We start from the raw sequence: 278,592 nt of genomic DNA on the forward strand, positions 1-278,592 counted from the left end.
TGGAGTGCCCCCGTGGTTAGGAAAAGGGCGCTCTCCTGAGAGCAACACGGTGCTTGCCTGTCCTTGCATGAGGCATCGCCAAGGCGCCAGTGCTAAAGGGAACACGACTGTGCCAGGCAGGCTCATAGTAAGGCCTATGGACTGCATGCACAAGCTTGGGCGTGCAGCATTTCCCGTGAAAACGTAGTCCACGCAGGGCCTTCACGCTAGTGAGCTTTCCAGGTCTCCTAGGCCTCCTGCCTCCTAGGCCCCTCCCGTGGAGGAAGACTGCATCGCGAACGTCTCTTCCAAGGGCGACTTCACAACATCCAGGGACCTTGGGCCTCCGGATGACAGCTCGTAAGGCGGAGAGAAAGGCGACACACTGCTTCCTTCGTGGGAGAGCTAGATGTCCGAGCTTGCTAACGGCCGCCCGAACACAGGTCCGGCAGGTCTTTTAGGTGTACGGCCAGTGGTTGCCAGCGCTGAACCTGGGCGGCAATGAAGCAACCCTCTCCGTGGGCTTTAGAATGGGAGCCCTTGCTTGCTGTCTCCCTACGCCAAGCAGACAGTCGCCTTTCGAAGCAGCCTGGCCAAGGCACACTTCTCCCCTGAAGCACCCACTAGCTTTTGGCAAGGCGTACGGACGGCGAGGCCTAGCCCAAGGCACTAAGTACGTCACGCTAGTCTCCCCGTCCCATGCAGAATTGCCCTGGTACGGCGTCTTAACAGGGACGGGCAGGGTGCCGCTTGAGACTCTTTGCCTCTGTCAGAAACTACCTGGACTCTGCAGGGCGCCACTCTGATTCCGGTGACCTAGTGAGCAAAGCCCTCTTTCCCCCGCTGGAGAGCAGGCTACGTGCAGCGTCCAAGTTTCCTGCGGAAGAGTGTGGCTGCCTGTGTTGGCTTCACTTCTGGAAGGCCTGTGTGGAGCGACGAGAGAGGGTTCCTAGAGAAAGGGACCGTGTCCTGTGCCCTGCAGGAGGCATCCCAGAGCCCTCATCGCCAAAGGGAAAGCTAGAGCCCTCCACAGGGTTCCAAGTATCCTTCAGATAGTCCGTCCACGCATTGAGGAGTGCACGGGGTGTCCACTGACTCTGGGGCAGGTGGGGGCAGGAGCTCCAGTATGCTTTTCCTAGGGCCACTGCCTCCTCCCCGTGTCCCATAGACGAACGCTGCGCACAGGATTCCCCATTCTGGGCGACTGCGCAGCATTAGGCTCTCGAGTGCCTCCGGATCACCGCTTTGAAAGCAGAGTGAAAGGGAACCTTCTCCTTTTGCTCCAGCTAGCTAGCTGGCCAAAGCATTCAAGAGACCTCCGGAACACAGCTCTCGCCGGCCTTCGGTGCCATGCCAGGGGCACGCAGTGCAGAGCGTGAGCTGCAAGGAAAACACTCTTTTCCTGGTGTCCGTTCCGGGTACCCTTTTACTTACCCGCCCTTTCTCTAGGCCACGCAGAGACTAGCCATGACATGCTGTCTCGAAGAGGTAGAGCTTCCCCTGAACTCTCCTACGCTTAGAGACGGCGCGAGGACACGTAACCTTCCTGGAGCCTGAAGTCCCGTAGACTCCTCACACACTGCACAACTCCCTGCTTGGAGATGAAACCGGGGAAGTGCCAGAGTGCTCCTTCGGTCTCTTTTCGCTCGCCTGAAACTAAACGCACTAGGGCAGTTTTGAAGTTTCGGATTCGGAAGCTCTGCGAACAGTGGCAATTCTCAGCAACAAAGGGCAGCCCCAGCCTCAAAGCTGCCGGAAAGCAGAGGGCTGCTGTCAGTCTTCAGTGCTGGAGTGCCCCCGTGGTTAGGAAAAGGGCGCTCTCCTGAGAGCAACACGGTGCTTGCCTGTCCTTGCATGAGGCATCGCCAAGGCGCCAGTGCTAAAGGGAACACGACTGTGCCAGGCAGGCTCATAGTAAGGCCCATGGACTGCATGCACAAGCTTGGGCGTGCAGCATTTCCCGTGAAAACGTAGTCCACGCAGGGCCTTCACGCTAGTGAGCTTTCCAGGTCTCCTAGGCATCCTGCCTCCTAGGCCCCTCCCGTGGAGGAAGACTGCATCGCGAACGTCTCTTCCAAGGGCGACTTGACAACGTCCACGGACCTTGGGCCTCCGGATGACAGCTCGTAAGGCGGAGAGAAAGGCGACACACTGCTTCCTTCGTGGGAGAGCTAGATGTCCGAGCTTGCTAACGGCCGCCCGAACACAGGTCCGGCAGGTCTTTTAGGTGTACGGCCAGTGGTTGCCAGCGCTGAACCTGGGCGGCAATGAAGCAACCCTCTCCGTGGGCTTTCGAATGGGAGCCCTTGCTTGCTGTCTCCCTACGCCAAGCAGACAGTCGCCTTTCGAAGCAGCCTGGCCAAGGCACACTTCTCCCCTGAAGCACCCACTAGCTTTTGGCAAGGCGTACGGACGGCGAGGCCTAGCCCAAGGCACTAAGTACGTCACGCTAGTCTCCCCGTACCATGCAGAATTGCCCTGGTACGGCGTCTTAACAGGGACGGGCAGGGTGCCGCTTGAGACTCTTTGCCTCTGTCAGAAACTACCTGGACTCTGCAGGGCGCCACTCTGATTCCGGTGACCTAGTGAGCAAAGCCCTCTTTCCCCCGCTGGAGAGCAGGCTACGTGCAGCGTCCAAGTTTCCTGCGGAAGAGTGTGGCTGCCTGTGTTGGCTTCACTTCTGGAAGGCCTGTGTGGAGCGACGAGAGAGGGTTCCTAGAGAAAGGGACCGTGTCCTGTGCCCTGCAGGAGGCATCCCAGAGCCCTCATCGCCAAAGGGAAAGCTAGAGCCCTCCACAGGGTTCCAAGTATCCTTCAGATAGTCCGTCCACGCATTGAGGAGTGCACGGGGTGTCCACTGACTCTGGGGCAGGTGGGGGCAGGAGCTCCAGTATGCTTTTCCTAGGGCCACTGCCTCCTCCCCGTGTCCCATAGACGAACGCTGCGCACAGGATTCCCCATTCTGGGCGACTGCGCAGCATTAGGCTCTCGAGTGCCTCCGGATCACCGCTTTGAAAGCAGAGTGAAAGGGAACCTTCTCCTTTTGCTCCAGCTAGCTAGCTGGCCAAAGCATTCAAGAGACCTCCGGAACACAGCTCTCGCCGGCCTTCGGTGCCATGCCAGGGGCACGCAGTGCAGAGCGTGAGCTGCAAGGAAAACACTCTTTTCCTGGTGTCCGTTCCGGGTACCCTTTTACTTACCCGCCCTTTCTCTAGGCCACGCAGAGACTAGCCATGACATGCTGTCTCGAAGAGGTAGAGCTTCCCCTGAACTCTCCTACGCTTAGAGACGGCGCGAGGACACGTAACCTTCCTGGAGCCTGAAGTCCCGTAGACTCCTCACACACTGCACAACTCCCTGCTTGGAGATGAAACCGGGGAAGTGCCAGAGTGCTCCTTCGGTCTCTTTTCGCTCGCCTGAAACTAAACGCACTAGGGCAGTTTTGAAGTTTCGGATTCGGAAGCTCTGCGAACAGTGGCAATTCTCAGCAACAAAGGGCAGCCCCAGCCTCAAAGCTGCCGGAAAGCAGAGGGCTGCTGTCAGTCTTCAGTGCTGGAGTGCCCCCGTGGTTAGGAAAAGGGCGCTCTCCTGAGAGCAACACGGTGCTTGCCTGTCCTTGCATGAGGCATCGCCAAGGCGCCAGTGCTAAAGGGAACACGACTGTGCCAGGCAGGCTCATAGTAAGGCCCATGGACTGCATGCACAAGCTTGGGCGTGCAGCATTTCCCGTGAAAACGTAGTCCACGCAGGGCCTTCACGCTAGTGAGCTTTCCAGGTCTCCTAGGCATCCTGCCTCCTAGGCCCCTCCCGTGGAGGAAGACTGCATCGCGAACGTCTCTTCCAAGGGCGACTTGACAACGTCCACGGACCTTGGGCCTCCGGATGACAGCTCGTAAGGCGGAGAGAAAGGCGACACACTGCTTCCTTCGTGGGAGAGCTAGATGTCCGAGCTTGCTAACGGCCGCCCGAACACAGGTCCGGCAGGTCTTTTAGGTGTACGGCCAGTGGTTGCCAGCGCTGAACCTGGGCGGCAATGAAGCAACCCTCTCCGTGGGCTTTCGAATGGGAGCCCTTGCTTGCTGTCTCCCTACGCCAAGCAGACAGTTGCCTTTCGAAGCAGCCTGGCCAAGGCACACTTCTCCCCTGAAGCACCCACTAGGTTTTGGCAAGGCGTACGGACGGCGAGGCCTAGCCCAAGGCACTAAGTACGTCACGCTAGTCTCCCCGTACCATGCAGAATTGCCCTGGTACGGCGTCTTAACAGGGACGGGCAGGGTGCCGCTTGAGACTCTTTGCCTCTGTCAGAAACTACCTGGACTCTGCAGGGCGCCACTCTGATTCCGGTGACCTAGTGAGCAAAGCCCTCTTTCCCCCGCTGGAGAGCAGGCTACGTGCAGCGTCCAAGTTTCCTGCGGAAGAGTGTGGCTGCCTGTGTTGGCTTCACTTCTGGAAGGCCTGTGTGGAGCGACGAGAGAGGGTTCCTAGAGAAAGGGACCGTGTCCTGTGCCCTGCAGGAGGCATCCCAGAGCCCTCATCGCCAAAGGGAAAGCTAGAGCCCTCCACAGGGTTCCAAGTATCCTTCAGATAGTCCGTCCACGCATTGAGGAGTGCACGGGGTGTCCACTGACTCTGGGGCAGGTGGGGGCAGGAGCTCCAGTATGCTTTTCCTAGGGCCACTGCCTCCTCCCCGTGTCCCATAGACGAACGCTGCGCACAGGATTCCCCATTCTGGGCGACTGCGCAGCATTAGGCTCTCGAGTGCCTCCGGATCACCGCTTTGAAAGCAGAGTGAAAGGGAACCTTCTCCTTTTGCTCCAGCTAGCTAGCTGGCCAAAGCATTCAAGAGACCTCCGGAACACAGCTCTCGCCGGCCTTCGGTGCCATGCCAGGGGCACGCAGTGCAGAGCGTGAGCTGCAAGGAAAACACTCTTTTCCTGGTGTCCGTTCCGGGTACCCTTTTACTTACCCGCCCTTTCTCTAGGCCACGCAGAGACTAGCCATGACATGCTGTCTCGAAGAGGTAGAGCTTCCCCTGAACTCTCCTACGCTTAGAGACGGCGCGAGGACACGTAACCTTCCTGGAGCCTGAAGTCCCGTAGACTCCTCACACACTGCACAACTCCCTGCTTGGAGATGAAACCGGGGAAGTGCCAGAGTGCTCCTTCGGTCTCTTTTCGCTCGCCTGAAACTAAACGCACTAGGGCAGTTTTGAAGTTTCGGATTCGGAAGCTCTGCGAACAGTGGCAATTCTCAGCAACAAAGGGCAGCCCCAGCCTCAAAGCTGCCGGAAAGCAGAGGGCTGCTGTCAGTCTTCAGTGCTGGAGTGCCCCCGTGGTTAGGAAAAGGGCGCTCTCCTGAGAGCAACACGGTGCTTGCCTGTCCTTGCATGAGGCATCGCCAAGGCGCCAGTGCTAAAGGGAACACGACTGTGCCAGGCAGGCTCATAGTAAGGCCTATGGACTGCATGCACAAGCTTGGGCGTGCAGCATTTCCCGTGAAAACGTAGTCCACGCAGGGCCTTCACGCTAGTGAGCTTTCCAGGTCTCCTAGGCTTCCTGCCTCCTAGGCCCCTCCCGTGGAGGAAGACTGCATCGCGAACGTCTCTTCCAAGGGCGACTTCACAACATCCAGGGACCTTGGGCCTCCGGATGACAGCTCGTAAGGCGGAGAGAAAGGCGACACACTGCTTCCTTCGTGGGAGAGCTAGATGTCCGAGCTTGCTAACGGCCGCCCGAACACAGGTCCGGCAGGTCTTTTAGGTGTACGGCCAGTGGTTGCCAGCGCTGAACCTGGGCGGCAATGAAGCAACCCTCTCCGTGGGCTTTCGAATGGGAGCCCTTGCTTGCTGTCTCCCTACGCCAAGCAGACAGTCGCCTTTCGAAGCAGCCTGGCCAAGGCACACTTCTCCCCTGAAGCACCCACTAGGTTTTGGCAAGGCGTACGGACGGCGAGGCCTAGCCCAAGGCACTAAGTACGTCACGCTAGTCTCCCCGTACCATGCAGAATTGCCCTGGTACGGCGTCTTAACAGGGACGGGCAGGGTGCCGCTTGAGACTCTTTGCCTCTGTCAGAAACTACCTGGACTCTGCAGGGCGCCACTCTGATTCCGGTGACCTAGTGAGCAAAGCCCTCTTTCCCCCGCTGGAGAGCAGGCTACGTGCAGCGTCCAAGTTTCCTGCGGAAGAGTGTGGCTGCCTGTGTTGGCTTCACTTCTGGAAGGCCTGTGTGGAGCGACGAGAGAGGGTTCCTAGAGAAAGGGACCGTGTCCTGTGCCCTGCAGGAGGCATCCCAGAGCCCTCATCGCCAAAGGGAAAGCTAGAGCCCTCCACAGGGTTCCAAGTATCCTTCAGATAGTCCGTCCACGCATTGAGGAGTGCACGGGGTGTCCACTGACTCTGGGGCAGGTAGGGGCAGGAGCTCCAGTATGCTTTTCCTAGGGCCACTGCCTCCTCCCCGTGTCCCATAGACGAACGCTGCGCACAGGATTCCCCATTCTGGGCGACTGCGCAGCATTAGGCTCTCGAGTGCCTCCGGATCACCGCTTTGAAAGCAGAGTGAAAGGGAACCTTCTCCTTTTGCTCCAGCTAGCTAGCTGGCCAAAGCATTCAAGAGACCTCCGGAACACAGCTCTCGCCGGCCTTCGGTGCCATGCCAGGGGCACGCAGTGCAGAGCGTGAGCTGCAAGGAAAACACTCTTTTCCTGGTGTCCGTTCCGGGTACCCTTTTACTTACCCGCCCTTTCTCTAGGCCACGCAGAGACTAGCCATGACATGCTGTCTCGAAGAGGTAGAGCTTCCCCTGAACTCTCCTACGCTTAGAGACGGCGCGAGGACACGTAACCTTCCTGGAGCCTGAAGTCCCGTAGACTCCTCACACACTGCACAACTCCCTGCTTGGAGATGAAACCGGGGAAGTGCCAGAGTGCTCCTTCGGTCTCTTTTCGCTCGCCTGAAACTAAACGCACTAGGGCAGTTTTGAAGTTTCGGATTCGGAAGCTCTGCGAACAGTGGCAATTCTCAGCAACAAAGGGCAGCCCCAGCCTCAAAGCTGCCGGAAAGCAGAGGGCTGCTGTCAGTCTTCAGTGCTGGAGTGCCCCCGTGGTTAGGAAAAGGGCGCTCTCCTGAGAGCAACACGGTGCTTGCCTGTCCTTGCATGAGGCATCGCCAAGGCGCCAGTGCTAAAGGGAACACGACTGTGCCAGGCAGGCTCATAGTAAGGCCTATGGACTGCATGCACAAGCTTGGGCGTGCAGCATTTCCCGTGAAAACGTAGTCCACGCAGGGCCTTCACGCTAGTGAGCTTTCCAGGTCTCCTAGGCCTCCTGCCTCCTAGGCCCCTCCCGTGGAGGAAGACTGCATCGCGAACGTCTCTTCTAAGGGCGACTTCACAACATCCAGGGACCTTGGGCCTCCGGATGACAGCTCGTAAGGCGGAGAGAAAGGCGACACACTGCTTCCTTCGTGGGAGAGCTAGATGTCCGAGCTTGCTAACGGCCGCCCGAACACAGGTCCGGCAGGTCTTTTAGGTGTACGGCCAGTGGTTGCCAGCGCTGAACCTGGGCGGCAATGAAGCAACCCTCTCCGTGGGCTTTAGAATGGGAGCCCTTGCTTGCTGTCTCCCTACGCCAAGCAGACAGTCGCCTTTCGAAGCAGCCTGGCCAAGGCACACTTCTCCCCTGAAGCACCCACTAGCTTTTGGCAAGGCGTACGGACGGCGAGGCCTAGCCCAAGGCACTAAGTACGTCACGCTAGTCTCCCCGTCCCATGCAGAATTGCCCTGGTACGGCGTCTTAACAGGGACGGGCAGGGTGCCGCTTGAGACTCTTTGCCTCTGTCAGAAACTACCTGGACTCTGCAGGGCGCCACTCTGATTCCGGTGACCTAGTGAGCAAAGCCCTCTTTCCCCCGCTGGAGAGCAGGCTACGTGCAGCGTCCAAGTTTCCTGCGGAAGAGTGTGGCTGCCTGTGTTGGCTTCACTTCTGGAAGGCCTGTGTGGAGCGACGAGAGAGGGTTCCTAGAGAAAGGGACCGTGTCCTGTGCCCTGCAGGAGGCATCCCAGAGCCCTCATCGCCAAAGGGAAAGCTAGAGCCCTCCACAGGGTTCCAAGTATCCTTCAGATAGTCCGTCCACGCATTGAGGAGTGCACGGGGTGTCCACTGACTCTGGGGCAGGTGGGGGCAGGAGCTCCAGTATGCTTTTCCTAGGGCCACTGCCTCCTCCCCGTGTCCCATAGACGAACGCTGCGCACAGGATTCCCCATTCTGGGCGACTGCGCAGCATTAGGCTCTCGAGTGCCTCCGGATCACCGCTTTGAAAGCAGAGTGAAAGGGAACCTTCTCCTTTTGCTCCAGCTAGCTAGCTGGCCAAAGCATTCAAGAGACCTCCGGAACACAGCTCTCGCCGGCCTTCGGTGCCATGCCAGGGGCACGCAGTGCAGAGCGTGAGCTGCAAGGAAAACACTCTTTTCCTGGTGTCCGTTCCGGGTACCCTTTTACTTACCCGCCCTTTCTCTAGGCCACGCAGAGACTAGCCATGACATGCTGTCTCGAAGAGGTAGAGCTTCCCCTGAACTCTCCTACGCTTAGAGACGGCGCGAGGACACGTAACCTTCCTGGAGCCTGAAGTCCCGTAGACTCCTCACACACTGCACAACTCCCTGCTTGGAGATGAAACCGGGGAAGTGCCAGAGTGCTCCTTCGGTCTCTTTTCGCTCGCCTGAAACTAAACGCACTAGGGCAGTTTTGAAGTTTCGGATTCGGAAGCTCTGCGAACAGTGGCAATTCTCAGCAACAAAGGGCAGCCCCAGCCTCAAAGCTGCCGGAAAGCAGAGGGCTGCTGTCAGTCTTCAGTGCTGGAGTGCCCCCGTGGTTAGGAAAAGGGCGCTCTCCTGAGAGCAACACGGTGCTTGCCTGTCCTTGCATGAGGCATCGCCAAGGCGCCAGTGCTAAAGGGAACACGACTGTGCCAGGCAGGCTCATAGTAAGGCCTATGGACTGCATGCACAAGCTTGGGCGTGCAGCATTTCCCGTGAAAACGTAGTCCACGCAGGGCCTTCACGCTAGTGAGCTTTCCAGGTCTCCTAGGCCTCCTGCCTCCTAGGCCCCTCCCGTGGAGGAAGACTGCATCGCGAACGTCTCTTCCAAGGGCGACTTCACAACATCCAGGGACCTTGGGCCTCCGGATGACAGCTCGTAAGGCGGAGAGAAAGGCGACACACTGCTTCCTTCGTGGGAGAGCTAGATGTCCGAGCTTGCTAACGGCCGCCCGAACACAGGTCCGGCAGGTCTTTTAGGTGTACGGCCAGTGGTTGCCAGCGCTGAACCTGGGCGGCAATGAAGCAACCCTCTCCGTGGGCTTTAGAATGGGAGCCCTTGCTTGCTGTCTCCCTACGCCAAGCAGACAGTCGCCTTTCGAAGCAGCCTGGCCAAGGCACACTTCTCCCCTGAAGCACCCACTAGCTTTTGGCAAGGCGTACGGACGGCGAGGCCTAGCCCAAGGCACTAAGTACGTCACGCTAGTCTCCCCGTCCCATGCAGAATTGCCCTGGTACGGCGTCTTAACAGGGACGGGCAGGGTGCCGCTTGAGACTCTTTGCCTCTGTCAGAAACTACCTGGACTCTGCAGGGCGCCACTCTGATTCCGGTGACCTAGTGAGCAAAGCCCTCTTTCCCCCGCTGGAGAGCAGGCTACGTGCAGCGTCCAAGTTTCCTGCGGAAGAGTGTGGCTGCCTGTGTTGGCTTCACTTCTGGAAGGCCTGTGTGGAGCGACGAGAGAGGGTTCCTAGAGAAAGGGACCGTGTCCTGTGCCCTGCAGGAGGCATCCCAGAGCCCTCATCGCCAAAGGGAAAGCTAGAGCCCTCCACAGGGTTCCAAGTATCCTTCAGATAGTCCGTCCACGCATTGAGGAGTGCACGGGGTGTCCACTGACTCTGGGGCAGGTGGGGGCAGGAGCTCCAGTATGCTTTTCCTAGGGCCACTGCCTCCTCCCCGTGTCCCATAGACGAACGCTGCGCACAGGATTCCCCATTCTGGGCGACTGCGCAGCATTAGGCTCTCGAGTGCCTCCGGATCACCGCTTTGAAAGCAGAGTGAAAGGGAACCTTCTCCTTTTGCTCCAGCTAGCTAGCTGGCCAAAGCATTCAAGAGACCTCCGGAACACAGCTCTCGCCGGCCTTCGGTGCCATGCCAGGGGCACGCAGTGCAGAGCGTGAGCTGCAAGGAAAACACTCTTTTCCTGGTGTCCGTTCCGGGTACCCTTTTACTTACCCGCCCTTTCTCTAGGCCACGCAGAGACTAGCCATGACATGCTGTCTCGAAGAGGTAGAGCTTCCCCTGAACTCTCCTACGCTTAGAGACGGCGCGAGGACACGTAACCTTCCTGGAGCCTGAAGTCCCGTAGACTCCTCACACACTGCACAACTCCCTGCTTGGAGATGAAACCGGGGAAGTGCCAGAGTGCTCCTTCGGTCTCTTTTCGCTCGCCTGAAACTAAACGCACTAGGGCAGTTTTGAAGTTTCGGATTCGGAAGCTCTGCGAACAGTGGCAATTCTCAGCAACAAAGGGCAGCCCCAGCCTCAAAGCTGCCGGAAAGCAGAGGGCTGCTGTCAGTCTTCAGTGCTGGAGTGCCCCCGTGGTTAGGAAAAGGGCGCTCTCCTGAGAGCAACACGGTGCTTGCCTGTCCTTGCATGAGGCATCGCCAAGGCGCCAGTGCTAAAGGGAACACGACTGTGCCAGGCAGGCTCATAGTAAGGCCCATGGACTGCATGCACAAGCTTGGGCGTGCAGCATTTCCCGTGAAAACGTAGTCCACGCAGGGCCTTCACGCTAGTGAGCTTTCCAGGTCTCCTAGGCATCCTGCCTCCTAGGCCCCTCCCGTGGAGGAAGACTGCATCGCGAACGTCTCTTCCAAGGGCGACTTGACAACGTCCACGGACCTTGGGCCTCCGGATGACAGCTCGTAAGGCGGAGAGAAAGGCGACACACTGCTTCCTTCGTGGGAGAGCTAGATGTCCGAGCTTGCTAACGGCCGCCCGAACACAGGTCCGGCAGGTCTTTTAGGTGTACGGCCAGTGGTTGCCAGCGCTGAACCTGGGCGGCAATGAAGCAACCCTCTCCGTGGGCTTTCGAATGGGAGCCCTTGCTTGCTGTCTCCCTACGCCAAGCAGACAGTTGCCTTTCGAAGCAGCCTGGCCAAGGCACACTTCTCCCCTGAAGCACCCACTAGGTTTTGGCAAGGCGTACGGACGGCGAGGCCTAGCCCAAGGCACTAAGTACGTCACGCTAGTCTCCCCGTACCATGCAGAATTGCCCTGGTACGGCGTCTTAACAGGGACGGGCAGGGTGCCGCTTGAGACTCTTTGCCTCTGTCAGAAACTACCTGGACTCTGCAGGGCGCCACTCTGATTCCGGTGACCTAGTGAGCAAAGCCCTCTTTCCCCCGCTGGAGAGCAGGCTACGTGCAGCGTCCAAGTTTCCTGCGGAAGAGTGTGGCTGCCTGTGTTGGCTTCACTTCTGGAAGGCCTGTGTGGAGCGACGAGAGAGGGTTCCTAGAGAAAGGGACCGTGTCCTGTGCCCTGCAGGAGGCATCCCAGAGCCCTCATCGCCAAAGGGAAAGCTAGAGCCCTCCACAGGGTTCCAAGTATCCTTCAGATAGTCCGTCCACGCATTGAGGAGTGCACGGGGTGTCCACTGACTCTGGGGCAGGTGGGGGCAGGAGCTCCAGTATGCTTTTCCTAGGGCCACTGCCTCCTCCCCGTGTCCCATAGACGAACGCTGCGCACAGGATTCCCCATTCTGGGCGACTGCGCAGCATTAGGCTCTCGAGTGCCTCCGGATCACCGCTTTGAAAGCAGAGTGAAAGGGAACCTTCTCCTTTTGCTCCAGCTAGCTAGCTGGCCAAAGCATTCAAGAGACCTCCGGAACACAGCTCTCGCCGGCCTTCGGTGCCATGCCAGGGGCACGCAGTGCAGAGCGTGAGCTGCAAGGAAAACACTCTTTTCCTGGTGTCCGTTCCGGGTACCCTTTTACTTACCCGCCCTTTCTCTAGGCCACGCAGAGACTAGCCATGACATGCTGTCTCGAAGAGGTAGAGCTTCCCCTGAACTCTCCTACGCTTAGAGACGGCGCGAGGACACGTAACCTTCCTGGAGCCTGAAGTCCCGTAGACTCCTCACACACTGCACAACTCCCTGCTTGGAGATGAAACCGGGGAAGTGCCAGAGTGCTCCTTCGGTCTCTTTTCGCTCGCCTGAAACTAAACGCACTAGGGCAGTTTTGAAGTTTCGGATTCGGAAGCTCTGCGAACAGTGGCAATTCTCAGCAACAAAGGGCAGCCCCAGCCTCAAAGCTGCCGGAAAGCAGAGGGCTGCTGTCAGTCTTCAGTGCTGGAGTGCCCCCGTGGTTAGGAAAAGGGCGCTCTCCTGAGAGCAACACGGTGCTTGCCTGTCCTTGCATGAGGCATCGCCAAGGCGCCAGTGCTAAAGGGAACACGACTGTGCCAGGCAGGCTCATAGTAAGGCCTATGGACTGCATGCACAAGCTTGGGCGTGCAGCATTTCCCGTGAAAACGTAGTCCACGCAGGGCCTTCACGCTAGTGAGCTTTCCAGGTCTCCTAGGCTTCCTGCCTCCTAGGCCCCTCCCGTGGAGGAAGACTGCATCGCGAACGTCTCTTCCAAGGGCGACTTCACAACATCCAGGGACCTTGGGCCTCCGGATGACAGCTCGTAAGGCGGAGAGAAAGGCGACACACTGCTTCCTTCGTGGGAGAGCTAGATGTCCGAGCTTGCTAACGGCCGCCCGAACACAGGTCCGGCAGGTCTTTTAGGTGTACGGCCAGTGGTTGCCAGCGCTGAACCTGGGCGGCAATGAAGCAACCCTCTCCGTGGGCTTTCGAATGGGAGCCCTTGCTTGCTGTCTCCCTACGCCAAGCAGACAGTCGCCTTTCGAAGCAGCCTGGCCAAGGCACACTTCTCCCCTGAAGCACCCACTAGGTTTTGGCAAGGCGTACGGACGGCGAGGCCTAGCCCAAGGCACTAAGTACGTCACGCTAGTCTCCCCGTCCCATGCAGAATTGCCCTGGTACGGCGTCTTAACAGGGACGGGCAGGGTGCCGCTTGAGACTCTTTGCCTCTGTCAGAAACTACCTGGACTCTGCAGGGCGCCACTCTGATTCCGGTGACCTAGTGAGCAAAGCCCTCTTTCCCCCGCTGGAGAGCAGGCTACGTGCAGCGTCCAAGTTTCCTGCGGAAGAGTGTGGCTGCCTGTGTTGGCTTCACTTCTGGAAGGCCTGTGTGGAGCGACGAGAGAGGGTTCCTAGAGAAAGGGACCGTGTCCTGTGCCCTGCAGGAGGCATCCCAGAGCCCTCATCGCCAAAGGGAAAGCTAGAGCCCTCCACAGGGTTCCAAGTATCCTTCAGATAGTCCGTCCACGCATTGAGGAGTGCACGGGGTGTCCACTGACTCTGGGGCAGGTGGGGGCAGGAGCTCCAGTATGCTTTTCCTAGGGCCACTGCCTCCTCCCCGTGTCCCATAGACGAACGCTGCGCACAGGATTCCCCATTCTGGGCGACTGCGCAGCATTAGGCTCTCGAGTGCCTCCGGATCACCGCTTTGAAAGCAGAGTGAAAGGGAACCTTCTCCTTTTGCTCCAGCTAGCTAGCTGGCCAAAGCATTCAAGAGACCTCCGGAACACAGCTCTCGCCGGCCTTCGGTGCCATGCCAGGGGCACGCAGTGCAGAGCGTGAGCTGCAAGGAAAACACTCTTTTCCTGGTGTCCGTTCCGGGTACCCTTTTACTTACCCGCCCTTTCTCTAGGCCACGCAGAGACTAGCCATGACATGCTGTCTCGAAGAGGTAGAGCTTCCCCTGAACTCTCCTACGCTTAGAGACGGCGCGAGGACACGTAACCTTCCTGGAGCCTGAAGTCCCGTAGACTCCTCACACACTGCACAACTCCCTGCTTGGAGATGAAACCGGGGAAGTGCCAGAGTGCTCCTTCGGTCTCTTTTCGCTCGCCTGAAACTAAACGCACTAGGGCAGTTTTGAAGTTTCGGATTCGGAAGCTCTGCGAACAGTGGCAATTCTCAGCAACAAAGGGCAGCCCCAGCCTCAAAGCTGCCGGAAAGCAGAGGGCTGCTGTCAGTCTTCAGTGCTGGAGTGCCCCCGTGGTTAGGAAAAGGGCGCTCTCCTGAGAGCAACACGGTGCTTGCCTGTCCTTGCATGAGGCATCGCCAAGGCGCCAGTGCTAAAGGGAACACGACTGTGCCAGGCAGGCTCATAGTAAGGCCTATGGACTGCATGCACAAGCTTGGGCGTGCAGCATTTCCCGTGAAAACGTAGTCCACGCAGGGCCTTCACGCTAGTGAGCTTTCCAGGTCTCCTAGGCCTCCTGCCTCCTAGGCCCCTCCCGTGGAGGAAGACTGCATCGCGAACGTCTCTTCCAAGGGCGACTTCACAACATCCAGGGACCTTGGGCCTCCGGATGACAGCTCGTAAGGCGGAGAGAAAGGCGACACACTGCTTCCTTCGTGGGAGAGCTAGATGTCCGAGCTTGCTAACGGCCGCCCGAACACAGGTCCGGCAGGTCTTTTAGGTGTACGGCCAGTGGTTGCCAGCGCTGAACCTGGGCGGCAATGAAGCAACCCTCTCCGTGGGCTTTAGAATGGGAGCCCTTGCTTGCTGTCTCCCTACGCCAAGCAGACAGTCGCCTTTCGAAGCAGCCTGGCCAAGGCACACTTCTCCCCTGAAGCACCCACTAGCTTTTGGCAAGGCGTACGGACGGCGAGGCCTAGCCCAAGGCACTAAGTACGTCACGCTAGTCTCCCCGTCCCATGCAGAATTGCCCTGGTACGGCGTCTTAACAGGGACGGGCAGGGTGCCGCTTGAGACTCTTTGCCTCTGTCAGAAACTACCTGGACTCTGCAGGGCGCCACTCTGATTCCGGTGACCTAGTGAGCAAAGCCCTCTTTCCCCCGCTGGAGAGCAGGCTACGTGCAGCGTCCAAGTTTCCTGCGGAAGAGTGTGGCTGCCTGTGTTGGCTTCACTTCTGGAAGGCCTGTGTGGAGCGACGAGAGAGGGTTCCTAGAGAAAGGGACCGTGTCCTGTGCCCTGCAGGAGGCATCCCAGAGCCCTCATCGCCAAAGGGAAAGCTAGAGCCCTCCACAGGGTTCCAAGTATCCTTCAGATAGTCCGTCCACGCATTGAGGAGTGCACGGGGTGTCCACTGACTCTGGGGCAGGTGGGGGCAGGAGCTCCAGTATGCTTTTCCTAGGGCCACTGCCTCCTCCCCGTGTCCCATAGACGAACGCTGCGCACAGGATTCCCCATTCTGGGCGACTGCGCAGCATTAGGCTCTCGAGTGCCTCCGGATCACCGCTTTGAAAGCAGAGTGAAAGGGAACCTTCTCCTTTTGCTCCAGCTAGCTAGCTGGCCAAAGCATTCAAGAGACCTCCGGAACACAGCTCTCGCCGGCCTTCGGTGCCATGCCAGGGGCACGCAGTGCAGAGCGTGAGCTGCAAGGAAAACACTCTTTTCCTGGTGTCCGTTCCGGGTACCCTTTTACTTACCCGCCCTTTCTCTAGGCCACGCAGAGACTAGCCATGACATGCTGTCTCGAAGAGGTAGAGCTTCCCCTGAACTCTCCTACGCTTAGAGACGGCGCGAGGACACGTAACCTTCCTGGAGCCTGAAGTCCCGTAGACTCCTCACACACTGCACAACTCCCTGCTTGGAGATGAAACCGGGGAAGTGCCAGAGTGCTCCTTCGGTCTCTTTTCGCTCGCCTGAAACTAAACGCACTAGGGCAGTTTTGAAGTTTCGGATTCGGAAGCTCTGCGAACAGTGGCAATTCTCAGCAACAAAGGGCAGCCCCAGCCTCAAAGCTGCCGGAAAGCAGAGGGCTGCTGTCAGTCTTCAGTGCTGGAGTGCCCCCGTGGTTAGGAAAAGGGCGCTCTCCTGAGAGCAACACGGTGCTTGCCTGTCCTTGCATGAGGCATCGCCAAGGCGCCAGTGCTAAAGGGAACACGACTGTGCCAGGCAGGCTCATAGTAAGGCCCATGGACTGCATGCACAAGCTTGGGCGTGCAGCATTTCCCGTGAAAACGTAGTCCACGCAGGGCCTTCACGCTAGTGAGCTTTCCAGGTCTCCTAGGCATCCTGCCTCCTAGGCCCCTCCCGTGGAGGAAGACTGCATCGCGAACGTCTCTTCCAAGGGCGACTTGACAACGTCCACGGACCTTGGGCCTCCGGATGACAGCTCGTAAGGCGGAGAGAAAGGCGACACACTGCTTCCTTCGTGGGAGAGCTAGATGTCCGAGCTTGCTAACGGCCGCCCGAACACAGGTCCGGCAGGTCTTTTAGGTGTACGGCCAGTGGTTGCCAGCGCTGAACCTGGGCGGCAATGAAGCAACCCTCTCCGTGGGCTTTCGAATGGGAGCCCTTGCTTGCTGTCTCCCTACGCCAAGCAGACAGTTGCCTTTCGAAGCAGCCTGGCCAAGGCACACTTCTCCCCTGAAGCACCCACTAGGTTTTGGCAAGGCGTACGGACGGCGAGGCCTAGCCCAAGGCACTAAGTACGTCACGCTAGTCTCCCCGTACCATGCAGAATTGCCCTGGTACGGCGTCTTAACAGGGACGGGCAGGGTGCCGCTTGAGACTCTTTGCCTCTGTCAGAAACTACCTGGACTCTGCAGGGCGCCACTCTGATTCCGGTGACCTAGTGAGCAAAGCCCTCTTTCCCCCGCTGGAGAGCAGGCTACGTGCAGCGTCCAAGTTTCCTGCGGAAGAGTGTGGCTGCCTGTGTTGGCTTCACTTCTGGAAGGCCTGTGTGGAGCGACGAGAGAGGGTTCCTAGAGAAAGGGACCGTGTCCTGTGCCCTGCAGGAGGCATCCCAGAGCCCTCATCGCCAAAGGGAAAGCTAGAGCCCTCCACAGGGTTCCAAGTATCCTTCAGATAGTCCGTCCACGCATTGAGGAGTGCACGGGGTGTCCACTGACTCTGGGGCAGGTGGGGGCAGGAGCTCCAGTATGCTTTTCCTAGGGCCACTGCCTCCTCCCCGTGTCCCATAGACGAACGCTGCGCACAGGATTCCCCATTCTGGGCGACTGCGCAGCATTAGGCTCTCGAGTGCCTCCGGATCACCGCTTTGAAAGCAGAGTGAAAGGGAACCTTCTCCTTTTGCTCCAGCTAGCTAGCTGGCCAAAGCATTCAAGAGACCTCCGGAACACAGCTCTCGCCGGCCTTCGGTGTCATGCCAGGGGCACGCAGTGCAGAGCGTGAGCTGCAAGGAAAACACTCTTTTCCTGGTGTCCGTTCCGGGTACCCTTTTACTTACCCGCCCTTTCTCTAGGCCACGCAGAGACTAGCCATGACATGCTGTCTCGAAGAGGTAGAGCTTCCCCTGAACTCTCCTACGCTTAGAGACGGCGCGAGGACACGTAACCTTCCTGGAGCCTGAAGTCCCGTAGACTCCTCACACACTGCACAACTCCCTGCTTGGAGATGAAACCGGGGAAGTGCCAGAGTGCTCCTTCGGTCTCTTTTCGCTCGCCTGAAACTAAACGCACTAGGGCAGTTTTGAAGTTTCGGATTCGGAAGCTCTGCGAACAGTGGCAATTCTCAGCAACAAAGGGCAGCCCCAGCCTCAAAGCTGCCGGAAAGCAGAGGGCTGCTGTCAGTCTTCAGTGCTGGAGTGCCCCCGTGGTTAGGAAAAGGGCGCTCTCCTGAGAGCAACACGGTGCTTGCCTGTCCTTGCATGAGGCATCGCCAAGGCGCCAGTGCTAAAGGGAACACGACTGTGCCAGGCAGGCTCATAGTAAGGCCCATGGACTGCATGCACAAGCTTGGGCGTGCAGCATTTCCCGTGAAAACGTAGTCCACGCAGGGCCTTCACGCTAGTGAGCTTTCCAGGTCTCCTAGGCCTCCTGCCTCCTAGGCCCCTCCCGTGGAGGAAGACTGCATCGCGAACGTCTCTTCCAAGGGCGACTTGACAACGTCCACGGACCTTGGGCCTCCGGATGACAGCTCGTAAGGCGGAGAGAAAGGCGACACACTGCTTCCTTCGTGGGAGAGCTAGATGTCCGAGCTTGCTAACGGCCGCCCGAACACAGGTCCGGCAGGTCTTTTAGGTGTACGGCCAGTGGTTGCCAGCGCTGAACCTGGGCGGCAATGAAGCAACCCTCTCCGTGGGCTTTAGAATGGGAGCCCTTGCTTGCTGTCTCCCTACGCCAAGCAGACAGTCGCCTTTCGAAGCAGCCTGGCCAAGGCACACTTCTCCCCTGAAGCACCCACTAGCTTTTGGCAAGGCGTACGGACGGCGAGGCCTAGCCCAAGGCACTAAGTACGTCACGCTAGTCTCCCCGTCCCATGCAGAATTGCCCTGGTACGGCGTCTTAACAGGGACGGGCAGGGTGCCGCTTGAGACTCTTTGCCTCTGTCAGAAACTACCTGGACTCTGCAGGGCGCCACTCTGATTCCGGTGACCTAGTGAGCAAAGCCCTCTTTCCCCCGCTGGAGAGCAGGCTACGTGCAGCGTCCAAGTTTCCTGCGGAAGAGTGTGGCTGCCTGTGTTGGCTTCACTTCTGGAAGGCCTGTGTGGAGCGACGAGAGAGGGTTCCTAGAGAAAGGGACCGTGTCCTGTGCCCTGCAGGAGGCATCCCAGAGCCCTCATCGCCAAAGGGAAAGCTAGAGCCCTCCACAGGGTTCCAAGTATCCTTCAGATAGTCCGTCCACGCATTGAGGAGTGCACGGGGTGTCCACTGACTCTGGGGCAGGTGGGGGCAGGAGCTCCAGTATGCTTTTCCTAGGGCCACTGCCTCCTCCCCGTGTCCCATAGACGAACGCTGCGCACAGGATTCCCCATTCTGGGCGACTGCGCAGCATTAGGCTCTCGAGTGCCTCCGGATCACCGCTTTGAAAGCAGAGTGAAAGGGAACCTTCTCCTTTTGCTCCAGCTAGCTAGCTGGCCAAAGCATTCAAGAGACCTCCGGAACACAGCTCTCGCCGGCCTTCGGTGTCATGCCAGGGGCACGCAGTGCAGAGCGTGAGCTGCAAGGAAAACACTCTTTTCCTGGTGTCCGTTCCGGGTACCCTTTTACTTACCCGCCCTTTCTCTAGGCCACGCAGAGACTAGCCATGACATGCTGTCTCGAAGAGGTAGAGCTTCCCCTGAAGTCTCCTACGCTTAGAGACGGCGCGAGGACACGTAACCTTCCTGGAGCCTGAAGTCCCGTAGACTCCTCACACACTGCACAACTCCCTGCTTGGAGATGAAACCGGGGAAGTGCCAGAGTGCTCCTTCGGTCTCTTTTCGCTCGCCTGAAACTAAACGCACTAGGGCAGTTTTGAAGTTTCGGATTCGGAAGCTCTGCGAACAGTGGCAATTCTCAGCAACAAAGGGCAGCCCCAGCCTCAAAGCTGCCGGAAAGCAGAGGGCTGCTGTCAGTCTTCAGTGCTGGAGTGCCCCCGTGGTTAGGAAAAGGGCGCTCTCCTGAGAGCAACACGGTGCTTGCCTGTCCTTGCATGAGGCATCGCCAAGGCGCCAGTGCTAAAGGGAACACGACTGTGCCAGGCAGGCTCATAGTAAGGCCCATGGACTGCATGCACAAGCTTGGGCGTGCAGCATTTCCCGTGAAAACGTAGTCCACGCAGGGCCTTCACGCTAGTGAGCTTTCCAGGTCTCCTAGGCCTCCTGCCTCCTAGGCCCCTCCCGTGGAGGAAGACTGCATCGCGAACGTCTCTTCCAAGGGCGACTTGACAACGTCCACGGACCTTGGGCCTCCGGATGACAGCTCGTAAGGCGGAGAGAAAGGCGACACACTGCTTCCTTCGTGGGAGAGCTAGATGTCCGAGCTTGCTAACGGCCGCCCGAACACAGGTCCGGCAGGTCTTTTAGGTGTACGGCCAGTGGTTGCCAGCGCTGAACCTGGGCGGCAATGAAGCAACCCTCTCCGTGGGCTTTAGAATGGGAGCCCTTGCTTGCTGTCTCCCTACGCCAAGCAGACAGTTGCCTTTCGAAGCAGCCTGGCCAAGGCACACTTCTCCCCTGAAGCACCCACTAGCTTTTGGCAAGGCGTACGGACGGCGAGGCCTAGCCCAAGGCACTAAGTACGTCACGCTAGTCTCCCCGTCCCATGCAGAATTGCCCTGGTACGGCGTCTTAACAGGGACGGGCAGGGTGCCGCTTGAGACTCTTTGCCTCTGTCAGAAACTACCTGGACTCTGCAGGGCGCCACTCTGATTCCGGTGACCTAGTGAGCAAAGCCCTCTTTCCCCCGCTGGAGAGCAGGCTACGTGCAGCGTCCAAGTTTCCTGCGGAAGAGTGTGGCTGCCTGTGTTGGCTTCACTTCTGGAAGGCCTGTGTGGAGCGACGAGAGAGGGTTCCTAGAGAAAGGGACCGTGTCCTGTGCCCTGCAGGAGGCATCCCAGAGCCCTCATCGCCAAAGGGAAAGCTAGAGCCCTCCACAGGGTTCCAAGTATCCTTCAGATAGTCCGTCCACGCATTGAGGAGTGCACGGGGTGTCCACTGACTCTGGGGCAGGTGGGGGCAGGAGCTCCAGTATGCTTTTCCTAGGGCCACTGCCTCCTCCCCGTGTCCCATAGACGAACGCTGCGCACAGGATTCCCCATTCTGGGCGACTGCGCAGCATTAGGCTCTCGAGTGCCTCCGGATCACCGCTTTGAAAGCAGAGTGAAAGGGAACCTTCTCCTTTTGCTCCAGCTAGCTAGCTGGCCAAAGCATTCAAGAGACCTCCGGAACACAGCTCTCGCCGGCCTTCGGTGCCATGCCAGGGGCACGCAGTGCAGAGCGTGAGCTGCAAGGAAAACACTCTTTTCCTGGTGTCCGTTCCGGGTACCCTTTTACTTACCCGCCCTTTCTCTAGGCCACGCAGAGACTAGCCATGACATGCTGTCTCGAAGAGGTAGAGCTTCCCCTGAACTCTCCTACGCTTAGAGACGGCGCGAGGACACGTAACCTTCCTGGAGCCTGAAGTCCCGTAGACTCCTCACACACTGCACAACTCCCTGCTTGGAGATGAAACCGGGGAAGTGCCAGAGTGCTCCTTCGGTCTCTTTTCGCTCGCCTGAAACTAAACGCACTAGGGCAGTTTTGAAGTTTCGGATTCGGAAGCTCTGCGAACAGTGGCAATTCTCAGCAACAAAGGGCAGCCCCAGCCTCAAAGCTGCCGGAAAGCAGAGGGCTGCTGTCAGTCTTCAGTGCTGGAGTGCCCCCGTGGTTAGGAAAAGGGCGCTCTCCTGAGAGCAACACGGTGCTTGCCTGTCCTTGCATGAGGCATCGCCAAGGCGCCAGTGCTAAAGGGAACACGACTGTGCCAGGCAGGCTCATAGTAAGGCCCATGGACTGCATGCACAAGCTTAGGCGTGCAGCATTTCCCGTGAAAACGTAGTCCACGCAGGGCCTTCACGCTAGTGAGCTTTCCAGGTCTCCTAGGCATCCTGCCTCCTAGGCCCCTCCCGTGGAGGAAGACTGCATCGCGAACGTCTCTTCCAAGGGCGACTTGACAACGTCCACGGACCTTGGGCCTCCGGATGACAGCTCGTAAGGCGGAGAGAAAGGCGACACACTGCTTCCTTCGTGGGAGAGCTAGATGTCCGAGCTTGCTAACGGCCGCCCGAACACAGGTCCGGCAGGTCTTTTAGGTGTACGGCCAGTGGTTGCCAGCGCTGAACCTGGGCGGCAATGAAGCAACCCTCTCCGTGGGCTTTAGAATGGGAGCCCTTGCTTGCTGTCTCCCTACGCCAAGCAGACAGTTGCCTTTCGAAGCAGCCTGGCCAAGGCACACTTCTCCCCTGAAGCACCCACTAGCTTTTGGCAAGGCGTACGGACGGCGAGGCCTAGCCCAAGGCACTAAGTACGTCACGCTAGTCTCCCCGTCCCATGCAGAATTGCCCTGGTACGGCGTCTTAACAGGGACGGGCAGGGTGCCGCTTGAGACTCTTTGCCTCTGTCAGAAACTACCTGGACTCTGCAGGGCGCCACTCTGATTCCGGTGACCTAGTGAGCAAAGCCCTCTTTCCCCCGCTGGAGAGCAGGCTACGTGCAGCGTCCAAGTTTCCTGCGGAAGAGTGTGGCTGCCTGTGTTGGCTTCACTTCTGGAAGGCCTGTGTGGAGCGACGAGAGAGGGTTCCTAGAGAAAGGGACCGTGTCCTGTGCCCTGCAGGAGGCATCCCAGAGCCCTCATCGCCAAAGGGAAAGCTAGAGCCCTCCACAGGGTTCCAAGTATCCTTCAGATAGTCCGTCCATGCATTGAGGAGTGCACGGGGTGTCCACTGACTCTGGGGCAGGTGGGGGCAGGAGCTCCAGTATGCTTTTCCTAGGGCCACTGCCTCCTCCCCGTGTCCCATAGACGAACGCTGCGCACAGGATTCCCCATTCTGGGCGACTGCGCAGCATTAGGCTCTCGAGTGCCTCCGGATCACCGCTTTGAAAGCAGAGTGAAAGGGAACCTTCTCCTTTTGCTCCAGCTAGCTAGCTGGCCAAAGCATTCAAGAGACCTCCGGAACACAGCTCTCGCCGGCCTTCGGTGTCATGCCAGGGGCACGCAGTGCAGAGCGTGAGCTGCAAGGAAAACACTCTTTTCCTGGTGTCCGTTCCGGGTACCCTTTTACTTACCCGCCCTTTCTCTAGGCCACGCAGAGACTAGCCATGACATGCTGTCTCGAAGAGGTAGAGCTTCCCCTGAACTCTCCTACGCTTAGAGACGGCGCGAGGACACGTAACCTTCCTGGAGCCTGAAGTCCCGTAGACTCCTCACACACTGCACAACTCCCTGCTTGGAGATGAAACCGGGGAAGTGCCAGAGTGCTCCTTCGGTCTCTTTTCGCTCGCCTGAAACTAAACGCACTAGGGCAGTTTTGAAGTTTCGGATTCGGAAGCTCTGCGAACAGTGGCAATTCTCAGCAACAAAGGGCAGCCCCAGCCTCAAAGCTGCCGGAAAGCAGAGGGCTGCTGTCAGTCTTCAGTGCTGGAGTGCCCCCGTGGTTAGGAAAAGGGCGCTCTCCTGAGAGCAACACGGTGCTTGCCTGTCCTTGCATGAGGCATCGCCAAGGCGCCAGTGCTAAAGGGAACACGACTGTGCCAGGCAGGCTCATAGTAAGGCCCATGGACTGCATGCACAAGCTTGGGCGTGCAGCATTTCCCGTGAAAACGTAGTCCACGCAGGGCCTTCACGCTAGTGAGCTTTCCAGGTCTCCTAGGCCTCCTGCCTCCTAGGCCCCTCCCGTGGAGGAAGACTGCATCGCGAACGTCTCTTCCAAGGGCGACTTGACAACGTCCACGGACCTTGGGCCTCCGGATGACAGCTCGTAAGGCGGAGAGAAAGGCGACACACTGCTTCCTTCGTGGGAGAGCTAGATGTCCGAGCTTGCTAACGGCCGCCCGAACACAGGTCCGGCAGGTCTTTTAGGTGTACGGCCAGTGGTTGCCAGCGCTGAACCTGGGCGGCAATGAAGCAACCCTCTCCGTGGGCTTTAGAATGGGAGCCCTTGCTTGCTGTCTCCCTACGCCAAGCAGACAGTCGCCTTTCGAAGCAGCCTGGCCAAGGCACACTTCTCCCCTGAAGCACCCACTAGCTTTTGGCAAGGCGTACGGACGGCGAGGCCTAGCCCAAGGCACTAAGTACGTCACGCTAGTCTCCCCGTCCCATGCAGAATTGCCCTGGTACGGCGTCTTAACAGGGACGGGCAGGGTGCCGCTTGAGACTCTTTGCCTCTGTCAGAAACTACCTGGACTCTGCAGGGCGCCACTCTGATTCCGGTGACCTAGTGAGCAAAGCCCTCTTTCCCCCGCTGGAGAGCAGGCTACGTGCAGCGTCCAAGTTTCCTGCGGAAGAGTGTGGCTGCCTGTGTTGGCTTCACTTCTGGAAGGCCTGTGTGGAGCGACGAGAGAGGGTTCCTAGAGAAAGGGACCGTGTCCTGTGCCCTGCAGGAGGCATCCCAGAGCCCTCATCGCCAAAGGGAAAGCTAGAGCCCTCCACAGGGTTCCAAGTATCCTTCAGATAGTCCGTCCACGCATTGAGGAGTGCAGGGGGTGTCCACTGACTCTGGGGCAGGTGGGGGCAGGAGCTCCAGTATGCTTTTCCTAGGGCCACTGCCTCCTCCCCGTGTCCCATAGAGGAACGCTGCGCACAGGATCCCCCATTCTGGGCGACTGCGCAGCATTAGGCTCTCGAGTGCCTCCGGATCACCGCTTTGAAAGCAGAGTGAAAGGGAACCTTCTCCTTTTGCTCCAGCTAGCTAGCTGGCCAAAGCATTCAAGAGACCTCCGGAACACAGCTCTCGCCGGGCTTCGGTGCCATACCAGGGGCACGCAGTGCAGAGCGTGAGCTGCAAGGAAAACACTCTTTTCCTGGTGTCCGTTCCGGGTACCCTTTTACTTACCCGCCCTTTCTCTAGGCCACGCAGAGACTAGCCATGACATGCTGTCTCGAAGAGGTAGAGCTTCCCCTGAACTCTCCTACGCTTAGAGACGGCGCGAGGACACGTAACCTTCCTGGAGCCTGAAGTCCCGTAGACTCCTCACACACTGCACAACTCCCTGCTTGGAGATGAAACCGGGGAAGTGCCAGAGTGCTCCTTCGGTCTCTTTTCGCTCGCCTGAAACTAAACGCACTAGGGCAGTTTTGAAGTTTCGGATTCGGAAGCTCTGCGAACAGTGGCAATTCTCAGCAACAAAGGGCAGCCCCAGCCTCAAAGCTGCCGGAAAGCAGAGGGCTGCTGTCAGTCTTCAGTGCTGGAGTGCCCCCGTGGTTAGGAAAAGGGCGCTCTCCTGAGAGCAACACGGTGCTTGCCTGTCCTTGCATGAGGCATCGCCAAGGCGCCAGTGCTAAAGGGAACACGACTGTGCCAGGCAGGCTCATAGTAAGGCCCATGGACTGCATGCACAAGCTTAGGCGTGCAGCATTTCCCGTGAAAACGTAGTCCACGCAGGGCCTTCACGCTAGTGAGCTTTCCAGGTCTCCTAGGCATCCTGCCTCCTAGGCCCCTCCCGTGGAGGAAGACTGCATCGCGAACGTCTCTTCCAAGGGCGACTTGACAACGTCCACGGACCTTGGGCCTCCGGATGACAGCTCGTAAGGCGGAGAGAAAGGCGACACACTGCTTCCTTCGTGGGAGAGCTAGATGTCCGAGCTTGCTAACGGCCGCCCGAACACAGGTCCGGCAGGTCTTTTAGGTGTACGGCCAGTGGTTGCCAGCGCTGAACCTGGGCGGCAATGAAGCAACCCTCTCCGTGGGCTTTAGAATGGGAGCCCTTGCTTGCTGTCTCCCTACGCCAAGCAGACAGTTGCCTTTCGAAGCAGCCTGGCCAAGGCACACTTCTCCCCTGAAGCACCCACTAGCTTTTGGCAAGGCGTACAGACGGCGAGGCCTAGCCCAAGGCACTAAGTACGTCACGCTAGTCTCCCCGTCCCATGCAGAATTGCCCTGGTACGGCGTCTTAACAGGGACGGGCAGGGTGCCGCTTGAGACTCTTTGCCTCTGTCAGAAACTACCTGGACTCTGCAGGGCGCCACTCTGATACCGGTGACCTAGTGAGCAAAGCCCTCTTTCCCCCGCTGGAGAGCAGGCTACGTGCAGCGTCCAAGTTTCCTGCGGAAGAGTGTGGCTGCCTGTGTTGGCTTCACTTCTGGAAGGCCTGTGTGGAGCGACGAGAGAGGGTTCCTAGAGAAAGGGACCGTGTCCTGTGCCCTGCAGGAGGCATCCCAGAGCCCTCATCGCCAAAGGGAAAGCTAGAGCCCTCCACAGGGTTCCAAGTATCCTTCAGATAGTCCGTCCACGCATTGAGGAGTGCAGGGGGTGTCCACTGACTCTGGGGCAGGTAGGGGCAGGAGCTCCAGTATGCTTTTCCTAGGGCCACTGCGTCCTCCCCGTGTCCCATAGACGAACGCTGCGCACAGGATCCCCCATTCTGGGCGACTGCGCAGCATTAGGCTCTCGAGTGCCTCCGTATCACCGCTTTGAAAGCAGAGTGAAAGGGAACCTTCTCCTTTTGCTCCAGCTAGCTAGCTGGCCAAAGCATTCAAGAGACCTCCGGAACACAGCTCTCGCCGGCCTTCGGTGCCATGCCAGGGGCACGCAGTGCAGAGCGTGAGCTGCAAGGAAAACACTCTTTTCCTGGTGTCCGTTCCGGGTACCCTTTTACTTACCCGCCCTTTCTCTAGGCCACGCAGAGACTAGCCATGACATGCTGTCTCGAAGAGGTAGAGCTTCCCCTGAACTCTCCTACGCTTAGAGACGGCGCGAGGACACGTAACCTTCCTGGAGCCTGAAGTCCCGTAGACTCCTCACACACTGCACAACTCCCTGCTTGGAGATGAAACCGGGGAAGTGCCAGAGTGCTCCTTCGGTCTCTTTTCGCTCGCCTGAAACTAAACGCACTAGGGCAGTTTTGAAGTTTCGGATTCGGAAGCTCTGCGAACAGTGGCAATTCTCAGCAACAAAGGGCAGCCCCAGCCTCAAAGCTGCCGGAAAGCAGAGGGCTGCTGTCAGTCTTCAGTGCTGGAGTGCCCCCGTGGTTAGGAAAAGGGCGCTCTCCTGAGAGCAACACGGTGCTTGCCTGTCCTTGCATGAGGCATCGCCAAGGCGCCAGTGCTAAAGGGAACACGACTGTGCCAGGCAGGCTCATAGTAAGGCCTATGGACTGCATGCACAAGCTTGGGCGTGCAGCATTTCCCGTGAAAACGTAGTCCACGCAGGGCCTTCACGCTAGTGAGCTTTCCAGGTCTCCTAGGCCTCCTGCCTCCTAGGCCCCTCCCGTGGAGGAAGACTGCATCGCGAACGTCTCTTCCAAGGGCGACTTCACAACATCCAGCGACCTTGGGCCTCCGGATGACAGCTCGTAAGGCGGAGAGAAAGGCGACACACTGCTTCCTTCGTGGGAGAGCTAGATGTCCGAGCTTGCTAACGGCCGCCCGAACACAGGTCCGGCAGGTCTTTTAGGTGTACGGCCAGTGGTTGCCAGCGCTGAACCTGGGCGGCAATGAAGCAACCCTCTCCGTGGGCTTTAGAATGGGAGCCCTTGCTTGCTGTCTCCCTACGCCAAGCAGACAGTCGCCTTTCGAAGCAGCCTGGCCAAGGCACACTTCTCCCCTGAAGCACCCACTAGCTTTTGGCAAGGCGTACGGACGGCGAGGCCTAGCCCAAGGCACTAAGTACGTCACGCTAGTCTCCCCGTACCATGCAGAATTGCCCTGGTACGGCGTCTTAACAGGGACGGGCAGGGTGCCGCTTGAGACTCTTTGCCTCTGTCAGAAACTACCTGGACTCTGCAGGGCGCCACTCTGATTCCGGTGACCTAGTGAGCAAAGCCCTCTTTCCCCCGCTGGAGAGCAGGCTACGTGCAGCGTCCAAGTTTCCTGTGGAAGAGTGTGGCTGCCTGTGTTGGCTTCACTTCTGGAAGGCCTGTGTGGAGCGACGAGAGAGGGTTCCTAGAGAAAGGGACCGTGTCCTGTGCCCTGCAGGAGGCATCCCAGAGCCCTCATCGCCAAAGGGAAAGCTAGAGCCCTCCACAGGGTTCCAAGTATCCTTCAGATAGTCCGTCCACGCATTGAGGAGTGCAGGGGGTGTCCACTGACTCTGGGGCAGGTGGGGGCAGGAGCTCCAGTATGCTTTTCCTAGGGCCACTGCCTCCTCCCCGTGTCCCATAGAGGAACGCTGCGCACAGGATCCCCCATTCTGGGCGACTGCGCAGCATTAGGCTCTCGAGTGCCTCCGGATCACCGCTTTGAAAGCAGAGTGAAAGGGAACCTTCTCCTTTTGCTCCAGCTAGCTAGCTGGCCAAAGCATTCAAGAGACCTCCGGAACACAGCTCTCGCCGGGCTTCGGTGCCATACCAGGGGCACGCAGTGCAGAGCGTGAGCTGCAAGGAAAACACTCTTTTCCTGGTGTCCGTTCCGGGTACCCTTTTACTTACCCGCCCTTTCTCTAGGCCACGCAGAGACTAGCCATGACATGCTGTCTCGAAGAGGTAGAGCTTCCCCTGAACTCTCCTACGCTTAGAGACGGCGCGAGGACACGTAACCTTCCTGGAGCCTGAAGTCCCGTAGACTCCTCACACACTGCACAACTCCCTGCTTGGAGATGAAACCGGGGAAGTGCCAGAGTGCTCCTTCGGTCTCTTTTCGCTCGCCTGAAACTAAACGCACTAGGGCAGTTTTGAAGTTTCGGATTCGGAAGCTCTGCGAACAGTGGCAATTCTCAGCAACAAAGGGCAGCCCCAGCCTCAAAGCTGCCGGAAAGCAGAGGGCTGCTGTCAGTCTTCAGTGCTGGAGTGCCCCCGTGGTTAGGAAAAGGGCGCTCTCCTGAGAGCAACACGGTGCTTGCCTGTCCTTGCATGAGGCATCGCCAAGGCGCCAGTGCTAAAGGGAACACGACTGTGCCAGGCAGGCTCATAGTAAGGCCCATGGACTGCATGCACAAGCTTAGGCGTGCAGCATTTCCCGTGAAAACGTAGTCCACGCAGGGCCTTCACGCTAGTGAGCTTTCCAGGTCTCCTAGGCATCCTGCCTCCTAGGCCCCTCCCGTGGAGGAAGACTGCATCGCGAACGTCTCTTCCAAGGGCGACTTGACAACGTCCACGGACCTTGGGCCTCCGGATGACAGCTCGTAAGGCGGAGAGAAAGGCGACACACTGCTTCCTTCGTGGGAGAGCTAGATGTCCGAGCTTGCTAACGGCCGCCCGAACACAGGTCCGGCAGGTCTTTTAGGTGTACGGCCAGTGGTTGCCAGCGCTGAACCTGGGCGGCAATGAAGCAACCCTCTCCGTGGGCTTTAGAATGGGAGCCCTTGCTTGCTGTCTCCCTACGCCAAGCAGACAGTTGCCTTTCGAAGCAGCCTGGCCAAGGCACACTTCTCCCCTGAAGCACCCACTAGCTTTTGGCAAGGCGTACGGACGGCGAGGCCTAGCCCAAGGCACTAAGTACGTCACGCTAGTCTCCCCGTCCCATGCAGAATTGCCCTGGTACGGCGTCTTAACAGGGACGGGCAGGGTGCCGCTTGAGACTCTTTGCCTCTGTCAGAAACTACCTGGACTCTGCAGGGCGCCACTCTGATACCGGTGACCTAGTGAGCAAAGCCCTCTTTCCCCCGCTGGAGAGCAGGCTACGTGCAGCGTCCAAGTTTCCTGCGGAAGAGTGTGGCTGCCTGTGTTGGCTTCACTTCTGGAAGGCCTGTGTGGAGCGACGAGAGAGGGTTCCTAGAGAAAGGGACCGTGTCCTGTGCCCTGCAGGAGGCATCCCAGAGCCCTCATCGCCAAAGGGAAAGCTAGAGCCCTCCACAGGGTTCCAAGTATCCTTCAGATAGTCCGTCCACGCATTGAGGAGTGCACGGGGTGTCCACTGACTCTGGGGCAGGTGGGGGCAGGAGCTCCAGTATGCTTTTCCTAGGGCCACTGCCTCCTCCCCGTGTCCCATAGACGAACGCTGCGCACAGGATCCCCCATTCTGGGCGACTGCGCAGCATTAGGCTCTCGAGTGCCTCCGGATCACCGCTTTGAAAGCAGAGTGAAAGGGAACCTTCTCCTTTTGCTCCAGCTAGCTAGCTGGCCAAAGCATTCAAGAGACCTCCGGAACACAGCTCTCGCCGGCCTTCGGTGCCATGCCAGGGGCACGCAGTGCAGAGCGTGAGCTGCAAGGAAAACACTCTTTTCCTGGTGTCCGTTCCGGGTACCCTTTTACTTACCCGCCCTTTCTCTAGGCCACGCAGAGACTAGCCATGACATGCTGTCTCGAAGAGGTAGAGCTTCCCCTGAACTCTCCTACGCTTTGAGACGGCGCGAGGACACGTAACCTTCCTGGAGCCTGAAGTCCCGTAGACTCCTCACACACTGCACAACTCCCTGCTTGGAGATGAAACCGGGGAAGTGCCAGAGTGCTCCTTCGGTCTCTTTTCGCTCGCCTGAAACTAAACGCACTAGGGCAGTTTTGAAGTTTCGGATTCGGAAGCTCTGCGAACAGTGGCAATTCTCAGCAACAAAGGGCAGCCCCAGCCTCAAAGCTGCCGGAAAGCAGAGGGCTGCTGTCAGTCTTCAGTGCTGGAGTGCCCCCGTGGTTAGGAAAAGGGCGCTCTCCTGAGAGCAACACGGTGCTTGCCTGTCCTTGCATGAGGCATCGCCAAGGCGCCAGTGCTAAAGGGAACACGACTGTGCCAGGCAGGCTCATAGTAAGGCCTATGGACTGCATGCACAAGCTTGGGCGTGCAGCATTTCCCGTGAAAACGTAGTCCACGCAGGGCCTTCACGCTAGTGAGCTTTCCAGGTCTCCTAGGCCTCCTGCCTCCTAGGCCCCTCCCGTGGAGGAAGACTGCATCGCGAACGTCTCTTCCAAGGGCGACTTCACAACATCCAGGGACCTTGGGCCTCCGGATGACAGCTCGTAAGGCGGAGAGAAAGGCGACACACTGCTTCCTTCGTGGGAGAGCTAGATGTCCGAGCTTGCTAACGGCCGCCCGAACACAGGTCCGGCAGGTCTTTTAGGTGTACGGCCAGTGGTTGCCAGCGCTGAACCTGGGCGGCAATGAAGCAACCCTCTGAGTGGGCTTTAGAATGGGAGCCCTTGCTTGCTGTCTCCCTACGCCAAGCAGACAGTTGCCTTTCGAAGCAGCCTGGCCAAGGCACACTTCTCCCCTGAAGCACCCACTAGCTTTTGGCAAGGCGTACGGACGGCGAGGCCTAGCCCAAGGCACTAAGTACATCACGCTAGTCTCCCCGTCCCATGCAGAATTGCCCTGGTACGGCGTCTTAACAGGGACGGGCAGGGTGCCGCTTGAGACTCTTTGCCTCTGTCAGAAACTACCTGGACTCTGCAGGGCGCCACTCTGATACCGGTGACCTAGTGAGCAAAGCCCTCTTTCCCCCGCTGGAGAGCAGGCTACGTGCAGCGTCCAAGTTTCCTGCGGAAGAGTGTGGCTGCCTGTGTTGGCTTCACTTCTGGAAGGACTGTGTGGAGCGACGAGAGAGGGTTCCTAGAGAAAGGGACCGTGTCCTGTGCCCTGCAGGAGGCATCCCAGAGCCCTCATCGCCAAAGGGAAAGCTAGAGCCCTCCACAGGGTTCCAAGTATCCTTCAGATAGTCCGTCCACGCATTGAGGAGTGCAGGGGGTGTCCACTGACTCTGGGGCAGGTGGGGGCAGGAGCTCCAGTATGCTTTTCCTAGGGCCACTGCCTCCTCCCCGTGTCCCATAGAGGAACGCTGCGCACAGGATCCCCCATTCTGGGCGACTGCGCAGCATTAGGCTCTCGAGTGCCTCCGGATCACCGCTTTGAAAGCAGAGTGAAAGGGAACCTTCTCCTTTTGCTCCAGCTAGCTAGCTGGCCAAAGCATTCAAGAGACCTCCGGAACACAGCTCTCGCCGGCCTTCGGTGCCATACCAGGGGCACGCAGTGCAGAGCGTGAGCTGCAAGGAAAACACTCTTTTCCTGGTGTCCGTTCCGGGTACCCTTTTACTTACCCGCCCTTTCTCTAGGCCACGCAGAGACTAGACATGACATGCTGTCTCGAAGAGGTAGAGCTTCCCCTGAACTCTCCTACGCTTAGAGACGGCGCGAGGACACGTAACCTTCCTGGAGCCTGAAGTCCCGTAGACTCCTCACACACTGCACAACTCCCTGCTTGGAGATGAAACCGGGGAAGTGCCAGAGTGCTCCTTCGGTCTCTTTTCGCTCGCCTGAAACTAAACGCACTAGGGCAGTTTTGAAGTTTCGGATTCGGAAGCTCTGCGAACAGTGGCAATTCTCAGCAACAAAGGGCAGCCCCAGCCTCAAAGCTGCCGGAAAGCAGAGGGCTGCTGTCAGTCTTCAGTGCTGGAGTGCCCCCGTGGTTAGGAAAAGGGCGCTCTCCTGAGAGCAACACGGTGCTTGCCTGTCCTTGCATGAGGCATCGCCAAGGCGCCAGTGCTAAAGGGAACACGACTGTGCCAGGCAGGCTCATAGTAAGGCCCATGGACTGCATGCACAAGCTTAGGCGTGCAGCATTTCCCGTGAAAACGTAGTCCACGCAGGGCCTTCACGCTAGTGAGCTTTCCAGGTCTCCTAGGCATCCTGCCTCCTAGGCCCCTCCCGTGGAGGAAGACTGCATCGCGAACGTCTCTTCCAAGGGCGACTTGACAACGTCCACGGACCTTGGGCCTCCGGATGACAGCTCGTAAGGCGGAGAGAAAGGCGACACACTGCTTCCTTCGTGGGAGAGCTAGATGTCCGAGCTTGCTAACGGCCGCCCGAACACAGGTCCGGCAGGTCTTTTAGGTGTACGGCCAGTGGTTGCCAGCGCTGAACCTGGGCGGCAATGAAGCAACCCTCTCCGTGGGCTTTAGAATGGGAGCCCTTGCTTGCTGTCTCCCTACGCCAAGCAGACAGTTGCCTTTCGAAGCAGCCTGGCCAAGGCACACTTCTCCCCTGAAGCACCCACTAGCTTTTGGCAAGGCGTACGGACGGCGAGGCCTAGCCCAAGGCACTAAGTACGTCACGCTAGTCTCCCCGTCCCATGCAGAATTGCCCTGGTACGGCGTCTTAACAGGGATGGGCAGGGTGCCGCTTGAGACTCTTTGCCTCTGTCAGAAACTACCTGGACTCTGCAGGGCGCCACTCTGATTCCGGTGACCTAGTGAGCAAAGCCCTCTTTCCCCCGCTGGAGAGCAGGCTACGTGCAGCGTCCAAGTTTCCTGCGGAAGAGTGTGGCTGCCTGTGTTGGCTTCACTTCTGGAAGGCCTGTGTGGAGCGACGAGAGAGGGTTCCTAGAGAAAGGGACCGTGTCCTGTGCCCTGCAGGAGGCATCCCAGAGCCCTCATCGCCAAAGGGAAAGCTAGAGCCCTCCACAGGGTTCCAAGTATCCTTCAGATAGTCCGTCCATGCATTGAGGAGTGCACGGGGTGTCCACTGACTCTGGGGCAGGTGGGGGCAGGAGCTCCAGTATGCTTTTCCTAGGGCCACTGCCTCCTCCCCGTGTCCCATAGACGAACGCTGCGCACAGGATTCCCCATTCTGGGCGACTGCGCAGCATTAGGCTCTCGAGTGCCTCCGGATCACCGCTTTGAAAGCAGAGTGAAAGGGAACCTTCTCCTTTTGCTCCAGCTAGCTAGCTGGCCAAAGCATTCAAGAGACCTCCGGAACACAGCTCTCGCCGGCCTTCGGTGCCATGCCAGGGGCACGCAGTGCAGAGCGTGAGCTGCAAGGAAAACACTCTTTTCCTGGTGTCCGTTCCGGGTACCCTTTTACTTACCCGCCCTTTCTCTAGGCCACGCAGAGACTAGCCATGACATGCTGTCTCGAAGAGGTAGAGCTTCCCCTGAACTCTCCTACGCTTAGAGACGGCGCGAGGACACGTAACCTTCCTGGAGCCTGAAGTCCCGTAGACTCCTCACACACTGCACAACTCCCTGCTTGGAGATGAAACCGGGGAAGTGCCAGAGTGCTCCTTCGGTCTCTTTTCGCTCGCCTGAAACTAAACGCACTAGGGCAGTTTTGAAGTTTCGGATTCGGAAGCTCTGCGAACAGTGGCAATTCTCAGCAACAAAGGGCAGCCCCAGCCTCAAAGCTGCCGGAAAGCAGAGGGCTGCTGTCAGTCTTCAGTGCTGGAGTGCCCCTATGGTTAGGAAAAGGGCGCTCTCCTGAGAGCAACACGGTGCTTGCCTGTCCTTGCATGAGGCATCGCCAAGGCGCCAGTGCTAAAGGGAACACGACTGTGCCAGGCAGGCTCATAGTAAGGCCCATGGACTGCATGCACAAGCTTGGGCGTGCAGCATTTCCCGTGAAAACGTAGTCCACGCAGGGCCTTCACGCTAGTGAGCTTTCCAGGTCTCCTAGGCATCCTGCCTCCTAGGCCCCTCCCGTGGAGGAAGACTGCATCGCGAACGTCTCTTCCAAGGGCGACTTGACAACGTCCACGGACCTTGGGCCTCCGGATGACAGCTCGTAAGGCGGAGAGAAAGGCGACACACTGCTTCCTTCGTGGGAGAGCTAGATGTCCGAGCTTGCTAACGGCCGCCCGAACACAGGTCCGGCAGGTCTTTTAGGTGTACGGCCAGTGGTTGCCAGCGCTGAACCTGGGCGGCAATGAAGCAACCCTCTCCGTGGGCTTTAGAATGGGAGCCCTTGCTTGCTGTCTCCCTACGCCAAGCAGACAGTTGCCTTTCGAAGCAGCCTGGCCAAGGCACACTTCTCCCCTGAAGCACCCACTAGCTTTTGGCAAGGCGTACGGACGGCGAGGCCTAGCCCAAGGCACTAAGTACGTCACGCTAGTCTCCCCGTACCATGCAGAATTGCCCTGGTACGGCGTCTTAACAGGGACGGGCAGGGTGCCGCTTGAGACTCTTTGCCTCTGTCAGAAACTACCTGGACTCTGCAGGGCGCCACTCTGATTCCGGTGACCTAGTGAGCAAAGCCCTCTTTCCCCCGCTGGAGAGCAGGCTACGTGCAGCGTCCAAGTTTCCTGCGGAAGAGTGTGGCTGCCTGTGTTGGCTTCACTTCTGGAAGGCCTGTGTGGAGCGACGAGAGAGGGTTCCTAGAGAAAGGGACCGTGTCCTGTGCCCTGCAGGAGGCATCCCAGAGCCCTCATCGCCAAAGGGAAAGCTAGAGCCCTCCACAGGGTTCCAAGTATCCTTCAGATAGTCCGTCCACGCATTGAGGAGTGCACGGGGTGTCCACTGACTCTGGGGCAGGTGGGGGCAGGAGCTCCAGTATGCTTTTCCTAGGGCCACTGCCTCCTCCCCGTGTCCCATAGACGAACGCTGCGCACAGGATTCCCCATTCTGGGCGACTGCGCAGCATTAGGCTCTCGAGTGCCTCCGGATCACCGCTTTGAAAGCAGAGTGAAAGGGAACCTTCTCCTTTTGCTCCAGCTAGCTAGCTGGCCAAAGCATTCAAGAGACCTCCGGAACACAGCTCTCGCCGGCCTTCGGTGCCATGCCAGGGGCACGCAGTGCAGAGCGTGAGCTGCAAGGAAAACACTCTTTTCCTGGTGTCCGTTCCGGGTACCCTTTTACTTACCCGCCCTTTCTCTAGGCCACGCAGAGACTAGACATGACATGCTGTCTCGAAGAGGTAGAGCTTCCCCTGAACTCTCCTACGCTTAGAGACGGCGCGAGGACACGTAACCTTCCTGGAGCCTGAAGTTCCGTAGACTCCTCACACACTGCACAACTCCCTGCTTGGAGATGAAACCGGGGAAGTGCCAGAGTGCTCCTTCGGTCTCTTTTCGCTCGCCTGAAACTAAACGCACTAGGGCAGTTTTGAAGTTTCGGATTCGGAAGCTCTGCGAACAGTGGCAATTCTCAGCAACAAAGGGCAGCCCCAGCCTCAAAGCTGCCGGAAAGCAGAGGGCTGCTGTCAGTCTTCAGTGCTGGAGTGCCCCCGTGGTTAGGAAAAGGGCGCTCTCCTGAGAGCAACACGGTGCTTGCCTGTCCTTGCATGAGGCATCGCCAAGGCGCCAGTGCTAAAGGGAACACGACTGTGCCAGGCAGGCTCATAGTAAGGCCTATGGACTGCATGCACAAGCTTGGGCGTGCAGCATTTCCCGTGAAAACGTAGTCCACGCAGGGCCTTCACGCTAGTGAGCTTTCCAGGTCTCCTAGGCCTCCTGCCTCCTAGGCCCCTCCCGTGGAGGAAGACTGCATCGCGAACGTCTCTTCCAAGGGCGACTTCACAACATCCAGGGACCTTGGGCCTCCGGATGACAGCTCGTAAGGCGGAGAGAAAGGCGACACACTGCTTCCTTCGTGGGAGAGCTAGATGTCCGAGCTTGCTAACGGCCGCCCGAACACAGGTCCGGCAGGTCTTTTAGGTGTACGGCCAGTGGTTGCCAGCGCTGAACCTGGGCGGCAATGAAGCAACCCTCTCCGTGGGCTTTAGAATGGGAGCCCTTGCTTGCTGTCTCCCTACGCCAAGCAGACAGTTGCCTTTCGAAGCAGCCTGGCCAAGGCACACTTCTCCCCTGAAGCACCCACTAGCTTTTGGCAAGGCGTACGGACGGCGAGGCCTAGCCCAAGGCACTAAGTACGTCACGCTAGTCTCCCCGTCCCATGCAGAATTGCCCTGGTACGGCGTCTTAACAGGGACGGGCAGGGTGCCGCTTGAGACTCTTTGCCTCTGTCAGAAACTACCTGGACTCTGCAGGGCGCCACTCTGATTCCGGTGACCTAGTGAGCAAAGCCCTCTTTCCCCCGCTGGAGAGCAGGCTACGTGCAGCGTCCAAGTTTCCTGCGGAAGAGTGTGGCTGCCTGTGTTGGCTTCACTTCTGGAAGGCCTGTGTGGAGCGACGAGAGAGGGTTCCTAGAGAAAGGGACCGTGTCCTGTGCCCTGCAGGAGGCATCCCAGAGCCCTCATCGCCAAAGGGAAAGCTAGAGCCCTCCACAGGGTTCCAAGTATCCTTCAGATAGTCCGTCCACGCATTGAGGAGTGCACGGGTGTCCACTGACTCTGGGGCAGGTGGGGGCAGGAGCTCCAGTATGCTTTTCCTAGGGCCACTGCCTCCTCCCCGTGTCCCATAGACGAACGCTGCGCACAGGATTCCCCATTCTGGGCGACTGCGCAGCATTAGGCTCTCGAGTGCCTCCGGATCACCGCTTTGAAAGCAGAGTGAAAGGGAACCTTCTCCTTTTGCTCCAGCTAGCTAGCTGGCCAAAGCATTCAAGAGACCTCCGGAACACAGCTCTCGCCGGCCTTCGGTGCCATGCCAGGGGCACGCAGTGCAGAGCGTGAGCTGCAAGGAAAACACTCTTTTCCTGGTGTCCGTTCCGGGTACCCTTTTACTTACCCGCCCTTTCTCTAGGCCACGCAGAGACTAGCCATGACATGCTGTCTCGAAGAGGTAGAGCTTCCCCTGAACTCTCCTACGCTTAGAGACGGCGCGAGGACACGTAGCCTTCCTGGAGCCTGAAGTCCCGTAGACTCCTCACACACTGCACAACTCCCTGCTTGGAGATGAAACCGGGGAAGTGCCAGAGTGCTCCTTCGGTCTCTTTTCGCTCGCCTGAAACTAAACGCACTAGGGCAGTTTTGAAGTTTCGGATTCGGAAGCTCTGCGAACAGTGGCAATTCTCAGCAACAAAGGGCAGCCCCAGCCTCAAAGCTGCCGGAAAGCAGAGGGCTGCTGTCAGTCTTCAGTGCTGGAGTGCCCCCGTGGTTAGGAAAAGGGCGCTCTCCTGAGAGCAACACGGTGCTTGCCTGTCCTTGCATGAGGCATCGCCAAGGCGCCAGTGCTAAAGGGAACACGACTGTGCCAGGCAGGCTCATAGTAAGGCCTATGGACTGCATGCACAAGCTTGGGCGTGCAGCATTTCCCGTGAAAACGTAGTCCACGCAGGGCCTTCACGCTAGTGAGCTTTCCAGGTCTCCTAGGCCTCCTGCCTCCTAGGCCCCTCCCGTGGAGGAAGACTGCATCGCGAACGTCTCTTCCAAGGGCGACTTCACAACATCCAGGGACCTTGGGCCTCCGGATGACAGCTCGTAAGGCGGAGAGAAAGGCGACACACTGCTTCCTTCGTGGGAGAGCTAGATGTCCGAGCTTGCTAACGGCCGCCCGAACACAGGTCCGGCAGGTCTTTTAGGTGTACGGCCAGTGGTTGCCAGCGCTGAACCTGGGCGGCAATGAAGCAACCCTCTCCGTGGGCTTTAGAATGGGAGCCCTTGCTTGCTGTCTCCCTACGCCAAGCAGACAGTTGCCTTTCGAAGCAGCCTGGCCAAGGCACACTTCTCCCCTGAAGCACCCACTAGCTTTTGGCAAGGCGTACGGACGGCGAGGCCTAGCCCAAGGCACTAAGTACGTCACGCTAGTCTCCCCGTCCCATGCAGAATTGCCCTGGTACGGCGTCTTAACAGGGACGGGCAGGGTGCCGCTTGAGACTCTTTGCCTCTGTCAGAAACTACCTGGACTCTGCAGGGCGCCACTCTGATTCCGGTGACCTAGTGAGCAAAGCCCTCTTTCCCCCGCTGGAGAGCAGGCTACGTGCAGCGTCCAAGTTTCCTGCGGAAGAGTGTGGCTGCCTGTGTTGGCTTCACTTCTGGAAGGCCTGTGTGGAGCGACGAGAGAGGGTTCCTAGAGAAAGGGACCGTGTCCTGTGCCCTGCAGGAGGCATCCCAGAGCCCTCATCGCCAAAGGGAAAGCTAGAGCCCTCCACAGGGTTCCAAGTATCCTTCAGATAGTCCGTCCATGCATTGAGGAGTGCACGGGGTGTCCACTGACTCTGGGGCAGGTGGGGGCAGGAGCTCCAGTATGCTTTTCCTAGGGCCACTGCCTCCTCCCCGTGTCCCATAGACGAACGCTGCGCACAGGATTCCCCATTCTGGGCGACTGCGCAGCATTAGGCTCTCGAGTGCCTCCGGATCACCGCTTTGAAAGCAGAGTGAAAGGGAACCTTCTCCTTTTGCTCCAGCTAGCTAGCTGGCCAAAGCATTCAAGAGACCTCCGGAACACAGCTCTCGCCGGCCTTCGGTGCCATGCCAGGGGCACGCAGTGCAGAGCGTGAGCTGCAAGGAAAACACTCTTTTCCTGGTGTCCGTTCCGGGTACCCTTTTACTTACCCGCCCTTTCTCTAGGCCACGCAGAGACTAGCCATGACATGCTGTCTCGAAGAGGTAGAGCTTCCCCTGAACTCTCCTACGCTTAGAGACGGCGCGAGGACACGTAACCTTCCTGGAGCCTGAAGTCCCGTAGACTCCTCACACACTGCACAACTCCCTGCTTGGAGATGAAACCGGGGAAGTGCCAGAGTGCTCCTTCGGTCTCTTTTCGCTCGCCTGAAACTAAACGCACTAGGGCAGTTTTGAAGTTTCGGATTCGGAAGCTCTGCGAACAGTGGCAATTCTCAGCAACAAAGGGCAGCCCCAGCCTCAAAGCTGCCGGAAAGCAGAGGGCTGCTGTCAGTCTTCAGTGCTGGAGTGCCCCCGTGGTTAGGAAAAGGGCGCTCTCCTGAGAGCAACACGGTGCTTGCCTGTCCTTGCATGAGGCATCGCCAAGGCGCCAGTGCTAAAGGGAACACGACTGTGCCAGGCAGGCTCATAGTAAGGCCCATGGACTGCATGCACAAGCTTGGGCGTGCAGCATTTCCCGTGAAAACGTAGTCCACGCAGGGCCTTCACGCTAGTGAGCTTTCCAGGTCTCCTAGGCATCCTGCCTCCTAGGCCCCTCCCGTGGAGGAAGACTGCATCGCGAACGTCTCTTCCAAGGGCGACTTCACAACATCCAGGGACCTTGGGCCTCCGGATGACAGCTCGTAAGGCGGAGAGAAAGGCGACACACTGCTTCCTTCGTGGGAGAGCTAGATGTCCGAGCTTGCTAACGGCCGCCCGAACACAGGTCCGGCAGGTCTTTTAGGTGTACGGCCAGTGGTTGCCAGCGCTGAACCTGGGCGGCAATGAAGCAACCCTCTCCGTGGGCTTTAGAATGGGAGCCCTTGCTTGCTGTCTCCCTACGCCAAGCAGACAGTTGCCTTTCGAAGCAGCCTGGCCAAGGCACACTTCTCCCCTGAAGCACCCACTAGCTTTTGGCAAGGCGTACGGACGGCGAGGCCTAGCCCAAGGCACTAAGTACGTCACGCTAGTCTCCCCGTCCCATGCAGAATTGCCCTGGTACGGCGTCTTAACAGGGACGGGCAGGGTGCCGCTTGAGACTCTTTGCCTCTGTCAGAAACTACCTGGACTCTGCAGGGCGCCACTCTGATTCCGGTGACCTAGTGAGCAAAGCCCTCTTTCCCCCGCTGGAGAGCAGGCTACGTGCAGCGTCCAAGTTTCCTGCGGAAGAGTGTGGCTGCCTGTGTTGGCTTCACTTCTGGAAGGCCTGTGTGGAGCGACGAGAGAGGGTTCCTAGAGAAAGGGACCGTGTCCTGTGCCCTGCAGGAGGCATCCCAGAGCCCTCATCGCCAAAGGGAAAGCTAGAGCCCTCCACAGGGTTCCAAGTATCCTTCAGATAGTCCGTCCACGCATTGAGGAGTGCACGGGTGTCCACTGACTCTGGGGCAGGTGGGGGCAGGAGCTCCAGTATGCTTTTCCTAGGGCCACTGCCTCCTCCCCGTGTCCCATAGAGGAACGCTGCGCACAGGATTCCCCATTCTGGGCGACTGCGCAGCATTAGGCTCTCGAGTGCCTCCGGATCACCGCTTTGAAAGCAGAGTGAAAGGGAACCTTCTCCTTTTGCTCCAGCTAGCTAGCTGGCCAAAGCATTCAAGAGACCTCCGGAACACAGCTCTCGCCGGCCTTCGGTGCCATGCCAGGGGCACGCAGTGCAGAGCGTGAGCTGCAAGGAAAACACTCTTTTCCTGGTGTCCGTTCCGGGTACCCTTTTACTTACCCGCCCTTTCTCTAGGCCACGCAGAGACTAGCCATGACATGCTGTCTCGAAGAGGTAGAGCTTCCCCTGAACTCTCCTACGCTTAGAGACGGCGCGAGGACACGTAGCCTTCCTGGAGCCTGAAGTCCCGTAGACTCCTCACACACTGCACAACTCCCTGCTTGGAGATGAAACCGGGGAAGTGCCAGAGTGCTCCTTCGGTCTCTTTTCGCTCGCCTGAAACTAAACGCACTAGGGCAGTTTTGAAGTTTCGGATTCGGAAGCTCTGCGAACAGTGGCAATTCTCAGCAACAAAGGGCAGCCCCAGCCTCAAAGCTGCCGGAAAGCAGAGGGCTGCTGTCAGTCTTCAGTGCTGGAGTGCCCCCGTGGTTAGGAAAAGGGCGCTCTCCTGAGAGCAACACGGTGCTTGCCTGTCCTTGCATGAGGCATCGCCAAGGCGCCAGTGCTAAAGGGAACACGACTGTGCCAGGCAGGCTCATAGTAAGGCCTATGGACTGCATGCACAAGCTTGGGCGTGCAGCATTTCCCGTGAAAACGTAGTCCACGCAGGGCCTTCACGCTAGTGAGCTTTCCAGGTCTCCTAGGCCTCCTGCCTCCTAGGCCCCTCCCGTGGAGGAAGACTGCATCGCGAACGTCTCTTCCAAGGGCGACTTCACAACATCCAGGGACCTTGGGCCTCCGGATGACAGCTCGTAAGGCGGAGAGAAAGGCGACACACTGCTTCCTTCGTGGGAGAGCTAGATGTCCGAGCTTGCTAACGGCCGCCCGAACACAGGTCCGGCAGGTCTTTTAGGTGTACGGCCAGTGGTTGCCAGCGCTGAACCTGGGCGGCAATGAAGCAACCCTCTCCGTGGGCTTTAGAATGGGAGCCCTTGCTTGCTGTCTCCCTACGCCAAGCAGACAGTTGCCTTTCGAAGCAGCCTGGCCAAGGCACACTTCTCCCCTGAAGCACCCACTAGCTTTTGGCAAGGCGTACGGACGGCGAGGCCTAGCCCAAGGCACTAAGTACGTCACGCTAGTCTCCCCGTCCCATGCAGAATTGCCCTGGTACGGCGTCTTAACAGGGACGGGCAGGGTGCCGCTTGAGACTCTTTGCCTCTGTCAGAAACTACCTGGACTCTGCAGGGCGCCACTCTGATTCCGGTGACCTAGTGAGCAAAGCCCTCTTTCCCCCGCTGGAGAGCAGGCTACGTGCAGCGTCCAAGTTTCCTGCGGAAGAGTGTGGCTGCCTGTGTTGGCTTCACTTCTGGAAGGCCTGTGTGGAGCGACGAGAGAGGGTTCCTAGAGAAAGGGACCGTGTCCTGTGCCCTGCAGGAGGCATCCCAGAGCCCTCATCGCCAAAGGGAAAGCTAGAGCCCTCCACAGGGTTCCAAGTATCCTTCAGATAGTCCGTCCATGCATTGAGGAGTGCACGGGGTGTCCACTGACTCTGGGGCAGGTGGGGGCAGGAGCTCCAGTATGCTTTTCCTAGGGCCACTGCCTCCTCCCCGTGTCCCATAGACGAACGCTGCGCACAGGATTCCCCATTCTGGGCGACTGCGCAGCATTAGGCTCTCGAGTGCCTCCGGATCACCGCTTTGAAAGCAGAGTGAAAGGGAACCTTCTCCTTTTGCTCCAGCTAGCTAGCTGGCCAAAGCATTCAAGAGACCTCCGGAACACAGCTCTCGCCGGCCTTCGGTGCCATGCCAGGGGCACGCAGTGCAGAGCGTGAGCTGCAAGGAAAACACTCTTTTCCTGGTGTCCGTTCCGGGTACCCTTTTACTTACCCGCCCTTTCTCTAGGCCACGCAGAGACTAGCCATGACATGCTGTCTCGAAGAGGTAGAGCTTCCCCTGAACTCTCCTACGCTTAGAGACGGCGCGAGGACACGTAACCTTCCTGGAGCCTGAAGTCCCGTAGACTCCTCACACACTGCACAACTCCCTGCTTGGAGATGAAACCGGGGAAGTGCCAGAGTGCTCCTTCGGTCTCTTTTCGCTCGCCTGAAACTAAACGCACTAGGGCAGTTTTGAAGTTTCGGATTCGGAAGCTCTGCGAACAGTGGCAATTCTCAGCAACAAAGGGCAGCCCCAGCCTCAAAGCTGCCGGAAAGCAGAGGGCTGCTGTCAGTCTTCAGTGCTGGAGTGCCCCCGTGGTTAGGAAAAGGGCGCTCTCCTGAGAGCAACACGGTGCTTGCCTGTCCTTGCATGAGGCATCGCCAAGGCGCCAGTGCTAAAGGGAACACGACTGTGCCAGGCAGGCTCATAGTAAGGCCCATGGACTGCATGCACAAGCTTGGGCGTGCAGCATTTCCCGTGAAAACGTAGTCCACGCAGGGCCTTCACGCTAGTGAGCTTTCCAGGTCTCCTAGGCATCCTGCCTCCTAGGCCCCTCCCGTGGAGGAAGACTGCATCGCGAACGTCTCTTCCAAGGGCGACTTGACAACGTCCACGGACCTTGGGCCTCCGGATGACAGCTCGTAAGGCGGAGAGAAAGGCGACACACTGCTTCCTTCGTGGGAGAGCTAGATGTCCGAGCTTGCTAACGGCCGCCCGAACACAGGTCCGGCAGGTCTTTTAGGTGTACGGCCAGTGGTTGCCAGCGCTGAACCTGGGCGGCAATGAAGCAACCCTCTCCGTGGGCTTTAGAATGGGAGCCCTTGCTTGCTGTCTCCCTACGCCAAGCAGACAGTCGCCTTTCGAAGCAGCCTGGCCAAGGCACACTTCTCCCCTGAAGCACCCACTAGCTTTTGGCAAGGCGTACGGACGGCGAGGCCTAGCCCAAGGCACTAAGTACGTCACGCTAGTCTCCCCGTCCCATGCAGAATTGCCCTGGTACGGCGTCTTAACAGGGACGGGCAGGGTGCCGCTTGAGACTCTTTGCCTCTGTCAGAAACTACCTGGACTCTGCAGGGCGCCACTCTGATTCCGGTGACCTAGTGAGCAAAGCCCTCTTTCCCCCGCTGGAGAGCAGGCTACGTGCAGCGTCCAAGTTTCCTGCGGAAGAGTGTGGCTGCCTGTGTTGGCTTCACTTCTGGAAGGCCTGTGTGGAGCGACGAGAGAGGGTTCCTAGAGAAAGGGACCGTGTCCTGTGCCCTGCAGGAGGCATCCCAGAGCCCTCATCGCCAAAGGGAAAGCTAGAGCCCTCCACAGGGTTCCAAGTATCCTTCAGATAGTCCGTCCACGCATTGAGGAGTGCACGGGGTGTCCACTGACTCTGGGGCAGGTGGGGGCAGGAGCTCCAGTATGCTTTTCCTAGGGCCACTGCCTCCTCCCCGTGTCCCATAGACGAACGCTGCGCACAGGATTCCCCATTCTGGGCGACTGCGCAGCATTAGGCTCTCGAGTGCCTCCGGATCACCGCTTTGAAAGCAGAGTGAAAGGGAACCTTCTCCTTTTGCTCCAGCTAGCTAGCTGGCCAAAGCATTCAAGAGACCTCCGGAACACAGCTCTCGCCGGCCTTCGGTGCCATGCCAGGGGCACGCAGTGCAGAGCGTGAGCTGCAAGGAAAACACTCTTTTCCTGGTGTCCGTTCCGGGTACCCTTTTACTTACCCGCCCTTTCTCTAGGCCACGCAGAGACTAGCCATGACATGCTGTCTCGAAGAGGTAGAGCTTCCCCTGAACTCTCCTACGCTTAGAGACGGCGCGAGGACACGTAACCTTCCTGGAGCCTGAAGTCCCGTAGACTCCTCACACACTGCACAACTCCCTGCTTGGAGATGAAACCGGGGAAGTGCCAGAGTGCTCCTTCGGTCTCTTTTCGCTCGCCTGAAACTAAACGCACTAGGGCAGTTTTGAAGTTTCGGATTCGGAAGCTCTGCGAACAGTGGCAATTCTCAGCAACAAAGGGCAGCCCCAGCCTCAAAGCTGCCGGAAAGCAGAGGGCTGCTGTCAGTCTTCAGTGCTGGAGTGCCCCCGTGGTTAGGAAAAGGGCGCTCTCCTGAGAGCAACACGGTGCTTGCCTGTCCTTGCATGAGGCATCGCCAAGGCGCCAGTGCTAAAGGGAACACGACTGTGCCAGGCAGGCTCATAGTAAGGCCTATGGACTGCATGCACAAGCTTGGGCGTGCAGCATTTCCCGTGAAAACGTAGTCCACGCAGGGCCTTCACGCTAGTGAGCTTTCCAGGTCTCCTAGGCCTCCTGCCTCCTAGGCCCCTCCCGTGGAGGAAGACTGCATCGCGAACGTCTCTTCCAAGGGCGACTTCACAACATCCAGGGACCTTGGGCCTCCGGATGACAGCTCGTAAGGCGGAGAGAAAGGCGACACACTGCTTCCTTCGTGGGAGAGCTAGATGTCCGAGCTTGCTAACGGCCGCCCGAACACAGGTCCGGCAGGTCTTTTAGGTGTACGGCCAGTGGTTGCCAGCGCTGAACCTGGGCGGCAATGAAGCAACCCTCTGAGTGGGCTTTAGAATGGGAGCCCTTGCTTGCTGTCTCCCTACGCCAAGCAGACAGTTGCCTTTCGAAGCAGCCTGGCCAAGGCACACTTCTCCCCTGAAGCACCCACTAGCTTTTGGCAAGGCGTACGGACGGCGAGGCCTAGCCCAAGGCACTAAGTACGTCACGCTAGTCTCCCCGTCCCATGCAGAATTGCCCTGGTACGGCGTCTTAACAGGGACGGGCAGGGTGCCGCTTGAGACTCTTTGCCTCTGTCAGAAACTACCTGGACTCTGCAGGGCGCCACTCTGATTCCGGTGACCTAGTGAGCAAAGCCCTCTTTCCCCCGCTGGAGAGCAGGCTACGTGCAGCGTCCAAGTTTCCTGCGGAAGAGTGTGGCTGCCTGTGTTGGCTTCACTTCTGGAAGGCCTGTGTGGAGCGACGAGAGAGGGTTCCTAGAGAAAGGGACCGTGTCCTGTGCCCTGCAGGAGGCATCCCAGAGCCCTCATCGCCAAAGGGAAAGCTAGAGCCCTCCACAGGGTTCCAAGTATCCTTCAGATAGTCCGTCCACGCATTGAGGAGTGCACGGGGTGTCCACTGACTCTGGGGCAGGTGGGGGCAGGAGCTCCAGTATGCTTTTCCTAGGGCCACTGCCTCCTCCCCGTGTCCCATAGACGAACGCTGCGCACAGGATTCCCCATTCTGGGCGACTGCGCAGCATTAGGCTCTCGAGTGCCTCCGGATCACCGCTTTGAAAGCAGAGTGAAAGGGAACCTTCTCCTTTTGCTCCAGCTAGCTAGCTGGCCAAAGCATTCAAGAGACCTCCGGAACACAGCTCTCGCCGGCCTTCGGTGCCATGCCAGGGGCACGCAGTGCAGAGCGTGAGCTGCAAGGAAAACACTCTTTTCCTGGTGTCCGTTCCGGGTACCCTTTTACTTACCCGCCCTTTCTCTAGGCCACGCAGAGACTAGCCATGACATGCTGTCTCGAAGAGGTAGAGCTTCCCCTGAACTCTCCTACGCTTAGAGACGGCGCGAGGACACGTAACCTTCCTGGAGCCTGAAGTCCCGTAGACTCCTCACACACTGCACAACTCCCTGCTTGGAGATGAAACCGGGGAAGTGCCAGAGTGCTCCTTCGGTCTCTTTTCGCTCGCCTGAAACTAAACGCACTAGGGCAGTTTTGAAGTTTCGGATTCGGAAGCTCTGCGAACAGTGGCAATTCTCAGCAACAAAGGGCAGCCCCAGCCTCAAAGCTGCCGGAAAGCAGAGGGCTGCTGTCAGTCTTCAGTGCTGGAGTGCCCCCGTGGTTAGGAAAAGGGCGCTCTCCTGAGAGCAACACGGTGCTTGCCTGTCCTTGCATGAGGCATCGCCAAGGCGCCAGTGCTAAAGGGAACACGACTGTGCCAGGCAGGCTCATAGTAAGGCCCATGGACTGCATGCACAAGCTTAGGCGTGCAGCATTTCCCGTGAAAACGTAGTCCACGCAGGGCCTTCACGCTAGTGAGCTTTCCAGGTCTCCTAGGCATCCTGCCTCCTAGGCCCCTCCCGTGGAGGAAGACTGCATCGCGAACGTCTCTTCCAAGGGCGACTTGACAACGTCCACGGACCTTGGGCCTCCGGATGACAGCTCGTAAGGCGGAGAGAAAGGCGACACACTGCTTCCTTCGTGGGAGAGCTAGATGTCCGAGCTTGCTAACGGCCGCCCGAACACAGGTCCGGCAGGTCTTTTAGGTGTACGGCCAGTGGTTGCCAGCGCTGAACCTGGGCGGCAATGAAGCAACCCTCTCCGTGGGCTTTAGAATGGGAGCCCTTGCTTGCTGTCTCCCTACGCCAAGCAGACAGTTGCCTTTCGAAGCAGCCTGGCCAAGGCACACTTCTCCCCTGAAGCACCCACTAGCTTTTGGCAAGGCGTACGGACGGCGAGGCCTAGCCCAAGGCACTAAGTACGTCACGCTAGTCTCCCCGTCCCATGCAGAATTGCCCTGGTACGGCGTCTTAACAGGGACGGGCAGGGTGCCGCTTGAGACTCTTTGCCTCTGTCAGAAACTACCTGGACTCTGCAGGGCGCCACTCTGATTCCGGTGACCTAGTGAGCAAAGCCCTCTTTCCCCCGCTGGAGAGCAGGCTACGTGCAGCGTCCAAGTTTCCTGCGGAAGAGTGTGGCTGCCTGTGTTGGCTTCACTTCTGGAAGGCCTGTGTGGAGCGACGAGAGAGGGTTCCTAGAGAAAGGGACCGTGTCCTGTGCCCTGCAGGAGGCATCCCAGAGCCCTCATCGCCAAAGGGAAAGCTAGAGCCCTCCACAGGGTTCCAAGTATCCTTCAGATAGTCCGTCCACGCATTGAGGAGTGCACGGGGTGTCCACTGACTCTGGGGCAGGTGGGGGCAGGAGCTCCAGTATGCTTTTCCTAGGGCCACTGCCTCCTCCCCGTGTCCCATAGACGAACGCTGCGCACAGGATTCCCCATTCTGGGCGACTGCGCAGCATTAGGCTCTCGAGTGCCTCCGGATCACCGCTTTGAAAGCAGAGTGAAAGGGAACCTTCTCCTTTTGCTCCAGCTAGCTAGCTGGCCAAAGCATTCAAGAGACCTCCGGAACACAGCTCTCGCCGGCCTTCGGTGCCATGCCAGGGGCACGCAGTGCAGAGCGTGAGCTGCAAGGAAAACACTCTTTTCCTGGTGTCCGTTCCGGGTACCCTTTTACTTACCCGCCCTTTCTCTAGGCCACGCAGAGACTAGCCATGACATGCTGTCTCGAAGAGGTAGAGCTTCCCCTGAACTCTCCTACGCTTAGAGACGGCGCGAGGACACGTAACCTTCCTGGAGCCTGAAGTCCCGTAGACTCCTCACACACTGCACAACTCCCTGCTTGGAGATGAAACCGGGGAAGTGCCAGAGTGCTCCTTCGGTCTCTTTTCGCTCGCCTGAAACTAAACGCACTAGGGCAGTTTTGAAGTTTCGGATTCGGAAGCTCTGCGAACAGTGGCAATTCTCAGCAACAAAGGGCAGCCCCAGCCTCAAAGCTGCCGGAAAGCAGAGGGCTGCTGTCAGTCTTCAGTGCTGGAGTGCCCCCGTGGTTAGGAAAAGGGCGCTCTCCTGAGAGCAACACGGTGCTTGCCTGTCCTTGCATGAGGCATCGCCAAGGCGCCAGTGCTAAAGGGAACACGACTGTGCCAGGCAGGCTCATAGTAAGGCCCATGGACTGCATGCACAAGCTTAGGCGTGCAGCATTTCCCGTGAAAACGTAGTCCACGCAGGGCCTTCACGCTAGTGAGCTTTCCAGGTCTCCTAGGCATCCTGCCTCCTAGGCCCCTCCCGTGGAGGAAGACTGCATCGCGAACGTCTCTTCCAAGGGCGACTTGACAACGTCCACGGACCTTGGGCCTCCGGATGACAGCTCGTAAGGCGGAGAGAAAGGCGACACACTGCTTCCTTCGTGGGAGAGCTAGATGTCCGAGCTTGCTAACGGCCGCCCGAACACAGGTCCGGCAGGTCTTTTAGGTGTACGGCCAGTGGTTGCCAGCGCTGAACCTGGGCGGCAATGAAGCAACCCTCTCCGTGGGCTTTAGAATGGGAGCCCTTGCTTGCTGTCTCCCTACGCCAAGCAGACAGTTGCCTTTCGAAGCAGCCTGGCCAAGGCACACTTCTCCCCTGAAGCACCCACTAGCTTTTGGCAAGGCGTACGGACGGCGAGGCCTAGCCCAAGGCACTAAGTACGTCACGCTAGTCTCCCCGTCCCATGCAGAATTGCCCTGGTACGGCGTCTTAACAGGGACGGGCAGGGTGCCGCTTGAGACTCTTTGCCTCTGTCAGAAACTACCTGGACTCTGCAGGGCGCCACTCTGATACCGGTGACCTAGTGAGCAAAGCCCTCTTTCCCCCGCTGGAGAGCAGGCTACGTGCAGCGTCCAAGTTTCCTGCGGAAGAGTGTGGCTGCCTGTGTTGGCTTCACTTCTGGAAGGCCTGTGTGGAGCGACGAGAGAGGGTTCCTAGAGAAAGGGACCGTGTCCTGTGCCCTGCAGGAGGCATCCCAGAGCCCTCATCGCCAAAGGGAAAGCTAGAGCCCTCCACAGGGTTCCAAGTATCCTTCAGATAGTCCGTCCACGCATTGAGGAGTGCAGGGGGTGTCCACTGACTCTGGGGCAGGTAGGGGCAGGAGCTCCAGTATGCTTTTCCTAGGGCCACTGCGTCCTCCCCGTGTCCCATAGACGAACGCTGCGCACAGGATTCCCCATTCTGGGCGACTGCGCAGCATTAGGCTCTCGAGTGCCTCCGTATCACCGCTTTGAAAGCAGAGTGAAAGGGAACCTTCTCCTTTTGCTCCAGCTAGCTAGCTGGCCAAAGCATTCAAGAGACCTCCGGAACACAGCTCTCGCCGGCCTTCGGTGCCATGCCAGGGGCACGCAGTGCAGAGCGTGAGCTGCAAGGAAAACACTCTTTTCCTGGTGTCCGTTCCGGGTACCCTTTTACTTACCCGCCCTTTCTCTAGGCCACGCAGAGACTAGCCATGACATGCTGTCTCGAAGAGGTAGAGCTTCCCCTGAACTCTCCTACGCTTAGAGACGGCGCGAGGACACGTAACCTTCCTGGAGCCTGAAGTCCCGTAGACTCCTCACACACTGCACAACTCCCTGCTTGGAGATGAAACCGGGGAAGTGCCAGAGTGCTCCTTCGGTCTCTTTTCGCTCGCCTGAAACTAAACGCACTAGGGCAGTTTTGAAGTTTCGGATTCGGAAGCTCTGCGAACAGTGGCAATTCTCAGCAACAAAGGGCAGCCCCAGCCTCAAAGCTGCCGGAAAGCAGAGGGCTGCTGTCAGTCTTCAGTGCTGGAGTGCCCCCGTGGTTAGGAAAAGGGCGCTCTCCTGAGAGCAACACGGTGCTTGCCTGTCCTTGCATGAGGCATCGCCAAGGCGCCAGTGCTAAAGGGAACACGACTGTGCCAGGCAGGCTCATAGTAAGGCCTATGGACTGCATGCACAAGCTTGGGCGTGCAGCATTTCCCGTGAAAACGTAGTCCACGCAGGGCCTTCACGCTAGTGAGCTTTCCAGGTCTCCTAGGCCTCCTGCCTCCTAGGCCCCTCCCGTGGAGGAAGACTGCATCGCGAACGTCTCTTCCAAGGGCGACTTCACAACATCCAGCGACCTTGGGCATCCGGATGACAGCTCGTAAGGCGGAGAGAAAGGCGACACACTGCTTCCTTCGTGGGAGAGCTAGATGTCCGAGCTTGCTAACGGCCGCCCGAACACAGGTCCGGCAGGTCTTTTAGGTGTACGGCCAGTGGTTGCCAGCGCTGAACCTGGGCGGCAATGAAGCAACCCTCTCCGTGGGCTTTAGAATGGGAGCCCTTGCTTGCTGTCTCCCTACGCCAAGCAGACAGTCGCCTTTCGAAGCAGCCTGGCCAAGGCACACTTCTCCCCTGAAGCACCCACTAGCTTTTGGCAAGGCGTACGGACGGCGAGGCCTAGCCCAAGGCACTAAGTACGTCACGCTAGTCTCCCCGTACCATGCAGAATTGCCCTGGTACGGCGTCTTAACAGGGACGGGCAGGGTGCCGCTTGAGACTCTTTGCCTCTGTCAGAAACTACCTGGACTCTGCAGGGCGCCACTCTGATTCCGGTGACCTAGTGAGCAAAGCCCTCTTTCCCCCGCTGGAGAGCAGGCTACGTGCAGCGTCCAAGTTTCCTGCGGAAGAGTGTGGCTGCCTGTGTTGGCTTCACTTCTGGAAGGCCTGTGTGGAGCGACGAGAGAGGGTTCCTAGAGAAAGGGACCGTGTCCTGTGCCCTGCAGGAGGCATCCCAGAGCCCTCATCGCCAAAGGGAAAGCTAGAGCCCTCCACAGGGTTCCAAGTATCCTTCAGATAGTCCGTCCACGCATTGAGGAGTGCACGGGGTGTCCACTGACTCTGGGGCAGGTGGGGGCAGGAGCTCCAGTATGCTTTTCCTAGGGCCACTGCCTCCTCCCCGTGTCCCATAGACGAACGCTGCGCACAGGATTCCCCATTCTGGGCGACTGCGCAGCATTAGGCTCTCGAGTGCCTCCGGATCACCGCTTTGAAAGCAGAGTGAAAGGGAACCTTCTCCTTTTGCTCCAGCTAGCTAGCTGGCCAAAGCATTCAAGAGACCTCCGGAACACAGCTCTCGCCGGCCTTCGGTGCCATGCCAGGGGCACGCAGTGCAGAGCGTGAGCTGCAAGGAAAACACTCTTTTCCTGGTGTCCGTTCCGGGTACCCTTTTACTTACCCGCCCTTTCTCTAGGCCACGCAGAGACTAGCCATGACATGCTGTCTCGAAGAGGTAGAGCTTCCCCTGAACTCTCCTACGCTTAGAGACGGCGCGAGGACACGTAACCTTCCTGGAGCCTGAAGTCCCGTAGACTCCTCACACACTGCACAACTCCCTGCTTGGAGATGAAACCGGGGAAGTGCCAGAGTGCTCCTTCGGTCTCTTTTCGCTCGCCTGAAACTAAACGCACTAGGGCAGTTTTGAAGTTTCGGATTCGGAAGCTCTGCGAACAGTGGCAATTCTCAGCAACAAAGGGCAGCCCCAGCCTCAAAGCTGCCGGAAAGCAGAGGGCTGCTGTCAGTCTTCAGTGCTGGAGTGCCCCCGTGGTTAGGAAAAGGGCGCTCTCCTGAGAGCAACACGGTGCTTGCCTGTCCTTGCATGAGGCATCGCCAAGGCGCCAGTGCTAAAGGGAACACGACTGTGCCAGGCAGGCTCATAGTAAGGCCTATGGACTGCATGCACAAGCTTGGGCGTGCAGCATTTCCCGTGAAAACGTAGTCCACGCAGGGCCTTCACGCTAGTGAGCTTTCCAGGTCTCCTAGGCCTCCTGCCTCCTAGGCCCCTCCCGTGGAGGAAGACTGCATCGCGAACGTCTCTTCCAAGGGCGACTTCACAACATCCAGGGACCTTGGGCCTCCGGATGACAGCTCGTAAGGCGGAGAGAAAGGCGACACACTGCTTCCTTCGTGGGAGAGCTAGATGTCCGAGCTTGCTAACGGCCGCCCGAACACAGGTCCGGCAGGTCTTTTAGGTGTACGGCCAGTGGTTGCCAGCGCTGAACCTGGGCGGCAATGAAGCAACCCTCTGAGTGGGCTTTAGAATGGGAGCCCTTGCTTGCTGTCTCCCTACGCCAAGCAGACAGTTGCCTTTCGAAGCAGCCTGGCCAAGGCACACTTCTCCCCTGAAGCACCCACTAGCTTTTGGCAAGGCGTACGGACGGCGAGGCCTAGCCCAAGGCACTAAGTACGTCACGCTAGTCTCCCCGTCCCATGCAGAATTGCCCTGGTACGGCGTCTTAACAGGGACGGGCAGGGTGCCGCTTGAGACTCTTTGCCTCTGTCAGAAACTACCTGGACTCTGCAGGGCGCCACTCTGATTCCGGTGACCTAGTGAGCAAAGCCCTCTTTCCCCCGCTGGAGAGCAGGCTACGTGCAGCGTCCAAGTTTCCTGCGGAAGAGTGTGGCTGCCTGTGTTGGCTTCACTTCTGGAAGGCCTGTGTGGAGCGACGAGAGAGGGTTCCTAGAGAAAGGGACCGTGTCCTGTGCCCTGCAGGAGGCATCCCAGAGCCCTCATCGCCAAAGGGAAAGCTAGAGCCCTCCACAGGGTTCCAAGTATCCTTCAGATAGTCCGTCCACGCATTGAGGAGTGCACGGGGTGTCCACTGACTCTGGGGCAGGTGGGGGCAGGAGCTCCAGTATGCTTTTCCTAGGGCCACTGCCTCCTCCCCGTGTCCCATAGACGAACGCTGCGCACAGGATTCCCCATTCTGGGCGACTGCGCAGCATTAGGCTCTCGAGTGCCTCCGGATCACCGCTTTGAAAGCAGAGTGAAAGGGAACCTTCTCCTTTTGCTCCAGCTAGCTAGCTGGCCAAAGCATTCAAGAGACCTCCGGAACACAGCTCTCGCCGGCCTTCGGTGCCATGCCAGGGGCACGCAGTGCAGAGCGTGAGCTGCAAGGAAAACACTCTTTTCCTGGTGTCCGTTCCGGGTACCCTTTTACTTACCCGCCCTTTCTCTAGGCCACGCAGAGACTAGCCATGACATGCTGTCTCGAAGAGGTAGAGCTTCCCCTGAACTCTCCTACGCTTAGAGACGGCGCGAGGACACGTAACCTTCCTGGAGCCTGAAGTCCCGTAGACTCCTCACACACTGCACAACTCCCTGCTTGGAGATGAAACCGGGGAAGTGCCAGAGTGCTCCTTCGGTCTCTTTTCGCTCGCCTGAAACTAAACGCACTAGGGCAGTTTTGAAGTTTCGGATTCGGAAGCTCTGCGAACAGTGGCAATTCTCAGCAACAAAGGGCAGCCCCAGCCTCAAAGCTGCCGGAAAGCAGAGGGCTGCTGTCAGTCTTCAGTGCTGGAGTGCCCCCGTGGTTAGGAAAAGGGCGCTCTCCTGAGAGCAACACGGTGCTTGCCTGTCCTTGCATGAGGCATCGCCAAGGCGCCAGTGCTAAAGGGAACACGACTGTGCCAGGCAGGCTCATAGTAAGGCCCATGGACTGCATGCACAAGCTTAGGCGTGCAGCATTTCCCGTGAAAACGTAGTCCACGCAGGGCCTTCACGCTAGTGAGCTTTCCAGGTCTCCTAGGCATCCTGCCTCCTAGGCCCCTCCCGTGGAGGAAGACTGCATCGCGAACGTCTCTTCCAAGGGCGACTTGACAACGTCCACGGACCTTGGGCCTCCGGATGACAGCTCGTAAGGCGGAGAGAAAGGCGACACACTGCTTCCTTCGTGGGAGAGCTAGATGTCCGAGCTTGCTAACGGCCGCCCGAACACAGGTCCGGCAGGTCTTTTAGGTGTACGGCCAGTGGTTGCCAGCGCTGAACCTGGGCGGCAATGAAGCAACCCTCTCCGTGGGCTTTAGAATGGGAGCCCTTGCTTGCTGTCTCCCTACGCCAAGCAGACAGTTGCCTTTCGAAGCAGCCTGGCCAAGGCACACTTCTCCCCTGAAGCACCCACTAGCTTTTGGCAAGGCGTACGGACGGCGAGGCCTAGCCCAAGGCACTAAGTACGTCACGCTAGTCTCCCCGTCCCATGCAGAATTGCCCTGGTACGGCGTCTTAACAGGGACGGGCAGGGTGCCGCTTGAGACTCTTTGCCTCTGTCAGAAACTACCTGGACTCTGCAGGGTGCCACTCTGATACCGGTGACCTAGTGAGCAAAGCCCTCTTTCCCCCGCTGGAGAGCAGGCTACGTGCAGCGTCCAAGTTTCCTGCGGAAGAGTGTGGCTGCCTGTGTTGGCTTCACTTCTGGAAGGCCTGTGTGGAGCGACGAGAGAGGGTTCCTAGAGAAAGGGACCGTGTCCTGTGCCCTGCAGGAGGCATCCCAGAGCCCTCATCGCCAAAGGGAAAGCTAGAGCCCTCCACAGGGTTCCAAGTATCCTTCAGATAGTCCGTCCACGCATTGAGGAGTGCAGGGGGTGTCCACTGACTCTGGGGCAGGTAGGGGCAGGAGCTCCAGTATGCTTTTCCTAGGGCCACTGCGTCCTCCCCGTGTCCCATAGACGAACGCTGCGCACAGGATTCCCCATTCTGGGCGACTGCGCAGCATTAGGCTCTCGAGTGCCTCCGTATCACCGCTTTGAAAGCAGAGTGAAAGGGAACCTTCTCCTTTTGCTCCAGCTAGCTAGCTGGCCAAAGCATTCAAGAGACCTCCGGAACACAGCTCTCGCCGGCCTTCGGTGCCATGCCAGGGGCACGCAGTGCAGAGCGTGAGCTGCAAGGAAAACACTCTTTTCCTGGTGTCCGTTCCGGGTACCCTTTTACTTACCCGCCCTTTCTCTAGGCCACGCAGAGACTAGCCATGACATGCTGTCTCGAAGAGGTAGAGCTTCCCCTGAACTCTCCTACGCTTAGAGACGGCGCGAGGACACGTAACCTTCCTGGAGCCTGAAGTCCCGTAGACTCCTCACACACTGCACAACTCCCTGCTTGGAGATGAAACCGGGGAAGTGCCAGAGTGCTCCTTCGGTCTCTTTTCGCTCGCCTGAAACTAAACGCACTAGGGCAGTTTTGAAGTTTCGGATTCGGAAGCTCTGCGAACAGTGGCAATTCTCAGCAACAAAGGGCAGCCCCAGCCTCAAAGCTGCCGGAAAGCAGAGGGCTGCTGTCAGTCTTCAGTGCTGGAGTGCCCCCGTGGTTAGGAAAAGGGCGCTCTCCTGAGAGCAACACGGTGCTTGCCTGTCCTTGCATGAGGCATCGCCAAGGCGCCAGTGCTAAAGGGAACACGACTGTGCCAGGCAGGCTCATAGTAAGGCCTATGGACTGCATGCACAAGCTTGGGCGTGCAGCATTTCCCGTGAAAACGTAGTCCACGCAGGGCCTTCACGCTAGTGAGCTTTCCAGGTCTCCTAGGCCTCCTGCCTCCTAGGCCCCTCCCGTGGAGGAAGACTGCATCGCGAACGTCTCTTCCAAGGGCGACTTCACAACGTCCAGCGACCTTGGGCATCCGGATGACAGCTCGTAAGGCGGAGAGAAAGGCGACACACTGCTTCCTTCGTGGGAGAGCTAGATGTCCGAGCTTGCTAACGGCCGCCCGAACACAGGTCCGGCAGGTCTTTTAGGTGTACGGCCAGTGGTTGCCAGCGCTGAACCTGGGCGGCAATGAAGCAACCCTCTCCGTGGGCTTTAGAATGGGAGCCCTTGCTTGCTGTCTCCCTACGCCAAGCAGACAGTCGCCTTTCGAAGCAGCCTGGCCAAGGCACACTTCTCCCCTGAAGCACCCACTAGCTTTTGGCAAGGCGTACGGACGGCGAGGCCTAGCCCAAGGCACTAAGTACGTCACGCTAGTCTCCCCGTCCCATGCAGAATTGCCCTGGTACGGCGTCTTAACAGGGACGGGCAGGGTGCCGCTTGAGACTCTTTGCCTCTGTCAGAAACTACCTGGACTCTGCAGGGCGCCACTCTGATTCCGGTGACCTAGTGAGCAAAGCCCTCTTTCCCCCGCTGGAGAGCAGGCTACGTGCAGCGTCCAAGTTTCCTGCGGAAGAGTGTGGCTGCCTGTGTTGGCTTCACTTCTGGAAGGCCTGTGTGGAGCGACGAGAGAGGGTTCCTAGAGAAAGGGACCGTGTCCTGTGCCCTGCAGGAGGCATCCCAGAGCCCTCATCGCCAAAGGGAAAGCTAGAGCCCTCCACAGGGTTCCAAGTATCCTTCAGATAGTCCGTCCACGCATTGAGGAGTGCACGGGGTGTCCACTGACTCTGGGGCAGGTGGGGGCAGGAGCTCCAGTATGCTTTTCCTAGGGCCACTGCCTCCTCCCCGTGTCCCATAGACGAACGCTGCGCACAGGATTCCCCATTCTGGGCGACTGCGCAGCATTAGGCTCTCGAGTGCCTCCGGATCACCGCTTTGAAAGCAGAGTGAAAGGGAACCTTCTCCTTTTGCTCCAGCTAGCTAGCTGGCCAAAGCATTCAAGAGACCTCCGGAACACAGCTCTCGCCGGCCTTCGGTGCCATGCCAGGGGCACGCAGTGCAGAGCGTGAGCTGCAAGGAAAACACTCTTTTCCTGGTGTCCGTTCCGGGTACCCTTTTACTTACCCGCCCTTTCTCTAGGCCACGCAGAGACTAGCCATGACATGCTGTCTCGAAGAGGTAGAGCTTCCCCTGAACTCTCCTACGCTTAGAGACGGCGCGAGGACACGTAACCTTCCTGGAGCCTGAAGTCCCGTAGACTCCTCACACACTGCACAACTCCCTGCTTGGAGATGAAACCGGGGAAGTGCCAGAGTGCTCCTTCGGTCTCTTTTCGCTCGCCTGAAACTAAACGCACTAGGGCAGTTTTGAAGTTTCGGATTCGGAAGCTCTGCGAACAGTGGCAATTCTCAGCAACAAAGGGCAGCCCCAGCCTCAAAGCTGCCGGAAAGCAGAGGGCTGCTGTCAGTCTTCAGTGCTGGAGTGCCCCCGTGGTTAGGAAAAGGGCGCTCTCCTGAGAGCAACACGGTGCTTGCCTGTCCTTGCATGAGGCATCGCCAAGGCGCCAGTGCTAAAGGGAACACGACTGTGCCAGGCAGGCTCATAGTAAGGCCTATGGACTGCATGCACAAGCTTGGGCGTGCAGCATTTCCCGTGAAAACGTAGTCCACGCAGGGCCTTCACGCTAGTGAGCTTTCCAGGTCTCCTAGGCCTCCTGCCTCCTAGGCCCCTCCCGTGGAGGAAGACTGCATCGCGAACGTCTCTTCCAAGGGCGACTTCACAACATCCAGGGACCTTGGGCCTCCGGATGACAGCTCGTAAGGCGGAGAGAAAGGCGACACACTGCTTCCTTCGTGGGAGAGCTAGATGTCCGAGCTTGCTAACGGCCGCCCGAACACAGGTCCGGCAGGTCTTTTAGGTGTACGGCCAGTGGTTGCCAGCGCTGAACCTGGGCGGCAATGAAGCAACCCTCTGAGTGGGCTTTAGAATGGGAGCCCTTGCTTGCTGTCTCCCTACGCCAAGCAGACAGTTGCCTTTCGAAGCAGCCTGGCCAAGGCACACTTCTCCCCTGAAGCACCCACTAGCTTTTGGCAAGGCGTACGGACGGCGAGGCCTAGCCCAAGGCACTAAGTACGTCACGCTAGTCTCCCCGTCCCATGCAGAATTGCCCTGGTACGGCGTCTTAACAGGGACGGGCAGGGTGCCGCTTGAGACTCTTTGCCTCTGTCAGAAACTACCTGGACTCTGCAGGGCGCCACTCTGATTCCGGTGACCTAGTGAGCAAAGCCCTCTTTCCCCCGCTGGAGAGCAGGCTACGTGCAGCGTCCAAGTTTCCTGCGGAAGAGTGTGGCTGCCTGTGTTGGCTTCACTTCTGGAAGGCCTGTGTGGAGCGACGAGAGAGGGTTCCTAGAGAAAGGGACCGTGTCCTGTGCCCTGCAGGAGGCATCCCAGAGCCCTCATCGCCAAAGGGAAAGCTAGAGCCCTCCACAGGGTTCCAAGTATCCTTCAGATAGTCCGTCCACGCATTGAGGAGTGCACGGGGTGTCCACTGACTCTGGGGCAGGTGGGGGCAGGAGCTCCAGTATGCTTTTCCTAGGGCCACTGCCTCCTCCCCGTGTCCCATAGACGAACGCTGCGCACAGGATTCCCCATTCTGGGCGACTGCGCAGCATTAGGCTCTCGAGTGCCTCCGGATCACCGCTTTGAAAGCAGAGTGAAAGGGAACCTTCTCCTTTTGCTCCAGCTAGCTAGCTGGCCAAAGCATTCAAGAGACCTCCGGAACACAGCTCTCGCCGGCCTTCGGTGCCATGCCAGGGGCACGCAGTGCAGAGCGTGAGCTGCAAGGAAAACACTCTTTTCCTGGTGTCCGTTCCGGGTACCCTTTTACTTACCCGCCCTTTCTCTAGGCCACGCAGAGACTAGCCATGACATGCTGTCTCGAAGAGGTAGAGCTTCCCCTGAACTCTCCTACGCTTAGAGACGGCGCGAGGACACGTAACCTTCCTGGAGCCTGAAGTCCCGTAGACTCCTCACACACTGCACAACTCCCTGCTTGGAGATGAAACCGGGGAAGTGCCAGAGTGCTCCTTCGGTCTCTTTTCGCTCGCCTGAAACTAAACGCACTAGGGCAGTTTTGAAGTTTCGGATTCGGAAGCTCTGCGAACAGTGGCAATTCTCAGCAACAAAGGGCAGCCCCAGCCTCAAAGCTGCCGGAAAGCAGAGGGCTGCTGTCAGTCTTCAGTGCTGGAGTGCCCCCGTGGTTAGGAAAAGGGCGCTCTCCTGAGAGCAACACGGTGCTTGCCTGTCCTTGCATGAGGCATCGCCAAGGCGCCAGTGCTAAAGGGAACACGACTGTGCCAGGCAGGCTCATAGTAAGGCCCATGGACTGCATGCACAAGCTTAGGCGTGCAGCATTTCCCGTGAAAACGTAGTCCACGCAGGGCCTTCACGCTAGTGAGCTTTCCAGGTCTCCTAGGCATCCTGCCTCCTAGGCCCCTCCCGTGGAGGAAGACTGCATCGCGAACGTCTCTTCCAAGGGCGACTTGACAACGTCCACGGACCTTGGGCCTCCGGATGACAGCTCGTAAGGCGGAGAGAAAGGCGACACACTGCTTCCTTCGTGGGAGAGCTAGATGTCCGAGCTTGCTAACGGCCGCCCGAACACAGGTCCGGCAGGTCTTTTAGGTGTACGGCCAGTGGTTGCCAGCGCTGAACCTGGGCGGCAATGAAGCAACCCTCTCCGTGGGCTTTAGAATGGGAGCCCTTGCTTGCTGTCTCCCTACGCCAAGCAGACAGTTGCCTTTCGAAGCAGCCTGGCCAAGGCACACTTCTCCCCTGAAGCACCCACTAGCTTTTGGCAAGGCGTACGGACGGCGAGGCCTAGCCCAAGGCACTAAGTACGTCACGCTAGTCTCCCCGTCCCATGCAGAATTGCCCTGGTACGGCGTCTTAACAGGGACGGGCAGGGTGCCGCTTGAGACTCTTTGCCTCTGTCAGAAACTACCTGGACTCTGCAGGGCGCCACTCTGATACCGGTGACCTAGTGAGCAAAGCCCTCTTTCCCCCGCTGGAGAGCAGGCTACGTGCAGCGTCCAAGTTTCCTGCGGAAGAGTGTGGCTGCCTGTGTTGGCTTCACTTCTGGAAGGCCTGTGTGGAGCGACGAGAGAGGGTTCCTAGAGAAAGGGACCGTGTCCTGTGCCCTGCAGGAGGCATCCCAGAGCCCTCATCGCCAAAGGGAAAGCTAGAGCCCTCCACAGGGTTCCAAGTATCCTTCAGATAGTCCGTCCACGCATTGAGGAGTGCAGGGGGTGTCCACTGACTCTGGGGCAGGTAGGGGCAGGAGCTCCAGTATGCTTTTCCTAGGGCCACTGCGTCCTCCCCGTGTCCCATAGACGAACGCTGCGCACAGGATTCCCCATTCTGGGCGACTGCGCAGCATTAGGCTCTCGAGTGCCTCCGTATCACCGCTTTGAAAGCAGAGTGAAAGGGAACCTTCTCCTTTTGCTCCAGCTAGCTAGCTGGCCAAAGCATTCAAGAGACCTCCGGAACACAGCTCTCGCCGGCCTTCGGTGCCATGCCAGGGGCACGCAGTGCAGAGCGTGAGCTGCAAGGAAAACACTCTTTTCCTGGTGTCCGTTCCGGGTACCCTTTTACTTACCCGCCCTTTCTCTAGGCCACGCAGAGACTAGCCATGACATGCTGTCTCGAAGAGGTAGAGCTTCCCCTGAACTCTCCTACGCTTAGAGACGGCGCGAGGACACGTAACCTTCCTGGAGCCTGAAGTCCCGTAGACTCCTCACACACTGCACAACTCCCTGCTTGGAGATGAAACCGGGGAAGTGCCAGAGTGCTCCTTCGGTCTCTTTTCGCTCGCCTGAAACTAAACGCACTAGGGCAGTTTTGAAGTTTCGGATTCGGAAGCTCTGCGAACAGTGGCAATTCTCAGCAACAAAGGGCAGCCCCAGCCTCAAAGCTGCCGGAAAGCAGAGGGCTGCTGTCAGTCTTCAGTGCTGGAGTGCCCCCGTGGTTAGGAAAAGGGCGCTCTCCTGAGAGCAACACGGTGCTTGCCTGTCCTTGCATGAGGCATCGCCAAGGCGCCAGTGCTAAAGGGAACACGACTGTGCCAGGCAGGCTCATAGTAAGGCCTATGGACTGCATGCACAAGCTTGGGCGTGCAGCATTTCCCGTGAAAACGTAGTCCACGCAGGGCCTTCACGCTAGTGAGCTTTCCAGGTCTCCTAGGCCTCCTGCCTCCTAGGCCCCTCCCGTGGAGGAAGACTGCATCGCGAACGTCTCTTCCAAGGGCGACTTCACAACATCCAGCGACCTTGGGCATCCGGATGACAGCTCGTAAGGCGGAGAGAAAGGCGACACACTGCTTCCTTCGTGGGAGAGCTAGATGTCCGAGCTTGCTAACGGCCGCCCGAACACAGGTCCGGCAGGTCTTTTAGGTGTACGGCCAGTGGTTGCCAGCGCTGAACCTGGGCGGCAATGAAGCAACCCTCTCCGTGGGCTTTAGAATGGGAGCCCTTGCTTGCTGTCTCCCTACGCCAAGCAGACAGTCGCCTTTCGAAGCAGCCTGGCCAAGGCACACTTCTCCCCTGAAGCACCCACTAGCTTTTGGCAAGGCGTACGGACGGCGAGGCCTAGCCCAAGGCACTAAGTACGTCACGCTAGTCTCCCCGTACCATGCAGAATTGCCCTGGTACGGCGTCTTAACAGGGACGGGCAGGGTGCCGCTTGAGACTCTTTGCCTCTGTCAGAAACTACCTGGACTCTGCAGGGCGCCACTCTGATTCCGGTGACCTAGTGAGCAAAGCCCTCTTTCCCCCGCTGGAGAGCAGGCTACGTGCAGCGTCCAAGTTTCCTGTGGAAGAGTGTGGCTGCCTGTGTTGGCTTCACTTCTGGAAGGCCTGTGTGGAGCGACGAGAGAGGGTTCCTAGAGAAAGGGACCGTGTCCTGTGCCCTGCAGGAGGCATCCCAGAGCCCTCATCGCCAAAGGGAAAGCTAGAGCCCTCCACAGGGTTCCAAGTATCCTTCAGATAGTCCGTCCACGCATTGAGGAGTGCAGGGGGTGTCCACTGACTCTGGGGCAGGTGGGGGCAGGAGCTCCAGTATGCTTTTCCTAGGGCCACTGCCTCCTCCCCGTGTCCCATAGAGGAACGCTGCGCACAGGATCCCCTATTCTGGGCGACTGCGCAGCATTAGGCTCTCGAGTGCCTCCGGATCACCGCTTTGAAAGCAGAGTGAAAGGGAACCTTCTCCTTTTGCTCCAGCTAGCTAGCTGGCCAAAGCATTCAAGAGACCTCCGGAACACAGCTCTCGCCGGCCTTCGGTGCCATACCAGGGGCACGCAGTGCAGAGCGTGAGCTGCAAGGAAAACACTCTTTTCCTGGTGTCCGTTCCGGGTACCCTTTTACTTACCCGCCCTTTCTCTAGGCCACGCAGAGACTAGCCATGACATGCTGTCTCGAAGAGGTAGAGCTTCCCCTGAACTCTCCTACGCTTAGAGACGGCGCGAGGACACGTAACATTCCTGGAGCCTGAAGTCCCGTAGACTCCTCACACACTGCACAACTCCCTGCTTGGAGATGAAACCGGGGAAGTGCCAGAGTGCTCCTTCGGTCTCTTTTCGCTCGCCTGAAACTAAACGCACTAGGGCAGTTTTGAAGTTTCGGATTCGGAAGCTCTGCGAACAGTGGCAATTCTCAGCAACAAAGGGCAGCCCCAGCCTCAAAGCTGCCGGAAAGCAGAGGGCTGCTGTCAGTCTTCAGTGCTGGAGTGCCCCCGTGGTTAGGAAAAGGGCGCTCTCCTGAGAGCAACACGGTGCTTGCCTGTCCTTGCATGAGGCATCGCCAAGGCGCCAGTGCTAAAGGGAACACGACTGTGCCAGGCAGGCTCATAGTAAGGCCCATGGACTGCATGCACAAGCTTAGGCGTGCAGCATTTCCCGTGAAAACGTAGTCCACGCAGGGCCTTCACGCTAGTGAGCTTTCCAGGTCTCCTAGGCATCCTGCCTCCTAGGCCCCTCCCGTGGAGGAAGACTGCATCGCGAACGTCTCTTCCAAGGGCGACTTCACAACGTCCACGGACCTTGGGCCTCCGGATGACAGCTCGTAAGGCGGAGAGAAAGGCGACACACTGCTTCCTTCGTGGGAGAGCTAGATGTCCGAGCTTGCTAACGGCCGCCCGAACACAGGTCCGGCAGGTCTTTTAGGTGTACGGCCAGTGGTTGCCAGCGCTGAACCTGGGCGGCAATGAAGCAACCCTCTCCGTGGGCTTTAGAATGGGAGCCCTTGCTTGCTGTCTCCCTACGCCAAGCAGACAGTTGCCTTTCGAAGCAGCCTGGCCAAGGCACACTTCTCCCCTGAAGCACCCACTAGCTTTTGGCAAGGCGTACGGACGGCGAGGCCTAGCCCAAGGCACTAAGTACATCACGCTAGTCTCCCCGTCCCATGCAGAATTGCCCTGGTACGGCGTCTTAACAGGGACGGGCAGGGTGCCGCTTGAGACTCTTTGCCTCTGTCAGAAACTACCTGGACTCTGCAGGGCGCCACTCTGATACCGGTGACCTAGTGAGCAAAGCCCTCTTTCCCCCGCTGGAGAGCAGGCTACGTGCAGCGTCCAAGTTTCCTGCGGAAGAGTGTGGCTGCCTGTGTTGGCTTCACTTCTGGAAGGCCTGTGTGGAGCGACGAGAGAGGGTTCCTAGAGAAAGGGACCGTGTCCTGTGCCCTGCAGGAGGCATCCCACAGCCCTCATCGCCAAAGGGAAAGCTAGAGCCCTCCACAGGGTTCCAAGTATCCTTCAGATAGTCCGTCCACGCATTGAGGAGTGCACGGGGTGTCCACTGACTCTGGGGCAGGTGGGGGCAGGAGCTCCAGTATGCTTTTCCTAGGGCCACTGCCTCCTCCCCGTGTCCCATAGACGAACGCTGCGCACAGGATCCCCCATTCTGGGCGACTGCGCAGCATTAGGCTCTCGAGTGCCTCCGGATCACCGCTTTGAAAGCAGAGTGAAAGGGAACCTTCTCCTTTTGCTCCAGCTAGCTAGCTGGCCAAAGCATTCAAGAGACCTCCGGAACACAGCTCTCGCCGGCCTTCGGTGCCATACCAGGGGCACGCAGTGCAGAGCGTGAGCTGCAAGGAAAACACTCTTTTCCTGGTGTCCGTTCCGGGTACCCTTTTACTTACCCGCCCTTTCTCTAGGCCACGCAGAGACTAGACATGACATGCTGTCTCAAAGAGGTAGAGCTTCCCCTGAACTCTCCTACGCTTAGAGACGGCGCGAGGACACGTAACCTTCCTGGAGCCTGAAGTCCCGTAGACTCCTCACACACTGCACAACTCCCTGCTTGGAGATGAAACCGGGGAAGTGCCAGAGTGCTCCTTCGGTCTCTTTTCGCTCGCCTGAAACTAAACGCACTAGGGCAGTTTTGAAGTTTCGGATTCGGAAGCTCTGCGAACAGTGGCAATTCTCAGCAACAAAGGGCAGCCCCAGCCTCAAAGCTGCCGGAAAGCAGAGGGCTGCTGTCAGTCTTCAGTGCTGGAGTGCCCCCGTGGTTAGGAAAAGGGCGCTCTCCTGAGAGCAACACGGTGCTTGCCTGTCCTTGCATGAGGCATCGCCAAGGCGCCAGTGCTAAAGGGAACACGACTGTGCCAGGCAGGCTCATAGTAAGGCCTATGGACTGCATGCACAAGCTTGGGCGTGCAGCATTTCCCGTGAAAACGTAGTCCACGCAGGGCCTTCACGCTAGTGAGCTTTCCAGGTCTCCTAGGCCTCCTGCCTCCTAGGCCCCTCCCGTGGAGGAAGACTGCATCGCGAACGTCCCTTCCAAGGGCGACTTCACAACATCCAGGGACCTTGGGCCTCCGGATGACAGCTCGTAAGGCGGAGAGAAAGGCGACACACTGCTTCCTTCGTGGGAGAGCTAGATGTCCGAGCTTGCTAACGGCCGCCCGAACACAGGTCCGGCAGGTCTTTTAGGTGTACGGCCAGTGGTTGCCAGCGCTGAACCTGGGCGGCAATGAAGCAACCCTCTGAGTGGGCTTTAGAATGGGAGCCCTTGCTTGCTGTCTCCCTACGCCAAGCAGACAGTTGCCTTTCGAAGCAGCCTGGCCAAGGCACACTTCTCCCCTGAAGCACCCACTAGCTTTTGGCAAGGCGTACGGACGGCGAGGCCTAGCCCAAGGCACTAAGTACATCACGCTAGTCTCCCCGTCCCATGCAGAATTGCCCTGGTACGGCGTCTTAACAGGGACGGGCAGGGTGCCGCTTGAGACTCTTTGCCTCTGTCAGAAACTACCTGGACTCTGCAGGGCGCCACTCTGATACCGGTGACCTAGTGAGCAAAGCCCTCTTTCCCCCGCTGGAGAGCAGGCTACGTGCAGCGTCCAAGTTTCCTGCGGAAGAGTGTGGCTGCCTGTGTTGGCTTCACTTCTGGAAGGCCTGTGTGGAGCGACGAGAGAGGGTTCCTAGAGAAAGGGACCGTGTCCTGTGCCCTGCAGGAGGCATCCCAGAGCCCTCATCGCCAAAGGGAAAGCTAGAGCCCTCCACAGGGTTCCAAGTATCCTTCAGATAGTCCGTCCACGCATTGAGGAGTGCAGGGGGTGTCCACTGACTCTGGGGCAGGTGGGGGCAGGAGCTCCAGTATGCTTTTCCTAGGGCCACTGCCTCCTCCCCGTGTCCCATAGAGGAACGCTGCGCACAGGATCCCCCATTCTGGGCGACTGCGCAGCATTAGGCTCTCGAGTGCCTCCGGATCACCGCTTTGAAAGCAGAGTGAAAGGGAACCTTCTCCTTTTGCTCCAGCTAGCTAGCTGGCCAAAGCATTCAAGAGACCTCCGGAACACAGCTCTCGCCGGGCTTCGGTGCCATACCAGGGGCACGCAGTGCAGAGCGTGAGCTGCAAGGAAAACACTCTTTTCCTGGTGTCCGTTCCGGGTACCCTTTTACTTACCCGCCCTTTCTCTAGGCCACGCAGAGACTAGACATGACATGCTGTCTCGAAGAGGTAGAGCTTCCCCTGAACTCTCCTACGCTTAGAGACGGCGCGAGGACACGTAACCTTCCTGGAGCCTGAAGTCCCGTAGACTCCTCACACACTGCACAACTCCCTGCTTGGAGATGAAACCGGGGAAGTGCCAGAGTGCTCCTTCGGTCTCTTTTCGCTCGCCTGAAACTAAACGCACTAGGGCAGTTTTGAAGTTTCGGATTCGGAAGCTCTGCGAACAGTGGCAATTCTCAGCAACAAAGGGCAGCCCCAGCCTCAAAGCTGCCGGAAAGCAGAGGGCTGCTGTCAGTCTTCAGTGCTGGAGTGCCTCCGTGGTTAGGAAAAGGGCGCTCTCCTGAGAGCAACACGGTGCTTGCCTGTCCTTGCATGAGGCATCGCCAAGGCGCCAGTGCTAAAGGGAACACGACTGTGCCAGGCAGGCTCATAGTAAGGCCCATGGACTGCATGTACAAGCTTAGGCGTGCAGCATTTCCCGTGAAAACGTAGTCCACGCAGGGCCTTCACGCTAGTGAGCTTTCCAGGTCTCCTAGGCATCCTGCCTCCTAGGCCCCTCCCGTGGAGGAAGACTGCATCGCGAACGTCTCTTCCAAGGGCGACTTGACAACGTCCACGGACCTTGGGCCTCCGGATGACAGCTCGTAAGGCGGAGAGAAAGGCGACACACTGCTTCCTTCGTGGGAGAGCTAGATGTCCGAGCTTGCTAACGGCCGCCCGAACACAGGTCCGGCAGGTCTTTTAGGTGTACGGCCAGTGGTTGCCAGCGCTGAACCTGGGCGGCAATGAAGCAACCCTCTCGGTGGGCTTTAGAATGGGAGCCCTTGCTTGCTGTCTCCCTACGCCAAGCAGACAGTTGCCTTTCGAAGCAGCCTGGCCAAGGCACACTTCTCCCCTGAAGCACCCACTAGCTTTTGGCAAGGCGTACGGACGGCGAGGCCTAGCCCAAGGCACTAAGTACGTCACGCTAGTCTCCCCGTCCCATGCAGAATTGCCCTGGTACGGCGTCTTAACAGGGACGGGCAGGGTGCCGCTTGAGACTCTTTGCCTCTGTCAGAAACTACCTGGACTCTGCAGGGCGCCACTCTGATACCGGTGACCTAGTGAGCAAAGCCCTCTTTCCCCCGCTGGAGAGCAGGCTACGTGCAGCGTCCAAGTTTCCTGCGGAAGAGTGTGGCTGCCTGTGTTGGCTTCACTTCTGGAAGGCCTGTGTGGAGCGACGAGAGAGGGTTCCTAGAGAAAGGGACCGTGTCCTGTGCCCTGCAGGAGGCATCCCAGAGCCCTCATCGCCAAAGGGAAAGCTAGAGCCCTCCACAGGGTTCCAAGTATCCTTCAGATAGTCCGTCCACGCATTGAGGAGTGCAGGGGGTGTCCACTGACTCTGGGGCAGGTAGGGGCAGGAGCTCCAGTATGCTTTTCCTAGGGCCACTGCGTCCTCCCCGTGTCCCATAGACGAACGCTGCGCACAGGATTCCCCATTCTGGGCGACTGCGCAGCATTAGGCTCTCGAGTGCCTCCGTATCACCGCTTTGAAAGCAGAGTGAAAGGGAACCTTCTCCTTTTGCTCCAGCTAGCTAGCTGGCCAAAGCATTCAAGAGACCTCCGGAACACAGCTCTCGCCGGCCTTCGGTGCCATGCCAGGGGCACGCAGTGCAGAGCGTGAGCTGCAAGGAAAACACTCTTTTCCTGGTGTCCGTTCCGGGTACCCTTTTACTTACCCGCCCTTTCTCTAGGCCACGCAGAGACTAGCCATGACATGCTGTCTCGAAGAGGTAGAGCTTCCCCTGAACTCTCCTACGCTTAGAGACGGCGCGAGGACACGTAACCTTCCTGGAGCCTGAAGTCCCGTAGACTCCTCACACACTGCACAACTCCCTGCTTGGAGATGAAACCGGGGAAGTGCCAGAGTGCTCCTTCGGTCTCTTTTCGCTCGCCTGAAACTAAACGCACTAGGGCAGTTTTGAAGTTTCGGATTCGGAAGCTCTGCGAACAGTGGCAATTCTCAGCAACAAAGGGCAGCCCCAGCCTCAAAGCTGCCGGAAAGCAGAGGGCTGCTGTCAGTCTTCAGTGCTGGAGTGCCCCCGTGGTTAGGAAAAGGGCGCTCTCCTGAGAGCAACACGGTGCTTGCCTGTCCTTGCATGAGGCATCGCCAAGGCGCCAGTGCTAAAGGGAACACGACTGTGCCAGGCAGGCTCATAGTAAGGCCCATGGACTGCATGCACAAGCTTAGGCGTGCAGCATTTCCCGTGAAAACGTAGTCCACGCAGGGCCTTCACGCTAGTGAGCTTTCCAGGTCTCCTAGGCATCCTGCCTCCTAGGCCCCTCCCGTGGAGGAAGACTGCATCGCGAACGTCTCTTCCAAGGGCGACTTGACAACGTCCACGGACCTTGGGCCTCCGGATGACAGCTCGTAAGGCGGAGAGAAAGGCGACACACTGCTTCCTTCGTGGGAGAGCTAGATGTCCGAGCTTGCTAACGGCCGCCCGAACACAGGTCCGGCAGGTCTTTTAGGTGTACGGCCAGTGGTTGCCAGCGCTGAACCTGGGCGGCAATGAAGCAACCCTCTCCGTGGGCTTTAGAATGGGAGCCCTTGCTTGCTGTCTCCCTACGCCAAGCAGACAGTTGCCTTTCGAAGCAGCCTGGCCAAGGCACACTTCTCCCCTGAAGCACCCACTAGCTTTTGGCAAGGCGTACGGACGGCGAGGCCTAGCCCAAGGCACTAAGTACGTCACGCTAGTCTCCCCGTCCCATGCAGAATTGCCCTGGTACGGCGTCTTAACAGGGACGGGCAGGGTGCCGCTTGAGACTCTTTGCCTCTGTCAGAAACTACCTGGACTCTGCAGGGCGCCACTCTGATACCGGTGACCTAGTGAGCAAAGCCCTCTTTCCCCCGCTGGAGAGCAGGCTACGTGCAGCGTCCAAGTTTCCTGCGGAAGAGTGTGGCTGCCTGTGTTGGCTTCACTTCTGGAAGGCCTGTGTGGAGCGACGAGAGAGGGTTCCTAGAGAAAGGGACCGTGTCCTGTGCCCTGCAGGAGGCATCCCAGAGCCCTCATCGCCAAAGGGAAAGCTAGAGCCCTCCACAGGGTTCCAAGTATCCTTCAGATAGTCCGTCCACGCATTGAGGAGTGCAGGGGGTGTCCACTGACTCTGGGGCAGGTAGGGGCAGGAGCTCCAGTATGCTTTTCCTAGGGCCACTGCGTCCTCCCCGTGTCCCATAGACGAACGCTGCGCACAGGATTCCCCATTCTGGGCGACTGCGCAGCATTAGGCTCTCGAGTGCCTCCGTATCACCGCTTTGAAAGCAGAGTGAAAGGGAACCTTCTCCTTTTGCTCCAGCTAGCTAGCTGGCCAAAGCATTCAAGAGACCTCCGGAACACAGCTCTCGCCGGCCTTCGGTGCCATGCCAGGGGCACGCAGTGCAGAGCGTGAGCTGCAAGGAAAACACTCTTTTCCTGGTGTCCGTTCCGGGTACCCTTTTACTTACCCGCCCTTTCTCTAGGCCACGCAGAGACTAGCCATGACATGCTGTCTCGAAGAGGTAGAGCTTCCCCTGAACTCTCCTACGCTTAGAGACGGCGCGAGGACACGTAACCTTCCTGGAGCCTGAAGTCCCGTAGACTCCTCACACACTGCACAACTCCCTGCTTGGAGATGAAACCGGGGAAGTGCCAGAGTGCTCCTTCGGTCTCTTTTCGCTCGCCTGAAACTAAACGCACTAGGGCAGTTTTGAAGTTTCGGATTCGGAAGCTCTGCGAACAGTGGCAATTCTCAGCAACAAAGGGCAGCCCCAGCCTCAAAGCTGCCGGAAAGCAGAGGGCTGCTGTCAGTCTTCAGTGCTGGAGTGCCCCCGTGGTTAGGAAAAGGGCGCTCTCCTGAGAGCAACACGGTGCTTGCCTGTCCTTGCATGAGGCATCGCCAAGGCGCCAGTGCTAAAGGGAACACGACTGTGCCAGGCAGGCTCATAGTAAGGCCCATGGACTGCATGCACAAGCTTAGGCGTGCAGCATTTCCCGTGAAAACGTAGTCCACGCAGGGCCTTCACGCTAGTGAGCTTTCCAGGTCTCCTAGGCCTCCTGCCTCCTAGGCCCCTCCCGTGGAGGAAGACTGCATCGCGAACGTCTCTTCCAAGGGCGACTTGACAACGTCCACGGACCTTGGGCCTCCGGATGACAGCTCGTAAGGCGGAGAGAAAGGCGACACACTGCTTCCTTCGTGGGAGAGCTAGATGTCCGAGCTTGCTAACGGCCGCCCGAACACAGGTCCGGCAGGTCTTTTAGGTGTACGGCCAGTGGTTGCCAGCGCTGAACCTGGGCGGCAATGAAGCAACCCTCTCCGTGGGCTTTAGAATGGGAGCCCTTGCTTGCTGTCTCCCTACGCCAAGCAGACAGTTGCCTTTCGAAGCAGCCTGGCCAAGGCACACTTCTCCCCTGAAGCACCCACTAGCTTTTGGCAAGGCGTACGGACGGCGAGGCCTAGCCCAAGGCACTAAGTACGTCACGCTAGTCTCCCCGTCCCATGCAGAATTGCCCTGGTACGGCGTCTTAACAGGGACGGGCAGGGTGCCGCTTGAGACTCTTTGCCTCTGTCAGAAACTACCTGGACTCTGCAGGGCGCCACTCTGATACCGGTGACCTAGTGAGCAAAGCCCTCTTTCCCCCGCTGGAGAGCAGGCTACGTGCAGCGTCCAAGTTTCCTGCGGAAGAGTGTGGCTGCCTGTGTTGGCTTCACTTCTGGAAGGCCTGTGTGGAGCGACGAGAGAGGGTTCCTAGAGAAAGGGACCGTGTCCTGTGCCCTGCAGGAGGCATCCCAGAGCCCTCATCGCCAAAGGGAAAGCTAGAGCCCTCCACAGGGTTCCAAGTATCCTTCAGATAGTCCGTCCACGCATTGAGGAGTGCACGGGGTGTCCACTGACTCTGGGGCAGGTGGGGGCAGGAGCTCCAGTATGCTTTTCCTAGGGCCACTGCCTCCTCCCCGTGTCCCATAGACGAACGCTGCGCACAGGATCCCCCATTCTGGGCGACTGCGCAGCATTAGGCTCTCGAGTGCCTCCGGATCACCGCTTTGAAAGCAGAGTGAAAGGGAACCTTCTCCTTTTGCTCCAGCTAGCTAGCTGGCCAAAGCATTCAAGAGACCTCCGGAACACAGCTCTCGCCGGGCTTCGGTGCCATACCAGGGGCACGCAGTGCAGAGCGTGAGCTGCAAGGAAAACACTCTTTTCCTGGTGTCCGTTCCGGGTACCCTTTTACTTACCCGCCCTTTCTCTAGGCCACGCAGAGACTAGCCATGACATGCTGTCTCGAAGAGGTAGAGCTTCCCCTGAACTCTCCTACGCTTAGAGACGGCGCGAGGACACGTAACCTTCCTGGAGCCTGAAGTCCCGTAGACTCCTCACACACTGCACAACTCCCTGCTTGGAGATGAAACCGGGGAAGTGCCAGAGTGCTCCTTCGGTCTCTTTTCGCTCGCCTGAAACTAAACGCACTAGGGCAGTTTTGAAGTTTCGGATTCGGAAGCTCTGCGAACAGTGGCAATTCTCAGCAACAAAGGGCAGCCCCAGCCTCAAAGCTGCCGGAAAGCAGAGGGCTGCTGTCAGTCTTCAGTGCTGGAGTGCCCCCGTGGTTAGGAAAAGGGCGCTCTCCTGAGAGCAACACGGTGCTTGCCTGTCCTTGCATGAGGCATCGCCAAGGCGCCAGTGCTAAAGGGAACACGACTGTGCCAGGCAGGCTCATAGTAAGGCCTATGGACTGCATGCACAAGCTTGGGCGTGCAGCATTTCCCGTGAAAACGTAGTCCACGCAGGGCCTTCACGCTAGTGAGCTTTCCAGGTCTCCTAGGCCTCCTGCCTCCTAGGCCCCTCCCGTGGAGGAAGACTGCATCGCGAACGTCTCTTCCAAGGGCGACTTCACAACATCCAGGGACCTTGGGCCTCCGGATGACAGCTCGTAAGGCGGAGAGAAAGGCGACACACTGCTTCCTTCGTGGGAGAGCTAGATGTCCGAGCTTGCTAACGGCCGCCCGAACACAGGTCCGGCAGGTCTTTTAGGTGTACGGCCAGTGGTTGCCAGCGCTGAACCTGGGCGGCAATGAAGCAACCCTCTGAGTGGGCTTTAGAATGGGAGCCCTTGCTTGCTGTCTCCCTACGCCAAGCAGACAGTTGCCTTTCGAAGCAGCCTGGCCAAGGCACACTTCTCCCCTGAAGCACCCACTAGCTTTTGGCAAGGCGTACGGACGGCGAGGCCTAGCCCAAGGCACTAAGTACATCACGCTAGTCTCCCCGTCCCATGCAGAATTGCCCTGGTACGGCGTCTTAACAGGGACGGGCAGGGTGCCGCTTGAGACTCTTTGCCTCTGTCAGAAACTACCTGGACTCTGCAGGGCGCCACTCTGATACCGGTGACCTAGTGAGCAAAGCCCTCTTTCCCCCGCTGGAGAGCAGGCTACGTGCAGCGTCCAAGTTTCCTGCGGAAGAGTGTGGCTGCCTGTGTTGGCTTCACTTCTGGAAGGACTGTGTGGAGCGACGAGAGAGGGTTCCTAGAGAAAGGGACCGTGTCCTGTGCCCTGCAGGAGGCATCCCAGAGCCCTCATCGCCAAAGGGAAAGCTAGAGCCCTCCACAGGGTTCCAAGTATCCTTCAGATAGTCCGTCCACGCATTGAGGAGTGCAGGGGGTGTCCACTGACTCTGGGGCAGGTGGGGGCAGGAGCTCCAGTATGCTTTTCCTAGGGCCACTGCCTCCTCCCCGTGTCCCATAGAGGAACGCTGCGCACAGGATCCCCCATTCTGGGCGACTGCGCAGCATTAGGCTCTCGAGTGCCTCCGGATCACCGCTTTGAAAGCAGAGTGAAAGGGAACCTTCTCCTTTTGCTCCAGCTAGCTAGCTGGCCAAAGCATTCAAGAGACCTCCGGAACACAGCTCTCGCCGGGCTTCGGTGCCATACCAGGGGCACGCAGTGCAGAGCGTGAGCTGCAAGGAAAACACTCTTTTCCTGGTGTCCGTTCCGGGTACCCTTTTACTTACCCGCCCTTTCTCTAGGCCACGCAGAGACTAGACATGACATGCTGTCTCGAAGAGGTAGAGCTTCCCCTGAACTCTCCTACGCTTAGAGACGGCGCGAGGACACGTAACCTTCCTGGAGCCTGAAGTCCCGTAGACTCCTCACACACTGCACAACTCCCTGCTTGGAGATGAAACCGGGGAAGTGCCAGAGTGCTCCTTCGGTCTCTTTTCGCTCGCCTGAAACTAAACGCACTAGGGCAGTTTTGAAGTTTCGGATTCGGAAGCTCTGCGAACAGTGGCAATTCTCAGCAACAAAGGGCAGCCCCAGCCTCAAAGCTGCCGGAAAGCAGAGGGCTGCTGTCAGTCTTCAGTGCTGGAGTGCCTCCGTGGTTAGGAAAAGGGCGCTCTCCTGAGAGCAACACGGTGCTTGCCTGTCCTTGCATGAGGCATCGCCAAGGCGCCAGTGCTAAAGGGAACACGACTGTGCCAGGCAGGCTCATAGTAAGGCCCATGGACTGCATGCACAAGCTTAGGCGTGCAGCATTTCCCGTGAAAACGTAGTCCACGCAGGGCCTTCACGCTAGTGAGCTTTCCAGGTCTCCTAGGCATCCTGCCTCCTAGGCCCCTCCCGTGGAGGAAGACTGCATCGCGAACGTCTCTTCCAAGGGCGACTTGACAACGTCCACGGACCTTGGGCCTCCGGATGACAGCTCGTAAGGCGGAGAGAAAGGCGACACACTGCTTCCTTCGTGGGAGAGCTAGATGTCCGAGCTTGCTAACGGCCGCCCGAACACAGGTCCGGCAGGTCTTTTAGGTGTACGGCCAGTGGTTGCCAGCGCTGAACCTGGGCGGCAATGAAGCAACCCTCTCCGTGGGCTTTAGAATGGGAGCCCTTGCTTGCTGTCTCCCTACGCCAAGCAGACAGTTGCCTTTCGAAGCAGCCTGGCCAAGGCACACTTCTCCCCTGAAGCACCCACTAGCTTTTGGCAAGGCGTACGGACGGCGAGGCCTAGCCCAAGGCACTAAGTACGTCACGCTAGTCTCCCCGTCCCATGCAGAATTGCCCTGGTACGGCGTCTTAACAGGGACGGGCAGGGTGCCGCTTGAGACTCTTTGCCTCTGTCAGAAACTACCTGGACTCTGCAGGGCGCCACTCTGATACCGGTGACCTAGTGAGCAAAGCCCTCTTTCCCCCGCTGGAGAGCAGGCTACGTGCAGCGTCCAAGTTTCCTGCGGAAGAGTGTGGCTGCCTGTGTTGGCTTCACTTCTGGAAGGCCTGTGTGGAGCGACGAGAGAGGGTTCCTAGAGAAAGGGACCGTGTCCTGTGCCCTGCAGGAGGCATCCCAGAGCCCTCATCGCCAAAGGGAAAGCTAGAGCCCTCCACAGGGTTCCAAGTATCCTTCAGATAGTCCGTCCACGCATTGAGGAGTGCAGGGGGTGTCCACTGACTCTGGGGCAGGTAGGGGCAGGAGCTCCAGTATGCTTTTCCTAGGGCCACTGCGTCCTCCCCGTGTCCCATAGACGAACGCTGCGCACAGGATTCCCCATTCTGGGCGACTGCGCAGCATTAGGCTCTCGAGTGCCTCCGTATCACCGCTTTGAAAGCAGAGTGAAAGGGAACCTTCTCCTTTTGCTCCAGCTAGCTAGCTGGCCAAAGCATTCAAGAGACCTCCGGAACACAGCTCTCGCCGGCCTTCGGTGCCATGCCAGGGGCACGCAGTGCAGAGCGTGAGCTGCAAGGAAAACACTCTTTTCCTGGTGTCCGTTCCGGGTACCCTTTTACTTACCCGCCCTTTCTCTAGGCCACGCAGAGACTAGCCATGACATGCTGTCTGGAAGAGGTAGAGCTTCCCCTGAACTCTCCTACGCTTAGAGACGGCGCGAGGACACGTAACCTTCCTGGAGCCTGAAGTCCCGTAGACTCCTCACACACTGCACAACTCCCTGCTTGGAGATGAAACCGGGGAAGTGCCAGAGTGCTCCTTCGGTCTCTTTTCGCTCGCCTGAAACTAAACGCACTAGGGCAGTTTTGAAGTTTCGGATTCGGAAGCTCTGCGAACAGTGGCAATTCTCAGCAACAAAGGGCAGCCCCAGCCTCAAAGCTGCCGGAAAGCAGAGGGCTGCTGTCAGTCTTCAGTGCTGGAGTGCCCCCGTGGTTAAGAAAAGGGCGCTCTCCTGAGAGCAACACGGTGCTTGCCTGTCCTTGCATGAGGCATCGCCAAGGCGCCAGTGCTAAAGGGAACACGACTGTGCCAGGCAGGCTCATAGTAAGGCCTATGGACTGCATGCACAAGCTTGGGCGTGCAGCATTTCCCGTGAAAACGTAGTCCACGCAGGGCCTTCACGCTAGTGAGCTTTCCAGGTCTCCTAGGCCTCCTGCCTCCTAGGCCCCTCCCGTGGAGGAAGACTGCATCGCGAACGTCTCTTCCAAGGGCGACTTCACAACATCCAGCGACCTTGGGCCTCCGGATGACAGCTCGTAAGGCGGAGAGAAAGGCGACACACTGCTTCCTTCGTGGGAGAGCTAGATGTCCGAGCTTGCTAACGGCCGCCCGAACACAGGTCCGGCAGGTCTTTTAGGTGTACGGCCAGTGGTTGCCAGCGCTGAACCTGGGCGGCAATGAAGCAACCCTCTCCGTGGGCTTTAGAATGGGAGCCCTTGCTTGCTGTCTCCCTACGCCAAGCAGACAGTCGCCTTTCGAAGCAGCCTGGCCAAGGCACACTTCTCCCCTGAAGCACCCACTAGCTTTTGGCAAGGCGTACGGACGGCGAGGCCTAGCCCAAGGCACTAAGTACGTCACGCTAGTCTCCCCGTACCATGCAGAATTGCCCTGGTACGGCGTCTTAACAGGGACGGGCAGGGTGCCGCTTGAGACTCTTTGCCTCTGTCAGAAACTACCTGGACTCTGCAGGGCGCCACTCTGATTCCGGTGACCTAGTGAGCAAAGCCCTCTTTCCCCCGCTGGAGAGCAGGCTACGTGCAGCGTCCAAGTTTCCTGTGGAAGAGTGTGGCTGCCTGTGTTGGCTTCACTTCTGGAAGGCCTGTGTGGAGCGACGAGAGAGGGTTCCTAGAGAAAGGGACCGTGTCCTGTGCCCTGCAGGAGGCATCCCAGAGCCCTCATCGCCAAAGGGAAAGCTAGAGCCCTCCACAGGGTTCCAAGTATCCTTCAGATAGTCCGTCCACGCATTGAGGAGTGCACGGGGTGTCCACTGACTCTGGGGCAGGTGGGGGCAGGAGCTCCAGTATGCTTTTCCTAGGGCCACTGCCTCCTCCCCGTGTCCCATAGACGAACGCTGCGCACAGGATCCCCCATTCTGGGCGACTGCGCAGCATTAGGCTCTCGAGTGCCTCCGGATCACCGCTTTGAAAGCAGAGTGAAAGGGAACCTTCTCCTTTTGCTCCAGCTAGCTAGCTGGCCAAAGCATTCAAGAGACCTCCGGAACACAGCTCTCGCCGGGCTTCGGTGCCATACCAGGGGCACGCAGTGCAGAGCGTGAGCTGCAAGGAAAACACTCTTTTCCTGGTGTCCGTTCCGGGTACCCTTTTACTTACCCGCCCTTTCTCTAGGCCACGCAGAGACTAGCCATGACATGCTGTCTCGAAGAGGTAGAGCTTCCCCTGAACTCTCCTACGCTTAGAGACGGCGCGAGGACACGTAACCTTCCTGGAGCCTGAAGTCCCGTAGACTCCTCACACACTGCACAACTCCCTGCTTGGAGATGAAACCGGGGAAGTGCCAGAGTGCTCCTTCGGTCTCTTTTCGCTCGCCTGAAACTAAACGCACTAGGGCAGTTTTGAAGTTTCGGATTCGGAAGCTCTGCGAACAGTGGCAATTCTCAGCAACAAAGGGCAGCCCCAGCCTCAAAGCTGCCGGAAAGCAGAGGGCTGCTGTCAGTCTTCAGTGCTGGAGTGCCCCCGTGGTTAGGAAAAGGGCGCTCTCCTGAGAGCAACACGGTGCTTGCCTGTCCTTGCATGAGGCATCGCCAAGGCGCCAGTGCTAAAGGGAACACGACTGTGCCAGGCAGGCTCATAGTAAGGCCTATGGACTGCATGCACAAGCTTGGGCGTGCAGCATTTCCCGTGAAAACGTAGTCCACGCAGGGCCTTCACGCTAGTGAGCTTTCCAGGTCTCCTAGGCCTCCTGCCTCCTAGGCCCCTCCCGTGGAGGAAGACTGCATCGCGAACGTCTCTTCCAAGGGCGACTTCACAACATCCAGGGACCTTGGGCCTCCGGATGACAGCTCGTAAGGCGGAGAGAAAGGCGACACACTGCTTCCTTCGTGGGAGAGCTAGATGTCCGAGCTTGCTAACGGCCGCCCGAACACAGGTCCGGCAGGTCTTTTAGGTGTACGGCCAGTGGTTGCCAGCGCTGAACCTGGGCGGCAATGAAGCAACCCTCTGAGTGGGCTTTAGAATGGGAGCCCTTGCTTGCTGTCTCCCTACGCCAAGCAGACAGTCGCCTTTCGAAGCAGCCTGGCCAAGGCACACTTCTCCCCTGAAGCACCCACTAGCTTTTGGCAAGGCGTACGGACGGCGAGGCCTAGCCCAAGGCACTAAGTACATCACGCTAGTCTCCCCGTCCCATGCAGAATTGCCCTGGTACGGCGTCTTAACAGGGACGGGCAGGGTGCCGCTTGAGACTCTTTGCCTCTGTCAGAAACTACCTGGACTCTGCAGGGCGCCACTCTGATACCGGTGACCTAGTGAGCAAAGCCCTCTTTCCCCCGCTGGAGAGCAGGCTACGTGCAGCGTCCAAGTTTCCTGCGGAAGAGTGTGGCTGCCTGTGTTGGCTTCACTTCTGGAAGGACTGTGTGGAGCGACGAGAGAGGGTTCCTAGAGAAAGGGACCGTGTCCTGTGCCCTGCAGGAGGCATCCCAGAGCCCTCATCGCCAAAGGGAAAGCTAGAGCCCTCCACAGGGTTCCAAGTATCCTTCAGATAGTCCGTCCACGCATTGAGGAGTGCAGGGGGTGTCCACTGACTCTGGGGCAGGTGGGGGCAGGAGCTCCAGTATGCTTTTCCTAGGGCCACTGCCTCCTCCCCGTGTCCCATAGAGGAACGCTGCGCACAGGATCCCCCATTCTGGGCGACTGCGCAGCATTAGGCTCTCGAGTGCCTCCGGATCACCGCTTTGAAAGCAGAGTGAAAGGGAACCTTCTCCTTTTGCTCCAGCTAGCTAGCTGGCCAAAGCATTCAAGAGACCTCCGGAACACAGCTCTCGCCGGGCTTCGGTGCCATACCAGGGGCACGCAGTGCAGAGCGTGAGCTGCAAGGAAAACACTCTTTTCCTGGTGTCCGTTCCGGGTACCCTTTTACTTACCCGCCCTTTCTCTAGGCCACGCAGAGACTAGACATGACATGCTGTCTCGAAGAGGTAGAGCTTCCCCTGAACTCTCCTACGCTTAGAGACGGCGCGAGGACACGTAACCTTCCTGGAGCCTGAAGTCCCGTAGACTCCTCACACACTGCACAACTCCCTGCTTGGAGATGAAACCGGGGAAGTGCCAGAGTGCTCCTTCGGTCTCTTTTCGCTCGCCTGAAACTAAACGCACTAGGGCAGTTTTGAAATTTCGGATTCGGAAGCTCTGCGAACAGTGGCAATTCTCAGCAACAAAGGGCAGCCCCAGCCTCAAAGCTGCCGGAAAGCAGAGGGCTGCTGTCAGTCTTCAGTGCTGGAGTGCCTCCGTGGTTAGGAAAAGGGCGCTCTCCTGAGAGCAACACGGTGCTTGCCTGTCCTTGCATGAGGCATCGCCAAGGCGCCAGTGCTAAAGGGAACACGACTGTGCCAGGCAGGCTCATAGTAAGGCCCATGGACTGCATGCACAAGCTTAGGCGTGCAGCATTTCCCGTGAAAACGTAGTCCACGCAGGGCCTTCACGCTAGTGAGCTTTCCAGGTCTCCTAGGCCTCCTGCCTCCTAGGCCCCTCCCGTGGAGGAAGACTGCATCGCGAACGTCTCTTCCAAGGGCGACTTGACAACGTCCACGGACCTTGGGCCTCCGGATGACAGCTCGTAAGGCGGAGAGAAAGGCGACACACTGCTTCCTTCGTGGGAGAGCTAGATGTCCGAGCTTGCTAACGGCCGCCCGAACACAGGTCCGGCAGGTCTTTTAGGTGTACGGCCAGTGGTTGCCAGCGCTGAACCTGGGCGGCAATGAAGCAACCCTCTCCGTGGGCTTTAGAATGGGAGCCCTTGCTTGCTGTCTCCCTACGCCAAGCAGACAGTTGCCTTTCGAAGCAGCCTGGCCAAGGCACACTTCTCCCCTGAAGCACCCACTAGCTTTTGGCAAGGCGTACGGACGGCGAGGCCTAGCCCAAGGCACTAAGTACGTCACGCTAGTCTCCCCGTCCCATGCAGAATTGCCCTGGTACGGCGTCTTAACAGGGACGGGCAGGGTGCCGCTTGAGACTCTTTGCCTCTGTCAGAAACTACCTGGACTCTGCAGGGCGCCACTCTGATACCGGTGACCTAGTGAGCAAAGCCCTCTTTCCCCCGCTGGAGAGCAGGCTACGTGCAGCGTCCAAGTTTCCTGCGGAAGAGTGTGGCTGCCTGTGTTGGCTTCACTTCTGGAAGGCCTGTGTGGAGCGACGAGAGAGGGTTCCTAGAGAAAGGGACCGTGTCCTGTGCCCTGCAGGAGGCATCCCAGAGCCCTCATCGCCAAAGGGAAAGCTAGAGCCCTCCACAGGGTTCCAAGTATCCTTCAGATAGTCCGTCCACGCATTGAGGAGTGCAGGGGGTGTCCACTGACTCTGGGGCAGGTAGGGGCAGGAGCTCCAGTATGCTTTTCCTAGGGCCACTGCGTCCTCCCCGTGTCCCATAGACGAACGCTGCGCACAGGATTCCCCATTCTGGGCGACTGCGCAGCATTAGGCTCTCGAGTGCCTCCGTATCACCGCTTTGAAAGCAGAGTGAAAGGGAACCTTCTCCTTTTGCTCCAGCTAGCTAGCTGGCCAAAGCATTCAAGAGACCTCCGGAACACAGCTCTCGCCGGCCTTCGGTGCCATGCCAGGGGCACGCAGTGCAGAGCGTGAGCTGCAAGGAAAACACTCTTTTCCTGGTGTCCGTTCCGGGTACCCTTTTACTTACCCGCCCTTTCTCTAGGCCACGCAGAGACTAGCCATGACATGCTGTCTCGAAGAGGTAGAGCTTCCCCTGAACTCTCCTACGCTTAGAGACGGCGCGAGGACACGTAACCTTCCTGGAGCCTGAAGTCCCGTAGACTCCTCACACACTGCACAACTCCCTGCTTGGAGATGAAACCGGGGAAGTGCCAGAGTGCTCCTTCGGTCTCTTTTCGCTCGCCTGAAACTAAACGCACTAGGGCAGTTTTGAAGTTTCGGATTCGGAAGCTCTGCGAACAGTGGCAATTCTCAGCAACAAAGGGCAGCCCCAGCCTCAAAGCTGCCGGAAAGCAGAGGGCTGCTGTCAGTCTTCAGTGCTGGAGTGCCCCCGTGGTTAGGAAAAGGGCGCTCTCCTGAGAGCAACACGGTGCTTGCCTGTCCTTGCATGAGGCATCGCCAAGGCGCCAGTGCTAAAGGGAACACGACTGTGCCAGGCAGGCTCATAGTAAGGCCTATGGACTGCATGCACAAGCTTGGGCGTGCAGCATTTCCCGTGAAAACGTAGTCCACGCAGGGCCTTCACGCTAGTGAGCTTTCCAGGTCTCCTAGGCCTCCTGCCTCCTAGGCCCCTCCCGTGGAGGAAGACTGCATCGCGAACGTCTCTTCCAAGGGCGACTTCACAACATCCAGCGACCTTGGGCCTCCGGATGACAGCTCGTAAGGCGGAGAGAAAGGCGACACACTGCTTCCTTCGTGGGAGAGCTAGATGTCCGAGCTTGCTAACGGCCGCCCGAACACAGGTCCGGCAGGTCTTTTAGGTGTACGGCCAGTGGTTGCCAGCGCTGAACCTGGGCGGCAATGAAGCAACCCTCTCCGTGGGCTTTAGAATGGGAGCCCTTGCTTGCTGTCTCCCTACGCCAAGCAGACAGTCGCCTTTCGAAGCAGCCTGGCCAAGGCACACTTCTCCCCTGAAGCACCCACTAGCTTTTGGCAAGGCGTACGGACGGCGAGGCCTAGCCCAAGGCACTAAGTACGTCACGCTAGTCTCCCCGTACCATGCAGAATTGCCCTGGTACGGCGTCTTAACAGGGACGGGCAGGGTGCCGCTTGAGACTCTTTGCCTCTGTCAGAAACTACCTGGACTCTGCAGGGCGCCACTCTGATTCCGGTGACCTAGTGAGCAAAGCCCTCTTTCCCCCGCTGGAGAGCAGGCTACGTGCAGCGTCCAAGTTTCCTGTGGAAGAGTGTGGCTGCCTGTGTTGGCTTCACTTCTGGAAGGCCTGTGTGGAGCGACGAGAGAGGGTTCCTAGAGAAAGGGACCGTGTCCTGTGCCCTGCAGGAGGCATCCCAGAGCCCTCATCGCCAAAGGGAAAGCTAGAGCCCTCCACAGGGTTCCAAGTATCCTTCAGATAGTCCGTCCACGCATTGAGGAGTGCAGGGGGTGTCCACTGACTCTGGGGCAGGTGGGGGCAGGAGCTCCAGTATGCTTTTCCTAGGGCCACTGCCTCCTCCCCGTGTCCCATAGAGGAACGCTGCGCACAGGATCCCCCATTCTGGGCGACTGCGCAGCATTAGGCTCTCGAGTGCCTCCGGATCACCGCTTTGAAAGCAGAGTGAAAGGGAACCTTCTCCTTTTGCTCCAGCTAGCTAGCTGGCCAAAGCATTCAAGAGACCTCCGGAACACAGCTCTCGCCGGCCTTCGGTGCCATACCAGGGGCACGCAGTGCAGAGCGTGAGCTGCAAGGAAAACACTCTTTTCCTGGTGTCCGTTCCGGGTACCCTTTTACTTACCCGCCCTTTCTCTAGGCCACGCAGAGACTAGCCATGACATGCTGTCTCGAAGAGGTAGAGCTTCCCCTGAACTCTCCTACGCTTAGAGACGGCGCGAGGACACGTAACCTTCCTGGAGCCTGAAGTCCCGTAGACTCCTCACACACTGCACAACTCCCTGCTTGGAGATGAAACCGGGGAAGTGCCAGAGTGCTCCTTCGGTCTCTTTTCGCTCGCCTGAAACTAAACGCACTAGGGCAGTTTTGAAGTTTCGGATTCGGAAGCTCTGCGAACAGTGGCAATTCTCAGCAACAAAGGGCAGCCCCAGCCTCAAAGCTGCCGGAAAGCAGAGGGCTGCTGTCAGTCTTCAGTGCTGGAGTGCCCCCGTGGTTAGGAAAAGGGCGCTCTCCTGAGAGCAACACGGTGCTTGCCTGTCCTTGCATGAGGCATCGCCAAGGCGCCAGTGCTAAAGGGAACACGACTGTGCCAGGCAGGCTCATAGTAAGGCCTATGGACTGCATGCACAAGCTTGGGCGTGCAGCATTTCCCGTGAAAACGTAGTCCACGCAGGGCCTTCACGCTAGTGAGCTTTCCAGGTCTCCTAGGCCTCCTGCCTCCTAGGCCCCTCCCGTGGAGGAAGACTGCATCGCGAACGTCTCTTCCAAGGGCGACTTCACAACATCCAGGGACCTTGGGCCTCCGGATGACAGCTCGTAAGGCGGAGAGAAAGGCGACACACTGCTTCCTTCGTGGGAGAGCTAGATGTCCGAGCTTGCTAACGGCCGCCCGAACACAGGTCCGGCAGGTCTTTTAGGTGTACGGCCAGTGGTTGCCAGCGCTGAACCTGGGCGGCAATGAAGCAACCCTCTGAGTGGGCTTTAGAATGGGAGCCCTTGCTTGCTGTCTCCCTACGCCAAGCAGACAGTTGCCTTTCGAAGCAGCCTGGCCAAGGCACACTTCTCCCCTGAAGCACCCACTAGCTTTTGGCAAGGCGTACGGACGGCGAGGCCTAGCCCAAGGCACTAAGTACATCACGCTAGTCTCCCCGTCCCATGCAGAATTGCCCTGGTACGGCGTCTTAACAGGGACGGGCAGGGTGCCGCTTGAGACTCTTTGCCTCTGTCAGAAACTACCTGGACTCTGCAGGGCGCCACTCTGATACCGGTGACCTAGTGAGCAAAGCCCTCTTTCCCCCGCTGGAGAGCAGGCTACGTGCAGCGTCCAAGTTTCCTGCGGAAGAGTGTGGCTGCCTGTGTTGGCTTCACTTCTGGAAGGACTGTGTGGAGCGACGAGAGAGGGTTCCTAGAGAAAGGGACCGTGTCCTGTGCCCTGCAGGAGGCATCCCAGAGCCCTCATCGCCAAAGGGAAAGCTAGAGCCCTCCACAGGGTTCCAAGTATCCTTCAGATAGTCCGTCCACGCATTGAGGAGTGCAGGGGGTGTCCACTGACTCTGGGGCAGGTGGGGGCAGGAGCTCCAGTATGCTTTTCCTAGGGCCACTGCCTCCTCCCCGTGTCCCATAGAGGAACGCTGCGCACAGGATCCCCCATTCTGGGCGACTGCGCAGCATTGGGCTCTCGAGTGCCTCCGGATCACCGCTTTGAAAGCAGAGTGAAAGGGAACCTTCTCCTTTTGCTCCAGCTAGCTAGCTGGCCAAAGCATTCAAGAGACCTCCGGAACACAGCTCTCGCCGGGCTTCGGTGCCATACCAGGGGCACGCAGTGCAGAGCGTGAGCTGCAAGGAAAACACTCTTTTCCTGGTGTCCGTTCCGGGTACCCTTTTACTTACCCGCCCTTTCTCTAGGCCACGCAGAGACTAGACATGACATGCTGTCTCGAAGAGGTAGAGCTTCCCCTGAACTCTCCTACGCTTAGAGACGGCGCGAGGACACGTAACCTTCCTGGAGCCTGAAGTCCCGTAGACTCCTCACACACTGCACAACTCCCTGCTTGGAGATGAAACCGGGGAAGTGCCAGAGTGCTCCTTCGGTCTCTTTTCGCTCGCCTGAAACTAAACGCACTAGGGCAGTTTTGAAGTTTCGGATTCGGAAGCTCTGCGAACAGTGGCAATTCTCAGCAACAAAGGGCAGCCCCAGCCTCAAAGCTGCCGGAAAGCAGAGGGCTGCTGTCAGTCTTCAGTGCTGGAGTGCCCCCGTGGTTAGGAAAAGGGCGCTCTCCTGAGAGCAACACGGTGCTTGCCTGTCCTTGCATGAGGCATCGCCAAGGCGCCAGTGCTAAAGGGAACACGACTGTGCCAGGCAGGCTCATAGTAAGGCCCATGGACTGCATGCACAAGCTTAGGCGTGCAGCATTTCCCGTGAAAACGTAGTCCACGCAGGGCCTTCACGCTAGTGAGCTTTCCAGGTCTCCTAGGCATCCTGCCTCCTAGGCCCCTGCCGTGGAGGAAGACTGCATCGCGAACGTCTCTTCCAAGGGCGACTTGACAACGTCCACGGACCTTGGGCCTCCGGATGACAGCTCGTAAGGCGGAGAGAAAGGCGACACACTGCTTCCTTCGTGGGAGAGCTAGATGTCCGAGCTTGCTAACGGCCGCCCGAACAAAGGTCCAGCAGGTCTTTTAGGTGTACGGCCAGTGGTTGCCAGCGCTGAACCTGGGCGGCAATGAAGCAACCCTCTCCGTGGGCTTTAGAATGGGAGCCCTTGCTTGCTGTCTCCCTACGCCAAGCAGACAGTTGCCTTTCGAAGCAGCCTGGCCAAGGCACACTTCTCCCCTGAAGCACCCACTAGCTTTTGGCAAGGCGTACGGACGGCGAGGCCTAGCCCAAGGCACTAAGTACGTCACGCTAGTCTCCCCGTCCCATGCAGAATTGCCCTGGTACGGCGTCTTAACAGGGACGGGCAGGGTGCCGCTTGAGACTCTTTGCCTCTGTCAGAAACTACCTGGACTCTGCAGGGCGCCACTCTGATACCGGTGACCTAGTGAGCAAAGCCCTCTTTCCCCCGCTGGAGAGCAGGCTACGTGCAGGGTCCAAGTTTCCTGCGGAAGAGTGTGGCTGCCTGTGTTGGCTTCACTTCTGGAAGGCCTGTGTGGAGCGACGAGAGAGGGTTCCTAGAGAAAGGGACCGTGTCCTGTGCCCTGCAGGAGGCATCCCAGAGCCCTCATCGCCAAAGGGAAAGCTAGAGCCCTCCACAGGGTTCCAAGTATCCTTCAGATAGTCCGTCCACGCATTGAGGAGTGCAGGGGGTGTCCACTGACTCTGGGGCAGGTGGGGGCAGGAGCTCCAGTATGCTTTTCCTAGGGCCACTGCCTCCTCCCCGTGTCCCATAGAGGAACGCTGCGCACAGGATCCCCCATTCTGGGCGACTGCGCAGCATTAGGCTCTCGAGTGCCTCCGGATCACCGCTTTGAAAGCAGAGTGAAAGGGAACCTTCTCCTTTTGCTCCAGCTAGCTAGCTGGCCAAAGCATTCAAGAGACCTCCGGAACACAGCTCTCGCCGGCCTTCGGTGCCATACCAGGGGCACGCAGTGCAGAGCGTGAGCTGCAAGGAAAACACTCTTTTCCTGGTGTCCGTTCCGGGTACCCTTTTACTTACCCGCCCTTTCTCTAGGCCACGCAGAGACTAGACATGACATGCTGTCTCGAAGAGGTAGAGCTTCCCCTGAACTCTCCTACGCTTAGAGACGGCGCGAGGACACGTAACCTTCCTGGAGCCTGAAGTCCCGTAGACTCCTCACACACTGCACAACTCCCTGCTTGGAGATGAAACCGGGGAAGTGCCAGAGTGCTCCTTCGGTCTCTTTTCGCTCGCCTGAAACTAAACGCACTAGGGCAGTTTTGAAGTTTCGGATTCGGAAGCTCTGCGAACAGTGGCAATTCTCAGCAACAAAGGGCAGCCCCAGCCTCAAAGCTGCCGGAAAGCAGAGGGCTGCTGTCAGTCTTCAGTGCTGGAGTGCCTCCGTGGTTAGGAAAAGGGCGCTCTCCTGAGAGCAACACGGTGCTTGCCTGTCCTTGCATGAGGCATCGCCAAGGCGCCAGTGCTAAAGGGAACACGACTGTGCCAGGCAGGCTCATAGTAAGGCCCATGGACTGCATGCACAAGCTTAGGCGTGCAGCATTTCCCGTGAAAACGTAGTCCACGCAGGGCCTTCACGCTAGTGAGCTTTCCAGGTCTCCTAGGCATCCTGCCTCCTAGGCCCCTCCCGTGGAGGAAGACTGCATCGCGAACGTCTCTTCCAAGGGCGACTTGACAACGTCCACGGACCTTGGGCCTCCGGATGACAGCTCGTAAGGCGGAGAGAAAGGCGACACACTGCTTCCTTCGTGGGAGAGCTAGATGTCCGAGCTTGCTAACGGCCGCCCGAACACAGGTCCGGCAGGTCTTTTAGGTGTACGGCCAGTGGTTGCCAGCGCTGAACCTGGGCGGCAATGAAGCAACCCTCTCCGTGGGCTTTAGAATGGGAGCCCTTGCTTGCTGTCTCCCTACGCCAAGCAGACAGTTGCCTTTCGAAGCAGCCTGGCCAAGGCACACTTCTCCCCTGAAGCACCCACTAGCTTTTGGCAAGGCGTACGGACGGCGAGGCCTAGCCCAAGGCACTAAGTACGTCACGCTAGTCTCCCCGTCCCATGCAGAATTGCCCTGGTACGGCGTCTTAACAGGGACGGGCAGGGTGCCGCTTGAGACTCTTTGCCTCTGTCAGAAACTACCTGGACTCTGCAGGGCGCCACTCTGATACCGGTGACCTAGTGAGCAAAGCCCTCTTTCCCCCGCTGGAGAGCAGGCTACGTGCAGCGTCCAAGTTTCCTGCGGAAGAGTGTGGCTGCCTGTGTTGGCTTCACTTCTGGAAGGCCTGTGTGGAGCGACGAGAGAGGGTTCCTAGAGAAAGGGACCGTGTCCTGTGCCCTGCAGGAGGCATCCCAGAGCCCTCATCGCCAAAGGGAAAGCTAGAGCCCTCCACAGGGTTCCAAGTATCCTTCAGATAGTCCGTCCACGCATTGAGGAGTGCAGGGGGTGTCCACTGACTCTGGGGCAGGTAGGGGCAGGAGCTCCAGTATGCTTTTCCTAGGGCCACTGCGTCCTCCCCGTGTCCCATAGACGAACGCTGCGCACAGGATTCCCCATTCTGGGCGACTGCGCAGCATTAGGCTCTCGAGTGCCTCCGTATCACCGCTTTGAAAGCAGAGTGAAAGGGAACCTTCTCCTTTTGCTCCAGCTAGCTAGCTGGCCAAAGCATTCAAGAGACCTCCGGAACACAGCTCTCGCCGGCCTTCGGTGCCATGCCAGGGGCACGCAGTGCAGAGCGTGAGCTGCAAGGAAAACACTCTTTTCCTGGTGTCCGTTCCGGGTACCCTTTTACTTACCCGCCCTTTCTCTAGGCCACGCAGAGACTAGCCATGACATGCTGTCTCGAAGAGGTAGAGCTTCCCCTGAACTCTCCTACGCTTAGAGACGGCGCGAGGACACGTAACCTTCCTGGAGCCTGAAGTCCCGTAGACTCCTCACACACTGCACAACTCCCTGCTTGGAGATGAAACCGGGGAAGTGCCAGAGTGCTCCTTCGGTCTCTTTTCGCTCGCCTGAAACTAAACGCACTAGGGCAGTTTTGAAGTTTCGGATTCGGAAGCTCTGCGAACAGTGGCAATTCTCAGCAACAAAGGGCAGCACCAGCCTCAAAGCTGCCGGAAAGCAGAGGGCTGCTGTCAGTCTTCAGTGCTGGAGTGCCCCCGTGGTTAGGAAAAGGGCGCTCTCCTGAGAGCAACACGGTGCTTGCCTGTCCTTGCATGAGGCATCGCCAAGGCGCCAGTGCTAAAGGGAACACGACTGTGCCAGGCAGGCTCATAGTAAGGCCTATGGACTGCATGCACAAGCTTGGGCGTGCAGCATTTCCCGTGAAAACGTAGTCCACGCAGGGCCTTCACGCTAGTGAGCTTTCCAGGTCTCCTAGGCCTCCTGCCTCCTAGGCCCCTCCCGTGGAGGAAGACTGCATCGCGAACGTCTCTTCCAAGGGCGACTTCACAACATCCAGCGACCTTGGGCCTCCGGATGACAGCTCGTAAGGCGGAGAGAAAGGCGACACACTGCTTCCTTCGTGGGAGAGCTAGATGTCCGAGCTTGCTAACGGCCGCCCGAACACAGGTCCGGCAGGTCTTTTAGGTGTACGGCCAGTGGTTGCCAGCGCTGAACCTGGGCGGCAATGAAGCAACCCTCTCCGTGGGCTTTAGAATGGGAGCCCTTGCTTGCTGTCTCCCTACGCCAAGCAGACAGTCGCCTTTCGAAGCAGCCTGGCCAAGGCACACTTCTCCCCTGAAGCACCCACTAGCTTTTGGCAAGGCGTACGGACGGCGAGGCCTAGCCCAAGGCACTAAGTACGTCACGCTAGTCTCCCCGTACCATGCAGAATTGCCCTGGTACGGCGTCTTAACAGGGACGGGCAGGGTGCCGCTTGAGACTCTTTGCCTCTGTCAGAAACTACCTGGACTCTGCAGGGCGCCACTCTGATTCCGGTGACCTAGTGAGCAAAGCCCTCTTTCCCCCGCTGGAGAGCAGGCTACGTGCAGCGTCCAAGTTTCCTGTGGAAGAGTGTGGCTGCCTGTGTTGGCTTCACTTCTGGAAGGCCTGTGTGGAGCGACGAGAGAGGGTTCCTAGAGAAAGGGACCGTGTCCTGTGCCCTGCAGGAGGCATCCCAGAGCCCTCATCGCCAAAGGGAAAGCTAGAGCCCTCCACAGGGTTCCAAGTATCCTTCAGATAGTCCGTCCACGCATTGAGGAGTGCAGGGGGTGTCCACTGACTCTGGGGCAGGTGGGGGCAGGAGCTCCAGTATGCTTTTCCTAGGGCCACTGCCTCCTCCCCGTGTCCCATAGAGGAACGCTGCGCACAGGATCCCCCATTCTGGGCGACTGCGCAGCATTAGGCTCTCGAGTGCCTCCGGATCACCGCTTTGAAAGCAGAGTGAAAGGGAACCTTCTCCTTTTGCTCCAGCTAGCTAGCTGGCCAAAGCATTCAAGAGACCTCCGGAACACAGCTCTCGCCGGCCTTCGGTGCCATACCAGGGGCACGCAGTGCAGAGCGTGAGCTGCAAGGAAAACACTCTTTTCCTGGTGTCCGTTCCGGGTACCCTTTTACTTACCCGCCCTTTCTCTAGGCCACGCAGAGACTAGCCATGACATGCTGTCTCGAAGAGGTAGAGCTTCCCCTGAACTCTCCTACGCTTAGAGACGGCGCGAGGACACGTAACCTTCCTGGAGCCTGAAGTCCCGTAGACTCCTCACACACTGCACAACTCCCTGCTTGGAGATGAAACCGGGGAAGTGCCAGAGTGCTCCTTCGGTCTCTTTTCGCTCGCCTGAAACTAAACGCACTAGGGCAGTTTTGAAGTTTCGGATTCGGAAGCTCTGCGAACAGTGGCAATTCTCAGCAACAAAGGGCAGCCCCAGCCTCAAAGCTGCCGGAAAGCAGAGGGCTGCTGTCAGTCTTCAGTGCTGGAGTGCCCCCGTGGTTAGGAAAAGGGCGCTCTCCTGAGAGCAACACGGTGCTTGCCTGTCCTTGCATGAGGCATCGCCAAGGCGCCAGTGCTAAAGGGAACACGACTGTGCCAGGCAGGCTCATAGTAAGGCCTATGGACTGCATGCACAAGCTTGGGCGTGCAGCATTTCCCGTGAAAACGTAGTCCACGCAGGGCCTTCACGCTAGTGAGCTTTCCAGGTCTCCTAGGCCTCCTGCCTCCTAGGCCCCTCCCGTGGAGGAAGACTGCATCGCGAACGTCTCTTCCAAGGGCGACTTCACAACATCCAGGGACCTTGGGCCTCCGGATGACAGCTCGTAAGGCGGAGAGAAAGGCGACACACTGCTTCCTTCGTGGGAGAGCTAGATGTCCGAGCTTGCTAACGGCCGCCCGAACACAGGTCCGGCAGGTCTTTTAGGTGTACGGCCAGTGGTTGCCAGCGCTGAACCTGGGCGGCAATGAAGCAACCCTCTGAGTGGGCTTTAGAATGGGAGCCCTTGCTTGCTGTCTCCCTACGCCAAGCAGACAGTTGCCTTTCGAAGCAGCCTGGCCAAGGCACACTTCTCCCCTGAAGCACCCACTAGCTTTTGGCAAGGCGTACGGACGGCGAGGCCTAGCCCAAGGCACTAAGTACATCACGCTAGTCTCCCCGTCCCATGCAGAATTGCCCTGGTACGGCGTCTTAACAGGGACGGGCAGGGTGCCGCTTGAGACTCTTTGCCTCTGTCAGAAACTACCTGGACTCTGCAGGGCGCCACTCTGATACCGGTGACCTAGTGAGCAAAGCCCTCTTTCCCCCGCTGGAGAGCAGGCTACGTGCAGCGTCCAAGTTTCCTGCGGAAGAGTGTGGCTGCCTGTGTTGGCTTCACTTCTGGAAGGACTGTGTGGAGCGACGAGAGAGGGTTCCTAGAGAAAGGGACCGTGTCCTGTGCCCTGCAGGAGGCATCCCAGAGCCCTCATCGCCAAAGGGAAAGCTAGAGCCCTCCACAGGGTTCCAAGTATCCTTCAGATAGTCCGTCCACGCATTGAGGAGTGCAGGGGGTGTCCACTGACTCTGGGGCAGGTGGGGGCAGGAGCTCCAGTATGCTTTTCCTAGGGCCACTGCCTCCTCCCCGTGTCCCATAGAGGAACGCTGCGCACAGGATCCCCCATTCTGGGCGACTGCGCAGCATTAGGCTCTCGAGTGCCTCCGGATCACCGCTTTGAAAGCAGAGTGAAAGGGAACCTTCTCCTTTTGCTCCAGCTAGCTAGCTGGCCAAAGCATTCAAGAGACCTCCGGAACACAGCTCTCGCCGGGCTTCGGTGCCATACCAGGGGCACGCAGTGCAGAGCGTGAGCTGCAAGGAAAACACTCTTTTCCTGGTGTCCGTTCCGGGTACCCTTTTACTTACCCGCCCTTTCTCTAGGCCACGCAGAGACTAGACATGACATGCTGTCTCGAAGAGGTAGAGCTTCCCCTGAACTCTCCTACGCTTAGAGACGGCGCGAGGACACGTAACCTTCCTGGAGCCTGAAGTCCCGTAGACTCCTCACACACTGCACAACTCCCTGCTTGGAGATGAAACCGGGGAAGTGCCAGAGTGCTCCTTCGGTCTCTTTTCGCTCGCCTGAAACTAAACGCACTAGGGCAGTTTTGAAGTTTCGGATTCGGAAGCTCTGCGAACAGTGGCAATTCTCAGCAACAAAGGGCAGCCCCAGCCTCAAAGCTGCCGGAAAGCAGAGGGCTGCTGTCAGTCTTCAGTGCTGGAGTGCCCCCGTGGTTAGGAAAAGGGCGCTCTCCTGAGAGCAACACGGTGCTTGCCTGTCCTTGCATGAGGCATCGCCAAGGCGCCAGTGCTAAAGGGAACACGACTGTGCCAGGCAGGCTCATAGTAAGGCCCATGGACTGCATGCACAAGCTTAGGCGTGCAGCATTTCCCGTGAAAACGTAGTCCACGCAGGGCCTTCACGCTAGTGAGCTTTCCAGGTCTCCTAGGCATCCTGCCTCCTAGGCCCCTGCCGTGGAGGAAGACTGCATCGCGAACGTCTCTTCCAAGGGCGACTTGACAACGTCCACGGACCTTGGGCCTCCGGATGACAGCTCGTAAGGCGGAGAGAAAGGCGACACACTGCTTCCTTCGTGGGAGAGCTAGATGTCCGAGCTTGCTAACGGCCGCCCGAACAAAGGTCCAGCAGGTCTTTTAGGTGTACGGCCAGTGGTTGCCAGCGCTGAACCTGGGCGGCAATGAAGCAACCCTCTCCGTGGGCTTTAGAATGGGAGCCCTTGCTTGCTGTCTCCCTACGCCAAGCAGACAGTTGCCTTTCGAAGCAGCCTGGCCAAGGCACACTTCTCCCCTGAAGCACCCACTAGCTTTTGGCAAGGCGTACGGACGGCGAGGCCTAGCCCAAGGCACTAAGTACGTCACGCTAGTCTCCCCGTCCCATGCAGAATTGCCCTGGTACGGCGTCTTAACAGGGACGGGCAGGGTGCCGCTTGAGACTCTTTGCCTCTGTCAGAAACTACCTGGACTCTGCAGGGCGCCACTCTGATACCGGTGACCTAGTGAGCAAAGCCCTCTTTCCCCCGCTGGAGAGCAGGCTACGTGCAGGGTCCAAGTTTCCTGCGGAAGAGTGTGGCTGCCTGTGTTGGCTTCACTTCTGGAAGGCCTGTGTGGAGCGACGAGAGAGGGTTCCTAGAGAAAGGGACCGTGTCCTGTGCCCTGCAGGAGGCATCCCAGAGCCCTCATCGCCAAAGGGAAAGCTAGAGCCCTCCACAGGGTTCCAAGTATCCTTCAGATAGTCCGTCCACGCATTGAGGAGTGCAGGGGGTGTCCACTGACTCTGGGGCAGGTGGGGGCAGGAGCTCCAGTATGCTTTTCCTAGGGCCACTGCCTCCTCCCCGTGTCCCATAGAGGAACGCTGCGCACAGGATCCCCCATTCTGGGCGACTGCGCAGCATTAGCCTCTCGAGTGCCTCCGGATCACCGCTTTGAAAGCAGAGTGAAAGGGAACCTTCTCCTTTTGCTCCAGCTAGCTAGCTGGCCAAAGCATTCAAGAGACCTCCGGAACACAGCTCTCGCCGGCCTTCGGTGCCATACCAGGGGCACGCAGTGCAGAGCGTGAGCTGCAAGGAAAACACTCTTTTCCTGGTGTCCGTTCCGGGTACCCTTTTACTTACCCGCCCTTTCTCTAGGCCACGCAGAGACTAGCCATGACATGCTGTCTCGAAGAGGTAGAGCTTCCCCTGAACTCTCCTACGCTTAGAGACGGCGCGAGGACACGTAACCTTCCTGGAGCCTGAAGTCCCGTAGACTCCTCACACACTGCACAACTCCCTGCTTGGAGATGAAACCGGGGAAGTGCCAGAGTGCTCCTTCGGTCTCTTTTCGCTCGCCTGAAACTAAACGCACTAGGGCAGTTTTGAAGTTTCGGATTCGGAAGCTCTGCGAACAGTGGCAATTCTCAGCAACAAAGGGCAGCCCCAGCCTCAAAGCTGCCGGAAAGCAGAGGGCTGCTGTCAGTCTTCAGTGCTGGAGTGCCCCCGTGGTTAGGAAAAGGGCGCTCTCCTGAGAGCAACACGGTGCTTGCCTGTCCTTGCATGAGGCATCGCCAAGGCGCCAGTGCTAAAGGGAACACGACTGTGCCAGGCAGGCTCATAGTAAGGCCCATGGACTGCATGCACAAGCTTAGGCGTGCAGCATTTCCCGTGAAAACGTAGTCCACGCAGGGCCTTCACGCTAGTGAGCTTTCCAGGTCTCCTAGGCATCCTGCCTCCTAGGCCCCTCCCGTGGAGGAAGACTGCATCGCGAACGTCTCTTCCAAGGGCGACTTGACAACGTCCACGGACCTTGGGCCTCCGGATGACAGCTCGTAAGGCGGAGAGAAAGGCGACACACTGCTTCCTTCGTGGGAGAGCTAGATGTCCGAGCTTGCTAACGGCCGCCCGAACACAGGTCCGGCAGGTCTTTTAGGTGTACGGCCAGTGGTTGCCAGCGCTGAACCTGGGCGGCAATGAAGCAACCCTCTGAGTGGGCTTTAGAATGGGAGCCCTTGCTTGCTGTCTCCCTACGCCAAGCAGACAGTTGCCTTTCGAAGCAGCCTGGCCAAGGCACACTTCTCCCCTGAAGCACCCACTAGCTTTTGACAAGGCGTACGGACGGCGAGGCCTAGCCCAAGGCACTAAGTACATCACGCTAGTCTCCCCGTCCCATGCAGAATTGCCCTGGTACGGCGTCTTAACAGGGACGGGCAGGGTGCCGCTTGAGACTCTTTGCCTCTGTCAGAAACTACCTGGACTCTGCAGGGCGCCACTCTGATACCGGTGACCTAGTGAGCAAAGAAAGCCCTCTTTCCCCCGCTGGAGAGCAGGCTACGTGCAGCGTCCAAGTTTCCTGCGGAAGAGTGTGGCTGCCTGTGTTGGCTTCACTTCTGGAAGGACTGTGTGGAGCGACGAGAGAGGGTTCCTAGAGAAAGGGACCGTGTCCTGTGCCCTGCAGGAGGCATCCCAGAGCCCTCATCGCCAAAGGGAAAGCTAGAGCCCTCCACAGGGTTCCAAGTATCCTTCAGATAGTCCGTCCACGCATTGAGGAGTGCAGGGGGTGTCCACTGACTCTGGGGCAGGTGGGGGCAGGAGCTCCAGTATGCTTTTCCTAGGGCCACTGCCTCCTCCCCGTGTCCCATAGAGGAACGCTGCGCACAGGATCCCCCATTCTGGGCGACTGCGCAGCATTAGGCTCTCGAGTGCCTCCGGATCACCGCTTTGAAAGCAGAGTGAAAGGGAACCTTCTCCTTTTGCTCCAGCTAGCTAGCTGGCCAAAGCATTCAAGAGACCTCCGGAACACAGCTCTCGCCGGCCTTCGGTGCCATACCAGGGGCACGCAGTGCAGAGCGTGAGCTGCAAGGAAAACACTCTTTTCCTGGTGTCCGTTCCGGGTACCCTTTTACTTACCCGCCCTTTCTCTAGGCCACGCAGAGACTAGACATGACATGCTGTCTCGAAGAGGTAGAGCTTCCCCTGAACTCTCCTACGCTTAGAGACGGCGCGAGGACACGTAACCTTCCTGGAGCCTGAAGTCCCGTAGACTCCTCACACACTGCACAACTCCCTGCTTGGAGATGAAACCGGGGAAGTGCCAGAGTGCTCCTTCGGTCTCTTTTCGCTCGCCTGAAACTAAACGCACTAGGGCAGTTTTGAAGTTTCGGATTCGGAAGCTCTGCGAACAGTGGCAATTCTCAGCAACAAAGGGCAGCCCCAGCCTCAAAGCTGCCGGAAAGCAGAGGGCTGCTGTCAGTCTTCAGTGCTGGAGTGCCTCCGTGGTTAGGAAAAGGGCGCTCTCCTGAGAGCAACACGGTGCTTGCCTGTCCTTGCATGAGGCATCGCCAAGGCGCCAGTGCTAAAGGGAACACGACTGTGCCAGGCAGGCTCATAGTAAGGCCCATGGACTGCATGCACAAGCTTAGGCGTGCAGCATTTCCCGTGAAAACGTAGTCCACGCAGGGCCTTCACGCTAGTGAGCTTTCCAGGTCTCCTAGGCATCCTGCCTCCTAGGCCCCTCCCGTGGAGGAAGACTGCATCGCGAACGTCTCTTCCAAGGGCGACTTGACAACGTCCACGGACCTTGGGCCTCCGGATGACAGCTCGTAAGGCGGAGAGAAAGGCGACACACTGCTTCCTTCGTGGGAGAGCTAGATGTCCGAGCTTGCTAACGGCCGCCCGAACACAGGTCCGGCAGGTCTTTTAGGTGTACGGCCAGTGGTTGCCAGCGCTGAACCTGGGCGGCAATGAAGCAACCCTCTCCGTGGGCTTTAGAATGGGAGCCCTTGCTTGCTGTCTCCCTACGCCAAGCAGACAGTTGCCTTTCGAAGCAGCCTGGCCAAGGCACACTTCTCCCCTGAAGCACCCACTAGCTTTTGGCAAGGCGTACGGACGGCGAGGCCTAGCCCAAGGCACTAAGTACGTCACGCTAGTCTCCCCGTCCCATGCAGAATTGCCCTGGTACGGCGTCTTAACAGGGACGGGCAGGGTGCCGCTTGAGACTCTTTGCCTCTGTCAGAAACTACCTGGACTCTGCAGGGCGCCACTCTGATACCGGTGACCTAGTGAGCAAAGCCCTCTTTCCCCCGCTGGAGAGCAGGCTACGTGCAGGGTCCAAGTTTCCTGCGGAAGAGTGTGGCTGCCTGTGTTGGCTTCACTTCTGGAAGGCCTGTGTGGAGCGACGAGAGAGGGTTCCTAGAGAAAGGGACCGTGTCCTGTGCCCTGCAGGAGGCATCCCAGAGCCCTCATCGCCAAAGGGAAAGCTAGAGCCCTCCACAGGGTTCCAAGTATCCTTCAGATAGTCCGTCCACGCATTGAGGAGTGCAGGGGGTGTCCACTGACTCTGGGGCAGGTGGGGGCAGGAGCTCCAGTATGCTTTTCCTAGGGCCACTGCCTCCTCCCCGTGTCCCATAGAGGAACGCTGCGCACAGGATCCCCCATTCTGGGCGACTGCGCAGCATTAGCCTCTCGAGTGCCTCCGGATCACCGCTTTGAAAGCAGAGTGAAAGGGAACCTTCTCCTTTTGCTCCAGCTAGCTAGCTGGCCAAAGCATTCAAGAGACCTCCGGAACACAGCTCTCGCCGGCCTTCGGTGCCATACCAGGGGCACGCAGTGCAGAGCGTGAGCTGCAAGGAAAACACTCTTTTCCTGGTGTCCGTTCCGGGTACCCTTTTACTTACCCGCCCTTTCTCTAGGCCACGCAGAGACTAGCCATGACATGCTGTCTCGAAGAGGTAGAGCTTCCCCTGAACTCTCCTACGCTTAGAGACGGCGCGAGGACACGTAACCTTCCTGGAGCCTGAAGTCCCGTAGACTCCTCACACACTGCACAACTCCCTGCTTGGAGATGAAACCGGGGAAGTGCCAGAGTGCTCCTTCGGTCTCTTTTCGCTCGCCTGAAACTAAACGCACTAGGGCAGTTTTGAAGTTTCGGATTCGGAAGCTCTGCGAACAGTGGCAATTCTCAGCAACAAAGGGCAGCCCCAGCCTCAAAGCTGCCGGAAAGCAGAGGGCTGCTGTCAGTCTTCAGTGCTGGAGTGCCCCCGTGGTTAGGAAAAGGGCGCTCTCCTGAGAGCAACACGGTGCTTGCCTGTCCTTGCATGAGGCATCGCCAAGGCGCCAGTGCTAAAGGGAACACGACTGTGCCAGGCAGGCTCATAGTAAGGCCCATGGACTGCATGCACAAGCTTAGGCGTGCAGCATTTCCCGTGAAAACGTAGTCCACGCAGGGCCTTCACGCTAGTGAGCTTTCCAGGTCTCCTAGGCATCCTGCCTCCTAGGCCCCTCCCGTGGAGGAAGACTGCATCGCGAACGTCTCTTCCAAGGGCGACTTGACAACGTCCACGGACCTTGGGCCTCCGGATGACAGCTCGTAAGGCGGAGAGAAAGGCGACACACTGCTTCCTTCGTGGGAGAGCTAGATGTCCGAGCTTGCTAACGGCCGCCCGAACACAGGTCCGGCAGGTCTTTTAGGTGTACGGCCAGTGGTTGCCAGCGCTGAACCTGGGCGGCAATGAAGCAACCCTCTGAGTGGGCTTTAGAATGGGAGCCCTTGCTTGCTGTCTCCCTACGCCAAGCAGACAGTTGCCTTTCGAAGCAGCCTGGCCAAGGCACACTTCTCCCCTGAAGCACCCACTAGCTTTTGACAAGGCGTACGGACGGCGAGGCCTAGCCCAAGGCACTAAGTACATCACGCTAGTCTCCCCGTCCCATGCAGAATTGCCCTGGTACGGCGTCTTAACAGGGACGGGCAGGGTGCCGCTTGAGACTCTTTGCCTCTGTCAGAAACTACCTGGACTCTGCAGGGCGCCACTCTGATACCGGTGACCTAGTGAGCAAAGAAAGCCCTCTTTCCCCCGCTGGAGAGCAGGCTACGTGCAGCGTCCAAGTTTCCTGCGGAAGAGTGTGGCTGCCTGTGTTGGCTTCACTTCTGGAAGGACTGTGTGGAGCGACGAGAGAGGGTTCCTAGAGAAAGGGACCGTGTCCTGTGCCCTGCAGGAGGCATCCCAGAGCCCTCATCGCCAAAGGGAAAGCTAGAGCCCTCCACAGGGTTCCAAGTATCCTTCAGATAGTCCGTCCACGCATTGAGGAGTGCAGGGGGTGTCCACTGACTCTGGGGCAGGTGGGGGCAGGAGCTCCAGTATGCTTTTCCTAGGGCCACTGCCTCCTCCCCGTGTCCCATAGAGGAACGCTGCGCACAGGATCCCCCATTCTGGGCGACTGCGCAGCATTAGGCTCTCGAGTGCCTCCGGATCACCGCTTTGAAAGCAGAGTGAAAGGGAACCTTCTCCTTTTGCTCCAGCTAGCTAGCTGGCCAAAGCATTCAAGAGACCTCCGGAACACAGCTCTCGCCGGCCTTCGGTGCCATACCAGGGGCACGCAGTGCAGAGCGTGAGCTGCAAGGAAAACACTCTTTTCCTGGTGTCCGTTCCGGGTACCCTTTTACTTACCCGCCCTTTCTCTAGGCCACGCAGAGACTAGACATGACATGCTGTCTCGAAGAGGTAGAGCTTCCCCTGAACTCTCCTACGCTTAGAGACGGCGCGAGGACACGTAACCTTCCTGGAGCCTGAAGTCCCGTAGACTCCTCACACACTGCACAACTCCCTGCTTGGAGATGAAACCGGGGAAGTGCCAGAGTGCTCCTTCGGTCTCTTTTCGCTCGCCTGAAACTAAACGCACTAGGGCAGTTTTGAAGTTTCGGATTCGGAAGCTCTGCGAACAGTGGCAATTCTCAGCAACAAAGGGCAGCCCCAGCCTCAAAGCTGCCGGAAAGCAGAGGGCTGCTGTCAGTCTTCAGTGCTGGAGTGCCTCCGTGGTTAGGAAAAGGGCGCTCTCCTGAGAGCAACACGGTGCTTGCCTGTCCTTGCATGAGGCATCGCCAAGGCGCCAGTGCTAAAGGGAACACGACTGTGCCAGGCAGGCTCATAGTAAGGCCCATGGACTGCATGCACAAGCTTAGGCGTGCAGCATTTCCCGTGAAAACGTAGTCCACGCAGGGCCTTCACGCTAGTGAGCTTTCCAGGTCTCCTAGGCATCCTGCCTCCTAGGCCCCTCCCGTGGAGGAAGACTGCATCGCGAACGTCTCTTCCAAGGGCGACTTGACAACGTCCACGGACCTTGGGCCTCCGGATGACAGCTCGTAAGGCGGAGAGAAAGGCGACACACTGCTTCCTTCGTGGGAGAGCTAGATGTCCGAGCTTGCTAACGGCCGCCCGAACACAGGTCCGGCAGGTCTTTTAGGTGTACGGCCAGTGGTTGCCAGCGCTGAACCTGGGCGGCAATGAAGCAACCCTCTCCGTGGGCTTTAGAATGGGAGCCCTTGCTTGCTGTCTCCCTACGCCAAGCAGACAGTTGCCTTTCGAAGCAGCCTGGCCAAGGCACACTTCTCCCCTGAAGCACCCACTAGCTTTTGGCAAGGCGTACGGACGGCGAGGCCTAGCCCAAGGCACTAAGTACGTCACGCTAGTCTCCCCGTCCCATGCAGAATTGCCCTGGTACGGCGTCTTAACAGGGACGGGCAGGGTGCCGCTTGAGACTCTTTGCCTCTGTCAGAAACTACCTGGACTCTGCAGGGCGCCACTCTGATACCGGTGACCTAGTGAGCAAAGCCCTCTTTCCCCCGCTGGAGAGCAGGCTACGTGCAGGGTCCAAGTTTCCTGCGGAAGAGTGTGGCTGCCTGTGTTGGCTTCACTTCTGGAAGGCCTGTGTGGAGCGACGAGAGAGGGTTCCTAGAGAAAGGGACCGTGTCCTGTGCCCTGCAGGAGGCATCCCAGAGCCCTCATCGCCAAAGGGAAAGCTAGAGCCCTCCACAGGGTTCCAAGTATCCTTCAGATAGTCCGTCCACGCATTGAGGAGTGCACGGGGTGTCCACTGACTCTGGGGCAGGTGGGGGCAGGAGCTCCAGTATGCTTTTCCTAGGGCCACTGCCTCCTCCCCGTGTCCCATAGACGAACGCTGCGCACAGGATCCCCCATTCTGGGCGACTGCGCAGCATTAGGCTCTCGAGTGCCTCCGGATCACCGCTTTGAAAGCAGAGTGAAAGGGAACCTTCTCCTTTTGCTCCAGCTAGCTAGCTGGCCAAAGCATTCAAGAGACCTCCGGAACACAGCTCTCGCAGGCCTTCGGTGCCATGCCAGGGGCACGCAGTGCAGAGCGTGAGCTGCAAGGAAAACACTCTTTTCCTGGTGTCCGTTCCGGGTACCCTTTTACTTACCCGCCCTTTCTCTAGGCCACGCAGAGACTAGACATGACATGCTGTCTCGAAGAGGTAGAGCTTCCCCTGAACTCTCCTACGCTTAGAGACGGCGCGAGGACACGTAACCTTCCTGGAGCCTGAAGTCCCGTAGACTCCTCACACACTGCACAACTCCCTGCTTGGAGATGAAACCGGGGAAGTGCCAGAGTGCTCCTTCGGTCTCTTTTCGCTCGCCTGAAACTAAACGCACTAGGGCAGTTTTGAAGTTTCGGATTCGGAAGCTCTGCGAACAGTGGCAATTCTCAGCAACAAAGGGCAGCCCCAGCCTCAAAGCTGCCGGAAAGCAGAGGGCTGCTGTCAGTCTTCAGTGCTGGAGTGCCCCCGTGGTTAGGAAAAGGGCGCTCTCCTGAGAGCAACACGGTGCTTGCCTGTCCTTGCATGAGGCATCGCCAAGGCGCCAGTGCTAAAGGGAACACGACTGTGCCAGGCAGGCTCATAGTAAGGCCTATGGACTGCATGCACAAGCTTGGACGTGCAGCATTTCCCGTGAAAACGTAGTCCACGCAGGGCCTTCACGCTAGTGAGCTTTCCAGGTCTCCTAGGCCTCCTGCCTCCTAGGCCCCTCCCGTGGAGGAAGACTGCATCGCGAACGTCTCTTCCAAGGGCGACTTCACAACATCCAGGGACCTTGGGCCTCCGGATGACAGCTCGTAAGGCGGAGAGAAAGGCGACACACTGCTTCCTTCGTGGGAGAGCTAGATGTCCGAGCTTGCTAACGGCCGCCCGAACACAGGTCCGGCAGGTCTTTTAGGTGTACGGCCAGTGGTTGCCAGCGCTGAACCTGGGCGGCAATGAAGCAACCCTCTGAGTGGGCTTTAGAATGGGAGCCCTTGCTTGCTGTCTCCCTACGCCAAGCAGACAGTTGCCTTTCGAAGCAGCCTGGCCAAGGCACACTTCTCCCCTGAAGCACCCACTAGCTTTTGGCAAGGCGTACGGACGGCGAGGCCTAGCCCAAGGCACTAAGTACATCACGCTAGTCTCCCCGTCCCATGCAGAATTGCCCTGGTACGGCGTCTTAACAGGGACGGGCAGGGTGCCGCTTGAGACTCTTTGCCTCTGTCAGAAACTACCTGGACTCTGCAGGGCGCCACTCTGATACCGGTGACCTAGTGAGCAAAGCCCTCTTTCCCCCGCTGGAGAGCAGGCTACGTGCAGCGTCCAAGTTTCCTGCGGAAGAGTGTGGCTGCCTGTGTTGGCTTCACTTCTGGAAGGCCTGTGTGGAGCGACGAGAGAGGGTTCCTAGAGAAAGGGACCGTGTCCTGTGCCCTGCAGGAGGCATCCCAGAGCCCTCATCGCCAAAGGGAAAGCTAGAGCCCTCCACAGGGTTCCAAGTATCCTTCAGATAGTCCGTCCACGCATTGAGGAGTGCAGGGGGTATCCACTGACTCTGGGGCAGGTGGGGGCAGGAGCTCCAGTATGCTTTTCCTAGGGCCACTGCCTCCTCCCCGTGTCCCATAGAGGAACGCTGCGCACAGGATCCCCCATTCTGGGCGACTGCGCAGCATTAGGCTCTCGAGTGCCTCCGGATCACCGCTTTGAAAGCAGAGTGAAAGGGAACCTTCTCCTTTTGCTCCAGCTAGCTAGCTGGCCAAAGCATTCAAGAGACCTCCGGAACACAGCTCTCGCCGGCCTTCGGTGCCATACCAGGGGCACGCAGTGCAGAGCGTGAGCTGCAAGGAAAACACTCTTTTCCTGGTGTCCGTTCCGGGTACCCTTTTACTTACCCGCCCTTTCTCTAGGCCACGCAGAGACTAGCCATGACATGCTGTCTCGAAGAGGTAGAGCTTCCCCTGAACTCTCCTACGCTTAGAGACGGCGCGAAGACACGTAGCCTTCCTGGAGACTGAAGTCCCGTAGACTCCTCACACACTGCACAACTCCCTGCTTGGAGATGAAACCGGGGAAGTGCCAGAGTGCTCCTTCGGTCTCTTTTCGCTCGCCTGAAACTAAACGCACTAGGGCAGTTTTGAAGTTTCGGATTCGGAAGCTCTGCGAACAGTGGCAATTCTCAGCAACAAAGGGCAGCCCCAGCCTCAAAGCTGCCGGAAAGCAGAGGGCTGCTGTCAGTCTTCAGTGCTGGAGTGCCCCCGTGGTTAGGAAAAGGGCGCTCTCCTGAGAGCAACACGGTGCTTGCCTGTCCTTGCATGAGGCATCGCCAAGGCGCCAGTGCTAAAGGGAACACGACTGTGCCAGGCAGGCTCATAGTAAGGCCCATGGACTGCATGCACAAGCTTAGGCGTGCAGCATTTCCCGTGAAAACGTAGTCCACGCAGGGCCTTCACGCTAGTGAGCTTTCCAGGTCTCCTAGGCATCCTGCCTCCTAGGCCCCTCCCGTGGAGGAAGACTGCATCGCGAACGTCTCTTCCAAGGGCGACTTGACAACGTCCACGGACCTTGGGCCTCCGGATGACAGCTCGTAAGGCGGAGAGAAAGGCGACACACTGCTTCCTTCGTGGGAGAGATAGATGTCCGAGCTTGCTAACGGCCGCCCGAACACAGGTCCGGCAGGTCTTTTAGGTGTACGGCCAGTGGTTGCCAGCGCTGAACCTGGGCGGCAATGAAGCAACCCTCTCCGTGGGCTTTAGAATGGGAGCCCTTGCTTGCTGTCTCCCTACGCCAAGCAGACAGTTGCCTTTCGAAGCAGCCTGGCCAAGGCACACTTCTCCCCTGAAGCACCCACTAGCTTTTGGCAAGGCGTACGGACGGCGAGGCCTAGCCCAAGGCACTAAGTACGTCACGCTAGTCTCCCCGTCCCATGCAGAATTGCCCTGGTACGGCGTCTTAACAGGGACGGGCAGGGTGCCGCTTGAGACTCTTTGCCTCTGTCAGAAACTACCTGGACTCTGCAGGGCGCCACTCTGATACCGGTGACCTAGTGAGCAAAGCCCTCTTTCCCCCGCTGGAGAGCAGGCTACGTGCAGCGTCCAAGTTTCCTGCGGAAGAGTGTGGCTGCCTGTGTTGGCTTCACTTCTGGAAGGCCTGTGTGGAGCGACGAGAGAGGGTTCCTAGAGAAAGGGACCGTGTCCTGTGCCCTGCAGGAGGCATCCCAGAGCCCTCATCGCCAAAGGGAAAGCTAGAGCCCTCCACAGGGTTCCAAGTATCCTTCAGATAGTCCGTCCACGCATTGAGGAGTGCACGGGGTGTCCACTGACTCTGGGGCAGGTGGGGGCAGGAGCTCCAGTATGCTTTTCCTAGGGCCACTGCCTCCTCCCCGTGTCCCATAGACGAACGCTGCGCACAGGATCCCCCATTCTGGGCGACTGCGCAGCATTAGGCTCTCGAGGGCCTCCGGATCACCGCTTTGAAAGCAGAGTGAAAGGGAACCTTCTCCTTTTGCTCCAGCTAGCTAGCTGGCCAAAGCATTCAAGAGACCTCCGGAACACAGCTCTCGCAGGCCTTCGGTGCCATGCCAGGGGCACGCAGTGCAGAGCGTGAGCTGCAAGGAAAACACTCTTTTCCTGGTGTCCGTTCCGGGTACCCTTTTACTTACCCGCCCTTTCTCTAGGCCACGCAGAGACTAGACATGACATGCTGTCTCGAAGAGGTAGAGCTTCCCCTGAACTCTCCTACGCTTAGAGACGGCGCGAGGACACGTAACCTTCCTGGAGCCTGAAGTCCCGTAGACTCCTCACACACTGCACAACTCCCTGCTTGGAGATGAAACCGGGGAAGTGCCAGAGTGCTCCTTCGGTCTCTTTTCGCTCGCCTGAAACTAAACGCACTAGGGCAGTTTTGAAGTTTCGGATTCGGAAGCTCTGCGAACAGTGGCAATTCTCAGCAACAAAGGGCAGCCCCAGCCTCAAAGCTGCCGGAAAGCAGAGGGCTGCTGTCAGTCTTCAGTGCTGGAGTGCCCCCGTGGTTAGGAAAAGGGCGCTCTCCTGAGAGCAACACGGTGCTTGCCTGTCCTTGCATGAGGCATCGCCAAGGCGCCAGTGCTAAAGGGAACACGACTGTGCCAGGCAGGCTCATAGTAAGGCCTATGGACTGCATGCACAAGCTTGGACGTGCAGCATTTCCCGTGAAAACGTAGTCCACGCAGGGCCTTCACGCTAGTGAGCTTTCCAGGTATCCTAGGCCTCCTGCCTCCTAGGCCCCTCCCGTGGAGGAAGACTGCATCGCGAACGTCTCTTCCAAGGGCGACTTCACAACATCCAGGGACCTTGGGCCTCCGGATGACAGCTCGTAAGGCGGAGAGAAAGGCGACACACTGCTTCCTTCGTGGGAGAGCTAGATGTCCGAGCTTGCTAACGGCCGCCCGAACACAGGTCCGGCAGGTCTTTTAGGTGTACGGCCAGTGGTTGCCAGCGCTGAACCTGGGCGGCAATGAAGCAACCCTCTCCGTGGGCTTTAGAATGGGAGCCCTTGCTTGCTGTCTCCCTACGCCAAGCAGACAGTTGCCTTTCGAAGCAGCCTGGCCAAGGCACACTTCTCCCCTGAAGCACCCACTAGCTTTTGGCAAGGCGTACGGACGGCGAGGCCTAGCCCAAGGCACTAAGTACATCACGCTAGTCTCCCCGTCCCATGCAGAATTGCCCTGGTACGGCGTCTTAACAGGGACGGGCAGGGTGCCGCTTGAGACTCTTTGCCTCTGTCAGAAACTACCTGGACTCTGCAGGGCGCCACTCTGATACCGGTGACCTAGTGAGCAAAGCCCTCTTTCCCCCGCTGGAGAGCAGGCTACGTGCAGCGTCCAAGTTTCCTGCGGAAGAGTGTGGCTGCCTGTGTTGGCTTCACTTCTGGAAGGCCTGTGTGGAGCGACGAGAGAGGGTTCCTAGAGAAAGGGACCGTGTCCTGTGCCCTGCAGGAGGCATCCCAGAGCCCTCATCGCCAAAGGGAAACCTAGAGCCCTCCACAGGGTTCCAAGTATCCTTCAGATAGTCCGTCCACGCATTGAGGAGTGCAGGGGGTGTCCACTGACTCTGGGGCAGGTGGGGGCAGGAGCTCCAGTATGCTTTTCCTAGGGCCACTGCCTCCTCCCCGTGTCCCATAGAGGAACGCTGCGCACAGGATCCCCCATTCTGGGCGACTGCGCAGCATTAGGCTCTCGAGTGCCTCCGGATCACCGCTTTGAAAGCAGAGTGAAAGGGAACCTTCTCCTTTTGCTCCAGCTAGCTAGCTGGCCAAAGCATTCAAGAGACCTCCGGAACACAGCTCTCGCCGGCCTTCGGTGCCATACCAGGGGCACGCAGTGCAGAGCGTGAGCTGCAAGGAAAACACTCTTTTCCTGGTGTCCGTTCCGGGTACCCTTTTACTTACCCGCCCTTTCTCTAGGCCACGCAGAGACTAGCCATGACATGCTGTCTCGAAGAGGTAGAGCTTCCCCTGAACTCTCCTACGCTTAGAGACGGCGCGAGGACACGTAACCTTCCTGGAGCCTGAAGTCCCGTAGACTCCTCACACACTGCACAACTCCCTGCTTGGAGATGAAACCGGGGAAGTGCCAGAGTGCTCCTTCGGTCTCTTTTCGCTCGCCTGAAACTAAACGCACTAGGGCAGTTTTGAAGTTTCGGATTCGGAAGCTCTGCGAACAGTGGCAATTCTCAGCAACAAAGGGCAGCCCCAGCCTCAAAGCTGCCGGAAAGCAGAGGGCTGCTGTCAGTCTTCAGTGCTGGAGTGCCCCCGTGGTTAGGAAAAGGGCGCTCTCCTGAGAGCAACACGGTGCTTGCCTGTCCTTGCATGAGGCATCGCCAAGGCGCCAGTGCTAAAGGGAACACGACTGTGCCAGGCAGGCTCATAGTAAGGCCCATGGACTGCATGCACAAGCTTAGGCGTGCAGCATTTCCCGTGAAAACGTAGTCCACGCAGGGCCTTCACGCTAGTGAGCTTTCCAGGTCTCCTAGGCATCCTGCCTCCTAGGCCCCTCCCGTGGAGGAAGACTGCATCGCGAACGTCTCTTCCAAGGGCGACTTCACAACATCCAGGGACCTTGGGCCTCCGGATGACAGCTCGTAAGGCGGAGAGAAAGGCGACACACTGCTTCCTTCGTGGGAGAGCTAGATGTCCGAGCTTGCTAACGGCCGCCCGAACACAGGTCCGGCAGGTCTTTTAGGTGTACGGCCAGTGGTTGCCAGCGCTGAACCTGGGCGGCAATGAAGCAACCCTCTCGGTGGGCTTTAGAATGGGAGCCCTTGCTTGCTGTCTCCCTACGCCAAGCAGACAGTTGCCTTTCGAAGCAGCCTGGCCAAGGCACACTTCTCCCCTGAAGCACCCACTAGCTTTTGGCAAGGCGTACGGACGGCGAGGCCTAGCCCAAGGCACTAAGTACGTCACGCTAGTCTCCCCGTCCCATGCAGAATTGCCCTGGTACGGCGTCTTAACAGGGACGGGCAGGGTGCCGCTTGAGACTCTTTGCCTCTGTCAGAAACTACCTGGACTCTGCAGGGCGCCACTCTGATACCGGTGACCTAGTGAGCAAAGCCCTCTTTCCCCCGCTGGAGAGCAGGCTACGTGCAGCGTCCAAGTTTCCTGCGGAAGAGTGTGGCTGCCTGTGTTGGCTTCACTTCTGGAAGGCCTGTGTGGAGCGACGAGAGAGGGTTCCTAGAGAAAGGGACCGTGTCCTGTGCCCTGCAGGAGGCATCCCAGAGCCCTCATCGCCAAAGGGAAAGCTAGAGCCCTCCACAGGGTTCCAAGTATCCTTCAGATAGTCCGTCCACGCATTGAGGAGTGCACGGGGTGTCCACTGACTCTGGGGCAGGTGGGGGCAGGAGCTCCAGTATGCTTTTCCTAGGGCCACTGCCTCCTCCCCGTGTCCCATAGACGAACGCTGCGCACAGGATCCCCCATTCTGGGCGACTGCGCAGCATTAGGCTCTCGAGTGCCTCCGGATCACCGCTTTGAAAGCAGAGTGAAAGGGAACCTTCTCCTTTTGCTCCAGCTAGCTAGCTGGCCAAAGCATTCAAGAGACCTCCGGAACACAGCTCTCGCAGGCCTTCGGTGCCATGCCAGGGGCACGCAGTGCAGAGCGTGAGCTGCAAGGAAAACACTCTTTTCCTGGTGTCCGTTCCGGGTACCCTTTTACTTACCCGCCCTTTCTCTAGGCCACGCAGAGACTAGACATGACATGCTGTCTCGAAGAGGTAGAGCTTCCCCTGAACTCTCCTACGCTTAGAGACGGCGCGAGGACACGTAACCTTCCTGGAGCCTGAAGTCCCGTAGACTCCTCACACACTGCACAACTCCCTGCTTGGAGATGAAACCGGGGAAGTGCCAGAGTGCTCCTTCGGTCTCTTTTCGCTCGCCTGAAACTAAACGCACTAGGGCAGTTTTGAAGTTTCGGATTCGGAAGCTCTGCGAACAGTGGCAATTCTCAGCAACAAAGGGCAGCCCCAGCCTCAAAGCTGCCGGAAAGCAGAGGGCTGCTGTCAGTCTTCAGTGCTGGAGTGCCCCCGTGGTTAGGAAAAGGGCGCTCTCCTGAGAGCAGCACGGTGCTTGCCTGTCCTTGCATGAGGCATCGCCAAGGCGCCAGTGCTAAAGGGAACACGACTGTGCCAGGCAGGCTCATAGTAAGGCCCATGGACTGCATGCACAAGCTTAGGCGTGCAGCATTTCCCGTGAAAACGTAGTCCACGCAGGGCCTTCACGCTAGTGAGCTTTCCAGGTCTCCTAGGCATCCTGCCTCCTAGGCCCCTCCCGTGGAGGAAGACTGCATCGCGAACGTCTCTTCCAAGGGCGACTTGACAACGTCCACGGACCTTGGGCCTCCGGATGACAGCTCGTAAGGCGGAGAGAAAGGCGACACACTGCTTCCTTCGTGGGAGAGCTAGATGTCCGAGCTTGCTAACGGCCGCCCGAACAAAGGTCCAGCAGGTCTTTTAGGTGTACGGCCAGTGGTTGCCAGCGCTGAACCTGGGCGGCAATGAAGCAACCCTCTCCGTGGGCTTTAGAATGGGAGCCCTTGCTTGCTGTCTCCCTACGCCAAGCAGACAGTTGCCTTTCGAAGCAGCCTGGCCAAGGCACACTTCTCCCCTGAAGCACCCACTAGCTTTTGGCAAGGCGTACGGACGGCGAGGCCTAGCCCAAGGCACTAAGTACGTCACGCTAGTCTCCCCGTCCCATGCAGAATTGCCCTGGTACGGCGTCTTAACAGGGACGGGCAGGGTGCCGCTTGAGACTCTTTGCCTCTGTCAGAAACTACCTGGACTCTGCAGGGCGCCACTCTGATACCGGTGACCTAGTGAGCAAAGCCCTCTTTCCCCCGCTGGAGAGCAGGCTACGTGCAGGGTCCAAGTTTCCTGCGGAAGAGTGTGGCTGCCTGTGTTGGCTTCACTTCTGGAAGGCCTGTGTGGAGCGACGAGAGAGGGTTCCTAGAGAAAGGGACCGTGTCCTGTGCCCTGCAGGAGGCATCCCAGAGCCCTCATCGCCAAAGGGAAAGCTAGAGCCCTCCACAGGGTTCCAAGTATCCTTCAGATAGTCCGTCCACGCATTGAGGAGTGCAGGGGGTGTCCACTGACTCTGGGGCAGGTGGGGGCAGGAGCTCCAGTATGCTTTTCCTAGGGCCACTGCCTCCTCCCCGTGTCCCATAGAGGAACGCTGCGCACAGGATCCCCCATTCTGGGCGACTGCGCAGCATTAGCCTCTCGAGTGCCTCCGGATCACCGCTTTGAAAGCAGAGTGAAAGGGAACCTTCTCCTTTTGCTCCAGCTAGCTAGCTGGCCAAAGCATTCAAGAGACCTCCGGAACACAGCTCTCGCCGGCCTTCGGTGCCATACCAGGGGCACGCAGTGCAGAGCGTGAGCTGCAAGGAAAACACTCTTTTCCTGGTGTCCGTTCCGGGTACCCTTTTACTTACCCGCCCTTTCTCTAGGCCACGCAGAGACTAGCCATGACATGCTGTCTCGAAGAGGTAGAGCTTCCCCTGAACTCTCCTACGCTTAGAGACGGCGCGAGGACACGTAGCCTTCCTGGAGCCTGAAGTCCCGTAGACTCCTCACACACTGCACAACTCCCTGCTTGGAGATGAAACCGGGGAAGTGCCAGAGTGCTCCTTCGGTCTCTTTTCGCTCGCCTGAAACTAAACGCACTAGGGCAGTTTTGAAGTTTCGGATTCGGAAGCTCTGCGAACAGTGGCAATTCTCAGCAACAAAGGGCAGCCCCAGCCTCAAAGCTGCCGGAAAGCAGAGGGCTGCTGTCAGTCTTCAGTGCTGGAGTGCCCCCGTGGTTAGGAAAAGGGCGCTCTCCTGAGAGCAACACGGTGCTTGCCTGTCCTTGCATGAGGCATCGCCAAGGCGCCAGTGCTAAAGGGAACACGACTGTGCCAGGCAGGCTCATAGTAAGGCCCATGGACTGCATGCACAAGCTTAGGCGTGCAGCATTTCCCGTGAAAACGTAGTCCACGCAGGGCCTTCACGCTAGTGAGCTTTCCAGGTCTCCTAGGCATCCTGCCTCCTAGGCCCCTCCCGTGGAGGAAGACTGCATCGCGAACGTCTCTTCCAAGGGCGACTTGACAACGTCCACGGACCTTGGGCCTCCGGATGACAGCTCGTAAGGCGGAGAGAAAGGCGACACACTGCTTCCTTCGTGGGAGAGCTAGATGTCCGAGCTTGCTAACGGCCGCCCGAACACAGGTCCGGCAGGTCTTTTAGGTGTACGGCCAGTGGTTGCCAGCGCTGAACCTGGGCGGCAATGAAGCAACCCTCTCCGTGGGCTTTAGAATGGGAGCCCTTGCTTGCTGTCTCCCTACGCCAAGCAGACAGTTGCCTTTCGAAGCAGCCTGGCCAAGGCACACTTCTCCCCTGAAGCACCCACTAGCTTTTGGCAAGGCGTACGGACGGCGAGGCCTAGCCCAAGGCACTAAGTACGTCACGCTAGTCTCCCCGTCCCATGCAGAATTGCCCTGGTACGGCGTCTTAACAGGGACGGGCAGGGTGCCGCTTGAGACTCTTTGCCTCTGTCAGAAACTACCTGGACTCTGCAGGGCGCCACTCTGATACCGGTGACCTAGTGAGCAAAGCCCTCTTTCCCCCGCTGGAGAGCAGGCTACGTGCAGCGTCCAAGTTTCCTGCGGAAGAGTGTGGCTGCCTGTGTTGGCTTCACTTCTGGAAGGCCTGTGTGGAGCGACGAGAGAGGGTTCCTAGAGAAAGGGACCGTGTCCTGTGCCCTGCAGGAGGCATCCCAGAGCCCTCATCGCCAAAGGGAAAGCTAGAGCCCTCCACAGGGTTCCAAGTATCCTTCAGATAGTCCGTCCACGCATTGAGGAGTGCACGGGGTGTCCACTGACTCTGGGGCAGGTGGGGGCAGGAGCTCCAGTATGCTTTTCCTAGGGCCACTGCCTCCTCCCCGTGTCCCATAGACGAACGCTGCGCACAGGATCCCCCATTCTGGGCGACTGCGCAGCATTAGGCTCTCGAGTGCCTCCGGATCACCGCTTTGAAAGCAGAGTGAAAGGGAACCTTCTCCTTTTGCTCCAGCTAGCTAGCTGGCCAAAGCATTCAAGAGACCTCCGGAACACAGCTCTCGCAGGCCTTCGGTGCCATGCCAGGGGCACGCAGTGCAGAGCGTGAGCTGCAAGGAAAACACTCTTTTCCTGGTGTCCATTCCGGGTACCCTTTTACTTACCCGCCCTTTCTCTAGGCCACGCAGAGACTAGACATGACATGCTGTCTCGAAGAGGTAGAGCTTCCCCTGAACTCTCCTACGCTTAGAGACGGCGCGAGGACACGTAACCTTCCTGGAGCCTGAAGTCCCGTAGACTCCTCACACACTGCACAACTCCCTGCTTGGAGATGAAACCGGGGAAGTGCCAGAGTGCTCCTTCGGTCTCTTTTCGCTCGCCTGAAACTAAACGCACTAGGGCAGTTTTGAAGTTTCGGATTCGGAAGCTCTGCGAACAGTGGCAATTCTCAGCAACAAAGGGCAGCCCCAGCCTCAAAGCTGCCGGAAAGCAGAGGGCTGCTGTCAGTCTTCAGTGCTGGAGTGCCCCCGTGGTTAGGAAAAGGGCGCTCTCCTGAGAGCAACACGGTGCTTGCCTGTCCTTGCATGAGGCATCGCCAAGGCGCCAGTGCTAAAGGGAACACGACTGTGCCAGGCAGGCTCATAGTAAGGCCTATGGACTGCATGCACAAGCTTGGGCGTGCAGCATTTCCCGTGAAAACGTAGTCCACGCAGGGCCTTCACGCTAGTGAGCTTTCCAGGTCTCCTAGGCCTCCTGCCTCCTAGGCCCCTCCCGTGGAGGAAGACTGCATCGCGAACGTCTCTTCCAAGGGCGACTTCACAACATCCAGGGACCTTGGGCCTCCGGATGACAGCTCGTAAGGCGGAGAGAAAGGCGACACACTGCTTCCTTCGTGGGAGAGCTAGATGTCCGAGCTTGCTAACGGCCGCCCGAACACAGGTCCGGCAGGTCTTTTAGGTGTACGGCCAGTGGTTGCCAGCGCTGAACCTGGGCGGCAATGAAGCAACCCTCTGAGTGGGCTTTAGAATGGGAGCCCTTGCTTGCTGTCTCCCTACGCCAAGCAGACAGTTGCCTTTCGAAGCAGCCTGGCCAAGGCACACTTCTCCCCTGAAGCACCCACTAGCTTTTGGCAAGGCGTACGGACGGCGAGGCCTAGCCCAAGGCACTAAGTACATCACGCTAGTCTCCCCGTCCCATGCAGAATTGCCCTGGTATGGCGTCTTAACAGGGACGGGCAGGGTGCCGCTTGAGACTCTTTGCCTCTGTCAGAAACTACCTGGACTCTGCAGGGCGCCACTCTGATACCGGTGACCTAGTGAGCAAAGCCCTCTTTCCCCCGCTGGAGAGCAGGCTACGTGCAGCGTCCAAGTTTCCTGCGGAAGAGTGTGGCTGCCTGTGTTGGCTTCACTTCTGGAAGGCCTGTGTGGAGCGACGAGAGAGGGTTCCTAGAGAAAGGGACCGTGTCCTGTGCCCTGCAGGAGGCATCCCAGAGCCCTCATCGCCAAAGGGAAAGCTAGAGCCCTCCACAGGGTTCCAAGTATCCTTCAGATAGTCCGTCCACGCATTGAGGAGTGCAGGGGGTGTCCACTGACTCTGGGGCAGGTGGGGGCAGGAGCTCCAGTATGCTTTTCCTAGGGCCACTGCCTCCTCCCCGTGTCCCATAGAGGAACGCTGCGCACAGGATCCCCCATTCTGGGCGACTGCGCAGCATTAGGCTCTCGAGTGCCTCCGGATCACCGCTTTGAAAGCAGAGTGAAAGGGAACCTTCTCCTTTTGCTCCAGCTAGCTAGCTGGGCAAAGCATTCAAGAGACCTCCGGAACACAGCTCTCGCAGGCCTTCGGTGCCATACCAGGGGCACGCAGTGCAGAGCGTGAGCTGCAAGGAAAACACTCTTTTCCTGGTGTCCGTTCCGGGTACCCTTTTACTTACCCGCCCTTTCTCTAGGCCACGCAGAGACTAGACATGACATGCTGTCTCGAAGAGGTAGAGCTTCCCCTGAACTCTCCTACGCTTAGAGACGGCGCGAGGACACGTAACCTTCCTGGAGCCTGAAGTCCCGTAGACTCCTCACACACTGCACAACTCCCTGCTTGGAGATGAAACCGGGGAAGTGCCAGAGTGCTCCTTCGGTCTCTTTTCGCTCGCCTGAAACTAAACGCACTAGGGCAGTTTTGAAGTTTCGGATTCGGAAGCTCTGCGAACAGTGGCAATTCTCAGCAACAAAGGGCAGCCCCAGCCTCAAAGCTGCCAGAAAGCAGAGGGCTGCTGTCAGTCTTCAGTGCTGGAGTGCCCCCGTGGTTAGGAAAAGGGCGCTCTCCTGAGAGCAACACGGTGCTTGCCTGTCCTTGCATGAGGCATCGCCAAGGCGCCAGTGCTAAAGGGAACACGACTGTGCCAGGCAGGCTCATAGTAAGGCCCATGGACTGCATGCACAAGCTTAGGCGTGCAGCATTTCCCGTGAAAACGTAGTCCACGCAGGGCCTTCACGCTAGTGAGCTTTCCAGGTCTCCTAGGCATCCTGCCTCCTAGGCCCCTCCCGTGGAGGAAGACTGCATCGCGAACGTCTCTTCCAAGGGCGACTTGACAACGTCCACGGACCTTGGGCCTCCGGATGACAGCTCGTAAGGCGGAGAGAAAGGCGACACACTGCTTCCTTCGTGGGAGAGCTAGATGTCCGAGCTTGCTAACGGCCGCCCGAACAAAGGTCCAGCAGGTCTTTTAGGTGTACGGCCAGTGGTTGCCAGCGCTGAACCTGGGCGGCAATGAAGCAACCCTCTCCGTGGGCTTTAGAATGGGAGCCCTTGCTTGCTGTCTCCCTACGCCAAGCAGACAGTTGCCTTTCGAAGCAGCCTGGCCAAGGCACACTTCTCCCCTGAAGCACCCACTAGCTTTTGGCAAGGCGTACGGACGGCGAGGCCTAGCCCAAGGCACTAAGTACGTCACGCTAGTCTCCCCGTCCCATGCAGAATTGCCCTGGTACGGCGTCTTAACAGGGACGGGCAGGGTGCCGCTTGAGACTCTTTGCCTCTGTCAGAAACTACCTGGACTCTGCAGGGCGCCACTCTGATACCGGTGACCTAGTGAGCAAAGCCCTCTTTCCCCCGCTGGAGAGCAGGCTACGTGCAGGGTCCAAGTTTCCTGCGGAAGAGTGTGGCTGCCTGTGTTGGCTTCACTTCTGGAAGGCCTGTGTGGAGCGACGAGAGAGGGTTCCTAGAGAAAGGGACCGTGTCCTGTGCCCTGCAGGAGGCATCCCAGAGCCCTCATCGCCAAAGGGAAAGCTAGAGCCCTCCACAGGGTTCCAAGTATCCTTCAGATAGTCCGTCCACGCATTGAGAAGTGCACGGGGTGTCCACTGACTCTGGGGCAGGTGGGGGCAGGAGCTCCAGTATGCTTTTCCTAGGGCCACTGCCTCCTCCCCGTGTCCCATAGAGGAACGCTGCGCACAGGATCCCCCATTCTGGGCGACTGCGCAGCATTAGGCTCTCGAGTGCCTCCGGATCACCGCTTTGAAAGCAGAGTGAAAGGGAACCTTCTCCTTTTGCTCCAGCTAGCTAGCTGGCCAAAGCATTCAAGAGACCTCCGGAACACAGCTCTCGCCGGCCTTCGGTGCCATACCAGGGGCACGCAGTGCAGAGCGTGAGCTGCAAGGAAAACACTCTTTTCCTGGTGTCCGTTCCGGGTACCCTTTTACTTACCCGCCCTTTCTCTAGGCCACGCAGAGACTAGCCATGACATGCTGTCTCGAAGAGGTAGAGCTTCCCCTGAACTCTCCTACGCTTAGAGACGGCGCGAGGACACGTAACCTTCCTGGAGCCTGAAGTCCCGTAGACTCCTCACACACTGCACAACTCCCTGCTTGGAGATGAAACCGGGGAAGTGCCAGAGTGCTCCTTCGGTCTCTTTTCGCTCGCCTGAAACTAAACGCACTAGGGCAGTTTTGAAGTTTCGGATTCGGAAGCTCTGCGAACAGTGGCAATTCTCAGCAACAAAGGGCAGCCCCAGCCTCAAAGCTGCCGGAAAGCAGAGGGCTGCTGTCAGTCTTCAGTGCTGGAGTGCCCCCGTGGTTAGGAAAAGGGCGCTCTCCTGAGAGCAACACGGTGCTTGCCTGTCCTTGCATGAGGCATCGCCAAGGCGCCAGTGCTAAAGGGAACACGACTGTGCCAGGCAGGCTCATAGTAAGGCCCATGGACTGCATGCACAAGCTTAGGCGTGCAGCATTTCCCGTGAAAACGTAGTCCACGCAGGGCCTTCACGCTAGTGAGCTTTCCAGGTCTCCTAGGCATCCTGCCTCCTAGGCCCCTCCCGTGGAGGAAGACTGCATCGCGAACGTCTCTTCCAAGGGCGACTTGACAACGTCCACGGACCTTGGGCCTCCGGATGACAGCTCGTAAGGCGGAGAGAAAGGCGACACACTGCTTCCTTCGTGGGAGAGCTAGATGTCCGAGCTTGCTAACGGCCGCCCGAACACAGGTCCAGCAGGTCTTTTAGGTGTACGGCCAGTGGTTGCCAGCGCTGAACCTGGGCGGCAATGAAGCAACCCTCTCGGTGGGCTTTAGAATGGGAGCCCTTGCTTGCTGTCTCCCTACGCCAAGCAGACAGTTGCCTTTCGAAGCAGCCTGGCCAAGGCACACTTCTCCCCTGAAGCACCCACTAGCTTTTGGCAAGGCGTACGGACGGCGAGGCCTAGCCCAAGGCACTAAGTACGTCACGCTAGTCTCCCCGTCCCATGCAGAATTGCCCTGGTACGGCGTCTTAACAGGGACGGGCAGGGTGCCGCTTGAGACTCTTTGCCTCTGTCAGAAACTACCTGGACTCTGCAGGGCGCCACTCTGATACCGGTGACCTAGTGAGCAAAGCCCTCTTTCCCCCGCTGGAGAGCAGGCTACGTGCAGCGTCCAAGTTTCCTGCGGAAGAGTGTGGCTGCCTGTGTTGGCTTCACTTCTGGAAGGCCTGTGTGGAGCGACGAGAGAGGGTTCCTAGAGAAAGGGACCGTGTCCTGTGCCCTGCAGGAGGCATCCCAGAGCCCTCATCGCCAAAGGGAAAGCTAGAGCCCTCCACAGGGTTCCAAGTATCCTTCAGATAGTCCGTCCACGCATTGAGGAGTGCACGGGGTGTCCACTGACTCTGGGGCAGGTGGGGGCAGGAGCTCCAGTATGCTTTTCCTAGGGCCACTGCCTCCTCCCCGTGTCCCATAGACGAACGCTGCGCACAGGATCCCCCATTCTGGGCGACTGCGCAGCATTAGGCTCTCGAGTGCCTCCGGATCACCGCTTTGAAAGCAGAGTGAAAGGGAACCTTCTCCTTTTGCTCCAGCTAGCTAGCTGGCCAAAGCATTCAAGAGACCTCCGGAACACAGCTCTCGCAGGCCTTCGGTGCCATGCCAGGGGCACGCAGTGCAGAGCGTGAGCTGCAAGGAAAACACTCTTTTCCTGGTGTCCGTTCCGGGTACCCTTTTACTTACCCGCCCTTTCTCTAGGCCACGCAGAGACTAGCCATGACATGCTGTCTCGAAGAGGTAGAGCTTCCCCTGAACTCTCCTACGCTTAGAGACGGCGCGAGGACACGTAACCTTCCTGGAGCCTGAAGTCCCGTAGACTCCTCACACACTGCACAACTCCCTGCTTGGAGATGAAACCGGGGAAGTGCCAGAGTGCTCCTTCGGTCTCTTTTCGCTCGCCTGAAACTAAACGCACTAGGGCAGTTTTGAAGTTTCGGATTCGGAAGCTCTGCGAACAGTGGCAATTCTCAGCAACAAAGGGCAGCCCCAGCCTCAAAGCTGCCGGAAAGCAGAGGGCTGCTGTCAGTCTTCAGTGCTGGAGTGCCCCCGTGGTTAGGAAAAGGGCGCTCTCCTGAGAGCAACACGGTGCTTGCCTGTCCTTGCATGAGGCATCGCCAAGGCGCCAGTGCTAAAGGGAACACGACTGTGCCAGGCAGGCTCATAGTAAGGCCTATGGACTGCATGCACAAGCTTGGGCGTGCAGCATTTCCCGTGAAAACGTAGTCCACGCAGGGCCTTCACGCTAGTGAGCTTTCCAGGTCTCCTAGGCCTCCTGCCTCCTAGGCCCCTCCCGTGGAGGAAGACTGCATCGCGAACGTCTCTTCCAAGGGCGACTTCACAACATCCAGGGACCTTGGGCCTCCGGATGACAGCTCGTAAGGCGGAGAGAAAGGCGACACACTGCTTCCTTCGTGGGAGAGCTAGATGTCCGAGCTTGCTAACGGCCGCCCGAACACAGGTCCGGCAGGTCTTTTAGGTGTACGGCCAGTGTTTGCCAGCGCTGAACCTGGGCGGCAATGAAGCAACCCTCTGAGTGGGCTTTAGAATGGGAGCCCTTGCTTGCTGTCTCCCTACGCCAAGCAGACAGTTGCCTTTCGAAGCAGCCTGGCCAAGGCACACTTCTCCCCTGAAGCACCCACTAGCTTTTGGCAAGGCGTACGGACGGCGAGGCCTAGCCCAAGGCACTAAGTACATCACGCTAGTCTCCCCGTCCCATGCAGAATTGCCCTGGTACGGCGTCTTAACAGGGACGGGCAGGGTGCCGCTTGAGACTCTTTGCCTCTGTCAGAAACTACCTGGACTCTGCAGGGCGCCACTCTGATACCGGTGACCTAGTGAGCAAAGCCCTCTTTACCCCGCTGGAGAGCAGGCTACGTGCAGCGTCCAAGTTTCCTGCGGAAGAGTGTGGCTGCCTGTGTGGGCTTCACTTCTGGAAGGACTGTGTGGAGCGACGAGAGAGGGTTCCTAGAGAAAGGGACCGTGTCCTGTGCCCTGCAGGAGGCATCCCAGAGCCCTCATCGCCAAAGGGAAAGCTAGAGCCCTCCACAGGGTTCCAAGTATCCTTCAGATAGTCCGTCCACGCATTGAGGAGTGCACGGGGTGTCCACTGACTCTGGGGCAGGTGGGGGCAGGAGCTCCAGTATGCTTTTCCTAGGGCCACTGCCTCCTCCCCGTGTCCCATAGACGAACGCTGCGCACAGGATCCCCCATTCTGGGCGACTGCGCAGCATTAGGCTCTCGAGTGCCTCCGGATCACCGCTTTGAAAGCAGAGTGAAAGGGAACCTTCTCCTTTTGCTCCAGCTAGCTAGCTGGCCAAAGCATTCAAGAGACCTCCGGAACACAGCTCTCGCAGGCCTTCGGTGCCATGCCAGGGGCACGCAGTGCAGAGCGTGAGCTGCAAGGAAAACACTCTTTTCCTGGTGTCCGTTCCGGGTACCCTTTTACTTACCCGCCCTTTCTCTAGGCCACGCAGAGACTAGACATGACATGCTGTCTCGAAGAGGTAGAGCTTCCCCTGAACTCTCCTACGCTTAGAGACGGCGCGAGGACACGTAACCTTCCTGGAGCCTGAAGTCCCGTAGACTCCTCACACACTGCACAACTCCCTGCTTGGAGATGAAACCGGGGAAGTGCCAGAGTGCTCCTTCGGTCTCTTTTCGCTCGCCTGAAACTAAACGCACTAGGGCAGTTTTGAAGTTTCGGATTCGGAAGCTCTGCGAACAGTGGCAATTCTCAGCAACAAAGGGCAGCCCCAGCCTCAAAGCTGCCGGAAAGCAGAGGGCTGCTGTCAGTCTTCAGTGCTGGAGTGCCCCCGTGGTTAGGAAAAGGGCGCTCTCCTGAGAGCAACACGGTGCTTGCCTGTCCTTGCATGAGGCATCGCCAAGGCGCCAGTGCTAAAGGGAACACGACTGTGCCAGGCAGGCTCATAGTAAGGCCCATGGACTGCATGCAAAAGCTTAGGCGTGCAGCATTTCCCGTGAAAACGTAGTCCACGCAGGGCCTTCACGCTAGTGAGCTTTCCAGGTCTCCTAGGCATCCTGCCTCCTAGGCCCCTCCCGTGGAGGAAGACTGCATCGCGATCGTCTCTTCCAAGGGCGACTTGACAACGTCCACGGACCTTGGGCCTCCGGATGACAGCTCGTAAGGCGGAGAGAAAGGCGACACACTGCTTCCTTCGTGGGAGAGCTAGATGTCCGAGCTTGCTAACGGCCGCCCGAACAAAGGTCCAGCAGGTCTTTTAGGTGTACGGCCAGTGGTTGCCAGCGCTGAACCTGGGCGGCAATGAAGCAACCCTCTCGGTGGGCTTTAGAATGGGAGCCCTTGCTTGCTGTCTCCCTACGCCAAGCAGACAGTTGCCTTTCGAAGCAGCCTGGCCAAGGCACACTTCTCCCCTGAAGCACCCACTAGCTTTTGGCAAGGCGTACGGACGGCGAGGCCTAGCCCAAGGCACTAAGTACGTCACGCTAGTCTCCCCGTCCCATGCAGAATTGCCCTGGTACGGCGTCTTAACAGGGACGGGCAGGGTGCCGCTTGAGACTCTTTGCCTCTGTCAGAAACTACCTGGACTCTGCAGGGCGCCACTCTGATACCGGTGACCTAGTGAGCAAAGCCCTCTTTCCCCCGCTGGAGAGCAGGCTACGTGCAGGGTCCAAGTTTCCTGCGGAAGAGTGTGGCTGCCTGTGTTGGCTTCACTTCTGGAAGGCCTGTGTGGAGCGACGAGAGAGGGTTCCTAGAGAAAGGGACCGTGTCCTGTGCCCTGCAGGAGGCATCCCAGAGCCCTCATCGCCAAAGGGAAAGCTAGAGCCCTCCACAGGGTTCCAAGTATCCTTCAGATAGTCCGTCCACGCATTGAGGAGTGCAGGGGGTGTCCACTGACTCTGGGGCAGGTGGGGGCAGGAGCTCCAGTATGCTTTTCCTAGGGCCACTGCCTCCTCCCCGTGTCCCATAGAGGAACGCTGCGCACAGGATCCCCCATTCTGGGCGACTGCGCAGCATTAGGCTCTCGAGTGCCTCCGGATCACCGCTTTGAAAGCAGAGTGAAAGGGAACCTTCTCCTTTTGCTCCAGCTAGCTAGCTGGCCAAAGCATTCAAGAGACCTCCGGAACACAGCTCTCGCCGGCCTTCGGTGCCATACCAGGGGCACGCAGTGCAGAGCGTGAGCTGCAAGGAAAACACTCTTTTCCTGGTGTCCGTTCCGGGTACCCTTTTACTTACCCGCCCTTTCTCTAGGCCACGCAGAGACTAGCCATGACATGCTGTCTCGAAGAGGTAGAGCTTCCCCTGAACTCTCCTACGCTTAGAGACGGCGCGAGGACACGTAGCCTTCCTGGAGCCTGAAGTCCCGTAGACTCCTCACACACTGCACAACTCCCTGCTTGGAGATGAAACCGGGGAAGTGCCAGAGTGCTCCTTCGGTCTCTTTTCGCTCGCCTGAAACTAAACGCACTAGGGAAGTTTTGAAGTTTCGGATTCGGAAGCTCTGCGAACAGTGGCAATTCTCAGCAACAAAGGGCAGCCCCAGCCTCAAAGCTGCCGGAAAGCAGAGGGCTGCTGTCAGTCTTCAGTGCTGGAGTGCCCCCGTGGTTAGGAAAAGGGCGCTCTCCTGAGAGCAACACGGTGCTTGCCTGTCCTTGCATGAGGCATCGCCAAGGCGCCAGTGCTAAAGGGAACACGACTGTGCCAGGCAGGCTCATAGTAAGGCCCATGGCCTGCATGCACAAGCTTAGGCGTGCAGCATTTCCCGTGAAAACGTAGTCCACGCAGGGCCTTCACGCTAGTGAGCTTTCCAGGTCTCCTAGGCCTCCTGCCTCCTAGGCCCCTCCCGTGGAGGAAGACTGCATCGCGAACGTCTCTTCCAAGGGCGACTTCACAACATCCAGGGACCTTGGGCCTCCGGATGACAGCTCGTAAGGCGGAGAGAAAGGCGACACACTGCTTCCTTCGTCGGAGAGCTAGATTTCCGAGCTTGCTAACGGCCGCCCGAACACAGGTCCGGCAGGTCTTTTAGGTGTACGGCCAGTGGTTGCCAGCGCTGAACCTGGGCGGCAATGAAGCAACCCTCTCGGTGGGCTTTAGAATGGGAGCCCTTGCTTGCTGTCTCCCTACGCCAAGCAGACAGTTGCCTTTCGAAGCAGCCTGGCCAAGGCACACTTCTCCCCTGAAGCACCCACTAGCTTTTGGCAAGGCGTACGGACGGCGAGGCCTAGCCCAAGGCACTAAGTACGTCACGCTAGTCTCCCCGTCCCATGCAGAATTGCCCTGGTACGGCGTCTTAACAGGGACGGGCAGGGTGCCGCTTGAGACTCTTTGCCTCTGTCAGAAACTGCCTGGACTCTGCAGGGCGCCACTCTGATACCGGTGACCTAGTGAGCAAAGCCCTCTTTCCCCCGCTGGAGAGCAGGCTACGTGCAGCGTCCAAGTTTCCTGCGGAAGAGTGTGGCTGCCTGTGTTGGCTTCACTTCTGGAAGGACTGTGTGGAGCGACGAGAGAGGGTTCCTAGAGAAAGGGACCGTGTCCTGTGCCCTGCAGGAGGCATCCCAGAGCCCTCATCGCCAAAGGGAAAGCTAGAGCCCTCCACAGGGTTCCAAGTATCCTTCAGATAGTCCGTCCACGCATTGAGGAGTGCAGGGGGTGTCCACTGACTCTGGGGCAGGTGGGGGCAGGAGCTCCAGTATGCTTTTCCTAGGGCCACTGCCTCCTCCCCGTGTCCCATAGAGGAACGCTGCGCACAGGATCCCCCATTCTGGGCGACTGCGCAGCATTAGGCTCTCGAGTGCCTCCGGATCACCGCTTTGAAAGCAGAGTGAAAGGGAACCTTCTCCTTTTGCTCCAGCTAGCTAGCTGGCCAAAGCATTCAAGAGACCTCCGGAACACAGCTCTCGCCGGCCTTCGGTGCCATACCAGGGGCACGCAGTGCAGAGCGTGAGCTGCAAGGAAAACACTCTTTTCCTGGTGTCCGTTCCGGGTACCCTTTTACTTACCCGCCCTTTCTCTAGGCCACGCAGAGACTAGCCATGACATGCTGTCTCGAAGAGGTAGAGCTTCCCCTGAACTCTCCTACGCTTAGAGACGGCGCGAGGACACGTAACCTTCCTGGAGCCTGAAGTCCCGTAGACTCCTCACACACTGCACAACTCCCTGCTTGGAGATGAAACCGGGGAAGTGCCAGAGTGCTCCTTCGGTCTCTTTTCGCTCGCCTGAAACTAAACGCACTAGGGCAGTTTTGAAGTTTCGGATTCGGAAGCTCTGCGAACAGTGGCAATTCTCAGCAACAAAGGGCAGCCCCAGCCTCAAAGCTGCCGGAAAGCAGAGGGCTGCTGTCAGTCTTCAGTGCTGGAGTGCCCCCGTGGTTAGGAAAAGGGCGCTCTCCTGAGAGCAACACGGTGCTTGCCTGTCCTTGCATGAGGCATCGCCAAGGCGCCAGTGCTAAAGGGAACACGACTGTGCCAGGCAGGCTCATAGTAAGGCCCATGGACTGCATGCAAAAGCTTAGGCGTGCAGCATTTCCCGTGAAAACGTAGTCCACGCAGGGCCTTCACGCTAGTGAGCTTTCCAGGTCTCCTAGGCATCCTGCCTCCTAGGCCCCTCCCGTGGAGGAAGACTGCATCGCGATCGTCTCTTCCAAGGGCGACTTGACAACGTCCACGGACCTTGGGCCTCCGGATGACAGCTCGTAAGGCGGAGAGAAAGGCGACACACTGCTTCCTTCGTGGGAGAGCTAGATGTCCGAGCTTGCTAACGGCCGCCCGAACAAAGGTCCAGCAGGTCTTTTAGGTGTACGGCCAGTGGTTGCCAGCGCTGAACCTGGGCGGCAATGAAGCAACCCTCTCGGTGGGCTTTAGAATGGGAGCCCTTGCTTGCTGTCTCCCTACGCCAAGCAGACAGTTGCCTTTCGAAGCAGCCTGGCCAAGGCACACTTCTCCCCTGAAGCACCCACTAGATTTTGGCAAGGCGTACGGACGGCGAGGCCTAGCCCAAGGCACTAAGTACGTCACGCTAGTCTCCCCGTCCCATGCAGAATTGCCCTGGTACGGCGTCTTAACAGGGACGGGCAGGGTGCCGCTTGAGACTCTTTGCCTCTGTCAGAAACTACCTGGACTCTGCAGGGCGCCACTCTGATACCGGTGACCTAGTGAGCAAAGCCCTCTTTCCCCCGCTGGAGAGCAGGCTACGTGCAGGGTCCAAGTTTCCTGCGGAAGAGTGTGGCTGCCTGTGTTGGCTTCACTTCTGGAAGGCCTGTGTGGAGCGACGAGAGAGGGTTCCTAGAGAAAGGGACCGTGTCCTGTGCCCTGCAGGAGGCATCCCAGAGCCCTCATCGCCAAAGGGAAAGCTAGAGCCCTCCACAGGGTTCCAAGTATCCTTCAGATAGTCCGTCCACGCATTGAGGAGTGCAGGGGGTGTCCACTGACTCTGGGGCAGGTGGGGGCAGGAGCTCCAGTATGCTTTTCCTAGGGCCACTGCCTCCTCCCCGTGTCCCATAGAGGAACGCTGCGCACAGGATCCCCCATTCTGGGCGACTGCGCAGCATTAGCCTCTCGAGTGCCTCCGGATCACCGCTTTGAAAGCAGAGTGAAAGGGAACCTTCTCCTTTTGCTCCAGCTAGCTAGCTGGCCAAAGCATTCAAGAGACCTCCGGAACACAGCTCTCGCCGGCCTTCGGTGCCATGCCAGGGGCACGCAGTGCAGAGCGTGAGCTGCAAGGAAAACACTCTTTTCCTGGTGTCCGTTCCGGGTACCCTTTTACTTACCCGCCCTTTCTCTAGGCCACGCAGAGACTAGCCATGACATGCTGTCTCGAAGAGGTAGAGCTTCCCCTGAACTCTCCTACGCTTAGAGACGGCGCGAGGACACGTAGCCTTCCTGGAGCCTGAAGTCCCGTAGACTCCTCACACACTGCACAACTCCCTGCTTGGAGATGAAACCGGGGAAGTGCCAGAGTGCTCCTTCGGTCTCTTTTCGCTCGCCTGAAACTAAACGCACTAGGGAAGTTTTGAAGTTTCGGATTCGGAAGCTCTGCGAACAGTGGCAATTCTCAGCAACAAAGGGCAGCCCCAGCCTCAAAGCTGCCGGAAAGCAGAGGGCTGCTGTCAGTCTTCAGTGCTGGAGTGCCCCCGTGGTTAGGAAAAGGGCGCTCTCCTGAGAGCAACACGGTGCTTGCCTGTCCTTGCATGAGGCATCGCCAAGGCGCCAGTGCTAAAGGGAACACGACTGTGCCAGGCAGGCTCATAGTAAGGCCCATGGCCTGCATGCACAAGCTTAGGCGTGCAGCATTTCCCGTGAAAACGTAGTCCACGCAGGGCCTTCACGCTAGTGAGCTTTCCAGGTCTCCTAGGCCTCCTGCCTCCTAGGCCCCTCCCGTGGAGGAAGACTGCATCGCGAACGTCTCTTCCAAGGGCGACTTCACAACATCCAGGGACCTTGGGCCTCCGGATGACAGCTCGTAAGGCGGAGAGAAAGGCGACACACTGCTTCCTTCGTCGGAGAGCTAGATTTCCGAGCTTGCTAACGGCCGCCCGAACACAGGTCCGGCAGGTCTTTTAGGTGTACGGCCAGTGGTTGCCAGCGCTGAACCTGGGCGGCAATGAAGCAACCCTCTCGGTGGGCTTTAGAATGGGAGCCCTTGCTTGCTGTCTCCCTACGCCAAGCAGACAGTTGCCTTTCGAAGCAGCCTGGCCAAGGCACACTTCTCCCCTGAAGCACCCACTAGCTTTTGGCAAGGCGTACGGACGGCGAGGCCTAGCCCAAGGCACTAAGTACGTCACGCTAGTCTCCCCGTCCCATGCAGAATTGCCCTGGTACGGCGTCTTAACAGGGACGGGCAGGGTGCCGCTTGAGACTCTTTGCCTCTGTCAGAAACTGCCTGGACTCTGCAGGGCGCCACTCTGATACCGGTGACCTAGTGAGCAAAGCCCTCTTTCCCCCGCTGGAGAGCAGGCTACGTGCAGCGTCCAAGTTTCCTGCGGAAGAGTGTGGCTGCCTGTGTTGGCTTCACTTCTGGAAGGACTGTGTGGAGCGACGAGAGAGGGTTCCTAGAGAAAGGGACCGTGTCCTGTGCCCTGCAGGAGGCATCCCAGAGCCCTCATCGCCAAAGGGAAAGCTAGAGCCCTCCACAGGGTTCCAAGTATCCTTCAGATAGTCCGTCCACGCATTGAGGAGTGCAGGGGGTGTCCACTGACTCTGGGGCAGGTGGGGGCAGGAGCTCCAGTATGCTTTTCCTAGGGCCACTGCCTCCTCCCCGTGTCCCATAGAGGAACGCTGCGCACAGGATCCCCCATTCTGGGCGACTGCGCAGCATTAGGCTCTCGAGTGCCTCCGGATCACCGCTTTGAAAGCAGAGTGAAAGGGAACCTTCTCCTTTTGCTCCAGCTAGCTAGCTGGCCAAAGCATTCAAGAGACCTCCGGAACACAGCTCTCGCCGGCCTTCGGTGCCATACCAGGGGCACGCAGTGCAGAGCGTGAGCTGCAAGGAAAACACTCTTTTCCTGGTGTCCGTTCCGGGTACCCTTTTACTTACCCGCCCTTTCTCTAGGCCACGCAGAGACTAGCCATGACATGCTGTCTCGAAGAGGTAGAGCTTCCCCTGAACTCTCCTACGCTTAGAGACGGCGCGAGGACACGTAACCTTCCTGGAGCCTGAAGTCCCGTAGACTCCTCACACACTGCACAACTCCCTGCTTGGAGATGAAACCGGGGAAGTGCCAGAGTGCTCCTTCGGTCTCTTTTCGCTCGCCTGAAACTAAACGCACTAGGGCAGTTTTGAAGTTTCGGATTCGGAAGCTCTGCGAACAGTGGCAATTCTCAGCAACAAAGGGCAGCCCCAGCCTCAAAGCTGCCGGAAAGCAGAGGGCTGCTGTCAGTCTTCAGTGCTGGAGTGCCCCCGTGGTTAGGAAAAGGGCGCTCTCCTGAGAGCAACACGGTGCTTGCCTGTCCTTGCATGAGGCATCGCCAAGGCGCCAGTGCTAAAGGGAACACGACTGTGCCAGGCAGGCTCATAGTAAGGCCCATGGACTGCATGCAAAAGCTTAGGCGTGCAGCATTTCCCGTGAAAACGTAGTCCACGCAGGGCCTTCACGCTAGTGAGCTTTCCAGGTCTCCTAGGCATCCTGCCTCCTAGGCCCCTCCCGTGGAGGAAGACTGCATCGCGATCGTCTCTTCCAAGGGCGACTTGACAACGTCCACGGACCTTGGGCCTCCGGATGACAGCTCGTAAGGCGGAGAGAAAGGCGACACACTGCTTCCTTCGTGGGAGAGCTAGATGTCCGAGCTTGCTAACGGCCGCCCGAACAAAGGTCCAGCAGGTCTTTTAGGTGTACGGCCAGTGGTTGCCAGCGCTGAACCTGGGCGGCAATGAAGCAACCCTCTCGGTGGGCTTTAGAATGGGAGCCCTTGCTTGCTGTCTCCCTACGCCAAGCAGACAGTTGCCTTTCGAAGCAGCCTGGCCAAGGCACACTTCTCCCCTGAAGCACCCACTAGCTTTTGGCAAGGCGTACGGACGGCGAGGCCTAGCCCAAGGCACTAAGTACGTCACGCTAGTCTCCCCGTCCCATGCAGAATTGCCCTGGTACGGCGTCTTAACAGGGACGGGCAGGGTGCCGCTTGAGACTCTTTGCCTCTGTCAGAAACTACCTGGACTCTGCAGGGCGCCACTCTGATACCGGTGACCTAGTGAGCAAAGCCCTCTTTCCCCCGCTGGAGAGCAGGCTACGTGCAGGGTCCAAGTTTCCTGCGGAAGAGTGTGGCTGCCTGTGTTGGCTTCACTTCTGGAAGGCCTGTGTGGAGCGACGAGAGAGGGTTCCTAGAGAAAGGGACCGTGTCCTGTGCCCTGCAGGAGGCATCCCAGAGCCCTCATCGCCAAAGGGAAAGCTAGAGCCCTCCACAGGGTTCCAAGTATCCTTCAGATAGTCCGTCCACGCATTGAGGAGTGCAGGGGGTGTCCACTGACTCTGGGGCAGGTGGGGGCAGGAGCTCCAGTATGCTTTTCCTAGGGCCACTGCCTCCTCCCCGTGTCCCATAGAGGAACGCTGCGCACAGGATCCCCCATTCTGGGCGACTGCGCAGCATTAGCCTCTCGAGTGCCTCCGGATCACCGCTTTGAAAGCAGAGTGAAAGGGAACCTTCTCCTTTTGCTCCAGCTAGCTAGCTGGCCAAAGCATTCAAGAGACCTCCGGAACACAGCTCTCGCCGGCCTTCGGTGCCATGCCAGGGGCACGCAGTGCAGAGCGTGAGCTGCAAGGAAAACACTCTTTTCCTGGTGTCCGTTCCGGGTACCCTTTTACTTACCCGCCCTTTCTCTAGGCCACGCAGAGACTAGCCATGACATGCTGTCTCGAAGAGGTAGAGCTTCCCCTGAACTCTCCTACGCTTAGAGACGGCGCGAGGACACGTAGCCTTCCTGGAGCCTGAAGTCCCGTAGACTCCTCACACACTGCACAACTCCCTGCTTGGAGATGAAACCGGGGAAGTGCCAGAGTGCTCCTTCGGTCTCTTTTCGCTCGCCTGAAACTAAACGCACTAGGGAAGTTTTGAAGTTTCGGATTCGGAAGCTCTGCGAACAGTGGCAATTCTCAGCAACAAAGGGCAGCCCCAGCCTCAAAGCTGCCGGAAAGCAGAGGGCTGCTGTCAGTCTTCAGTGCTGGAGTGCCCCCGTGGTTAGGAAAAGGGCGCTCTCCTGAGAGCAACACGGTGCTTGCCTGTCCTTGCATGAGGCATCGCCAAGGCGCCAGTGCTAAAGGGAACACGACTGTGCCAGGCAGGCTCATAGTAAGGCCTATGGACTGCATGCACAAGCTTGGGCGTGCAGCATTTCCCGTGAAAACGTAGTCCACGCAGGGCCTTCACGCTAGTGAGCTTTCCAGGTCTCCTAGGCCTCCTGCCTCCTAGGCCCCTCCCGTGGAGGAAGACTGCATCGCGAACGTCTCTTCCAAGGGCGACTTCACAACATCCAGGGACCTTGGGCCTCCGGATGACAGCTCGTAAGGCGGAGAGAAAGGCGACACACTGCTTCCTTCGTGGGAGAGCTAGATGTCCGAGCTTGCTAACGGCCGCCCGAACACAGGTCCGGCAGGTCTTTTAGGTGTACGGCCAGTGGTTGCCAGCGCTGAACCTGGGCGGCAATGAAGCAACCCTCTCCGTGGGCTTTAGAATGGGAGCCCTTGCTTGCTGTCTCCCTACGCCAAGCAGACAGTTGCCTTTCGAAGCAGCCTGGCCAAGGCACACTTCTCCCCTGAAGCACCCACTAGCTTTTGGCAAGGCGTACGGACGGCGAGGCCTAGCCCAAGGCACTAAGTACGTCACGCTAGTCTCCCCGTCCCATGCAGAATTGCCCTGGTACGGCGTCTTAACACAGACGGGCAGGGTGCCGCTTGAGACTCTTTGCCTCTGTCAGAAACTACCTGGACTCTGCAGGGCGCCACTCTGATACCGGTGACCTAGTGAGCAAAGCCCTCTTTCCCCCGCTGGAGAGCAGGCTACGTGCAGCGTCCAAGTTTCCTGTGGAAGAGTGTGGCTGCCTGTGTTGGCTTCACTTCTGGAAGGCCTGTGTGGAGCGACGAGAGAGGGTTCCTAGAGAAAGGGACCGTGTCCTGTGCCCTGCAGGAGGCATCCCAGAGCCCTCATCGCCAAAGGGAAAGCTAGAGCCCTCCACAGGGTTCCAAGTATCCTTCAGATAGTCCGTCCACGCATTGAGGAGTGCACGGGGTGTCCACTGACTCTGGGGCAGGTGGGGGCAGGAGCTCCAGTATGCTTTTCCTAGGGCCACTGCCTCCTCCCCGTGTCCCATAGACGAACGCTGCGCACAGGATCCCCCATTCTGGGCGACTGCGCAGCATTAGCCTCTCGAGTGCCTCCGGATCACCGCTTTGAAAGCAGAGTGAAAGGGAACCTTCTCCTTTTGCTCCAGCTAGCTAGCTGGCCAAAGCATTCAAGAGACCTCCGGAACACAGCTCTCGCCGGCCTTCGGTGCCATACCAGGGGCACGCAGTGCAGAGCGTGAGCTGCAAGGAAAACACTCTTTTCCTGGTGTCCGTTCCGGGTACCCTTTTACTTACCCGCCCTTTCTCTAGGCCACGCAGAGACTAGCCATGACATGCTGTCTCGAAGAGGTAGAGCTTCCCCTGAACTCTCCTACGCTTAGAGACGGCGCGAGGACACGTAGCCTTCCTGGAGCCTGAAGTCCCGTAGACTCCTCACACACTGCACAACTCCCTGCTTGGAGATGAAACCGGGGAAGTGCCAGAGTGCTCCTTCGGTCTCTTTTCGCTCGCCTGAAACTAAACGCACTAGGGAAGTTTTGAAGTTTCGGATTCGGAAGCTCTGCGAACAGTGGCAATTCTCAGCAACAAAGGGCAGCCCCAGCCTCAAAGCTGCCGGAAAGCAGAGGGCTGCTGTCAGTCTTCAGTGCTGGAGTGCCCCCGTGGTTAGGAAAAGGGCGCTCTCCTGAGAGCAACACGGTGCTTGCCTGTCCTTGCATGAGGCATCGCCAAGGCGCCAGTGCTAAAGGGAACACGACTGTGCCAGGCAGGCTCATAGTAAGGCCTATGGACTGCATGCACAAGCTTGGGCGTGCAGCATTTCCCGTGAAAACGTAGTCCACGCAGGGCCTTCACGCTAGTGAGCTTTCCAGGTCTCCTAGGCCTCCTGCCTCCTAGGCCCCTCCCGTGGAGGAAGACTGCATCGCGAACGTCTCTTCCAAGGGCGACTTCACAACGTCCAGGGACCTTGGGCCTCCGGATGACAGCTCGTAAGGCGGAGAGAAAGGCGACACACTGCTTCCTTCGTGGGAGAGCTAGATGTCCGAGCTTGCTAACAGCCGCCCGAACACAGGTCTGGCAGGTCTTTTAGGTGTACGGCCAGTGGTTGCCAGCGCTGAACCTGGGCGGCAATGAAGCAACCCTCTGAGTGGGCTTTAGAATGGGAGCCCTTGCTTGCTGTCTCCCTACGCCAAGCAGACAGTTGCCTTTCGAAGCAGCCTGGCCAAGGCACACTTCTCCCCTGAAGCACCCACTAGCTTTTGGCAAGGCGTACGGACGGCGAGGCCTAGCCCAAGGCACTAAGTACGTCACGCTAGTCTCCCCGTCCCATGCAGAATTGCCCTGGTACGGCGTCTTAACAGGGACGGGCAGGGTGCTGCTTGAGACTCTTTGCCTCTGTCAGAAACTACCTGGACTCTGCAGGGCGCCACTCTGATACCGGTGACCTAGTGAGCAAAGCCCTCTTTCCCCCGCTGGAGAGCAGGCTACGTGCAGCGTCCAAGTTTCCTGCGGAAGAGTGTGGCTGCCTGTGTTGGCTTCACTTCTGGAAGGCCTGTGTGGAGCGACGAGAGAGGGTTCCTAGAGAAAGGGACCGTGTCCTGTGCCCTGCAGGAGGCATCCCAGAGCCCTCATCGCCAAAGGGAAAGCTAGAGCCCTCCACAGGGTTCCAAGTATCCTTCAGATAGTCCGTCCACGCATTGAGGAGTGCAGGGGGTGTCCACTGACTCTGGGGCAGGTGGGGGCAGGAGCTCCAGTATGCTTTTCCTAGGGCCACTGCCTCCTCCCCGTGTCCCATAGACGAACGCTGCGCACAGGATCCCCCATTCTGGGCGACTGCGCAGCATTAGGCTCTCGAGTGCCTCCGGATCACCGCTTTGAAAGCAGAGTGAAAGGGAACCTTCTCCTTTTGCTCCAGCTAGCTAGCTGGCCAAAGCATTCAAGAGACCTCCGGAACACAGCTCTCGCCGGCCTTCGGTGCCATACCAGGGGCACGCAGTGCAGAGCGTGAGCTGCAAGGAAAACACTCTTTTCCTGGTGTCCGTTCCGGGTACCCTTTTACTTACCCGCCCTTTCTCTAGGCCACGCAGAGACTATACATGACATGCTGTCTCGAAGAGGTAGAGCTTCCCCTGAACTCTCCTACGCTTAGAGACGGCGCGAGGACACGTAACCTTCCTGGAGCCTGAAGTCCCGTAGACTCCTCACACACTGCACAACTCCCTGCTTGGAGATGAAACCGGGGAAGTGCCAGAGTGCTCCTTCGGTCTCTTTTCGCTCGCCTGAAACTAAACGCACTAGGGCAGTTTTGAAGTTTCGGATTCGGAAGCTCTGCGAACAGTGGCAATTCTCAGCAACAAAGGGCAGCCCCAGCCTCAAAGCTGCCGGAAAGCAGAGGGCTGCTGTCAGTCTTCAGTGCTGGAGTGCCCCCGTGGTTAGGAAAAGGGCGCTCTCCTGAGAGCAACACGGTGCTTGCCTGTCCTTGCATGAGGCATCGCCAAGGCGCCAGTGCTAAAGGGAACACGACTGTGCCAGGCAGGCTCATAGTAAGGCCCATGGACTGCATGCACAAGCTTGGGCGTGCAGCATTTCCCGTGAAAACGTAGTCCACGCAGGGCCTTCACGCTAGTGAGCTTTCCAGGTCTCCTAGGCATCCTGCCTCCTAGGCCCCTCCCGTGGAGGAAGACTGCATCGCGAACGTCTCTTCCAAGGGCGACTTGACAACGTCCACGGACCTTGGGCCTCCGGATGACAGCTCGTAAGGCGGAGAGAAAGGCGACACACTGCTTCCTTCGTGGGAGAGCTAGATGTCCGAGCTTGCTAACGGCCGCCCGAACACAGGTCCGGCAGGTCTTTTAGGTGTACGGCCAGTGGTTGCCAGCGCTGAACCTGGGCGGCAATGAAGCAACCCTCTCCGTGGGCTTTAGAATGGGAGCCCTTGCTTGCTGTCTCCCTACGCCAAGCAGACAGTTGCCTTTCGAAGCAGCCTGGCCAAGGCACACTTCTCCCCTGAAGCACCCACTAGCTTTTGGCAAGGCGTACGGACGGCGAGGCCTAGCCCAAGGCACTAAGTACGTCACGCTAGTCTCCCCGTCCCATGCAGAATTGCCCTGGTACGGCGTCTTAACAGGGACGGGCAGGGTGCCGCTTGAGACTCTTTGCCTCTGTCAGAAACTACCTGGACTCTGCAGGGCGCCACTCTGATACCGGTGACCTAGTGAGCAAAGCCCTCTTTCCCCCGCTGGAGAGCAGGCTACGTGCAGCGTCCAAGTTTCCTGCGGAAGAGTGTGGCTGCCTGTGTTGGCTTCACTTCTGGAAGGCCTGTGTGGAGCGACGAGAGAGGGTTCCTAGAGAAAGGGACCGTGTCCTGTGCCCTGCAGGAGGCATCCCAGAGCCCTCATCGCCAAAGGGAAAGCTAGAGCCCTCCACAGGGTTCCAAGTATCCTTCAGATAGTCCGTCCACGCATTGAGGAGTGCACGGGGTGTCCACTGACTCTGGGGCAGGTGGGGGCAGGAGCTCCAGTATGCTTTTCCTAGGGCCACTGCCTCCTCCCCGTGTCCCATAGACGAACGCTGCGCACAGGATCCCCCATTCTGGGCGACTGCGCAGCATTAGGCTCTCGAGTGCCTCCGGATCACCGCTTTGAAAGCAGAGTGAAAGGGAACCTTCTCCTTTTGCTCCAGCTAGCTAGCTGGCCAAAGCATTCAAGAGACCTCCGGAACACAGCTCTCGCCGGGCTTCGGTGCCATACCAGGGGCACGCAGTGCAGAGCGTGAGCTGCAAGGAAAACACTCTTTTCCTGGTGTCCGTTCCGGGTACCCTTTTACTTACCCGCCCTTTCTCTAGGCCACGCAGAGACTAGCCATGACATGCTGTCTCGAAGAGGTAGAGCTTCCCCTGAACTCTCCTACGCTTAGAGACGGCGCGAGGACACGTAACCTTCCTGGAGCCTGAAGTCCCGTAGACTCCTCACACACTGCACAACTCCCTGCTTGGAGATGAAACCGGGGAAGTGCCAGAGTGCTCCTTCGGTCTCTTTTCGCTCGCCTGAAACTAAACGCACTAGGGCAGTTTTGAAGTTTCGGATTCGGAAGCTCTGCGAACAGTGGCAATTCTCAGCAACAAAGGGCAGCCCCAGCCTCAAAGCTGCCGGAAAGCAGAGGGCTGCTGTCAGTCTTCAGTGCTGGAGTGCCCCCGTGGTTAGGAAAAGGGCGCTCTCCTGAGAGCAACACGGTGCTTGCCTGTCCTTGCATGAGGCATCGCCAAGGCGCCAGTGCTAAAGGGAACACGACTGTGCCAGGCAGGCTCATAGTAAGGCCCATGGACTGCATGCACAAGCTTAGGCGTGCAGCATTTCCCGTGAAAACGTAGTCCACGCAGGGCCTTCACGCTAGTGAGCTTTCCAGGTCTCCTAGGCATCCTGCCTCCTAGGCCCCTCCCGTGGAGGAAGACTGCATCGCGAACGTCTCTTCCAAGGGCGACTTGACAACGTCCACGGACCTTGGGCCTCCGGATGACAGCTCGTAAGGCGGAGAGAAAGGCGACACACTGCTTCCTTCGTGGGAGAGCTAGATGTCCGAGCTTGCTAACGGCCGCCCGAACAAAGGTCCAGCAGGTCTTTTAGGTGTACGGCCAGTGGTTGCCAGCGCTGAACCTGGGCGGCAATGAAGCAACCCTCTCCGTGGGCTTTAGAATGGGAGCCCTTGCTTGCTGTCTCCCTACGCCAAGCAGACAGTTGCCTTTCGAAGCAGCCTGGCCAAGGCACACTTCTCCCCTGAAGCACCCACTAGCTTTTGGCAAGGCGTACGGACGGCGAGGCCTAGCCCAAGGCACTAAGTACGTCACGCTAGTCTCCCCGTCCCATGCAGAATTGCCCTGGTACGGCGTCTTAACAGGGACGGGCAGGGTGCCGCTTGAGACTCTTTGCCTCTGTCAGAAACTACCTGGACTCTGCAGGGCGCCACTCTGATACCGGTGACCTAGTGAGCAAAGCCCTCTTTCCCCCGCTGGAGAGCAGGCTACGTGCAGGGTCCAAGTTTCCTGCGGAAGAGTGTGGCTGCCTGTGTTGGCTTCACTTCTGGAAGGCCTGTGTGGAGCGACGAGAGAGGGTTCCTAGAGAAAGGGACCGTGTCCTGTGCCCTGCAGGAGGCATCCCAGAGCCCTCATCGCCAAAGGGAAAGCTAGAGCCCTCCACAGGGTTCCAAGTATCCTTCAGATAGTCCGTCCACGCATTGAGAAGTGCAGGGGGTGTCCACTGACTCTGGGGCAGGTGGGGGCAGGAGCTCCAGTATGCTTTTCCTAGGGCCACTGCCTCCTCCCCGTGTCCCATAGACGAACGCTGCGCACAGGATCCCCCATTCTGGGCGACTGCGCAGCATTAGGCTCTCGAGTGCCTCCGGATCACCGCTTTGAAAGCAGAGTGAAAGGGAACCTTCTCCTTTTGCTCCAGCTAGCTAGCTGGCCAAAGCATTCAAGAGACCTCCGGAACACAGCTCTCGCCGGCCTTCGGTGCCATACCAGGGGCACGCAGTGCAGAGCGTGAGCTGCAAGGAAAACACTCTTTTCCTGGTGTCCGTTCCGGGTACCCTTTTACTTACCCGCCCTTTCTCTAGGCCACGCAGAGACTAGCCATGACATGCTGTCTCGAAGAGGTAGAGCTTCCCCTGAACTCTCCTACGCTTAGAGACGGCGCGAGGACACGTAACCTTCCTGGAGCCTGAAGTCCCGTAGACTCCTCACACACTGCACAACTCCCTGCTTGGAGATGAAACCGGGGAAGTGCCAGAGTGCTCCTTCGGTCTCTTTTCGCTCGCCTGAAACTAAACGCACTAGGGCAGTTTTGAAGTTTCGGATTCGGAAGCTCTGCGAACAGTGGCAATTCTCAGCAACAAAGGGCAGCCCCAGCCTCAAAGCTGCCGGAAAGCAGAGGGCTGCTGTCAGTCTTCAGTGCTGGAGTGCCCCCGTGGTTAGGAAAAGGGCGCTCTCCTGAGAGCAACACGGTGCTTGCCTGTCCTTGCATGAGGCATCGCCAAGGCGCCAGTGCTAAAGGGAACACGACTGTGCCAGGCAGGCTCATAGTAAGGCCCATGGACTGCATGCACAAGCTTAGGCGTGCAGCATTTCCCGTGAAAACGTAGTCCACGCAGGGCCTTCACGCTAGTGAGCTTTCCAGGTCTCCTAGGCATCCTGCCTCCTAGGCCCCTCCCGTGGAGGAAGACTGCATCGCGAACGTCTCTTCCAAGGGCGACTTGACAACGTCCACGGACCTTGGGCCTCCGGATGACAGCTCGTAAGGCGGAGAGAAAGGCGACACACTGCTTCCTTCGTGGGAGAGCTAGATGTCCGAGCTTGCTAACGGCCGCCCGAACACAGGTCCGGCAGGTCTTTTAGGTGTACGGCCAGTGGTTGCCAGCGCTGAACCTGGGCGGCAATGAAGCAACCCTCTCCGTGGGCTTTAGAATGGGAGCCCTTGCTTGCTGTCTCCCTACGCCAAGCAGACAGTTGCCTTTCGAAGCAGCCTGGCCAAGGCACACTTCTCCCCTGAAGCACCCACTAGCTTTTGGCAAGGCGTACGGACGGCGAGGCCTAGCCCAAGGCACTAAGTACGTCACGCTAGTCTCCCCGTCCCATGCAGAATTGCCCTGGTACGGCGTCTTAACAGGGACGGGCAGGGTGCCGCTTGAGACTCTTTGCCTCTGTCAGAAACTACCTGGACTCTGCAGGGCGCCACTCTGATACCGGTGACCTAGTGAGCAAAGCCCTCTTTCCCCCGCTGGAGAGCAGGCTACGTGCAGCGTCCAAGTTTCCTGCGGAAGAGTGTGGCTGCCTGTGTTGGCTTCACTTCTGGAAGGCCTGTGTGGAGCGACGAGAGAGGGTTCCTAGAGAAAGGGACCGTGTCCTGTGCCCTGCAGGAGGCATCCCAGAGCCCTCATCGCCAAAGGGAAAGCTAGAGCCCTCCACAGGGTTCCAAGTATCCTTCAGATAGTCCGTCCACGCATTGAGGAGTGCACGGGGTGTCCACTGACTCTGGGGCAGGTGGGGGCAGGAGCTCCAGTATGCTTTTCCTAGGGCCACTGCCTCCTCCCCGTGTCCCATAGACGAACGCTGCGCACAGGATCCCCCATTCTGGGCGACTGCGCAGCATTAGGCTCTCGAGTGCCTCCGGATCACCGCTTTGAAAGCAGAGTGAAAGGGAACCTTCTCCTTTTGCTCCAGCTAGCTAGCTGGCCAAAGCATTCAAGAGACCTCCGGAACACAGCTCTCGCCCGGCTTCGGTGCCATACCAGGGGCACGCAGTGCAGAGCGTGAGCTGCAAGGAAAACACTCTTTTCCTGGTGTCCGTTCCGGGTACCCTTTTACTTACCCGCCCTTTCTCTAGGCCACGCAGAGACTAGCCATGACATGCTGTCTCGAAGAGGTAGAGCTTCCCCTGAACTCTCCTACGCTTAGAGACGGCGCGAGGACACGTAACCTTCCTGGAGCCTGAAGTCCCGTAGACTCCTCACACACTGCACAACTCCCTGCTTGGAGATGAAACCGGGGAAGTGCCAGAGTGCTCCTTCGGTCTCTTTTCGCTCGCCTGAAACTAAACGCACTAGGGCAGTTTTGAAGTTTCGGATTCGGAAGCTCTGCGAACAGTGGCAATTCTCAGCAACAAAGGGCAGCCCCAGCCTCAAAGCTGCCGGAAAGCAGAGGGCTGCTGTCAGTCTTCAGTGCTGGAGTGCCCCCGTGGTTAGGAAAAGGGCGCTCTCCTGAGAGCAACACGGTGCTTGCCTGTCCTTGCATGAGGCATCGCCAAGGCGCCAGTGCTAAAGGGAACACGACTGTGCCAGGCAGGCTCATAGTAAGGCCCATGGACTGCATGCACAAGCTTAGGCGTGCAGCATTTCCCGTGAAAACGTAGTCCACGCAGGGCCTTCACGCTAGTGAGCTTTCCAGGTCTCCTAGGCATCCTGCCTCCTAGGCCCCTCCCGTGGAGGAAGACTGCATCGCGAACGTCTCTTCCAAGGGCGACTTGACAACGTCCACGGACCTTGGGCCTCCGGATGACAGCTCGTAAGGCGGAGAGAAAGGCGACACACTGCTTCCTTCGTGGGAGAGCTAGATGTCCGAGCTTGCTAACGGCCGCCCGAACAAAGGTCCAGCAGGTCTTTTAGGTGTACGGCCAGTGGTTGCCAGCGCTGAACCTGGGCGGCAATGAAGCAACCCTCTCCGTGGGCTTTAGAATGGGAGCCCTTGCTTGCTGTCTCCCTACGCCAAGCAGACAGTTGCCTTTCGAAGCAGCCTGGCCAAGGCACACTTCTCCCCTGAAGCACCCACTAGCTTTTGGCAAGGCGTACGGACGGCGAGGCCTAGCCCAAGGCACTAAGTACGTCACGCTAGTCTCCCCGTCCCATGCAGAATTGCCCTGGTACGGCGTCTTAACAGGGACGGGCAGGGTGCCGCTTGAGACTCTTTGCCTCTGTCAGAAACTACCTGGACTCTGCAGGGCGCCACTCTGATACCGGTGACCTAGTGAGCAAAGCCCTCTTTCCCCCGCTGGAGAGCAGGCTACGTGCAGGGTCCAAGTTTCCTGCGGAAGAGTGTGGCTGCCTGTGTTGGCTTCACTTCTGGAAGGCCTGTGTGGAGCGACGAGAGAGGGTTCCTAGAGAAAGGGACCGTGTCCTGTGCCCTGCAGGAGGCATCCCAGAGCCCTCATCGCCAAAGGGAAAGCTAGAGCCCTCCACAGGGTTCCAAGTATCCTTCAGATAGTCCGTCCACGCATTGAGAAGTGCAGGGGGTGTCCACTGACTCTGGGACAGGTGGGGGCAGGAGCTCCAGTATGCTTTTCCTAGGGCCACTGCCTCCTCCCCGTGTCCCATAGAGGAACGCTGCGCACAGGATCCCCCATTCTGGGCGACTGCGCAGCATTAGGCTCTCGAGTGCCTCCGGATCACCGCTTTGAAAGCAGAGTGAAAGGGAACCTTCTCCTTTTGCTCCAGCTAGCTAGCTGGCCAAAGCATTCAAGAGACCTCCGGAACACAGCTCTCGCCCGGCTTCGGTGCCATACCAGGGGCACGCAGTGCAGAGCGTGAGCTGCAAGGAAAACACTCTTTTCCTGGTGTCCGTTCCGGGTACCCTTTTACTTACCCGCCCTTTCTCTAGGCCACGCAGAGACTAGCCATGACATGCTGTCTCGAAGAGGTAGAGCTTCCCCTGAACTCTCCTACGCTTAGAGACGGCGCGAGGACACGTAACCTTCCTGGAGCCTGAAGTCCCGTAGACTCCTCACACACTGCACAACTCCCTGCTTGGAGATGAAACCGGGGAAGTGCCAGAGTGCTCCTTCGGTCTCTTTTCGCTCGCCTGAAACTAAACGCACTAGGGCAGTTTTGAAGTTTCGGATTCGGAAGCTCTGCGAACAGTGGCAATTCTCAGCAACAAAGGGCAGCCCCAGCCTCAAAGCTGCCGGAAAGCAGAGGGCTGCTGTCAGTCTTCAGTGCTGGAGTGCCCCCGTGGTTAGGAAAAGGGCGCTCTCCTGAGAGCAACACGGTGCTTGCCTGTCCTTGCATGAGGCATCGCCAAGGCGCCAGTGCTAAAGGGAACACGACTGTGCCAGGCAGGCTCATAGTAAGGCCCATGGACTGCATGCACAAGCTTAGGCGTGCAGCATTTCCCGTGAAAACGTAGTCCACGCAGGGCCTTCACGCTAGTGAGCTTTCCAGGTCTCCTAGGCATCCTGCCTCCTAGGCCCCTCCCGTGGAGGAAGACTGCATCGCGAACGTCTCTTCCAAGGGCGACTTGACAACGTCCACGGACCTTGGGCCTCCGGATGACAGCTCGTAAGGCGGAGAGAAAGGCGACACACTGCTTCCTTCGTGGGAGAGCTAGATGTCCGAGCTTGCTAACGGCCGCCCGAACACAGGTCCGGCAGGTCTTTTAGGTGTACGGCCAGTGGTTGCCAGCGCTGAACCTGGGCGGCAATGAAGCAACCCTCTCCGTGGGCTTTAGAATGGGAGCCCTTGCTTGCTGTCTCCCTACGCCAAGCAGACAGTTGCCTTTCGAAGCAGCCTGGCCAAGGCACACTTCTCCCCTGAAGCACCCACTAGCTTTTGGCAAGGCGTACGGACGGCGAGGCCTAGCCCAAGGCACTAAGTACGTCACGCTAGTCTCCCCGTCCCATGCAGAATTGCCCTGGTACGGCGTCTTAACAGGGATGGGCAGGGTGCCGCTTGAGACTCTTTGCCTCTGTCAGAAACTACCTGGACTCTGCAGGGCGCCACTCTGATACCGGTGACCTAGTGAGCAAAGCCCTCTTTCCCCCGCTGGAGAGCAGGCTACGTGCAGCGTCCAAGTTTCCTGCGGAAGAGTGTGGCTGCCTGTGTTGGCTTCACTTCTGGAAGGCCTGTGTGGAGCGACGAGAGAGGGTTCCTAGAGAAAGGGACCGTGTCCTGTGCCCTGCAGGAGGCATCCCAGAGCCCTCATCGCCAAAGGGAAAGCTAGAGCCCTCCACAGGGTTCCAAGTATCCTTCAGATAGTCCGTCCACGCATTGAGGAGTGCACGGGGTGTCCACTGACTCTGGGGCAGGTGGGGGCAGGAGCTCCAGTATGCTTTTCCTAGGGCCACTGCCTCCTCCCCGTGTCCCATAGACGAACGCTGCGCACAGGATCCCCCATTCTGGGCGACTGCGCAGCATTAGCCTCTCGAGTGCCTCCGGATCACCGCTTTGAAAGCAGAGTGAAAGGGAACCTTCTCCTTTTGCTCCAGCTAGCTAGCTGGCCAAAGCATTCAAGAGACCTCCGGAACACAGCTCTCGCAGGCCTTCGGTGCCATGCCAGGGGCACGCAGTGCAGAGCGTGAGCTGCAAGGAAAACACTCTTTTCCTGGTGTCCGTTCCGGGTACCCTTTTACTTACCCGCCCTTTCTCTAGGCCACGCAGAGACTAGACATGACATGCTGTCTCGAAGAGGTAGAGCTTCCCCTGAACTCTCCTACGCTTAGAGACGGCGCGAGGACACGTAACCTTCCTGGAGCCTGAAGTCCCGTAGACTCCTCACACACTGCACAACTCCCTGCTTGGAGATGAAACCGGGGAAGTGCCAGAGTGCTCCTTCGGTCTCTTTTCGCTCGCCTGAAACTAAACGCACTAGGGCAGTTTTGAAGTTTCGGATTCGGAAGCTCTGCGAACAGTGGCAATTCTCAGCAACAAAGGGCAGCCCCAGCCTCAAAGCTGCCGGAAAGCAGAGGGCTGCTGTCAGTCTTCAGTGCTGGAGTGCCCCCGTGGTTAGGAAAAGGGCGCTCTCCTGAGAGCAACACGGTGCTTGCCTGTCCTTGCATGAGGCATCGCCAAGGCGCCAGTGCTAAAGGGAACACGACTGTGCCAGGCAGGCTCATAGTAAGGCCTATGGACTGCATGCACAAGCTTGGGCGTGCAGCATTTCCCGTGAAAACGTAGTCCACGCAGGGCCTTCACGCTAGTGAGCTTTCCAGGTCTCCTAGGCCTCCTGCCTCCTAGGCCCCTCCCGTGGAGGAAGACTGCATCGCGAACGTCTCTTCCAAGGGCGACTTCACAACATCCAGGGACCTTGGGCCTCCGGATGACAGCTCGTAAGGCGGAGAGAAAGGCGACACACTGCTTCCTTCGTGGGAGAGCTAGATGTCCGAGCTTGCTAACGGCCGCCCGAACACAGGTCCGGCAGGTCTTTTAGGTGTACGGCCAGTGGTTGCCAGCGCTGAACCTGGGCGGCAATGAAGCAACCCTCTGAGTGGGCTTTAGAATGGGAGCCCTTGCTTGCTGTCTCCCTACGCCAAGCAGACAGTTGCCTTTCGAAGCAGCCTGGCCAAGGCACACTTCTCCCCTGAAGCACCCACTAGCTTTTGGCAAGGCGTACGGACGGCGAGGCCTAGCCCAAGGCACTAAGTACGTCACGCTAGTCTCCCCGTCCCATGCAGAATTGCCCTGGTACGGCGTCTTAACAGGGACGGGCAGGGTGCCGCTTGAGACTCTTTGCCTCTGTCAGAAACTACCTGGACTCTGCAGGGCGCCACTCTGATACCGGTGACCTAGTGAGCAAAGCCCTCTTTCCCCCGCTGGAGAGCAGGCTACGTGCAGCGTCCAAGTTTCCTGCGGAAGAGTGTGGCTGCCTGTGTTGGCTTCACTTCTGGAAGGCCTGTGTGGAGCGACGAGAGAGGGTTCCTAGAGAAAGGGACCGTGTCCTGTGCCCTGCAGGAGGCATCCCAGAGCCCTCATCGCCAAAGGGAAAGCTAGAGCCCTCCACAGGGTTCCAAGTATCCTTCAGATAGTCCGTCCACGCATTGAGGAGTGCACGGGGTGTCCACTGACTCTGGGGCAGGTGGGGGCAGGAGCTCCAGTATGCTTTTCCTAGGGCCACTGCCTCCTCCCCGTGTCCCATAGACGAACGCTGCGCACAGGATCCCCCATTCTGGGCGACTGCGCAGCATTAGGCTCTCGAGTGCCTCCGGATCACCGCTTTGAAAGCAGAGTGAAAGGGAACCTTCTCCTTTTGCTCCAGCTAGCTAGCTGGCCAAAGCATTCAAGAGACCTCCGGAACACAGCTCTCGCCGGGCTTCGGTGCCATACCAGGGGCACGCAGTGCAGAGCGTGAGCTGCAAGGAAAACACTCTTTTCCTGGTGTCCGTTCCGGGTACCCTTTTACTTACCCGCCCTTTCTCTAGGCCACGCAGAGACTAGCCATGACATGCTGTCTCGAAGAGGTAGAGCTTCCCCTGAACTCTCCTACGCTTAGAGACGGCGCGAGGACACGTAACCTTCCTGGAGCCTGAAGTCCCGTAGACTCCTCACACACTGCACAACTCCCTGCTTGGAGATGAAACCGGGGAAGTGCCAGAGTGCTCCTTCGGTCTCTTTTCGCTCGCCTGAAACTAAACGCACTAGGGCAGTTTTGAAGTTTCGGATTCGGAAGCTCTGCGAACAGTGGCAATTCTCAGCAACAAAGGGCAGCCCCAGCCTCAAAGCTGCCGGAAAGCAGAGGGCTGCTGTCAGTCTTCAGTGCTGGAGTGCCCCCGTGGTTAGGAAAAGGGCGCTCTCCTGAGAGCAACACGGTGCTTGCCTGTCCTTGCATGAGGCATCGCCAAGGCGCCAGTGCTAAAGGGAACACGACTGTGCCAGGCAGGCTCATAGTAAGGCCCATGGACTGCATGCACAAGCTTAGGCGTGCAGCATTTCCCGTGAAAACGTAGTCCACGCAGGGCCTTCACGCTAGTGAGCTTTCCAGGTCTCCTAGGCATCCTGCCTCCTAGGCCCCTCCCGTGGAGGAAGACTGCATCGCGAACGTCTCTTCCAAGTGCGACTTGACAACGTCCACGGACCTTGGGCCTCCGGATGACAGCTCGTAAGGCGGAGAGAAAGGCGACACACTGCTTCCTTCGTGGGAGAGCTAGATGTCCGAGCTTGCTAACGGCCGCCCGAACACAGGTCCAGCAGGTCTTTTAGGTGTACGGCCAGTGGTTGCCAGCGCTGAACCTGGGCGGCAATGAAGCAACCCTCTCCGTGGGCTTTAGAATGGGAGCCCTTGCTTGCTGTCTCCCTACGCCAAGCAGACAGTTGCCTTTCGAAGCAGCCTGGCCAAGGCACACTTCTCCCCTGAAGCACCCACTAGCTTTTGGCAAGGCGTACGGACGGCGAGGCCTAGCCCAAGGCACTAAGTACGTCACGCTAGTCTCCCCGTCCCATGCAGAATTGCCCTGGTACGGCGTCTTAACAGGGACGGGCAGGGTGCCGCTTGAGACTCTTTGCCTCTGTCAGAAACTACCTGGACTCTGCAGGGCGCCACTCTGATACCGGTGACCTAGTGAGCAAAGCCCTCTTTCCCCCGCTGGAGAGCAGGCTACGTGCAGGGTCCAAGTTTCCTGCGGAAGAGTGTGGCTGCCTGTGTTGGCTTCACTTCTGGAAGGCCTGTGTGGAGCGACGAGAGAGGGTTCCTAGAGAAAGGGACCGTGTCCTGTGCCCTGCAGGAGGCATCCCAGAGCCCTCATCGCCAAAGGGAAAGCTAGAGCCCTCCACAGGGTTCCAAGTATCCTTCAGATAGTCCGTCCACGCATTGAGGAGTGCACGGGGTGTCCACTGACTCTGGGGCAGGTGGGGGCAGGAGCTCCAGTATGCTTTTCCTAGGGCCACTGCCTCCTCCCCGTGTCCCATAGACGAACGCTGCGCACAGGATCCCCCATTCTGGGCGACTGCGCAGCATTAGGCTCTCGAGTGCCTCCGGATCACCGCTTTGAAAGCAGAGTGAAAGGGAACCTTCTCCTTTTGCTCCAGCTAGCTAGCTGGCCAAAGCATTCAAGAGACCTCCGGAACACAGCTCTCGCAGGCCTTCGGTGCCATGCCAGGGGCACGCAGTGCAGAGCGTGAGCTGCAAGGAAAACACTCTTTTCCTGGTGTCCGTTCCGGGTACCCTTTTACTTACCCGCCCTTTCTCTAGGCCACGCAGAGACTAGACATGACATGCTGTCTCGAAGAGGTAGAGCTTCCCCTGAACTCTCCTACGCTTAGAGACGGCGCGAGGACACGTAACCTTCCTGGAGCCTGAAGTCCCGTAGACTCCTCACACACTGCACAACTCCCTGCTTGGAGATGAAACCGGGGAAGTGCCAGAGTGCTCCTTCGGTCTCTTTTCGCTCGCCTGAAACTAAACGCACTAGGGCAGTTTTGAAGTTTCGGATTCGGAAGCTCTGCGAACAGTGGCAATTCTCAGCAACAAAGGGCAGCCCCAGCCTCAAAGCTGCCGGAAAGCAGAGGGCTGCTGTCAGTCTTCAGTGCTGGAGTGCCCCCGTGGTTAGGAAAAGGGCGCTCTCCTGAGAGCAACACGGTGCTTGCCTGTCCTTGCATGAGGCATCGCCAAGGCGCCAGTGCTAAAGGGAACACGACTGTGCCAGGCAGGCTCATAGTAAGGCCCATGGCCTGCATGCACAAGCTTAGGCGTGCAGCATTTCCCGTGAAAACGTAGTCCACGCAGGGCCTTCACGCTAGTGAGCTTTCCAGGTCTCCTAGGCCTCCTGCCTCCTAGGCCCCTCCCGTGGAGGAAGACTGCATCGCGAACGTCTCTTCCAAGGGCGACTTCACAACATCCAGGGACCTTGGGCCTCCGGATGACAGCTCGTAAGGCGGAGAGAAAGGCGACACACTGCTTCCTTCGTCGGAGAGCTAGATGTCCGAGCTTGCTAACGGCCGCCCGAACACAGGTCCGGCAGGTCTTTTAGGTGTACGGCCAGTGGTTGCCAGCGCTGAACCTGGGCGGCAATGAAGCAACCCTCTCGGTGGGCTTTAGAATGGGAGCCCTTGCTTGCTGTCTCCCTACGCCAAGCAGACAGTTGCCTTTCGAAGCAGCCTGGCCAAGGCACACTTCTCCCCTGAAGCACCCACTAGCTTTTGGCAAGGCGTACGGACGGCGAGGCCTAGCCCAAGGCACTAAGTACGTCACGCTAGTCTCCCCGTCCCATGCAGAATTGCCCTGGTACGGCGTCTTAACAGGGACGGGCAGGGTGCCGCTTGAGACTCTTTGCCTCTGTCAGAAACTACCTGGACTCTGCAGGGCGCCACTCTGATACCGGTGACCTAGTGAGCAAAGCCCTCTTTCCCCCGCTGGAGAGCAGGCTACGTGCAGCGTCCAAGTTTCCTGCGGAAGAGTGTGGCTGCCTGTGTTGGCTTCACTTCTGGAAGGCCTGTGTGGAGCGACGAGAGAGGGTTCCTAGAGAAAGGGACCGTGTCCTGTGCCCTGCAGGAGGCATCCCAGAGCCCTCATCGCCAAAGGGAAAGCTAGAGCCCTCCACAGGGTTCCAAGTATCCTTCAGATAGTCCGTCCACGCATTGAGGAGTGCACGGGGTGTCCACTGACTCTGGGGCAGGTGGGGGCAGGAGCTCCAGTATGCTTTTCCTCCTCCCCGTGTCTCATAGAGGAACGCTGCGCACAGGATCCCCCATTCTGGGCGACTGCGCAGCATTAGGCTCTCGAGTGCCTCCGGATCACCGCTTTGAAAGCAGAGTGAAAGGGAACCTTCTCCTTTTGCTCCAGCTAGCTAGCTGGCCAAAGCATTCAAGAGACCTCCGGAACACAGCTCTCGCAGGCCTTCGGTGCCATGCCAGGGGCACGCAGTGCAGAGCGTGAGCTGCAAGGAAAACACTCTTTTCCTGGTGTCCGTTCCGGGTACCCTTTTACTTACCCGCCCTTTCTCTAGGCCACGCAGAGACTAGACATGACATGCTGTCTCGAAGAGGTAGAGCTTCCCCTGAACTCTCCTACGCTTAGAGACGGCGCGAGGACACGTAACCTTCCTGGAGCCTGAAGTCCCGTAGACTCCTCACACACTGCACAACTCCCTGCTTGGAGATGAAACCGGGGAAGTGCCAGAGTGCTCCTTCGGTCTCTTTTCGCTCGCCTGAAACTAAACGCACTAGGGCAGTTTTGAAGTTTCGGATTCGGAAGCTCTGCGAACAGTGGCAATTCTCAGCAACAAAGGGCAGCCCCAGCCTCAAAGCTGCCGGAAAGCAGAGGGCTGCTGTCAGTCTTCAGTGCTGGAGTGCCCCCGTGGTTAGGAAAAGGGCGCTCTCCTGAGAGCAACACGGTGCTTGCCTGTCCTTGCATGAGGCATCGCCAAGGCGCCAGTGCTAAAGGGAACACGACTGTGCCAGGCAGGCTCATAGTAAGGCCCATGGACTGCATGCACAAGCTTAGGCGTGCAGCATTTCCCGTGAAAACGTAGTCCACGCAGGGCCTTCACGCTAGTGAGCTTTCCAGGTCTCCTAGGCCTCCTGCCTCCTAGGCCCCTCCCGTGGAGGAAGACTGCATCGCGAACGTCTCTTCCAAGGGCGACTTCACAACATCCAGGGACCTTGGGCCTCCGGATGACAGCTCGTAAGGCGGAGAGAAAGGCGACACACTGCTTCCTTCGTGGGAGAGCTAGATGTCCGAGCTTGCTAACGGCCGCCCGAACACAGGTCCGGCAGGTCTTTTAGGTGTACGGCCAGTGGTTGCCAGCGCTGAACCTGGGCGGCAATGAAGCAACCCTCTCCGTGGGCTTTAGAATGGGAGCCCTTGCTTGCTGTCTCCCTACGCCAAGCAGACAGTTGCCTTTCGAAGCAGCCTGGCCAAGGCACACTTCTCCCCTGAAGCACCCACTAGCTTTTGGCAAGGCGTACGGACGGCGAGGCCTAGCCCAAGGCACTAAGTACGTCACGCTAGTCTCCCCGTCCCATGCAGAATTGCCCTGGTACGGCGTCTTAACAGGGACGGGCAGGGTGCCGCTTGAGACTCTTTGCCTCTGTCAGAAACTGCCTGGACTCTGCAGGGCGCCACTCTGATACCGGTGACCTAGTGAGCAAAGCCCTCTTTCCCCCGCTGGAGAGCAGGCTACGTGCAGCGTCCAAGTTTCCTGCGGAAGAGTGTGGCTGCCTGTGTTGGCTTCACTTCTGGAAGGCCTGTGTGGAGCGACGAGAGAGGGTTCCTAGAGAAAGGGACCGTGTCCTGTGCCCTGCAGGAGGCATCCCAGAGCCCTCATCGCCAAAGGGAAAGCTAGAGCCCTCCACAGGGTTCCAAGTATCCTTCAGATAGTCCGTCCACGCATTGAGGAGTGCACGGGGTGTCCACTGACTCTGGGGCAGGTGGGGGCAGGAGCTCCAGTATGCTTTTCCTAGGTCCACTGTCTCCTCCCCGTGTCCCATAGAGGAACGCTGCGCACAGGATTCCCCATTCTGGGCGACTGCGCAGCATTAGGCTCTCGAGTGCCTCCGGATCACCGCTTTGAAAGCAGAGTGAAAGGGAACCTTCTCCTTTTGCTCCAGCTAGCTAGCTGGCCAAAGCATTCAAGAGACCTCCGGAACACAGCTCTCGCAGGCCTTCGGTGCCATGCCAGGGGCACGCAGTGCAGAGCGTGAGCTGCAAGGAAAACACTCTTTTCCTGGTGTCCGTTCCGGGTACCCTTTTACTTACCCGCCCTTTCTCTAGGCCACGCAGAGACTAGACATGACATGCTGTCTCGAAGAGGTAGAGCTTCCCCTGAACTCTCCTACGCTTAGAGACGGCGCGAGGACACGTAACCTTCCTGGAGCCTGAAGTCCCGTAGACTCTTCACACACTGCACAACTCCCTGCTTGGAGATGAAACCGGGGAAGTGCCAGAGTGCTCCTTCGGTCTCTTTTCGCTCGCCTGAAACTAAACGCACTAGGGCAGTTTTGAAGTTTCGGATTCGGAAGCTCTGCGAACAGTGGCAATTCTCAGCAACAAAGGGCAGCCCCAGCCTCAAAGCTGCCGGAAAGCAGAGGGCTGCTGTCAGTCTTCAGTGCTGGAGTGCCCCCGTGGTTAGGAAAAGGGCGCTCTCCTGAGAGCAACACGGTGCTTGCCTGTCCTTGCATGAGGCATCGCCAAGGCGCCAGTGCTAAAGGGAACACGACTGTGCCAGGCAGGCTCATAGTAAGGCCCATGGCCTGCATGCACAAGCTTAGGCGTGCAGCATTTCCCGTGAAAACGTAGTCCACGCAGGGCCTTCACGCTAGTGAGCTTTCCAGGTCTCCTAGGCCTCCTGCCTCCTAGGCCCCTCCCGTGAAGGAAGACTGCATCGCGAACGTCTCTTCCAAGGGCGACTTCACAACATCCAGGGACCTTGGGCCTCTGGATGACAGGTCGTAAGGCGGAGAGAAAGGCGACACACTGCTTCCTTCGTGGGAGAGCTAGATGTCCGAGCTTGCTAACGGCCGCCCGAACACAGGTCCGGCAGGTCTTTTAGGTGTACGGCCAGTGGTTGCCTGCGCTGAACCTGGGTGGCAATGAAGCAACCCTCTCCGTGGGCTTTAGAATGGGAGCCCTTGCTTGCTGTCTCCCTACGCCAAGCAGACAGTTGCCTTTCGAAGCAGCCTGGCCAAGGCACACTTCTCCCCTGAAGCACCCACTAGCTTTTGGCAAGGCGTACGGACGGCGAGGCCTAGCCCAAGGCACTAAGTACGTCACGCTAGTCTCCCCATCCCATGCAGAATTGCCCTGGTACGGCGTCTTAACAGGGACGGGCAGGGTGCCGCTTGAGACTCTTTGCCTCTGTCAGAAACTACCTGGACTCTGCAGGGCGCCACTCTGATACCGGTGACCTAGTGAGCAAAGCCCTCTTTCCCCCGCTGGAGAGCAGGCTACGTGCAGCGTCCAAGTTTCCTGCGGAAGAGTGTGGCTGCCTGTGTTGGCTTCACTTCTGGAAGGCCTGTGTGGAGCGACGAGAGAGGGTTCCTAGAGAAAGGGACCGTGTCCTGTGCCCTGCAGGAGGCATCCCACAGCCCTCATCGCCAAAGAGAAAGCTAGAGCCCTCCACAGGGTTCCAAGTATCCTTCAGATAGTCCGTTCACGCATTGAGGAGTGCAGGGGGTGTCCACTGACTCTGGGGCATGTGGGGGCAGGAGCTCCAGTATGCTTTTCCTCCTCCCCGTGTCTCATAGAGGAACGCTGCGCACAGGATCCCCCATTCTGGGCGACTGCGCAGCATTAGGCTCTCGAGTGCCTCCGGATCACCGCTTTGAAAGCAGAGTGAAAGGGAACCTTCTCCTTTTGCTCCAGCTAGCTAGCTGGCCAAAGCATTCAAGAGACCTCCGGAACACAGCTCTCGCAGGCCTTCGGTGCCATGCCAGGGGCACGCAGTGCAGAGCGTGAGCTGCAAGGAAAACACTCTTTTCCTGGTGTCCATTCCGGGTACCCTTTTACTTACCCGCCCTTTCTCTAGGCCACGCAGAGACTAGACATGACATGCTGTCTCGAAGAGGTAGAGCTTCCCCTGAACTCTCCTACGCTTAGAGACGGCGCGAGGACATGTAACCTTCCTGGAGCCTGAAGTCCCGTAGACTCCTCACACACTGCACAACTCCCTGCTTGGAGATGAAACCGGGGAAGTGCCAGAGTGCTCCTTCGGTCTCTTTTCGCTCGCCTGAAACTAAACACACTAGGGCAGTTTTGAAGTTTCGGATTCGGAAGCTCTGCGAACAGTGGCAATTCTCAGCAACAAAGGGCAGCCCCAGCCTCAAAGCTGCCGGAAAGCAGAGGGCTGCTGTCAGTCTTCAGTGCTGGAGTGCCCCCGTGGTTAGGAAAAGGGCGCTCTCCTGAGAGCAACACGGTGCTTGCCTGTCCTTGCATGAGGCATCGCCAAGGCGCCAGTGCTAAAGGGAACACGACTGTGCCAGGCAGGCTCATAGTAAGGCCCATGGACTGCATGCACAAGCTTAGGCGTGCAGCATTTCCCGTGAAAACGTAGTCCACGCAGGGCCTTCACGCTAGTGAGCTTTCCAGGTCTCCTAGGCCTCCTGCCTCCTAGGCCCCTCCCGTGGAGGAAGACTGCATCGCGAACGTCTCTTCCAAGGGCGACTTCACAACATCCAGGGACCTTGGGCCTCCGGATGACAGCTCGTAAGGCGGAGAGAAAGGCGACACACTGCTTCCTTCGTGGGAGAGCTAGATGTCCGAGCTTGCTAACGGCCGCCCGAACACAGGTCCGGCAGGTCTTTTAGGTGTACGGCCAGTGGTTGCCAGCGCTGAACCTGGGCGGCAATGAAGCAACCCTCTCGGTGGGCTTTAGAATGGGAGCCCTTGCTTGCTGTCTCCCTACGCCAAGCAGACAGTTGCCTTTCGAAGCAGCCTGGCCAAGGCACACTTCTCCCCTGAAGCACCCACTAGCTTTTGGCAAGTCGTACGGACGGCGAGGCCTAGCCCAAGGCACTAAGTACGTCACGCTAGTCTCCCCGTCCCATGCAGAATTGCCCTGGTACGGCGTCTTAACAGGGACGGGCAGGGTGCCGCTTGAGACTCTTTGCCTGTGTCAGAAACTACCTGGACTCTGCAGGGCGCCACTCTGATACCGGTGACCTAGTGAGCAAAGCCCTCTTTCCCCCGCTGGAGAGCAGGCTACGTGCAGCGTCCAAGTTTCCTGCGGAAGAGTGTGGCTGCCTGTGTTGGCTTCACTTCTGGAAGGCCTGTGTGGAGCGACGAGAGAGGGTTCCTAGAGAAAGGGACCGTGTCCTGTGCCCTGCAGGAGGCATCCCAGAGCCCTCATCGCCAAAGGGAAAGCTCGAGCCCTCCACAGGGTTCCAAGTATCCTTCAGATAGTCCGTCCACGCATTGAGGAGTGCACGGGGTGTCCACTGACTCTGGGGCAGGTGGGGGCAGGAGCTCCAGTATGCTTTTCCTAGGGCCACTGCCTCCTCCCCGTGTCCCATAGAGGAACGCTGCGCACAGGATCCCCCATTCTGGGCGACTGCGCAGCATTAGGCTCTCGAGTGCCTCCGGATCACCGCTTTGAAAGCAGAGTGAAAGGGAACCTTCTCCTTTTGCTCCAGCTAGCTAGCTGGCCAAAGCATTCAAGAGACCTCCGGAACACAGCTCTCGCAGGCCTTCGGTGCCATGCCAGGGGCACGCAGTGCAGAGCGTGAGCTGCAAGGAAATCACTCTTTTCCTGGTGTCCGTTCCGGGTACCCTTTTACTTACCCGCCCTTTTTCTAGGCCACGCAGAGACTAGACATGACATGCTGTCTCGAAGAGGTAGAGCTTCCCCTGAACTCTCCTACGCTTAGAGACGGCGCGAGGACACGTAACCTTCCTGGAGCCTGAAGTCCCGTAGACTCCTCACACACTGCACAACTCCCTGCTTGGAGATGAAACCGGGGAAGTGCCAGAGTGCTCCTTCGGTCTCTTTTCGCTCGCCTGAAACTAAACGCACTAGGGCAGTTTTGAAGTTTCGGATTCGGAAGCTCTGCGAACAGTGGCAATTCTCAGCAACAAAGGGCAGCCCCAGCCTCAAAGCTGCCGGAAAGCAGAGGGCTGCTGTCAGTCTTCAGTGCTGGAGTGCCCCCGTGGTTAGGAAAAGGGCGCTCTCCTGAGAGCAACACGGTGCTTGCCTGTCCTTGCATGAGGCATCGCCAAGGCGCCAGTGCTAAAGGGAACACGACTGTGCCAGGCAGGCTCATAGTAAGGCCCATGGACTGCATGCACAAGCTTAGGCGTGCAGCATTTCCCGTGAAAACGTAGTCCACGCAGGGCCTTCACGCTAGTGAGCTTTCCAGGTCTCCTAGGCCTCCTGCCTCCTAGGCCCCTCCCGTGGAGGAAGACTGCATCGCGAACGTCTCTTCCAAGGGCGACTTGACAACGTCCACGGACCTTGGGCCTCCGGATGACAGCTCGTAAGGCGGAGAGAAAGGCGACACACTGCTTCCTTCGTGGGACAGCTAGATGTCCGAGCTTGCTAACGGCCGCCCGAACACAGGTCCGGCAGGTCTTTTAGGTGTACGGCCAGTGGTTGCCAGCGCTGAACCTGGGCGGCAATGAAGCAACCCTCTCCGTGGGCTTTAGAATGGGAGCCCTTGCTTGCTGTCTCCCTACGCCAAGCAGACAGTTGCCTTTCGAAGCAGCCTGGCCAAGGCACACTTCTCCCCTGAAGCACCCGCTAGCTTTTGGCAAGGCGTACGGACGGCGAGGCCTAGCCCAAGGCACTAAGTACGTCACGCTAGTCTCCCCGTCCCATGCAGAATTGCCCTGGTACGGCGTCTTAACAGGGACGGGCAGGGTGCCGCTTGAGACTCTTTGCCTCTGTCAGAAACTGCCTGGACTCTGCAGGGCGCCACTCTGATACCGGTGACCTAGTGAGCAAAGCCCTCTTTCCCCCGCTGGAGAGCAGGCTACGTGCAGCGTCCAAGTTTCCTGCGGAAGAGTGTGGCTGCCTGTGTTGGCTTCACTTCTGGAAGGCCTGGTTGGAGCGACGAGAGAGGGTTCCTAGAGAAAGGGACCGTGTCCTGTGCCCTGCAGGAGGCATCCCAGAGCCCTCATCGCCAAAGGGAAAGCTAGAGCCCTCCACAGGGTTCCAAGTATCCTTCAGATAGTCCGTCCACGCATTGAGGAGTGCACGGGGTGTCCACTGACTCTGGGGCAGGTGGGGGCAGGAGCTCCAGTATGCTTTTCCTAGGGCCACTGCCTCCTCCCCGTGTCCCATAGACGAACGCTGCGCACAGGATCCCCCATTCTGCGCGACTGCGCAGCATTAGGCTCTCGAGTGCCTCCGGATCACCGCTTTGAAAGCAGAGTGAAAGGGAACCTTCTCCTTTTGCTCCAGCTAGCTAGCTGGCCAAAGCATTCAAGAGACCTCCGGAACACAGCTCTCGCAGGCCTTCGGTGCCATGCCAGGGGCACGCAGTGCATAGCGTGAGCTGCAAGGAAATCACTCTTTTCCTGGTGTCCGTTCCGGGTACCCTTTTACTTACCCGCCCTTTTTCTAGGCCACGCAGAGACTAGACATGACATGCTGTCTCGAAGAGGTAGAGCTTCCCCTGAACTCTCCTACGCTTAGAGACGGCGCGAGGACACGTAACCTTCATGGAGCCTGAAGTCCCGTAGACTCTTCACACACTGCACAACTCCCTGCTTGGAGATGAAACCGGGGAAGTGCCAGAGTGCTCCTTCGGTCTCTTTTCGCTCGCCTGAAACTAAACGCACTAGGGCAGTTTTGAAGTTTCGGATTCGGAAGCTCTGCGAACAGTGGCAATTCTCAGCAACAAAGGGCAGCCCCAGCCTCAAAGCTGCCGGAAAGCAGAGGGCTGCTGTCAGTCTTCAGTGCTGGAGTGCCCCCGTGGTTAGGAAAAGGGCGCTCTCCTGAGAGCAACACGGTGCTTGCCTGTCCTTGCATGAGGCATCGCCAAGGCGCCAGTGCTAAAGGGAACACGACTGTGCCAGGCAGGCTCATAGTAAGGCCCATGGACTGCATGCACAAGCTTAGGCGTGCAGCATTTCCCGTGAAAACGTAGTCCACGCAGGGCCTTCACGCTAGTGAGCTTTCCAGGTCTCCTAGGCCTCCTGCCTCCTAGGCCCCTCCCGTGGAGGAAGACTGCATCGCGAACGTCTCTTCCAAGGGCGACTTCACAACATCCAGGGACCTTGGGCCTCCGGATGACAGGTCGTAAGGCGGAGAGAAAGGCGACACACTGCTTCCTTCGTGGGAGAGCTAGATGTCCGAGCTTGCTAACGGCCGCCCGAACACAGGTCCGGCAGGTCTTTTAGGTGTACGGCCAGTGGTTGCCAGCGCTGAACCTGGGCGGCAATGAAGCAACCCTCTCGGTGGGCTTTAGAATGGGAGCCCTTGCTTGCTGTCTCCCTACGCCAAGCAGACAGTTGCCTTTCGAAGCAGCCTGGCCAAGGCACACTTCTCCCCTGAAGCACCCACTAGCTTTTGGCAAGGCGTACGGACGGCGAGGCCTAGCCCAAGGCACTAAGTACGTCACGCTAGTCTCCCCGTCCCATGCAGAATTGCCCTGGTACGGCGTCTTAACAGGGACGGGCAGGGTGCCGCTTGAGACTCTTTGCCTCTGTCAGAAACTACCTGGACTCTGCAGGGCGCCACTCTGATACCGGTGACCTAGTGAGCAAAGCCCTCTTTCCCCCGCTGGAGAGCAGGCTACGTGCAGCGTCCAAGTTTCCTGCGGAAGAGTGTGGCTGCCTGTGTTGGCTTCACTTCTGGAAGGCCTGTGTGGAGCGACGAGAGAGGGTTCCTAGAGAAAGGGACCGTGTCCTGTGCCCTGCAGGAGGCATCCCAGAGCCCTCATCGCCAAAGGGAAAGCTAGAGCCCTCCACAGGGTTCCAAGTATCCTTCAGATAGTCCGTCCACGCATTGAGGAGTGCAGGGGCTGTGCACTGACTCTGGGGCAGGTGGGGGCAGGAGCTCCAGTATGCATTTCCTAGGGCCACTGCCTCCTTCCCGTGTCCCATAGACGAACGCTGCGCACAGGATTCCCCATTCTGGGCGACTGCGCAGCATTAGGCTCTCGAGTGCCTCCGGATCACCGCTTTGAAAGCAGAGTGAAAGGGAACCTTCTCCTTTTGCTCCAGCTAGCTAGCTGGCCAAAGCATTCAAGAGACCTCCGGAACACAGCTCTCGCAGGCCTTCGGTGCCATGCCAGGGGCACGCAGTGCAGAGCGTGAGCTGCAAGGAAAACACTCTTTTCCTGGTGTCCGTTCCGGGTACCCTTTTACTTACCCGCCCTTTCTCTAGGCCACGCAGAGACTAGCCATGACATGCTGTCTCGAAGAGGTAGAGCTTCCCCTGAACTCTCCTACGCTTAGAGACGGCGCGAGGACACGTAACCTTCCTGGAGCCTGAAGTCCCGTAGACTCCTCACACACTGCACAACTCCCTGCTTGGAGATGAAACCGGGGAAGTGCCAGAGTGCTCCTTCGGTCTCTTTTCGCTCGCCTGAAACTAAACGCACTAGGGCAGTTTTGAAGTTTCGGATTCGGAAGCTCTGCGAACAGTGGCAATTCTCAGCAACAAAGGGCAGCCCCAGCCTCAAAGCTGCCGGAAAGCAGAGGGCTGCTGTCAGTCTTCAGTGCTGGAGTGCCCCCGTGGTTAGGAAAAGGGCGCTCTCCTGAGAGCAACACGGTGCTTGCCTGTCCTTGCATGAGGCATCGCCAAGGCGCCAGTGCTAAAGGGAACACGACTGTGCCAGGCAGGCTCATAGTAAGGCCCATGGACTGCATGCACAAGCTTAGGCGTGCAGCATTTCCCGTGAAAACGTAGTCCACGCAGGGCCTTCACGCTAGTGAGCTTTCCAGGTCTCCTAGGCATCCTGCCTCCTAGGCCCCTCCCGTGGAGGAAGACTGCATCGCGAACGTCTCTTCCAAGGGCGACTTGACAACGTCCACGGACCTTGGGCCTCCGGATGACAGCTCGTAAGGCGGAGAGAAAGGCGACACACTGCTTCCTTCGTGGGAGAGCTAGATGTCCGAGCTTGCTTACGGCCGCCCGAACAAAGGTCCAGCAGGTCTTTTAGGTGTACGGCCAGTGGTTGCCAGCGCTGAACCTGGGCGGCAATGAAGCAACCCTCTCCGTGGGCTTTAGAATGGGAGCCCTTGCTTGCTGTCTCCCTACGCCAAGCAGACAGTTGCCTTTCGAAGCAGCCTGGCCAAGGCACACTTCTCCCCTGAAGCACCCACTAGCTTTTGGCAAGGCGTACGGACGGCGAGGCCTAGCCCAAGGCACTAAGTACGTCACGCTAGTCTCCCCGTCCCATGCAGAATTGCCCTGGTACGGCGTCTTAACAGGGACGGGCAGGGTGCCGCTTGAGACTCTTTGCCTCTGTCAGAAACTACCTGGACTCTGCAGGGCGCCACTCTGATACCGGTGACCTAGTGAGCAAAGCCCTCTTTCCCCCGCTGGAGAGCAGGCTACGTGCAGGGTCCAAGTTTCCTGCGGAAGAGTGTGGCTGCCTGTGTTGGCTTCACTTCTGGAAGGCCTGTGTGGAGCGACGAGAGAGGGTTCCTAGAGAAAGGGACCGTGTCCTGTGCCCTGCAGGAGGCATCCCAGAGCCCTCATCGCCAAAGGGAAAGCTAGAGCCCTCCACAGGGTTCCAAGTATCCTTCAGATAGTCCGTCCACGCATTGAGGAGTGCACGGGGTGTCCACTGACTCTGGGGCAGGTGGGGGCAGGAGCTCCAGTATGCTTTTCCTAGGGCCACTGCCTCCTCCCCGTGTCCCATAGACGAACGCTGCGCACAGGATCCCCCATTCTGGGCGACTGCGCAGCATTAGGCTCTCGAGTGCCTCCGGATCACCGCTTTGAAAGCAGAGTGAAAGGGAACCTTCTCCTTTTGCTCCAGCTAGCTAGCTGGCCAAAGCATTCAAGAGACCTCCGGAACACAGCTCTCGCAGGCCTTCGGTGCCATGCCAGGGGCACGCAGTGCAGAGCGTGAGCTGCAAGGAAAACACTCTTTTCCTGGTGTCCGTTCCGGGTACCCTTTTACTTACCCGCCCTTTCTCTAGGCCACGCAGAGACTAGACATGACATGCTGTCTCGAAGAGGTAGAGCTTCCCCTGAACTCTCCTACGCTTAGAGACGGCGCGAGGACACATAACCTTCCTGGAGCCTGAAGTCCCGTAGACTCCTCACACACTGCACAACTCCCTGCTTGGAGATGAAACCGGGGAAGTGCCAGAGTGCTCCTTCGGTCTCTTTTCGCTCGCCTGAAACTAAACGCACTAGGGCAGTTTTGAAGTTTCGGATTCGGAAGCTCTGCGAACAGTGGCAATTCTCAGCAACAAAGGGCAGCCCCAGCCTCAAAGCTGCCGGAAAGCAGAGGGCTGCTGTCAGTCTTCAGTGCTGGAGTGCCCCCGTGGTTAGGAAAAGGGCGCTCTCCTGAGAGCAACACGGTGCTTGCCTGTCCTTGCATGAGGCATCGCCAAGGCGCCAGTGCTAAAGGGAACACGACTGTGCCAGGCAGGCTCATAGTAAGGCCCATGGCCTGCATGCACAAGCTTAGGCGTGCAGCATTTCCCGTGAAAACGTAGTCCACGCAGGGCCTTCACGCTAGTGAGCTTTCCAGGTCTCCTAGGCCTCCTGCCTCCTAGGCCCCTCCCGTGGAGGAAGACTGCATCGCGAACGTCTCTTCCAAGGGCGACTTCACAACATCCAGGGACCTTGGGCCTCCGGATGACAGCTCGTAAGGCGGAGAGAAAGGCGACACACTGCTTCCTTCGTGGGAGAGCTAGATGTCCGAGCTTGCTAACGGCCGCCCGAACACAGGTCCGGCAGGTCTTTTAGGTGTACGGCCAGTGGTTGCCAGCGCTGAACCTGGGCGGCAATGAAGCAACCCTCTCGGTGGGCTTTAGAATGGGAGCCCTTGCTTGCTGTCTCCCTACGCCAAGCAGACAGTTGCCTTTCGAAGCAGCCTGGCCAAGGCACACTTCTCCCCTGAAGCACCCACTAGCTTTTGGCAAGGCGTACGGACGGCGAGGCCTAGCCCAAGGCACTAAGTACGTCACGCTAGTCTCCCCGTCCCATGCAGAATTGCCCTGGTACGGCGTCTTAACAGGGACGGGCAGGGTGCCGCTTGAGACTCTTTGCCTCTGTCAGAAACTACCTGGACTCTGCAGGGCGCCACTCTGATACCGGTGACCTAGTGAGCAAAGCCCTCTTTCCCCCGCTGGAGAGCAGGCTACGTGCAGGGTCCAAGTTTCCTGCGGAAGAGTGTGGCTGCCTGTGTTGGCTTCACTTCTGGAAGGCCTGTGTGGAGCGACGAGAGAGGGTTCCTAGAGAAAGGGACCGTGTCCTGTGCCCTGCAGGAGGCATCCCAGAGCCCTCATCGCCAAAGGGAAAGCTAGAGCCCTCCACAGGGTTCCAAGTATCCTTCAGATAGTCCGTCCACGCATTGAGGAGTGCAGGGGGTGTCCACTGACTCTGGGGCAGGTGGGGGCAGGAGCTCCAGTATGCTTTTCCTCCTCCCCGTGTCTCATAGAGGAACGCTGCGCACAGGATCCCCCATTCTGGGCGACTGCGCAGCATTAGGCTCTCGAGTGCCTCCGGATCACCGCTTTGAAAGCAGAGTGAAAGGGAACCTTCTCCTTTTGCTCCAGCTAGCTAGCTGGCCAAAGCATTCAAGAGACCTCCGGAACACAGCTCTCGCAGGCCTTCGGTGCCATGCCAGGGGCACGCAGTGCAGAGCGTGAGCTGCAAGGAAAACACTCTTTTCCTGGTGTCCGTTCCGGGTACCCTTTTACTTACCCGCCCTTTCTCTAGGCCACGCAGAGACTAGACATGACATGCTGTCTCGAAGAGGTAGAGCTTCCCCTGAACTCTCCTACGCTTAGAGACGGCGCGAGGACACGTAACCTTCCTGGAGCCTGAAGTCCCGTAGACTCCTCACACACTGCACAACTCCCTGCTTGGAGATGAAACCGGGGAAGTGCCAGAGTGCTCCTTCGGTCTCTTTTCGCTCGCCTGAAACTAAACGCACTAGGGCAGTTTTGAAGTTTCGGATTCGGAAGCTCTGCGAACAGTGGCAATTCTCAGCAACAAAGGGCAGCCCCAGCCTCAAAGCTGCCGGAAAGCAGAGGGCTGCTGTCAGTCTTCAGTGCTGGAGTGCCCCCGTGGTTAGGAAAAGGGCGCTCTCCTGAGAGCAACACGGTGCTTGCCTGTCCTTGCATGAGGCATCGCCAAGGCGCCAGTGCTAAAGGGAACACGACTGTGCCAGGCAGGCTCATAGTAAGGCCCATGGACTGCATGCACAAGCTTAGGCGTGCAGCATTTCCCGTGAAAACGTAGTCCACGCAGGGCCTTCACGCTAGTGAGCTTTCCAGGTCTCCTAGGCCTCCTGCCTCCTAGGCCCCTCCCGTGGAGGAAGACTGCATCGCGAACGTCTCTTCCAAGGGCGACTTCACAACATCCAGGGACCTTGGGCCTCCGGATGACAGCTCGTAAGGCGGAGAGAAAGGCGACACACTGCTTCCTTCGTGGGCGAGCTAGATGTCCGAGCTTGCTAACGGCCGCCCGAACACAGGTCCGGCAGGTCTTTTAGGTGTACGGCCAGTGGTTGCCAGCGCTGAACCTGGGCGGCAATGAAGCAACCCTCTCCGTGGGCTTTAGAATGGGAGCCCTTGCTTGCTGTCTCCCTACGCCAAGCAGACAGTTGCCTTTCGAAGCAGCCTGGCCAAGGCACACTTCTCCCCTGAAGCACCCACTAGCTTTTGGCAAGGCGTACGGACGGCGAGGCCTAGCCCAAGGCACTAAGTACGTCACGCTAGTCTCCCCGTCCCATGCAGAATTGCCCTGGTACGGCGTCTTAACAGGGACGGGCAGGGTGCCGCTTGAGACTCTTTGCCTCTGTCAGAAACTGCCTGGACTCTGCAGGGCGCCACTCTGATACCGGTGACCTAGTGAGCAAAGCCCTCTTTCCCCCGCTGGAGAGCAGGCTACGTGCAGCGTCCAAGTTTCCTGCGGAAGAGTGTGGCTGCCTGTGTTGGCTTCACTTCTGGAAGGCCTGTGTGGAGCGACGAGAGAGGGTTCCTAGAGAAAGGGACCGTGTCCTGTGCCCTGCAGGAGGCATCCCAGAGCCCTCATCGCCAAAGGGAAAGCTAGAGCCCTCCACAGGGTTCCAAGTATCCTTCAGATAGTCCGTCCACGCATTGAGGAGTGCACGGGGTGTCCACTGACTCTGGGGCAGGTGGGGGCAGGAGCTCCAGTATGCTTTTCCTAGGGCCACTGTCTCCTCCCCGTGTCCCATAGAGGAACGCTGCGCACAGGATTCCCCATTCTGGGCGACTGCGCAGCATTAGGCTCTCGAGTGCCTCCGGATCACCGCTTTGAAAGCAGAGTGAAAGGGAACCTTCTCCTTTTGCTCCAGCTAGCTAGCTGGCCAAAGCATTCAAGAGACCTCCGGAACACAGCTCTCGCAGGCCTTCGGTGCCATGCCAGGGGCACGCAGTGCAGAGCGTGAGCTGCAAGGGAAACACTCTTTTCCTGGTGTCCGTTCCGGGTACCCTTTTACTTACCCGCCCTTTCTCTAGGCCACGCAGAGACTAGACATGACATGCTGTCTCGAAGAGGTAGAGCTTCCCCTGAACTCTCCTACGCTTAGAGACGGCGCGAGGACACGTAACCTTCCTGGAGCCTGAAGTCCCGTAGACTCTTCACACACTGCACAACTCCCTGCTTGGAGATGAAACCGGGGAAGTGCCAGAGTGCTCCTTCGGTCTCTTTTCGCTCGCCTCAAACTAAACGCACTAGGGCAGTTTTGAAGTTTCGGATTCGGAAGCTCTGCGAACAGTGGCAATTCTCAGCAACAAAGGGCAGCCCCAGCCTCAAAGCTGCCGGAAAGCAGAGGGCTGCTGTCAGTCTTCAGTGCTGGAGTGCCCCCGTGGTTAGGAAAAGGGCGCTCTCCTGAGAGCAACACGGTGCTTGCCTGTCCTTGCATGAGGCATCGCCAAGGCGCCAGTGCTAAAGGGAACACGACTGTGCCAGGCAGGCTCATAGTAAGGCCCATGGCCTGCATGCACAAGCTTAGGCGTGCAGCATTTCCCGTGAAAACGTAGTCCACGCAGGGCCTTCACGCTAGTGAGCTTTCCAGGTCTCCTAGGCCTCCTGCATCCTAGGCCCCTCCCGTGAAGGAAGACTGCATCGCGAACGTCTCTTCCAAGGGCGACTTCACAACATCCAGGGACCTTGGGCCTCCGGATGACAGGTCGTAAGGCGGAGAGAAAGGCGACACACTGCTTCCTTCGTGGGAGAGCTAGATGTCCGAGCTTGCTAACGGCCGCCCGAACACAAGTCCGGCAGGTCTTTTAGGTGTACGGCCAGTGGTTGCCTGCGCTGAACCTGGGTGGCAATGAAGCAACCCTCTCCGTGGGCTTTAGAATGGGAGCCCTTGCTTGCTGTCTCCCTACGCCAAGCAGACAGTTGCCTTTCGAAGCAGCCTGGCCAAGGCACACTTCTCCCCTGAAGCACCCACTAGCTTTTGGCAAGGCGTACGGACGGCGAGGCCTAGCCCAAGGCACTAAGTACGTCACGCTAGTCTCCCCATCCCATGCAGAATTGCCCTGGTACGGCGTCTTAACAGGGACGGGCAGGGTGCCGCTTGAGACTCTTTGCCTCTGTCAGAAACTACCTGGACTCTGCAGGGCGCCACTCTAATACCGGTGACCTAGTGAGCAAAGCCCTCTTTCCCCCGCTGGAGAGCAGGCTACGTGCAGCGTCCAAGTTTCCTGCGGAAGAGTGTGGCTGCCTGTGTTGGCTTCACTTCTGGAAGGCCTGTGTGGAGCGACGAGAGAGGGTTCCTAGAGAAAGGGACCGTGTCCTGTGCCCTGCAGGAGGCATCCCACAGCCCTCATCGCCAAAGAGAAAGCTAGAGCCCTCCACAGGGTTCCAAGTATCCTTCAGATAGTCCGTTCACGCATTGAGGAGTGCAGGGGGTGTCCACTGACTCTGGGGCATGTGGGGGCAGGAGCTCCAGTATGCTTTTCCTCCTCCCCGTGTCTCATAGAGGAACGCTGCGCACAGGATCCCCCATTCTGGGCGACTGCGCAGCATTAGGCTCTCGAGTGCCTCCGGATCACCGCTTTGAAAGCAGAGTGAAAGGGAACCTTCTCCTTTTGCTCCAGCTAGCTAGCTGGCCAAAGCATTCAAGAGACCTCCGGAACACAGCTCTCGCAGGCCTTCGGTGCCATGCCAGGGGCACGCAGTGCAGAGCGTGAGCTGCAAGGAAATCACTCTTTTCCTGGTGTCCGTTCCGGGTACCCTTTTACTTACCCGCCCTTTTTCTAGGTCACGCAGAGACTAGACATGACATGCTGTCTCGAAGAGGTAGAGCTTCCCCTGAACTCTCCTACGCTTAGAGACGGCGCGAGGACACGTAACCTTCCTGGAGCCTGAAGTCCCGTAGACTCCTCACACACTGCACAACTCCCTGCTTGGAGATGAAACCGGGGAAGTGCCAGAGTGCTCCTTCGGTCTCTTTTCGCTCGCCTGAAACTAAACGCACTAGGGCAGTTTTGAAGTTTCGGATTCGGAAGCTCTGCGAACAGTGGCAATTCTCAGCAACAAAGGGCAGCCCCAGCCTCAAAGCTGCCGGAAAGCAGAGGGCTGCTGTCAGTCTTCAGTGCTGGAGTGCCCCCGTGGTTAGGAAAAGGGCGCTCTCCTGAGAGCAACACGGTGCTTGCCTGTCCTTGCATGAGGCATCGCCAAGGCGCCAGTGCTAAAGGGAACACGACTGTGCCAGGCAGGCTCATAGTAAGGCCCATGGACTGCATGCACAAGCTTAGGCGTGCAGCATTTCCCGTGAAAACGTAGTCCACGCAGGGCCTTCACGCTAGTGAGCTTTCCAGGTCTCCTAGGCCTCCTGCCTCCTAGGCCCCTCCCGTGGAGGAAGACTGCATCGCGAACGTCTCTTCCAAGGGCGACTTCACAACGTCCAGGGACCTTGGGCCTCCGGATGACAGCTCGTAAGGCGGAGAGAAAGGCGACACACTGCTTCCTTCGTGGGAGAGCTAGATGTCCGAGCTTGCTAACGGCCGCCCGAACACAGGTCCGGCAGGTCTTTTAGGTGTACGGCCAGTGGTTGCCAGCGCTGAACCTGGGCGGCAATGAAGCAACCCTCTCCGTGGGCTTTAGAATGGGAGCCCTTGCTTGCTGTCTCCCTACGCCAAGCAGACAGTTGCCTTTCGAAGCAGCCTGGCCAAGGCACACTTCTCCCCTGAAGCACCCGCTAGCTTTTGGCAAGGCGTACGGACGGCGAGGCCTAGCCCAAGGCACTAAGTACGTCACGCTAGTCTCCCCGTCCCATGCAGAATTGCCCTGGTACGGCGTCTTAACAGGGACGGGCAGGGTGCCGCTTGAGACTCTTTGCCTCTGTCAGAAACTGCCTGGACTCTGCAGGGCGCCACTCTGATACCGGTGACCTAGTGAGCAAAGCCCTCTTTCCCCCGCTGGAGAGCAGGCTACGTGCAGCGTCCAAGTTTCCTGCGGAAGAGTGTGGCTGCCTGTGTTGGCTTCACTTCTGGAAGGCCTGTGTGGAGCGACGAGAGAGGGTTCCTAGAGAAAGGGACCGTGTCCTGTGCCCTGCAGGAGGCATCCCAGAGCCCTCATCGCCAAAGGGAAAGCTAGAGCCCTCCACAGGGTTCCAAGTATCCTTCAGATAGTCCGTCCACGCATTGAGGAGTGCACGGGGTGTCCACTGACTCTGGGGCAGGTGGGGGCAGGAGCTCCAGTATGCTTTTCCTAGGGCCACTGCCTCCTCCCCGTGTCCCATAGACGAACGCTGCGCACAGGATCCCCCATTCTGGGCGACTGCGCAGCATTAGGCTCTCGAGTGCCTCCGGATCACCGCTTTGAAAGCAGAGTGAAAGGGAACCTTCTCCTTTTGCTCCAGCTAGCTAGCTGGCCAAAGCATTCAAGAGACCTCCGGAACACAGCTCTCGCAGGCCTTCGGTGCCATGCCAGGGGCACGCAGTGCAGAGCGTGAGCTGCAAGGAAATCACTCTTTTCCTGGTGTCCGTTCCGGGTACCCTTTTACTTACCCGCCCTTTTTCTAGGCCACGCAGAGACTAGACATGACATGCTGTCTCGAAGAGGTAGAGCTTCCCCTGAACTCTCCTACGCTTAGAGACGGCGCGAGGACACGTAACCTTCATGGAGCCTGAAGTCCCGTAGACTCTTCACACACTGCACAACTCCCTGCTTGGAGATGAAACCGGGGAAGTGCCAGAGTGCTCCTTCGGTCTCTTTTCGCTCGCCTCAAACTAAACGCACTAGGGCAGTTTTGAAGTTTCGGATTCGGAAGCTCTGCGAACAGTGGCAATTCTCAGCAACAAAGGGCAGCCCCAGCCTCAAAGCTGCCGGAAAGCAGAGGGCTGCTGTCAGTCTTCAGTGCTGGAGTGCCCCCGTGGTTAGGAAAAGGGCGCTCTCCTGAGAGCAACACGGTGCTTGCCTGTCCTTGCATGAGGCATCGCCAAGGCGCCAGTGCTAAAGGGAACACGACTGTGCCAGGCAGGCTCATAGTAAGGCCCATGGACTGCATGCACAAGCTTAGGCGTGCAGCATTTCCCGTGAAAACGTAGTCCACGCAGGGCCTTCACGCTAGTGAGCTTTCCAGGTCTCCTAGGCCTCCTGCCTCCTAGGCCCCTCCCGTGGAGGAAGACTGCATCGCGAACGTCTCTTCCAAGGGCGACTTCACAACATCCAGGGACCTTGGGCCTCCGGATGACAGGTCGTAAGGCGGAGAGAAAGGCGACACACTGCTTCCTTCGTGGGAGAGCTAGATGTCCGAGCTTGCTAACGGCCGCCCGAACACAGGTCCGGCAGGTCTTTTAGGTGTACGGCCAGTGGTTGCCAGCGCTGAACCTGGGCGGCAATGAAGCAACCCTCTCGGTGGGCTTTCGAATGGGAGCCCTTGCTTGCTGTCTCCCTACGCCAAGCAGACAGTTGCCTTTCGAAGCAGCCTGGCCAAGGCACACTTCTCCCCTGAAGCACCCACTAGCTTTTGGCAAGGCGTACGGACGGCGAGGCCTAGCCCAAGGCACTAAGTACGTCACGCTAGTCTCCCCGTCCCATGCAGAATTGCCCTGGTACGGCGTCTTAACAGGGACGGGCAGGGTGCCGCTTGAGACTCTTTGCCTCTGTCAGAAACTACCTGGACTCTGCAGGGCGCCACTCTGATACCGGTGACCTAGTGAGCAAAGCCCTCTTTCCCCCGCTGGAGAGCAGGCTACGTGCAGCGTCCAAGTTTCCTGCGGAAGAGTGTGGCTGCCTGTGTTGGCTTCACTTCTGGAAGGCCTGTGTGGAGCGACGAGAGAGGGTTCCTAGAGAAAGGGACCGTGTCCTGTGCCCTGCAGGAGGCATCCCAGAGCCCTCATCGCCAAAGGGAAAGCTAGAGCCCTCCACAGGGTTCCAAGTATCCTTCAGATAGTCCGTCCACGCATTGAGGAGTGCAGGGGCTGTGCACTGACTCTGGGGCAGGTGGGGGCAGGAGCTCCAGTATGCTTTTCTTCCTCCCCGTGTCTCATAGAGGAACGCTGCGCACAGGATCCCCCATTCTGGGCGACTGCGCAGCATTAGGCTCTCGAGTGCCTCCGGATCACCGCTTTGAAAGCAGAGTGAAAGGGAACCTTCTCCTTTTGCTCCAGCTAGCTAGCTGGCCAAAGCATTCAAGAGACCTCCGGAACACAGCTCTCGCAGGCCTTCGGTGCCATGCCAGGGGCACGCAGTGCAGAGCGTGAGCTGCAAGGAAAACACTCTTTTCCTGGTGTCCGTTCCGGGTACCCTTTTACTTACCCGCCCTTTCTCTAGGCCACGCAGAGACTAGACATGACATGCTGTCTCGAAGAGGTAGAGCTTCCCCTGAACTCTCCTACGCTTAGAGACGGCGCGAGGACACGTAACCTTCCTGGAGCCTGAAGTCCCGTAGACTCCTCACACACTGCACAACTCCCTGCTTGGAGATGAAACCGGGGAAGTGCCAGAGTGCTCCTTCGGTCTCTTTTCGCTCGCCTGAAACTAAACGCACTAGGGCAGTTTTGAAGTTTCGGATTCGGAAGCTCTGCGAACAGTGGCAATTCTCAGCAACAAAGGGCAGCCCCAGCCTCAAAGCTGCCGGAAAGCAGAGGGCTGCTGTCAGTCTTCAGTGCTGGAGTGCCCCCGTGGTTAGGAAAAGGGCGCTCTCCTGAGAGCAACACGGTGCTTGCCTGTCCTTGCATGAGGCATCGCCAAGGCGCCAGTGCTAAAGGGAACACGACTGTGCCAGGCAGGCTCATAGTAAGGCCCATGGACTGCATGCACAAGCTTAGGCGTGCAGCATTTCCCGTGAAAACGTAGTCCACGCAGGGCCTTCACGCTAGTGAGCTTTCCACGTCTCCTAGGCCTCCTGCCTCCTAGGCCCCTCCCGTGGAGGAAGACTGCATCGCGAACGTCTCTTCCAAGGGCGACTTCACAACATCCAGGGACCTTGGGCCTCCGGATGACAGCTCGTAAGGCGGAGAGAAAGGCGACACACTGCTTCCTTCGTGGGAGAGCTAGATGTCCGAGCTTGCTAACGGCCGCCCGAACACAGGTCCGGCAGGTCTTTTAGGTGTACGGCCAGTGGTTGCCAGCGCTGAACCTGGGCGGCAATGAAGCAACCCTCTCGGTGGGCTTTCGAATGGGAGCCCTTGCTTGCTGTCTCCCTACGCCAAGCAGACAGTTGCCTTTCGAAGCAGCCTGGCCAAGGCACACTTCTCCCCTGAAGCACCCACTAGCTTTTGGCAAGGCGTACGGACGGCGAGGCCTAGCCCAAGGCACTAAGTACGTCACGCTAGTCTCCCCGTCCCATGCAGAATTGCCCTGGTACGGCGTCTTAACAGGGACGGGCAGGGTGCCGCTTGAGACTCTTTGCCTCTGTCAGAAACTGCCTGGACTCTGCAGGGCGCCACTCTGATACCGGTGACCTAGTGAGCAAAGCCCTCTTTCCCCCGCTGGAGAGCAGGCTACGTGCAGCGTCCAAGTTTCCTGCGGAAGAGTGTGGCTGCCTGTGTTGGCTTCACTTCTGGAAGGCCTGTGTGGAGCGACGAGAGAGGGTTCCTAGAGAAAGGGACCGTGTCCTGTGCCCTGCAGGAGGCATCCCAGAGCCCTCATCGCCAAAGGGAAAGCTAGAGCCCTCCACAGGGTTCCAAGTATCCTTCAGATAGTCCGTCCACGCATTGAGGAGTGCACGGGGTGTCCACTGACTCTGGGGCAGGTGGGGGCAGGAGCTCCAGTATGCTTTTCCTAGGGCCACTGCCTCCTCCCCGTGTCCCATAGACGAACGCTGCGCACAGGATTCCCCATTCTGGGCGACTGCGCAGCATTAGGCTCTCGAGTGCCTCCGGATCACCGCTTTGAAAGCAGAGTGAAAGGGAACCTTCTCCTTTTGCTCCAGCTAGCTAGCTGGCCAAAGCATTCAAGAGACCTCCGGAACACAGCTCTCGCAGGCCTTCGGTGCCATGCCAGGGGCACGCAGTGCAGAGCGTGAGCTGCAAGGAAAACACTCTTTTCCTGGTGTCCGTTCCGGGTACCCTTTTACTTACCCGCCCTTTCTCTAGGCCACGCAGAGACTAGACATGACATGCTGTCTCGAAGAGGTAGAGCTTCCCCTGAACTCTCCTACGCTTAGAGACGGCGCGAGGACACGTAACCTTCCTGGAGCCTGAAGTCCCGTAGACTCCTCACACACTGCACAACTCCCTGCTTGGAGATGAAACCGGGGAAGTGCCAGAGTGCTCCTTCGGTCTCTTTTCGCTCGCCTGAAACTAAACGCACTAGGGCAGTTTTGAAGTTTCGGATTCGGAAGCTCTGCGAACAGTGGCAATTCTCAGCAACAAAGGGCAGCCCCAGCCTCAAAGCTGCCGGAAAGCAGAGGGCTGCTGTCAGTCTTCAGTGCTGGAGTGCCCCCGTGGTTAGGAAAAGGGCGCTCTCCTGAGAGCAACACGGTGCTTGCCTGTCCTTGCATGAGGCATCGCCAAGGCGCCAGTGCTAAAGGGAACACGACTGTGCCAGGCAGGCTCATAGTAAGGCCCATGGACTGCATGCACAAGCTTAGGCGTGCAGCATTTCCCGTGAAAACGTAGTCCACGCAGGGCCTTCACGCTAGTGAGCTTTCCAGGTCTCCTAGGCCTCCTGCCTCCTAGGCCCCTCCCGTGGAGGAAGACTGCATCGCGAACGTCTCTTCCAAGGGCGACTTCACAACACCCAGGGACCTTGGGCCTCCGGATGACAGCTCGTAAGGCGGAGAGAAAGGCGACACACTGCTTCCTTCGTGGGAGAGCTAGATGTCCGAGCTTGCTAACGGCCGCCCGAACACAGGTCCGGCAGGTCTTTTAGGTGTACGGCCAGTGGTTGCCAGCGCTGAACCTGGGCGGCAATGAAGCAACCCTCTCGGTGGGCTTTCGAATGGGAGCCCTTGCTTGCTGTCTCCCTACGCCAAGCAGACAGTTGCCTTTCGAAGCAGCCTGGCCAAGGCACACTTCTCCCCTGAAGCACCCACTAGCTTTTGGCAAGGCGTACGGACGGCGAGGCCTAGCCCAAGGCACTAAGTACGTCACGCTAGTCTCCCCGTCCCATGCAGAATTGCCCTGGTACGGCGTCTTAACAGGGACGGGCAGGGTGCCGCTTGAGACTCTTTGCCTCTGTCAGAAACTGCCTGGACTCTGCAGGGCGCCACTCTGATACCGGTGACCTAGTGAGCAAAGCCCTCTTTCCCCCGCTGGAGAGCAGGCTACGTGCAGCGTCCAAGTTTCCTGCGGAAGAGTGTGGCTGCCTGTGTTGGCTTCACTTCTGGAAGGCCTGTGTGGAGCGACGAGAGAGGGTTCCTAGAGAAAGGGACCGTGTCCTGTGCCCTGCAGGAGGCATCCCAGAGCCCTCATCACCAAAGGGAAAGCTAGAGCCCTCCACAGGGTTCCAAGTATCCTTCAGATAGTCCGTCCACGCATTGAGGAGTGCACGGGGTGTCCACTGACTCTGGGGCAGGTGGGGGCAGGAGCTCCAGTATGCTTTTCCTAGGGCCACTGCCTCCTCCCCGTGTCCCATAGACGAACGCTGCGCACAGGATTCCCCATTCTGGGCGACTGCGCAGCATTAGGCTCTCGAGTGCCTCCGGATCACCGCTTTGAAAGCAGAGTGAAAGGGAACCTTCTCCTTTTGCTCCAGCTAGCTAGCTGGCCAAAGCATTCAAGAGACCTCCGGAACACAGCTCTCGCAGGCCTTCGGTGCCATGCCAGGGGCACGCAGTGCAGAGCGTGAGCTGCAAGGAAAACACTCTTTTCCTGGTGTCCGTTCCGGGTACCCTTTTACTTACCCGCCCTTTCTCTAGGCCACGCAGAGACTAGACATGACATGCTGTCTCGAAGAGGTAGAGCTTCCCCTGAACTCTCCTACGCTTAGAGACGGCGCGAGGACACGTAACCTTCCTGGAGCCTGAAGTCCCGTAGACTCCTCACACACTGCACAACTCCCTGCTTGGAGATGAAACCGGGGAAGTGCCAGAGTGCTCCTTCGGTCTCTTTTCGCTCGCCTGAAACTAAACGCACTAGGGCAGTTTTGAAGTTTCGGATTCGGAAGCTCTGCGAACAGTGGCAATTCTCAGCAACAAAGGGCAGCCCCAGCCTCAAAGCTGCCGGAAAGCAGAGGGCTGCTGTCAGTCTTCAGTGCTGGAGTGCCCCCGTGGTTAGGAAAAGGGCGCTCTCCTGAGAGCAACACGGTGCTTGCCTGTCCTTGCATGAGGCATCGCCAAGGCGCCAGTGCTAAAGGGAACACGACTGTGCCAGGCAGGCTCATAGTAAGGCCCATGGACTGCATGCACAAGCTTAGGCGTGCAGCATTTCCCGTGAAAACGTAGTCCACGCAGGGCCTTCACGCTAGTGAGCTTTCCAGGTCTCCTAGGCCTCCTGCCTCCTAGGCCCCTCCCGTGGAGGAAGACTGCATCGCGAACGTCTCTTCCAAGGGCGACTTCACAACATCCAGGGACCTTGGGCCTCCGGATGACAGGTCGTAAGGCGGAGAGAAAGGCGACACACTGCTTCCTTCGTGGGAGAGCTAGATGTCCGAGCTTGCTAACGGCCGCCCGAACACAGGTCCGGCAGGTCTTTTAGGTGTACGGCCAGTGGTTGCCAGCGCTGAACCTGGGCGGCAATGAAGCAACCCTCTCGGTGGGCTTTCGAATGGGAGCCCTTGCTTGCTGTCTCCCTACGCCAAGCAGACAGTTGCCTTTCGAAGCAGCCTGGCCAAGGCACACTTCTCCCCTGAAGCACCCACTAGCTTTTGGCAAGGCGTACGGACGGCGAGGCCTAGCCCAAGGCACTAAGTACGTCACGCTAGTCTCCCCGTCCCATGCAGAATTGCCCTGGTACGGCGTCTTAACAGGGACGGGCAGGGTGCCGCTTGAGACTCTTTGCCTCTGTCAGAAACTGCCTGGACTCTGCAGGGCGCCACTCTGATACCGGTGACCTAGTGAGCAAAGCCCTCTTTCCCCCGCTGGAGAGCAGGCTACGTGCAGCGTCCAAGTTTCCTGCGGAAGAGTGTGGCTGCCTGTGTTGGCTTCACTTCTGGAAGGCCTGTGTGGAGCGACGAGAGAGGGTTCCTAGAGAAAGGGACCGTGTCCTGTGCCCTGCAGGAGGCAACCCAGAGCCCTCATCGCCAAAGGGAAAGCTAGAGCCCTCCACAGGGTTCCAAGTATCCTTCAGATAGTCCGTCCACGCATTGAGGAGTGCACGGGGTGTCCACTGACTCTGGGGCAGGTGGGGGCAGGAGCTCCAGTATGCTTTTCCTAGGGCCACTGCCTCCTCCCCGTGTCCCATAGACGAACGCTGCGCACAGGATTCCCCATTCTGGGCGACTGCGCAGCATTAGGCTCTCGAGTGCCTCCGGATCACCGCTTTGAAAGCAGAGTGAAAGGGAACCTTCTCCTTTTGCTCCAGCTAGCTAGCTGGCCAAAGCATTCAAGAGACCTCCGGAACACAGCTCTCGCAGGCCTTCGGTGCCATGCCAGGGGCACGCAGTGCAGAGCGTGAGCTGCAAGGAAAACACTCTTTTCCTGGTGTCCGTTCCGGGTACCCTTTTACTTACCCGCCCTTTCTCTAGGCCACGCAGAGACTAGACATGACATGCTGTCTCGAAGAGGTAGAGCTTCCCCTGAACTCTCCTACGCTTAGAGACGGCGCGAGGACACGTAACCTTCCTGGAGCCTGAAGTCCCGTAGACTCCTCACACACTGCACAACTCCCTGCTTGGAGATGAAACCGGGGAAGTGCCAGAGTGCTCCTTCGGTCTCTTTTCGCTCGCCTGAAACTAAACGCACTAGGGCAGTTTTGAAGTTTCGGATTCGGAAGCTCTGCGAACAGTGGCAATTCTCAGCAACAAAGGGCAGCCCCAGCCTCAAAGCTGCCGGAAAGCAGAGGGCTGCTGTCAGTCTTCAGTGCTGGAGTGCCCCCGTGGTTAGGAAAAGGGCGCTCTCCTGAGAGCAACACGGTGCTTGCCTGTCCTTGCATGAGGCATCGCCAAGGCGCCAGTGCTAAAGGGAACACGACTGTGCCAGGCAGGCTCATAGTAAGGCCCATGGACTGCATGCACAAGCTTAGGCGTGCAGCATTTCCCGTGAAAACGTAGTCCACGCAGGGCCTTCACGCTAGTGAGCTTTCCAGGTCTCCTAGGCCTCCTGCCTCCTAGGCCCCTCCCGTGGAGGAAGACTGCATCGCGAACGTCTCTTCCAAGGGCGACTTCACAACACCCAGGGACCTTGGGCCTCCGGATGACAGCTCGTAAGGCGGAGAGAAAGGCGACACACTGCTTCCTTCGTGGGAGAGCTAGATGTCCGAGCTTGCTAACGGCCGCCCGAACACAGGTCCGGCAGGTCTTTTAGGTGTACGGCCAGTGGTTGCCAGCGCTGAACCTGGGCGGCAATGAAGCAACCCTCTCGGTGGGCTTTCGAATGGGAGCCCTTGCTTGCTGTCTCCCTACGCCAAGCAGACAGTTGCCTTTCGAAGCAGCCTGGCCAAGGCACACTTCTCCCCTGAAGCACCCACTAGCTTTTGGCAAGGCGTACGGACGGCGAGGCCTAGCCCAAGGCACTAAGTACGTCACGCTAGTCTCCCCGTCCCATGCAGAATTGCCCTGGTACGGCGTCTTAACAGGGACGGGCAGGGTGCCGCTTGAGACTCTTTGCCTCTGTCAGAAACTGCCTGGACTCTGCAGGGCGCCACTCTGATACCGGTGACCTAGTGAGCAAAGCCCTCTTTCCCCCGCTGGAGAGCAGGCTACGTGCAGCGTCCAAGTTTCCTGCGGAAGAGTGTGGCTGCCTGTGTTGGCTTCACTTCTGGAAGGCCTGTGTGGAGCGACGAGAGAGGGTTCCTAGAGAAAGGGACCGTGTCCTGTGCCCTGCAGGAGGCATCCCAGAGCCCTCATCGCCAAAGGGAAAGCTAGAGCCCTCCACAGGGTTCCAAGTATCCTTCAGATAGTCCGTCCACGCATTGAGGAGTGCACGGGGTGTCCACTGACTCTGGGGCAGGTGGGGGCAGGAGCTCCAGTATGCTTTTCCTAGGGCCACTGCCTCCTCCCCGTGTCCCATAGACGAACGCTGCGCACAGGATTCCCCATTCTGGGCGACTGCGCAGCATTAGGCTCTCGAGTGCCTCCGGATCACCGCTTTGAAAGCAGAGTGAAAGGGAACCTTCTCCTTTTGCTCCAGCTAGCTAGCTGGCCAAAGCATTCAAGAGACCTCCGGAACACAGCTCTCGCAGGCCTTCGGTGCCATGCCAGGGGCACGCAGTGCAGAGCGTGAGCTGCAAGGAAAACACTCTTTTCCTGGTGTCCGTTCCGGGTACCCTTTTACTTACCCGCCCTTTCTCTAGGCCACGCAGAGACTAGACATGACATGCTGTCTCGAAGAGGTAGAGCTTCCCCTGAACTCTCCTACGCTTAGAGACGGCGCGAGGACACGTAACCTTCCTGGAGCCTGAAGTCCCGTAGACTCCTCACACACTGCACAACTCCCTGCTTGGAGATGAAACCGGGGAAGTGCCAGAGTGCTCCTTCGGTCTCTTTTCGCTCGCCTGAAACTAAACGCACTAGGGCAGTTTTGAAGTTTCGGATTCGGAAGCTCTGCGAACAGTGGCAATTCTCAGCAACAAAGGGCAGCCCCAGCCTCAAAGCTGCCGGAAAGCAGAGGGCTGCTGTCAGTCTTCAGTGCTGGAGTGCCCCCGTGGTTAGGAAAAGGGCGCTCTCCTGAGAGCAACACGGTGCTTGCCTGTCCTTGCATGAGGCATCGCCAAGGCGCCAGTGCTAAAGGGAACACGACTGTGCCAGGCAGGCTCATAGTAAGGCCCATGGACTGCATGCACAAGCTTAGGCGTGCAGCATTTCCCGTGAAAACGTAGTCCACGCAGGGCCTTCACGCTAGTGAGCTTTCCAGGTCTCCTAGGCCTCCTGCCTCCTAGGCCCCTCCCGTGGAGGAAGACTGCATCGCGAACGTCTCTTCCAAGGGCGACTTCACAACATCCAGGGACCTTGGGCCTCCGGATGACAGCTCGTAAGGCGGAGAGAAAGGCGACACACTGCTTCCTTCGTGGGAGAGCTAGATGTCCGAGCTTGCTAACGGCCGCCCGAACACAGGTCCGGCAGGTCTTTTAGGTGTACGGCCAGTGGTTGCCAGCGCTGAACCTGGGCGGCAATGAAGCAACCCTCTCGGTGGGCTTTCGAATGGGAGCCCTTGCTTGCTGTCTCCCTACGCCAAGCAGACAGTTGCCTTTCGAAGCAGCCTGGCCAAGGCACACTTCTCCCCTGAAGCACCCACTAGCTTTTGGCAAGGCGTACGGACGGCGAGGCCTAGCCCAAGGCACTAAGTACGTCACGCTAGTCTCCCCGTCCCATGCAGAATTGCCCTGGTACGGCGTCTTAACAGGGACGGGCAGGGTGCCGCTTGAGACTCTTTGCCTCTGTCAGAAACTGCCTGGACTCTGCAGGGCGCCACTCTGATACCGGTGACCTAGTGAGCAAAGCCCTCTTTCCCCCGCTGGAGAGCAGGCTACGTGCAGCGTCCAAGTTTCCTGCGGAAGAGTGTGGCTGCCTGTGTTGGCTTCACTTCTGGAAGGCCTGTGTGGAGCGACGAGAGAGGGTTCCTAGAGAAAGGGACCGTGTCCTGTGCCCTGCAGGAGGCAACCCAGAGCCCTCATCGCCAAAGGGAAAGCTAGAGCCCTCCACAGGGTTCCAAGTATCCTTCAGATAGTCCGTCCACGCATTGAGGAGTGCACGGGGTGTCCACTGACTCTGGGGCAGGTGGGGGCAGGAGCTCCAGTATGCTTTTCCTAGGGCCACTGCCTCCTCCCCGTGTCCCATAGACGAACGCTGCGCACAGGATTCCCCATTCTGGGCGACTGCGCAGCATTAGGCTCTCGAGTGCCTCCGGATCACCGCTTTGAAAGCAGAGTGAAAGGGAACCTTCTCCTTTTGCTCCAGCTAGCTAGCTGGCCAAAGCATTCAAGAGACCTCCGGAACACAGCTCTCGCAGGCCTTCGGTGCCATGCCAGGGGCACGCAGTGCAGAGCGTGAGCTGCAAGGAAAACACTCTTTTCCTGGTGTCCGTTCCGGGTACCCTTTTACTTACCCGCCCTTTCTCTAGGCCACGCAGAGACTAGACATGACATGCTGTCTCGAAGAGGTAGAGCTTCCCCTGAACTCTCCTACGCTTAGAGACGGCGCGAGGACACGTAACCTTCCTGGAGCCTGAAGTCCCGTAGACTCCTCACACACTGCACAACTCCCTGCTTGGAGATGAAACCGGGGAAGTGCCAGAGTGCTCCTTCGGTCTCTTTTCGCTCGCCTGAAACTAAACGCACTAGGGCAGTTTTGAAGTTTCGGATTCGGAAGCTCTGCGAACAGTGGCAATTCTCAGCAACAAAGGGCAGCCCCAGCCTCAAAGCTGCCGGAAAGCAGAGGGCTGCTGTCAGTCTTCAGTGCTGGAGTGCCCCCGTGGTTAGGAAAAGGGCGCTCTCCTGAGAGCAACACGGTGCTTGCCTGTCCTTGCATGAGGCATCGCCAAGGCGCCAGTGCTAAAGGGAACACGACTGTGCCAGGCAGGCTCATAGTAAGGCCCATGGCCTGCATGCACAAGCTTAGGCGTGCAGCATTTCCCGTGAAAACGTAGTCCACGCAGGGCCTTCACGCTAGTGAGCTTTCCAGGTCTCCTAGGCCTCCTGCCTCCTAGGCCCCTCCCGTGGAGGAAGACTGCATCGCGAACGTCTCTTCCAAGGGCGACTTCACAACACCCAGGGACCTTGGGCCTCCGGATGACAGCTCGTAAGGCGGAGAGAAAGGCGACACACTGCTTCCTTCGTGGGAGAGCTAGATGTCCGAGCTTGCTAACGGCCGCCCGAACACAGGTCCGGCAGGTCTTTTAGGTGTACGGCCAGTGGTTGCCAGCGCTGAACCTGGGCGGCAATGAAGCAACCCTCTCGGTGGGCTTTCGAATGGGAGCCCTTGCTTGCTGTCTCCCTACGCCAAGCAGACAGTTGCCTTTCGAAGCAGCCTGGCCAAGGCACACTTCTCCCCTGAAGCACCCACTAGCTTTTGGCAAGGCGTACGGACGGCGAGGCCTAGCCCAAGGCACTAAGTACGTCACGCCAGTCTCCCCGTCCCATGCAGAATTGCCCTGGTACGGCGTCTTAACAGGGACGGGCAGGGTGCCGCTTGAGACTCTTTGCCTCTGTCAGAAACTGCCTGGACTCTGCAGGGCGCCACTCTGATACCGGTGACCTAGTGAGCAAAGCCCTCTTTCCCCCGCTGGAGAGCAGGCTACGTGCAGCGTCCAAGTTTCCTGCGGAAGAGTGTGGCTGCCTGTGTTGGCTTCACTTCTGGAAGGCCTGTGTGGAGCGACGAGAGAGGGTTCCTAGAGAAAGGGACCGTGTCCTGTGCCCTGCAGGAGGCATCCCAGAGCCCTCATCGCCAAAGGGAAAGCTAGAGCCCTCCACAGGGTTCCAAGTATCCTTCAGATAGTCCGTCCACGCATTGAGGAGTGCACGGGGTGTCCACTGACTCTGGGGCAGGTGGGGGCAGGAGCTCCAGTATGCTTTTCCTAGGGCCACTGCCTCCTCCCCGTGTCCCATAGACGAACGCTGCGCACAGGATTCCCCATTCTGGGCGACTGCGCAGCATTAGGCTCTCGAGTGCCTCCGGATCACCGCTTTGAAAGCAGAGTGAAAGGGAACCTTCTCCTTTTGCTCCAGCTAGCTAGCTGGCCAAAGCATTCAAGAGACCTCCGGAACACAGCTCTCGCAGGCCTTCGGTGCCATGCCAGGGGCACGCAGTGCAGAGCGTGAGCTGCAAGGAAAACACTCTTTTCCTGGTGTCCGTTCCGGGTACCCTTTTACTTACCCGCCCTTTCTCTAGGCCACGCAGAGACTAGACATGACATGCTGTCTCGAAGAGGTAGAGCTTCCCCTGAACTCTCCTACGCTTAGAGACGGCGCGAGGACACGTAACCTTCCTGGAGCCTGAAGTCCCGTAGACTCCTCACACACTGCACAACTCCCTGCTTGGAGATGAAACCGGGGAAGTGCCAGAGTGCTCCTTCGGTCTCTTTTCGCTCGCCTGAAACTAAACGCACTAGGGCAGTTTTGAAGTTTCGGATTCGGAAGCTCTGCGAACAGTGGCAATTCTCAGCAACAAAGGGCAGCCCCAGCCTCAAAGCTGCCGGAAAGCAGAGGGCTGCTGTCAGTCTTCAGTGCTGGAGTGCCCCCGTGGTTAGGAAAAGGGCGCTCTCCTGAGAGCAACACGGTGCTTGCCTGTCCTTGCATGAGGCATCGCCAAGGCGCCAGTGCTAAAGGGAACACGACTGTGCCAGGCAGGCTCATAGTAAGGCCCATGGACTGCATGCACAAGCTTAGGCGTGCAGCATTTCCCGTGAAAACGTAGTCCACGCAGGGCCTTCACGCTAGTGAGCTTTCCAGGTCTCCTAGGCCTCCTGCCTCCTAGGCCCCTCCCGTGGAGGAAGACTGCATCGCGAACGTCTCTTCCAAGGGCGACTTCACAACATCCAGGGACCTTGGGCCTCCGGATGACAGGTCGTAAGGCGGAGAGAAAGGCGACACACTGCTTCCTTCGTGGGAGAGCTAGATGTCCGAGCTTGCTAACGGCCGCCCGAACACAGGTCCGGCAGGTCTTTTAGGTGTACGGCCAGTGGTTGCCAGCGCTGAACCTGGGCGGCAATGAAGCAACCCTCTCGGTGGGCTTTCGAATGGGAGCCCTTGCTTGCTGTCTCCCTACGCCAAGCAGACAGTTGCCTTTCGAAGCAGCCTGGCCAAGGCACACTTCTCCCCTGAAGCACCCACTAGCTTTTGGCAAGGCGTACGGACGGCGAGGCCTAGCCCAAGGCACTAAGTACGTCACGCTAGTCTCCCCGTCCCATGCAGAATTGCCCTGGTACGGCGTCTTAACAGGGACGGGCAGGGTGCCGCTTGAGACTCTTTGCCTCTGTCAGAAACTGCCTGGACTCTGCAGGGCGCCACTCTGATACCGGTGACCTAGTGAGCAAAGCCCTCTTTCCCCCGCTGGAGAGCAGGCTACGTGCAGCGTCCAAGTTTCCTGCGGAAGAGTGTGGCTGCCTGTGTTGGCTTCACTTCTGGAAGGCCTGTGTGGAGCGACGAGAGAGGGTTCCTAGAGAAAGGGACCGTGTCCTGTGCCCTGCAGGAGGCAACCCAGAGCCCTCATCGCCAAAGGGAAAGCTAGAGCCCTCCACAGGGTTCCAAGTATCCTTCAGATAGTCCGTCCACGCATTGAGGAGTGCACGGGGTGTCCACTGACTCTGGGGCAGGTGGGGGCAGGAGCTCCAGTATGCTTTTCCTAGGGCCACTGCCTCCTCCCCGTGTCCCATAGACGAACGCTGCGCACAGGATTCCCCATTCTGGGCGACTGCGCAGCATTAGGCTCTCGAGTGCCTCCGGATCACCGCTTTGAAAGCAGAGTGAAAGGGAACCTTCTCCTTTTGCTCCAGCTAGCTAGCTGGCCAAAGCATTCAAGAGACCTCCGGAACACAGCTCTCGCAGGCCTTCGGTGCCATGCCAGGGGCACGCAGTGCAGAGCGTGAGCTGCAAGGAAAACACTCTTTTCCTGGTGTCCGTTCCGGGTACCCTTTTACTTACCCGCCCTTTCTCTAGGCCACGCAGAGACTAGACATGACATGCTGTCTCGAAGAGGTAGAGCTTCCCCTGAACTCTCCTACGCTTAGAGACGGCGCGAGGACACGTAACCTTCCTGGAGCCTGAAGTCCCGTAGACTCCTCACACACTGCACAACTCCCTGCTTGGAGATGAAACCGGGGAAGTGCCAGAGTGCTCCTTCGGTCTCTTTTCGCTCGCCTGAAACTAAACGCACTAGGGCAGTTTTGAAGTTTCGGATTCGGAAGCTCTGCGAACAGTGGCAATTCTCAGCAACAAAGGGCAGCCCCAGCCTCAAAGCTGCCGGAAAGCAGAGGGCTGCTGTCAGTCTTCAGTGCTGGAGTGCCCCCGTGGTTAGGAAAAGGGCGCTCTCCTGAGAGCAACACGGTGCTTGCCTGTCCTTGCATGAGGCATCGCCAAGGCGCCAGTGCTAAAGGGAACACGACTGTGCCAGGCAGGCTCATAGTAAGGCCCATGGACTGCATGCACAAGCTTAGGCGTGCAGCATTTCCCGTGAAAACGTAGTCCACGCAGGGCCTTCACGCTAGTGAGCTTTCCAGGTCTCCTAGGCCTCCTGCCTCCTAGGCCCCTCCCGTGGAGGAAGACTGCATCGCGAACGTCTCTTCCAAGGGCGACTTCACAACATCCAGGGACCTTGGGCCTCCGGATGACAGGTCGTAAGGCGGAGAGAAAGGCGACACACTGCTTCCTTCGTGGGAGAGCTAGATGTCCGAGCTTGCTAACGGCCGCCCGAACACAGGTCCGGCAGGTCTTTTAGGTGTACGGCCAGTGGTTGCCAGCGCTGAACCTGGGCGGCAATGAAGCAACCCTCTCGGTGGGCTTTAGAATGGGAGCCCTTGCTTGCTGTCTCCCTACGCCAAGCAGACAGTTGCCTTTCGAAGCAGCCTGGCCAAGGCACACTTCTCCCCTGAAGCACCCACTAGCTTTTGGCAAGGCGTACGGACGGCGAGGCCTAGCCCAAGGCACTAAGTACGTCACGCTAGTCTCCCCGTCCCATGCAGAATTGCCCTGGTACGGCGTCTTAACAGGGACGGGCAGGGTGCCGCTTGAGACTCTTTGCCTCTGTCAGAAACTACCTGGACTCTGCAGGGCGCCACTCTGATACCGGTGACCTAGTGAGCAAAGCCCTCTTTCCCCCGCTGGAGAGCAGGCTACGTGCAGCGTCCAAGTTTCCTGCGGAAGAGTGTGGCTGCCTGTGTTGGCTTCACTTCTGGAAGGCCTGTGTGGAGCGACGAGAGAGGGTTCCTAGAGAAAGGGACCGTGTCCTGTGCCCTGCAGGAGGCATCCCAGAGCCCTCATCGCCAAAGGGAAAGCTAGAGCCCTCCACAGGGTTCCAAGTATCCTTCAGATAGTCCGTCCACGCATTGAGGAGTGCACGGGGTGTCCACTGACTCTGGGGCAGGTGGGGGCAGGAGCTCCAGTATGCTTTTCCTAGGGCCACTGCCTCCTCCCCGTGTCCCATAGACGAACGCTGCACACAGGATCCCCCATTCTGGGCGACTGCGCAGCATTAGGCTCTCGAGTGCCTCCGGATCACCGCTTTGAAAGCAGAGTGAAAGGGAACCTTCTCCTTTTGCTCCAGCTAGCTAGCTGGCCAAAGCATTCAAGAGACCTCCGGAACACAGCTCTCGCAGGCCTTCGGTGCCATGCCAGGGGCACGCAGTGCAGAGCGTGAGCTGCAAGGAAAACACTCTTTTCCTGGTGTCCGTTCCGGGTACCCTTTTACTTACCCGCCCTTTCTCTAGGCCACGCAGAGACTAGACATGACATGCTGTCTCGAAGAGGTAGAGCTTCCCCTGAACTCTCCTACGCTTAGAGACGGCGCGAGGACACGTAACCTTCCTGGAGCCTGAAGTCCCGTAGACTCCTCACACACTGCACAACTCCCTGCTTGGAGATGAAACCGGGGAAGTGCCAGAGTGCTCCTTCGGTCTCTTTTCGCTCGCCTGAAACTAAACGCACTAGGGCAGTTTTGAAGTTTCGGATTCGGAAGCTCTGCGAACAGTGGCAATTCTCAGCAACAAAGGGCAGCCCCAGCCTCAAAGCTGCCGGAAAGCAGAGGGCTGCTGTCAGTCTTCAGTGCTGGAGTGCCCCCGTGGTTAGGAAAAGGGCGCTCTCCTGAGAGCAACACGGTGCTTGCCTGTCCTTGCATGAGGCATCGCCAAGGCGCCAGTGCTAAAGGGAACACGACTGTGCCAGGCAGGCTCATAGTAAGGCCCATGGACTGCATGCACAAGCTTAGGCGTGCAGCATTTCCCGTGAAAACGTAGTCCACGCAGGGCCTTCACGCTAGTGAGCTTTCCAGGTCTCCTAGGCCTCCTGCCTCCTAGGTCCCTCCCGTGGAGGAAGACTGCATCGCGAACGTCTCTTCCAAGGGCGACTTCACAACATCCAGGGACCTTGGGCCTCCGGATGACAGCTCGTAAGGCGGAGAGAAAGGCGACACACTGCTTCCTTCGTGGGAGAGCTAGATGTCCGAGCTTGCTAACGGCTGCCCGAACACAGGTCCGGCAGGTCTTTTAGGTGTACGGCCAGTGGTTGCCAGCGCTGAACCTGGGCGGCAATGAAGCAACCCTCTCCGTGGGCTTTAGAATGGGAGCCCTTGCTTGCTGTCTCCCTACGCCAAGCAGACAGTTGCCTTTCGAAGCAGCCTGGCCAAGGCACACTTCTCCCCTGAAGCACCCACTAGCTTTTGGCAAGGCGTACGGACGGCGAGGCCTAGCCCAAGGCACTAAGTACGTCACGCTAGTCTCCCCGTCCCATGCAGAATTGCCCTGGTACGGCGTCTTAACAGGGACGGGCAGGGTGCCGCTTGAGACTCTTTGCCTCTGTCAGAAACTACCTGGACTCTGCAGGGCGCCACTCTGATACCGGTGACCTAGTGAGCAAAGCCCTCTTTCCCCCGCTGGAGAGCAGGCTACGTGCAGCGTCCAAGTTTCCTGCGGAAGAGTGTGGCTGCCTGTGTTGGCTTCACTTCTGGAAGGCCTGTGTGGAGCGACGAGAGAGGGTTCCTAGAGAAAGGGACCGTGTCCTGTGCCCTGCAGGAGGCATCCCAGAGCCCTCATCGCCAAAGGGAAAGCTAGAGCCCTCCACAGGGTTCCAAGTATCCTTCAGATAGTCCGTCCACGCATTGAGGAGTGCACGGGGTGTCCACTGACTCTGGGGCAGGTGGGGACAGGAGCTCCAGTATGCTTTTCCTAGGGCCACTGCCTCCTCCCCGTGTCCCATAGAGGAACGCTGCGCACAGGATCCCCCATTCTGGGCGACTGCGCAGCATTAGGCTCTCGAGTGCCTCCGGATCACCGCTTTGAAAGCAGAGTGAAAGGGAGCCTTCTCCTTTTGCTCCAGCTAGCTAGCTGGCCAAAGCATTCAAGAGACCTCCGGAACACAGCTCTCGCAGGCCTTCGGTGCCATGCCAGGGGCAGGCAGTGCAGAGCGTGAGCTGCAAGGAAAACACTCTTTTCCTGGTGTCCGTTCCGGGTACCCTTTTACTTACCCGCCCTTTCTCTAGGCCACGCAGGGACTAGACATGACATGCTGTCTCGAAGAGGTAGAGCTTCCCCTGAACTCTCCTACGCTTAGAGACGGCGCGAGGACACGTAACCTTCCTGGATCCTGAAGTCCCGTAGACTCCTCACACACTGCACAACTCCCTGCTTGGAGATGAAACCGGGGAAGTGCCAGAGTGCTCCTTCGGTCTCTTTTCGCTCGCCTGAAACTAAACGCACTAGGGCAGTTTTGAAGTTTCGGATTCGGAAGCTCTGCGAACAGTGGCAATTCTCAGCAACAAAGGGCAGCCCCAGCCTCAAAGCTGCCGGAAAGCAGAGGGCTGCTGTCAGTCTTCAGTGCTGGAGTGCCCCCGTGGTTAGGAAAAGGGCGCTCTCCTGAGAGCAACACGGTGCTTGCCTGTCCTTGCATGAGGCATCGCCAAGGCGCCAGTGCTAAAGGGAACACGACTGTGCCAGGCAGGCTCATAGTAAGGCCCATGGACTGCATGCACAAGCTTGGGCGTGCAGCATTTCCCGTGAAAACGTAGTCCACGCAGGGCCTTCACGCTAGTGAGCTTTCCAGGTCTCCTAGGCCTCCTGCCTCCTAGGCCCCTCCCGTGGAGGAAGACTGCATCGCGAACGTCTCTTCCAAGGGCGACTTCACAACATCCAGGGACCTTGGGCCTCCGGATGACAGCTCGTAAGGCGGAGAGAAAGGCGACACACTGCTTCCTTCGTGGGAGAGCTAGATGTCCGAGCTTGCTAACGGCCGCCCGAACACAGGTCCGGCAGGTCTTTTAGGTGTACGGCCAGTGGTTGCCAGCGCTGAACCTGGGCGGCAATGAAGCAACCCTCTCCGTGGGCTTTAGAATGGGAGCCCTTGCTTGCTGTCTCCCTACGCCAAGCAGACAGTTGCCTTTCGAAGCAGCCTGGCCAAGGCACACTTCTCCCCTGAAGCACCCACTAGCTTTTGGCAAGGCGTACGGACGGCGAGGCCTAGCCCAAGGCACTAAGTACGTCACGCTAGTCTCCCCGTCCCATGCAGAATTGCCCTGGTACGGCGTCTTAACAGGGACGGGCAGGGTGCCGCTTGAGACTCTTTGCCTCTGTCAGAAACTACCTGGACTCTGCAGGGCGCCACTCTGATACCGGTGACCTAGTGAGCAAAGCCCTCTTTCCCCCGCTGGAGAGCAGGCTACGTGCAGCGTCCAAGTTTCCTGCGGAAGAGTGTGGCTGCCTGTGTTGGCTTCACTTCTGGAAGGCCTGTGTGGAGCGACGAGAGAGGGTTCCTAGAGAAAGGGACCGTGTCCTGTGCCCTGCAGGAGGCATCCCAGAGCCCTCATCGCCAAAGGGAAAGCTAGAGCCCTCCACAGGGTTCCAAGTATCCTTCAGATAGTCCGTCCACGCATTGAGGAGTGCACGGGGTGTCCACTGACTCTGGGGCAGGTGGGGGCAGGAGCTCCAGTATGCTTTTCCTAGGGCCACTGCCTCCTCCCCGTGTCCCATAGAGGAACGCTGCGCACAGGATCCCCCATTCTGGGCGACTGCGCAGCATTAGGCTCTCGAGTGCCTCCGGATCACCGCTTTGAAAGCAGAGTGAAAGGGAACCTTCTCCTTTTGCTCCAGCTAGCTAGCTGGCCAAAGCATTCAAGAGACCTCCGGAACACAGCTCTCGCAGGCCTTCGGTGCCATGCCAGGGGCACGCAGTGCAGAGCGTGAGCTGCAAGGAAAACACTCTTTTCCTGGTGTCCGTTCCGGGTACCCTTTTACTTACCCGCCCTTTCTCTAGGCCACGCAGAGACTAGACATGACATGCTGTCTCGAAGAGGTAGAGCTTCCCCTGAACTCTCCTACGCTTAGAGACGGCGCGAGGACACGTAACCTTCCTGGAGCCTGAAGTCCCGTAGACTCCTCACACACTGCACAACTCCCTGCTTGGAGATGAAACCGGGGAAGTGCCAGAGTGCTCCTTCGGTCTCTTTTCGCTCGCCTGAAACTAAACGCACTAGGGCAGTTTTGAAGTTTCGGATTCGGAAGCTCTGCGAACAGTGGCAATTCTCAGCAACAAAGGGCAGCCCCAGCCTCAAAGCTGCCGGAAAGCAGAGGGCTGCTGTCAGTCTTCAGTGCTGGAGTGCCCCCGTGGTTAGGAAAAGGGCGCTCTCCTGAGAGCAACACGGTGCTTGCCTGTCCTTGCATGAGGCATCGCCAAGGCGCCAGTGCTAAAGGGAACACGACTGTGCCAGGCAGGCTCATAGTAAGGCCCATGGACTGCATGCACAAGCTTAGGCGTGCAGCATTTCCCGTGAAAACGTAGTCCACGCAGGGCCTTCACGCTAGTGAGCTTTCCAGGTCTCCTAGGCCTCCTGCCTCCTAGGCCCCTCCCGTGGAGGAAGACTGCATCGCGAACGTCTCTTCCAAGGGCGACTTCACAACATCCAGGGACCTTGGGCCTCCGGATGACAGGTCGTAAGGCGGAGAGAAAGGCGACACACTGCTTCCTTCGTGGGAGAGCTAGATGTCCGAGCTTGCTAACGGCCGCCCGAACACAGGTCCGGCAGGTCTTTTAGGTGTACGGCCAGTGGTTGCCAGCGCTGAACCTGGGCGGCAATGAAGCAACCCTCTCGGTGGGCTTTAGAATGGGAGCCCTTGCTTGCTGTCTCCCTACGCCAAGCAGACAGTTGCCTTTCGAAGCAGCCTGGCCAAGGCACACTTCTCCCCTGAAGCACCCACTAGCTTTTGGCAAGGCGTACGGACGGCGAGGCCTAGCCCAAGGCACTAAGTACGTCACGCTAGTCTCCCCGTCCCATGCAGAATTGCCCTGGTACGGCGTCTTAACAGGGACGGGCAGGGTGCCGCTTGAGACTCTTTGCCTCTGTCAGAAACTACCTGGACTCTGCAGGGCGCCACTCTGATACCGGTGACCTAGTGAGCAAAGCCCTCTTTCCCCCGCTGGAGAGCAGGCTACGTGCAGCGTCCAAGTTTCCTGCGGAAGAGTGTGGCTGCCTGTGTTGGCTTCACTTCTGGAAGGCCTGTGTGGAGCGACGAGAGAGGGTTCCTAGAGAAAGGGACCGTGTCCTGTGCCCTGCAGGAGGCATCCCAGAGCCCTCATCGCCAAAGGGAAAGCTAGAGCCCTCCACAGGGTTCCAAGTATCCTTCAGATAGTCCGTCCACGCATTGAGGAGTGCACGGGGTGTCCACTGACTCTGGGGCAGGTGGGGGCAGGAGCTCCAGTATGCTTTTCCTAGGGCCACTGCCTCCTCCCCGTGTCCCATAGAGGAACGCTGCGCACAGGATCCCCCATTCTGGGCGACTGCGCAGCATTAGGCTCTCGAGTGCCTCCGGATCACCGCTTTGAAAGCAGAGTGAAAGGGAACCTTCTCCTTTTGCTCCAGCTAGCTAGCTGGCCAAAGCATTCAAGAGACCTCCGGAACACAGCTCTCGCAGGCCTTCGGTGCCATGCCAGGGGCACGCAGTGCAGAGCGTGAGCTGCAAGGAAAACACTCTTTTCCTGGTGTCCGTTCCGGGTACCATTTTACTTACCCGCCCTTTCTCTAGGCCACGCAGAGACTAGACATGACATGCTGTCTCGAAGAGGTAGAGCTTCCCCTGAACTCTCCTACGCTTAGAGACGGCGCGAGGACACGTAACCTTCCTGGAGCCTGAAGTCCCGTAGACTCCTCACACACTGCACAACTCCCTGCTTGGAGATGAAACCGGGGAAGTGCCAGAGTGCTCCTTCGGTCTCTTTTCGCTCGCCTGAAACTAAACGCACTAGGGCAGTTTTGAAGTTTCGGATTCGGAAGCTCTGCGAACAGTGGCAATTCTCAGCAACAAAGGGCAGCCCCAGCCTCAAAGCTGCCGGAAAGCAGAGGGCTGCTGTCAGTCTTCAGTGCTGGAGTGCCCCCGTGGTTAGGAAAAGGGCGCTCTCCTGAGAGCAACACGGTGCTTGCCTGTCCTTGCATGAGGCATCGCCAAGGCGCCAGTGCTAAAGGGAACACGACTGTGCCAGGCAGGCTCATAGTAAGGCCCATGGACTGCATGCACAAGCTTAGGCGTGCAGCATTTCCCGTGAAAACGTAGTCCACGCAGGGCCTTCACGCTAGTGAGCTTTCCAGGTCTCCTAGGCCTCCTGCCTCCTAGGTCCCTCCCGTGGAGGAAGACTGCATCGCGAACGTCTCTTCCAAGGGCGACTTCACAACATCCAGGGACCTTGGGCCTCCGGATGACAGCTCGTAAGGCGGAGAGAAAGGCGACACACTGCTTCCTTCGTGGGAGAGCTAGATGTCCGAGCTTGCTAACGGCTGCCCGAACACAGGTCCGGCAGGTCTTTTAGGTGTACGGCCAGTGGTTGCCAGCGCTGAACCTGGGCGGCAATGAAGCAACCCTCTCCGTGGGCTTTAGAATGGGAGCCCTTGCTTGCTGTCTCCCTACGCCAAGCAGACAGTTGCCTTTCGAAGCAGCCTGGCCAAGGCACACTTCTCCCCTGAAGCACCCACTAGCTTTTGGCAAGGCGTACGGACGGCGAGGCCTAGCCCAAGGCACTAAGTACGTCACGCTAGTCTCCCCGTCCCATGCAGAATTGCCCTGGTACGGCGTCTTAACAGGGACGGGCAGGGTGCCGCTTGAGACTCTTTGCCTCTGTCAGAAACTACCTGGACTCTGCAGGGCGCCACTCTGATACCGGTGACCTAGTGAGCAAAGCCCTCTTTCCCCCGCTGGAGAGCAGGCTACGTGCAGCGTCCAAGTTTCCTGCGGAAGAGTGTGGCTGCCTGTGTTGGCTTCACTTCTGGAAGGCCTGTGTGGAGCGACGAGAGAGGGTTCCTAGAGAAAGGGACCGTGTCCTGTGCCCTGCAGGAGGCATCCCAGAGCCCTCATCGCCAAAGGGAAAGCTAGAGCCCTCCACAGGGTTCCAAGTATCCTTCAGATAGTCCGTCCACGCATTGAGGAGTGCACGGGGTGTCCACTGACTCTGGGGCAGGTGGGGACAGGAGCTCCAGTATGCTTTTCCTAGGGCCACTGCCTCCTCCCCGTGTCCCATAGAGGAACGCTGCGCACAGGATCCCCCATTCTGGGCGACTGCGCAGCATTAGGCTCTCGAGTGCCTCCGGATCACCGCTTTGAAAGCAGAGTGAAAGGGAGCCTTCTCCTTTTGCTCCAGCTAGCTAGCTGGCCAAAGCATTCAAGAGACCTCCGGAACACAGCTCTCGCAGGCCTTCGGTGCCATGCCAGGGGCAGGCAGTGCAGAGCGTGAGCTGCAAGGAAAACACTCTTTTCCTGGTGTCCGTTCCGGGTACCCTTTTACTTACCCGCCCTTTCTCTAGGCCACGCAGGGACTAGACATGACATGCTGTCTCGAAGAGGTAGAGCTTCCCCTGAACTCTCCTACGCTTAGAGACGGCGCGAGGACACGTAACCTTCCTGGAGCCTGAAGTCCCGTAGACTCCTCACACACTGCACAACTCCCTGCTTGGAGATGAAACCGGGGAAGTGCCAGAGTGCTCCTTCGGTCTCTTTTCGCTCGCCTGAAACTAAACGCACTAGGGCAGTTTTGAAGTTTCGGATTCGGAAGCTCTGCGAACAGTGGCAATTCTCAGCAACAAAGGGCAGCCCCAGCCTCAAAGCTGCCGGAAAGCAGAGGGCTGCTGTCAGTCTTCAGTGCTGGAGTGCCCCCGTGGTTAGGAAAAGGGCGCTCTCCTGAGAGCAACACGGTGCTTGCCTGTCCTTGCATGAGGCATCGCCAAGGCGCCAGTGCTAAAGGGAACACGACTGTGCCAGGCAGGCTCATAGTAAGGCCCATGGACTGCATGCACAAGCTTGGGCGTGCAGCATTTCCCGTGAAAACGTAGTCCACGCAGGGCCTTCACGCTAGTGAGCTTTCCAGGTCTCCTAGGCCTCCTGCCTCCTAGGCCCCTCCCGTGGAGGAAGACTGCATCGCGAACGTCTCTTCCAAGGGCGACTTCACAACATCCAGGGACCTTGGGCCTCCGGATGACAGCTCGTAAGGCGGAGAGAAAGGCGACACACTGCTTCCTTCGTGGGAGAGCTAGATGTCCGAGCTTGCTAACGGCCGCCCGAACACAGGTCCGGCAGGTCTTTTAGGTGTACGGCCAGTGGTTGCCAGCGCTGAACCTGGGCGGCAATGAAGCAACCCTCTCCGTGGGCTTTAGAATGGGAGCCCTTGCTTGCTGTCTCCCTACGCCAAGCAGACAGTTGCCTTTCGAAGCAGCCTGGCCAAGGCACACTTCTCCCCTGAAGCACCCACTAGCTTTTGGCAAGGCGTACGGACGGCGAGGCCTAGCCCAAGGCACTAAGTACGTCACGCTAGTCTCCCCGTCCCATGCAGAATTGCCCTGGTACGGCGTCTTAACAGGGACGGGCAGGGTGCCGCTTGAGACTCTTTGCCTCTGTCAGAAACTACCTGGACTCTGCAGGGCGCCACTCTGATACCGGTGACCTAGTGAGCAAAGCCCTCTTTCCCCCGCTGGAGAGCAGGCTACGTGCAGCGTCCAAGTTTCCTGCGGAAGAGTGTGGCTGCCTGTGTTGGCTTCACTTCTGGAAGGCCTGTGTGGAGCGACGAGAGAGGGTTCCTAGAGAAAGGGACCGTGTCCTGTGCCCTGCAGGAGGCATCCCAGAGCCCTCATCGCCAAAGGGAAAGCTAGAGCCCTCCACAGGGTTCCAAGTATCCTTCAGATAGTCCGTCCACGCATTGAGGAGTGCACGGGGTGTCCACTGACTCTGGGGCAGGTGGGGGCAGGAGCTCCAGTATGCTTTTCCTAGGGCCACTGCCTCCTCCCCGTGTCCCATAGAGGAACGCTGCGCACAGGATCCCCCATTCTGGGCGACTGCGCAGCATTAGGCTCTCGAGTGCCTCCGGATCACCGCTTTGAAAGCAGAGTGAAAGGGAGCCTTCTCCTTTTGCTCCAGCTAGCTAGCTGGCCAAAGCATTCAAGAGACCTCCGGAACACAGCTCTCGCAGGCCTTCGGTGCCATGCCAGGGGCAGGCAGTGCAGAGCGTGAGCTGCAAGGAAAACACTCTTTTCCTGGTGTCCGTTCCGGGTACCCTTTTACTTACCCGCCCTTTCTCTAGGCCACGCAGGGACTAGACATGACATGCTGTCTCGAAGAGGTAGAGCTTCCCCTGAACTCTCCTACGCTTAGAGACGGCGCGAGGACACGTACCCTTCCTGGATCCTGAAGTCCCGTAGACTCCTCACACACTGCACAACTCCCTGCTTGGAGATGAAACCGGGGAAGTGCCAGAGTGCTCCTTCGGTCTCTTTTCGCTCGCCTGAAACTAAACGCACTAGGGCAGTTTTGAAGTTTCGGATTCGGAAGCTCTGCGAACAGTGGCAATTCTCAGCAACAAAGGGCAGCCCCAGCCTCAAAGCTGCCGGAAAGCAGAGGGCTGCTGTCAGTCTTCAGTGCTGGAGTGCCCCCGTGGTTAGGAAAAGGGCGCTCTCCTGAGAGCAACACGGTGCTTGCCTGTCCTTGCATGAGGCATCGCCAAGGCGCCAGTGCTAAAGGGAACACGACTGTGCCAGGCAGGCTCATAGTAAGGCCCATGGACTGCATGCACAAGCTTGGGCGTGCAGCATTTCCCGTGAAAACGTAGTCCACGCAGGGCCTTCACGCTAGTGAGCTTTCCAGGTCTCCTAGGCCTCCTGCCTCCTAGGCCCCTCCCGTGGAGGAAGACTGCATCGCGAACGTCTCTTCCAAGGGCGACTTCACAACATCCAGGGACCTTGGGCCTCCGGATGACAGCTCGTAAGGCGGAGAGAAAGGCGACACACTGCTTCCTTCGTGGGAGAGCTAGATGTCCGAGCTTGCTAACGGCCGCCCGAACACAGGTCCGGCAGGTCTTTTAGGTGTACGGCCAGTGGTTGCCAGCGCTGAACCTGGGCGGCAATGAAGCAACCCTCTCCGTGGGCTTTAGAATGGGAGCCCTTGCTTGCTGTCTCCCTACGCCAAGCAGACAGTTGCCTTTCGAAGCAGCCTGGCCAAGGCACACTTCTCCCCTGAAGCACCCACTAGCTTTTGGCAAGGCGTACGGACGGCGAGGCCTAGCCCAAGGCACTAAGTACGTCACGCTAGTCTCCCCGTCCCATGCAGAATTGCCCTGGTACGGCGTCTTAACAGGGACGGGCAGGGTGCCGCTTGAGACTCTTTGCCTCTGTCAGAAACTACCTGGACTCTGCAGGGCGCCACTCTGATACCGGTGACCTAGTGAGCAAAGCCCTCTTTCCCCCGCTGGAGAGCAGGCTACGTGCAGCGTCCAAGTTTCCTGCGGAAGAGTGTGGCTGCCTGTGTTGGCTTCACTTCTGGAAGGCCTGTGTGGAGCGACGAGAGAGGGTTCCTAGAGAAAGGGACCGTGTCCTGTGCCCTGCAGGAGGCATCCCAGAGCCCTCATCGCCAAAGGGAAAGCTAGAGCCCTCCACAGGGTTCCAAGTATCCTTCAGATAGTCCGTCCACGCATTGAGGAGTGCACGGGGTGTCCACTGACTCTGGGGCAGGTGGGGGCAGGAGCTCCAGTATGCTTTTCCTAGGGCCACTGCCTCCTCCCCGTGTCCCATAGAGGAACGCTGCGCACAGGATCCCCCATTCTGGGCGACTGCGCAGCATTAGGCTCTCGAGTGCCTCCGGATCACCGCTTTGAAAGCAGAGTGAAAGGGAACCTTCTCCTTTTGCTCCAGCTAGCTAGCTGGCCAAAGCATTCAAGAGACCTCCGGAACACAGCTCTCGCAGGCCTTCGGTGCCATGCCAGGGGCACGCAGTGCAGAGCGTGAGCTGCAAGGAAAACACTCTTTTCCTGGTGTCCGTTCCGGGTACCCTTTTACTTACCCGCCCTTTCTCTAGGCCACGCAGAGACTAGACATGACATGCTGTCTCGAAGAGGTAGAGCTTCCCCTGAACTCTCCTACGCTTAGAGACGGCGCGAGGACACGTAACCTTCCTGGAGCCTGAAGTCCCGTAGACTCCTCACACACTGCACAACTCCCTGCTTGGAGATGAAACCGGGGAAGTGCCAGAGTGCTCCTTCGGTCTCTTTTCGCTCGCCTGAAACTAAACGCACTAGGGCAGTTTTGAAGTTTCGGATTCGGAAGCTCTGCGAACAGTGGCAATTCTCAGCAACAAAGGGCAGCCCCAGCCTCAAAGCTGCCGGAAAGCAGAGGGCTGCTGTCAGTCTTCAGTGCTGGAGTGCCCCCGTGGTTAGGAAAAGGGCGCTCTCCTGAGAGCAACACGGTGCTTGCCTGTCCTTGCATGAGGCATCGCCAAGGCGCCAGTGCTAAAGGGAACACGACTGTGCCAGGCAGGCTCATAGTAAGGCCCATGGACTGCATGCACAAGCTTAGGCGTGCAGCATTTCCCGTGAAAACGTAGTCCACGCAGGGCCTTCACGCTAGTGAGCTTTCCAGGTCTCCTAGGCCTCCTGCCTCCTAGGCCCCTCCCGTGGAGGAAGACTGCATCGCGAACGTCTCTTCCAAGGGCGACTTCACAACATCCAGGGACCTTGGGCCTCCGGATGACAGCTCGTAAGGCGGAGAGAAAGGCGACACACTGCTTCCTTCGTGGGAGAGCTAGATGTCCGAGCTTGCTAACGGCCGCCCGAACACAGGTCCGGCAGGTCTTTTAGGTGTACGGCCAGTGGTTGCCAGCGCTGAACCTGGGCGGCAATGAAGCAACCCTCTCCGTGGGCTTTAGAATGGGAGCCCTTGCTTGCTGTCTCCCTACGCCAAGCAGACAGTTGCCTTTCGAAGCAGCCTGGCCAAGGCACACTTCTCCCCTGAAGCACCCACTAGCTTTTGGCAAGGCGTACGGACGGCGAGGCCTAGCCCAAGGCACTAAGTACGTCACGCTAGTCTCCCCGTCCCATGCAGAATTGCCCTGGTACGGCGTCTTAACAGGGACGGGCAGGGTGCCGCTTGAGACTCTTTGCCTCTGTCAGAAACTACCTGGACTCTGCAGGGCGCCACTCTGATACCGGTGACCTAGTGAGCAAAGCCCTCTTTCCCCCGCTGGAGAGCAGGCTACGTGCAGCGTCCAAGTTTCCTGCGGAAGAGTGTGGCTGCCTGTGTTGGCTTCACTTCTGGAAGGCCTGTGTGGAGCGACGAGAGAGGGTTCCTAGAGAAAGGGACCGTGTCCTGTGCCCTGCAGGAGGCATCCCAGAGCCCTCATCGCCAAAGGGAAAGCTAGAGCCCTCCACAGGGTTCCAAGTATCCTTCAGATAGTCCGTCCACGCATTGAGGAGTGCACGGGGTGTCCACTGACTCTGGGGCAGGTGGGGACAGGAGCTCCAGTATGCTTTTCCTAGGGCCACTGCCTCCTCCCCGTGTCCCATAGAGGAACGCTGCGCACAGGATCCCCCATTCTGGGCGACTGCGCAGCATTAGGCTCTCGAGTGCCTCCGGATCACCGCTTTGAAAGCAGAGTGAAAGGGAGCCTTCTCCTTTTGCTCCAGCTAGCTAGCTGGCCAAAGCATTCAAGAGACCTCCGGAACACAGCTCTCGCAGGCCTTCGGTGCCATGCCAGGGGCAGGCAGTGCAGAGCGTGAGCTGCAAGGAAAACACTCTTTTCCTGGTGTCCGTTCCGGGTACCCTTTTACTTACCCGCCCTTTCTCTAGGCCACGCAGGGACTAGACATGACATGCTGTCTCGAAGAGGTAGAGCTTCCCCTGAACTCTCCTACGCTTAGAGACGGCGCGAGGACACGTAACCTTCCTGGATCCTGAAGTCCCGTAGACTCCTCACACACTGCACAACTCCCTGCTTGGAGATGAAACCGGGGAAGTGCCAGAGTGCTCCTTCGGTCTCTTTTCGCTCGCCTGAAACTAAACGCACTAGGGCAGTTTTGAAGTTTCGGATTCGGAAGCTCTGCGAACAGTGGCAATTCTCAGCAACAAAGGGCAGCCCCAGCCTCAAAGCTGCCGGAAAGCAGAGGGCTGCTGTCAGTCTTCAGTGCTGGAGTGCCCCCGTGGTTAGGAAAAGGGCGCTCTCCTGAGAGCAACACGGTGCTTGCCTGTCCTTGCATGAGGCATCGCCAAGGCGCCAGTGCTAAAGGGAACACGACTGTGCCAGGCAGGCTCATAGTAAGGCCCATGGACTGCATGCACAAGCTTGGGCGTGCAGCATTTCCCGTGAAAACGTAGTCCACGCAGGGCCTTCACGCTAGTGAGCTTTCCAGGTCTCCTAGGCCTCCTGCCTCCTAGGCCCCTCCCGTGGAGGAAGACTGCATCGCGAACGTCTCTTCCAAGGGCGACTTCACAACATCCAGGGACCTTGGGCCTCCGGATGACAGCTCGTAAGGCGGAGAGAAAGGCGACACACTGCTTCCTTCGTGGGAGAGCTAGATGTCCGAACTTGCTAACGGCCGCCCGAACACAGGTCCGGCAGGTCTTTTAGGTGTACGGCCAGTGGTTGCCAGCGCTGAACCTGGGCGGCAATGAAGCAACCCTCTCCGTGGGCTTTAGAATGGGAGCCCTTGCTTGCTGTCTCCCTACGCCAAGCAGACAGTTGCCTTTCGAAGCAGCCTGGCCAAGGCACACTTCTCCCCTGAAGCACCCACTAGCTTTTGGCAAGGCGTACGGACGGCGAGGCCTAGCCCAAGGCACTAAGTACGTCACGCTAGTCTCCCCGTCCCATGCAGAATTGCCCTGGTACGGCGTCTTAACAGGGACGGGCAGGGTGCCGCTTGAGACTCTTTGCCTCTGTCAGAAACTACCTGGACTCTGCAGGGCGCCACTCTGATACCGGTGACCTAGTGAGCAAAGCCCTCTTTCCCCCGCTGGAGAGCAGGCTACGTGCAGCGTCCAAGTTTCCTGCGGAAGAGTGTGGCTGCCTGTGTTGGCTTCACTTCTGGAAGGCCTGTGTGGAGCGACGAGAGAGGGTTCCTAGAGAAAGGGACCGTGTCCTGTGCCCTGCAGGAGGCATCCCAGAGCCCTCATCGCCAAAGGGAAAGCTAGAGCCCTCCACAGGGTTCCAAGTATCCTTCAGATAGTCCGTCCACGCATTGAGGAGTGCACGGGGTGTCCACTGACTCTGGGGCAGGTGGGGGCAGGAGCTCCAGTATGCTTTTCCTAGGGCCACTGCCTCCTCCCCGTGTCCCATAGAGGAACGCTGCGCACAGGATCCCCCATTCTGGGCGACTGCGCAGCATTAGGCTCTCGAGTGCCTCCGGATCACCGCTTTGAAAGCAGAGTGAAAGGGAACCTTCTCCTTTTGCTCCAGCTAGCTAGCTGGCCAAAGCATTCAAGAGACCTCCGGAACACAGCTCTCGCAGGCCTTCGGTGCCATGCCAGGGGCACGCAGTGCAGAGCGTGAGCTGCAAGGAAAACACTCTTTTCCTGGTGTCCGTTCCGGGTACCCTTTTACTTACCCGCCCTTTCTCTAGGCCACGCAGAGACTAGACATGACATGCTGTCTCGAAGAGGTAGAGCTTCCCCTGAACTCTCCTACGCTTAGAGACGGCGCGAGGACACGTAACCTTCCTGGAGCCTGAAGTCCCGTAGACTCCTCACACACTGCACAACTCCCTGCTTGGAGATGAAACCGGGGAAGTGCCAGAGTGCTCCTTCGGTCTCTTTTCGCTCGCCTGAAACTAAACGCACTAGGGCAGTTTTGAAGTTTCGGATTCGGAAGCTCTGCGAACAGTGGCAATTCTCAGCAACAAAGGGCAGCCCCAGCCTCAAAGCTGCCGGAAAGCAGAGGGCTGCTGTCAGTCTTCAGTGCTGGAGTGCCCCCGTGGTTAGGAAAAGGGCGCTCTCCTGAGAGCAACACGGTGCTTGCCTGTCCTTGCATGAGGCATCGCCAAGGCGCCAGTGCTAAAGGGAACACGACTGTGCCAGGCAGGCTCATAGTAAGGCCCATGGACTGCATGCACAAGCTTAGGCGTGCAGCATTTCCCGTGAAAACGTAGTCCACGCAGGGCCTTCACGCTAGTGAGCTTTCCAGGTCTCCTAGGCCTCCTGCCTCCTAGGCCCCTCCCGTGGAGGAAGACTGCATCGCGAACGTCTCTTCCAAGGGCGACTTCACAACATCCAGGGACCTTGGGCCTCCGGATGACAGCTCGTAAGGCGGAGAGAAAGGCGACACACTGCTTCCTTCGTGGGAGAGCTAGATGTCCGAGCTTGCTAACGGCCGCCCGAACACAGGTCCGGCAGGTCTTTTAGGTGTACGGCCAGTGGTTGCCAGCGCTGAACCTGGGCGGCAATGAAGCAACCCTCTCCGTGGGCTTTAGAATGGGAGCCCTTGCTTGCTGTCTCCCTACGCCAAGCAGACAGTTGCCTTTCGAAGCAGCCTGGCCAAGGCACACTTCTCCCCTGAAGCACCCACTAGCTTTTGGCAAGGCGTACGGACGGCGAGGCCTAGCCCAAGGCACTAAGTACGTCACGCTAGTCTCCCCGTCCCATGCAGAATTGCCCTGGTACGGCGTCTTAACAGGGACGGGCAGGGTGCCGCTTGAGACTCTTTGCCTCTGTCAGAAACTACCTGGACTCTGCAGGGCGCCACTCTGATACCGGTGACCTAGTGAGCAAAGCCCTCTTTCCCCCGCTGGAGAGCAGGCTACGTGCAGCGTCCAAGTTTCCTGCGGAAGAGTGTGGCTGCCTGTGTTGGCTTCACTTCTGGAAGGCCTGTGTGGAGCGACGAGAGAGGGTTCCTAGAGAAAGGGACCGTGTCCTGTGCCCTGCAGGAGGCATCCCAGAGCCCTCATCGCCAAAGGGAAAGCTAGAGCCCTCCACAGGGTTCCAAGTATCCTTCAGATAGTCCGTCCACGCATTGAGGAGTGCACGGGGTGTCCACTGACTCTGGGGCAGGTGGGGACAGGAGCTCCAGTATGCTTTTCCTAGGGCCACTGCCTCCTCCCCGTGTCCCATAGAGGAACGCTGCGCACAGGATCCCCCATTCTGGGCGACTGCGCAGCATTAGGCTCTCGAGTGCCTCCGGATCACCGCTTTGAAAGCAGAGTGAAAGGGAGCCTTCTCCTTTTGCTCCAGCTAGCTAGCTGGCCAAAGCATTCAAGAGACCTCCGGAACACAGCTCTCGCAGGCCTTCGGTGCCATGCCAGGGGCAGGCAGTGCAGAGCGTGAGCTGCAAGGAAAACACTCTTTTCCTGGTGTCCGTTCCGGGTACCCTTTTACTTACCCGCCCTTTCTCTAGGCCACGCAGGGACTAGACATGACATGCTGTCTCGAAGAGGTAGAGCTTCCCCTGAACTCTCCTACGCTTAGAGACGGCGCGAGGACACGTAACCTTCCTGGATCCTGAAGTCCCGTAGACTCCTCACACACTGCACAACTCCCTGCTTGGAGATGAAACCGGGGAAGTGCCAGAGTGCTCCTTCGGTCTCTTTTCGCTCGCCTGAAACTAAACGCACTAGGGCAGTTTTGAAGTTTCGGATTCGGAAGCTCTGCGAACAGTGGCAATTCTCAGCAACAAAGGGCAGCCCCAGCCTCAAAGCTGCCGGAAAGCAGAGGGCTGCTGTCAGTCTTCAGTGCTGGAGTGCCCCCGTGGTTAGGAAAAGGGCGCTCTCCTGAGAGCAACACGGTGCTTGCCTGTCCTTGCATGAGGCATCGCCAAGGCGCCAGTGCTAAAGGGAACACGACTGTGCCAGGCAGGCTCATAGTAAGGCCCATGGACTGCATGCACAAGCTTGGGCGTGCAGCATTTCCCGTGAAAACGTAGTCCACGCAGGGCCTTCACGCTAGTGAGCTTTCCAGGTCTCCTAGGCCTCCTGCCTCCTAGGCCCCTCCCGTGGAGGAAGACTGCATCGCGAACGTCTCTTCCAAGGGCGACTTCACAACATCCAGGGACCTTGGGCCTCCGGATGACAGCTCGTAAGGCGGAGAGAAAGGCGACACACTGCTTCCTTCGTGGGAGAGCTAGATGTCCGAGCTTGCTAACGGCCGCCCGAACACAGGTCCGGCAGGTCTTTTAGGTGTACGGCCAGTGGTTGCCAGCGCTGAACCTGGGCGGCAATGAAGCAACCCTCTCCGTGGGCTTTAGAATGGGAGCCCTTGCTTGCTGTCTCCCTACGCCAAGCAGACAGTTGCCTTTCGAAGCAGCCTGGCCAAGGCACACTTCTCCCCTGAAGCACCCACTAGCTTTTGGCAAGGCGTACGGACGGCGAGGCCTAGCCCAAGGCACTAAGTACGTCACGCTAGTCTCCCCGTCCCATGCAGAATTGCCCTGGTACGGCGTCTTAACAGGGACGGGCAGGGTGCCGCTTGAGACTCTTTGCCTCTGTCAGAAACTACCTGGACTCTGCAGGGCGCCACTCTGATACCGGTGACCTAGTGAGCAAAGCCCTCTTTCCCCCGCTGGAGAGCAGGCTACGTGCAGCGTCCAAGTTTCCTGCGGAAGAGTGTGGCTGCCTGTGTTGGCTTCACTTCTGGAAGGCCTGTGTGGAGCGACGAGAGAGGGTTCCTAGAGAAAGGGACCGTGTCCTGTGCCCTGCAGGAGGCATCCCAGAGCCCTCATCGCCAAAGGGAAAGCTAGAGCCCTCCACAGGGTTCCAAGTATCCTTCAGATAGTCCGTCCACGCATTGAGGAGTGCACGGGGTGTCCACTGACTCTGGGGCAGGTGGGGGCAGGAGCTCCAGTATGCTTTTCCTAGGGCCACTGCCTCCTCCCCGTGTCCCATAGAGGAACGCTGCGCACAGGATCCCCCATTCTGGGCGACTGCGCAGCATTAGGCTCTCGAGTGCCTCCGGATCACCGCTTTGAAAGCAGAGTGAAAGGGAACCTTCTCCTTTTGCTCCAGCTAGCTAGCTGGCCAAAGCATTCAAGAGACCTCCGGAACACAGCTCTCGCAGGCCTTCGGTGCCATGCCAGGGGCACGCAGTGCAGAGCGTGAGCTGCAAGGAAAACACTCTTTTCCTGGTGTCCGTTCCGGGTACCCTTTTACTTACCCGCCCTTTCTCTAGGCCACGCAGAGACTAGACATGACATGCTGTCTCGAAGAGGTAGAGCTTCCCCTGAACTCTCCTACGCTTAGAGACGGCGCGAGGACACGTAACCTTCCTGGAGCCTGAAGTCCCGTAGACTCCTCACACACTGCACAACTCCCTGCTTGGAGATGAAACCGGGGAAGTGCCAGAGTGCTCCTTCGGTCTCTTTTCGCTCGCCTGAAACTAAACGCACTAGGGCAGTTTTGAAGTTTCGGATTCGGAAGCTCTGCGAACAGTGGCAATTCTCAGCAACAAAGGGCAGCCCCAGCCTCAAAGCTGCCGGAAAGCAGAGGGCTGCTGTCAGTCTTCAGTGCTGGAGTGCCCCCGTGGTTAGGAAAAGGGCGCTCTCCTGAGAGCAACACGGTGCTTGCCTGTCCTTGCATGAGGCATCGCCAAGGCGCCAGTGCTAAAGGGAACACGACTGTGCCAGGCAGGCTCATAGTAAGGCCCATGGACTGCATGCACAAGCTTAGGCGTGCAGCATTTCCCGTGAAAACGTAGTCCACGCAGGGCCTTCACGCTAGTGAGCTTTCCAGGTCTCCTAGGCCTCCTGCCTCCTAGGCCCCTCCCGTGGAGGAAGACTGCATCCCGAACGTCTCTTCCAAGGGCGACTTCACAACATCCAGGGACCTTGGGCCTCCGGATGACAGCTCGTAAGGCGGAGAGAAAGGCGACACACTGCTTCCTTCGTGGGAGAGCTAGATGTCCGAGCTTGCTAACGGCCGCCCGAACACAGGTCCGGCAGGTCTTTTAGGTGTACGGCCAGTGGTTGCCAGCGCTGAACCTGGGCGGCAATGAAGCAACCCTCTCCGTGGGCTTTAGAATGGGAGCCCTTGCTTGCTGTCTCCCTACGCCAAGCAGACAGTTGCCTTTCGAAGCAGCCTGGCCAAGGCACACTTCTCCCCTGAAGCACCCACTAGCTTTTGGCAAGGCGTACGGACGGCGAGGCCTAGCCCAAGGCACTAAGTACGTCACGCTAGTCTCCCCGTCCCATGCAGAATTGCCCTGGTACGGCGTCTTAACAGGGACGGGCAGGGTGCCGCTTGAGATTCCTTGCCTCTGTCAGAAACTACCTGGACTCTGCAGGGCGCCACTCTGATACCGGTGACCTAGTGAGCAAAGCCCTCTTTCCCCCGCTGGAGAGCAGGCTACGTGCAGCGTCCAAGTTTCCTGCAGAAGAGTGTGGCTGCCTGTGTTGGCTTCACTTCTGGAAGGCCTGTGTGGAGCGACGAGAGAGGGTTCCTAGAGAAAGGGACCGTGTCCTGTGCCCTGCAGGAGGCATCCCAGAGCCCTCATCGCCAAAGGGAAAGCTAGAGCCCTCCACAGGGTTCCAAGTATCCTTCAGATAGTCTGTCCACGCATTGAGGAGTGCACGGGGTGTCCACTGACTCTGGGGCAGGTGGGGGCAGGAGCTCCAGTATGCTTTTCCTCCTCCCCGTGTCCCATAGACGAACGCTGCGCACAGGATCCCCCATTCTGGGCGACTGCGCAGCATTAGGCTCTCGAGTGCCTCCGGATCACCGCTTTGAAAGCAGAGTGAAAGGGAACCTTCTCCTTTTGCTCCAGCTAGCTAGCTGGCCAAAGCATTCAAGAGACCTCCGGAACACAGCTCTCGCAGGCCTTCGGTGCCATGCCAGGGGCACGCAGTGCAGAGCGTGAGCTGCAAGGAAAACACTCTTTTCCTGGTGTCCGTTCCGGGTACCCTTTTACTTACCCGCCCTTTCTCTAGGCCACGCAGAGACTAGACATGACATGCTGTCTCGAAGAGGTAGAGCTTCCCCTGAACTCTCCTACGCTTAGAGACGGCGCGAGGACACGTAACCTTCCTGGAGCCTGAAGTCCCGTAGACTCCTCACACACTGCACAACTCCCTGCTTGGAGATGAAACCGGGGAAGTGCCAGAGTGCTCCTTCGGTCTCTTTTCGCTCGCCTGAAACTAAACGCACTAGGGCAGTTTTGAAGTTTCGGATTCGGAAGCTCTGCGAACAGTGGCAATTCTCAGCAACAAAGGGCAGCCCCAGCCTCAAAGCTGCCGGAAAGCAGAGGGCTGCTGTCAGTCTTCAGTGCTGGAGTGCCCCCGTGGTTAGGAAAAGGGCGCTCTCCTGAGAGCAACACGGTGCTTGCCTGTCCTTGCATGAGGCATCGCCAAGGCGCCAGTGCTAAAGGGAACACGACTGTGCCAGGCAGGCTCATAGTAAGGCCCATGGACTGCATGCACAAGCTTAGGCGTGCAGCATTTCCCGTGAAAACGTAGTCCACGCAGGGCCTTCACGCTAGTGAGCTTTCCAGGTCTCCTAGGCCTCCTGCCTCCTAGGCCCCTCCCGTGGAGGAAGACTGCATCGCGAACGTCTCTTCCAAGGGCGACTTCACAACATCCAGGGACCTTGGGCCTCCGGATGACAGCTCGTAAGGCGGAGAGAAAGGCGACACACTGCTTCCTTCGTGGGAGAGCTAGATGTCCGAGCTTGCTAACGGCCGCCCGAACACAGGTCCGGCAGGTCTTTTAGGTGTACGGCCAGTGGTTGCCAGCGCTGAACCTGGGCGGCAATGAAGCAACCCTCTCCGTGGGCTTTAGAATGGGAGCCCTTGCTTGCTGTCTCCCTACGCCAAGCAGACAGTTGCCTTTCGAAGCAGCCTGGCCAAGGCACACTTCTCCCCTGAAGCACCCACTAGCTTTTGGCAAGGCGTACGGACGGCGAGGCCTAGCCCAAGGCACTAAGTACGTCACGCTAGTCTCCCCGTCCCATGCAGAATTGCCCTGGTACGGCGTCTTAACAGGGACGGGCAGGGTGCCGCTTGAGATTCCTTGCCTCTGTCAGAAACTACCTGGACTCTGCAGGGCGCCACTCTGATACCGGTGACCTAGTGAGCAAAGCCCTCTTTCCCCCGCTGGAGAGCAGGCTACGTGCAGCGTCCAAGTTTCCTGCAGAAGAGTGTGGCTGCCTGTGTTGGCTTCACTTCTGGAAGGCCTGTGTGGAGCGACGAGAGAGGGTTCCTAGAGAAAGGGACCGTGTCCTGTGCCCTGCAGGAGGCATCCCAGAGCCCTCATCGCCAAAGGGAAAGCTAGAGCCCTCCACAGGGTTCCAAGTATCCTTCAGATAGTCTGTCCACGCATTGAGGAGTGCACGGGGTGTCCACTGACTCTGGGGCAGGTGGGGGCAGGAGCTCCAGTATGCTTTTCCTCCTCCCCGTGTCCCATAGACGAACGCTGCGCACAGGATCCCCCATTCTGGGCGACTGCGCAGCATTAGGCTCTCGAGTGCCTCCGGATCACCGCTTTGAAAGCAGAGTGAAAGGGAACCTTCTCCTTTTGCTCCAGCTAGCTAGCTGGCCAAAGCATTCAAGAGACCTCCGGAACACAGCTCTCGCAGGCCTTCGGTGCCATGCCAGGGGCACGCAGTGCAGAGCGTGAGCTGCAAGGAAAACACTCTTTTCCTGGTGTCCGTTCCGGGTACCCTTTTACTTACCCGCCCTTTCTCTAGGCCACGCAGAGACTAGACATGACATGCTGTCTCGAAGAGGTAGAGCTTCCCCTGAACTCTCCTACGCTTAGAGACGGCGCGAGGACACGTAACCTTCCTGGAGCCTGAAGTCCCGTAGACTCCTCACACACTGCACAACTCCCTGCTTGGAGATGAAACCGGGGAAGTGCCAGAGTGCTCCTTCGGTCTCTTTTCGCTCGCCTGAAACTAAACGCACTAGGGCAGTTTTGAAGTTTCGGATTCGGAAGCTCTGCGAACAGTGGCAATTCTCAGCAACAAAGGGCAGCCCCAGCCTCAAAGCTGCCGGAAAGCAGAGGGCTGCTGTCAGTCTTCAGTGCTGGAGTGCCCCCGTGGTTAGGAAAAGGGCGCTCTCCTGAGAGCAACACGGTGCTTGCCTGTCCTTGCATGAGGCATCGCCAAGGCGCCAGTGCTAAAGGGAACACGACTGTGCCAGGCAGGCTCATAGTAAGGCCCATGGACTGCATGCACAAGCTTAGGCGTGCAGCATTTCCCGTGAAAACGTAGTCCACGCAGGGCCTTCACGCTAGTGAGCTTTCCAGGTCTCCTAGGCCTCCTGCCTCCTAGGCCCCTCCCGTGGAGGAAGACTGCATCGCGAACGTCTCTTCCAAGGGCGACTTCACAACATCCAGGGACCTTGGGCCTCCGGATGACAGCTCGTAAGGCGGAGAGAAAGGCGACACACTGCTTCCTTCGTGGGAGAGCTAGATGTCCGAGCTTGCTAACGGCCGCCCGAACACAGGTCCGGCAGGTCTTTTAGGTGTACGGCCAGTGGTTGCCAGCGCTGAACCTGGGCGGCAATGAAGCAACCCTCTCCGTGGGCTTTAGAATGGGAGCCCTTGCTTGCTGTCTCCCTACGCCAAGCAGACAGTTGCCTTTCGAAGCAGCCTGGCCAAGGCACACTTCTCCCCTGAAGCACCCACTAGCTTTTGGCAAGGCGTACGGACGGCGAGGCCTAGCCCAAGGCACTAAGTACGTCACGCTAGTCTCCCCGTCCCATGCAGAATTGCCCTGGTACGGCGTCTTAACAGGGACGGGCAGGGTGCCGCTTGAGACTCTTTGCCTCTGTCAGAAACTACCTGGACTCTGCAGGGCGCCACTCTGATACCGGTGACCTAGTGAGCAAAGCCCTCTTTCCCCCGCTGGAGAGCAGGCTACGTGCAGCGTCCAAGTTTCCTGCGGAAGAGTGTGGCTGCCTGTGTTGGCTTCACTTCTGGAAGGCCTGTGTGGAGCGACGAGAGAGGGTTCCTAGAGAAAGGGACCGTGTCCTGTGCCCTGCAGGAGGCATCCCAGAGCCCTCATCGCCAAAGGGAAAGCTAGAGCCCTCCACAGGGTTCCAAGTATCCTTCAGATAGTCCGTCCACGCATTGAGGAGTGCACGGGGTGTCCACTGACTCTGGGGCAGGTGGGGACAGGAGCTCCAGTATGCTTTTCCTAGGGCCACTGCCTCCTCCCCGTGTCCCATAGAGGAACGCTGCGCACAGGATCCCCCATTCTGGGCGACTGCGCAGCATTAGGCTCTCGAGTGCCTCCGGATCACCGCTTTGAAAGCAGAGTGAAAGGGAACCTTCTCCTTTTGCTCCAGCTAGCTAGCTGGCCAAAGCATTCAAGAGACCTCCGGAACACAGCTCTCGCAGGCCTTCGGTGCCATGCCAGCGGCACGCAGTGCAGAGCGTGAGATGCAAGGAAAACACTCTTTTCCTGGTGTCCATTCCGGGTACCCTTTTACTTACCCGCCCTTTCTCTAGGCCACGCAGAGACTAGACATGACATGCTGTCTCGAAGAGGTAGAGCTTCCCCTGAACTCTCCTACGCTTAGAGACGGCGCGAGGACACGTAACCTTCCTGGAGCCTGAAGTCCCGTAGACTCCTCACACACTGCACAACTCCCTGCTTGGAGATGAAACCGGGGAAGTGCCAGAGTGCTCCTTCGGTCTCTTTTCGCTCGCCTGAAACTAAACGCACTAGGGCAGTTTTGAAGTTTCGGATTCGGAAGCTCTGCGAACAGTGGCAATTCTCAGCAAGAAAGGGCAGCCCCAGCCTCAAAGCTGCCGGAAAGCAGAGGGCTGCTGTCAGTCTTCAGTGCTGGAGTACCCCCGTGGTTAGGAAAAGGGCGCTCTCCTGAGAGCAACACGGTGCTTGCCTGTCCTTGCATGAGGCATCGCCAAGGCGCCAGTGCTAAAGGGAACACGACTGTGCCAGGCAGGCTCATAGTAAGGCCCATGGACTGCATGCACAAGCTTAGGCGTGCAGCATTTCCCGTGAAAACGTAGTCCACGCAGGGCCTTCACGCTAGTGAGCTTTCCAGGTCTCCTAGGCCTCCTGCCTCCTAGGCCCCTCCCGTGGAGGAAGACTGCATCGCGAACGTCTCTTCCAAGGGCGACTTCACAACATCCAGGGACCTTGGGCCTCCGGATGACAGCTCGTAAGGCGGAGAGAAAGGCGACACACTGCTTCCTTCGTGGGAGAGCTAGATGTCCGAGCTTGCTAACGGCCGCCCGAACACAGGTCCGGCAGGTCTTTTAGGTGTACGGCCAGTGGTTGCCAGCGCTGAACCTGGGCGGCAATGAAGCAACCCTCTCCGTGGGCTTTAGAATGGGAGCCCTTGCTTGCTGTCTCCCTACGCCAAGCAGACAGTTGCCTTTCGAAGCAGCCTGGCCAAGGCACACTTCTCCCCTGAAGCACCCACTAGCTTTTGGCAAGGCGTACGGACGGCGAGGCCTAGCCCAAGGCACTAAGTACGTCACGCTAGTCTCCCCGTCCCATGCAGAATTGCCCTGGTACGGCGTCTTAACAGGGACGGGCAGGGTGCCGCTTGAGATTCTTTGCCTCTGTCAGAAACTACCTGGACTCTGCAGGGCGCCACTCTGATACCGGTGACCTAGTGAGCAAAGCCCTCTTTCCCCCGCTGGAGAGCAGGCTACGTGCAGCGTCCAAGTTTCCTGCGGAAGAGTGTGGCTGCCTGTGTTGGCTTCACTTCTGGAAGGCCTGTGTGGAGCGACGAGAGAGGGTTCCTAGAGAAAGGGACCGTGTCCTGTGCCCTGCAGGAGGCATCCCAGAGCCCTCATCGCCAAAGGGAAAGCTAGAGCCCTCCACAGGGTTCCAAGTATCCTTCAGATAGTCCGTCCACGCATTGAGGAGTGCAGGGGCTGTGCACTGACTCTGGGGCAGGTGGGGGCAGGAGCTCCAGTATGCTTTTCCTAGGGCCACTGCCTCCTCCCCATGTCCCATAGAGGAACGCTGCCCACAGGATCCCCCATTCTGGGCGACTGCGCAGCATTAGGCTCTCGAGTGCCTCCGGATCACCGCTTTGAAAGCAGAGTGAAAGGGAACCTTCTCCTTTTGCTCCAGCTAGCTAGCTGGCCAAAGCATTCAAGAGACCTCCGGAACACAGCTCTCGCAGGCCTTCGGTGCCATGCCAGGGGCACGCAGTGCAGAGCGTGAGCTGCAAGGAAAACACTCTTTTCCTGGTGTCCGTTCCGGGTACCCTTTTACTTACCCGCCCTTTCTCTAGGCCACGCAGAGACTAGCCATGACATGCTGTCTCGAAGAGGTAGAGCTTCCCCTGAACTCTCCTACGCTTAGAGACGGCGCGAGGACACGTAACCTTCCTGGAGCCTGAAGTCCCGTAGACTCCTCACACACTGCACAACTCCCTGCTTGGAGATGAAACCGGGGAAGTGCCAGAGTGCTCCTTCGGTCTCTTTTCGCTCGCCTGAAACTAAACGCACTAGGGCAGTTTTTAAGTTTCGGATTCGGAAGCTCTGCGAACAGTGGCAATTCTCAGCAACAAAGGGCAGCCCCAGCCTCAAAGCTGCCGGAAAGCAGAGGGCTGCTGTCAGTCTTCAGTGCTGGAGTGCCCCCGTGGTTAGGAAAAGGGCGCTCTCCTGAGAGCAACACGGTGCTTGCCTGTCCTTGCATGAGGCATCGCCAAGGCGCCAGTGCTAAAGGGAACACGACTGTGCCAGGCAGGCTCATAGTAAGGCCCATGGACTGCATGCACAAGCTTAGGCGTGCAGCATTTCCCGTGAAAACGTAGTCCACGCAGGGCCTTCACGCTAGTGAGCTTTCCAGGTCTCCTAGGCCTCCTGCCTCCTAGGCCCCTCCCGTGGAGGAAGACTGCATCGCGAACGTCTCTTCCAAGGGCGACTTCACAACGTCCAGGGACCTTGGGCCTCCGGATGACAGCTCGTAAGGCGGAGAGAAAGGCGACACACTGCTTCCTTCGTGGGAGAGCTAGATGTCCGAGCTTGCTAACGGCCGCCCGAACACAGGTCCGGCAGGTCTTTTAGGTGTACGGCCAGTGGTTGCCAGCGCTGAACCTGGGCGGCAATGAAGCAACCCTCTCCGTGGGCTTTAGAATGGGAGCCCTTGCTTGCTGTCTCCCTACGCCAAGCAGACAGTTGCCTTTCGAAGCAGCCTGGCCAAGGCACACTTCTCCCCTGAAGCACCCACTAGCTTTTGGCAAGGCGTACGGACGGCGAGGCCTAGCCCAAGGCACTAAGTACGTCACGCTAGTCTCCCCGTCCCATGCAGAATTGCCCTGGTACGGCGTCTTAACAGGGACGGGCAGGGTGCCGCTTGAGACTCTTTGCCTCTGTCAGAAACGACCTGGACTCTGCAGGGCGCCACTCTGATACCGGTGACCTAGTGAGCAAAGCCCTCTTTCCCCCGCTGGAGAGCAGGCTACGTGCAGCGTCCAAGTTTCCTGCGGAAGAGTGTGGCTGCCTGTGTTGGCTTCACTTCTGGAAGGCCTGTGTGGAGCGACGAGAGAGGGTTCCTAGAGAAAGGGACCGTGTCCTGTGCCCTGCAGGAGGCATCCCAGAGCCCTCATCGCCAAAGGGAAAGCTAGAGCCCTCCACAGGGTTCCAAGTATCCTTCAGATAGTCCGTCCACGCATTGAGGAGTGCACGGGGTGTCCACTGACTCTGGGGCAGGTGGGGGCAGGAGCTCCAGTATGCTTTTCCTAGGGCCACTGCCTCCTCCCCGTGTCCCATAGACGAACGCTGCGCACAGGATCCCCCATTCTGGGCGACTGCGCAGCATTAGGCTCTCGAGTGCCTCCGGATCACCGCTTTGAAAGCAGAGTGAAAGGGAACCTTCTCCTTTTGCTCCAGCTAGCTAGCTGGCCAAAGCATTCAAGAGACCTCCGGAACACAGCTCTCGCAGGCCTTCGGTGCCATGCCAGGGGCACGCAGTGCAGAGCGTGAGCTGCAAGGAAAACACTCTTTTCCTGGTGTCCGTTCCGGGTACCCTTTTACTTACCCGCCCTTTCTCTAGGCCACGCAGAGACTAGCCATGACATGCTGTCTCGAAGAGGTAGAGCTTCCCCTGAACTCTCCTACGCTTAGAGACGGCGCGAGGACACGTAACCTTCCTGGAGCCTGAAGTCCCGTAGACTCCTCACACACTGCACAACTCCCTGCTTGGAGATGAAACCGGGGAAGTGCCAGAGTGCTCCTTCGGTCTCTTTTCGCTCGCCTGAAACTAAACGCACTAGGGCAGTTTTGAAGTTTCGGATTCGGAAGCTCTGCGAACAGTGGCAATTCTCAGCAACAAAGGGCAGCCCCAGCCTCAAAGCTGCCGGAAAGCAGAGGGCTGCTGTCAGTCTTCAGTGCTGGAGTGCCCCCGTGGTTAGGAAAAGGGCGCTCTCCTGAGAGCAACACGGTGCTTGCCTGTCCTTGCATGAGGCATCGCCAAGGCGCCAGTGCTAAAGGGAACACGACTGTGCCAGGCAGGCTCATAGTAAGGCCCATGGACTGCATGCACAAGCTTAGGCGTGCAGCATTTCCCGTGAAAACGTAGTCCACGCAGGGCCTTCACGCTAGTGAGCTTTCCAGGTCTCCTAGGCCTCCTGCCTCCTAGGCCCCTCCCGTGGAGGAAGACTGCATCGCGAACGTCTCTTCCAAGGGCGACTTCACAACGTCCAGGGACCTTGGGCCTCCGGATGACAGCTCGTAAGGCGGAGAGAAAGGCGACACACTGCTTCCTTCGTGGGAGAGCTAGATGTCCGAGCTTGCTAACGGCCGCCCGAACACAGGTCCGGCAGGTCTTTTAGGTGTACGGCCAGTGGTTGCCAGCGCTGAACCTGGGCGGCAATGAAGCAACCCTCTCCGTGGGCTTTAGAATGGGAGCCCTTGCTTGCTGTCTCCCTACGCCAAGCAGACAGTTGCCTTTCGAAGCAGCCTGGCCAAGGCACACTTCTCCCCTGAAGCACCCACTAGCTTTTGGCAAGGCGTACGGACGGCGAGGCCTAGCCCAAGGCACTAAGTACGTCACGCTAGTCTCCCCGTCCCATGCAGAATTGCCCTGGTACGGCGTCTTAACAGGGACGGGCAGGGTGCCGCTTGAGACTCTTTGCCTCTGTCCGAAACGACCTGGACTCTGCAGGGCGCCACTCTGATACCGGTGACCTAGTGAGCAAAGCCCTCTTTCCCCCGCTGGAGAGCAGGCTACGTGCAGCGTCCAAGTTTCCTGCGGAAGAGTGTGGCTGCCTGTGTTGGCTTCACTTCTGGAAGGCCTGTGTGGAGCGACGAGAGAGGGTTCCTAGAGAAAGGGACCGTGTCCTGTGCCCTGCAGGAGGCATCCCAGAGCCCTCATCGCCAAAGGGAAAGCTAGAGCCCTCCACAGGGTTCCAAGTATCCTTCAGATAGTCCGTCCACGCATTGAGGAGTGCACGGGGTGTCCACTGACTCTGGGGCAGGTGGGGGCAGGAGCTCCAGTATGCTTTTCCTAGGGCCACTGCCTCCTCCCCGTGTCCCATAGACGAACGCTGCGCACAGGATCCCCCATTCTGGGCGACTGCGCAGCATTAGGCTCTCGAGTGCCTCCGGATCACCGCTTTGAAAGCAGAGTGAAAGGGAACCTTCTCCTTTTGCTCCAGCTAGCTAGCTGGCCAAAGCATTCAAGAGACCTCCGGAACACAGCTCTCGCAGGCCTTCGGTGCCATGCCAGCAGCACGCAGTGCAGAGCGTGAGATGCAAGGAAAACACTCTTTTCCTGGTGTCCGTTCCGGGTACCCTTTTACTTACCCGCCCTTTCTCTAGGCCACGCAGAGACTAGACATGACATGCTGTCTCGAAGAGGTAGAGCTTCCCCTGAACTCTCCTACGCTTAGAGACGGCGCGAGGACACGTAACCTTCCTGGAGCCTGAAGTCCCGTAGACTCCTCACACACTGCACAACTCCCTGCTTGGAGATGAAACCGGGGAAGTGCCAGAGTGCTCCTTCGGTCTCTTTTCGCTCGCCTGAAACTAAACGCACTAGGGCAGTTTTGAAGTTTCGGATTCGGAAGCTCTGCGAACAGTGGCAATTCTCAGCAACAAAGGGCAGCCCCAGCCTCAAAGCTGCCGGAAAGCAGAGGGCTGCTGTCAGTCTTCAGTGCTGGAGTACCCCCGTGGTTAGGAAAAGGGCGCTCTCCTGAGAGCAACACGGTGCTTGCCTGTCCTTGCATGAGGCATCGCCAAGGCGCCAGTGCTAAAGGGAACACGACTGTGCCAGGCAGGCTCATAGTAAGGCCCATGGACTGCATGCACAAGCTTAGGCGTGCAGCATTTCCCGTGAAAACGTAGTCCACGCAGGGCCTTCACGCTAGTGAGCTTTCCAGGTCTCCTAGGCCTCCTGCCTCCTAGGCCCCTCCCGTGGAGGAAGACTGCATCGCGAACGTCTCTTCCAAGGGCGACTTCACAACATCCAGGGACCTTGGGCCTCCGGATGACAGCTCGTAAGGCGGAGAGAAAGGCGACACACTGCTTCCTTCGTGGGAGAGCTAGATGTCCGAGCTTGCTAACGGCCGCCCGAACACAGGTCCGGCAGGTCTTTTAGGTGTACGGCCAGTGGTTGCCAGCGCTGAACCTGGGCGGCAATGAAGCAACCCTCTCCGTGGGCTTTAGAATGGGAGCCCTTGCTTGCTGTCTCCCTACGCCAAGCAGACAGTTGCCTTTCGAAGCAGCCTGGCCAAGGCACACTTCTCCCCTGAAGCACCCACTAGCTTTTGGCAAGGCGTACGGACGGCGAGGCCTAGCCCAAGGCACTAAGTACGTCACGCTAGTCTCCCCGTCCCATGCAGAATTGCCCTGGTACGGCGTCTTAACAGGGACGGGCAGGGTGCCGCTTGAGATTCTTTGCCTCTGTCAGAAACTACCTGGACTCTGCAGGGCGCCACTCTGATACCGGTGACCTAGTGAGCAAAGCCCTCTTTCCCCCGCTGGAGAGCAGGCTACGTGCAGCGTCCAAGTTTCCTGCAGAAGAGTGTGGCTGCCTGTGTTGGCTTCACTTCTGGAAGGCCTGTGTGGAGCGACGAGAGAGGGTTCCTAGAGAAAGGGACCGTGTCCTGTGCCCTGCAGGAGGCATCCCAGAGCCCTCATCGCCAAAGGGAAAGCTAGAGCCCTCCACAGGGTTCCAAGTATCCTTCAGATAGTCCGTCCACGCATTGAGGAGTGCACGGGGTGTCCACTGACTCTGGGGCAGGTGGGGGCAGGAGCTCCAGTATGCTTTTCCTAGGGCCACTGCCTCCTCCCCGTGTCCCATAGACGAACGCTGCGCACAGGATTCCCCATTCTGGGCGACTGCGCAGCATTAGGCTCTCGAGTGCCTCCGGATCACCGCTTTGAAAGCAGAGTGAAAGGGAACCTTCTCCTTTTGCTCCAGCTAGCTAGCTGGCCAAAGCATTCAAGAGACCTCCGGAACACAGCTCTCGCAGGCCTTCGGTGCCATGCCAGGGGCACGCAGTGCAGAGCGTGAGCTGCAAGGAAAACACTCTTCCTGGTGTCCGTTCCGGGTACCCTTTTACTTACCCGCCCTTTCTCTAGGCCACGCAGAGACTAGACATGACATGCTGTCTCGAAGAGGTAGAGCTTCCCCTGAACTCTCCTACGCTTAGAGACGGCGCGAGGACACGTAACCTTCCTGGAGCCTGAAGTCCCGTAGACTCCTCACACACTGCACAACTCCCTGCTTGGAGATGAAACCGGGGAAGTGCCAGAGTGCTCCTTCGGTCTCTTTTCGCTCGCCTGAAACTAAACGCACTAGGGCAGTTTTGAAGTTTCGGATTCGGAAGCTCTGCGAACAGTGGCAATTCTCAGCAACAAAGGGCAGCCCCAGCCTCAAAGCTGCCGGAAAGCAGAGGGCTGCTGTCAGTCTTCAGTGCTGGAGTACCCCCGTGGTTAGGAAAAGGGCGCTCTCCTGAGAGCAACACGGTGCTTGCCTGTCCTTGCATGAGGCATCGCCAAGGCGCCAGTGCTAAAGGGAACACGACTGTGCCAGGCAGGCTCATAGTAAGGCCCATGGACTGCATGCACAAGCTTAGGCGTGCAGCATTTCCCGTGAAAACGTAGTCCACGCAGGGCCTTCACGCTAGTGAGCTTTCCAGGTCTCCTAGGCCTCCTGCCTCCTAGGCCCCTCCCGTGGAGGAAGACTGCATCGCGAACGTCTCTTCCAAGGACGACTTCACAACATCCAGGGACCTTGGGCCTCCGGATGACAGCTCGTAAGGCGGAGAGAAAGGCGACACACTGCTTCCTTCGTGGGAGAGCTAGATGTCCGAGCTTGCTAACGGCCGCCCGAACACAGGTCCGGCAGGTCTTTTAGGTGTACGGCCAGTGGTTGCCAGCGCTGAACCTGGGCGGCAATGAAGCAACCCTCTCCGTGGGCTTTAGAATGGGAGCCCTTGCTTGCTGTCTCCCTACGCCAAGCAGACAGTTGCCTTTCGAAGCAGCCTGGCCAAGGCACACTTCTCCCCTGAAGCACCCACTAGCTTTTGGCAAGGCGTACGGACGGCGAGGCCTAGCCCAAGGCACTAAGTACGTCACGCTAGTCTCCCCGTCCCATGCAGAATTGCCCTGGTACGGCGTCTTAACAGGGACGGGCAGGGTGCCGCTTGAGACTCTTTGCCTCTGTCAGAAACTGCCTGGACTCTGCAGGGCGCCACTCTGATACCGGTGACCTAGTGAGCAAAGCCCTCTTTCCCCCGCTGGAGAGCAGGCTACGTGCAGCGTCCAAGTTTCCTGCGGAAGAGTGTGGCTGCCTGTGTTGGCTTCACTTCTGGAAGGCCTGTGTGGAGCGACGAGAGAGGGTTCCTAGAGAAAGGGACCGTGTCCTGTGCCCTGCAGGAGGCATCCCAGAGCCCTCATCGCCAAAGGGAAAGCTAGAGCCCTCCACAGGGTTCCAAGTATCCTTCAGATAGTCCGTCCACGCATTGAGGAGTGCACGGGGTGTCCACTGACTCTGGGGCAGGTGGGGGCAGGAGCTCCAGTATGCTTTTCCTAGGGCCACTGCCTCCTCCCCGTGTCCCATAGAGGAACGCTGCGCACAGGATTCCCCATTCTGGGCGACTGCGCAGCATTAGGCTCTCGAGTGCCTCCGGATCACCGCTTTGAAAGCAGAGTGAAAGGGAACCTTCTCCTTTTGCTCCAGCTAGCTAGCTGGCCAAAGCATTCAAGAGACCTCCGGAACACAGCTCTCGCAGGCCTTCGGTGCCATGCCAGGGGCACGCAGTGCAGAGCGTGAGCTGCAAGGAAAACACTCTTTTCCTGGTGTCCGTTCCGGGTACCCTTTTACTTACCCGCCCTTTCTCTAGGCCACGCAGAGACTAGACATGACATGCTGTCTCGAAGAGGTAGAGCTTCCCCTGAACTCTCCTACGCTTAGAGACGGCGCGAGGACACGTAACCTTCCTGGAGCCTGAAGTCCCGTAGACTCCTCACACACTGCACAACTCCCTGCTTGGAGATGAAACCGGGGAAGTGCCAGAGTGCTCCTTCGGTCTCTTTTCGCTCGCCTGAAACTAAACGCACTAGGGCAGTTTTGAAGTTTCGGATTCGGAAGCTCTGCGAACAGTGGCAATTCTCAGCAAGAAAGGGCAGCCCCAGCCTCAAAGCTGCCGGAAAGCAGAGGGCTGCTGTCAGTCTTCAGTGCTGGAGTACCCCCGTGGTTAGGAAAAGGGCGCTCTCCTGAGAGCAACACGGTGCTTGCCTGTCCTTGCATGAGGCATCGCCAAGGCGCCAGTGCTAAAGGGAACACGACTGTGCCAGGCAGGCTCATAGTAAGGCCCATGGACTGCATGCACAAGCTTAGGCGTGCAGCATTTCCCGTGAAAACGTAGTCCACGCAGGGCCTTCACGCTAGTGAGCTTTCCAGGTCTCCTAGGCCTCCTGCCTCCTAGGCCCCTCCCGTGGAGGAAGACTGCATCGCGAACGTCTCTTCCAAGGGCGACTTCACAACATCCAGGGACCTTGGGCCTCCGGATGACAGCTCGTAAGGCGGAGAGAAAGGCGACACACTGCTTCCTTCGTGGGAGAGCTAGATGTCCGAGCTTGCTAACGGCCGCCCGAACACAGGTCCGGCAGGTCTTTTAGGTGTACGGCCAGTGGTTGCCAGCGCTGAACCTGGGCGGCAATGAAGCAACCCTCTCCGTGGGCTTTAGAATGGGAGCCCTTGCTTGCTGTCTCCCTACGCCAAGCAGACAGTTGCCTTTCGAAGCAGCCTGGCCAAGGCACACTTCTCCCCTGAAGCACCCACTAGCTTTTGGCAAGGCGTACGGACGGCGAGGCCTAGCCCAAGGCACTAAGTACGTCACGCTAGTCTCCCCGTCCCATGCAGAATTGCCCTGGTACGGCGTCTTAACAGGGACGGGCAGGGTGCCGCTTGAGACTCTTTGCCTCTGTCAGAAACTACCTGGACTCTGCAGGGCGCCACTCTGATACCGGTGACCTAGTGAGCAAAGCCCTCTTTCCCCCGCTGGAGAGCAGGCTACGTGCAGCGTCCAAGTTTCCTGCGGAAGAGTGTGGCTGCCTGTGTTGGCTTCACTTCTGGAAGGCCTGTGTGGAGCGACGAGAGAGGGTTCCTAGAGAAAGGGACCGTGTCCTGTGCCCTGCAGGAGGCATCCCAGAGCCCTCATCGCCAAAGGGAAAGCTAGAGCCCTCCACAGGGTTCCAAGTATCCTTCAGATAGTCCGTCCACGCATTGAGGAGTGCACGGGGTGTCCACTGACTCTGGGGCAGGTGGGGGCAGGAGCTCCAGTATGCTTTTCCTAGGGCCACTGCCTCCTCCCCGTGTCCCATAGACGAACGCTGCGCACAGGATCCCCCATTCTGGGCGACTGCGCAGCATTAGGCTCTCGAGTACCTCCGGATCACCGCTTTGAAAGCAGAGTGAAAGGGAACCTTCTCCTTTTGCTCCAGCTAGCTAGCTGGCCAAAGCATTCAAGAGACTTCCGGAACACAGCTCTCGCAGGCCTTCGGTGCCATGCCAGGGGCACGCAGTGCAGAGCGTGAGCTGCAAGGAAAACACTCTTTTCCTGGTGTCCGTTCCGGGTACCCTTTTACTTACCCGCCCTTTCTCTAGGCCACGCAGAGACTAGACATGACATGCTGTCTCGAAGAGGTAGAGCTTCCCCTGAACTCTCCTACGCTTAGAGACGGCGCGAGGACACGTAACCTTCCTGGAGCCTGAAGTCCCGTAGACTCCTCACACACTGCACAACTCCCTGCTTGGAGATGAAACCGGGGAAGTGCCAGAGTGCTCCTTCGGTCTCTTTCCGCTCGCCTGAAACTAAACGCACTAGGGCAGTTTTGAAGTTTCGGATTCGGAAGCTCTGCGAACAGTGGCAATTCTCAGCAACAAAGGGCAGCCCCAGCCTCAAAGCTGCCGGAAAGCAGAGGGCTGCTGTCAGTCTTCAGTGCTGGAGTACCCCCGTGGTTAGGAAAAGGGCGCTCTCCTGAGAGCAACACGGTGCTTGCCTGTCCTTGCATGAGGCATCGCCAAGGCGCCAGTGCTAAAGGGAACACGACTGTGCCAGGCAGGCTCATAGTAAGGCCCATGGACTGCATGCACAAGCTTAGGCGTGCAGCATTTCCCGTGAAAACGTAGTCCACGCAGGGCCTTCACGCTAGTGAGCTTTCCAGGTCTCCTAGGCCTCCTGCCTCCTAGGCCCCTCCCGTGGAGGAAGACTGCATCGCGAACGTCTCTTCCAAGGGCGACTTCACAACATCCAGGGACCTTGGGCCTCCGGATGACAGCTCGTAAGGCGGAGAGAAAGGCGACACACTGCTTCCTTCGTGGGAGAGCTAGATGTCCGAGCTTGCTAACGGCCGCCCGAACACAGGTCCGGCAGGTCTTTTAGGTGTACGGCCAGTGGTTGCCAGCGCTGAACCTGGGCGGCAATGAAGCAACCCTCTCCGTGGGCTTTAGAATGGGAGCCCTTGCTTGCTGTCTCCCTACGCCAAGCAGACAGTTGCCTTTCGAAGCAGCCTGGCCAAGGCACACTTCTCCCCTGAAGCACCCACTAGCTTTTGGCAAGGCGTACGGACGGCGAGGCCTAGCCCAAGGCACTAAGTACGTCACGCTAGTCTCCCCGTCCCATGCAGAATTGCCCTGGTACGGCGTCTTAACAGGGACGGGCAGGGTGCCGCTTGAGACTCTTTGCCTCTGTCAGAAACTACCTGGACTCTGCAGGGCGCCACTCTGATACCGGTGACCTAGTGAGCAAAGCCCTCTTTCCCCCGCTGGAGAGCAGGCTACGTGCAGCGTCCAAGTTTCCTGCGGAAGAGTGTGGCTGCCTGTGTTGGCTTCACTTCTGGAAGGCCTGTGTGGAGCGACGAGAGAGGGTTCCTAGAGAAAGGGACCGTGTCCTGTGCCCTGCAGGAGGCATCCCAGAGCCCTCATCGCCAAAGGGAAAGCTAGAGCCCTCCACAGGGTTCCAAGTATCCTTCAGATAGTCCGTCCACGCATTGAGGAGTGCACGGGGTGTCCACTGACTCTGGGGCAGGTGGGGGCAGGAGCTCCAGTATGCTTTTCCTAGGGCCACTGCCTCCTCCCCGTGTCCCATAGAGGAACGCTGCGCACAGGATCCCCCATTCTGGGCGACTGCGCAGCATTAGGCTCTCGAGTGCCTCCGGATCACCGCTTTGAAAGCAGAGTGAAAGGGAACCTTCTCCTTTTGCTCCAGCTAGCTAGCTGGCCAAAGCATTCAAGAGACCTCCGGAACACAGCTCTCGCAGGCCTTCGGTGCCATGCCAGGGGCACGCAGTGCAGAGCGTGAGCTGCAAGGAAAACACTCTTTTCCTGGTGTCCGTTCCGGGTACCCTTTTACTTACCCGCCCTTTCTCTAGGCCACGCAGAGACTAGACATGACATGCTGTCTCGAAGAGGTAGAGCTTCCCCTGAACTCTCCTACGCTTAGAGACGGCGCGAGGACACGTAACCTTCCTGGAGCCTGAAGTCCCGTAGACTCCTCACACACTGCACAACTCCCTGCTTGGAGATGAAACCGGGGAAGTGCCAGAGTGCTCCTTCGGTCTCTTTTCGCTCGCCTGAAACTAAACGCACTAGGGCAGTTTTGAAGTTTCGGATTCGGAAGCTCTGCGAACAGTGGCAATTCTCAGCAACAAAGGGCAGCCCCAGCCTCAAAGCTGCCGGAAAGCAGAGGGCTGCTGTCAGTCTTCAGTGCTGGAGTACCCCCGTGGTTAGGAAAAGGGCGCTCTCCTGAGAGCAACACGGTGCTTGCCTGTCCTTGCATGAGGCATCGCCAAGGCGCCAGTGCTAAAGGGAACACGACTGTGCCAGGCAGGCTCATAGTAAGGCCCATGGACTGCATGCACAAGCTTAGGCGTGCAGCATTTCCCGTGAAAACGTAGTCCACGCAGGGCCTTCACGCTAGTGAGCTTTCCAGGTCTCCTAGGCCTCCTGCCTCCTAGGCCCCTCCCGTGGAGGAAGACTGCATCGCGAACGTCTCTTCCAAGGGCGACTTCACAACATCCAGGGACCTTGGGCCTCCGGATGACAGCTCGTAAGGCGGAGAGAAAGGCGACACACTGCTTCCTTCGTGGGAGAGCTAGATGTCCGAGCTTGCTAACGGCCGCCCGAACACAGGTCCGGCAGGTCTTTTAGGTGTACGGCCAGTGGTTGCCAGCGCTGAACCTGGGCGGCAATGAAGCAACCCTCTCCGTGGGCTTTCGAATGGGAGCCCTTGCTTGCTGTCTCCCTACGCCAAGCAGACAGTTGCCTTTCGAAGCAGCCTGGCCAAGGCACACTTCTCCCCTGAAGCACCCACTAGCTTTTGGCAAGGCGTACGGACGGCGAGGCCTAGCCCAAGGCACTAAGTACGTCACGCTAGTCTCCCCGTCCCATGCAGAATTGCCCTGGTACGGCGTCTTAACAGGGACGGGCAGGGTGCCGCTTGAGACTCTTTGCCTCTGTCAGAAACTACCTGGACTCTGCAGGGCGCCACTCTGATACCGGTGACCTAGTGAGCAAAGCCCTCTTTCCCCCGCTGGAGAGCAGGCTACGTGCAGCGTCCAAGTTTCCTGCGGAAGAGTGTGGCTGCCTGTGTTGGCTTCACTTCTGGAAGGCCTGTGTGGAGCGACGAGAGAGGGTTCCTAGAGAAAGGGACCGTGTCCTGTGCCCTGCAGGAGGCATCCCAGAGCCCTCATCGCCAAAGGGAAAGCTAGAGCCCTCCACAGGGTTCCAAGTATCCTTCAGATAGTCCGTCCACGCATTGAGGAGTGCACGGGGTGTCCACTGACTCTGGGGCAGGTGGGGGCAGGAGCTCCAGTATGCTTTTCCTCCTCCCCGTGTCCCATAGACGAACGCTGCGCACAGGATCCCCCATTCTGGGCGACTGCGCAGCATTAGGCTCTCGAGTGCCTCCGGATCACCGCTTTGAAAGCAGAGTGAAAGGGAACCTTCTCCTTTTGCTCCAGCTAGCTAGCTGGCCAAAGCATTCAAGAGACCTCCGGAACACAGCTCTCGCAGGCCTTCGGTGCCATGCCAGGGGCACGCAGTGCAGAGCGTGAGCTGCAAGGAAAACACTCTTTTCCTGGTGTCCGTTCCGGGTACCCTTTTACTTACCCGCCCTTTCTCTAGGCCACGCAGAGACTAGACATGACATGCTGTCTCGAAGAGGTAGAGCTTCCCCTGAACTCTCCTACGCTTAGAGACGGCGCGAGGACACGTAACCTTCCTGGAGCCTGAAGTCCCGTAGACTCCTCACACACTGCACAACTCCCTGCTTGGAGATGAAACCGGGGAAGTGCCAGAGTGCTCCTTCGGTCTCTTTTCGCTCGCCTGAAACTAAACGCACTAGGGCAGTTTTGAAGTTTCGGATTCGGAAGCTCTGCGAACAGTGGCAATTCTCAGCAACAAAGGGCAGCCCCAGCCTCAAAGCTGCCGGAAAGCAGAGGGCTGCTGTCAGTCTTCAGTGCTGGAGTACCCCCGTGGTTAGGAAAAGGGCGCTCTCCTGAGAGCAACACGGTGCTTGCCTGTCCTTGCATGAGGCATCGCCAAGGCGCCAGTGCTAAAGGGAACACGACTGTGCCAGGCAGGCTCATAGTAAGGCCCATGGACTGCATGCACAAGCTTAGGCGTGCAGCATTTCCCGTGAAAACGTAGTCCACGCAGGGCCTTCACGCTAGTGAGCTTTCCAGGTCTCCTAGGCCTCCTGCCTCCTAGGCCCCTCCCGTGGAGGAAGACTGCATCGCGAACGTCTCTTCCAAGGGCGACTTCACAACATCCAGGGACCTTGGGCCTCCGGATGACAGCTCGTAAGGCGGAGAGAAAGGCGACACACTGCTTCCTTCGTGGGAGAGCTAGATGTCCGAGCTTGCTAACGGCCGCCCGAACACAGGTCCGGCAGGTCTTTTAGGTGTACGGCCAGTGGTTGCCAGCGCTGAACCTGGGCGGCAATGAAGCAACCCTCTCCGTGGGCTTTCGAATGGGAGCCCTTGCTTGCTGTCTCCCTACGCCAAGCAGACAGTTGCCTTTCGAAGCAGCCTGGCCAAGGCACACTTCTCCCCTGAAGCACCCACTAGCTTTTGGCAAGGCGTACGGACGGCGAGGCCTAGCCCAAGGCACTAAGTACGTCACGCTAGTCTCCCCGTCCCATGCAGAATTGCCCTGGTACGGCGTCTTAACAGGGACGGGCAGGGTGCCGCTTGAGACTCTTTGCCTCTGTCAGAAACTACCTGGACTCTGCAGGGCGCCACTCTGATACCGGTGACCTAGTGAGCAAAGCCCTCTTTCCCCCGCTGGAGAGCAGGCTACGTGCAGCGTCCAAGTTTCCTGCGGAAGAGTGTGGCTGCCTGTGTTGGCTTCACTTCTGGAAGGCCTGTGTGGAGCGACGAGAGAGGGTTCCTAGAGAAAGGGACCGTGTCCTGTGCCCTGCAGGAGGCATCCCAGAGCCCTCATCGCCAAAGGGAAAGCTAGAGCCCTCCACAGGGTTCCAAGTATCCTTCAGATAGTCCGTCCACGCATTGAGGAGTGCACGGGGTGTCCACTGACTCTGGGGCAGGTGGGGGCAGGAGCTCCAGTATGCTTTTCCTCCTCCCCGTGTCCCATAGACGAACGCTGCGCACAGGATCCCCCATTCTGGGCGACTGCGCAGCATTAGGCTCTCGAGTGCCTCCGGATCACCGCTTTGAAAGCAGAGTGAAAGGGAACCTTCTCCTTTTGCTCCAGCTAGCTAGCTGGCCAAAGCATTCAAGAGACCTCCGGAACACAGCTCTCGCAGGCCTTCGGTGCCATGCCAGGGGCACGCAGTGCAGAGCGTGAGCTGCAAGGAAAACACTCTTTTCCTGGTGTCCGTTCCGGGTACCCTTTTACTTACCCGCCCTTTCTCTAGGCCACGCAGAGACTAGACATGACATGCTGTCTCGAAGAGGTAGAGCTTCCCCTGAACTCTCCTACGCTTAGAGACGGCGCGAGGACACGTAACCTTCCTGGAGCCTGAAGTCCCGTAGACTCCTCACACACTGCACAACTCCCTGCTTGGAGATGAAACCGGGGAAGTGCCAGAGTGCTCCTTCGGTCTCTTTTCGCTCGCCTGAAACTAAACGCACTAGGGCAGTTTTGAAGTTTCGGATTCGGAAGCTCTGCGAACAGTGGCAATTCTCAGCAACAAAGGGCAGCCCCAGCCTCAAAGCTGCCGGAAAGCAGAGGGCTGCTGTCAGTCTTCAGTGCTGGAGTACCCCCGTGGTTAGGAAAAGGGCGCTCTCCTGAGAGCAACACGGTGCTTGCCTGTCCTTGCATGAGGCATCGCCAAGGCGCCAGTGCTAAAGGGAACACGACTGTGCCAGGCAGGCTCATAGTAAGGCCCATGGACTGCATGCACAAGCTTAGGCGTGCAGCATTTCCCGTGAAAACGTAGTCCACGCAGGGCCTTCACGCTAGTGAGCTTTCCAGGTCTCCTAGGCCTCCTGCCTCCTAGGCCCCTCCCGTGGAGGAAGACTGCATCGCGAACGTCTCTTCCAAGGGCGACTTCACAACATCCAGGGACCTTGGGCCTCCGGATTACAGCTCGTAAGGCGGAGAGAAAGGCGACACACTGCTTCCTTCGTGGGAGAGCTAGATGTCCGAGCTTGCTAACGGCCGCCCGAACACAGGTCCGGCAGGTCTTTTAGGTGTACGGCCAGTGGTTGCCAGCGCTGAACCTGGGCGGCAATGAAGCAACCCTCTCCGTGGGCTTTAGAATGGGAGCCCTTGCTTGCTGTCTCCCTACGCCAAGCAGACAGTTGCCTTTCGAAGCAGCCTGGCCAAGGCACACTTCTCCCCTGAAGCACCCACTAGCTTTTGGCAAGGCGTACGGACGGCGAGGCCTAGCCCAAGGCACTAAGTACGTCACGCTAGTCTCCCCGTCCCATGCAGAATTGCCCTGGTACGGCGTCTTAACAGGGACGGGCAGGGTGCCGCTTGAGACTCTTTGCCTCTGTCAGAAACTACCTGGACTCTGCAGGGCGCCACTCTGATACCGGTGACCTAGTGAGCAAAGCCCTCTTTCCCCCGCTGGAGAGCAGGCTACGTGCAGCGTCCAAGTTTCCTGCGGAAGAGTGTGGCTGCCTGTGTTGGCTTCACTTCTGGAAGGCCTGTGTGGAGCGACGAGAGAGGGTTCCTAGAGAAAGGGACCGTGTCCTGTGCCCTGCAGGAGGCATCCCAGAGCCCTCATCGCCAAAGGGAAAGCTAGAGCCCTCCACAGGGTTCCAAGTATCCTTCAGATAGTCCGTCCACGCATTGAGGAGTGCACGGGGTGTCCACTGACTCTGGGGCAGGTGGGGGCAGGAGCTCCAGTATGCTTTTCCTAGGGCCACTGCCTCCTCCCCGTGTCCCATAGAGGAACGCTGCGCACAGGATCCCCCATTCTGGGCGACTGCGCAGCATTAGGCTCTCGAGTGCCTCCGGATCACCGCTTTGAAAGCAGAGTGAAAGGGAACCTTCTCCTTTTGCTCCAGCTAGCTAGCTGGCCAAAGCATTCAAGAGACCTCCGGAACACAGCTCTCGCAGGCCTTCGGTGCCATGCCAGGGGCACGCAGTGCAGAGCGTGAGCTGCAAGGAAAACACTCTTTTCCTGGTGTCCGTTCCGGGTACCCTTTTACTTACCCGCCCTTTCTCTAGGCCACGCAGAGACTAGACATGACATGCTGTCTCGAAGAGGTAGAGCTTCCCCTGAACTCTCCTACGCTTAGAGACGGCGCGAGGACACGTAACCTTCCTGGAGCCTGAAGTCCCGTAGACTCCTCACACACTGCACAACTCCCTGCTTGGAGATGAAACCGGGGAAGTGCCAGAGTGCTCCTTCGGTCTCTTTTCGCTCACCTGAAACTAAACGCACTAGGGCAGTTTTGAAGTTTCGGATTCGGAAGCTCTGCGAACAGTGGCAATTCTCAGCAACAAAGGGCAGCCCCAGCCTCAAAGCTGCCGGAAAGCAGAGGGCTGCTGTCAGTCTTCAGTGCTGGAGTACCCCCGTGGTTAGGAAAAGGGCGCTCTCCTGAGAGCAACACGGTGCTTGCCTGTCCTTGCATTAGGCATCGCCAAGGCGCCAGTGCTAAAGGGAACACGACTGTGCCAGGCAGGCTCATAGTAAGGCCCATGGACTGCATGCACAAGCTTAGGCGTGCAGCATTTCCCGTGAAAACGTAGTCCACGCAGGGCCTTCACGCTAGTGAGCTTTCCAGGTCTCCTAGGCCTCCTGCCTCCTAGGCCCCTCCCGTGGAGGAAGACTGCATCGCGAACGTCTCTTCCAAGGGCGACTTCACAACATCCAGGGACCTTGGGCCTCCGGATGACAGCTCGTAAGGCGGAGAGAAAGGCGACACACTGCTTCCTTCGTGGGAGAGCTAGATGTCCGAGCTTGCTAACGGCCGCCCGAACACAGGTCCGGCAGGTCTTTTAGGTGTACGGCCAGTGGTTGCCAGCGCTGAACCTGGGCGGCAATGAAGCAACCCTCTCCGTGGGCTTTAGAATGGGAGCCCTTGCTTGCTGTCTCCCTACGCCAAGCAGACAGTTGCCTTTCGAAGCAGCCTGGCCAAGGCACACTTCTCCCCTGAAGCACCCACTAGCTTTTGGCAAGGCGTACGGACGGCGAGGCCTAGCCCAAGGCACTAAGTACGTCACGCTAGTCTCCCCGTCCCATGCAGAATTGCCCTGGTACGGCGTCTTAACAGGGACGGGCAGGGTGCCGCTTGAGACTCTTTGCCTCTGTCAGAAACTGCCTGGACTCTGCAGGGCGCCACTCTGATACCGGTGACCTAGTGAGCAAAGCCCTCTTTCCCCCGCTGGAGAGCAGGCTACGTGCAGCGTCCAAGTTTCCTGCGGAAGAGTGTGGCTGCCTGTGTTGGCTTCACTTCTGGAAGGCCTGTGTGGAGCGACGAGAGAGGGTTCCTAGAGAAAGGGACCGTGTCCTGTGCCCTGCAGGAGGCATCCCAGAGCCCTCATCGCCAAAGGGAAAGCTAGAGCCCTCCACAGGGTTCCAAGTATCCTTCAGAGAGTCCGTCCATGCATTGAGGAGTGCACGGGGTGTCCACTGACTCTGGGGCAGGTGGGGGCAGGAGCTCCAGTATGCTTTTCCTCCTCCCCGTGTCCCATAGAGGAACGCTGCGCACAGGATCCCCCATTCTGGGCGACTGCGCAGCATTAGGCTCTCGAGTGCCTCCGGATCACCGCTTTGAAAGCAGAGTGAAAGGGAACCTTCTCCTTTTGCTCCAGCTAGCTAGCTGGCCAAAGCATTCAAGAGACCTCCGGAACACAGCTCTCGCAGGCCTTCGGTGCCATGCCAGGGGCACGCAGTGCAGAGCGTGAGCTGCAAGGAAAACACTCTTTTCCTGGTGTCCGTTCCGGGTACCCTTTTACTTACCCGCCCTTTCTCTAGGCCACGCAGAGACTAGACATGACATGCTGTCTCGAAGAGGTAGAGCTTCCCCTGAACTCTCCTACGCTTAGAGACGGCGCGAGGACACGTAACCTTCCTGGAGCCTGAAGTCCCGTAGACTCCTCACACACTGCACAACTCCCTGCTTGGAGATGAAACCGGGGAAGTGCCAGAGTGCTCCTTCGGTCTCTTTTCGCTCGCCTGAAACTAAACGCACTAGGGCAGTTTTGAAGTTTCGGATTCGGAAGCTCTGCGAACAGTGGCAATTCTCAGCAACAAAGGGCAGCCCCAGCCTCAAAGCTGCCGGAAAGCAGAGGGCTGCTGTCAGTCTTCAGTGCTGGAGTGCCCCCGTGGTTAGGAAAAGGGCGCTCTCCTGAGAGCAACACGGTGCTTGCCTGTCCTTGCATGAGGCATCGCCAAGGCGCCAGTGCTAAAGGGAACACGACTGTGCCAGGCAGGCTCATAGTAAGGCCCATGGACTGCATGCACAAGCTTAGGCGTGCAGCATTTCCCGTGAAAACGTAGTCCACGCAGGGCCTTCACGCTAGTGAGCTTTCCAGGTCTCCTAGGCCTCCTGCCTCCTAGGCCCCTCCCGTGGAGGAAGACTGCATCGCGAACGTCTCTTCCAAGGGCGACTTCACAACATCCAGGGACCTTGGGCCTCCGGATGACAGCTCGTAAGGCGGAGAGAAAGGCGACACACTGCTTCCTTCGTGGGAGAGCTAGATGTCCGAGCTTGCTAACGGCCGCCCGAACACAGGTCCGGCAGGTCTTTTAGGTGTACGGCCAGTGGTTGCCAGCGCTGAACCTGGGCGGCAATGAAGCAACCCTCTCGGTGGGCTTTCGAATGGGAGCCCTTGCTTGCTGTCTCCCTACGCCAAGCAGACAGTTGCCTTTCGAAGCAGCCTGGCCAAGGCACACTTCTCCCCTGAAGCACCCACTAGCTTTTGGCAAGGCGTACGGACGGCGAGGCCTAGCCCAAGGCACTAAGTACGTCACGCTAGTCTCCCCGTCCCATGCAGAATTGCCCTGGTACGGCGTCTTAACAGGGACGGGCAGGGTGCCGCTTGAGACTCTTTGCCTCTGTCAGAAACTACCTGGACTCTGCAGGGCGCCACTCTGATACCGGTGACCTAGTGAGCAAAGCCCTCTTTCCCCCGCTGGAGAGCAGGCTACGTGCAGCGTCCAAGTTTCCTGCGGAAGAGTGTGGCTGCCTGTGTTGGCTTCACTTCTGGAAGGCCTGTGTGGAGCGACGAGAGAGGGTTCCTAGAGAAAGGGACCGTGTCCTGTGCCCTGCAGGAGGCATCCCAGAGCCCTCATCGCCAAAGGGAAAGCTAGAGCCCTCCACAGGGTTCCAAGTATCCTTCAGATAGTCCGTCCACGCATTGAGGAGTGCACGGGGTGTCCACTGACTCTGGGGCAGGTGGGGGCAGGAGCTCCAGTATGCTTTTCCTAGGGCCACTGCCTCCTCCCCGTGTCCCATAGAGGAACGCTGCGCACAGGATCCCCCATTCTGGGCGACTGCGCAGCATTAGGCTCTCGAGTGCCTCCGGATCACCGCTTTGAAAGCAGAGTGAAAGGGAACCTTCTCCTTTTGCTCCAGCTAGCTAGCTGGCCAAAGCATTCAAGAGACCTCCGGAACACAGCTCTCGCAGGCCTTCGGTGCCATGCCAGCAGCACGCAGTGCAGAGCGTGAGCTGCAAGGAAAACACTCTTTTCCTGGTGTCCGTTCCGGGTACCCTTTTACTTACCCGCCCTTTCTCTAGGCCACGCAGAGACTAGACATGACATGCTGTCTCGAAGAGGTAGAGCTTCCCCTGAACTCTCCTACGCTTAGAGACGGCGCGAGGACACGTAACCTTCCTGGAGCCTGAAGTCCCGTAGACTCCTCACACACTGCACAACTCCCTGCTTGGAGATGAAACCGGGGAAGTGCCAGAGTGCTCCTTCGGTCTCTTTTCGCTCGCCTGAAACTAAACGCACTAGGGCAGTTTTGAAGTTTCGGATTCGGAAGCTCTGCGAACAGTGGCAATTCTCAGCAACAAAGGGCAGCCCCAGCCTCAAAGCTGCCGGAAAGCAGAGGGCTGCTGTCAGTCTTCAGTGCTGGAGTGCCCCCGTGGTTAGGAAAAGGGCGCTCTCCTGAGAGCAACACGGTGCTTGCCTGTCCTTGCATGAGGCATCGCCAAGGCGCCAGTGCTAAAGGGAACACGACTGTGCCAGGCAGGCTCATAGTAAGGCCCATGGACTGCATGCACAAGCTTAGGCGTGCAGCATTTCCCGTGAAAACGTAGTCCACGCAGGGCCTTCACGCTAGTGAGCTTTCCAGGTCTCCTAGGCATCCTGCCTCCTAGGCCCCTCCCGTGGAGGAAGACTGCATCGCGAACGTCTCTTCCAAGGGCGACTTCACAACATCCAGGGACCTTGGGCCTCCGGATGACAGCTCGTAAGGCGGAGAGAAAGGCGACACACTGCTTCCTTCGTGGGAGAGCTAGATGTCCGAGCTTGCTAACGGCCGCCCGAACACAGGTCCGGCAGGTCTTTTAGGTGTACGGCCAGTGGTTGCCAGCGCTGAACCTGGGCGGCAATGAAGCAACCCTCTCCGTGGGCTTTAGAATGGGAGCCCTTGCTTGCTGTCTCCCTACGCCAAGCAGACAGTTGCCTTTCGAAGCAGCCTGGCCAAGGCACACTTCTCCCCTGAAGCACCCACTAGCTTTTGGCAAGGCGTACGGACGGCGAGGCCTAGCCCAAGGCACTAAGTACGTCACGCTAGTCTCCCCGTCCCATGCAGAATTGCCCTGGTACGGCGTCTTAACAGGGACGGGCAGGGTGCCGCTTGAGATTCTTTGCCTCTGTCAGAAACTACCTGGACTCTGCAGGGCGCCACTCTGATACCGGTGACCTAGTGAGCAAAGCCCTCTTTCCCCCGCTGGAGAGCAGGCTACGTGCAGCGTCCAAGTTTCCTGCAGAAGAGTGTGGCTGCCTGTGTTGGCTTCACTTCTGGAAGGCCTGTGTGGAGCGACGAGAGAGGGTTCCTAGAGAAAGGGACCGTGTCCTGTGCCCTGCAGGAGGCATCCCAGAGCCCTCATCGCCAAAGGGAAAGCTAGAGCCCTCCACAGGGTTCCAAGTATCCTTCAGATAGTCCGTCCACGCATTGAGGAGTGCAGGGGGTGTCCACTGACTCTGGGGCAGGTGGGGGCAGGAGCTCCAGTATGCTTTTCCTAGGGCCACTGCCTCCTCCCCGTGTCCCATAGACGAACGCTGCGCACAGGATTCCCCATTCTGGGCGACTGCGCAGCATTAGGCTCTCGAGTGCCTCCGGATCACCGCTTTGAAAGCAGAGTGAAAGGGAACCTTCTCCTTTTGCTCCAGCTAGCTAGCTGGCCAAAGCATTCAAGAGACCTCCGGAACACAGCTCTCGCAGGCCTTCGGTGCCATGCCAGGGGCACGCAGTGCAGAGCGTGAGCTGCAAGGAAAACACTCTTTTCCTGGTGTCCGTTCCGGGTACCCTTTTACTTACCCGCCCTTTCTCTAGGCCACGCAGAGACTAGACATGACATGCTGTCTCGAAGAGGTAGAGCTTCCCCTGAACTCTCCTACGCTTAGAGACGGCGCGAGGACACGTAACCTTCCTGGAGCCTGAAGTCCCGTAGACTCCTCACACACTGCACAACTCCCTGCTTGGAGATGAAACCGGGGAAGTGCCAGAGTGCTCCTTCGGTCTCTTTTCGCTCGCCTGAAACTAAACGCACTAGGGCAGTTTTGAAGTTTCGGATTCGGAAGCTCTGCGAACAGTGGCAATTCTCAGCAACAAAGGGCAGCCCCAGCCTCAAAGCTGCCGGAAAGCAGAGGGCTGCTGTCAGTCTTCAGTGCTGGAGTACCCCCGTGGTTAGGAAAAGGGCGCTCTCCTGAGAGCAACACGGTGCTTGCCTGTCCTTGCATGAGGCATCGCCAAGGCGCCAGTGCTAAAGGGAACACGACTGTGCCAGGCAGGCTCATAGTAAGGCCCATGGACTGCATGCACAAGCTTAGGCGTGCAGCATTTCCCGTGAAAACGTAGTCCACGCAGGGCCTTCACGCTAGTGAGCTTTCCAGGTCTCCTAGGCCTCCTGCCTCCTAGGCCCCTCCCGTGGAGGAAGACTGCATCGTGAATGTCTCTTCCAAGGGCGACTTCACAACATCCAGGGACCTTGGGCCTCCGGATGACAGCTCGTAAGGCGGAGAGAAAGGCGACACACTGCTTCCTTCGTGGGAGAGCTAGATGTCCGAGCTTGCTAACGGCCGCCCGAACACAGGTCCGGCAGGTCTTTTAGGTGTACGGCCAGTGGTTGCCAGCGCTGAACCTGGGCGGCAATGAAGCAACCCTCTCCGTGGGCTTTAGAATGGGAGCCCTTGCTTGCTGTCTCCCTACGCCAAGCAGACAGTTGCCTTTCGAAGCAGCCTGGCCAAGGCACACTTCTCCCCTGAAGCACCCACTAGCTTTTGGCAAGGCGTACGGACGGCGAGGCCTAGCCCAAGGCACTAAGTACGTCACGCTAGTCTCCCCGTCCCATGCAGAATTGCCCTGGTACGGCGTCTTAACAGGGACGGGCAGGGTGCCGCTTGAGACTCTTTGCCTCTGTCAGAAACTGCCTGGACTCTGCAGGGCGCCACTCTGATACCGGTGACCTAGTGAGCAAAGCCCTCTTTCCCCCGCTGGAGAGCAGGCTACGTGCAGCGTCCAAGTTTCCTGCGGAAGAGTGTGGCTGCCTGTGTTGGCTTCACTTCTGGAAGGCCTGTGTGGAGCGACGAGAGAGGGTTCCTAGAGAAAGGGACCGTGTCCTGTGCCCTGCAGGAGGCATCCCAGAGCCCTCATCGCCAAAGGGAAAGCTAGAGCCCTCCACAGGGTTCCAAGTATCCTTCAGAGAGTCCGTCCATGCATTGAGGAGTGCACGGGGTGTCCACTGACTCTGGGGCAGGTGGGGGCAGGAGCTCCAGTATGCTTTTCCTCCTCCCCGTGTCCCATAGAGGAACGCTGCGCACAGGATCCCCCATTCTGGGCGACTGCGCAGCATTAGGCTCTCGAGTGCCTCCGGATCACCGCTTTGAAAGCAGAGTGAAAGGGAACCTTCTCCTTTTGCTCCAGCTAGCTAGCTGGCCAAAGCATTCAAGAGACCTCCGGAACACAGCTCTCGCAGGCCTTCGGTGCCATGCCAGGGGCACGCAGTGCAGAGCGTGAGCTGCAAGGAAAACACTCTTTTCCTGGTGTCCGTTCCGGGTACCCTTTTACTTACCCGCCCTTTCTCTAGGCCACGCAGAGACTAGACATGACATGCTGTCTCGAAGAGGTAGAGCTTCCCCTGAACTCTCCTACGCTTAGAGACGGCGCGAGGACACGTAACCTTCCTGGAGCCTGAAGTCCCGTAGACTCCTCACACACTGCACAACTCCCTGCTTGGAGATGAAACCGGGGAAGTGCCAGAGTGCTCCTTCGGTCTCTTTTCGCTCGCCTGAAACTAAACGCACTAGGGCAGTTTTGAAGTTTCGGATTCGGAAGCTCTGCGAACAGTGGCAATTCTCAGCAACAAAGGGCAGCCCCAGCCTCAAAGCTGCCGGAAAGCAGAGGGCTGCTGTCAGTCTTCAGTGCTGGAGTGCCCCCGTGGTTAGGAAAAGGGCGCTCTCCTGAGAGCAACACGGTGCTTGCCTGTCCTTGCATGAGGCATCGCCAAGGCGCCAGTGCTAAAGGGAACACGACTGTGCCAGGCAGGCTCATAGTAAGGCCCATGGACTGCATGCACAAGCTTAGGCGTGCAGCATTTCCCGTGAAAACGTAGTCCACGCAGGGCCTTCACGCTAGTGAGCTTTCCAGGTCTCCTAGGCCTCCTGCCTCCTAGGCCCCTCCCGTGGAGGAAGACTGCATCGCGAACGTCTCTTCCAAGGGCGACTTCACAACATCCAGGGACCTTGGGCCTCCGGATGACAGCTCGTAAGGCGGAGAGAAAGGCGACACACTGCTTCCTTCGTGGGAGAGCTAGATGTCCGAGCTTGCTAACGGCCGCCCGAACACAGGTCCGGCAGGTCTTTTAGGTGTACGGCCAGTGGTTGCCAGCGCTGAACCTGGGCGGCAATGAAGCAACCCTCTCCGTGGGCTTTAGAATGGGAGCCCTTGCTTGCTGTCTCCCTACGCCAAGCAGACAGTTGCCTTTCGAAGCAGCCTGGCCAAGGCACACTTCTCCCCTGAAGCACCCACTAGCTTTTGGCAAGGCGTACGGACGGCGAGGCCTAGCCCAAGGCACTAAGTACGTCACGCTAGTCTCCCCGTCCCATGCAGAATTGCCCTGGTACGGCGTCTTAACAGGGACGGGCAGGGTGCCGCTTGAGACTCTTTGCCTCTGTCAGAAACTGCCTGGACTCTGCAGGGCGCCACTCTGATACCGGTGACCTAGTGAGCAAAGCCCTCTTTCCCCCGCTGGAGAGCAGGCTACGTGCAGCGTCCAAGTTTCCTGCGGAAGAGTGTGGCTGCCTGTGTTGGCTTCACTTCTGGAAGGCCTGTGTGGAGCGACGAGAGAGGGTTCCTAGAGAAAGGGACCGTGTCCTGTGCCCTGCAGGAGGCATCCCAGAGCCCTCATCGCCAAAGGGAAAGCTAGAGCCCTCCACAGGGTTCCAAGTATCCTTCAGATAGTCCGTCCACGCATTGAGGAGTGCACGGGGTGTCCACTGACTCTGGGGCAGGTGGGGGCAGGAGCTCCAGTATGCTTTTCCTAGGGCCACTGCCTCCTCCCCGTGTCCCATAGACGAACGCTGCGCACAGGATCCCCCATTCTGGGCGACTGCGCAGCATTAGGCTCTCGAGTGCCTCCGGATCACCGCTTTGAAAGCAGAGTGAAAGGGAACCTTCTCCTTTTGCTCCAGCTAGCTAGCTGGCCAAAGCATTCAAGAGACCTCCGGAACACAGCTCTCGCAGGCCTTCGGTGCCATGCCAGGGGCACGCAGTGCAGAGCGTGAGCTGCAAGGAAAACACTCTTTTCCTGGTGTCCGTTCCGGGTACCCTTTTACTTACCCGCCCTTTCTCTAGGCCACGCAGAGACTAGACATGACATGCTGTCTCGAAGAGGTAGAGCTTCCCCTGAACTCTCCTACGCTTAGAGACGGCGCGAGGACACGTAACCTTCCTGGAGCCTGAAGTCCCGTAGACTCCTCACACACTGCACAACTCCCTGCTTGGAGATGAAACCGGGGAAGTGCCAGAGTGCTCCTTCGGTCTCTTTTCGCTCGCCTGAAACTAAACGCACTAGGGCAGTTTTGAAGTTTCGGATTCGGAAGCTCTGCGAACAGTGGCAATTCTCAGCAACAAAGGGCAGCCCCAGCCTCAAAGCTGCCGGAAAGCAGAGGGCTGCTGTCAGTCTTCAGTGCTGGAGTACCCCAGTGGTTAGGAAAAGGGCGCTCTCCTGAGAGCAACACGGTGCTTGCCTGTCCTTGCATGAGGCATCGCCAAGGCGCCAGTGCTAAAGGGAACACGACTGTGCCAGGCAGGCTCATAGTAAGCCCATGGACTGCATGCACAAGCTTAGGCGTGCAGCATTTCCCGTGAAAACGTAGTCCACGCAGGGCCTTCACGCTAGTGAGCTTTCCAGGTCTCCTAGGCCTCCTGCCTCCTAGGCCCCTCCCGTGGAGGAAGACTGCATCGCGAACGTCTCTTCCAAGGGCGACTTCACAACATCCAGGGACCTTGGGCCTCCGGATGACAGCTCGTAAGGCGGAGAGAAAGGCGACACACTGCTTCCTTCGTGGGAGAGCTAGATGTCCGAGCTTGCTAACGGCCGCCCGAACACAGGTCCGGCAGGTCTTTTAGGTGTACGGCCAGTGGTTGCCAGCGCTGAACCTGGGCGGCAATGAAGCAACCCTCTCCGTGGGCTTTAGAATGGGAGCCCTTGCTTGCTGTCTCCCTACGCCAAGCAGACAGTTGCCTTTCGAAGCAGCCTGGCCAAGGCACACTTCTCCCCTGAAGCACCCACTAGCTTTTGGCAAGGCGTACGGACGGCGAGGCCTAGCCCAAGGCACTAAGTACGTCACGCTAGTCTCCCCGTCCCATGCAGAATTGCCCTGGTACGGCGTCTTAACAGGGACGGGCAGGGTGCCGCTTGAGACTCTTTGCCTCTGTCAGAAACTGCCTGGACTCTGCAGGGCGCCACTCTGATACCGGTGACCTAGTGAGCAAAGCCCTCTTTCCCCCGCTGGAGAGCAGGCTACGTGCAGCGTCCAAGTTTCCTGCGGAAGAGTGTGGCTGCCTGTGTTGGCTTCACTTCTGGAAGGCCTGTGTGGAGCGACGAGAGAGGGTTCCTAGAGAAAGGGACCGTGTCCTGTGCCCTGCAGGAGGCATCCCAGAGCCCTCATCGCCAAAGGGAAAGCTAGAGCCCTCCACAGGGTTCCAAGTATCCTTCAGATAGTCCGTCCACGCATTGAGGAGTGCAGGGGGTGTCCACTGACTCTGGGGCAGGTGGGGGCAGGAGCTCCAGTATGCTTTTCCTAGGGCCACTGCCTCCTCCCCGTGTCCCATAGACGAACGCTGCGCACAGGATTCCCCATTCTGGGCGACTGCGCAGCATTAGGCTCTCGAGTGCCTCCGGATCACCGCTTTGAAAGCAGAGTGAAAGGGAACCTTCTCCTTTTGCTCCAGCTAGCTAGCTGGCCAAAGCATTCAAGAGACCTCCGGAACACAGCTCTCGCAGGCCTTCGGTGCCATGCCAGGGGCACGCAGTGCAGAGCGTGAGCTGCAAGGAAAACACTCTTTTCCTGGTGTCCGTTCCGGGTACCCTTTTACTTACCCGCCCTTTCTCTAGGCCACGCAGAGACTAGACATGACATGCTGTCTCGAAGAGGTAGAGCTTCCCCTGAACTCTCCTACGCTTAGAGACGGCGCGAGGACACGTAACCTTCCTGGAGCCTGAAGTCCCGTAGACTCCTCACACACTGCACAACTCCCTGCTTGGAGATGAAACCGGGGAAGTGCCAGAGTGCTCCTTCGGTCTCTTTTCGCTCGCCTGAAACTAAACGCACTAGGGCAGTTTTGAAGTTTCGGATTCGGAAGCTCTGCGAACAGTGGCAATTCTCAGCAACAAAGGGCAGCCCCAGCCTCAAAGCTGCCGGAAAGCAGAGGGCTGCTGTCAGTCTTCAGTGCTGGAGTGCCCCCGTGGTTAGGAAAAGGGCGCTCTCCTGAGAGCAACACGGTGCTTGCCTGTCCTTGCATGAGGCATCGCCAAGGCGCCAGTGCTAAAGGGAACACGACTGTGCCAGGCAGGCTCATAGTAAGGCCCATGGACTGCATGCACAAGCTTAGGCGTGCAGCATTTCCCGTGAAAACGTAGTCCACGCAGGGCCTTCACGCTAGTGAGCTTTCCAGGTCTCCTAGGCCTCCTGCCTCCTAGGCCCCTCCCGTGGAGGAAGACTGCATCGCGAACGTCTCTTCCAAGGGCGACTTCACAACATCCAGGGACCTTGGGCCTCCGGATGACAGCTCGTAAGGCGGAGAGAAAGGCGACACACTGCTTCCTTCGTGGGAGAGCTAGATGTCCGAGCTTGCTAACGGCCGCCCGAACACAGGTCCGGCAGGTCTTTTAGGTGTACGGCCAGTGGTTGCCAGCGCTGAACCTGGGCGGCAATGAAGCAACCCTCTCGGTGGGCTTTCGAATGGGAGCCCTTGCTTGCTGTCTCCCTACGCCAAGCAGACAGTTGCCTTTCGAAGCAGCCTGGCCAAGGCACACTTCTCCCCTGAAGCACCCACTAGCTTTTGGCAAGGCGTACGGACGGCGAGGCCTAGCCCAAGGCACTAAGTACGTCACGCTAGTCTCCCCGTCCCATGCAGAATTGCCCTGGTACGGCGTCTTAACAGGGACGGGCAGGGTGCCGCTTGAGACTCTTTGCCTCTGTCAGAAACTACCTGGACTCTGCAGGGCGCCACTCTGATACCGGTGACCTAGTGAGCAAAGCCCTCTTTCCCCCGCTGGAGAGCAGGCTACGTGCAGCGTCCAAGTTTCCTGCGGAAGAGTGTGGCTGCCTGTGTTGGCTTCACTTCTGGAAGGCCTGTGTGGAGCGACGAGAGAGGGTTCCTAGAGAAAGGGACCGTGTCCTGTGCCCTGCAGGAGGCATCCCAGAGCCCTCATCGCCAAAGGGAAAGCTAGAGCCCTCCACAGGGTTCCAAGTATCCTTCAGATAGTCCGTCCACGCATTGAGGAGTGCACGGGGTGTCCACTGACTCTGGGGCAGGTGGGGGCAGGAGCTCCAGTATGCTTTTCCTAGGGCCACTGCCTCCTCCCCGTGTCCCATAGACGAACGCTGCGCACAGGATCCCCCATTCTGGGCGACTGCGCAGCATTAGGCTCTCGAGTGCCTCCGGATCACCGCTTTGAAAGCAGAGTGAAAGGGAACCTTCTCCTTTTGCTCCAGCTAGCTAGCTGGCCAAAGCATTCAAGAGACCTCCGGAACACAGCTCTCGCAGGCCTTCGGTGCCATGCCAGGGGCACGCAGTGCAGAGCGTGAGCTGCAAGGAAAACACTCTTTTCCTGGTGTCCGTTCCGGGTACCCTTTTACTTACCCGCCCTTTCTCTAGGCCACGCAGAGACTAGACATGACATGCTGTCTCGAAGAGGTAGAGCTTCCCCTGAACTCTCCTACGCTTAGAGACGGCGCGAGGACACGTAACCTTCCTGGAGCCTGAAGTCCCGTAGACTCCTCACACACTGCACAACTCCCTGCTTGGAGATGAAACCGGGGAAGTGCCAGAGTGCTCCTTCGGTCTCTTTTCGCTCGCCTGAAACTAAACGCACTAGGGCAGTTTTGAAGTTTCGGATTCGGAAGCTCTGCGAACAGTGGCAATTCTCAGCAACAAAGGGCAGCCCCAGCCTCAAAGCTGCCGGAAAGCAGAGGGCTGCTGTCAGTCTTCAGTGCTGGAGTACCCCCGTGGTTAGGAAAAGGGCGCTCTCCTGAGAGCAACACGGTGCTTGCCTGTCCTTGCATGAGGCATCGCCAAGGCGCCAGTGCTAAAGGGAACACGACTGTGCCAGGCAGGCTCATAGTAAGGCCCATGGACTGCATGCACAAGCTTAGGCGTGCAGCATTTCCCGTGAAAACGTAGTCCACGCAGGGCCTTCACGCTAGTGAGCTTTCCAGGTCTCCTAGGCCTCCTGCCTCCTAGGCCCCTCCCGTGGAGGAAGACTGCATCGCGAACGTCTCTTCCAAGGGCGACTTCACAACATCCAGGGACCTTGGGCCTCCGGATGACAGCTCGTAAGGCGGAGAGAAAGGCGACACACTGCTTCCTTCGTGGGAGAGCTAGATGTCCGAGCTTGCTAACGGCCGCCCGAACACAGGTCCGGCAGGTCTTTTAGGTGTACGGCCAGTGGTTGCCAGCGCTGAACCTGGGCGGCAATGAAGCAACCCTCTCGGTGGGCTTTAGAATGGGAGCCCTTGCTTGCTGTCTCCCTACGCCAAGCAGACAGTTGCCTTTCGAAGCAGCCTGGCCAAGGCACACTTCTCCCCTGAAGCACCCACTAGCTTTTGGCAAGGCGTACGGACGGCGAGGCCTAGCCCAAGGCACTAAGTACGTCACGCTAGTCTCCCCGTCCCATGCAGAATTGCCCTGGTACGGCGTCTTAACAGGGACGGGCAGGGTGCCGCTTGAGACTCTTTGCCTCTGTCAGAAACTACCTGGACTCTGCAGGGCGCCACTCTGATACCGGTGACCTAGTGAGCAAAGCCCTCTTTCCCCCGCTGGAGAGCAGGCTACGTGCAGCGTCCAAGTTTCCTGCGGAAGAGTGTGGCTGCCTGTGTTGGCTTCACTTCTGGAAGGCCTGTGTGGAGCGACGAGAGAGGGTTCCTAGAGAAAGGGACCGTGTCCTGTGCCCTGCAGGAGGCATCCCAGAGCCCTCATCGCCAAAGGGAAAGCTAGAGCCCTCCACAGGGTTCCAAGTATCCTTCAGATAGTCCGTCCACGCATTGAGGAGTGCACGGGGTGTCCACTGACTCTGGGGCAGGTGGGGGCAGGAGCTCCAGTATGCTTTTCCTAGGGCCACTGCCTCCTCCCCGTGTCCCATAGACGAACGCTGCGCACAGGATCCCCCATTCTGGGCGACTGCGCAGCATTAGGCTCTCGAGTGCCTCCGGATCACCGCTTTGAAAGCAGAGTGAAAGGGAACCTTCTCCTTTTGCTCCAGCTAGCTAGCTGGCCAAAGCATTCAAGAGACCTCCGGAACACAGCTCTCGCAGGCCTTCGGTGCCATGCCAGGGGCACGCAGTGCAGAGCGTGAGCTGCAAGGAAAACACTCTTTTCCTGGTGTCCGTTCCGGGTACCCTTTTACTTACCCGCCCTTTCTCTAGGCCACGCAGAGACTAGACATGACATGCTGTCTCGAAGAGGTAGAGCTTCCCCTGAACTCTCCTACGCTTAGAGACGGCGCGAGGACACGTAACCTTCCTGGAGCCTGAAGTCCCGTAGACTCCTCACACACTGCACAACTCCCTGCTTGGAGATGAAACCGGGGAAGTGCCAGAGTGCTCCTTCGGTCTCTTTTCGCTCGCCTGAAACTAAACGCACTAGGGCAGTTTTGAAGTTTCGGATTCGGAAGCTCTGCGAACAGTGGCAATTCTCAGCAACAAAGGGCAGCCCCAGCCTCAAAGCTGCCGGAAAGCAGAGGGCTGCTGTCAGTCTTCAGTGCTGGAGTACCCCCGTGGTTAGGAAAAGGGCGCTCTCCTGAGAGCAACACGGTGCTTGCCTGTCCTTGCATGAGGCATCGCCAAGGCGCCAGTGCTAAAGGGAACACGACTGTGCCAGGCAGGCTCATAGTAAGGCCCATGGACTGCATGCACAAGCTTAGGCGTGCAGCATTTCCCGTGAAAACGTAGTCCACGCAGGGCCTTCACGCTAGTGAGCTTTCCAGGTCTCCTAGGCCTCCTGCCTCCTAGGCCCCTCCCGTGGAGGAAGACTGCATCGCGAACGTCTCTTCCAAGGGCGACTTCACAACATCCAGGGACCTTGGGCCTCCGGATGACAGCTCGTAAGGCGGAGAGAAAGGCGACACACTGCTTCCTTCGTGGGAGAGCTAGATGTCCGAGCTTGCTAACGGCCGCCCGAACACAGGTCCGGCAGGTCTTTTAGGTGTACGGCCAGTGGTTGCCAGCGCTGAACCTGGGCGGCAATGAAGCAACCCTCTCGGTGGGCTTTAGAATGGGAGCCCTTGCTTGCTGTCTCCCTACGCCAAGCAGACAGTTGCCTTTCGAAGCAGCCTGGCCAAGGCACACTTCTCCCCTGAAGCACCCACTAGCTTTTGGCAAGGCGTACGGACGGCGAGGCCTAGCCCAAGGCACTAAGTACGTCACGCTAGTCTCCCCGTCCCATGCAGAATTGCCCTGGTACGGCGTCTTAACAGGGACGGGCAGGGTGCCGCTTGAGACTCTTTGCCTCTGTCAGAAACTACCTGGACTCTGCAGGGCGCCACTCTGATACCGGTGACCTAGTGAGCAAAGCCCTCTTTCCCCCGCTGGAGAGCAGGCTACGTGCAGCGTCCAAGTTTCCTGCGGAAGAGTGTGGCTGCCTGTGTTGGCTTCACTTCTGGAAGGCCTGTGTGGAGCGACGAGAGAGGGTTCCTAGAGAAAGGGACCGTGTCCTGTGCCCTGCAGGAGGCATCCCAGAGCCCTCATCGCCAAAGGGAAAGCTAGAGCCCTCCACAGGGTTCCAAGTATCCTTCAGATAGTCCGTCCACGCATTGAGGAGTGCACGGGGTGTCCACTGACTCTGGGGCAGGTGGGGGCAGGAGCTCCAGTATGCTTTTCCTCCTCCCCGTGTCCCATAGAGGAACGCTGCACACAGGATCCCCCATTCTGGGCGACTGCGCAGCATTAGGCTCTCGAGTGCCTCCGGATCACCGCTTTGAAAGCAGAGTGAAAGGGAACCTTCTCCTTTTGCTCCAGCTAGCTAGCTGGCCAAAGCATTCAAGAGACCTCCGGAACACAGCTCTCGCAGGCCTTCGGTGCCATGCCAGGGGCACGCAGTGCAGAGCGTGAGCTGCAAGGAAAACACTCTTTTCCTGGTGTCCGTTCCGGGTACCCTTTTACTTACCCGCCCTTTCTCTAGGCCACGCAGAGACTAGCCATGACATGCTGTCTCGAAGAGGTAGAGCTTCCCCTGAACTCTCCTACGCTTAGAGACGGCGCGAGGACACGTAACCTTCCTGGAGCCTGAAGTCCCGTAGACTCCTCACACACTGCACAACTCCCTGCTTGGAGATGAAACCGGGGAAGTGCCAGAGTGCTCCTTCGGTCTCTTTTCGCTCGCCTGAAACTAAACGCACTAGGGCAGTTTTGAAGTTTCGGATTCGGAAGCTCTGCGAACAGTGGCAATTCTCAGCAACAAAGGACAGCCCCAGCCTCAAAGCTGCCGGAAAGCAGAGGGCTGCTGTCAGTCTTCAGTGCTGGAGTACCCCCGTGGTTAGGAAAAGGGCGCTCTCCTGAGAGCAACACGGTGCTTGCCTGTCCTTGCATGAGGCATCGCCAAGGCGCCAGTGCTAAAGGGAACACGACTGTGCCAGGCAGGCTCATAGTAAGGCCCATGGACTGCATGCACAAGCTTAGGCGTGCAGCATTTCCCGTGAAAACGTAGTCCACGCAGGGCCTTCACGCTAGTGAGCTTTCCAGGTCTCCTAGGCCTCCTGCCTCCTAGGCCCCTCCCGTGGAGGAAGACTGCATCGCGAACGTCTCTTCCAAGGGCGACTTCACAACATCCAGGGACCTTGGGCCTCCGGATGACAGCTCGTAAGGCGGAGAGAAAGGCGACACACTGCTTCCTTCGTGGGAGAGCTAGATGTCCGAGCTTGCTAACGGCCGCCCGAACACAGGTCCGGCAGGTCTTTTAGGTGTACGGCCAGTGGTTGCCAGCGCTGAACCTGGGCGGCAATGAAGCAACCCTCTCCGTGGGCTTTAGAATGGGAGCCTTTGCTTGCTGTCTCCCTACGCCAAGCAGACAGTTGCCTTTCGAAGCAGCCTGGCCAAGGCACACTTCTCCCCTGAAGCACCCACTAGCTTTTGGCAAGGCGTACGGACGGCGAGGCCTAGCCCAAGGCACTAAGTACGTCACGCTAGTCTCCCCGTCCCATGCAGAATTGCCCTGGTACGGCGTCTTAACAGGGACGGGCAGGGTGCCGCTTGAGACTCTTTGCCTCTGTCAGAAACTACCTGGACTCTGCAGGGCGCCACTCTGATACCGGTGACCTAGTGAGCAAAGCCCTCTTTCCCCCGCTGGAGAGCAGGCTACGTGCAGCGTCCAAGTTTCCTGCGGAAGAGTGTGGCTGCCTGTGTTGGCTTCACTTCTGGAAGGCCTGTGTGGAGCGACGAGAGAGGGTTCCTAGAGAAAGGGACCGTGTCCTGTGCCCTGCAGGAGGCATCCCAGAGCCCTCATCGCCAAAGGGAAAGCTAGAGCCCTCCACAGGGTTCCAAGTATCCTTCAGATAGTCCGTCCACGCATTGAGGAGTGCACGGGGTGTCCACTGACTCTGGGGCAGGTGGGGGCAGGAGCTCCAGTATGCTTTTCCTAGGGCCACTGCCTCCTCCCCGTGTCCCATAGACGAACGCTGCGCACAGGATCCCCCATTCTGGGCGACTGCGCAGCATTAGGCTCTCGAGTGCCTCCGGATCACCGCTTTGAAAGCAGAGTGAAAGGGAACCTTCTCCTTTTGCTCCAGCTAGCTAGCTGGCCAAAGCATTCAAGAGACCTCCGGAACACAGCTCTCGCAGGCCTTCGGTGCCATGCCAGGGGCACGCAGTGCAGAGCGTGAGCTGCAAGGAAAACACTCTTTTCCTGGTGTCCGTTCCGGGTACCCTTTTACTTACCCGCCCTTTCTCTAGGCCACGCAGAGACTAGACATGACATGCTGTCTCGAAGAGGTAGAGCTTCCCCTGAACTCTCCTACGCTTAGAGACGGCGCGAGGACACGTAACCTTCCTGGAGCCTGAAGTCCCGTAGACTCCTCACACACTGCACAACTCCCTGCTTGGAGATGAAACCGGGGAAGTGCCAGAGTGCTCCTTCGGTCTCTTTTCGCTCGCCTGAAACTAAACGCACTAGGGCAGTTTTGAAGTTTCGGATTCGGAAGCTCTGCGAACAGTGGCAATTCTCAGCAACAAAGGGCAGCCCCAGCCTCAAAGCTGCCGGAAAGCAGAGGGCTGCTGTCAGTCTTCAGTGCTGGAGTACCCCCGTGGTTAGGAAAAGGGCGCTCTCCTGAGAGCAACACGGTGCTTGCCTGTCCTTGCATGAGGCATCGCCAAGGCGCCAGTGCTAAAGGGAACACGACTGTGCCAGGCAGGCTCATAGTAAGGCCCATGGACTGCATGCACAAGCTTAGGCGTGCAGCATTTCCCGTGAAAACGTAGTCCACGCAGGGCCTTCACGCTAGTGAGCTTTCCAGGTCTCCTAGGCCTCCTGCCTCCTAGGCCCCTCCCGTGGAGGAAGACTGCATCGCGAACGTCTCTTCCAAGGGCGACTTCACAACATCCAGGGACCTTGGGCCTCCGGATGACAGCTCGTAAGGCGGAGAGAAAGGCGACACACTGCTTCCTTCGTGGGAGAGCTAGATGTCCGAGCTTGCTAACGGCCGCCCGAACACAGGTCCGGCAGGTCTTTTAGGTGTACGGCCAGTGGTTGCCAGCGCTGAACCTGGGCGGCAATGAAGCAACCCTCTCGGTGGGCTTTAGAATGGGAGCCCTTGCTTGCTGTCTCCCTACGCCAAGCAGACAGTTGCCTTTCGAAGCAGCCTGGCCAAGGCACACTTCTCCCCTGAAGCACCCACTAGCTTTTGGCAAGGCGTACGGACGGCGAGGCCTAGCCCAAGGCACTAAGTACGTCACGCTAGTCTCCCCGTCCCATGCAGAATTGCCCTGGTACGGCGTCTTAACAGGGACGGGCAGGGTGCCGCTTGAGACTCTTTGCCTCTGTCAGAAACTACCTGGACTCTGCAGGGCGCCACTCTGATACCGGTGACCTAGTGAGCAAAGCCCTCTTTCCCCCGCTGGAGAGCAGGCTACGTGCAGCGTCCAAGTTTCCTGCGGAAGAGTGTGGCTGCCTGTGTTGGCTTCACTTCTGGAAGGCCTGTGTGGAGCGACGAGAGAGGGTTCCTAGAGAAAGGGACCGTGTCCTGTGCCCTGCAGGAGGCATCCCAGAGCCCTCATCGCCAAAGGGAAAGCTAGAGCCCTCCACAGGGTTCCAAGTATCCTTCAGATAGTCCGTCCACGCATTGAGGAGTGCACGGGGTGTCCACTGACTCTGGGGCAGGTGGGGGCAGGAGCTCCAGTATGCTTTTCCTCCTCCCCGTGTCCCATAGACGAACGCTGCGCACAGGATCCCCCATTCTGGGCGACTGCGCAGCATTAGGCTCTCGAGTGCCTCCGGATCACCGCTTTGAAAGCAGAGTGAAAGGGAACCTTCTCCTTTTGCTCCAGCTAGCTAGCTGGCCAAAGCATTCAAGAGACCTCCGGAACACAGCTCTCGCAGGCCTTCGGTGCCATGCCAGGGGCACGCAGTGCAGAGCGTGAGCTGCAAGGAAAACACTCTTTTCCTGGTGTCCGTTCCGGGTACCCTTTTACTTACCCGCCCTTTCTCTAGGCCACGCAGAGACTAGACATGACATGCTGTCTCGAAGAGGTAGAGCTTCCCCTGAACTCTCCTACGCTTAGAGACGGCGCGAGGACACGTAACCTTCCTGGAGCCTGAAGTCCCGTAGACTCCTCACACACTGCACAACTCCCTGCTTGGAGATGAAACCGGGGAAGTGCCAGAGTGCTCCTTCGGTCTCTTTTCGCTCGCCTGAAACTAAACGCACTAGGGCAGTTTTGAAGTTTCGGATTCGGAAGCTCTGCGAACAGTGGCAATTCTCAGCAACAAAGGGCAGCCCCAGCCTCAAAGCTGCCGGAAAGCAGAGGGCTGCTGTCAGTCTTCAGTGCTGGAGTACCCCCGTGGTTAGGAAAAGGGCGCTCTCCTGAGAGCAACACGGTGCTTGCCTGTCCTTGCATGAGGCATCGCCAAGGCGCCAGTGCTAAAGGGAACACGACTGTGCCAGGCAGGCTCATAGTAAGGCACATGGACTGCATGCACAAGCTTAGGCGTGCAGCATTTCCCGTGAAAACGTAGTCCACGCAGGGCCTTCACGCTAGTGAGCTTTCCAGGTCTCCTAGGCCTCCTGCCTCCTAGGCCCCTCCCGTGGAGGAAGACTGCATCGCGAACGTCTCTTCCAAGGGCGACTTCACAACATCCAGGGACCTTGGGCCTCCGGATGACAGCTCGTAAGGCGGAGAGAAAGGCGACACACTGCTTCCTTCGTGGGAGAGCTAGATGTCCGAGCTTGCTAAAGGCCGCCCGAACACAGGTCCGGCAGGTCTTTTAGGTGTACGGCCAGTGGTTGCCAGCGCTGAACCTGGGCGGCAATGAAGCAACCCTCTCCGTGGACTTTAGAATGGGAGCCCTTGCTTGCTGTCTCCCTACGCCAAGCAGACAGTTGCCTTTCGAAGCAGCCTGGCCAAGGCACACTTCTCCCCTGAAGCACCCACTAGCTTTTGGCAAGGCGTACGGACGGCGAGGCCTAGCCCAAGGCACTAAGTACGTCACGCTAGTCTCCCCGTCCCATGCAGAATTGCCCTGGTACGGCGTCTTAACAGGGACGGGCAGGGTGCCGCTTGAGACTCTTTGCCTCTGTCAGAAACTGCCTGGACTCTGCAGGGCGCCACTCTGATACCGGTGACCTAGTGAGCAAAGCCCTCTTTCCCCCGCTGGAGAGCAGGCTACGTGCAGCGTCCAAGTTTCCTGCGGAAGAGTGTGGCTGCCTGTGTTGGCTTCACTTCTGGAAGGCCTGTGTGGAGCGACGAGAGAGGGTTCCTAGAGAAAGGGACCGTGTCCTGTGCCCTGCAGGAGGCATCCCAGAGCCCTCATCGCCAAAGGGAAAGCTAGAGCCCTCCACAGGGTTCCAAGTATCCTTCAGATAGTCCGTCCACGCATTGAGGAGTGCACGGGGTGTCCACTGACTCTGGGGCAGGTGGGGGCAGGAGCTCCAGTATGCTTTTCCTAGGGCCACTGCCTCCTCCCCGTGTCCCATAGACGAACGCTGCGCACAGGATCCCCCATTCTGGGCGACTGCGCAGCATTAGGCTCTCGAGTGCCTCCGGATCACCGCTTTGAAAGCAGAGTGAAAGGGAACCTTCTCCTTTTGCTCCAGCTAGCTAGCTGGCCAAAGCATTCAAGAGACCTCCGGAACACAGCTCTCGCAGGCCTTCGGTGCCATGCCAGGGGCACGCAGTGCAGAGCGTGAGCTGCAAGGAAAACACTCTTTTCCTGGTGTCCGTTCCGGGTACCCTTTTACTTACCCGCCCTTTCTCTAGGCCACGCAGAGACTAGACATGACATGCTGTCTCGAAGAGGTAGAGCTTCCCCTGAACTCTCCTACGCTTAGAGACGGCGCGAGGACACGTAACCTTCCTGGAGCCTGAAGTCCCGTAGACTCCTCACACACTGCACAACTCCCTGCTTGGAGATGAAACCGGGGAAGTGCCAGAGTGCTCCTTCGGTCTCTTTTCGCTCGCCTGAAACTAAACGCACTAGGGCAGTTTTGAAGTTTCGGATTCGGAAGCTCTGCGAACAGTGGCAATTCTCAGCAACAAAGGGCAGCCCCAGCCTCAAAGCTGCCGGAAAGCAGAGGGCTGCTGTCAGTCTTCAGTGCTGGAGTACCCCCGTGGTTAGGAAAAGGGCGCTCTCCTGAGAGCAACACGGTGCTTGCCTGTCCTTGCATGAGGCATCGCCAAGGCGCCAGTGCTAAAGGGAACACGACTGTGCCAGGCAGGCTCATAGTAAGGCCCATGGACTGCATGCACAAGCTTAGGCGTGCAGCATTTCCCGTGAAAACGTAGTCCACGCAGGGCCTTCACGCTAGTGAGCTTTCCAGGTCTCCTAGGCCTCCTGCCTCCTAGGCCCCTCCCGTGGAGGAAGACTGCATCGCGAACGTCTCTTCCAAGGGCGACTTCACAACATCCAGGGACCTTGGGCCTCCGGATGACAGCTCGTAAGGCGGAGAGAAAGGCGACACACTGCTTCCTTCGTGGGAGAGCTAGATGTCCGAGCTTGCTAACGGCCGCCCGAACACAGGTCCGGCAGGTCTTTTAGGTGTACGGCCAGTGGTTGCCAGCGCTGAACCTGGGCGGCAATGAAGCAACCCTCTCCGTGGGCTTTAGAATGGGAGCCCTTGCTTGCTGTCTCCCTACGCCAAGCAGACAGTTGCCTTTCGAAGCAGCCTGGCCAAGGCACACTTCTCCCCTGAAGCACCCACTAGCTTTTGGCAAGGCGTACGGACGGCGAGGCCTAGCCCAAGGCACTAAGTACGTCACGCTAGTCTCCCCGTCCCATGCAGAATTGCCCTGGTACGGCGTCTTAACAGGGACGGGCAGGGTGCCGCTTGAGACTCTTTGCCTCTGTCAGAAACTACCTGGACTCTGCAGGGCGCCACTCTGATACCGGTGACCTAGTGAGCAAAGCCCTCTTTCCCCCGCTGGAGAGCAGGCTACGTGCAGCGTCCAAGTTTCCTGCGGAAGAGTGTGGCTGCCTGTGTTGGCTTCACTTCTGGAAGGCCTGTGTGGAGCGACGAGAGAGGGTTCCTAGAGAAAGGGACCGTGTCCTGTGCCCTGCAGGAGGCATCCCAGAGCCCTCATCGCCAAAGGGAAAGCTAGAGCCCTCCACAGGGTTCCAAGTATCCTTCAGATAGTCCGTCCACGCATTGAGGAGTGCACGGGGTGTCCACTGACTCTGGGGCAGGTGGGGGCAGGAGCTCCAGTATGCTTTTCCTAGGGCCACTGCCTCCTCCCCGTGTCCCATAGACGAACGCTGCGCACAGGATCCCCCATTCTGGGCGACTGCGCAGCATTAGGCTCTCGAGTGCCTCCGGATCACCGCTTTGAAAGCAGAGTGAAAGGGAACCTTCTCCTTTTGCTCCAGCTAGCTAGCTGGCCAAAGCATTCAAGAGACCTCCGGAACACAGCTCTCGCAGGCCTTCGGTGCCATGCCAGGGGCACGCAGTGCAGAGCGTGAGCTGCAAGGAAAACACTCTTTTCCTGGTGTCCGTTCCGGGTACCCTTTTACTTACCCGCCCTTTCTCTAGGCCACGCAGAGACTAGACATGACATGCTGTCTCGAAGAGGTAGAGCTTCCCCTGAACTCTCCTACGCTTAGAGACGGCGCGAGGACACGTAACCTTCCTGGAGCCTGAAGTCCCGTAGACTCCTCACACACTGCACAACTCCCTGCTTGGAGATGAAACCGGGGAAGTGCCAGAGTGCTCCTTCGGTCTCTTTTCGCTCGCCTGAAACTAAACGCACTAGGGCAGTTTTGAAGTTTCGGATTCGGAAGCTCTGCGAACAGTGGCAATTCTCAGCAACAAAGGGCAGCCCCAGCCTCAAAGCTGCCGGAAAGCAGAGGGCTGCTGTCAGTCTTCAGTGCTGGAGTACCCCCGTGGTTAGGAAAAGGGCGCTCTCCTGAGAGCAACACGGTGCTTGCCTGTCCTTGCATGAGGCATCGCCAAGGCGCCAGTGCTAAAGGGAACACGACTGTGCCAGGCAGGCTCATAGTAAGGCCCATGGACTGCATGCACAAGCTTAGGCGTGCAGCATTTCCCGTGAAAACGTAGTCCACGCAGGGCCTTCACGCTAGTGAGCTTTCCAGGTCTCCTAGGCCTCCTGCCTCCTAGGCCCCTCCCGTGGAGGAAGACTGCATCGCGAACGTCTCTTCCAAGGGCGACTTCACAACATCCAGGGACCTTGGGCCTCCGGATGACAGCTCGTAAGGCGGAGAGAAAGGCGACACACTGCTTCCTTCGTGGGAGAGCTAGATGTCCGAGCTTGCTAACGGCCGCCCGAACACAGGTCCGGCAGGTCTTTTAGGTGTACGGCCAGTGGTTGCCAGCGCTGAACCTGGGCGGCAATGAAGCAACCCTCTCGGTGGGCTTTAGAATGGGAGCCCTTGCTTGCTGTCTCCCTACGCCAAGCAGACAGTTGCCTTTCGAAGCAGCCTGGCCAAGGCACACTTCTCCCCTGAAGCACCCACTAGCTTTTGGCAAGGCGTACGGACGGCGAGGCCTAGCCCAAGGCACTAAGTACGTCACGCTAGTCTCCCCGTCCCATGCAGAATTGCCCTGGTACGGCGTCTTAACAGGGACGGGCAGGGTGCCGCTTGAGACTCTTTGCCTCTGTCAGAAACTACCTGGACTCTGCAGGGCGCCACTCTGATACCGGTGACCTAGTGAGCAAAGCCCTCTTTCCCCCGCTGGAGAGCAGGCTACGTGCAGCGTCCAAGTTTCCTGCGGAAGAGTGTGGCTGCCTGTGTTGGCTTCACTTCTGGAAGGCCTGTGTGGAGCGACGAGAGAGGGTTCCTAGAGAAAGGGACCGTGTCCTGTGCCCTGCAGGAGGCATCCCAGAGCCCTCATCGCCAAAGGGAAAGCTAGAGCCCTCCACAGGGTTCCAAGTATCCTTCAGATAGTCCGTCCACGCATTGAGGAGTGCACGGGGTGTCCACTGACTCTGGGGCAGGTGGGGGCAGGAGCTCCAGTATGCTTTTCCTAGGGCCACTGCCTCCTCCCCGTGTCCCATAGACGAACGCTGCGCACAGGATCCCCCATTCTGGGCGACTGCGCAGCATTAGGCTCTCGAGTGCCTCCGGATCACCGCTTTGAAAGCAGAGTGAAAGGGAACCTTCTCCTTTTGCTCCAGCTAGCTAGCTGGCCAAAGCATTCAAGAGACCTCCGGAACACAGCTCTCGCAGGCCTTCGGTGCCATGCCAGGGGCACGCAGTGCAGAGCGTGAGCTGCAAGGAAAACACTCTTTTCCTGGTGTCCGTTCCGGGTACCCTTTTACTTACCCGCCCTTTCTCTAGGCCACGCAGAGACTAGACATGACATGCTGTCTCGAAGAGGTAGAGCTTCCCCTGAACTCTCCTACGCTTAGAGACGGCGCGAGGACACGTAACCTTCCTGGAGCCTGAAGTCCCGTAGACTCCTCACACACTGCACAACTCCCTGCTTGGAGATGAAACCGGGGAAGTGCCAGAGTGCTCCTTCGGTCTCTTTTCGCTCGCCTGAAACTAAACGCACTAGGGCAGTTTTGAAGTTTCGGATTCGGAAGCTCTGCGAACAGTGGCAATTCTCAGCAACAAAGGGCAGCCCCAGCCTCAAAGCTGCCGGAAAGCAGAGGGCTGCTGTCAGTCTTCAGTGCTGGAGTACCCCCGTGGTTAGGAAAAGGGCGCTCTCCTGAGAGCAACACGGTGCTTGCCTGTCCTTGCATGAGGCATCGCCAAGGCGCCAGTGCTAAAGGGAACACGACTGTGCCAGGCAGGCTCATAGTAAGGCCCATGGACTGCATGCACAAGCTTAGGCGTGCAGCATTTCCCGTGAAAACGTAGTCCACGCAGGGCCTTCACGCTAGTGAGCTTTCCAGGTCTCCTAGGCCTCCTGCCTCCTAGGCCCCTCCCGTGGAGGAAGACTGCATCGCGAACGTCTCTTCCAAGGGCGACTTCACAACATCCAGGGACCTTGGGCCTCCGGATGACAGCTCGTAAGGCGGAGAGAAAGGCGACACACTGCTTCCTTCGTGGGAGAGCTAGATGTCCGAGCTTGCTAACGGCCGCCCGAACACAGGTCCGGCAGGTCTTTTAGGTGTACGGCCAGTGGTTGCCAGCGCTGAACCTGGGCGGCAATGAAGCAACCCTCTCCGTGGGCTTTAGAATGGGAGCCCTTGCTTGCTGTCTCCCTACGCCAAGCAGACAGTTGCCTTTCGAAGCAGCCTGGCCAAGGCACACTTCTCCCCTGAAGCACCCACTAGCTTTTGGCAAGGCGTACGGACGGCGAGGCCTAGCCCAAGGCACTAAGTACGTCACGCTAGTCTCCCCGTCCCATGCAGAATTGCCCTGGTACGGCGTCTTAACAGGGACGGGCAGGGTGCCGCTTGAGACTCTTTGCCTCTGTCAGAAACTACCTGGACTCTGCAGGGCGCCACTCTGATACCGGTGACCTAGTGAGCAAAGCCCTCTTTCCCCCGCTGGAGAGCAGGCTACGTGCAGCGTCCAAGTTTCCTGCGGAAGAGTGTGGCTGCCTGTGTTGGCTTCACTTCTGGAAGGCCTGTGTGGAGCGACGAGAGAGGGTTCCTAGAGAAAGGGACCGTGTCCTGTGCCCTGCAGGAGGCATCCCAGAGCCCTCATCGCCAAAGGGAAAGCTAGAGCCCTCCACAGGGTTCCAAGTATCCTTCAGATAGTCCGTCCACGCATTGAGGAGTGCACGGGGTGTCCACTGACTCTGGGGCAGGTGGGGGCAGGAGCTCCAGTATGCTTTTCCTAGGGCCACTGCCTCCTCCCCGTGTCCCATAGACGAACGCTGCGCACAGGATCCCCCATTCTGGGCGACTGCGCAGCATTAGGCTCTCGAGTGCCTCCGGATCACCGCTTTGAAAGCAGAGTGAAAGGGAACCTTCTCCTTTTGCTCCAGCTAGCTAGCTGGCCAAAGCATTCAAGAGACCTCCGGAACACAGCTCTCGCAGGCCTTCGGTGCCATGCCAGGGGCACGCAGTGCAGAGCGTGAGCTGCAAGGAAAACACTCTTTTCCTGGTGTCCGTTCCGGGTACCCTTTTACTTACCCGCCCTTTCTCTAGGCCACGCAGAGACTAGACATGACATGCTGTCTCGAAGAGGTAGAGCTTCCCCTGAACTCTCCTACGCTTAGAGACGGCGCGAGGACACGTAACCTTCCTGGAGCCTGAAGTCCCGTAGACTCCTCACACACTGCACAACTCCCTGCTTGGAGATGAAACCGGGGAAGTGCCAGAGTGCTCCTTCGGTCTCTTTTCGCTCGCCTGAAACTAAACGCACTAGGGCAGTTTTGAAGTTTCGGATTCGGAAGCTCTGCGAACAGTGGCAATTCTCAGCAACAAAGGGCAGCCCCAGCCTCAAAGCTGCCGGAAAGCAGAGGGCTGCTGTCAGTCTTCAGTGCTGGAGTACCCCCGTGGTTAGGAAAAGGGCGCTCTCCTGAGAGCAACACGGTGCTTGCCTGTCCTTGCAGGAGGCATCGCCAAGGCGCCAGTGCTAAAGGGAACACGACTGTGCCAGGCAGGCTCATAGTAAGGCCCATGGACTGCATGCACAAGCTTAGGCGTGCAGCATTTCCCGTGAAAACGTAGTCCACGCAGGGCCTTCACGCTAGTGAGCTTTCCAGGTCTCCTAGGCCTCCTGCCTCCTAGGCCCCTCCCGTGGAGGAAGACTGCATCGCGAACGTCTCTTCCAAGGGCGACTTCACAACATCCAGGGACCTTGGGCCTCCGGATGACAGCTCGTAAGGCGGAGAGAAAGGCGACACACTGCTTCCTTCGTGGGAGAGCTAGATGTCCGAGCTTGCTAACGGCCGCCCGAACACAGGTCCGGCAGGTCTTTTAGGTGTACGGCCAGTGGTTGCCAGCGCTGAACCTGGGCGGCAATGAAGCAACCCTCTCGGTGGGCTTTCGAATGGGAGCCCTTGCTTGCTGTCTCCCTACGCCAAGCAGACAGTTGCCTTTCGAAGCAGCCTGGCCAAGGCACACTTCTCCCCTGAAGCACCCACTAGCTTTTGGCAAGGCGTACGGACGGCGAGGCCTAGCCCAAGGCACTAAGTACGTCACGCTAGTCTCCCCGTCCCATGCAGAATTGCCCTGGTACGGCGTCTTAACAGGGACGGGCAGGGTGCCGCTTGAGACTCTTTGCCTCTGTCAGAAACTGCCTGGACTCTGCAGGGCGCCACTCTGATACCGGTGACCTAGTGAGCAAAGCCCTCTTTCCCCCGCTGGAGAGCAGGCTACGTGCAGCGTCCAAGTTTCCTGCGGAAGAGTGTGGCTGCCTGTGTTGGCTTCACTTCTGGAAGGCCTGTGTGGAGCGACGAGAGAGGGTTCCTAGAGAAAGGGACCGTGTCCTGTGCCCTGCAGGAGGCATCCCAGAGCCCTCATCGCCAAAGGGAAAGCTAGAGCCCTCCACAGGGTTCCAAGTATCCTTCAGATAGTCCGTCCACGCATTGAGGAGTGCACGGGGTGTCCACTGACTCTGGGGCAGGTGGGGGCAGGAGCTCCAGTATGCTTTTCCTAGGGCCACTGCCTCCTCCCCGTGTCCCATAGAGGAACGCTGCGCACAGGATCCCCCATTCTGGGCGACTGCGCAGCATTAGGCTCTCGAGTGCCTCCGGATCACCGCTTTGAAAGCAGAGTGAAAGGGAACCTTCTCCTTTTGCTCCAGCTAGCTAGCTGGCCAAAGCATTCAAGAGACCTCCGGAACACAGCTCTCGTAGGCCTTCGGTGCCATGCCAGGGGCACGCAGTGCAGAGCGTGAGCTGCAAGGAAAACACTCTTTTCCTGGTGTCCGTTCCGGGTACCCTTTTACTTACCCGCCCTTTCTCTAGGCCACGCAGAGACTAGACATGACATGCTGTCTCGAAGAGGTAGAGCTTCCCCTGAACTCTCCTACGCTTAGAGACGGCGCGAGGACACGTAACCTTCCTGGAGCCTGAAGTCCCGTAGACTCCTCACACACTGCACAACTCCCTGCTTGGAGATGAAACCGGGGAAGTGCCAGAGTGCTCCTTCGGTCTCTTTTCGCTCGCCTGAAACTAAACGCACTAGGGCAGTTTTGAAGTTTCGGATTCGGAAGCTCTGCGAACAGTGGCAATTCTCAGCAACAAAGGGCAGCCCCAGCCTCAAAGCTGCCGGAAAGCAGAGGGCTGCTGTCAGTCTTCAGTGCTGGAGTACCCCCGTGGTTAGGAAAAGGGCGCTCTCCTGAGAGCAACACGGTGCTTGCCTGTCCTTGCATGAGGCATCGCCAAGGCGCCAGTGCTAAAGGGAACACGACTGTGCCAGGCAGGCTCATAGTAAGGCCCATGGACTGCATGCACAAGCTTAGGCGTGCAGCATTTCCCGTGAAAACGTAGTCCACGCAGGGCCTTCACGCTAGTGAGCTTTCCAGGTCTCCTAGGCCTCCTGCCTCCTAGGCCCCTCCCGTGGAGGAAGACTGCATCGCGAACGTCTCTTCCAAGGGCGACTTCACAACATCCAGGGACCTTGGGCCTCCGGATGACAGCTCGTAAGGCGGAGAGAAAGGCGACACACTGCTTCCTTCGTGGGAGAGCTAGATGTCCGAGCTTGCTAACGGCCGCCCGAACACAGGTCCGGCAGGTCTTTTAGGTGTACGGCCAGTGGTTGCCAGCGCTGAACCTGGGCGGCAATGAAGCAACCCTCTCCGTGGGCTTTAGAATGGGAGCCCTTGCTTGCTGTCTCCCTACGCCAAGCAGACAGTTGCCTTTCGAAGCAGCCTGGCCAAGGCACACTTCTCCCCTGAAGCACCCACTAGCTTTTGGCAAGGCGTACGGACGGCGAGGCCTAGCCCAAGGCACTAAGTACGTCACGCTAGTCTCCCCGTCCCATGCAGAATTAGCCTGGTACGGCGTCTTAACAGGGACGGGCAGGGTGCCGCTTGAGACTCTTTGCCTCTGTCAGAAACTGCCTGGACTCTGCAGGGCGCCACTCTGATACCGGTGACCTAGTGAGCAAAGCCCTCTTTCCCCCGCTGGAGAGCAGGCTACGTGCAGCGTCCAAGTTTCCTGCGGAAGAGTGTGGCTGCCTGTGTTGGCTTCACTTCTGGAAGGCCTGTGTGGAGCGACGAGAGAGGGTTCCTAGAGAAAGGGACCGTGTCCTGTGCCCTGCAGGAGGCATCCCAGAGCCCTCATCGCCAAAGGGAAAGCTAGAGCCCTCCACAGGGTTCCAAGTATCCTTCAGATAGTCCGTCCACGCATTGAGGAGTGCACGGGGTGTCCACTGACTCTGGGGCAGGTGGGGGCAGGAGCTCCAGTATGCTTTTCCTAGGGCCACTGCCTCCTCCCCGTGTCCCATAGACGAACGCTGCGCACAGGATCCCCCATTCTGGGCGACTGCGCAGCATTAGGCTCTCGAGTGCCTCCGGATCACCGCTTTGAAAGCAGAGTGAAAGGGAACCTTCTCCTTTTGCTCCAGCTAGCTAGCTGGCCAAAGCATTCAAGAGACCTCCGGAACACAGCTCTCGCAGGCCTTCGGTGCCATGCCAGGGGCACGCAGTGCAGAGCGTGAGCTGCAAGGAAAACACTCTTTTCCTGGTGTCCGTTCCGGGTACCCTTTTACTTACCCGCCCTTTCTCTAGGCCACGCAGAGACTAGACATGACATGCTGTCTCGAAGAGGTAGAGCTTCCCCTGAACTCTCCTACGCTTAGAGACGGCGCGAGGACACGTAACCTTCCTGGAGCCTGAAGTCCCGTAGACTCCTCACACACTGCACAACTCCCTGCTTGGAGATGAAACCGGGGAAGTGCCAGAGTGCTCCTTCGGTCTCTTTTCGCTCGCCTGAAACTAAACGCACTAGGGCAGTTTTGAAGTTTCGGATTCGGAAGCTCTGCGAACAGTGGCAATTCTCAGCAACAAAGGGCAGCCCCAGCCTCAAAGCTGCCGGAAAGCAGAGGGCTGCTGTCAGTCTTCAGTGCTGGAGTACCCCCGTGGTTAGGAAAAGGGCGCTCTCCTGAGAGCAACACGGTGCTTGCCTGTCCTTGCAGGAGGCATCGCCAAGGCGCCAGTGCTAAAGGGAACACGACTGTGCCAGGCAGGCTCATAGTAAGGCCCATGGACTGCATGCACAAGCTTAGGCGTGCAGCATTTCCCGTGAAAACGTAGTCCACGCAGGGCCTTCACGCTAGTGAGCTTTCCAGGTCTCCTAGGCCTCCTGCCTCCTAGGCCCCTCCCGTGGAGGAAGACTGCATCGCGAACGTCTCTTCCAAGGGCGACTTCACAACATCCAGGGACCTTGGGCCTCCGGATGACAGCTCGTAAGGCGGAGAGAAAGGCGACACACTGCTTCCTTCGTGGGAGAGCTAGATGTCCGAGCTTGCTAACGGCCGCCCGAACACAGGTCCGGCAGGTCTTTTAGGTGTACGGCCAGTGGTTGCCAGCGCTGAACCTGGGCGGCAATGAAGCAACCCTCTCGGTGGGCTTTAGAATGGGAGCCCTTGCTTGCTGTCTCCCTACGCCAAGCAGACAGTTGCCTTTCGAAGCAGCCTGGCCAAGGCACACTTCTCCCCTGAAGCACCCACTAGCTTTTGGCAAGGCGTACGGACGGCGAGGCCTAGCCCAAGGCACTAAGTACGTCACGCTAGTCTCCCCGTCCCATGCAGAATTGCCCTGGTACGGCGTCTTAACAGGGACGGGCAGGGTGCCGCTTGAGACTCTTTGCCTCTGTCAGAAACTACCTGGACTCTGCAGGGCGCCACTCTGATACCGGTGACCTAGTGAGCAAAGCCCTCTTTCCCCCGCTGGAGAGCAGGCTACGTGCAGCGTCCAAGTTTCCTGCGGAAGAGTGTGGCTGCCTGTGTTGGCTTCACTTCTGGAAGGCCTGTGTGGAGCGACGAGAGAGGGTTCCTAGAGAAAGGGACCGTGTCCTGTGCCCTGCAGGAGGCATCCCAGAGCCCTCATCGCCAAAGGGAAAGCTAGAGCCCTCCACAGGGTTCCAAGTATCCTTCAGATAGTCCGTCCACGCATTGAGGAGTGCACGGGGTGTCCACTGACTCTGGGGCAGGTGGGGGCAGGAGCTCCAGTATGCTTTTCCTAGGGCCACTGCCTCCTCCCCGTGTCCCATAGACGAACGCTGCGCACAGGATCCCCCATTCTGGGCGACTGCGCAGCATTAGGCTCTCGAGTGCCTCCGGATCACCGCTTTGAAAGCAGAGTGAAAGGGAACCTTCTCCTTTTGCTCCAGCTAGCTAGCTGGCCAAAGCATTCAAGAGACCTCCGGAACACAGCTCTCGCAGGCCTTCGGTGCCATGCCAGGGGCACGCAGTGCAGAGCGTGAGCTGCAAGGAAAACACTCTTTTCCTGGTGTCCGTTCCGGGTACCCTTTTACTTACCCGCCCTTTCTCTAGGCCACGCAGAGACTAGACATGACATGCTGTCTCGAAGAGGTAGAGCTTCCCCTGAACTCTCCTACGCTTAGAGACGGCGCGAGGACACGTAACCTTCCTGGAGCCTGAAGTCCCGTAGACTCCTCACACACTGCACAACTCCCTGCTTGGAGATGAAACCGGGGAAGTGCCAGAGTGCTCCTTCGGTCTCTTTTCGCTCGCCTGAAACTAAACGCACTAGGGCAGTTTTGAAGTTTCGGATTCGGAAGCTCTGCGAACAGTGGCAATTCTCAGCAACAAAGGGCAGCCCCAGCCTCAAAGCTGCCGGAAAGCAGAGGGCTGCTGTCAGTCTTCAGTGCTGGAGTACCCCCGTGGTTAGGAAAAGGGCGCTCTCCTGAGAGCAACACGGTGCTTGCCTGTCCTTGCAGGAGGCATCGCCAAGGCGCCAGTGCTAAAGGGAACACGACTGTGCCAGGCAGGCTCATAGTAAGGCCCATGGACTGCATGCACAAGCTTAGGCGTGCAGCATTTCCCGTGAAAACGTAGTCCACGCAGGGCCTTCACGCTAGTGAGCTTTCCAGGTCTCCTAGGCCTCCTGCCTCCTAGGCCCCTCCCGTGGAGGAAGACTGCATCGCGAACGTCTCTTCCAAGGGCGACTTCACAACATCCAGGGACCTTGGGCCTCCGGATGACAGCTCGTAAGGCGGAGAGAAAGGCGACACACTGCTTCCTTCGTGGGAGAGCTAGATGTCCGAGCTTGCTAACGGCCGCCCGAACACAGGTCCGGCAGGTCTTTTAGGTGTACGGCCAGTGGTTGCCAGCGCTGAACCTGGGCGGCAATGAAGCAACCCTCTCCGTGGGCTTTAGAATGGGAGCCCTTGCTTGCTGTCTCCCTACGCCAAGCAGACAGTTGCCTTTCGAAGCAGCCTGGCCAAGGCACACTTCTCCCCTGAAGCACCCACTAGCTTTTGGCAAGGCGTACGGACGGCGAGGCCTAGCCCAAGGCACTAAGTACGTCACGCTAGTCTCCCCGTCCCATGCAGAATTGCCCTGGTACGGCGTCTTAACAGGGACGGGCAGGGTGCCGCTTGAGACTCTTTGCCTCTGTCAGAAACTGCCTGGACTCTGCAGGGCGCCACTCTGATACCGGTGACCTAGTGAGCAAAGCCCTCTTTCCCCCGCTGGAGAGCAGGCTACGTGCAGCGTCCAAGTTTCCTGCGGAAGAGTGTGGCTGCCTGTGTTGGCTTCACTTCTGGAAGGCCTGTGTGGAGCGACGAGAGAGGGTTCCTAGAGAAAGGGACCGTGTCCTGTGCCCTGCAGGAGGCATCCCAGAGCCCTCATCGCCAAAGGGAAAGCTAGAGCCCTCCACAGGGTTCCAAGTATCCTTCAGATAGTCCGTCCACGCATTGAGGAGTGCACGGGGTGTCCACTGACTCTGGGGCAGGTGGGGGCAGGAGCTCCAGTATGCTTTTCCTAGGGCCACTGCCTCCTCCCCGTGTCCCATAGACGAACGCTGCGCACAGGATCCCCCATTCTGGGCGACTGCGCAGCATTAGGCTCTCGAGTGCCTCCGGATCACCGCTTTGAAAGCAGAGTGAAAGGGAACCTTCTCCTTTTGCTCCAGCTAGCTAGCTGGCCAAAGCATTCAAGAGACCTCCGGAACACAGCTCTCGCAGGCCTTCGGTGCCATGCCAGGGGCACGCAGTGCAGAGCGTGAGCTGCAAGGAAAACACTCTTTTCCTGGTGTCCGTTCCGGGTACCCTTTTACTTACCCGCCCTTTCTCTAGGCCACGCAGAGACTAGACATGACATGCTGTCTCGAAGAGGTAGAGCTTCCCCTGAACTCTCCTACGCTTAGAGACGGCGCGAGGACACGTAACCTTCCTGGAGCCTGAAGTCCCGTAGACTCCTCACACACTGCACAACTCCCTGCTTGGAGATGAAACCGGGGAAGTGCCAGAGTGCTCCTTCGGTCTCTTTTCGCTCGCCTGAAACTAAACGCACTAGGGCAGTTTTGAAGTTTCGGATTCGGAAGCTCTGCGAACAGTGGCAATTCTCAGCAACAAAGGGCAGCCCCAGCCTCAAAGCTGCCGGAAAGCAGAGGGCTGCTGTCAGTCTTCAGTGCTGGAGTACCCCCGTGGTTAGGAAAAGGGCGCTCTCCTGAGAGCAACACGGTGCTTGCCTGTCCTTGCATGAGGCATCGCCAAGGCGCCAGTGCTAAAGGGAACACGACTGTGCCAGGCAGGCTCATAGTAAGGCACATGGACTGCATGCACAAGCTTAGGCGTGCAGCATTTCCCGTGAAAACGTAGTCCACGCAGGGCCTTCACGCTAGTGAGCTTTCCAGGTCTCCTAGGCCTCCTGCCTCCTAGGCCCCTCCCGTGGAGGAAGACGGCATCGCGAACGTCTCTTCCAAGGGCGACTTCACAACATCCAGGGACCTTGGGCCTCCGGATGACAGCTCGTAAGGCGGAGAGAAAGGCGACACACTGCTTCCTTCGTGGGAGAGCTAGATGTCCGAGCTTGCTAACGGCCGCCCGAACACAGGTCCGGCAGGTCTTTTAGGTGTACGGCCAGTGGTTGCCAGCGCTGAACCTGGGCGGCAATGAAGCAACCCTCTCCGTGGGCTTTAGAATGGGAGCCCTTGCTTGCTGTCTCCCTACGCCAAGCAGACAGTTGCCTTTCGAAGCAGCCTGGCCAAGGCACACTTCTCCCCTGAAGCACCCACTAGCTTTTGGCAAGGCGTACGGACGGCGAGGCCTAGCCCAAGGCACTAAGTACGTCACGCTAGTCTCCCCGTCCCATGCAGAATTGCCCTGGTACGGCGTCTTAACAGGGACGGGCAGGGTGCCGCTTGAGACTCTTTGCCTCTGTCAGAAACTACCTGGACTCTGCAGGGCGCCACTCTGATACCGGTGACCTAGTGAGCAAAGCCCTCTTTCCCCCGCTGGAGAGCAGGCTACGTGCAGCGTCCAAGTTTCCTGCGGAAGAGTGTGGCTGCCTGTGTTGGCTTCACTTCTGGAAGGCCTGTGTGGAGCGACGAGAGAGGGTTCCTAGAGAAAGGGACCGTGTCCTGTGCCCTGCAGGAGGCATCCCAGAGCCCTCATCGCCAAAGGGAAAGCTAGAGCCCTCCACAGGGTTCCAAGTATCCTTCAGAGAGTCCGTCCACGCATTGAGGAGTGCACGGGGTGTCCACTGACTCTGGGGCAGGTGGGGGCAGGAGCTCCATTATGCTTTTCCTAGGGCCACTGCCTCCTCCCCGTGTCCCATAGAGGAACGCTGCGCACAGGATCCCCCATTCTGGGCGACTGCACAGCATTAGGCTCTCGAGTGCCTCCGGATCACCGCTTTGAAAGCAGAGTGAAAGGGAACCTTCTCCTTTTGCTCCAGCTAGCTAGCTGGCCAAAGCATTCAAGAGACCTCCGGAACACAGCTCTCGCAGGCCTTCGGTGCCATGCCAGCAGCACGCAGTGCAGAGCGTGAGCTGCAAGGAAAACACTCTTTTCCTGGTGTCCGTTCCGGGTACCCTTTTACTTACCCGCCCTTTCTCTAGGCCACGCAGAGACTAGACATGACATGCTGTCTCGAAGAGGTAGAGCTTCCCCTGAACTCTCCTACGCTTAGAGACGGCGCGAGGACACGTAACCTTCCTGGAGCCTGAAGTCCCGTAGACTCCTCACACACTGCACAACTCCCTGCTTGGAGATGAAACCGGGGAAGTGCCAGAGTGCTCCTTCGGTCTCTTTTCGCTCGCCTGAAACTAAACGCACTAGGGCAGTTTTGAAGTTTCGGATTCGGAAGCTCTGCGAACAGTGGCAATTCTCAGCAACAAAGGGCAGCCCCAGCCTCAAAGCTGCCGGAAAGCAGAGGGCTGCTGTCAGTCTTCAGTGCTGGAGTACCCCCGTGGTTAGGAAAAGGGCGCTCTCCTGACAGCAACACGGTGCTTGCCTGTCCTTGCATGAGGCATCGCCAAGGCGCCAGTGCTAAAGGGAACACGACTGTGCCAGGCAGGCTCATAGTAAGGCCCATGGACTGCATGCACAAGCTTAGGCGTGCAGCATTTCCCGTGAAAACGTAGTCCACGCAGGGCCTTCACGCTAGTGAGCTTTCCAGGTCTCCTAGGCCTCCTGCCTCCTAGGCCCCTCCCGTGGAGGAAGACTGCATCGCGAACGTCTCTTCCAAGGGCGACTTCACAACATCCAGGGACCTTGGGCCTCCGGATGACAGCTCGTAAGGCGGAGAGAAAGGCGACACACTGCTTCCTTCGTGGGAGAGCTAGATGTCCGAGCTTGCTAACGGCCGCCCGAACACAGGTCCGGCAGGTCTTTTAGGTGTACGGCCAGTGGTTGCCAGCGCTGAACCTGGGCGGCAATGAAGCAACCCTCTCGGTGGGCTTTCGAATGGGAGCCCTTGCTTGCTGTCTCCCTACGCCAAGCAGACAGTTGCCTTTCGAAGCAGCCTGGCCAAGGCACACTTCTCCCCTGAAGCACCCACTAGCTTTTGGCAAGGCGTACGGACGGCGAGGCCTAGCCCAAGGCACTAAGTACGTCACGCTAGTCTCCCCGTCCCATGCAGAATTGCCCTGGTACGGCGTCTTAACAGGGACGGGCAGGGTGCCGCTTGAGACTCTTTGCCTCTGTCAGAAACTGCCTGGACTCTGCAGGGCGCCACTCTGATACCGGTGACCTAGTGAGCAAAGCCCTCTTTCCCCCGCTGGAGAGCAGGCTACGTGCAGCGTCCAAGTTTCCTGCGGAAGAGTGTGGCTGCCTGTGTTGGCTTCACTTCTGGAAGGCCTGTGTGGAGCGACGAGAGAGGGTTCCTAGAGAAAGGGACCGTGTCCTGTGCCCTGCAGGAGGCATCCCAGAGCCCTCATCGCCAAAGGGAAAGCTAGAGCCCTCCACAGGGTTCCAAGTATCCTTCAGATAGTCCGTCCACGCATTGAGGAGTGCACGGGGTGTCCACTGACTCTGGGGCAGGTGGGGGCAGGAGCTCCAGTATGCTTTTCCTAGGGCCACTGCCTCCTCCCCGTGTCCCATAGACGAACGCTGCGCACAGGATCCCCCATTCTGGGCGACTGCGCAGCATTAGGCTCTCGAGTGCCTCCGGATCACCGCTTTGAAAGCAGAGTGAAAGGGAACCTTCTCCTTTTGCTCCAGCTAGCTAGCTGGCCAAAGCATTCAAGAGACCTCCGGAACACAGCTCTCGCAGGCCTTCGGTGCCATGCCAGGGGCACGCAGTGCAGAGCGTGAGCTGCAAGGAAAACACTCTTTTCCTGGTGTCCGTTCCGGGTACCCTTTTACTTACCCGCCCTTTCTCTAGGCCACGCAGAGACTAGACATGACATGCTGTCTCGAAGAGGTAGAGCTTCCCCTGAACTCTCCTACGCTTAGAGACGGCGCGAGGACACGTAACCTTCCTGGAGCCTGAAGTCCCGTAGACTCCTCACACACTGCACAACTCCCTGCTTGGAGATGAAACCGGGGAAGTGCCAGAGTGCTCCTTCGGTCTCTTTTCGCTCGCCTGAAACTAAACGCACTAGGGCAGTTTTGAAGTTTCGGATTCGGAAGCTCTGCGAACAGTGGCAATTCTCAGCAACAAAGGGCAGCCCCAGCCTCAAAGCTGCCGGAAAGCAGAGGGCTGCTGTCAGTCTTCAGTGCTGGAGTACCCCCGTGGTTAGGAAAAGGGCGCTCTCCTGAGAGCAACACGGTGCTTGCCTGTCCTTGCATGAGGCATCGCCAAGGCGCCAGTGCTAAAGGGAACACGACTGTGCCAGGCAGGCTCATAGTAAGGCCCATGGACTGCATGCACAAGCTTAGGCGTGCAGCATTTCCCGTGAAAACGTAGTCCACGCAGGGCCTTCACGCTAGTGAGCTTTCCAGGTCTCCTAGGCCTCCTGCCTCCTAGGCCCCTCCCGTGGAGGAAGACTGCATCGCGAACGTCTCTTCCAAGGGCGACTTCACAACATCCAGGGACCTTGGGCCTCCGGATGACAGCTCGTAAGGCGGAGAGAAAGGCGACACACTGCTTCCTTCGTGGGAGAGCTAGATGTCCGAGCTTGCTAACGGCCGCCCGAACACAGGTCCGGCAGGTCTTTTAGGTGTACGGCCAGTGGTTGCCAGCGCTGAACCTGGGCGGCAATGAAGCAACCCTCTCCGTGGGCTTTAGAATGGGAGCCCTTGCTTGCTGTCTCCCTACGCCAAGCAGACAGTTGCCTTTCGAAGCAGCCTGGCCAAGGCACACTTCTCCCCTGAAGCACCCACTAGCTTTTGGCAAGGCGTACGGACGGCGAGGCCTAGCCCAAGGCACTAAGTACGTCACGCTAGTCTCCCCGTCCCATGCAGAATTGCCCTGGTACGGCGTCTTAACAGGGACGGGCAGGGTGCCGCTTGAGACTCTTTGCCTCTGTCAGAAACTGCCTGGACTCTGCAGGGCGCCACTCTGATACCGGTGACCTAGTGAGCAAAGCCCTCTTTCCCCCGCTGGAGAGCAGGCTACGTGCAGCGTCCAAGTTTCCTGCGGAAGAGTGTGGCTGCCTGTGTTGGCTTCACTTCTGGAAGGCCTGTGTGGAGCGACGAGAGAGGGTTCCTAGAGAAAGGGACCGTGTCCTGTGCCCTGCAGGAGGCATCCCAGAGCCCTCATCGCCAAAGGGAAAGCTAGAGCCCTCCACAGGGTTCCAAGTATCCTTCAGATAGTCCGTCCACGCATTGAGGAGTGCACGGGGTGTCCACTGACTCTGGGGCAGGTGGGGGCAGGAGCTCCAGTATGCTTTTCCTAGGGCCACTGCCTCCTCCCCGTGTCCCATAGACGAACGCTGCGCACAGGATCCCCCATTCTGGGCGACTGCGCAGCATTAGGCTCTCGAGTGCCTCCGGATCACCGCTTTGAAAGCAGAGTGAAAGGGAACCTTCTCCTTTTGCTCCAGCTAGCTAGCTGGCCAAAGCATTCAAGAGACCTCCGGAACACAGCTCTCGCAGGCCTTCGGTGCCATGCCAGGGGCACGCAGTGCAGAGCGTGAGCTGCAAGGAAAACACTCTTTTCCTGGTGTCCGTTCCGGGTACCCTTTTACTTACCCGCCCTTTCTCTAGGCCACGCAGAGACTAGACATGACATGCTGTCTCGAAGAGGTAGAGCTTCCCCTGAACTCTCCTACGCTTAGAGACGGCGCGAGGACACGTAACCTTCCTGGAGCCTGAAGTCCCGTAGACTCCTCACACACTGCACAACTCCCTGCTTGGAGATGAAACCGGGGAAGTGCCAGAGTGCTCCTTCGGTCTCTTTTCGCTCGCCTGAAACTAAACGCACTAGGGCAGTTTTGAAGTTTCGGATTCGGAAGCTCTGCGAACAGTGGCAATTCTCAGCAACAAAGGGCAGCCCCAGCCTCAAAGCTGCCGGAAAGCAGAGGGCTGCTGTCAGTCTTCAGTGCTGGAGTACCCCCGTGGTTAGGAAAAGGGCGCTCTCCTGAGAGCAACACGGTGCTTGCCTGTCCTTGCAGGAGGCATCGCCAAGGCGCCAGTGCTAAAGGGAACACGACTGTGCCAGGCAGGCTCATAGTAAGGCCCATGGACTGCATGCACAAGCTTAGGCGTGCAGCATTTCCCGTGAAAACGTAGTCCACGCAGGGCCTTCACGCTAGTGAGCTTTCCAGGTCTCCTAGGCCTCCTGCCTCCTAGGCCCCTCCCGTGGAGGAAGACTGCATCGCGAACGTCTCTTCCAAGGGCGACTTCACAACATCCAGGGACCTTGGGCCTCCGGATGACAGCTCGTAAGGCGGAGAGAAAGGCGACACACTGCTTCCTTCGTGGGAGAGCTAGATGTCCGAGCTTGCTAACGGCCGCCCGAACACAGGTCCGGCAGGTCTTTTAGGTGTACGGCCAGTGGTTGCCAGCGCTGAACCTGGGCGGCAATGAAGCAACCCTCTCCGTGGGCTTTAGAATGGGAGCCCTTGCTTGCTGTCTCCCTACGCCAAGCAGACAGTTGCCTTTCGAAGCAGCCTGGCCAAGGCACACTTCTCCCCTGAAGCACCCACTAGCTTTTGGCAAGGCGTACGGACGGCGAGGCCTAGCCCAAGGCACTAAGTACGTCACGCTAGTCTCCCCGTCCCATGCAGAATTGCCCTGGTACGGCGTCTTAACAGGGACGGGCAGGGTGCCGCTTGAGACTCTTTGCCTCTGTCAGAAACTACCTGGACTCTGCAGGGCGCCACTCTGATACCGGTGACCTAGTGAGCAAAGCCCTCTTTCCCCCGCTGGAGAGCAGGCTACGTGCAGCGTCCAAGTTTCCTGCGGAAGAGTGTGGCTGCCTGTGTTGGCTTCACTTCTGGAAGGCCTGTGTGGAGCGACGAGAGAGGGTTCCTAGAGAAAGGGACTGTGTCCTGTGCCCTGCAGGAGGCATCCCAGAGCCCTCATCGCCAAAGGGAAAGCTAGAGCCCTCCACAGGGTTCCAAGTATCCTTCAGAGAGTCCGTCCACGCATTGAGGAGTGCACGGGGTGTCCACTGACTCTGGGGCAGGTGGGGGCAGGAGCTCCAGTATGCTTTTCCTAGGGCCACTGCCTCCTCCCCGTGTCCCATAGAGGAACGCTGCGCACAGGATCCCCCATTCTGGGCGACTGCACAGCATTAGGCTCTCGAGTGCCTCCGGATCACCGCTTTGAAAGCAGAGTGAAAGGGAACCTTCTCCTTTTGCTCCAGCTAGCTAGCTGGCCAAAGCATTCAAGAGACCTCTGGAACACAGCTCTCGCAGGCCTTCGGTGCCATGCCAGCAGCACGCAGTGCAGAGCGTGAGATGCAAGGAAAACACTCTTTTCCTGGTGTCCGTTCCGGGTACCCTTTTACTTACCCGCCCTTTCTCTAGGCCACGCAGAGACTAGACATGACATGCTGTCTCGAAGAGGTAGAGCTTCCCCTGAACTCTCCTACGCTTAGAGACGGCGCGAGGACACGTAACCTTCCTGGAGCCTGAAGTCCCGTAGACTCCTCACACACTGCACAACTCCCTGCTTGGAGATGAAACCGGGGAAGTGCCAGAGTGCTCCTTCGGTCTCTTTTCGCTCGCCTGAAACTAAACGCACTAGGGCAGTTTTGAAGTTTCGGATTCGGAAGCTCTGCGAACAGTGGCAATTCTCAGCAACAAAGGGCAGCCCCAGCCTCAAAGCTGCCGGAAAGCAGAGGGCTGCTGTCAGTCTTCAGTGCTGGAGTACCCCCGTGGTTAGGAAAAGGGCGCTCTCCTGAGAGCAACACGGTGCTTGCCTGTCCTTGCATGAGGCATCGCCAAGGCGCCAGTGCTAAAGGGAACACGACTGTGCCAGGCAGGCTCATAGTAAGGCCCATGGACTGCATGCACAAGCTTAGGCGTGCAGCATTTCCCGTGAAAACGTAGTCCACGCAGGGCCTTCACGCTAGTGAGCTTTCCAGGTCTCCTAGGCCTCCTGCCTCCTAGGCCCCTCCCGTGGAGGAAGACTGCATCGCGAACGTCTCTTCCAAGGGCGACTTCACAACATCCAGGGACCTTGGGCCTCCGGATGACAGCTCGTAAGGCGGAGAGAAAGGCGACACACTGCTTCCTTCGTGGGAGAGCTAGATGTCCGAGCTTGCTAACGGCCGCCCGAACACAGGTCCGGCAGGTCTTTTAGGTGTACGGCCAGTGGTTGCCAGCGCTGAACCTGGGCGGCAATGAAGCAACCCTCTCCGTGGGCTTTAGAATGGGAGCCCTTGCTTGCTGTCTCCCTACGCCAAGCAGAGAGTTGCCTTTCGAAGCAGCCTGGCCAAGGCACACTTCTCCCCTGAAGCACCCACTAGCTTTTGGCAAGGCGTACGGACGGCGAGGCCTAGCCCAAGGCACTAAGTACGTCACGCTAGTCTCCCCGTCCCATGCAGAATTGCCCTGGTACGGCGTCTTAACAGGGACGGGCAGGGTGCCGCTTGAGACTCTTTGCCTCTGTCAGAAACTGCCTGGACTCTGCAGGGCGCCACTCTGATACCGGTGACCTAGTGAGCAAAGCCCTCTTTCCCCCGCTGGAGAGCAGGCTACGTGCAGCGTCCAAGTTTCCTGCGGAAGAGTGTGGCTGCCTGTGTTGGCTTCACTTCTGGAAGGCCTGTGTGGAGCGACGAGAGAGGGTTCCTAGAGAAAGGGACCGTGTCCTGTGCCCTGCAGGAGGCATCCCAGAGCTCTCATCGCCAAAGGGAAAGCTAGAGCCCTCCACAGGGTTCCAAGTATCCTTCAGATAGTCCGTCCACGCATTGAGGAGTGCACGGGGTGTCCACTGACTCTGGGGCAGGTGGGGGCAGGAGCTCCAGTATGCTTTTCCTAGGGCCACTGCCTCCTCCCCGTGTCCCATAGACGAACGCTGCGCACAGGATCCCCCATTCTGGGCGACTGCGCAGCATTAGGCTCTCGAGTGCCTCCGGATCACCGCTTTGAAAGCAGAGTGAAAGGGAACCTTCTCCTTTTGCTCCAGCTAGCTAGCTGGCCAAAGCATTCAAGAGACCTCCGGAACACAGCTCTCGCAGGCCTTCGGTGCCATGCCAGGGGCACGCAGTGCAGAGCGTGAGCTGCAAGGAAAACACTCTTTTCCTGGTGTCCGTTCCGGGTACCCTTTTACTTACCCGCCCTTTCTCTAGGCCACGCAGAGACTAGACATGACATGCTGTCTCGAAGAGGTAGAGCTTCCCCTGAACTCTCCTACGCTTAGAGACGGCGCGAGGACACGTAACCTTCCTGGAGCCTGAAGTCCCGTAGACTCCTCACACACTGCACAACTCCCTGCTTGGAGATGAAACCGGGGAAGTGCCAGAGTGCTCCTTCGGTCTCTTTTCGCTCGCCTGAAACTAAACGCACTAGGGCAGTTTTGAAGTTTCGGATTCGGAAGCTCTGCGAACAGTGGCAATTCTCAGCAACAAAGGGCAGCCCCAGGCTCAAAGCTGCCGGAAATCAGAGGGCTGCTGTCAGTCTTCAGTGCTGGAGTACCCCCGTGGTTAGGAAAAGGGCGCTCTCCTGAGAGCAACACGGTGCTTGCCTGTCCTTGCATGAGGCATCGCCAAGGCGCCAGTGCTAAAGGGAACACGACTGTGCCAGGCAGGCTCATAGTAAGGCCCATGGACTGCATGCACAAGCTTAGGCGTGCAGCATTTCCCGTGAAAACGTAGTCCACGCAGGGCCTTCACGCTAGTGAGCTTTCCAGGTCTCCTAGGCCTCCTGCCTCCTAGGCCCCTCCCGTGGAGGAAGACTGCATCGCGAACGTCTCTTCCAAGGGCGACTTCACAACATCCAGGGACCTTGGGCCTCCGGATGACAGCTCGTAAGGCGGAGAGAAAGGCGACACACTGCTTCCTTCGTGGGAGAGCTAGATGTCCGAGCTTGCTAACGGCCGCCCGAACACAGGTCCGGCAGGTCTTTTAGGTGTACGGCCAGTGGTTGCCAGCGCTGAACCTGGGCGGCAATGAAGCAACCCTCTCCGTGGGCTTTAGAATGGGAGCCCTTGCTTGCTGTCTCCCTACGCCAAGCAGACAGTTGCCTTTCGAAGCAGCCTGGCCAAGGCACACTTCTCCCCTGAAGCACCCACTAGCTTTTGGCAAGGCGTACGGACGGCGAGACCTAGCCCAAGGCACTAAGTACGTCACGCTAGTCTCCCCGTCCCATGCAGAATTGCCCTGGTACGGCGTCTTAACAGGGACGGGCAGGGTGCCGCTTGAGACTCTTTGCCTCTGTCAGAAACTACCTGGACTCTGCAGGGCGCCACTCTGATACCGGTGACCTAGTGAGCAAAGCCCTCTTTCCCCCGCTGGAGAGCAGGCTACGTGCAGCGTCCAAGTTTCCTGCGGAAGAGTGTGGCTGCCTGTGTTGGCTTCACTTCTGGAAGGCCTGTGTGGAGCGACGAGAGAGGGTTCCTAGAGAAAGGGACCGTGTCCTGTGCCCTGCAGGAGGCATCCCAGAGCCCTCATCGCCAAAGGGAAAGCTAGAGCCCTCCACAGGGTTCCAAGTATCCTTCAGATATTCCGTCTACGCATTGAGGAGTGCACGGGGTGTCCACTGACTCTGGGGCAGGTGGGGGCAGGAGCTCCAGTATGCTTTTCCTAGGGCCACTGCCTCCTCCCCGTGTCCCATAGACGAACGCTGCGCACAGGATCCCCCATTCTGGGCGACTGCGCAGCATTAGGCTCTCGAGTGCCTCCGGATCACCGCTTTGAAAGCAGAGTGAAAGGGAACCTTCTCCTTTTGCTCCAGCTAGCTAGCTGGCCAAAGCATTCAAGAGACCTCCGGAACACAGCTCTCGCAGGCCTTCGGTGCCATGCCAGGGGCACGCAGTGCAGAGCGTGAGCTGCAAGGAAAACACTCTTTTCCTGGTGTCCGTTCCGGGTACCCTTTTACTTACCCGCCCTTTCTCTAGGCCACGCAGAGACTAGACATGACATGCTGTCTCGAAGAGGTAGAGCTTCCCCTGAACTCTCCTACGCTTAGAGACGGCGCGAGGACACGTAACCTTCCTGGAGCCTGAAGTCCCGTAGACTCCTCACACACTGCACAACTCCCTGCTTGGAGATGAAACCGGGGAAGTGCCAGAGTGCTCCTTCGGTCTCTTTTCGCTCGCCTGAAACTAAACGCACTAGGGCAGTTTTGAAGTTTCGGATTCGGAAGCTCTGCGAACAGTGGCAATTCTCAGCAACAAAGGGCAGCCCCAGCCTCAAAGCTGCCGGAAATCAGAGGGCTGCTGTCAGTCTTCAGTGCTGGAGTACCCCCGTGGTTAGGAAAAGGGCGCTCTCCTGAGAGCAACACGGTGCTTGCCTGTCCTTGCATGAGGCATCGCCAAGGCGCCAGTGCTAAAGGGAACACGACTGTGCCAGGCAGGCTCATAGTAAGGCCCATGGACTGCATGCACAAGCTTAGGCGTGCAGCATTTCCCGTGAAAACGTAGTCCACGCAGGGCCTTCACGCTAGTGAGCTTTCCAGGTCTCCTAGGCCTCCTGCCTCCTAGGCCCCTCCCGTGGAGGAAGACTGCATCGCGAACGTCTCTTCCAAGGGCGACTTCACAACATCCAGGGACCTTGGGCCTCCGGATGACAGCTCGTAAGGCGGAGAGAAAGGCGACACACTGCTTCCTTCGTGGGAGAGCTAGATGTCCGAGCTTGCTAACGGCCGCCCGAACACAGGTCCGGCAGGTCTTTTAGGTGTACGGCCAGTGGTTGCCAGCGCTGAACCTGGGCGGCAATGAAGCAACCCTCTCGGTGGGCTTTAGAATGGGAGCCCTTGCTTGCTGTCTCCCTACGCCAAGCAGACAGTTGCCTTTCGAAGCAGCCTGGCCAAGGCACACTTCTCCCCTGAAGCACCCACTAGCTTTTGGCAAGGCGTACGGACGGCGAGGCCTAGCCCAAGGCACTAAGTACGTCACGCTAGTCTCCCCGTCCCATGCAGAATTGCCCTGGTACGGCGTCTTAACAGGGACGGGCAGGGTGCCGCTTGAGATTCTTTGCCTCTGTCAGAAACTACCTGGACTCTGCAGGGCGCCACTCTGATACCGGTGACCTAGTGAGCAAAGCCCTCTTTCCCCCGCTGGAGAGCAGGCTACGTGCAGCGTCCAAGTTTCCTGCAGAAGAGTGTGGCTGCCTGTGTTGGCTTCACTTCTGGAAGGCCTGTGTGGAGCGACGAGAGAGGGTTCCTAGAGAAAGGGACCGTGTCCTGTGCCCTGCAGGAGGCATCCCAGAGCCCTCATCGCCAAAGGGAAAGCTAGAGCCCTCCACAGGGTTCCAAGTATCCTTCAGATAGTCCGTCCACGCATTGAGGAGTGCACGGGGTGTCCACTGACTCTGGGGCAGGTGGGGGCAGGAGCTCCAGTATGCTTTTCCTAGGGCCACTGCCTCCTCCCCGTGTCCCATAGACGAACGCTGCGCACAGGATCCCCCATTCTGGGCGACTGCGCAGCATTAGGCTCTCGAGTGCCTCCGGATCACCGCTTTGAAAGCAGAGTGAAAGGGAACCTTCTCCTTTTGCTCCAGCTAGCTAGCTGGCCAAAGCATTCAAGAGACCTCCGGAACACAGCTCTCGCAGGCCTTCGGTGCCATGCCAGGGGCACGCAGTGCAGAGCGTGAGCTGCAAGGAAAACACTCTTTTCCTGGTGTCCGTTCCGGGTACCCTTTTACTTACCCGCCCTTTCTCTAGGCCACGCAGAGACTAGACATGACATGCTGTCTCGAAGAGGTAGAGCTTCCCCTGAACTCTCCTACGCTTAGAGACGGCGCGAGGACACGTAACCTTCCTGGAGCCTGAAGTCCCGTAGACTCCTCACACACTGCACAACTCCCTGCTTGGAGATGAAACCGGGGAAGTGCCAGAGTGCTCCTTCGGTCTCTTTTCGCTCGCCTGAAACTAAACGCACTAGGGCAGTTTTGAAGTTTCGGATTCGGAAGCTCTGCGAACAGTGGCAATTCTCAGCAACAAAGGGCAGCCCCAGCCTCAAAGCTGCCGGAAAGCAGAGGGCTGCTGTCAGTCTTCAGTGCTGGAGTACCCCCGTGGTTAGGAAAAGGGCGCTCTCCTGAGAGCAACACGGTGCTTGCCTGTCCTTGCATGAGGCATCGCCAAGGCGCCAGTGCTAAAGGGAACACGACTGTGCCAGGCAGGCTCATAGTAAGGCCCATGGACTGCATGCACAAGCTTAGGCGTGCAGCATTTCCCGTGAAAACGTAGTCCACGCAGGGCCTTCACGCTAGTGAGCTTTCCAGGTCTCCTAGGCCTCCTGCCTCCTAGGCCCCTCCCGTGGAGGAAGACTGCATCGCGAACGTCTCTTCCAAGGGCGACTTCACAACATCCAGGGACCTTGGGCCTCCGGATGACAGCTCGTAAGGCGGAGAGAAAGGCGACACACTGCTTCCTTCGTGGGAGAGCTAGATGTCCGAGCTTGCTAACGGCCGCCCGAACACAGGTCCGGCAGGTCTTTTAGGTGTACGGCCAGTGGTTGCCAGCGCTGAACCTGGGCGGCAATGAAGCAACCCTCTCGGTGGGCTTTAGAATGGGAGCCCTTGCTTGCTGTCTCCCTACGCCAAGCAGACAGTTGCCTTTCGAAGCAGCCTGGCCAAGGCACACTTCTCCCCTGAAGCACCCACTAGCTTTTGGCAAGGCGTACGGACGGCGAGGCCTAGCCCAAGGCACTAAGTACGTCACGCTAGTCTCCCCGTCCCATGCAGAATTGCCCTGGTACGGCGTCTTAACAGGGACGGGCAGGGTGCCGCTTGAGACTCTTTGCCTCTGTCAGAAACTACCTGGACTCTGCAGGGCGCCACTCTGATACCGGTGACCTAGTGAGCAAAGCCCTCTTTCCCCCGCTGGAGAGCAGGCTACGTGCAGCGTCCAAGTTTCCTGCGGAAGAGTGTGGCTGCCTGTGTTGGCTTCACTTCTGGAAGGCCTGTGTGGAGCGACGAGAGAGGGTTCCTAGAGAAAGGGACCGTGTCCTGTGCCCTGCAGGAGGCATCCCAGAGCCCTCATCGCCAAAGGGAAAGCTAGAGCCCTCCACAGGGTTCCAAGTATCCTTCAGATAGTCCGTCCACGCATTGAGGAGTGCACGGGGTGTCCACTGACTCTGGGGCAGGTGGGGGCAGGAGCTCCAGTATGCTTTTCCTAGGGCCACTGCCTCCTCCCCGTGTCCCATAGACGAACGCTGCGCACAGGATCCCCCATTCTGGGCGACTGCGCAGCATTAGGCTCTCGAGTGCCTCCGGATCACCGCTTTGAAAGCAGAGTGAAAGGGAACCTTCTCCTTTTGCTCCAGCTAGCTAGCTGGCCAAAGCATTCAAGAGACCTCCGGAACACAGCTCTCGCAGGCCTTCGGTGCCATGCCAGGGGCACGCAGTGCAGAGCGTGAGCTGCAAGGAAAACACTCTTTTCCTGGTGTCCGTTCCGGGTACCCTTTTACTTACCCGCCCTTTCTCTAGGCCACGCAGAGACTAGACATGACATGCTGTCTCGAAGAGGTAGAGCTTCCCCTGAACTCTCCTACGCTTAGAGACGGCGCGAGGACACGTAACCTTCCTGGAGCCTGAAGTCCCGTAGACTCCTCACACACTGCACAACTCCCTGCTTGGAGATGAAACCGGGGAAGTGCCAGAGTGCTCCTTCGGTCTCTTTTCGCTCGCCTGAAACTAAACGCACTAGGGCAGTTTTGAAGTTTCGGATTCGGAAGCTCTGCGAACAGTGGCAATTCTCAGCAACAAAGGGCAGCCCCAGCCTCAAAGCTGCCGGAAAGCAGAGGGCTGCTGTCAGTCTTCAGTGCTGGAGTACCCCCGTGGTTAGGAAAAGGGCGCTCTCCTGAGAGCAACACGGTGCTTGCCTGTCCTTGCATGAGGCATCGCCAAGGCGCCAGTGCTAAAGGGAACACGACTGTGCCAGGCAGGCTCATAGTAAGGCCCATGGACTGCATGCACAAGCTTAGGCGTGCAGCATTTCCCGTGAAAACGTAGTCCACGCAGGGCCTTCACGCTAGTGAGCTTTCCAGGTCTCCTAGGCCTCCTGCCTCCTAGGCCCCTCCCGTGGAGGAAGACTGCATCGCGAACGTCTCTTCCAAGGGCGACTTCACAACATCCAGGGACCTTGGGCCTCCGGATGACAGCTCGTAAGGCGGAGAGAAAGGCGACACACTGCTTCCTTCGTGGGAGAGCTAGATGTCCGAGCTTGCTAACGGCCGCCCGAACACAGGTCCGGCAGGTCTTTTAGGTGTACGGCCAGTGGTTGCCAGCGCTGAACCTGGGCGGCAATGAAGCAACCCTCTCGGTGGGCTTTAGAATGGGAGCCCTTGCTTGCTGTCTCCCTACGCCAAGCAGACAGTTGCCTTTCGAAGCAGCCTGGCCAAGGCACACTTCTCCCCTGAAGCACCCACTAGCTTTTGGCAAGGCGTACGGACGGCGAGGCCTAGCCCAAGGCACTAAGTACGTCACGCTAGTCTCCCCGTCCCATGCAGAATTGCCCTGGTACGGCGTCTTAACAGGGACGGGCAGGGTGCCGCTTGAGACTCTTTGCCTCTGTCAGAAACTACCTGGACTCTGCAGGGCGCCACTCTGATACCGGTGACCTAGTGAGCAAAGCCCTCTTTCCCCCGCTGGAGAGCAGGCTACGTGCAGCGTCCAAGTTTCCTGCGGAAGAGTGTGGCTGCCTGTGTTGGCTTCACTTCTGGAAGTCCTGTGTGGAGCGACGAGAGAGGGTTCCTAGAGAAAGGGACCGTGTCCTGTGCCCTGCAGGAGGCATCCCAGAGCCCTCATCGCCAAAGGGAAAGCTAGAGCCCTCCACAGGGTTCCAAGTATCCTTCAGATAGTCCGTCCACGCATTGAGGAGTGCACGGGGTGTCCACTGACTCTGGGGCAGGTGGGGGCAGGAGCTCCAGTATGCTTTTCCTAGGGCCACTGCCTCCTCCCCGTGTCCCATAGACGAACGCTGCGCACAGGATCCCCCATTCTGGGCGACTGCGCAGCATTAGGCTCTCGAGTGCCTCCGGATCACCGCTTTGAAAGCAGAGTGAAAGGGAACCTTCTCCTTTTGCTCCAGCTAGCTAGCTGGCCAAAGCATTCAAGAGACCTCCGGAACACAGCTCTCGCAGGCCTTCGGTGCCATGCCAGGGGCACGCAGTGCAGAGCGTGAGCTGCAAGGAAAACACTCTTTTCCTGGTGTCCGTTCCGGGTACCCTTTTACTTACCCGCCCTTTCTCTAGGCCACGCAGAGACTAGACATGACATGCTGTCTCGAAGAGGTAGAGCTTCCCCTGAACTCTCCTACGCTTAGAGACGGCGCGAGGACACGTAACCTTCCTGGAGCCTGAAGTCCCGTAGACTCCTCACACACTGCACAACTCCCTGCTTGGAGATGAAACCGGGGAAGTGCCAGAGTGCTCCTTCGGTCTCTTTTCGCTCGCCTGAAACTAAACGCACTAGGGCAGTTTTGAAGTTTCGGATTCGGAAGCTCTGCGAACAGTGGCAATTCTCAGCAACAAAGGGCAGCCCCAGCCTCAAAGCTGCCGGAAAGCAGAGGGCTGCTGTCAGTCTTCAGTGCTGGAGTACCCCCGTGGTTAGGAAAAGGGCGCTCTCCTGAGAGCAACACGGTGCTTGCCTGTCCTTGCATGAGGCATCGCCAAGGCGCCAGTGCTAAAGGGAACACGACTGTGCCAGGCAGGCTCATAGTAAGGCCCATGGACTGCATGCACAAGCTTAGGCGTGCAGCATTTCCCGTGAAAACGTAGTCCACGCAGGGCCTTCACGCTAGTGAGCTTTCCAGGTCTCCTAGGCCTCCTGCCTCCTAGGCCCCTCCCGTGGAGGAAGACTGCATCGCGAACGTCTCTTCCAAGGGCGACTTCACAACATCCAGGGACCTTGGGCCTCCGGATGACAGCTCGTAAGGCGGAGAGAAAGGCGACACACTGCTTCCTTCGTGGGAGAGCTAGATGTCCGAGCTTGCTAACGGCCGCCCGAACACAGGTCCGGCAGGTCTTTTAGGTGTACGGCCAGTGGTTGCCAGCGCTGAACCTGGGCGGCAATGAAGCAACCCTCTCGGTGGGCTTTAGAATGGGAGCCCTTGCTTGCTGTCTCCCTACGCCAAGCAGACAGTTGCCTTTCGAAGCAGCCTGGCCAAGGCACACTTCTCCCCTGAAGCACCCACTAGCTTTTGGCAAGGCGTACGGACGGCGAGGCCTAGCCCAAGGCACTAAGTACGTCACGCTAGTCTCCCCGTCCCATGCAGAATTGCCCTGGTACGGCGTCTTAACAGGGACGGGCAGGGTGCCGCTTGAGATTCTTTGCCTCTGTCAGAAACTACCTGGACTCTGCAGGGCGCCACTCTGATACCGGTGACCTAGTGAGCAAAGCCCTCTTTCCCCCGCTGGAGAGCAGGCTACGTGCAGCGTCCAAGTTTCCTGCAGAAGAGTGTGGCTGCCTGTGTTGGCTTCACTTCTGGAAGGCCTGTGTGGAGCGACGAGAGAGGGTTCCTAGAGAAAGGGACCGTGTCCTGTGCCCTGCAGGAGGCATCCCAGAGCCCTCATCGCCAAAGGGAAAGCTAGAGCCCTCCACAGGGTTCCAAGTATCCTTCAGATAGTCCGTCCACGCATTGAGGAGTGCACGGGGTGTCCACTGACTCTGGGGCAGGTGGGGGCAGGAGCTCCAGTATGCTTTTCCTAGGGCCACTGCCTCCTCCCCGTGTCCCATAGACGAACGCTGCGCACAGGATCCCCCATTCTGGGCGACTGCGCAGCATTAGGCTCTCGAGTGCCTCCGGATCACCGCTTTGAAAGCAGAGTGAAAGGGAACCTTCTCCTTTTGCTCCAGCTAGCTAGCTGGCCAAAGCATTCAAGAGACCTCCGGAACACAGCTCTCGCAGGCCTTCGGTGCCATGCCAGGGGCACGCAGTGCAGAGCGTGAGCTGCAAGGAAAACACTCTTTTCCTGGTGTCCGTTCCGGGTACCCTTTTACTTACCCGCCCTTTCTCTAGGCCACGCAGAGACTAGACATGACATGCTGTCTCGAAGAGGTAGAGCTTCCCCTGAACTCTCCTACGCTTAGAGACGGCGCGAGGACACGTAACCTTCCTGGAGCCTGAAGTCCCGTAGACTCCTCACACACTGCACAACTCCCTGCTTGGAGATGAAACCGGGGAAGTGCCAGAGTGCTCCTTCGGTCTCTTTTCGCTCGCCTGAAACTAAACGCACTAGGGCAGTTTTGAAGTTTCTGATTCGGAAGCTCTGCGAACAGTGGCAATTCTCAGCAACAAAGGGCAGCCCCAGTCTCAAAGCTGCCGGAAAGCAGAGGGCTGCTGTCAGTCTTCAGTGCTGGAGTACCCCCGTGGTTAGGAAAAGGGCGCTCTCCTGAGAGCAACACGGTGCTTGCCTGTCCTTGCATGAGGCATCGCCAAGGCGCCAGTGCTAAAGGGAACACGACTGTGCCAGGCAGGCTCATAGTAAGGCCCATGGACTGCATGCACAAGCTTAGGCGTGCAGCATTTCCCGTGAAAACGTAGTCCACGCAGGGCCTTCACGCTAGTGAGCTTTCCAGGTCTCCTAGGCCTCCTGCCTCCTAGGCCCCTCCCGTGGAGGAAGACTGCATCGCGAACGTCTCTTCCAAGGGCGACTTCACAACATCCAGGGACCTTGGGCCTCCGGATGACAGCTCGTAAGGCGGAGAGAAAGGCGACACACTGCTTCCTTCGTGGGAGAGCTAGATGTCCGAGCTTGCTAACGGCCGCCCGAACACAGGTCCGGCAGGTCTTTTAGGTGTACGGCCAGTGGTTGCCAGCGCTGAACCTGGGCGGCAATGAAGCAACCCTCTCGGTGGGCTTTAGAATGGGAGCCCTTGCTTGCTGTCTCCCTACGCCAAGCAGACAGTTGCCTTTCGAAGCAGCCTGGCCAAGGCACACTTCTCCCCTGAAGCACCCACTAGCTTTTGGCAAGGCGTACGGACGGCGAGGCCTAGCCCAAGGCACTAAGTACGTCACGCTAGTCTCCCCATCCCATGCAGAATTGCCCTGGTACGGCGTCTTAACAGGGACGGGCAGGGTGCCGCTTGAGACTCTTTGCCTCTGTCAGAAACTACCTGGACTCTGCAGGGCGCCACTCTGATACCGGTGACCTAGTGAGCAAAGCCCTCTTTCCCCCGCTGGAGAGCAGGCTACGTGCAGCGTCCAAGTTTCCTGCGGAAGAGTGTGGCTGCCTGTGTTGGCTTCACTTCTGGAAGGCCTGTGTGGAGCGACGAGAGAGGGTTCCTAGAGAAAGGGACCGTGTCCTGTGCCCTGCAGGAGGCATCCCAGAGCCCTCATCGCCAAAGGGAAAGCTAGAGCCCTCCACAGGGTTCCAAGTATCCTTCAGATAGTCCGTCCACGCATTGAGGAGTGCACGGGGTGTCCACTGACTCTGGGGCAGGTGGGGGCAGGAGCTCCAGTATGCTTTTCCTAGGGCCACTGCCTCCTCCCCGTGTCCCATAGACGAACGCTGCGCACAGGATCCCCCATTCTGGGCGACTGCGCAGCATTAGGCTCTCGAGTGCCTCCGGATCACCGCTTTGAAAGCAGAGTGAAAGGGAACCTTCTCCTTTTGCTCCAGCTAGCTAGCTGGCCAAAGCATTCAAGAGACCTCCGGAACACAGCTCTCGCAGGCCTTCGGTGCCATGCCAGGGGCACGCAGTGCAGAGCGTGAGCTGCAAGGAAAACACTCTTTTCCTGGTGTCCGTTCCGGGTACCCTTTTACTTACCCGCCCTTTCTCTAGGCCACGCAGAGACTAGACATGACATGCTGTCTCGAAGAGGTAGAGCTTCCCTTGAACTCTCCTATGCTTAGAGACGGCGCGAGGACACGTAACCTTCCTAGAGCCTGAAGTCCCGTAGACTCCTCACACACTGCACAACTCCCTGCTTGGAGATGAAACCGGGGAAGTGCCAGAGTGCTCCTTCGGTCTCTTTTCGCTCGCCTGAAACTAAACGCACTAGGGCAGTTTTGAAGTTTCGGATTCGGAAGCTCTGCGAACAGTGGCCATTCTCAGCAACAAAGGACAGCCCCAGCCTCAAAGCTGCCGGAAAGCAGAGGGCTGCTGTCAGTCTTCAGTGCTGGAGTACCCCCGTGGTTAGGAAAAGGGCGCTCTCCTGAGAGCAACACGGTGCTTGCCTGTCCTTGCATGAGGCATCGCCAAGGCGCCAGTGCTAAAGGGAACACGACTGTGCCAGGCAGGCTCATAGTAAGGCCCATGGACTGCATGCACAAGCTTAGGCGTGCAGCATTTCCCGTGAAAACGTAGTCCACGCAGGGCCTTCACGCTAGTGAGCTTTCCAGGTCTCCTAGGCCTCCTGCCTCCTAGGCCCCTCCCGTGGAGGAAGACTGCATCGCGAACGTCTCTTCCAAGGGCGACTTCACAACATCCAGGGACCTTGGGCCTCCGGATGACAGCTCGTAAGGCGGAGAGAAAGGCGACACACTGCTTCCTTCGTGGGAGAGCTAGATGTCCGAGCTTGCTAACGGCCGCCCGAACACAGGTCCGGCAGGTCTTTTAGGTGTACGGCCAGTGGTTGCCAGCGCTGAACCTGGGCGGCAATGAAGCAACCCTCTCCGTGGGCTTTAGAATGGGAGCCTTTGCTTGCTGTCTCCCTACGCCAAGCAGACAGTTGCCTTTCGAAGCAGCCTGGCCAAGGCACACTTCTCCCCTGAAGCACCCACTAGCTTTTGGCAAGGCGTACGGACGGCGAGGCCTAGCCCAAGGCACTAAGTACGTCACGCTAGTCTCCCCGTCCCATGCAGAATTGCCCTGGTACGGCGTCTTAACAGGGACGGGCAGGGTGCCGCTTGAGACTCTTTGCCTCTGTCAGAAACTGCCTGGACTCTGCAGGGCGCCACTCTGATACCGGTGACCTAGTGAGCAAAGCCCTCTTTCCCCCGCTGGAGAGCAGGCTACGTGCAGCGTCCAAGTTTCCTGCGGAAGAGTGTGGCTGCCTGTGTTGGCTTCACTTCTGGAAGGCCTGTGTGGAGCGACGAGAGAGGGTTCCTAGAGAAAGGGACCGTGTCCTGTGCCCTGCAGGAGGCATCCCAGAGCCCTCATCGCCAAAGGGAAAGCTAGAGCCCTCCACAGGGTTCCAAGTATCCTTCAGATAGTCCGTCCACGCATTGAGGAGTGCACGGGGTGTCCACTGACTCTGGGGCAGGTGGGGGCAGGAGCTCCAGTATGCTTTTCCTCCTCCCCGTGTCCCATAGACGAACGCTGCGCACAGGATCCCCCATTCTGGGCGACTGCGCAGCATTAGGCTCTCGAGTGCCTCCGGATCACCGCTTTGAAAGCAGAGTGAAAGGGAACCTTCTCCTTTTGCTCCAGCTAGCTAGCTGGCCAAAGCATTCAAGAGACCTCCGGAACACAGCTCTCGCAGGCCTCCGGGGCCATGCCAGGGGCACGCAGTGCAGAGCGTGAGCTGCAAGGAAAACACTCTTTTCCTGGTGTCCGTTCCGGGTACCCTTTTACTTACCCGCCCTTTCTCTAGGCCACGCAGAGACTAGACATGACATGCTGTCTCGAAGAGGTAGAGCTTCCCCTGAACTCTCCTACGCTTAGAGACGGCGCGAGGACACGTAACCTTCCTGGAGCCTGAAGTCCCGTAGACTCCTCACACACTGCACAACTCCCTGCTTGGAGATGAAACCGGGGAAGTGCCAGAGTGCTCCTTCGGTCTCTTTTCGCTCGCCTGAAACTAAACGCACTAGGGCAGTTTTGAAGTTTCGGATTCGGAAGCTCTGCGAACAGTGGCAATTCTCAGCAACAAAGGGCAGCCCCAGCCTCAAAGCTGCCGGAAAGCAGAGGGCTGCTGTCAGTCTTCAGTGCTGGAGTACCCCCGTGGTTAGGAAAAGGGCGCTCTCCTGAGAGCAACACGGTGCTTGCCTGTCCTTGCATGAGGCATCGCCAAGGCGCCAGTGCTAAAGGGAACACGACTGTGCCAGGCAGGCTCATAGTAAGGCCCATGGACTGCATGCACAAGCTTAGGCGTGCAGCATTTCCCGTGAAAACGTAGTCCACGCAGGGCCTTCACGCTAGTGAGCTTTCCAGGTCTCCTAGGCCTCCTGCCTCCTAGGCCCCTCCCGTGGAGGAAGACTGCATCGCGAACGTCTCTTCCAAGGGCGACTTCACAACATCCAGGGACCTTGGGCCTCCGGATGACAGCTCGTAAGGCGGAGAGAAAGGCGACACACTGCTTCCTTCGTGGGAGAGCTAGATGTCCGAGCTTGCTAACGGCCGCCCGAACACAGGTCCGGCAGGTCTTTTAGGTGTACGGCCAGTGGTTGCCAGCGCTGAACCTGGGCGGCAATGAAGCAACCCTCTCCGTGGGCTTTAGAATGGGAGCCCTTGCTTGCTGTCTCCCTACGCCAAGCAGACAGTTGCCTTTCGAAGCAGCCTGGCCAAGGCACACTTCTCCCCTGAAGCACCCACTAGCTTTTGGCAAGGCGTACGGACGGCGAGGCCTAGCCCAAGGCACTAAGTACGTCACGCTAGTCTCCCCGTCCCATGCAGAATTGCCCTGGTACGGCGTCTTAACAGGGACGGGCAGGGTGCCGCTTGAGACTCTTTGCCTCTGTCAGAAACTACCTGGACTCTGCAGGGCGCCACTCTGATACCGGTGACCTAGTGAGCAAAGCCCTCTTTCCCCCGCTGGAGAGCAGGCTACGTGCAGCGTCCAAGTTTCCTGCGGAAGAGTGTGGCTGCCTGTGTTGGCTTCACTTCTGGGAGGCCTGTGTGGAGCGACGAGAGAGGGTTCCTAGAGAAAGGGACCGTGTCCTGTGCCCTGCAGGAGGCATCCCAGAGCCCTCATCGCCAAAGGGAAAGCTAGAGCCCTCCACAGGGTTCCAAGTATCCTTCAGATAGTCCGTCCACGCATTGAGGAGTGCACGGGGTGTCCACTGACTCTGGGGCAGGTGGGGGCAGGAGCTCCAGTATGCTTTTCCTAGGGCCACTGCCTCCTCCCCGTGTCCCATAGAGGAACGCTGCACACAGGATCCCCCATTCTGGGCGACTGCACAGCATTAGGCTCTCGAGTGCCTCCGGATCACCGCTTTGAAAGCAGAGTGAAAGGGAACCTTCTCCTTTTGCTCCAGCTAGCTAGCTGGCCAAAGCATTCAAGAGACCTCCGGAACACAGCTCTCGCAGGCCTTCGGTGCCATGCCAGGGGCACGCAGTGCAGAGCGTGAGCTGCAAGGAAAACACTCTTTTCCTGGTGTCCGTTCCGGGTACCCTTTTACTTACCCGCCCTTTCTCTAGGCCACGCAGAGACTAGACATGACATGCTGTCTCGAAGAGGTAGAGCTTCCCCTGAACTCTCCTACGCTTAGAGACGGCGCGAGGACACGTAACCTTCCTGGAGCCTGAAGTCCCGTAGACTCCTCACACACTGCACAACTCCCTGCTTGGAGATGAAACCGGGGAAGTGCCAGAGTGCTCCTTCGGTCTCTTTTCGCTCGCCTGAAACTAAACGCACTAGGGCAGTTTTGAAGTTTCGGATTCGGAAGCTCTGCGAACAGTGGCAATTCTCAGCAACAAAGGGCAGCCCCAGCCTCAAAGCTGCCGGAAAGCAGAGGGCTGCTGTCAGTCTTCAGTGCTGGAGTACCCCCGTGGTTAGGAAAAGGGCGCTCTCCTGAGAGCAACACGGTGCTTGCCTGTCCTTGCATGAGGCATCGCCAAGGCGCCAGTGCTAAAGGGAACACGACTGTGCCAGGCAGGCTCATAGTAAGGCCCATGGACTGCATGCACAAGCTTAGGCGTGCAGCATTTCCCGTGAAAACGTAGTCCACGCAGGGCCTTCACGCTAGTGAGCTTTCCAGGTCTCCTAGGCCTCCTGCCTCCTAGGCCCCTCCCGTGGAGGAAGACTGCATCGCGAACGTCTCTTCCAAGGGCGACTTCACAACATCCAGGGACCTTGGGCCTCCGGATGACAGCTCGTAAGGCGGAGAGAAAGGCGACACACTGCTTCCTTCGTGGGAGAGCTAGATGTCCGAGCTTGCTAACGGCCGCCCGAACACAGGTCCGGCAGGTCTTTTAGGTGTACGGCCAGTGGTTGCCAGCGCTGAACCTGGGCGGCAATGAAGCAACCCTCTCGGTGGGCTTTAGAATGGGAGCCCTTGCTTGCTGTCTCCCTACGCCAAGCAGACAGTTGCCTTTCGAAGCAGCCTGGCCAAGGCACACTTCTCCCCTGAAGCACCCACTAGCTTTTGGCAAGGCGTACGGACGGCGAGGCCTAGCCCAAGGCACTAAGTACGTCACGCTAGTCTCCCCGTCCCATGCAGAATTGCCCTGGTACGGCGTCTTAACAGGGACGGGCAGGGTGCCGCTTGAGACTCTTTGCCTCTGTCAGAAACTACCTGGACTCTGCAGGGCGCCACTCTGATACCGGTGACCTAGTGAGCAAAGCCCTCTTTCCCCCGCTGGAGAGCAGGCTACGTGCAGCGTCCAAGTTTCCTGCGGAAGAGTGTGGCTGCCTGTGTTGGCTTCACTTCTGGAAGGCCTGTGTGGAGCGACGAGAGAGGGTTCCTAGAGAAAGGGACCGTGTCCTGTGCCCTGCAGGAGGCATCCCAGAGCCCTCATCGCCAAAGGGAAAGCTAGAGCCCTCCACAGGGTTCCAAGTATCCTTCAGATAGTCCGTCCACGCATTGAGGAGTGCACGGGGTGTCCACTGACTCTGGGGCAGGTGGGGGCAGGAGCTCCAGTATGCTTTTCCTAGGGCCACTGCCTCCTCCCCGTGTCCCATAGACGAACGCTGCGCACAGGATCCCCCATTCTGGGCGACTGCGCAGCATTAGGCTCTCGAGTGCCTCCGGATCACCGCTTTGAAAGCAGAGTGAAAGGGAACCTTCTCCTTTTGCTCCAGCTAGCTAGCTGGCCAAAGCATTCAAGAGACCTCCGGAACACAGCTCTCGCAGGCCTTCGGTGCCATGCCAGGGGCACGCAGTGCAGAGCGTGAGCTGCAAGGAAAACACTCTTTTCCTGGTGTCCGTTCCGGGTACCCTTTTACTTACCCGCCCTTTCTCTAGGCCACGCAGAGACTAGACATGACATGCTGTCTCGAAGAGGTAGAGCTTCCCCTGAACTCTCCTATGCTTAGAGACGGCGCGAGGACACGTAACCTTCCTAGAGCCTGAAGTCCCGTAGACTCCTCACACACTGCACAACTCCCTGCTTGGAGATGAAACCGGGGAAGTGCCAGAGTGCTCCTTCGGTCTCTTTTCGCTCGCCTGAAACTAAACGCACTAGGGCAGTTTTGAAGTTTCGGATTCGGAAGCTCTGCGAACAGTGGCAATTCTCAGCAACAAAGGACAGCCCCAGCCTCAAAGCTGCCGGAAAGCAGAGGGCTGCTGTCAGTCTTCAGTGCTGGAGTACCCCCGTGGTTAGGAAAAGGGCGCTCTCCTGAGAGCAACACGGTGCTTGCCTGTCCTTGCATGAGGCATCGCCAAGGCGCCAGTGCTAAAGGGAACACGACTGTGCCAGGCAGGCTCATAGTAAGGACCATGGACTGCATGCACAAGCTTAGGCGTGCAGCATTTCCCGTGAAAACGTAGTCCACGCAGGGCCTTCACGCTAGTGAGCTTTCCAGGTCTCCTAGGCCTCCTGCCTCCTAGGCCCCTCCCGTGGAGGAAGACTGCATCGCGAACGTCTCTTCCAAGGGCGACTTCACAACATCCAGGGACCTTGGGCCTCCGGATGACAGCTCGTAAGGCGGAGAGAAAGGCGACACACTGCTTCCTTCGTGGGAGAGCTAGATGTCCGAGCTTGCTAACGGCCGCCCGAACACAGGTCCGGCAGGTCTTTTAGGTGTACGGCCAGTGGTTGCCAGCGCTGAACCTGGGCGGCAATGAAGCAACCCTCTCCGTGGGCTTTAGAATGGGAGCCTTTGCTTGCTGTCTCCCTACGCCAAGCAGACAGTTGCCTTTCGAAGCAGCCTGGCCAAGGCACACTTCTCCCCTGAAGCACCCACTAGCTTTTGGCAAGGCGTACGGACGGCGAGGCCTAGCCCAAGGCACTAAGTACGTCACGCTAGTCTCCCCGTCCCATGCAGAATTGCCCTGGTATGGCGTCTTAACAGGGACGGGCAGGGTGCCGCTTGAGACTCTTTGCCTCTGTCAGAAACTGCCTGGACTCTGCAGGGCGCCACTCTGATACCGGTGACCTAGTGAGCAAAGCCCTCTTTCCCCCGCTGGAGAGCAGGCTACGTGCAGCGTCCAAGTTTCCTGCGGAAGAGTGTGGCTGCCTGTGTTGGCTTCACTTCTGGAAGGCCTGTGTGGAGCGACGAGAGAGGGTTCCTAGAGAAAGGGACCGTGTCCTGTGCCCTGCAGGAGGCATCCCAGAGCCCTCATCGCCAAAGGGAAAGCTAGAGCCCTCCACAGGGTTCCAAGTATCCTTCAGATAGTCCGTCCACGCATTGAGGAGTGCACGGGGTGTCCACTGACTCTGGGGCAGGTGGGGGCAGGAGCTCCAGTATGCTTTTCCTCCTCCCCGTGTCCCATAGACGAACGCTGCGCACAGGATCCCCCATTCTGGGCGACTGCGCAGCATTAGGCTCTCGAGTGCCTCCGGATCACCGCTTTGAAAGCAGAGTGAAAGGGAACCTTCTCCTTTTGCTCCAGCTAGCTAGCTGGCCAAAGCATTCAAGAGACCTCCGGAACACAGCTCTCGCAGGCCTCCGGGGCCATGCCAGGGGCACGCAGTGCAGAGCGTGAGCTGCAAGGAAAACACTCTTTTCCTGGTGTCCGTTCCGGGTACCCTTTTACTTACCCGCCCTTTCTCTAGGCCACGCAGAGACTAGACATGACATGCTGTCTCGAAGAGGTAGAGCTTCCCCTGAACTCTCCTACGCTTAGAGACGGCGCGAGGACACGTAACCTTCCTGGAGCCTGAAGTCCCGTAGACTCCTCACACACTGCACAACTCCCTGCTTGGAGATGAAACCGGGGAAGTGCCAGAGTGCTCCTTCGGTCTCTTTTCGCTCGCCTGAAACTAAACGCACTAGGGCAGTTTTGAAGTTTCGGATTCGGAAGCTCTGCGAACAGTGGCAATTCTCAGCAACAAAGGGCAGCCCCAGCCTCAAAGCTGCCGGAAAGCAGAGGGCTGCTGTCAGTCTTCAGTGCTGGAGTACCCCCGTGGTTAGGAAAAGGGCGCTCTCCTGAGAGCAACACGGTGCTTGCCTGTCCTTGCATGAGGCATCGCCAAGGCGCCAGTGCTAAAGGGAACACGACTGTGCCAGGCAGGCTCATAGTAAGGCCCATGGACTGCATGCACAAGCTTAGGCGTGCAGCATTTCCCGTGAAAACGTAGTCCACGCAGGGCCTTCACGCTAGTGAGCTTTCCAGGTCTCCTAGGCCTCCTGCCTCCTAGGCCCCTCCCGTGGAGGAAGACTGCATCGCGAACGTCTCTTCCAAGGGCGACTTCACAACATCCAGGGACCTTGGGCCTCCGGATGACAGCTCGTAAGGCGGAGAGAAAGGCGACACACTGCTTCCTTCGTGGGAGAGCTAGATGTCCGAGCTTGCTAACGGCCGCCCGAACACAGGTCCGGCAGGTCTTTTAGGTGTACGGCCAGTGGTTGCCAGCGCTGAACCTGGGCGGCAATGAAGCAACCCTCTCCGTGGGCTTTAGAATGGGAGCCCTTGCTTGCTGTCTCCCTACGCCAAGCAGACAGTTGCCTTTCGAAGCAGCCTGGCCAAGGCACACTTCTCCCCTGAAGCACCCACTAGCTTTTGGCAAGGCGTACGGACGGCGAGGCCTAGCCCAAGGCACTAAGTACGTCACGCTAGTCTCCCCGTCCCATGCAGAATTGCCCTGGTACGGCGTCTTAACAGGGACGGGCAGGGTGCCGCTTGAGACTCTTTGCCTCTGTCAGAAACTACCTGGACTCTGCAGGGCGCCACTCTGATACCGGTGACCTAGTGAGCAAAGCCCTCTTTCCCCCGCTGGAGAGCAGGCTACGTGCAGCGTCCAAGTTTCCTGCGGAAGAGTGTGGCTGCCTGTGTTGGCTTCACTTCTGGGAGGCCTGTGTGGAGCGACGAGAGAGGGTTCCTAGAGAAAGGGACCGTGTCCTGTGCCCTGCAGGAGGCATCCCAGAGCCCTCATCGCCAAAGGGAAAGCTAGAGCCCTCCACAGGGTTCCAAGTATCCTTCAGATAGTCCGTCCACGCATTGAGGAGTGCACGGGGTGTCCACTGACTCTGGGGCAGGTGGGGGCAGGAGCTCCAGTATGCTTTTCCTAGGGCCACTGCCTCCTCCCCGTGTCCCATAGAGGAACGCTGCACACAGGATCCCCCATTCTGGGCGACTGCGCAGCATTAGGCTCTCGAGTGCCTCCGGATCACCGCTTTGAAAGCAGAGTGAAAGGGAACCTTCTCCTTTTGCTCCAGCTAGCTAGCTGGCCAAAGCATTCAAGAGACCTCCGGAACACAGCTCTCGCAGGCCTTCGGTGCCATGCCAGGGGCACGCAGTGCAGAGCGTGAGCTGCAAGGAAAACACTCTTTTCCTGGTGTCCGTTCCGGGTACCCTTTTACTTACCCGCCCTTTCTCTAGGCCACGCAGAGACTAGACATGACATGCTGTCTCGAAGAGGTAGAGCTTCCCCTGAACTCTCCTACGCTTAGAGACGGCGCGAGGACACGTAACC

The sequence above is a fragment of the Eubalaena glacialis genome, chromosome 14 (genome assembly GCF_028564815.1).
Source record: "Eubalaena glacialis isolate mEubGla1 chromosome 14, mEubGla1.1.hap2.+ XY, whole genome shotgun sequence".
Classification (NCBI taxonomy): Eukaryota; Metazoa; Chordata; class Mammalia; order Artiodactyla; family Balaenidae; genus Eubalaena; species Eubalaena glacialis.